Consider the following 288,358-nt stretch of genomic DNA (forward strand, 5'->3'; position numbering starts at 1 on the left):
TCGGATTGCATCTTGCAATTAACCATCAACCCCTCGGTCCATGAAGAAAATTTTAGGGTTGAGAACAATCCCCATCAAACTACAGATTCAGTCCAACTAGTTTGGTCCATTTTGGTTCGAATGGGTCTAGGGTTTGATGTTTAATTCAAGATCCATTTCAAGAGGATGATATGAAAATTAAATATAGCTAATAAATGACAATCAAAATCAGAAAACAAACACATCAGTGGGTTGTTCGCATGGATCCAAACCTACAAGAAAAAATTAATCACTGCTTGCAGTTTCAATTTTTACAAATCGCAGATCGCATATTTCTTATTTGCGCAAATCCTCTCCTCCACGCGAACCAACTTCGTCTTCAATGAAATAAAATAGAAAAACCTAATTTTTTCTATTAATATTACATCAAAAACAAATTCCTATACATTCTGTCTAAGATAAAATAAAAAAATTAATTACAGACCAAGAATGAATAGAAAACACAGATGCACAGATTTCTTGTGCCGTAGAAAGATTTTGATCTCCTCTATACAAACAATCCAAAATTCAAGAAACATAAATAGAACAATTCTAAATATATAACAGAATTTTAAAAATATAATTTTTAGATCAATCGCCAAAACTAGGAACTGATTTCCCAAAAAAAACACTAACTGTGCAAATCGGGTAGAACCGATTCTATTTATTTGCATGGGTTCAGATTAGATCTGATTTTGGTTCAAGAATGTGAACCTGGCTCTAATACCACTGAAGGGATGAGAGATCCATCATATGAATGACCGAACCATGCAGGAAGGTTGGGCGAAATTTCAAAAATTTCTCTCTCCCATCTGGGAATCGCATTCCCTACTTTAGAAAACTACATTTTCAAGGATCATTCTTGAATCCAAAACCGGACCAGATCTGAAACCAAAAGAAAGTGGGGATATACTTGATACAAAGTAGTATGATGTGTGGCTCATTGTGACACTAGCAAGTGCACTAGCCGTTCAAGTAATAAAGTAATGAGTGAAGTATCGTTCCCACGAGGATTTAGGAAACAATTACCAATACTAAATTGAACACTTCTTATCTGATCAACAAATAAATCAAAACTCTAATGAAAGTTAAGAAATCCTAAATTAAAATCTATCTAAATCATTGGTCCAATTGCCTTCAATTCAGGTTAGAAGAGTAAGCAGTAAATGTCAATCTCAGAATTTAGCAATCTATCAATTTGGATCATTCGAATAAATCATGATTGAGCCTTGGTTTGGTGAAACCCCAAGGTCATGAACAGCCTCTCTCAAGCGCATGTTCATCCTATGCATGAGTGACGGTTCTTCTATCTCTAGCAAGAATCTAATCCCCATGCATGCATTTCTTCAAACACTTCTAAGGCATCAATTCAAATCTGAATTGATCACCAACTGAATTGTGCAAGTTATCTCTAACCTTGCACTCAATTCAGTTCTTGAATAGTAGATCTGAATTCCTAGAGTCTCTCTCAAGCACTCTAGGAATTCCAAGCTGTAGATTAATTCGCCCAATCTGAAAATTGCAAATCTGAATTCTCTTTCAAGCAATTCAGATCTTGCAATCTCAGATCTGAGAATTCAGATCTGAGTTTTGAAGGTTAGTTGGCCGAATTAATCTACAATCACACCCTTATTCAAGAAACTTCAAATACAATGCATGACCATTTGAATGAATAAAAAAGAATTAGATTGCTGAACTGAAATTTTACAAGCTGAAATACATCAAGGAAAAATGGAAACAAGGAGAAAGAAGAAAGAACATATAACTATGAAACTGAATTCAAATCAAAAGAGAATGAAACTACAAATGATTTATTACAGAAGATCTTTGAATCACAAACTCTCAATTCGAACTCACCTTCTTCTTCTAGCTTGCTTGTCTTGAACTTCCTTCAGCCCTTCTTCTTCTTCTTCCTTGCGCCTAGCCTTCTTCTCTTCTCTTCTCTCAAGGTGGCCGAACCTCTAAGAGTGGGAGAGCCTTCCTCTCAAGCAATTGAACAACTTTCTCCCCTCCTAGAGGCCTCCTTATATAGTTTTTCAAGGGGGCTCTTGCCCCTTCTTGAAGCCTCTAGAATGGGGTGTATTACACCCCTCATGAACCTTCTAGAGTGCTCCCTCCTTCTCTTCAAGAAACTCCTAGAAGTTGCCGCGCCTAGCTCCCTTTGGGCTGCTATTTGGGCTACAACTTAGCTTGCTTTTGAGCTCATGTGGGCTACACTCTAGGCTGTTATTTGGGCTAAAAATGGGCCTTCCTTGCTGGGCCGAATTCTCCTCATAGCTAGGCTTTATTTTCTTGGGTTTTCTCAAGGAATTCACTTGCTCTTTTTGGGCCGAAGTGCTCTCTCTTGCTTCCACGACCGGGCTGGACTGAAATTGGTCTTTTTGAACCTTCTTTTCTTGCCTTTTTCCTTCATTTTCTTGGATTGATTATCCCTGAACCTATTTTTAGCATTAAGCTAAATTAAGGCAAAAATTAATAAAACCGGCATAAAAATCCATGCTAAAGTCCTCAAAAATTATAGATAAATTGTAAGTTCATCATAGTAGCAACTTCCAATGGAGGTGTTCACGCCCAAGGAGAAGACCAAACCCGCCTCCACTAAAGATGACAAAGTGTGTAGTGAAGTAGGATCAATAGAATGGTTTTTCAACAAAAACCTGAATTCTTCAGCAAGAATTGGGTAAAGGCTGGTGAGCATGACTTTAGATTGCTTCTTTTACCAAGAAGCAATATCAAGAACACTTCTTGATCAGTTCCACAAGTGGAGATCGAACTAGGTAGGAGCGGCAAGAACTAGGGAGAACACTACAGATTGATGTGTGTTAAAACTGAGGAATTCACCCCCTATTTATAGTTTTCTTTGGATCAGCCTCCTAATCTAATTAGGAGAGAGTTTCTTGATCCAAATATGATATTTGGATCTAGACTCTTAAATGGATAAGACTTATCTTATCCTTCAGCTAATCCTAATTAGATTATAAATAAGATCTTGCCCCTTTTAATTAACTAACTTAAAACCAGTTTGAATTGGGCCAATAGCCCATTAAGCTTATGTGCTCACTTACTCCTTAACCTGCTGCCCAGTTGGCTTTCTTTGTATGGTGTGGGACCCTTACGTCGATCTACACATCAGCTACATGGGTTCAGTCTAACATTTATTACAAAGCCTGGCCAAATTCACTATAGGAGACAATAAACCCCTGATTGCATCACCATGGGCTCTTAATGGGGCCAACATTTACACTAAATGGTCATTGGGTCCAACCACCTTATGAAAACCCAAGGACTGTGGGTAGATGCAAGATTAGCCCATCAGGTATTACCCTCAATGGTCTTACACTTAACCTCTTAGCTCATAATGATCAAACACTGCCTAACAAGAGAGGAAATCTTCCTCAACTGCGAAGAATAGTGTTGCACTCTCTAAACACATGGATCCCGGGAATTAAAACCTTTTGCAAACATTTTGAAACTATAATATACATATATATCTATATCTCTATATAAATTTATTTTGCAAAAACAAATCTCAACGTTTGAAATCAACTACCGACAATTTATGTTTCCATCAGAGAGAGTGCATTCCCTGATCATTTACTTTATCTGACAAAGGGGCTGATCCTGTCACTATGATCACCCACTCAAGTGCATTCTCTAACTGTCCCAACATACACAGGTTTTGACCCCCCTCTAAGGATCTCACTGATTAGCATATTTGTAAGGAAACCCTAGTTGATTCTAGGTTGAAGTAGAGAAGAAGAGAAAAGAGAAAGAAGAAGAAGATAAGTTTGGCCAGATTAAAAGAGAGAAAAAAATCACTTCTCCCCTAGTTGACCCACTTGTATTTATTCAAAATCATAGTTACAAGAAAGACCATTTTGTCCCTCATAAGAGGTGAGACACATAACTTAAACTCAAATATAATAGACCTTTCACTCTCAAACGGATAAACCAGAAAGACCAAAATACCCTTAACTCGAGCATTCTAACACTCCCCCTCAAGTTGGAGAGTATATATCATATAGTCTCATCTTGTTACAAATGTAATCTATTCTTCCCCGAGACAATCCCATTGTGAAGAGATCTGCCCATTGATATCCTGAGCTCACATGAGATGTGGTTATCACCCCACTTATCACTTTCTTTCTTACAAAGTGACAGTCAACCTCAATATGCTTAATTCTCTCATGGAAGACGGGATTGGAAGAGATGTGAACAACAGTTTGATTATCACAGTATAGTTTCATGGGTTTATCAACTGAGAATCCCATCTCTTGTAGCAAGTTCTTCATCCATATTAGTTCACATGTGCTATGAGCCATAGCCCTGTACTCTGCTTCTGCACTACTCCTTGCCACCACTGTTTGCTTCTTACTCTTCCAAGTTATAAGATTGCCACCAAAATAAGTACAATACCCTGTAGTTGATCTCTTGTTTGATATAGAACTAGCCCAATCAGCATCTGTGTACCTTACTATCTCAAAAATCCCTCCACTTTGGTATAACAAACCACGACCTAGAGCACCCTTTAGGTACCTAACAATTCTCAGAACAACTTCCCAGTGAGGAACCTGAGGATGTTGCATAAACTGACTCACCACACTCATAGCAAATGATATATTTGGTCGGGTAATGGTCAGGTAGTTCAACTTTCCCACCAACCTTCTGTATCTTCCATGATCATCAAATTCTTCACCTACATCAACACTCAACTTGGCATTGAGTTCCATAGGAGTCTCTGCTGGTTTAGCACCTAACAACCTTGTTTTTTCAAGTAGATCAAAAACATATTTTCTCTGACATAAGTTGATTCCATGTTTTGACCTCGCAACCTCTACTCCCAGGAAATACTTCAGTTTCCCCAAATCTTTCGTATTGAAGTGGTCCTGTAAGAATTTCTCCAACCCGTTGATTCCATTGCTGTCACTCCCAGTTATGACAATATCATCCACATACACGACTAGCAAGATTTTCCCATCTTTTGAGTTATAGCTGAATACAGAATGATCAACCTGACACTGTTTCATCCCAAAGGCTTTCACCACTTCACTGAACCTGCCAAACCAAGCACGTGGAGATTGTTTGTCTATAAATTGCCTTTTTGAGCCTACACACCTTACTAGCCTCCCCCTGAGCAACAAACCCTGGTGGTTGCTCCATATACACTTCCTCAACGAAATCACCATGTAGGAAGGCATTCTTAATGTCAAGTTGTACAAAAGCCAATCATACATAGTAGCTAATGAAATCAATACCTGAACTGAACCAATCTTAGCCACAGGAGAAAATGTCTCCATATAGTCCACCCCATACAACTGAGAGTAACCCTTGGCCACTAACCTCGCGTTCAATCGCTCCACACTACCATCAGGAAGATACTTTACTGTGTAGACCCATTTACACCCAACAGTATGCTTACTAGGAGGAAGAGCGGTGAGTTCCCACGTGTGATTATGTTGTAGATCCGAGAGTTCTTCTTCCATGGCTTGCCGCCACCGTATGGAGGTAAGAGCTTCTTAGACAGTCTTGAGGATGGAAACAGATGAGAGTAATGATATAAAATTGCAATGAGAAGCAGAAAGGTGAATAGTAGAAAGATAGTGTGAGATGGGATGAGAAGTACAAGTACCTTTACCTTTCCGCAGAACAATAGGAAGATCAAGATTTGAGGAAGAAGGAGCAGTAGAAGGATCTGTCGATAGGGGCTGAAGTGAAGGAGGGTTCGATGCACTTTTGCGGGTATAAACTTGAGTGATTGGCGGCCTCTCAGTAGTAACAGGCATAGGATGTGCATCTGCAATAAAAATATGAGCTACGGGAAGAGGGTCCACAACAGGTGTAGGAAGAGGAACCACTGAGGGAGAGGAAGAGACTACAACATCTGAGAAAAACGAAACTGATTCAAAGAAGGTGACATCAGAGCACACAACCGATTTATGAGATTTAGGGTTATAACACTTATACCCTTTCTGAGTCCTCAAGTAGCCAAGAAAGATACACTTAGTAGCTCAAGCATCTAGCTTGTCTACCCCAGGCCCCAAGTGTTGAACAAAACAAACACAACCAAAGACCCTTGGGGTGAGAGGAAATGGAGACAAGGTGGGAAACAATGCGGAGAAGGGGGATTGATTTCCAAGGATTGACATGGGCATCCGATTGATCAGAAAACAGGATGTGAGAACATCACTCCAAAAATGCTTTGAGACATTAATATTGATCATCAAGGATTGACTAGTTTCAAGGAGATGTTGATTTTTCCATTCAGCTACACCGTTCTGTTGTGGGGTGTAGGCACAAGAAATTTGATGAATTATCCCATGATATTCTAGGTATTGATGAAATGGTGATGAATTGTATTCTTTAGCATTATCGGAGCAAAGAATTTTAATATGAACACCAAATTGAGTGCATATTTCAACATAAAATTTTTGAAAAATAGAGAACAATTTACTACGGTCTTTCATAAGAAAAATCCATGTCATCCTTGAAAAATCGTCAACAAAGATTACAGAATACTTATAACCATTGTATGACACCACTTTAATTGGGTACCATACATCATAATGAACTAAAGAAAAAGGACTTGAGACACGAATATCAACTCTTGGACTAAATGAGACTCTAAGATGTTTTCCCAATTGACATGACTCACAATCTAACAATGAAAGATGACTCAAGGAAAGAACCAGCAACTTCAGAACCTTGAGAGAAGGATGACCAAGTCTGCAGTGCCATTGAAGAGGAGTAAGAGACGACTAAAAAGCTACTGAAGGGCCACTACCATCAAGGTAATACAATCCACCTGCTTCATGCCCTCCACCAATCTTCCTCCCCGTCTTGAGATCCTGAAACACACAAGAAGAATGATAGAAGTTTACAAACAATTAAGAGACTTGATTAATCTACTAACAGACATAAGGTTAAAAGGGAACTTAGGGACATATAAAACAGATGATAAAGGCAATGAGAGATCAACATCACCAACACCACAGATAGGAGATGTAGAACCATTAACAAGTGTAACTGTTTGAGATGTGGAGAAGCAAGAAGGGGAAAAAAATACATCAAGAGTCATAGACATATGGTCCGAGGCTCCGGAGTCAATGATCTAGTGTGAGGCTTTGGAAGCTAAGCAAGCCATACCTGAATGGGCAAGTGTAGCGGTGTTCTGTTGAGATGTTTGAAGGAACTGCTCATATACTGCACACGGTATACTGACCATTTCCTTCCTAGAAGCACAAGTAGATGTGGAGGGGATTGGGTCAGTTTGCTGGCTTTTAGTAATTGTGCCACTACCCTTAGTCATAGCATGGTTAGCCCAAGTGTTGGGTGGACCACATAAATCATAGCAGAAATTAACTGTGTGACTCTCTAAACCACAATGTGTACACTTTGTTTGGGCATTACTTCTTCCTTTTCCACGGCCTCCCCCTGAGTCTCGACCTCCAATCCGGCCACCAGCCCAGTTAAACATGTAACCACCACGATTGCTTGGGAGTCCACTACTACCACCACCACTTCTATTTCCACGACCACCCCCTTTAGTCATTACCAAACCAGATCTGTCAGAGAGAGAATGTTCTACTGACTCAATGGATGTCCTCTTAAGGCGGGCAAAAACTTCTTCAAGTGAGAGAAGAGCAGATCCCCCCAATATTTGTGCTCTAATAGGTTCATACTCAGCCTTCAAATCCACAAGAAACCTCATCACATCAAGTTGCTCACGTTGCTATTGTTGGATCTGAACATCTGATGTTAGAGGGTGATATACATTGAGCTCATTACGGATGTTCCTCAAACTTGCATAGTACTCTTCTAAGCTTTGACTTCCTTGCTTCAGATTGAAATACTCTTGGTACAACTGATACACCCTAGTTGTATTAGCTTGTCCAGAGTATAGCTTCTTAGCATGATCCCAGATTTTCTTAACTGTATCTAGGAACATGAAGTTCACACTAATCTTTGATTCCATGATGTTCTAGAGCTATGTCATTATCTGTGCATCTTCCTCTTCCCAGTCATTGAACCCAGGGGAATCAGAGGGAAGTTTCTCCTCTCTTACATGTTTGACCTTCCTCTTGGCCTTCAAGAACACCTCCATAGATTTTGCCCATGGTACATAACTCTCACCATTCAGCTTGATGGATGTCATTTGAACATTTAGATAGTCTGGAGAAAGCATGACACCTGTTTTATTGTCATTCCTATCTCCAAATGAAGCCATCTTAATTATTTCACCTTCAAATATACAACCCAACCTCACACACTTTCACAAATCTTATTTCACTTATAACACCACCAACTCCAACTTCTTCAAATGCACATTACACACCACACACTAAGGCTGAAATTAATCAGTCATCACATCAAACACTTGTATTGCACACTGTAGAACCATTCACCATCAACACACTAGGGCTGAAATCACTCAGTCATTACATCAAACACTTGTTCTTCATACTGCAGAACTGATTACACATAAGGTCTAGGAGTTCACTTTTAAATACTTAGAATCATAGATACACCAATCAGCACGACAACCACTACCACACCACTGTTGTCGTGAACTTCAGCAATCAACAAATCTTCTTTTCAGCACACATATGAGGAAAAATGCAGAGGAACATGATTGATATGCATATCAGTCACACTTAGCTCCATAACAAACAAATTTTGAAGCAAAAAACACAGCATTCACAGTCCATTACTTGGAAAAATGACAACAGTGTTCATACCTGTCCACATCCAGCCCTCTTCGTATACTGAATAGAGGGTTTAGTATACCACTTCAACGACCACCATGACAATGACCGAAGGCATTCTCACCTCCAGGCCCACAAAATGACAACTCCTTTTCAGCCCCTTATCGAACCTCCACTCAGGTTAGCCGAAAAAAGAAGATGATTGTGAAAGCTGGTGGCGAACCCAGAAAGAGAACAACAACAAGAAAGAATGAGAGAAAAAGAAAGGAGAAAAAGACCTTACTGCTCTGATACCATGTAAGGAAACCCTAGTTGATTCTAGGTTGAAGTAGAGAAGAAGAGAAAAGAGAAAGAAGAAGAAGAGAAGTTCGGCCAGACTAGAAGAGAGAAAAAAAATCACTTCTCCCCTAGCCGACCCACTTGTATTTATTCAAAATCATAGAGTTACAAGAAAGACCATTTTGTCCCTCATAAGAGGTGGGACACATAACTTAAGCTCAGATACAATAGACATTTCACTCTCAAACGGATAAACCAGAATGACCAAAATACCCCTAACTCGAGCATTCTAATAATATCAAAGACAACTCAATCCGACACCTAGTGTAGTACCATAGTCGAGTCTAGGGGTCAGGTGTAACATTCCAGTTTTGCCCATCTATCTCCAAGGTCCAGGGGAATATTAGAATTTGGTCCGATTCAAGGTTTCAAGAAAACTCACACTACATGTACCTCAAGTTTTACCCTGGTAGATGATACAACCACCCAAACCAACTTGACGGTACATTAGTGTCAACCTTGGCAGGATAAATCTCCCCAAATCTATCCAATGGTTATGAAGATTCTAAACTAACACGAGTCTCATAAGTGTCCAGTTTTAAGGGTATTACATAGAAACAACCACAATGACATGAATCATTTATGCACTTTATTCATTTACAATATATGTCAAGTGATACATCAATCTAATTGGAGCTAAGGGCATAAGTTTCTAACATTTCCTTCCCTTGTGGGGCCATGGATTGTTAGCTCTAGGCTCAGCAGTAGCATTGCCACTTGTGATTTCATGGTTCTATAGCCATTTGGTTTTCTGCCCTTCTCCTCATGCATAAAATGGATGAGGACTTGGAGCTTGTACTTGATGAGTACCTCTTGGTTTTGTTGTAATTAAGTCATTTAGAGATGAAGATTTGAGAGAAAACACAACTGCACAAAGTAAAATCACAGGTTTCACAGAAGTAATTGATCTAGATCCTTTTGACATTCGAAATAACAACTGAACAAGCACACTGCACATCCTTCTTTCATCAATGGAGCCAGAAATGAACAATCACCTGCCAGCTCTGGTCCTGGTCAGTCATCCCACTCATTATAGGTGGTCCAGGTTGCCCGGTCATCAGCAATCAAAGTTGAGCTTCACCCAAGAGCTAGATAGATGGGAACAACTAGTACTATGCAGGCTGTTTTTAAATGAACAAGCACAACAATAATCTAACATGCAATCCAGGTTTTTATGGAAGCTGCCAAACTAACACATCATCATCATCACCCAAATCTTATCCCAACTATATGGGGCCGGCTACATGAATCCTGTTTGGTCATTCCATTCTGTTTAATACAAAGTCTCAAATCATCATGTAAAAATAGTAAGCATACAAACAATATTGTACATAATCTATTCTCTGTGATCCCAATACCTTGAATCTAGATCGGTTGGGTAAAGATCTTGGGCAGCTGTAGATCCACTCCATGGTCCATCAATCAACATGCTCTGTGTCTGGCTCTCACTAATGCTCTGATCTTGATTCTGTTTATAACGTCTGATCGCAGCCTTGAAGCTCAAATTTTCATCGCAGAAACCTGCATCTGAAGCAAATTCCTGAATACTGACTTGGCCTTCAAGCATACTCACAACAGATGACATGGCGGGCCTAAGTGATGCAGAGGGATTGGTGCACAAGAGAGCCACATTAATCATTCCCACAACCTGTTCCTCATTAAATTCTGATCCTAACATTGGATCGACTATATCAATGAGTGCACCTTTCTCTTTCAGAATATGAACCTGAAAGAATTATAAAAAAATGAACAAAAACCAAAATAAAAAAGTCTGCTTATCAAGAACAATAGAAACAAATATTGGAGTCCAAATTACCCAATCAAGAAGATAAACATCCTCCTCTGGCCTAAAACCTGAGTTGCTCTTCCCACTGACAATTTCCAAGGCAACAATTCCAAAACTGTATATGTCTGCTTTATCTGTCAAATGACCCCTCATTGCATACTCTGGTGCCATATATCCACTGAAAATTCAAGATTATTACATGTGAAAATTTGAGACTATTTACCAAAATGTGACCAGTTATCCATGAAGGATTTGGTAAGTCACTTCCCAATGGTAGTGGCTCTCATAAAAGCCTTGCTTTATTCATTAAAGGTTATTTCTGTGCTACTGGTTTCAGTAATTTTCTTGTTTTAGTTATTACTCTTGAAAGATAATTGCAGTTCAGAAAACTGGAGTTCTGCAGTATGGATCAAGTTTGTTGAATTTTAAATAAAAAGTAAATAAAACGTCCCATTTCCTTTTCTTTCTCTTTTCACCCAAAATATTTAAATTAGTACTCAAAACTATTAATAATGATTCTGTAAGCAGATTGTGGAGCATGGCAACTTACAAGGTTCCAGCAACTCGAGTGCTTATGTGAGTGTTTTCCTCTTCATCAAGCTTGGCCAAGCCAAAGTCAGATATCTTAGGGTTCAAATCCTTATCAAGCAAAATGTTAGTAGCTTTGATGTCTCTGTGTACAATCTTCAAAGTGGATTCTTCATGGAGATAAGCAAGACCCCTTGCTATCCCAATACATATCTTGTGCCTAGTTGGCCAATCCAATTTCAAGTGGCGTTCTTCAGGACCTTAACATTATCAGATCATATACATTAGATAAATTAATCTGTGACAGGTAGGATCTAATGGTTATGGTTCAAAAATCAGTTCAGCAAATGATGTGGAGGTTACCAAACAAGGCACGGGCAAGGCTATTATTTTCCATGTACTCGTATACTAGCAGCAATTGATTTCCTTCAGTACAGCAACCATAAATCTTTACAAGATGAGGGTGCTTCAGGGCAGATATCATTCCTATCTCATTTAGAAATTCACGATTTCCTTGCTTTGATTTTGAAGAAAGCTTCTTAACTGCTACAAGGGTACCATCTGATAGGAGACCCTGCAATGTAGTAGTAAGTTAAAGTTCTTGGATCTAAATTCACATTTAAAAGATACCTGAATTTGGATGAAAGGTAAACAGGTGAAGAAAAGTTGTTTTAATGTAGAATACCTTGTACACAGATCCAAAACCACCCTGTCCTATTTTGTTTCCATCATCAAAATTGTTTGTGGCATCTTTGATCTGTCTTAAGGTGAAGGATCCAGTTTGCACATCCAAACCTATCAGATCTGTCCAAGTGGATAGGCTAGATGAGAAATGTCTATAAAAAAGTAAAAACAAATTATATTGAACCTAGTAGCTTACATTCTGTACTAAATTCTATCACAAAATAATCCACAACCATAATGCCAAAAATCATGTGAGTAAAGAAGAAATACAAAAAAGAACATTTACATGTATTTCATCTTGCCACTCAAAGGATTGGTATGGAATCTAAATATTTTGCAGGGGAAAGACCAAATGTGAGTAAAATCAAAGACTATAATGGTTGAAAAAATAAGATGTATTTAAATAGGATAGAAAAATTTTAAGAGAACTTGAAGTTAAAATTGCCTACTCTTTCTAAAAAGTATTTTTTCCCTGTACATTGTCATTCATTTTTATATATAAAAGTCTGCAAGGATTTATATTGCTGACCTTTATTCATTGTGCTCTTGTTACATAGACAGCCTCTCCACCGAAGAAAACCTAAAACCAAGAAGATAAAGCCTACTATGGAGATCACAACTCCAGCCACAACACCTGCAGACATTGTTCTTTTACCATCTGGAGGAGGAAGGAAGTCTGCATAAATAAATAAAAGGAAAGGATCAGATAGAAATAATTATCTAATAAGGTGATTGTGAAAAAAAAGTTTAAAATTCAAACCAACTAACTCAACATCATACAGAGAAACGAATAATATACTTGACTGACTAAAAAAGAATAAATAAAGAAAATCCAAATCATATTAAGGGAAACATAAAAAATGAAAAACAAAAGAAAAAAAGTCTGGTTCACATTATCTAAATAAAATGTTTTTTTGTATGAAGGTTTACTCTAAGAAAGAAAAGAGGGAAGAGAGAGAGAGAGAGAGAGAGAGAGAGAGAGAGAGCAAAACAACCATTATGAGTCAACTGACTATAACTTGCATTTATGGTTTATTTCAGAAAACGTAAATTACAAGTTGAAAAACAGCCCACTTGATGTATGGAACTGTTTGAGATTAGATGCAAACCAGAAAATGAACAAACAGGAGAAGAAGAGAAGAGAGAGCTGGCGGCAATGAGTGTTAGAGAGTAAGAAGTTCGAACATAACCTCTCTCTAACACTCTAAACATCTTATTAATAAGTTAATCTTTGACAAATTACAGAGAGGCCCTTGAGTGAGCAGGAAAATACAAAAAACAGAATATTACAGAGTATGGGCCCAGAATAAGGCCCACAACAGAGAGAAACATAACATAACATGAAATGACAGTCTATGGGCCATTCGGCCCATCTTCTCTACACTCCCCCTCAAGCTGAGCATAGATGTTAATCATGCCCAGCTTGCCAGTGTCATGTTGAAGCCTTGCCTTGGAAATGCCCTTGGTGAGAAAATCTGCCAGTTGTCCTTCAGAAGTAATGAATGGAAGACACACTTCACCGGAGGAGACTCTTTCACGAATAAAGTGTCTATCAACCTCAATATGTTTGGTTCTATCATGTTGTACCGGGTTGTGAGCAATGTTGATGGCAGCCTGATTATCACAGTACAACATCATGGGTTTGTCATGATCTACCCCAAGTTCTTCCATTAAGGACCTTAGCCACAATAATTCCGAGACTCCATGTGCCATGGCTCTATATTCTGCTTCTGCGGAGGATCGAGCCACAACTGTTTGTTTCTTACTCCTCCAAGAGACAACATTACCAGCCACCAGACTGCAATACCCTGAAGTAGATCTTCTATCATCAATATTTCCAGCCCAATCAGCATCAGTATAGGCTTCAAGTTTCAGATGACCATGTTTGGCAAATAGAATTCCTTTTCCTGGAGAGTCTTTCAGATAGCACAAAATCCGTTTTGCTGCTGCCATATGGGTATCTCTAGGAGCATGCATGAACTGGCTAATGCAACTGACAGCATACGCGATATCTGGCCTAGTCATGCACAGGTACAAAAGCTTCCCAAGAAGTCTCTGAAAGACCCCTTTGTCTTCCAACAAAGTTCCATCCGAAGCTGAAAGTTTGTGACACATATCAATAGGAGTTGCAGCTGGTCTTGCACCCAATTTTCCAGTTTCAGACAACAAATCAAGGACATATTTCCTCTGGGAAATAAGAATCCCATCCCTGGATCTGGCAACTTCTATGCCAAGGAAATATCTCAACTCCCCCAGATCCTTAATCTCAAATTCTGTACGAAGGAAAGACTTAAGGCCCAGAATGCCAGAGGCATCATCACCAGTCACTATAATGTCATCAACATACACAATGAGATACACTGCTAGAGACCCACTTTTCTTCACAAAAAGAGTATGATCTGACTGTGTCTGAACATAGCCGAATTTAACAAGTGCAGCTCTAAATCTCTCAAACCAGGCTCTAGGAGATTGTTTGAGGCCATAAAGAGATTTCTTCAGTTTACATACCTTTCCTTGCATATCTTTCCCATACATTCCTGGAGGAAGACACATGTAGACCTCCTCATGTAAGTCACCATTCAGAAATGCATTCTTTACAACTAACTGATAGAGAGGCCAATCAAAGTGAGCTGCCAGAGATAAAAGAACCCTCACAGATGTCATCTTAGCAACAGGGGCAAAAGTCTCCAGATAGTCAATCCCATATGTCTGTGTGTAGCCCTTTGCAACAAGTCTGGCCTTGTACCTCTCAATAGTCCCATCTGCCCTGTATTTAATGGTAAAAACCCACTTGCATCCAACTGGATCCTTCCCTTCAGGCAAATCCACCACCTCCCAAGTACCATTTTCATGTAGAGCATCCATTTCAGCCTGCATGGCATCTCTCCATTCTGGAATCCCAAGAGCTTCTGATGCAGACCTAGGAATGGGGTTAGAAGCAACTGAAGAGAGGTAGGCACAATATGAAGGGGAAAGTAGGTCATAAGAAAGGTGTTTGGAAATGCAGTGTGCAGTACACTTCCGCTTTCCTTTCCTAACAGCAATGGGGACATCAAGATCTGGGAAGGGGGATTCCAAGGGAGCTGAAGCAATACCTGTTATCTCATCTGTGATTGGGAGGGTATGAGCCTCATCTGTTGTAAGGGAAACCACTTGCTCATTCCTGGATCTCTGCCTTTGATACACTTTGGGATTATGGGTAGGACGAGGAGGTAAAGAAATAGGAGCACTAGGACAAGAGGAATGAAGTGGCTGATCCTCCTTTGATTCATTTTGTGAGGATACAGATTTGTCAAGAGACTGAACTGGGACAGGAAGGGGAAGAGCAAAAACTTGTGACAGACTCTCCCCCTGTTGACAATGTCCTTCCTGAGAGGAACCATAAAAAGGAGAAAGTTCATCAAAGGTAACATCCATAGAGACATGTCTGGTGCTAGTCTTTGGATCAAAACAACAATAACCCTTTTGTGTGGGGGAGTAACCGAGGAAGATGCATTTGTGGGCTTTTGGTTCAAACTTGTGTCTCTGCACACTTGGAATGTGAACATAACAGGTACAACCAAACACACGAAGAGGAATTGGGAAGAGATCCTTATCTGGATGAAGAAGACTGAAGGGGGATTTAAACCCTAAAACCCTGGATGGCATACGGTTTATGAGATAGGTAGCAGTAAGTACAGCATCACCCCAAAATCTTGTGGGAACATGTGAGGCAAATAAAAGGCTCCTTGCAACTTCAACAATATGTCTATTTTTTCTCTCAGCAACTCCATTTTGTTCAGGGGTTCTAACACAGGAGCTTTGGTGAATAACCCCCATGTCAGAGAGATACAAGGATAAGCTCTTCTCAAAATACTCTTTTGCATTGTCAGATCTGAAAACCTTAATTCTGGTACCAAATTGAGTCAAAACAAGCTCATGAAATTGCCTCACAAATCTCGGGACTTCGTCTCGGGATTTCATTAAGTATATCCAAGTGAATCTAGAAAAGTCATCAATGAACAGGATAAAGTATTTGTAGCCCCCCATAGAGGATAAGTGGTAAGGCCCCCACACATCAGAGTGTACAATATGAAAAAGAAAAAAAGGATCTTTTATTGCTCACAGGGTAATTTTTTCTACAATGCTTTGACAACTGACATGACTCACAATTGAGACTGGACACACTGACTCCCTTAAACAGTTTGGGAAGCAAATGACTTAAAGCAGAAAAAGGTAAATGACCCAACCGACAATGACTCAACATAATTTGACTGACTGACTCTGAAGAAGTAGAACCAAAAACAACATTCTTGGGATGATCAAAGCATTGGCCAGAGGTGTCGAGCAAGTATATTCCATTCACTTCATGGCCACTCCCAATCACCTTCCGAGACTTCAGGTCCTGAAACACACAGTGAGAAGGGAAAAAGGTTACACAACAATTCAATGACTTGGTCAAGCTACTTACAGATAACAAGTTGGTATTTAACTTAGGTACATGAAGAGTGGAAGATAAAAGTAAAGAGCCTGTAGGCTTGACAGTTCCCTTGCGAGAAATGGGGGCAAGAGAACCATCAGCTAAGGTGATTTTGTCACGACCAGGAAGTAAATCATATGACACAAACAAAGTGGAAATGTTGGTCATGTGATCAGAAGCACCTGAGTCAATGATCCAAGGGGTCTTGGGATTACCTGAGGTAGATGCATGGTTAGCAGAAGCCCTTATACCTGAGTGAGCAAATGCAGAGGTGGCTGGACTTCCAGAAGGGTTGGATGATGAAGTTACACCTTCAAGCTGGCTGATCATCCTTCCAAACTTCTCATAATCAGCTTTCATGGCTTCCAATTGTGCACTTGCAGACTCAAACTCTGTATCTGTACTTGTGGCTGTATGTGCACTTCCTGTCTTTCTACTGTCATTCTTCTTCTGGAATCGGATAGGGACAAGACTGGGATGCAATTTCCAGCACTTGTCCTTAGTGTGTTTCGGCTTCTTGCAATATTCACACACCACCTCCTTTCCTGTGCCACTGGGGGCTCCTGTAACCCCTTTGGGTTTGATTCCCATATTTGCAAAATGATCATTGATACTGACCCCTTGAACCTGCACTTGCCTCCTGCTTTCTTCACTGCTGACCAAAGCATATGCTTGAGACAATGAAACATCTTCCTTGGACAAGATGTTTTGCTTTGTAATGTCATATTCAGAATTCAGCCCTGTCAAAAACTCAAAGACCCTATTCCTTTCAACCAATTTCCTATATGTTTCAGCATCCTTAGGGGTATCCCATGTCACGGCCTCTATCAAATCAATCTCTTGCCATATAGATTTTAGGGCTGAGAAGTATGCTGCAAGTGACTTCTCCCCCTGTCTTAGATTCTTCACATCACTTCTCAGTTTGTAAGCTCTGGCAACATTCAACTTCTGGGAGTAAGTTTCTGCAACACTATCCCAGATTTCTTTAGCTGAGTTCATCCACAAGTAATGTTGGCTAATCTGTGGCTGCATTGAGTTCACAAGCCACCCAATCACTGTGTAATTCTCCTGCACCCATTTCTCATAAGAGGGATCCTCCTCTGGGGGAGCTTTCTTGCTCCCAGAGATAAATCCCCACTTTCCTCTACTGCAAATATGAATTTTTACGGATTGTGACCAGGCCAAATAATTGGTTCCATCCAATTTAACTGTAGTTACAGCCAACAAGGAATCAGTTGTAGTTCCCAAATTATGTCCATATTCAGCAGTGCTCTTGTTCTCAATTTCTGAGAAGTCCATTATGTAACAACTTCAATTAGGGTTTCGGCAGGCCTTTAAAAGTGATATGATTTCAAAGAACTCAGATTGAGTTGAAACAATAGCAAACACAACAACACACAAACTCAGTTCAGAACTGACAGCCGTGAGAACCAAGTTCGGTGGCAGCACTTTCAAAGAGGAGAAACTCTGATTCAGCCTTCAAGGAACAATCAGTAGGCCTCCAAACAATATGTATTCTTGGTTCCCAACAATAATTTCCCAAGGAGAACAAAGAAAACAGTCCACAGTACCTAAGAGGACTTTTTACAAACACTATGTATGCAACAGTCAACACTTCACTGTTATCAAGCAGAAATCACTTCAAGAACACTTTGTCTAAGTCCAAGAAGCAGCTGAACTAAAGTAGAGGCTTGTACCACTCAATTTAGATCAGTTTTTTTTGGCAGTTTGGAAGCCCAATAACAGCCGAACCACACTTCCAGAATAACCCAGAAATCAGTCCAGCAACAGTGCGCCGAATGGAGGTGTTTTGAATGCTTTAACAGTCCTCCCAAATAACAAAAAATAACTCAGCAAAGAACTGAGAAAAGACTTACAGCAAGAGAGTCTCTGGTTTGAACTATAAACCAGGCCGAACACTTGTTCTCTAAGATAACTTCGAAAGTCCTTTTCTCTGATTTCAAATCAGGCCAAACAACTTGCTCTCTGGTTCTTCCTGGTCACCGAACCTTTCTCCAAGTGTATAGAAACTTGGGCACCCTCCAATGACCTCCAAGAACCAGGCGGATGACTGTAAACTTTCAGCCCTAGAACCTCCTCATGTAGTTGGCTGAACTAGAACCACATGAGGGACACGCCAAGCAATGGCCCGCTCTGATACCAAGTTGAAAAACAGCCCACTTGATGTATGGGAACTGTTTGAGATTAGATGCAAACCAGAAAATGAACAAACAGGAGAAGAAGAGAAGAGAGAGCTGGCGGCAATGAGTGTTAGAGAGTAAGAAGTTCGAACATAACCTCTCTCTAACACTCTAAACATCTTATTAATAAGTTAATCTTTGACAAATTACAGAGAGGCCCTTGAGTGAGCAGGAAATACAAAAAACAGAATATTACAGAGTATGGGCCCAGAATAAGGCCCACAACAGAGAGAAACATAACATAACATGAAATGACAGTCTATGGGCCATTCGGCCCATCTTCTCTACACAAAAATACCACAATATCGCTTATTTTTAATATTAATGACAATGTTTTCAGCCTGCAGTTAAATCGTCCAGTCAAACCTGTCAATCCATCACCTGGCCAAGGTTCAAGGTGTGTCTGAAGTGTTTATTTGCAAAAATTATTGACTTGATTAACAACCTAGTGACCCAAACAGTTCAATCATGGGACCATTTGACCAGGCCAAGGGTAGCGGGCAGTAATTTTCTTTTTTTCTGTTTCGTTTTTTATGTTTAGAAATTTCCATAAGTAAAAGTGAGGGCTGCTGCAGGTTCAGTTGAATCTTATACTAATCATTTGAATAGAATTCTTACTAGGGATAACCTCGTAAGGAAATCTTTGGCTGTGACATCCATTTATGCTTTGTGAAGAGAATGCTGAATTGGTGAACCATCTTTTTCTGCATTGCCATTTTGAAGAAGGTTTTGGGTACGTTTTCTGTTAAGGGGTCCTACCTGCAATCTATGATTGAGTTCTTAAAAGGCTGGAGGATTAAAGGAATGAGTAAGAGGGGAAAAATCATATGCAATATGATTCCATCATCTGTTTTTCTGGGGTCTGTGGCAAGAAAGAAATTCAATGATATTCAAGGATAAGGAATCATCGGTGGACAGTGTTCTACAGAGGATAGTGGGAAGATTGCATCCATGGATGGCAATTCGTAGTTATTCAAAGGAAGAAGTCAGAATACATATTCTGTATACAAAGATCCTTTTGTAAAATGTAATGGTTTATTATGAATGCACTGCAGGAGCAGTGTTTTGTTTTTGGTTGTTGTTGTTTTAACCTCACTATGCACATTATCACACTTCAATATGATGAATATATGCTATTAGAGGCATGCCCAACTTTTTTCTGCAATTTCTGAAATTTTCTTTACTTTTTTTTACATTTTTATCTATTTTTATATGCTCATTACCTGATTTATGGTGTCACGGGTTGACCCATTTGACCTGAATGGTTGAACCATTGACCTGCAACCCAGAGGGAAAACAATTCCATTTCTGGGTCTTCTTTAAAGACACTAATTAATGCACTTTTCTAGCCCATGTTTCTTTACTCTTTTCCATTCCTTTTATTAATATATTTTTGAATAATTCAACAACTAACCAAAGAATAAATAAAATCTGGTATTAAAGGAGAACAAAAAAGAGAGAAGAATAAGATACAGAGAAGAGGGGTGGAGAAAATCAGATTTGTGGTGGTCATAATGAGATCCTCCCCCTCCCCCGCAAACTTTCTTATAGTTGCTGGAAATATGTGAAAAATTACACATGTGCCCTGGTAAGGCAGCAGTGAAAAAAAACTATAAAAACCAAAACAAACCCATGGCCTGATAACAATAAGTCCATAAACTAAATGAGAAATGTAAGAAAGAAAAAAAGAACAGACAATAATTCCACTTCTATTACTACTTTCAACACTCCTCTTAAGCTACCTAATATTATAAAAATCTGATAACAAAACAAAATATAAATGACCTATAATAAAGACTCAGGTTCGGGTTGCCCCTTAAGAAAAAATCATAACCTTTCAACAATTTCATCGGCAAGGCACAAAAAACCTTGGTGCTGGAAACACTTGAACAAGTCAATAACATGCATACCGAGTTTTGTCAACTGAAATAAATAAGTGGACTACCAAAGAATCACTTTCCCAATCTAGTAATTGTCAGATCTAATGTTCCCCTAGCCTTTAACTAGACATCTGAGCTCTTCCCAATAGTACACAGAACAAGACTACGTGTAAACACTCCAAAGGCATTGGAAACTTCAAAAACCCAAATTACCCACTCTGGAATGATATAAACAGGCTAGAAATATCTATGCATAATAGTAGATTCCATCCAATAGACTGAAAAAAAAAGCCTTTCTTAGGTTCTTGATTTTTTTGGGCAATGTTTCAACAATCTTCTCTTGAGACCAACCAACTTTCAATTAGTTCCCCAAAAATCATCTAAAACCAGGCAATTCAAGAATGAATTATATATCTCCAATTATTAGCCAACAGATCAAGAACTCACTTCCCAAAACACTATATGGATAGTTCTAATATAAGTTGTGTCTTCTTGACAGTGTAGCCGGCCAGAGATAGGTGAAAGAGGAGAGAAGAGAAGAGAAGAGAAGAGAAGAGAGGAGAAAAGAGAGGGTTTGCAATGCAACAGTACTGGTGGCGCCACTGTTTATTTAATATATATAGGGCGACAGAAAATAACAAGGGAAAAGACCCTTGTGCCCCTGAGTACAATAACAGACATAACATAAATAAAAAACGAAATAAAAAACACTTTAATTTGGACAAACAGGCCCTAACAACTGCAACTAAGTTATTCTAACATTATTCCAACACTCCCCCTCAAGTTGGAGCATAGATGTCAATCATGCCCAACTTGTCACACAAATCTTTGTGCCGCACATGATGAAGACCTTTGGTGAAGATATCTGCAAGTTGCTCTTCCGAGTTGACATATGGTGTGCACACTTCTCCACTTTCAAGTTTCTCTCTGATAAAATGCTTGTCCACTTCAATGTGTTTCGTCCTATCATGCAGAACTGGATTAGCAGTAATATTGATGGCTGCTTTATTGTCACAGTAGAGTGAAGTAGGATTGTTTACTGCAAAACCCAGTTCACCTAACAGATTTCTTATCCACATGATTTCCGCAACCCCATGAGCCATCGCTCTATACTCTGCTTCAGCACTGGATCTAGCCACAACATTTTGTTTTTTGCTTCTCCATGTGACAAGGTTTCCTCCTACAAAGGCACAATAACCACTGGTGGACTTCCGGTCATTGACTGCTCCTGCCCAATCTGCATCAGTATATACTTCCACTTTTAAGTGACTGTGTTTCTGGAACAACAAACCAGCTCTAGGAAACTTCTTGAGATATCTCAAGATCTTCTCTGCAGCCTCAAAGTGAGTTGTCATCGGGCTGTGCATGAATTGACTAAGGACACCCACTGCATAGGCAATATCAGGCCTGGTCATAGACAAATACAGAAATCTCCCCACGAGTCTCTGGAACATCTTTACATCTTTCAAAAACTCTCCCTGACTGTCTCTCAGATGGTGATTAGGTTCAATAGGTGAATCAGATGGTTTTACCCCCAACTTGCTTGTATCTTCTATTAGATCTAGTACATACTTCTGTTGGGAAATAAAGATGCCCTTGTGAGAGCGGGCAACTTCAATTCCAAGGAAGTATCGTAAGGGGCCTAGATCCTTCACCTCAAATTTAGTGGCTAAGAATTTTTTTAGTCTTTGGATTTCAGCCTCCTAATCTCCTGTGATCACTATGTCATCCACATACACAATAAGAGCTGCAATTTTACCTTCACCTCTTTTTACAAACAAGGTATGATCTGACTTGCATTGTTTGAATCCCATTTGTTGGACTGCTACATGGAACTCACTAAACCAAGCCCGAGGTGATTGTTTCAATATATAGGGACTTTTTCAACCTGCACACTTTTTGTTCACTGCCTCTGGCACAGAACCCTGGGGGTTGGGTCATGTACACCTCCTCTTCCAAGTCACCATTCAGGAAGGCATTCTTGATGTCCAAATGGTGAAGATCCCAGTCAAGATTTGCTGCCAAGGAAAGGAGAATCCGGATGGAGTTCATCTTCGCTACAGGGGCAAAAGTCTCTGCATAGTCCACTCCATATACCTGTGTGAAGCCTCTTGCTACCAGTCTAGCCTTGTACCTTTCAACAGTTCCATCAGCTTTGTGTTTCACTGTGAACACCCACTTGTACCCCATTGGTTCCTTCCCTTCAGGAAGATCTACCAACTCCCACGTACCATTTTTATGTAAGGCATCGATTTCTTCCTTCATTGCATCTGTCCATTCAGGTATTGACAAAGCTTCTGCCACGGTCTTAGGGATGGGAACACTATCCACAGAGGAGAGGAAGGCACGGTACGAGGGTGAAACATGCTCATAGGACACAAAGTTAGAGATAGGATGATTAGTGGTACAAGATCTAACACCCTTTCTCTTAGCAATAGGAATATTAAGATCATTGGGGACATGTGAATCAACATTTAAAGGAGCAATGGGAGCAAGTGTACATGGCTGATGAGACGGATCTGCCTCGGGTGAATCCGATGATGTTGGTTGCATAGTGTCTGGCTCCACAGCTCTTGAACTCTGCTGGCTCTTATGACGACGATGGAAAACCCGGAACGGAGGAGGATCGGGTAAAGGAGGTAGTTGAATCTGAGTCGTCGCCTGTTTCTCCTCAACCCTACTCTCCCCCTAAGGAGAAACCGAGAAGAACGGTTGACTCTCAAAGAATGAGACATCAATGGAAACATAGTACTTGCTGGCAATGGGATCATAGCAACGATACCCCTTTTGAGATGAGGGGTAACCAAGAAAAACACAAGGAATAGCCCGAGGGTCAAGTTTACCACGAGTAGGTGAGAGGTTGTGGACAAAACAACGACACCCAAAAATGCGCATCGGAATGGTGGACAACGGGGCTGTAGGGAGCAGGAGCTGATGTGGGGCCTTATACTCTAGTAGCCGAGAGGGCATGCGATTGATGATATATGTCGCACACAATACTGCATCCATCCAGAACTGTTTTGGCACATTCATATGAATCAGCAAGCCACGAGCAACTTCGAGTAGATGACGATTTTTTCGTTTAGCCACACCATTTTGTTGGGGTGTCCTAGCACAAGAGCTTCACTGAAGTGACCCACTCGAATTAAAGAACTTCGTGAGATCACTATGGAAATATTCCTTTGCATTGTCCGACTGGAAAATATGAATTTCCGTTTGGAACTGAGTGAACACCATGCGTTGGAAATCTTTCACAATTTGTGGCACTTCATCTCGAGATCGCATAGGATAAACCCAAGTGTATCGAGAATAATCATCAATCAGCGTAACAAAATACTTATAGCCAGCCGCAGTAGGTAGAGTAACAGGGCCCCAAACATCAGAATAAACAATATGAAAGGGAAATTCAGATCTTTTATTTCTTAAAGGTAAAGAGCTTCTACAATGCTTACTCAACTGACAAGTTTGACACTGTAACTGACTCACTGACAAGGACTCAAACAACTTTGGGAACATAACTTTTAACGACTCAAAAGAAAGATGACCTAAACGGCTATGCCATAAATAGGCCTGGCTCTCACTCGACGAACTTGTGGACTCAGTTGCCACTAGACCAGCATTATTCTCCAACACGTAGAGACCATCCACCATGCTTCCTCTACCAATTGTCTTCCCCGAGGTCAAATCCTGAAACACACATGAAGACGGAAAAAAGGTGACTGAGCAGTTCAAAGAGTGAGTAATACTACTAATGGACAACAAATTAATAGGTAATTTCGGAACATGCAGGATATTTGGAAGAGTAAGGCCAAGTGGGAGAGATATGGTGCCTCGGCCAGCTATGGTAGAAAGAGAACCATCAGCCAGTCTTATGTTATCTCTCCCAGAGAGAAGGTTATATGTCTGGAACAAATTTGACTTACCGGTCATGTGATTTGAGGCTCCGAAGTCAATAATCCAAGGTGAATCAGTAGTATGAGATGACACATGGAAGGCTGTGGCATTACCTGATGTAGACGCAAATGAGGTAGAAGGAGCAGGCCCAGAATCCACCTGGCGGAGAGTCCTACCATACAATTCCAAATGTTCACGGAAGGAATTGATAATATCTTCCTTAGGGTCAGAACCGGGATGTCTCTCCTGAGTTACGAAAGGACTAGTCTCTGTCGATGCCAGATTAGCTGAATTATACCTTCTTTGATTCTGCTTGCCTGGTTTCTTGCCCTGATCCGGTGCTGACTTCTTACCCAAATCCTGTGCCCATTTAGGTTTTCCATGGAGATCCCAGCATGTATCTTTAGTGTGTCGTGTCTTCTGGCAGTGAGTGCACCAAAGCTTGCTTTTATCTTATGCTTTTTTCTGAGTGTCACCCCTTTTAAAACCACCTCCGACATTTGTATCTGAATTTCCCCGGACTGCTAGGGCAACTGACTCCCCTTCTACACCATTCATCACACTTCTTCTGCTTTCTTCTGACTGCACCAAGGCATACACCTCCTGAACTGATGGCAAGTAGAAGATTCAGCTTGTAGTTGATATATCTTGGCATAGTGTCTCTGTTCTGAATAAGTGGACTTCGTTTGTTCCCATATCTCACAAGCAGTTTCAGCCCACATAAAGGTCTTCCTTACTTGTGGCAGCATTGAAACCAAGAGCCAAGACATCACCATACTGTTCTCTTGGTCCCACCTATCATGCTCAACACTTCCATACTTCGGTTCCTTTACTCTCCCATTGATGTATCCTATTCGCCCCCTAGCAGTGATGTAGAGTTTTATCCCCCTAGACCACTCAAGGTAATTCAGACCATCAAAGGGAATGACAGCCATGGGAAAGCTCATATCCCTTCCCCCACTCACTCCATTGTGGCTCCCTGAGATTTCTGAAGTAGCAGAATTCTCAGTCGACATGGTCAAGTAGTTACTCAGTCCCACACACCGGATTTAGGACCCCTCCTTACTCCACAAAGCAATGCTCCACTCAGTTCACACCCACACACTAGGTTTTACCAACCGGATTGTGCACAAACCGTACCAAATTCTGGACAAAACTGAGGTAATATTCGGCAGTTTCAGACCTGCCTATCAGAATTCTAGAATGGCTAACAGCCACTAATCAGCAAGAGAGATCCTTCTTGCTTATGGTCAACTCAAACCATTGAGAAGACAGGTCAGCATTGACCTACAGGTGTCTTAACACACCAACAGGATCACACGATCCAAGACAACTAGGGTTACACAGGTTCGATAGCATTCATCCGTCCCAGATTCATAGGGTTTTCACTCGGCCCATGATCAAGGAGAGTAAAGAGGAGAAAATTAGAGGGAGAACTATACTAGTCGTAGCTATTCTGTAGTCCAAAATCAGATTTCCTTTCTACTAGTCTGTTCGACCTATTCTTTGGGTTGATCGATCTTCTCTTGACAGTAGGGTTGATCGGTTTGCTCTCTTTTAATCAGTATTCCTGCTCTGATACCATCTTGACAGTGTAGCCGACCAGAGATAGGTGAAAGAGGAGAGGAGAGAAGAGAAGAGAAGAGAGGAGAAGAGAAGAGAAGAGAGGAGAAAAGAGAGGGTTTGCAATGCAACAGTACTGGCGGCGCCAGTGTTTATTTAATATATATAGGGCGACAGAAAATAACAAGGGAAAAGACCCTTGTGCCCCTGAGTACAATAACAGACATAACAGAAATAAAAAACGAAATAAAAAACACTTTAATTTGGACAAACAGGCCCTAACAACTGCAACTAAGTTATTCTAACATTATTCCAACATGTCTAAAATAGAGAGGGAGAAGAGGTGGACGCTTGCTCCCTATTTCACAAAAAGTCTATCATTTCCTACCTCTTTAGAAATATGCAACTGATTAAACAAAGCCAAATCACCATCTAGAAAACAATCCCCACTGACCAGAATTAAAACTAAAGTAAATCTTTGATTTTCCATAGCTTTTTGGGAAAAATCTGTTGGGACCCAAACACTCCCTCCAAACCCAACTATAGGTGTGGAGCAGGCCACCACCGAGCAGCATTTCACTAGAAGGCAGAGAGGCTAGCGTGACACGTGATAGAGCCTCCCAGAGTTAGTTACACTGCCACTAGAAGATATTCTCTTCATGATTGCATACATGTAGGCCAGCTATATAAGGCCCTGATCATGTAATAAGTGGCGTGAATGAATATCCCTTTCATCTCTCTCAGTGTCATCTTCTTCCTACCTTTTCCCCTTTCCCTCCCATCTTTTGTTTTAGGAGGTTAAGCCACCCTCGAAAGGGCTTCCGAGGTGAGCAGTAACTCATCAGATTGGTATTAGAGCTAGGCTATCCAAATCCCGGGCTTCACAATGCCACAAACACGTCCACTACCGTGGATGAAAGGGTCGACCAGCTTGAGGTTGGGTTTCACCAAGTGTTGGACGAACTCAAGGAACTCAAAGTAGTCGTCTCCAGCTTCGTCTCTCTGCAACAGTTCGGCGAGACCAATCACCTAGCAAGAGCGGAAGCCTCTGCTTCCAGTAGCCAAAGAACAGGGGATTACCCTACCAGAAAAGTCACTAAGATCAACTTTCCCAACTATTCCGGTGGAGATCCCATTCCTTAGATCTTCCGAGCAGAAAGATATTTCGAATACCACGAAACTCCCGCACACCAGCGTGTCTCCATCGCTTCCATTCATCTAGAAGGAGATGCAATTCTATGGCTCCAGTGGTATTGCCAGAATCATCCCCAGGTAACTTGGGCGGAGTTCACCGAAGCTTTGTGCATCCGCTTTGGGCCGACGGTGTTCGTGGACTACAACGAGCTGATCACCCGGTTGAAGCAGACTAGAACGGTAGTAGAGTACCAGCTCGAGTTCGAGCAGATGGCAACCAGGGTACACGGCTGGCCGGAGAAAGCCTTAGTAGGATGTTTTGTGGGAGGTCTTAGAGAGGATATCTGCCTGGAGGTGAGGGCTCTCCATTCGGCGACTCATGGCTACAGTGGGATTGGCTTGCCTGCAAGAAGAAAGAATCGACAACCTTCGTAGAGCTAGCAAATTGATCTACCCGAATTTGAGGACTCCTCCACGGATTGATCAGCAGTCCATTTAACCAGATGGTGATCATCAGAAGCCCATATTGCCCCGGACCACTATGCCTTTCAAACGTCTCTCATGGGCTGAGATGCAAGTCCAATGCGAGAAAGGCCTTTGTTATAACTGTGATGATAAGTTTGGACCGGGCCATAAATGCCGGGTCCAACGGGTGTTTCTCCTACAGATAGAGGAAGAGCTGGAAGAGACAGACCCAGAGCACTTAATTGACTGTGAACTGATTCCAAACGAGCCAGAACCTGGCGGGGCTGAGATCTCCTTACACGCCCTCATGGGCCTCAACTCTGTTCAGTCCATGTGCGTAGAAGGAAGATTGATGGGCCGGACCGTGATGATTTTGATTGACAGTGGCTCTACCCTGAATTTCATCACTTGCCGTTTGGCTAAGCAGCTAGGTACGACCATACAACCCACTCCTCTCTTTTCAATCCATGTGGCTAATGGGAGTCAGATGTCGTGTAATGGTGTATGTAAGGAGAAAATCCTCATACAGGGCCATAATTTTGTAGTGGTTCACCACCCATTGGATTTCTCGGGGGCTGATATTATTTTGGGGGTTCATTGGTTGCGTGGCCTGGGCCCTGCTCTATGTGATTGGACCAAAATGACAATGGATTTTCAGCAAGATGGCCTGTCTTGTCATTTACAAGGGGTGCGACCCCCTGCAACAAAGTGACACTTTTGCCTCCATGATATGGGCCTCCAAGGATGCTGGCCAATCCATATTTATGCACTTAAGCATTCGGCCCACAGTCCCAATTCTAGACAACCAGGGCTGTGTTCACCCCATTGAATCCCAACACAGGGACTTACGGTCTATACTCAATCAGTTTGGCTATGTATTCGAGGAGCCAAACCAATTACCTCCACCCCAGGCTCATGATCATCAGATACCTCTCTTAACTGGTTCTAATCCGGCCAATGTGAGGCCATATAGATACCCTTACTTTCAGAAGCTGGAAATTGAGAAGGCAGTGAGAGAACTATTGGAAAAAGGGAATATACATACCAGTACCAGCCCTTTTTCATCTCCTGTACTCTTAGTAAAGAAGAAGGACGGTAGTTGGCGCTTTTGCGTAGATTACAGGGCCTTAAATCAGATTACTATGAAGGACAAGTTTCCTATAACCCTCATTGACGAACTACTGGGTGAGTTGGGAGAGGCACGAGTGTTCTCCAAATTAGACATGCGGTCTGGGTATCATCAAATTCGGGTCCACTAGGTTGACATCCACAAGACGGCCTTTAGGACCCACGATGGCCATTATGAGTTCTTGGTTATGCCTTTTGGACTCACAAACGGCCCCTCCACCTTTCAGGCTCTCATGAATGACATCTTCAGGCCATTTCTAAGGCGATTTATTCTGGTGTTTTTCGATGATATTCTGGTGTACAGCAAGGATTGGGACACACATATGGAACATTTGAAACTCACCCTCACAACTCTAAAGGGGCACCGGTTACATGCCAAAATAACAAAGTGTTCCTTTGGACAAGGACAAATTCAGTGCTTAAGCCATGTGGTTGCAGCAGGTCGGGTCATGGCAGACCCAGAAAAGGTAGATGCCATTTAAAAGTGGCCCAAGCCCACTACTGTAAAGGCTCTGTGGGGCTTTCTTGGGCTTACCAGATATGGACGCCCCTCTAACACGTCTATTAAAGAAGGATTCCTTCAGTTGGACTGATAAAGCCCAACGGGCTTTTGAAGACTTGAAGACAGCAGTTTCCAGCCCTCCAGTCCTCACTCTTCCAGACTTCTCTCAGCCCTTTGAAATAGAATGTGATGCATCAGGTGTTGGAGTAGGGGCCATCTTGATGCAGAAAGGGCAGCCCATTGCTTATTTCAGCAAGGCTTTCTCAGCAGCTCACCAAAGTCAGTCCACTTATGTCAAAGAAATGATGGCTGTGGTAATGGCAGTGCAAAAGTGGCATGCATACCTATTGGGACGCCAATTTGTTATTAGGACAGACCAACGAAGTTTGAAGTACATAGCAGAGCAAAGGGTGCACTGGAGCAGCAAAAATGGCTTAGTAAACTGATGGGCTTTGACTACCTCATAGAATATAAGTCGGGGCCCACAAATAGAGTAGTTGATGCCTTGTCATGACTAGAAGAGTTAGTCCATCTGACCTGCTCTCAGCCCAACTTCCCTTTGTTTGAAGCTATACGACAAGAAGCCAGGTTTGATACGCAGTTGCAGGTCATTAGAGATAAGTGGAGGCGAGACCCTTTACAAGTTGCTGGTTACCAAGTTGTGAGGCCTGATCTTTTCTTTAGGAGTCAGTTTTTTGTTGCCCAGAATTCGGCCCACAAAGCTGAACTGCTAAGGTTGTTTCATGACTCTGCCTTGGGAGGGCACTCAGGGGTGCTACGTGTTAGACAGTTGTATGCCCTTAGCTCCAATCAGAATGATGTACATTATGAATTAATTGTAAATGAATAAAGTACATATTTGATTCATGTTCTTGTGGTGTGTTTCTGTGTAATACCCTTAAACTGGACACTTATGAGACTTGTGTTAGTTTAGAATGTTCACAGCCGTTGGATAAGTTTGGGGAGATTTATCCTGCCAAAGCTGACACTGGTGTGCTGTCAAATGTTGGGGTGGCCTGTCTCAGCCACCAGGGTGAGACCCAAGGCACATGCAGTGTAGGATAAATTGAATCTTTGAACCGGACCAGATTTCCAGTATTGCCCTGGACCTTGGAGATTGATGGGCAAAATTGGAAAGTTACACCTGACCCCTAGACTCAATTATGATACTGCACTAGGTGTCGGATTGGGTTGTCTTTGATATGCCAATCAGTGAGATCCTTAGCGGGGGTCAAAACCTGGGTATGTTGGGATAGTCTGAGAATTCATCTGAGTGGGGTGATCATAGCGACAGGATCAGCCCCTTTGTCGGATAAAGGTAATGATCGGGAATGCACTTTCTCTGATGGAAACCAAGACTGCTGGAAGCCGATTTCAATCGTTAAAATTTTGTTTTTGCAAAATATATTTATATACTGATATACATATATATTACAGTTTCTAAATGCTTGCAAAAGGTTTTAATTCCTGGGATCCATGTGAGCAGAGAGTGCAACACTGTTCCTTGCAGCCGAGGGAGAGGTCCTCTCTTGTCGGGCAGTGTTTGATCATTATGGGCTGAGAGGTTAAGTGTAAGACCATTGAGGGTAATAGTTGATGGGCTAATCTTGCATCTGCCCACAGTTCCTGGGTGTTACAAGGTGGCTTGGCCCAAGGACCACTTAGGGTAAGTGTTGGGCCCATAGAGCCCATGTGATGGGTTTCAGGGGGTGCACTGTCCACAACAGTGTATTTGGCCAGGCCTTGTAACAAAGGCTGGGCTGAACCCATGTGGCTGATGTGTAGATCAATGTTTGGGTCCCACGCCATACAAGGAAGCCCAACTGGGCAGTAGTTTGGAAGGCTAAGTGAGCACATATCATTATTGGGCCTAAAGCCCATTTTGAACTGTGCTAATTTGATCAGTTAAATGAGGGGCGAATTCTGAGATTAGATTAGCAGATTTAGAAACCTCCTAATGGGATTAGGAAATGGCTGATCTAATCTGCAGATAAGATAAGGGTTTGCCTTTTATCACTTAAAGGGAATTCTGATCCAAATATGATTTGGATCAGCAACTCCTAATGGGATTAGGAGCTGATCCCTTTAAGCTTATAAAAGGAGGAGGGGGCGGCAGCCTTTAAAGATATTCAAATTCACAATCTCTTCAAGGCTGAAATCACAGAAGAAAGAATTCAGCACCTCTGCGAAAATTCTTTCTTGCTGCTGCCATATCTACCAGTTCGATCTCCTATTCTCAGTGGGAGTGATCAAGATTGGATCTTGATATCAGTCCTTTGTGAAAGGGCTGATTGGAAGTCGTGCTCACGTGCCGTCCAACTGATTCTTGCAAAGGATCTGGTTCTTTTGAAGAACGTTGCTGATTCTGCTCCATCCTACACTGCGCCATCTTCAGTGGGAGCAGTCTTTGGTTCCTTGCGCGTGAACACCTCCATTGGGAGATATTGTTTCTCCGTATCAGGTATATTCCTCTCCTTCTATTTTTGTTCAGATCTGGTTCGGTTCTTGGTTCAAGATTGATCCTTGAAAAATATGATTTTTCTAAATCAGGGAATACGATTCCTAGTAGGATGGAGATAAATTTTTCAAATTCGCCCATTCTATTCCGCAAGATTCGGGCGTCCATACGATGGATCTCTCATCCCTTCACTACGAACCGTAAAGAGGCTCAGCAGCCATTATCATTGGGAAGGAATGTGTAAGGATGTATTACAATATGTATCCAAATGCCATACTTGCCAACAACAAAAATACTAGTCACATTCTCCCGCTGGCCTTCTATAACCTCTCAAGATTCCAGACCAAGTGTGGGAAGACCTTTCCATGGACTTCATCACGAGTCTTCCTCATTCTGCAGGAAAGGAGGTTATCATGGTAGTGGTTGACCGTCTCACCAAGTATAGCCATTTCTCTGCATTACCTCACCCTTACACCACAACAATGGTGGCTGACATCTTCATCCGGGATGTCGCCAAGCTACATGGAACCCCAAGATCCATTGTCTCAGATCGAGACCCTGCTTTCCTGAGTTCATTCTGGAAGGAATATTTTTGGTTGCAAGTAACTCAACTGCACCCCTCCACGAGTTATCACCTGCAGACTGATGGGCAGACTGAAGTTCTTAATCGTTGCTTGGAAGCCTACCTTAGATGTTTCGTAGGGGAAAAGCCCCGACAATGGGCTCATTGGCTTCCATGGGCAAAATACTGGTACAATTCGATTTATCAGTCGGCTACTGGAATGGCACCCTTCAAGGCTCTTTATGGCAAAGAACCTCCTCCCATATTACCTTATGAATATGGGTCATCCAAGGTGGTAGAAGTAGAGACCCGTCTACTTGCAAGAGACGAGATTCTTAGATTGCTTAAGTCCAACTTGACAAAAGCCCAACAACGAATGAAGGCCCGCTATGATACCACCGCCCGTTAGAATTTCAGGTGGGTGACTTTGTTTACCTTAAGCTCCAACCTTACCGCCAGATCTCAGTGGTAAGACGGGCTTGGCACAAGTTAGCACCCAGGTATTATGGGCCTTATAAGGTTCTGGAAAGAGTGGGCCCCGTTGCTTATCGGTTGGACCTCCCTGCAACCTCAAAGCTTCGTCTAGTGTTTCACATCTCACTTCTTAAGAAGGCGGTGGGAAATCATACACCTGTCTCACCCAACTTACCTCAATTCACTGAAGAAGGGGACATTGACACAGAGCCTGTCAGAATTGTGGATTTCCGTCGGGTTCGACGAGGTGGTCAAGTTGTGCCAGAAGCTAAGGTAGAATGGGCTGGGCTTTCTTCAGATGATGCTACTTGGGAACCTTATCTTAGGCTGAATGAGAGGTTTCCAAAACCTAGACCTTAAGGGCAAGGCCAATGCTATGGGGGGAGGAATTGTTGGGACCCAAACACTCCCTCCGAACCGAAATATAGATGTGGAGCAGGCCACCACTGAGTAGCATTTCACTAGAAGACAGAGAGGCTAGCGTGACACGCAACAGAGCCTTCTAGAATTAGTTACACTGCCACCAGAAGATATTCTCTTCATGATTGAATACATGTAGGCCAGCTATATAAGGCCCTGATCATGTAATAAGTGGCATGAATGAATATCCCTTTCATCTCTCTCAGTGTCATCTTCTTCCTACCTTTTCCCCTTTCTCTCCCATCTTTTGTTTCAGAAGGTTAAGCCACCCTCAAAGGGGCTTCCGAGGTGAGTGGTAACTCATCAAAATCTCTAAGAAATCATCAAACACATGAAATCTAAAAGATCCTCCAAAAGTTCTATGAATCAAACAATTCAAGGATGACACATGATTACTATTTTAGGAAAAGAAAATTACAATAGTAACTCACCAACGTACTATTTATAGAAATTCCTATAATTACTATTTATAGCAAAAAAGGACACTATTTATAGTAAAAACCAGATCCAATAACAAGAACATATGAGAAGAAAGATTTAGAATGGAGAGATCAAAGTAACATGTCTAAAAAGGAGGGTCAGGATGTTGGCCTATAAAGGAACTTAAATAGGCCTGTGGCCCTATAACAATAAGTCCATAAACTAAAATAGGCCCATTGACCATCTTTTGAGCCTCCAAAAGGAGTTCAAGGGCTGGGACTTTATTTATTGACCATCTTTTGAGCAGGCTTCTCATCTGTGTCTTTCTCTTCTACATGTTTCAATCTTGTCTTTCTACAGATCAAGTATACTTTGTATATGTGTTCCTGGGGGTTCTCCCCTATTTCAATATAATATAATTGTTAGAGTGAGCCGAATAGGGGTAGTTTAGTAATCTCATGTCAGTTAAGTACTTTGCTTATGTGGCTGTTTTATTAGAGTACTCTGCCCCACACTTAAGTGAGGGCAGTTTAGTCTTTGTAAGTGTAATTAGAACCTAATAAACATAAGGGGGTCGACTGAATGGGGGACTAATCAGTTTTCGACTAAATCCTCCTGTTCTCTCTTTCTCTTGTCTTCTTCCTCATCTTCTTCTTCCTTCTTCACTGGGTTGGATTACTGTAGCTGCTCTAAAACATGGTATCAGAGCGAGGTTTCTGACCTGCTTCCACTTGCAAAGCATCTCAGCTGTGTTCGTGACACCCTCTTCTTCGTTTCTGGTTAGTTAATGGAGAGAGCTGGTTTGCCCTAGGTCTGAGACATCACAGCTCGTTGCTCTCTGCTGTGCAAAGTTTTCTTCATCAAGGAAGGTGATTTCAGCAGTGAATGGTTGGCTGATACTCTCAAAGGAAGGTTGGTTATTTAGTCCTTTTGTGTTGCTGGTATTTCTGGGTAGGAACCCTTCAAGAATCAGTTAGTATGGATTAGAACCTAGAGAACTAGGTTCATTGTTGCCCTAAGAAGGGTTGTGTTGCAGTAGCCGAATGGTGTAGGGTTGCTGTGAGTTGTTGAGTGGTGTTAAGGCTGCTGTAGGTGGCCGAGTGGTGTAAGGTGAAATGCAGTGACCTTGCCAAGCTCCTTGTGGTCGTGTAATGCCCTCTAAAGTGTGTTAAACAAATCTGAACTGGGTGTAGCAGTTTGACTGTGTTGTGGTGCTTGTGATGCACAATTTTTTTATTGAGTGGTTGTAAGAGGGCCTACTGTTGTGTTGTGGTGCTTGTGATGCTTATGTGGGTCGTAGGTGTGTGAAGTCAGCAGTAGTGTGAAGAAGAACAAGTGTGTGCTCCCACTGTTGTGTTTAGGGGCTGCAATAGGTGCTGAAGTATCAAACTGTGAACAACATCAATCAGCTTGTAGCTGAGAAGTAAGGTTAGAGGCAACTGTGGAAGAGTACAATGGCAGCAATAGAAGATGGCTACAATGATCAGAAACCTAATGTGGTAATTTCCTCCGACTACCTAGGGGTACAAATGACCTCAATTAAGCTGAATAGGGAGAACTATGTGTTAGACAGTTTTGTATGCCCTTAGCTTCAATCCGATTTGATGTACTTTTGTTATTTAGTATAAATAAATAAAGTGCATGTTTGATTCATGTTGTTTGGTATAATTCTGTGTAAGACCCTAAAACTGGACACTTATAGAGACTCGTGTTAGTTTTAAATGTTCAAAGCCGATTGGATAAGTCTGGGGAGATTTATCCTGCCAAGGCTGATATTGGTGTGCCACCAAGTGTTGGGATGGTCTGTCTTGGCCACCAGGGTAAGACCCAAGGCACATGCAGTATGGGATTACTCGAATCCTTGAACCGGACCAGATTTCCAGTATTGCCCTGGACCTTGGAGACAGATGGGCAAAACTGGAAAGCTACACCTGCCCCTAGACTCGATTATGACACTTCACTAGGTGTCAGATCCGGCTGTCTTTGATTTGCCAATCAGTGAGATCCTTAGCGGGGATCAAAACCTGGGTATGTTGGGACAGTCTGAGAATTCATCTGAGTGGGTGATCATAGTGACAGGATCAGCTCCTTTGTCGGACAAAGGTAATGATCGGGAATGCACTCTCTCTAATGGAAACCAAACTGCCGACAATTGATTTCAATCGTTGGAATTTGTTTTGCAAAATTAATATATACATATATATATATATATATATATATATATATATATATATTTGTATAGTTTCAAAATGTTTGCAAATGGTTTTAATTCCTGGGATCCATGTGAGTGGAGAGTGCGGCACTGTTCCTTGCAGCCGAGGGAGAGGTTCTCTCTTGTCGGGCAGTGCTTGATCATTAAGGGCTGAGAGGTTAAGTGTAAGACCATTTAGGATAGTACCTGATGGGCTAATCTTGCACCTGCCCATAGTCCCTGGGTTTTTATAAGATGACTTGGCCCAGGGACCACTTAATGTAAGTGTTGGGCCCATAGGGTCCATGTGATGGGCTCAGGGGTTCACTGAGCTTTTCAGTGAATTCGGCTGGGCCTTGTAATAAAGGCTGGGCCGAACCCATGTGGCTGGTGTGTAGATCAATGCTTGGGTCCACGCCATACAAAGAAGCCCAACTGGGTAGCAGATTGGAAACTAGTTAAGCACTGAACACTTAATGGGCCAAAAGCCCATTTCGAGCTGGGCTGATATGATCACCCATCTATGGGGCGGATCGGAGATTAATGTTAGCAAAAGGATTGGGCCTTTAACCTTATCCACTTTGGGAGACCAAATTCAAATCTGATTTGAATCTAGTAACCTCCTGATAAGATAAGGAGTAAGCTAACTTAATCTGGAGATAGGATTAAGATAATCCCCTATCCAAATACTAATTTGGATTGGGATAACTCCTAATTTAGGAGGTTTCTTAATCAAGAAGAAAGGAGGAGAAACCCTAAGAGAAAAAAGAGATTTTCAAACCAAGGGTTTAACCAAGAAAGCATCCTGCGAACTGAGATTAGATCTCATACACACTCCAGAGAGAAGAGAAGCAATTCAACCATCTTCGTCCTAGGAGTTCTCCTCCAGCCGCCGCCATTCCTTCTTGCAAGATTTGATCTTTGCAGAAGAAAGAAATCAAGAAATCAATTCTTGACATCAGTCTTGCAGAAAAGACTGTAAAAGATTTGGTGCTCAGAGTTTCTAGAGGGTTCTTGAGAAGGATCCAGTGTGTAGGACACACTGCTGGTTCTGTTCCACCTACAGCTGTGTCATCTTCAGTAGGAGCGGATCTTGGTGTCCTCTTTGGGCGTGAACACCAACTTTGGGAGATACTGTTTCTCCGGATCAGGTATAATCCTCCCTTTTCCTTTTGGTTCAGATCTGGTTCGATTATGGTTCAAGTAGGATCCTTGAATATTGTATTCTAAATTTAGGGAATACGATTCCCAGTTGGGAGAAGGTAGGAAAATTTTTGAAATTTGCCCACCCATTCCACAATCTTTTTGGCGTCCATAAGATGGATCCTACCATTCTTTCACTATGTTCCATGGGCTAAATCAGTGGAAGTGTTTCTCAAGGCAAAGAAGAAAGTAAAGCATGTAAGAGATGAGAAGCCACCGGAGGACTCTCCAGGGTTTGATGATTGGGAGCAAGAAGATGCTCAAATCATGACTTAGCTGTGCAATAGTATGGAACCCAAAATTAGTGCCAACTTCATGTTCCTTGATACGGCTAAGGATATATGGGAGCATGCTAAGAAGCTATATTCTGGACAAGATAACACAACAAGAGTGTATCAGCTTTATCAGGAGTATTTTGATTTACAACAAGGAACCAAAACACTAGAAAAGTACTATGCTAGCATGAAGAATATAAGGAATGAACTCAATGTCTATCACCCCTTACTCCAGATATTAAAGTTCAGCAACAACAAAGGGAGCAACTAGATGTTACAAAATTTTTAGTGGGGCTGAAGTCGGAATATGAACTAGTTAGAGCCCAAATATTGGGGGCTCTATTCTTCCTACACTTGAGGAAGTATTCTCAAGGCTTCATAGAATTTCTTTGGGACAGACAGAGAACTCCACACAGTCTGATAGATCAGCACTTCTGACAGCTAGAGGGGTTGGACATAGTACAAGAGGGGGAGGTCATGCTCCCCGAGGAGGTCGTGGCAGTTCCATGATTAGTCGGGGTAGTCGTGACTCAGGGGGAGGCCGTGGCAGAGGGAAGAATAACTCTACAAGGAAATGTACTCATTGTGGTAGAGAGGGACACACAATGAATTTTTGTTATGATCTACATGGCCCTCCCTCTAAATGGGCTAATCATGCTGTAGCAGGTGAGGTTGATATCAGTGACAGTAAACCGGCAGACCGAACTCCTCCCACATCTACATCTACCTCTGGGAGGGAAATGATGAGCGTACCGCGTGATGAGTATGAACGGTTCCTTCAAACTACTTCACAGCATACCACTGCCACACTTGCCCAATCAGGTATTGCTTGCATGTCAACTAAAACCTCTCCTTGGATTATTGACTATGGAGCCTCAGATCATATGACCGGGACTCCAGGTGTGTTCTCTTCTCTTTCTGAAACCTCCACATCACAAACTGTTACACTTGCCAATGGGTCGTCATCTCCCATATGTGGTGTTGGTAATGTTGACATGGCTTTTGTGCCCTTATCATCTGTTTTATATGTCCCTAAGTTTCCATTCAATCTTATGTCTGTTAGTAAAATAACCAAAGTTTTTAACTGTTCTGTTACCTTCTTTCCTTCCACTTGTGTTTTTCAGGATCTCAAGACGGGGAAGAAGATTGGTGGGAGGCATGAAGCTGGTGGACTGTATTATCTTGACGGTGGTGGATCTTCAATTGCTCTTCAGACTTCACTTACTCCTCTACAATGGCATTGCCGACTAGGACATCCATCTCTCAAGGCTCTCAAGATTTTGGTCCCGTCATTGAGTCATTTGTCAGTTTTGCAATGTGAGTCATGTCAGTTTGGGAAACATCATCGTGTGTCCTTCAGTCCAAGAGTTGAGAGTCATATGTTGAGTCCTTTTTCTTTGGTTCATTCAAATGTTTAGGGTCCAATCAAAATAGAGTCTTATAATGGGTACAAGTATTTTGTCTCCTTTATTGATGATTGTTCAAGAATGACATAGATTTACTTAATGAAAGAAAGAAGTGAATTGTTTTCCATTTTTCAAAAATCCCATGCTGAAATACGCACACAATTTGGTGTTCCAATCAAAATTCGCCATTCAGATAATGGTTGTGAATACTTTCTTACATCATTTCAACAGTATTTAGAACAGCATGGCATTATTCATCAGACATCATGTACATAACCCCTCAACAAAATGGGGTAACTGAACGGAAGAACCATCAGCTTCTTGAAACTGCTCGTATTCTTCACCACATGAATGTTCCTAAACGTTTTTGGAGTGATGCTGTACTCACTGCATGTTTTCTTATTAATTGGATGCCCTCCTTCATCCTTCATGGTCGGTCCCCCTTCTCTATCTTGGTTCCCACTTTATCTCCATTCCCATTAATTCCTTGTGTCTTTGGTTGTGTGTGCTTTGTCCACAATCTGAGCCCTGGAATAGACAAGCTAGATGCACGCTCAATTAAATGTGTCTTCCTTGGCTACTCACGGACTCAAAAAGGGTACAAGTGTTATAATCCCATTACCTGGAAGTGCTATGTCTGCACTGATGTCACATTTTTTGAGTCAGTCCCCTTCTTCTCAAGTCCTGAAGCGCCTTCGTCTCCACCCGCACTTCCTCTTCTTCTCCCCGTCAGTGATCCAATTCCATATGTTGTTGTTGGAGTAGACTCATCACCTCATCCCGTGCAGGTTACCACCAAACGTCCACCAATCCGGCAAGTGTATACACGTCGAACGACACCGGCCCCTCCTCCAGCTTCTACCTCATCTGCGGATCCTCTCATGGCTCCTATTGTTGAACCTTCAGACCTTGACCTACCCATTGCCTTACGGAAAGGTAGACGCAGTTCTACCCTCCATCCCATTTCCAATTTTGTTTCATTATCTCATCTTTTTACATCACATCGCCAGTTTGTTTCCCTTTTATCCTCTATTTCCATACCTAACAATGTTCAGGAAGCTCTCAGTTCACCTGATTGGCGGCGGGCAATGGAGGAAGAACTTTCTGCTCTTCAACATACTCAAACGTGGGAACTTACTACTCTCCCACCTGGTAAGCATGCTGTGGGATGTAAATGGGTGTATACTGTGAAATACTTGCCAGATGGTAGTGTGGAGCGTCTAAAGGCCAGACTTGTTGCTAAAGGTTACTCACAGTTGTATGGAGTGGACTACATGGAGACATTCTCTCCGGTGGCTAAGATTGGTTCTATTCGTGTACTAATTTCCCTGGCAGTTATGTATGATTGGCCTCTGTTTCAGCTTGATATAAAGAATGCCTTTCTCCATGATGATCTTGTGGTGGAGGTATATATGAAGCAACCACCTGGGTTTGTTGCTCAGGGGGAGGATGGTAAGGTATGCAGATTGAAGAAGGCAATTTATGGGCTGAAACAATCGCCGCGTGCTTGGTTTGGGAAGTTCAGTGAAATGGTGAAGAGTTTTGGAATGAAGCAGTGCCAGGTAGATCACTCAGTATTCAGCTATGACTCAGAAGCTGGGAAGATTCTATTAGTGGTCTATGTGGATGATATTGTCATTACTGGCAGTGATAAATTGGGGATTGGCAAATTAAAGGTATTTCTGCAAAATCATTTCCAAACAAAAGATCTTGGAACATTGAAATTCTTGGGAATAGAGGTTGCCAGGTCAAAACAAGGTGTAAATCTGTGCCAAAGAAAATATGTTCTTGATCTATTGGAAGAAACAGGACTGTTAGGTGCAAAACCGACTGAGACCCCTATGGAACCAAATGTTAAGTTAAGCAGTGATACAGGAGAAGTATTTGAAGATCCTGGAAGGTATAGACGACTAGTGGGGAAGCTGAACTATCTGACTATCACAAGGCCCGACATATCCTTTGCAGTCAGTGTGGTGAGCCAATTCATGCAGAACCCTCGTATACCTCACTGGGATGCAATTCTTAGAATTGTGAGGTATCTGAAAGGAGCTCTAGGCCGTGGACTATTGTATAAACCAAGAGGAAAACTTGAAGTAGTGGGGTATACAGATGCAGATTGGGCAGGCTCAGTGAATGATAGAAGATCTACTACGGGCTATTGCACATTTCTTGGAGGAAATCTTGTGACGTGGAAGAGTAAAAAGCAGACGGTTGTGGCTAGAAGTAGTGATGAAGCTGAGTATAGGGCCATGGCACATACTACCTGTGAGTTAGTGTGGTTGAGGAATCTTCTACATGAAATTGGGTTTCACATGGATAAACCTATGAGACTGTATTGTGACAACCAAGCTGCACTCCATATCTCATCCAATCTTGTATTTCATGAGAGAACAAAGCACATAGAGGTTGATTGCCACTTTGTGAGGGAGAAGGTCCTTGCTGGAGAGATAAACACCGAACATGTGGGCTCAAATGATCAATGGGCAGATTTGTTTACAAAAGCTCTAAACTCAGGGAAAGTGAACCATCTATGTAACGAGCTGGGATTATATGACATATATTCTCCAGCTTGAGGGGGAGTGTTAGAGTGAGCCGAATAGGGGTAGTTTAGTAATCTCATGTCAGTTAAGTACTTTGCTTATGTGGTTGTTTTATTAGAGTACTCTGCCCCACACTTAAGTGAGGGCAGTTTAGTCTTTGTAAGTGTAATTAGAACCTAATAAACATAAGGGGGTCGACTGAATGGGGGACTAATCAGTTTTCAACTAAACCCTCCTGTTCTCTCTTTCTCTTGTCTTCTTCCTCATCTTCTTCTTCCTTCTTCACTGGGTCGGATTACTGTAGCTGCTCTAAAACAATAATACTCTTCTCAAAAAAAAAAAAAGAAAAAAAAGAAACATAAGAAGGGAAAAGCAGACAATAATTCCACTTATATTACTACTTACAACAATAAGAAAAGTAAAATAGATAAAGCATTGTGCATCACTACACCTTTAGTGCCCCAAAGGGGTAGGAAGTCTTGGTTAACCACCTCTTTGATGTTCATTTTCCTGGATGCTGATTTGGGCATACTCTTATCAAAGAGATACAAAACATATCTGTTTTAGAAATATAAAATTAAATGAATAGGGTGCTTTAGTCTTTTAAAATATGTATTTTTGGTGATAATTAGGGGTGCTCCCTGCTTTACCAAAAATGGTATGTGCCTAAATCATCCAATTTAAACCAAATACCTTAGATGTTTAACACATCATCATTGAGATATACATAAACCAATAGTAGTGTTTCACTTAATTAGTTAACTAACATTTACTGTAACAAGTTCTGGAAAAAGCATGCTACTTACTGGCCTCTACAGAGATGGCTGATACAAGAGGACCATAGTTTCCTGCAGAAGGGATTCTTTGTGTTCCCTTCCCAGCCCAATAGAAACGAATTTCCAGAGTGTCAGTTGTCACATTTACTGTGGGAAATTTTTTTATAACTGCCTTACCAGCTCCACCTGCTTCATCTATTATATTGAAATCCTTCAGCACCAGATTTCCCTGCATTAGACTGATCACAATTAAACCTTACTTTAAGAGCTATTGAAATTATATGTCCATATAAACATGGTAAACTACCTGAATATAAACATCGAATACACGCCTGCCAAGGCTGGTATAGTTTTTTTCATTTGTAAAAATGATTTCCGCAAAATGGAGCTTCACAGTATAACTCCCATTCAAAAGACAGTATGCAATGTAAGTGAGAGAGTTGGGAGAAGCACGTGCATTTGTGTACAATACACTGTCTTCCATTGAGAGTGTTGAGGTATTTGATGCTATATAAATATCTATGTAGTTATTATTGTCCACATAGCTACCAGTGCTGCTAAATGCCCAGTAATTAACTTTAAAAAACTTTGAAGGCCCTCCTGCAGCTTGATCAGCTTCATATTTGCTACCATTAACTTCTGCCTCTTTTCCACCACAATTTATATGGAGCTTATACAATCCTAACACAAGAAGAAAAGGAGAAAAAAGAAAGAAACATATTAGAATTGTGTAGACAAATCAAGGAAAAAATGGCATAGAAATTTGAACTGAAATTAGGCCTGGATTTTTTTTTTATCAGCAAGGAGAAATTTTATTACAAGACTAAAGATAGAGTTAATACAAAGGGGAAAGACTTCCAGCCCAAAGTACTACATTCAGTCTTACATAGCAACCCAAAACAAATGCTGCCTCATAACTCCTTTCTTATCAAGGGAATCAGCTACCCCATTTGCAGTCCTCCCATTTAAATTCAGCACTTGTGTCTTTAGACCTAGAATAGTTTGATTCTGAAGGTTAAATATAATGGCTTTCCAGAAATGAAAAAATCATCCTGAAATTCTATAATCTACTTCTTAGTTTTGTATCTCTTTGTTCTTTTGTTGAGATATGGGCCTACAGCTTTATATCCTTAGTTTCTTTTATTTGTTTTATTTATGGGCTGGTTATGTAATGGGCCTATTGGGCCAGACTTCTTTTATATCTTTATACGTTTAATTACTTTATTACAAGTATGTGACGGTCAGGGGTATGATGGCCATTGTGCATACTTTATTCTTTTAATATAAATTACGTGTAAGGAGGAAGCAGCACACTTTTTTCTCCCCTCCTTTCTTTTTTTTTTTTCTTTTCCTTCGTTCTTCTTTCTCTTCCCTCCTGTTTCTCTCTCACTTTTTTTTGTCAAAATTTCTGCTGTTTTTCCCTTTTTTATTGATTCATATAGTCTAGTCTTTTTAATGAAATCTTATTGGAAATAGGTAATCAGGCCTTTAAAATAAACTAGTTCTTATATATCATCTCCATCTAGCTACAGATGACACTAATTTATTATAAAGAAAAATAAAACACTAGTATTTCTTTATCAATAATGTACAAAAGTTAATGATCAGAATTGGATCAAATACTATTGCCATAAATGAAATTAAAGCAAAAAATTTGAAGGAAATTTTCCATTTTTCTAGTTTCAAAAGAACATACTTTTTTCTGGACATTGAGAGCTTTTCAGGCATGGGACTGCTCCAACTCTAGATAAATAACACATCAAAATCAAATTAGCTTCATAATATCATACTTTGAAAGAGTTACCATGTAACAGACAAATAAAAAAACGTTGGACATCATAGAAGTATTTTTATATTGTTGTTAAATGTCTAGGGCAAATGGTGTAGTTCTGGAATTTAAGGGGCCTTGCATGTGATTCTGGAACTGTTATGTTTTGGGCTTATTTAAGACAATGATGGGAGGTATTAGGGCTGAGAGACAGTTAGAAATTGACCCTGATTTTGGAGATATAAATCTCCATTTTTTATATAGTCTATTGATCTCCTCCTCTCCGATGGACATAGGCATTTAGACTGAACCAGGTAGATCCAAGTTTCAAAATTTGACTTGATACACCCCGTATTGGGTGTATTGTATTGTATCGACAGGCTGGTGATACTCTAAATAAGGTGTTTTTGAGAATTTGGTTATTTTCAGGGAGTAGGCAGGCCTAAAACCGACTCCCTGACCTAGTTTTGGAAAAAAAAAACTAAAAAATTCCATGCACAAGGTTCAAAATGTCGGTAAGCCCCTTCCAACGTATCAGGGTGTACCGATACTTTGAACCTCTAAGATCATTGTCTTCAATGTTTTTACTTTCTTTTACTTTTCTTGTTTAGTTTCCTCTCTTCTATGTGTTGACATGGTTTTCTAGTGTTTGGTTGAAAAGAAGTCTGTCAACATTCTGGATTGTTTGAACTAGTATTTTGTGCTTGAGATGAGACCACTTTGATTGATCAATCAAAACAAGTTAAACTTCTGGTATATGGTGGGAAACAATATTATAAGGTATAGATAATTTTTTTAACCATTTATCGAGGTGTTAAAGGTGCTTCAACTGGTTTGTTTTTAAAATTTAATGGATCAGAAATCACTTCGGACCATTGATCTCTGAAGTTATAAGCAATTTTTTATGATAACAATAGTTTTGAAAGGGTTTTTGGCTGTTTTGGGATTTTCTTCTTGTATGTGGAACTCTGATCCACACGACTGCTTTGGGACATTATATGGCCTGTTTTCCAGTGAACATTGTTGCATTTTGATGATAAAAATAAAAAATGCCATTACCCAATGTTGGTCCGAGCTATCTGGGGTCTCAGGAAGAGTGGACTGGATATGGACCTTACCTTTTTTTTTGCACAAAGTGGCCACTCACAGACTTCAATCTGCATTCTCACACTTGTAGCTACTCTATGCAGCCACACATAAGCCGAAACTACTTGTGGGCCAAAACAGCTAAGGAAATATGGGATGTTATGAAGGAAACTTACTCTCAGCCTCTTAATGTTGCTAGGGCTTATGAGCAAAAATGTGAGGTTAAAAATCTGAGGCAATGAGAGAAGCAGGTCTTTATTTACTTTTCAACCTTAAAATCCCTGTGGCATGAAATTGACCATCTTGAAACAATTCAGAGGGAGAGTCAGAAAGATGCACAAACATATAGAAAGTAGGTTGAAACTAATAGAGTTTTTGAGCTCCTAGCTGGTCTGAACTTTGAATATGACATTGTGAGACAACAGTTGTTGACAAGAGATAATGTGACTTTATCACAAGCCTATTCCCTAGTGCATAGTGGAGAAACTAGGAGAAAGGTTATGTTGCAGCAACAACCCTTTGAATCAGCCTTGGTAGCAGTTAGACCTAAATCTGGGGGTTATAAAGAGAAGAAGGAAGCTAAAGACTTAGTATGTAAACACTGCAAGAAACCTAAACATACTAAGGACACCTATTGGAAGTTGCACCCTTATCCAGTTCTAGCAAAGCTCAGAAATAAGAAAGGGAATGCTAATATGGCTATCAACACTGATAGTACAACTTCATCAGGCACAAGAGGCACTCCTCTAGAAAAGAGTAGGAGGTCAACTAGGATTATGATAAAGTTAACCCAAGCCGCCTACCTCTCATTATATTTATAATTAACTTAAAGATGAGATATTAAAAGGATGCCCTTAGTAGGGCGGCTACTAAAACTGAACAGTCACAACTTTAAAAAATATAAACTAATGGGCCTAGGCCTAACAACTTCCTAACTAAATAAAAACAAACTAAAATAAAACCAGGCCACACAACACCCCCTCAAGTTGGGAGTAAATATCACACATTCCCAACTTGCATAGATCATGCTCCAGCTTGTTCTTTGCAACACCTTTTGTGAGAACATCGGTGAGCTGCAGATCAAAAGCAATGTATGGAAGGCAAACTTCTCCAGAAGTTACCCTTTCTCTAATAAAATGTTTACTCACTTCAATGTGCTTAGTTCGGTCATGCTGGACTGGGTTATGGGCAATATTAATTGCTGCCTGGTTATCACAGTATAGCATCATGGGTTCTTCTACTTGTACACCAATTTCTTCTAATAGAAAACGGATCTAAAGAAGTTCTGAAACTCCATGTGCCATGGCCCTGTATTCGGCTTCAGCACTTGATCTTGCCACCACTGTTTGTTTCTTACTCTTCTATGAGACTAGGTTACCCCCAACTAGGGTGCACACTCCTAAAGTTGATCTCCTGTCATCAAGGCATCCTGCCCAATCTGCATCTGTATAAGCCTCTAGTTTCAGCTGTTCATGATCAGTGAACAATATGCCTCTGCCCGGGTGTCCCTTCAGATAAGCAAGAATCCTGTCAACTGCCTCCCAATGCTGGAGTGATGGAGCATGCATGTATTGACTTACTACACTCACTGCATAGGAGATGTCTGGTCTTGTCATACACAAGTATAGCAGCCGACCCACAAGTCTCTGATATCTCCCAATGTCCTTTATTGGTTCACCTTCTGATGCATTGATTTTATGGTTTTGATCAATAGGGATGCTGATTGCCTTTGTTCCAAGCTTCCCTGTCTCTTGAAGGAGGTCCAAGACATACTTCCTTTGAGAGATAAAAATTCCATGTTTTGATCTTGCAACTTCAATGCCTAAGAAGTACCTCAGTTCTCCAAGATCCTTAATTTCAAATTCCTTACGTAGGTTCCTTTTCAGACTATCAATCTCACTCATATCATTCCCAGTGACAGCAATATCATCCACATAAACAATTAGGACTGACACCAAAGATCCCCTGCGCTTCACAAACAAAGTGTGAACGGATTGAGTCTGAGTGTATCCAAAAGCAATCAAGGCCTTTCTGAATCTGTCAAACCATGCTCTGGGAGATTGTTTCAAGCCATAGAGTGACTTCTTAAGCTTGCATACCTTTCTCTTTTCAGTATCATTGTAAAAACCAGCAAGAAGATCCATATACACTTCTTGCAGGTCCCCATTTAGGAAAGCATTCTTCACATCCAGTTGAAACAAGGGCCAAGAGTATGAGGCAGCAAGAGAAAGAAGTATCTGAATGGAGGTCATCTTTGCAACTGACGCAAAGGTCTCTAAGTAATCAATGCCATAGGTCTGTGTGTACCCTTTTGCAACAAGTCTTGCCTTGTACCTTTCTACACTTCCATCTGCCTTATATTTTACTATGTAAACCCATCTGCATCCAACTATCTCTTTGCCTTCTGGTAGGCCCACAATGTCCCATGTCTGATTCTTAATCAAAGCTTCTATCTCTTCCTACATAGTTGTCTTCCACTCAGGTTTGGAGAGAGCCTCACTAACACCCTTGGGTATAGACACTGGATCAAGAGAGGAGAGAAAAGCACGGTAGGATGGAGAAAGTCCACTGTAGGATAAATACTATGAAATACAATGACCAGTACACTTTCTCTTCCCTTTTCTGAGAGAAATAGGAAGATCAAGGCTATCTGTAACGGAGTTAGTAGGATCAATGGGAACTGAAATAGTAGTGGGACCAAGAGGAATACCTGAATCCATGTCAGCTGAATCTAGAGTCTCCAAGGGATCGACAGGAAGTGGTGTGAGTTCTGTTGTAGTGGAATCAACCGCCTTGTGAAGTCTCTATCATGAGTAATGCCGAGAAACAGAACGCAAAGGAGGTGGCAAGGTAGGTGCCACAGGGTGGTGGTCAAGCACAGGAGTAGACACCGGGACTGGAACTGGGAGAGGAATAGATTACTGACTTACTTCCCCAAAACACTCCCCCTGAGAAGGATTCTTTGAGAAGAAGTACGTGGATTCAAAAAAGGTGACATCCATGGTAATATATCGGCTCCCAGAGACTGGATCATAGCAGCGGTACCCTTTCTGATTCTCTGCATATCCAATGAAGACACACTTCTTTGCCTTGGGATCAAGCTTCGAGCGGTGAGGACCAAGGATATGTGCAAAGCAGACACACCCAAACACCCTAAGAGGAATATGAAACATCTCCCCCTGAGGAAAAAGAAGACTCAATGGAGTGTTGAATCCAAGTATACGAGAGGGTACCTTGTTAATCAGATATACTGCTGTGAGAACTGCATCACCCCAAAAATGAACCGGAACTGTAGATGTGATCATCATGCTTCTTGTAGTCTCAACAATGTGTCCGTTCTTCCTTTTTGCAACACCATTCTGCTGTGGACTGAAGGGGCAACTGCTCTGATGGACAACACCATATTCTAACAGATATGAGGCAAGATGTCTTTCAAAATATTCCCTGGCATTGTCAGATCTGAACACCTTTATCATTGTTCCAAACTGTGTTAGTACCATCTGATGAAATTGCCTCACCAAGGATGGTATCTCATCGCGGGATTTCATCAGGTAAATCAAAGAGTATCGAGAGAAATCATCCACAAATAAGAGAAAATAGCGATAGCCTCCCATAGAAGGAACATGGTAAGGGCCCCACACATCCGAATGAATAACATCAAAAGAAGAACATCTTTTATTACTAGGTTTAAATGAATGTCTACAATGCTTTCCAAGTTGAAAACCTTCACACTCCAGACTTGACAGACTAACAGACTCAAAAAGTTTTGGGAACAAAGAACTCAAAGAAGAAAAAGGTAAATGACCCAAACGATTATGCCAAAGCATAATTTGACTCACAGATCCTGACTCACTATCCCTGCTGACATGATGACTCTGATGAGGAGGAAGTACATCCAGGAGGTAGATTCCATTCACTTTACGACCACTCCCAATCGTCCTCTTTGAATCCAGATCCTGCAAAATACAACATCCAGGAGAAAAAAAATACTGAGCAGTTCAGGTTTTTAGTCAAACTACTAACAAATAACAAATTAGTACTCAATCTAGGAACATGAAGGACAAAGGGTAGACAAATAGAATCACTAATCTTGACAAATCCCTTCCCAGCAATAGGAACATGGGATCCATCAGTTGTGGAGACCCTGTTTCTACTAGAACAGAGCTGGTAAGAAGAAAAAATAGTGGAACAATGGGTCATGTGCTCTGAGGCTCCAGAATCTATAATCCAAGGAGGTCCCTCCTTACCTAAAGTGGAAACATAATGTGCAGTGGCATGTGAACTACCTGTGTGAGCAAAGGAGGCAGAGTGGACTCCACCAGTGCCACCTGTACCTTGTTGTCCGCTTGCGGCTGAACTGAATCTGGCTGTATCCCGTTGGTTCAGAAGTAGCCCATACCTCTCAAGTTCGGCCCTTATTGCAACAGCTGCAACAAACTCCAGAGCAACTGTAGTAGGAAGGGCCGGAGTGTCACCAGTAACTGCCACGTATGCATTTCCCTTCTTATTCTTCAATCTAGTCAGCACAAGATGTGGGCAAAGCTTCCAACAAGTATCTCTTGTATGTTTAGGCTTCTTACAGTAGTCACAGATCAGATCTCTTTTGTCTTCTTTCTTGATTTCACTGCCACTTTGTTTAGGTTTCACTGCACTTACCATGGCAAACTGATCAGAAATGAGGTTTTTCATCATCACATCCCTCCTGCACTCCTCCCATGACACAAAGGCATATGCTTGGGAGAGAGTGACACTGTCCCTGGAAAGAAGATGCTGTCATGCAATATCATACTCAGGATTAAGGCCAGCAAGGAATTCAAACACCCTATACTTCTCTAGATGTTTTTGATAGATAGTTGCATCCCTAGTGGTTTCCCAAGCAAATGTCTCTAAATAGTCAATCTCCTGCCACAGGGTTTTAAGGACCGAAAAATAGGCTGCAACAGATCTATCTCCTTGCCTTGTAGCAATAATTTGATTTCTCAGTTGATAAGCCCTAGCAACATTCTCCCACTGTGAATAGGTTTCTGTAACCCCATCCCATATCTCCTTAGCCGTATTTGCCCATAAAAAATTTTTACTTATATGTGGCAACATGGAATTACACAATCAAGTCATTACCATATAATTCTCCTGCACCCACCGGGAGTTGCTAGTTTCGGGTTTCACCTCTTCACCAGTGATGTACCCTAATTTCCCACGAGCACCAATGGCCATCTTTGTAGATTGTAACCATTCCAAGTAATTTGCACCATCCAACCTAACTGTAGTAATGGTCCCAACCCTGAAGGGGTCTCCAGCACCTCCTCTCACTGGTCCCATTTCACTCCTGGGCTTTTCAACTCTGTGGCCCTCCATACTTCTCGAAAAAGGTAAAGAAAATAACTAAAACTTGTAGCAAGATCAAATAAAGCACCTTTTGGAACCAACAACACTTCCTTGGTGTCCTAGACTTTCTTCCCACAAAAGATTCCTTTTTTGTGGGATGGAAGAAGAGAGAGAAGAGGCAGCTGCCCTCTCTAGAAGCCTCCAAACCAGGCATGACTTGAACCACCCCTTACAAAAAACTCCAAGGAACCCTAAAAAATTAGGGCGCTACTTCCTAGGTCAAAAATGAAGAGTCCAACAAAAACAAGACTCTTCTCCTTTCTCCAGTTTTTCCTGATTCTGATAAGAAACCCTAGACCAGTTACAGGGCACATAGATCCATCAAGAAAATCCAAAAACTGGGCTTACCTGAGAGCTTCGATCAGCCTCTTAAATCACCATGCAGTTAACCGATCTATGGCTGCATGAGAGAACAACTTCAAGAACCTTCGGCCTACTCTGATACCAAGTAGAAATCACTATTTGCTGATTCAGTCAAGCTTATTGTGAGAGAAAGAGGGGGAAGGTCAAGATTTCAGCAGTAGAGAAGGAAGAAAAAGAAGAAAAGAGTAGGAGGTCAACTAGGATTGTGAGAAAGTTAACCCTAGCCGCCTACCTCTCATTATATTTATAATTAACTTAAAGATGAGATATTACAAGGATGCCCTTAGTAGGGTGGCTTCTAAAACTGAACAGTCACAACTTTAAAAAATATAAACTAATGGGCCTAGGCCCAACAACTTCCTAAATAAAAACAAACTAAAATAAAACCGGGCCACTCAACACTCTAGATACCCTAGCTGCAGTTTGAGATGCTCTAACTCAACTAGAAAATGAATTTAGTAATTCAGCTCAACCTACATCAGCTCAACAACCTACTTCAGCCCTTGCTCATACAGGTACAAGAGCTACTGCTTGTCATGCTTCTGTCCGAGGTAATACTAGACCTTCTTGGGTAATAAATTCAGATGCTTTAGATCATATGACCAGCATATCTACTCTACTTAGCACCTATTGTTTATCCTCTGGGAGAGACAAAGTTTCTATTGCTGATGGATCTCTTGTACTAATTTCTGGCAAGGGAGACATCAGATTATCAGGTACCATCACCCTATCCTCAGCTTTGCATGTTCCCAAGCTTAGTGCTAATTTACTTTCAATTAGTAGTATAACTAAAAATCAAAACTATTCGGTAACTTTTTTCCCTAATCAATGTATTTTTTAGGATCTGGAAATGAAGAAGGTGATTGGGATTAGTCGTGAGATGAATGGAGTCTACCTGCTGGAACATTCATAGGGGGAGTAGAGTGAATCAAGGAAATTGTTTGTTTCTCTGTCTTGTAGTAAGATTATGCTTTGGCACAACTGCTTAGGTCATTTATCTTTTGGGTCTTTAAAGAGTCTTTTTACAAACTTGTTTGAGTCAATAGAAGTGTCTGGGTTAAAATGTGAAAGTTGTGGACTTGCAAAACATAGTAGATCATCTTATCCTTTAAGTAATAAAAGAAGCAATCTTCCTTTTGAGATTGTGCATATCGATGTTTGGGGGCCCTACCATACTCCTACCATGGGGGGGGGGGTACAAATATTTTTTATTATTTGCTGATGACTATACCCGTTTTTCATGAGTCTATCTTATGCACCCTCGAGATGAGGTCTCCTTTTTGATCCAAGCTTTCCATCAGATGATCCTAACTCAATTTGAAACAAAGATCAAGATTCTTAGATCTGATAATGCCAAAGAATACTTTGCAAAACTCTTGGCATCCTATCTCCTTGATCATGGGATCATTCATCAGAGCACCTATCCTCACACATCTCAGCAAAACGGGGTTGCAGAGAGAAAAACACAGACATATTTGTAGAGGAGATGAGCCAAATGGCCCATAGGCTGTCATTCTATGTTATGTTCATGTTTTTTCTCTGTAATGGGCCTTATTCCTGGCCCATACTCTTATATACTCTGTTTTGTAATTTGTTGCCCATCTAAGGGCCCCTCTGTAATATTTCAAAGATTAAGTTAATAAAATGATTTAGAGTGTTAGAGGGAGGTTAAGTTTGAACCTCTCTTCTCTAACTCTTTCATTGCCGCTAGCTCTCTTCCTCTCTCAACTTCTTAAGCTTCTCTTGTTCTTTTTCTGGTTTTGCATCTAATCTCAAGCTGTTCTAGACTACAAGAGGACTGTTTTCAACTTGGTATCAGAGCAGGTCAGAGCTTGGCGTGCCCCTCATGTGGTTCTATTTTAGCCAACTGCATGAGGAGGTTCTAGGGCTGAAAGCTTATAGTCATTCGCTTGGTTCTTGGAGGTCATTGGAGGGTGCCCAGGTCTCTACACACTTGGAGAATGGTTCGGTGACTAGGAAGAATCAGAGAGCAAGGTGTTCAGTCTGATTTGAAATCAGAAACAAGGGTGTCGAAGTTATCTCAGAAAGCAAGGTGTTCGGTCTGGTTTGAAGTTCAAATAAGAGATTTTCTTACTGTAAGTTTTCTCAGTTTTTGATGGGTTATTTTCGTTGCTTGGGAGGGCTGTTAAAGCATTCAAAACCCTCCTCCATTCTGCCTTACTGTTGCTGGACTGATTCAACTCAGAAATTTCTGGGTTATTTTGGAGAGCAGTTTGGCTGTTATTGGATTGCCAAGCTGTTGAAACTGATTTGGAGTAAGTGGTACTAGTCTCAATTTCAGCCCAGCCTTTTTCTTGGACCTATATGGAACACTATTGAAGTGGTTTCTACTAGTTAACAATAGGCTGTTAACTAGCACACAGAGTGTTTGACAAAAGGCCTCTTAAGGACTGTGGACTTTTTCTCTCTCTCTATGGGACAATGGTTGTTGGGGACCTGGAATACTTTGTGTTTGGGGGTTTGCTGGTTGTCCCTTGAAGGCTGAAATAGTATTTCTTACTCTGGAAAGAGCTGCCATCGAGCTGGACTGTCACAGTTATCAAGATTGAACTGATTCTGTGAGCTGGTTGTTGTTGCCGATTCAGCTCAAACTAAGTTCATCAAGAACCCCAGTACCTTGGAAAACTTATTAAAATCCTAATTGGAGCATTTGCATGATGGATTTCTCGAACCTTGAAAGCAAGAATGCTGCTGAATATGGACAGACTTTGGGATCCCCAACCGATTCTATGTTGGTTGTAACTATAGTTAAACTTGATGGGACCAACTACTTGGCATGGTCGCAATCAGTGAAAATCCATATTTGTAGTAGAGGGAAATGGGGTTTTATTTCTAGGGGCAAGAAAGCTCTTCCAGAGGATGATCCATCTTATGAGAGATGGATGCAAGAAAACTATACAGTGATTAGGTGGCTTGTGAATTCAATGCAGCCACATATTAGTCAGCACTATCTTTGGATGAACTCGGCTAAGGAAATCTGGGATAGTGTTGCAGAAACTTACTCCCAGAACCTGAATGTTGCCAGAGCCTACAAACTGAGGGGTGATGTGAAGAATCTAAGGTAGGGGGAGAAGTCACTTGCAGCATACTTCTCAACCCTAAAATCTCTATGGCAAGAGATTGATTTAATAGAGGTTGTGACATAGGATACCCCTAATGATGCTGAAACATACAAGAAATTAGTTGAAAGGAACAGGGTCTTTGAGTTCCTGATAGGGCTGAATTCTGAATATGACATCACAAAGCAGAACATTTTGTCCAATGAAGATGTTTCATTGTCTCAAGCATATGCTTTGGTTAGTAGTGAAGAGAGTAGAAGGCAAGTGCAGGTTCAAGGAATCAGCATCAATAATCGTTTTGCAAATATGGGAATTAAACCCAAAGGGGTTATAGGAGCTCCTAGTGGCACAGGAAAGGAGGTGGTGTGTGAATATTGCGAGAAGCCGAAACACACCAAGGACAAGTGCTGGAAATTGCATCCCAATCTTGTCCCTATCCGATTCCAGAAGAAGAATGATAGTAGAAAGACAGGAAGTGCACATGCAACCATAAGTACAGATACAGAGGTTGATTCTACCAGTACATAATTGGCAACCATGAAAGCTGAATATGAGAAGTTTGGAAAGATGATAAGCCAGCTTGAAGGTGTAACTTCATCATCCAACCCTTATGGAAGTTTAGCCACCACCGCATTTGCTCATTCAGGTATAAGAGCTTCTGCTAACCATGCATCCACCTCAGGTAATCCCAAGACCCCTTGGATCATAGACTCAGGTGTTTCTGATCACATGACCAACCTTTCCACTTTGTTTGTTTCATATGATTTGCTTCCTAGTTGTGACAAAATCACCTTAGCTGATGGTTCTCTTGCCCCTATTTCTGGCAAGGGAACTGTCAAGCCTATAAACTCCTAACTCTTATCTTCCACTCTTCATGTACCTAAATTGAATACAAATTTATTATATATAAGTAGCTTGACCAAGTCATTGAATTGTTGTGTAACCTTTCTTCCTTCTCACTGTGTGTTTCAGGATCTGGAATCTCGGAAGGTGATTGGGAGTGGCTATGAAGCGAACGGAATATACTTGCTCGACACTCCTGGCCAATGTCTTGATTATCCCAAGAACGTTGCCTTCGGTTCTACTTCTTCGGAGTCTGTCAGTCGAATTTTGTTGAGTCATTGTCGTTTTGGTCATTTACCTTTCCTGCTTTGAGTCATTTACTTCCCGAATTGTTTAAGGGAGTCAGTGTGTCCAGTCTCAAGTGTGAGTCATGTCAGTTGTCAAAGCATTGTAGAAACAATTATCCTGTAAGAAATAAAAGATCTTCTTTTCCTTTTCATATTGTGCACTCTGATGTGTGGGGGCCTTACCACTTATCTTCCATGGGGGGCTACAGATATTTCATCCTGTTTATTGATGACAGTTGAAAAACAGTCCTAGAAATAGGGACTGTGCTAGAAAACCTGAGAAAAAACTAACAAGAGAAGATTAGAGAAGAAGAGAGAGAGAGAGAGAACGGCTGCAAGAATGGTTAGAGGATGAGGAGTTCGAACTTAATCCTCCCTCTAACACTCTAATACATTTTATTTAAGTTAATCTTTGATAAATTACAGACAAGCCCTTGAGTGGGCAGAAAAATACAAAAAACAGAACACTACAGAGTATGGGCCCAAAATAAGGCCCATAACAGAAAGAAACATAACATAACATGAAGTAACAGTCTATGGGCCATTCGGCCCATCTCCTCTACACTCCCCCTCAAGCTGAGCATAAATGTCAATCATGCCCAGCTTGCCAGTGTCATGATGAAGCCTTGCCTTGGAGACGCCCTTGGTGAGAAAGTCTGCCAATTGTCCTTCAGAAGTAATGAATGGAAGACACACTTCTCCGGAGGAGACTCTTTCTCGAATAAAGTGTCTATCAACTTCAATATGTTTGGTTCGATCATGTTGTACCGGGTTGTGAACAATGTTGATGGCAGCCTGATTATCATAGTACAACATCATGGGTTTGTCATGATCAATCCCAAGTTCTTCCATTAAAGACCTTAGCCACAACAATTCCGAGACTCCATGTGCCATGGCTCTATACTCTGCTTCTGCAGAGGATCGGGCCACAACAGATTGTTTCTTACTCCTCCAAGAGACAACATTACCAGCCACCATACTGCAATATCCTGAAGTAGATCATCTATCATCAATATTTCCAGCCCAATCAGCATCAGTATAGGCTTCAAATTTCAGATGACCATGCTTGGTAAATAGGATTCCTTTCCTTGGAGAGCCTTTCAGATAGCACAAAATCCGTTCTGCTGCTGCCATATGAGTATCTCTAGGAGCATGCATGAACTGGCTAATGCAACTGACAGCATACGCAATATCTGGTCTACTCATGCACAGGTATAGAAGCTTCCCAAGAAATCTCTAAAAGACCCCTCTGTCTTCCCACAAAGTTCCATCTGTAGCTGAAAATTTGTGACTCATATCAATGGGAGTTGCAGCTGGTCTTGCACCTAGTTTTCCAGTTTCAGACAACAAATCAAGAACATATTTCCTTTGGGAAATAAGAATCCCATCCTTGGATCTGGCAACTTCTATGCCAAGGAAGTATCTCAACTCCCCCAGATCCTTAATCTCAAATTCTGTACGGAGGAAAGACTTAAGAGCCAGAATGCCTGAGGCATCATCACCAGTCACTATAATGTCATCAACATACACAATGAGATATACTGCTAGAGATCTACTTTTCTTTACAAACAGAGTATGATCTGACTGTGTCTGAACATAGCCGAATTTAACAAGTGCAGCTCTAAATCTTTCAAACCAGGCTCTAGGAGATTGTTTAAGACCATAAAGAGATTTCTTCAATTTACATACCTTTCCTTGCATATCTTTCCCATACATCCCTGGAGAAAGACACATGTAGACCTCATGTAAGTCACCATTCAGAAATGCATTCTTTACATCTAACTGATAGAGAGGCCAATCAAAGTGAACTGCCAGAGATAAAAGAACCCTCACAGATGTCATCTTGGCAACAGGGGCAAAAGTCTCCAAGTAGTCAATCCCATATGTCTGTGTGTAACCTTTTGCAACAAGTCTAGCCTTGTACCTCTCAATAGTTCCATCAGCCTTGTATTTAATGGAAAAAACCCACTTGCACCCAACTGGATCCTTCCCTTCAGGCAAATCCACCACCTCCCAAGTACCATTTGCATGTAGAGCATCCATTTCGGTCTCCATGGCATCTCTTCATTTTGGAATCCCAAGAGCTTTTGAGGCAGACCTAGGAATGGGGTTAGAAGCAATAGAAGAGAGATAGGCAAAGTATGAAGGAGAAAGCAGGTCATAAGAAAGGTGTTTGGAAATGCAGTGTGCAGTACATTTCCGCTTCCCTTTCCTAATAGCAATGGGGACATCAAGGTCTGGGAAGGATGATTCCAAAGGAGCTGAAGCAGTACCTGTTATCTCATCTGTGATCGGGAATGTATGAGCCTCATCTGTTGTAAAGGAAACTACTTGCTCATTCCTGGATCTCTGCCTTTGATACACTTTGGGATTATGGATAGGACGAGGGGGTAAAGAAATAGGGGCACTAGGACAAGAAGTATGAAGTGATTGATCCTCCTTTGACTCATTTGGTGAGGATACAGGTTTGTCAAGAGACTCAACTGGGACAAGAGGAGGAAGGGCAAAAACTAGTGACAGATTCTCCCCCTGTGGACAATGTCCTTCCTGAGAGGAACCATAAAAAGGAGAAAGTTCATCAAAGGTAACTTCCATAGAGACATGTCGGGTGCCAGTCTTTGGATCAAAACAACAATAACCCTTTTGTGTGGGGGAGTAACCGAGGAAGATGCATTTGTGGGCTTTCGGTTCAAACTTATGTCTTTGCACACTTGGAATGTGAATATAGCAGGTATAGCCAAACACACGAAGAGGAATTGGGAAGAGATCCTTGTCTAGATGAAGAAGACAGAAGGGTGATTTAAACCCTAAAGCCCTGGATGGCATACGATTTATGAGATAGGTAGCAGTAAGTACAGCATCACCCCAAAATCTTGTGGGAACATGATAGGCATACAAAAGGCTCCTTGCAACTTCAACAATATGTCTATTTTTTCTCTCAACAATTCCATTTTGTTCAGGGGTTCTGACACAGGAGCTTTGATGAATAACCCCCATGTCAGAGAGATACAAGGACAAACTCTTTTCAAAATACTCTTTTGCATTGTCAGATCTGAAAACCTTAATTCTGGTATCAAATTGAGTTAAAACAAGCTCATGAAATTGCTTCACAAGTCTTGGGACTTCATCCCGGGATTTCATTAAGTATATCCAAGTGAATCTAGAGAAGTCATCAATAAACAAGATAAAATATCTGTAACCCCCCATAGAGGATAAATGGTATGGCCCCCACACATCAGAGTGCACAATATGAAAAGGAAAAGAGGATCTTTTATTGCTCATAGGGTAATTTTTTCTACAATGCTTTGACAACTGACAGGACTCACAATTGAGACTAGACACACTGACTCCCTTAAACAGTTTTGGAAACAAATGACTTAAAGCAGAAAAAGGTAAATGACTCAACCGACAATGACTCAACATAATTTGACTAACAGACTCTGAAAAAGTAGAACCAAAAGCAACATTCTTGGGATGATCAAAGCATTGGCTAGGGGTGTCGAGCAAGTATATTCCATTTGCTTCATGGCCACTCCCAATCACCTTTTGAGACTTCAGGTCCTGAAACACACAGTGAGAAGGAAAAAATGTTACACAACAATTCAATGACTTGGTTAGGCTACTTACAGATAATAAGTTGGTATTTAATTTAGGCACATGAAGAGTGGAAGATAAGAGTAAGGAGTCTGTAGCCTTGACAGTTCCCTTGCCAGAAATAGTGGCAAGAGAACCATCAGCTAAGGTGATTTTGTCACGGCCAGGAAGTAAATCATATGAAACAAACAAAGTGGAAAGGTTGGTTATGTGATCAGAAGCACCTGAGTTTATGATCCAAGGAGTTTTGTGATTACCTGAGGTGGATGCATGGTTAGTGGAAGCCCTTATACCTGAGTGAGCAAATGCAATGGTGGCTGGACTTCCAGAAGGAATGGATGATGAAGATACACCTTCAAGCTGACTGATCATCTTTCCAAACTTCTCATATTCAGCTTTCATGGCTGCCAACTATGCACTGGTAGACTCAACCTCTGTATCTGTGTTTGTGGCTGCATGTGCACTTCCTGTCTTTCTACTATCATTCTTCTTCTGGAATCTGATAGGTACAAGATTGGGATGCAATTTCCAACACTTGTCCTTTGTGTGTTTCGGCTTCTTACAATATTCACACACCACCTCCTTCCTTCCTGTGCCACTGTGAGCTTCTGTAACCCCTTTGGGTTTAATTCCCATATTTGCAAAATGATCATTCATACCGACTCCTTGAACCTGCACTTGCCTCCTACTTTCTTCACTGCTGACCAAGGTATATGCTTGTGACAATGAAACATCTTCCTTGGACAAGATGTTTTGCTTTGTAATGTCGTATTCAGAGTTCAGCCCTGTCAAGAACTCGAAGACCCTATTCCTTTCAACCAATTTTCTGTAGGTTTCAGCATCCTTGGGGGTATCCCATGTCACAGCCTCTATCAAATCAATCTCTTGCCATAGAGATTTCAGGGTTGAAAAGTATGCTGCAAGTGACTTCTCCCCCTGCCTTAGATTCTTCACATCACTTCTCAATTTGTAGGCTCTGGCAACATTCAACTTCTGGGAGTAAGTTTCTGCAACACTATCCCAGATTTCTTTAGCCGAGTTCATCCACAAGTAATGTTGACTAATCTGTGGCTGCATTGAGTTCACAAGCCACCCAATCACTGTATAATTCTCCTGCACCCATTTCTCATAGGAGGGATCCTCCTCTGGGGGAGCTTTCTTGCTCTTAGAGATAAACCCCCACTTTCCTCTACTACAAATATGAATTTTCACAGACTGTGACCAGGCCAAATAATTGGTTTCATCCAATTTAACTGTAGTTACAACCAACAAGGAGTCAGTTGTAGTTCCCGAATTATGTCCATATTCAGCAATGCTCTTATTCTCAATTTCCGAGTAGTCCATTATGTAACAGTTTCAATTAGGGTTTCGGCAAGCCTTTAAGAGTGATTTGACTTCAAGGAACTCAGATTGAGTTGAAATAATAGCAAACACAATAACCAACAAATTCAGTTCAAAACTGACAGTCGTGAGAACCAAGTTCGGTGGCAGCACTTTCAAAGAGAAGAAATCCTGATTCAGCCTTCAAGGAACAATCAACAGGCTTCCAAACAATATGCATTCTTGGTTCCCAACAATAATTTCCCAAGGAGAACAAAGAAAACAGTCCACAGTACCTAAGAGGACTTTTTACAAACACTGTGCATGCAACAATCAACACTTCACTGTTAACAAGCAGAAATCACTTCAAGAACACTTTGTCTAGGTCCAAGAAACAGCTGAACTAAAGTAGAGGCTTGTACCTCTTAATTTAAATCAGTTTTCAGCAGTTTGGAAGCCCAAAAAAACAGTCGAACAACACTTCTAGAATAACCTGTAAATCAGTCCAGCAACAGTGGGCCGAATGGAGGTGTGCATCGAATGCTTTAACAGTCCTCCCAAATACTAAAAATAACTCAGCAAAGACCTTGAGAAAAAAAAAGGAACAACTTACAGTATCTCTGGTTTGAACTTCAAACCAGGCCGAACTCTTTGCTCTCTGAGCTAGCTTCGAAAACCCTTTTCTCTGATTTCAAATCAGGCTGAAAAAACTTGCTCTCTGATTCCTCCTAGTCACCGAACCCTTCTCCAAGTGTATAGAAACTTGGGCACCTTCCAATGACCTCCAAGAACCAGGCGAATTACTGTAAACATTCAGCCCTAGAACCTCCTCATGCAGTTGGCTGAACTAGAACCACATGAGGGACACACCAAGTAACAACCCGCTCTAATACCAAGTTGAAAAACAGTCCTAGAAGTAGGGACTGTGCTTGAAAACTAGAAAAAAACTAACAAGAGAAGATTAGAGAAGAAGAGAGAGAGAGAGAACTGCTGCAAGAATGGTTAGAGGATGAGGAGTTCGAACTTAATCCTCCCTTTAACACTCTAATACCTTTTATTTAAGTTAATCTTTGATAAATTACAGAGAAGCCCTTGAGTGGGCAGAAAAATACAAAAAACAGAACACTACAGAGTATGGGCCCAGAATAAGGCCCATAACAGAAAGAAACATAACATAACATGAAGTAACAGTCTATGGGCCATTCGGCCCATCTCCTCTACAATGACTTTTTTAGATTCACTTGGATATACCTAATGAAATCCCGTGATGAAGTTCCAAGACTTGTGAGGCAATTTCATGAGCTTATTTTAACCTAATTTGATACCATAATTAAAGTTTTCAGATTTGACAATGCAAAAGAGTACTTTGAAAAGAGCTTATCCTTGTATCTCTCTGACATAGGGGTTATTCACCAAAGCTCTTGTATTAGAACCCTTGAACAAAATGGAGTTGCTGAAAGGAGAAATAGACATATTGTTGAAGTTGCAAGAAGCCTTTTGTTTGCCTCACATGTTCCTACAAGATTTTGGGGTGATGTTGTTCTTACTACTACCTATCTTATAAACCGTATGCCGTCTAGGGTTTTAGGGTTTAAATCCCCTTTCAATCTTCTTCATCCAGACAGGGATCTTTTTCCGATTTTTCTTTGTGTTTGGTTGTACTTGTTATGTTCACATTCTAAGTGCCCAAAGACATAAGTTTGAACCAAAAGCCCACAAGTGCATTTTCCTTGGTTATTCTCCCACACAAAAGGGTTATTGTTGTTTTGATCCTAAGACTAGCACTCGACAAGTCTCTATGGAGGTTACCTTTGATGAGCTTTCACCTTTTTATGGTTCCCCTCAGGAAGGACATTGTCAACAGGGGGAGAGTTTGTCACAAGTATTTGCTCTTCCTCTTCCTGTCCCAGTTGAGTCTCTTGACAAGCCTATATCCTCACCAAATGAACCAAAGGAGTAACAACCACTTCATTCATCCTGTCCTTGTGTTCTTATTTCTTTACCTCATCGTCCTACCCATAATCCAAAAGTGTACCAAAGGCAAAGATCCAGAAATGAGCAAGTTGTTTCCCTTACAACAGATGAGGCTCATACACTCCCAATCACAGATGAGATAACAGGTTCAGCTCCAGCCCCCTTGGAACCATCATTCCCAGATCTTGATGTCCCCATTGCACACTGCATTTCCAAACACCTTTCTTATGATCTACTTTCTCCTTCATACTTGGCTTACCTCTCTTCAGTTGCTTCTAACCCTATTCCTAGGTCTGTATTAGAAGCTCTTGGATTTCCAGAATGGAGAGATGCCATGAAGTTTGAAATGGATGCTCTACACAAAAATGATACATGGGAAGTGGTGGATTTGCCTGAAGGGAAGGATCCTGTTGGATGCAAGTGGGTCTTTACCATTAAATACCGGGTTGATGGGACTATTGAGAGGTACAAGGCCCGACTGGTTGCAAAGGTTACACACAGACATATGGGATTGACTACCTGGAGACCTTTGCCCCGGTTGCCAAGATGACATCTGTGAGGGTTCTCCTATCTCTGGCAGCTTACTTTGATTGGCCTCTATCAGTTAGATGTAAAGAATGCATTTCTAAATGGTGATTTACATGAGGAAGTCTATATGTCTCTCCCTCCAGGAATGTATGGGAAAGATATGCAAGGAAAGGTATGCAAGTTGAAGAAATCACTTTATGGACTCAAACAACAGTCTCCTAGAGCCTGGTTTGAGAAGTTTAGAGCTGCACTTGTTAGATTCGGCTATGTCCAGACACAGTCAGATCATACTCTCTTTGTGAAGAAAAGTGGATCTCTAGCAGTGTATCTCATTGTATATGTTGATGACATTATAGTAACTGGTGATGATGCCTCAAACATTCGGGCCCTTAAGTCTTTCCTTCACACAGAATTTGGGATTAAGGATTTGGGAGAGTTGAGATACTTCCTTGGCATAGAAGTTGATAGATCTAAGGATGGGATTCTTATCTCCCAGAGGAAATATGTCCTTGATTTGTTGTCTGAATCTGGAAAGATGGGTGCTAGACTAGCTGCAACTCCCATTGATACGAGTCACAAACTTTCAACTTCGGATGGAACATTGTTGGAAGACAAATGGGTCTTTTAGAGACTTCTTGGGAAACTCCTGTACTTGTGCATGACTCGGCCAGATATTGCATATGCTGTCAGTTGTATTAGCCAGCTCATGCATGCTCCCAGAGATACTCATATAGCAACTGCAGAATGAATTTTGTGTTATCTGAAAGGCTTTCCAGGAAAAGGAATTCTATTTACTAAGCATGGTCATCTGAAGCTTGAAGCTTATATTGATGCTGACCGGGCTGGCAATATTGATGACAGAAGATCTACTTCAGGGTATTGCAGTCTAGTGGCTGGTAATGTTGTCTCTTGGAGGAGCAAGAAACAATCAGTTGTGGCCCGATCCTCAGCAGAAACAGAATACAGGGCCATGGCTCATGGAGTCTCTGAACTGTTGTGGCTAAGGTCATTGATGGAAGAACTTGGGATTGATCATGGCAAGTTAATGATGTTGTACTGTGATAATCAGGCCGCCATCAACATTGCCCACAACCCAGTTCAACATGATAGGACTAAGCATATTGAGGTTGATAGACACTTTATTCGAGAAAGAGTCTCTTCGGGTGAAGTGTGTCTTCCATTCATCACTTCTGAAGGACAATTGGCAGATTTTCTCACCAAGGGCATTCCCAAGGAAAGGCTTCAGCATGACACTAGCAAGCTGGGCATGATTAACATCTCTGCTTAGCTTGAGGGGGAGTGTAGAGGAGATGGGCCGAATGGCCCATAGGCTATCATTCTATGTTGTGTTTATGTTTTTTCTCTGTAATGGGCCTTATTTTGGGCCCATACTCTTATATACTCTGTTTTGTAATTTCTTTTCCATCCAAGGGCCCCTTTGTAATATTTCAAAGATTAAGTTAATAAAATGATTTAGAGTGTTAGAGGGAGATTAAGTTCGAACCTCTCTTCTCTAATTCTCTCATTGCCGCTAACTCTTCCTCTCTCAATTTCTTAAGCTTCTTTTGTTCTTTTTTTGGTTTTGTATCTAATCTCAAGCTATTCTAGACTACAAGAGGGTTGTTTTCAACTATATTTTAGAGGTAGCCAGAAGCATCATGCTCAACTCCAATGTTCCCATACGCTTCTGGGGAGATGCAATCCGTACAACCATATACCTCATTAACAGGGTTCCTTCACGGGTCCTAAACATGCAAACCCTGTTCAATTTTCTATATCTAGATAAGGACCTATTCACTATTCCCCTCAAAACTTTTGGGTGTACTTGTTTTGTTCAAATCTTTGGACCTCATTGCTCAAAGTTTGATCCCAAAGCCACTAAGTGTATTTTCCTTGAGTATGCACAAAATCGAAAGGGATATTACTGTTATGAGCCAGTTTCAAGGAAGTGCTTTGTGTCCACGGATGTCACCTTCTTTGAGGACATGCCCTACTATCCTTAGGGGGAGAATAGTGAGGAAGGGATTCCAATCCCAGCTCCAAGAGTTCCTTTACCTGTCCCGGTTACTGAGGGGGGGAGTTGCGAAGAAGGTTGTCAAAAATGCATGGAGTTGAGGTTGTATCACAGAAAGTGGTGGAGGTAGGTTGATTCTCGTACTCAACAACAATCCAGGCCAGTTCCAACATCTTCTATAGATCCAGATCCAGACACTACTATTGCTCCCAATGTTGATCCCACTGTTATAGAGGTTCAGCCTTCACCGACAGATGACCTTGATCTTCCAATTGCTATTCGTAAAGGGAAGCATTATTGCACCTCATCCACTGCCCATTACATCTCCAAGTTTCTTTCCTATAATTGCCTCTTAGAACCCTACAAATCTTACTTGGCATCTATTTCTTCTATTCCTACTATAGACTGTATAATTAAAATAGGAAGTAAATACTAAGGAGATATGATTTACCTCGATTGTAGGACTGATTTGTAGGAATTTGATTAGTCTTATTTTCTAACATATTCTTTCCTAACATAGAATTTGTAACTTGTATATATACATACGAGATTGATGAATAATATAACAAATTCTTCTTCTTCCTCTGTTTACTCTTGTTTTACATGGTATTAGAGCATCTAGTCTCTGCCTGCCCTTTCGTTTTTTTTCTAAGTAAATAGTAGGTAGAGGAAAATTTTTGGGTGTTTCGGGTCACCTCCTTGGAGCAGTCAGAGCATCTAGTCTCTGCAAAGTCCGACAGTTAGCAGCCCTGCGTGTGTGTCTCACACACCGCCTAAAGATTCTGCCACAGTCACACGCGCCGACACGTGTCGGCGCGTCTGTTGCCGGAAAATTTTTCGGTCGTTGTCTTTTGGCTCGCCTCATCTTGTATAGCACATATTGTGCTTTGTTACGTGCATATTCATTCCGGTGTTTTCAACAGGTGTGCTCCATTGATTTTAGGTGTTCAAAATATTCTGTTTATTTGAATTTTGAGATTATGGCAGACAAGAAATCAGTAGTTATGTTGGATGTTGTTCCAGTGATGTCAAAAATAACTGAGCATAAGCTTAATGGCTCTAATTATCTGGATTGGAGTAAAAATGTTCAACTATATTTGCTGAGTATTGCTATGGATAACCATTTGACTGATGACCCTCCTAATGATGACTCGAGAAAGTCTTGGTGAGGGAGGATGCTCGTTTGTTCTTGTAGATATGCAACTCCATTGAAAGTGAGGTGGTTGGTTTAGTCACTCACTGTGGATTTGTTAAGGAATTAATGAACTATCTAGAGTTCTTGTACTCCGGAAAGGGGAATATTTCTTGCATTTATGATGTGTGCAAAGCCTTTTACAGGGCGGACAAAGGCGATAGATCTCTTACAAGCTATTTCATGGATTTCAAGAAAACATATGAAGAACTTAATATGTTGCTTCCGTTTAGTACTGATGTGATAGTTCAACAAGCTCAGTGAGAAAAGATGGCTGTTATGAGTTTTTTAGCTGGCCTACCTTCTGAATTTGAGACTACTAAATCTCAGATTCTTTCAAGTTTAGAGATCTCTTCTCTACAAGATGCTTTCAGTAGGGTCCTTCGTACAGAAAGTTCTCCACCTGTTCAGCCTAGTAGTGCCCTTGTCAGCCGCAATAATACATCTGAATCAAGGAGACAACAATACAGGAGTGGTACTGGTAGAGGATCCAGCAATTATGATAGGTCAAGTAACTATGACAGGAATACTAATACTCGTGGACAGGAGTCAGGAGAGATAGTGTGTCATTACTGTCATAAGCCAGGACAAATGAAGCGGAATTGCAGGAAGTTGCAGAATAAGAAAACTCAGTCAGCCCATATTGCATCCACCACGGATACTTCTGAGAAATCTGTTATGATATTTGCAAATGAATATGCCAAATTTGTTAAGTACCAAGAATCATTGAAACCTCAATCTACTCCCGTTACTGCCATCATCGAGTCAGGTAAACCCAATACATGTCTTGTTTCCTCCTCTTCAAAATGGGTCATTTATTCTGGAGCTATAGATCATATGACTGGTACTTCAAGTCTGTTTTCTACCTTTTAGTCACATAAATCTACCTCTCCTGTTACTTTAGCAGATGGGTCAACATCTTGTGTTATTGGGTCTGACACAATTAGTCCAACACCATCACTTCCTTTGTCATCTGTTCTTAGTTTACCTCAGTTATCATTTAATTTAATTTCTGTTAGCAAACTCACTCGTACCCTTAATTGTTGTGCTTCATTTATTCCTTATTATTGCTTATTTCAGGATCTTATGACGAAGAAGATTATTGGTAAGGGACATGAGTTTGGAGGTCTCTACATCCTTGATACACAAGTTCCAAGATCCATAGCTTGTTCTAGAGTTGTAACCCCTTTTAAAGCACATTGTCGGTTGGGCCACCCCTCTCTCCATGTGTTAAAGCAAATTTGCCCTTAATTTCAGAGTTTGTCATCATTAAATTGTGAGTCTTGTCAGTTTGCTAAACACCGTCATCTTAGTTTGAGTCCTAGAGTCAATAAACAAGCTAGTGCTCCTTTTGAATTAGTCCATTCAGATGTTTGGGGTCCGTATCCAGTTGAGTCCAAAATTGGGTTTAAGTATTTTGTTACTTTTGTTGATGATTACTCTCATATGACATGGTTATATTTAATGAAAAATCGTTCTCGGCGACAACCCCTCCAAATCCATGTCCTGCACCAGCTCCTTCGTCGGCAGATCCAATCTCAACTGATCCTGTTCCTTCGTCATCAGAACTAGTCTCTAATGATGATTTTCCTATTGCTCTTCGTAAAGGTAAGCGTAAGTGTACTTATCCAGTATCTTCATTTGTGTCTTATAATCATTTGTCGTCCTCTTCTTCTTCTTTTATTGCATCTCTTGATTCTATCTCTGTTCTTAAGACTGTTAAAGAAGCCCTTTCTCACCCTGGATGGCGTAATGCTATGATTGAGGAGATGAATGCTTTAGAGGACAATGGTACTTGGACCTTGGTAAATTTACCTGCAAATAAGAAGGCTATTGGGTGTAAATGGGTGTTTACAGTTAAAGTCAATCCTAATGGGTCCATTGCCCGATTGAAAGCCCGTCTTGTTACTAAAGGATATGCTCAGACTTATGGAATGGATTATTCTGATACCTTTTCTCCTTTTGTTAAACTTACTTTTGTTAGGTTGTTTATTTTTATGGCAGCTACTTATAATTGGCCCCTTCATCAGTTAGACATCAAGAATGCTTTTCTTCATGGGGATCTTCAAGAGGAAGTTTATATGGAGCAACCGCCTAGATTTGTTGCTCAGGGGGAGTATGGGAAAGTTTGCTATCTTCATAGGTCTCTGTACGGGTTGAAGCAGAGTCTTCGCGCCTGGTTTGGAAAATTTAGTCAGGCAGTCGAGAATTTTGGTATGAAGAAAAGTAAGTCTGATCATTCTGTTTTCTTCAAGCACTCTGCTGCCGGCATCATTTTGTTAGTTGTGTATGTGGATGATATTGTCATTACAAGGAGTGATACTACGGGGATTTCATCCCTTAAATCCTTTCTCCACACTCAGTTTCATACCAAAGATTTGGGAATGTTGAAATACTTCTTGGGTGTTGAGGTAAGAAGCAAGAAGGGAATATTCTTATCTCAAAGGAAATATGTACTTGACTTGTTGTCTGAGACGGGAAAGTTGGGAGCTAAGCCATGTAGCACTCCAATGGTTCCTAACTTGCAGCTCACAAAAGATGGTGAATTATTTGAAGATCCTGAGATATATAGAAGATTGGTTGGAAAGTTGAATTATCTTATTGTAACTTGTCCAAATATTGCATATTCAGTTAGTGTGGTGAGTCTGTACATGTCCTCTCCAATAGTTAATCACTGGACAGCTGTAGAACAAATTTTGTGCTACTTAAAAGGAGCACCTGGGCAAGGAATTTTGTATGGCAATCATGGTCATACTAGAATTGAATGTTTTTCAGATGCTGACTGGGCAGGATCCAAGGAAGACTGAAGGTCTACTTCAGGCTATTGTGTATTTGTTGGAGGGAATCTAGTTTCATGGAAAAGCAAGAAGCAGAATGTCGTCTCACGTTCGAGTGCAGAATCCAAATATAGAGCTATGGCCAAGTTTGTGTGTGAAATAATGTGGATATATCAGCTTCTGACTGAAGTAGGTCTTAAAACTTCAGTACCAGCCAAGTTGTGGTGTGATAACCAAGCTGTTCTTCACATTGCATCTAATCCTGTTTTTCATGAACGAACTAAGCATATCGAGATTGATTGCCATTTCGTTCGTGAAAAGATTCAGCAAGGTTTGATTTCCACAGGTTATGTGAAAACAGGAGAACAACTGGGAGATATCTTCATGAAGGCTCTTAATGGGGTTAGGGTTGATTATCTTTGTAACAAGATGGGCATGATTAATATCTATGCTCCAGCTTGAGGGGGAGTATTACAAATTGTATAATTAAAATAGGAAGTAAATACTAGGGAGATATGATGTTATAGACTGTATAATTAAAATAGGAAATAAATACTAGGGAGATATGATTTACTTTGATTGTAGGACTGATTTGTAGGAATTTGATTAGTCTTCTTTCCTAACATAGAATTTGTAACTTGTATATATACATACGAGATTGATGAATAATATAACAAATTATTCTTCTTCCTCTGTTTACTCTTGTTTTACAATTCCTATACCTAGAAAAGTGCAAGAAGCTCTTTTGATACCTGAATGGAAGGAAGCAATGCAAGTAGAGATGGATGCTCTTGTCAAGAACAAGACATGGGAACTAGTTAACTAGCCTGAAGGGAAGAAATCTGTTGGATGCAAATGGGTGTTTACTGTGAAATATAATGTTGATGGTACTATAGAGAGGTACAAGGCCAGATTGGCTGCAAAGGGATTCACACAAACTTATGGCATAGACTACATAAAAACCTTTGCACCTGTTGCAAAAATGAACACTATCAGAGTTCTTCTATCCATAGCTGCAAACTTCTCATGGCCATTATTTCAGCTGAATGCTAAGACTGCTTTCCTCAAGGGAGACTTGAAAGAGGAAGTATACATGGAGTTACCCCCTGGTTTTTATAGAACTAAAGCAGGAAAGAAAGTTTGCCTTTTGAAGAAGGCCATGTACAAGCTGAAACAATCCCCGAGAGCTTAGTTTAATAGGTTTAGACTAGCTTTGAACAAATTCGGATGGTTCTTTTTCACCTCTCATGGTTCCCACATAAAGCCCTGTTAGATAGTTTTGTATGCCCTTAGCTTCAATCTGATTTGATGTACTTTTGACATTTAGTGTAAATAAATAAAGTGCATGTTTGATTCATGTTGTTTGGTATAATTCTGTGTAAGACCCTAAAACTGAACACTTGATGAGACACGTGTTAGTTTTAAATGTTCACAGCCATTGTATAAGTCTGGGGAGATTTATCCTGCCAAGGCTGATACTGGTGTGCCGCCAAGTGTTGGGATGGCCTATCTCGACCACCATGGTAAGACCCAAGGCACATGCAGTATGGGATTACTCGAATCCTTGAACCGGACCAGATTTCCAGTGTTGCCCTGGACCTTGGAGACAGATGGGCAAAACTGGAAAGTTACACATGATCCCTAGACTCGATTATGATGCTTCACTAGGTGTCGGATCGGGCTGTCTTTGATATGCCAATCAGTGAGATCCTTAGCGGGGGTTAAAACCTGGGCATGTTGGGGCAGTTTGAGAATTCATCTGAGTGGGTGATCATAGTGACAGGATCAGCCCCTTTGTCGGACAAAGGTAATGATCGGGAATGCACTCTCTCTGAAAGAAACCAAACTGCCGGCAGTTGATTTCAATCGTTGGAATTTTGTTTTGCAAAATTTATATATATATCATATATATATATACAGTTTCAAAGTGTTTGCAAATGGTTTTTAATTCCCGAGATCCATGTGAGTAGAGAGTGCGGCACTGTTCCTTGTAGCCGAGGGAGAGGTCCTCTCTTGTCAGGTAGTGCTTGATCATTAAGGGCTGAGAGGTTAAGTGTAAGACCATTTAGGATAGTACCTGATGGGCTAATCTTGCACCTGCCCACAGTCCCTGGGTTTTTATAAGTTGGCTTGGCCCAGGGACCACTTAATGTAAGTGTTGGGCCCATAGGGTCCATGTGATGGGCTTAGGGGTTCACTGAGCTCTTTCAGTGAATTCGGCTGGGGCCTTGTAATAAAGGCTGGGCCGAACCCATGTGGCTGGTGTGTAGATCAATGCTTGGGTCCCACGCCATACAAAGAAGCCCAACTGGGTAGCAGATTGGAGAATAGTTAAGCACTGAATACTTAATGGGCCAAAAGCCCATTTCGAGCTGGGCTAATATGATCACCCATCTATGGGGCGAATCTGGGATTAAAGTTAGCAAAAGGATTGGGCCTTTAACCTTATCCACTCTGGGCGACCAAATTAGAATCAGATTTGAATCTGGTAACCTCCTGATAAGATCAGGAGTAAGCTAACTTAATCTGCAGATAGGATTAAGATCATCCTCTATCCAAATACTGATTTGGATTGAGATAACTCCTAATTAGGAGGTTTCTTAATCAAGAAGAAAAGAGGAGAAACCCTAAGTGATAGAATGAGATTTCGAAACTAAGGGTTTTGGCAAGAATACATCCTGCGAATTGAGATAGGTTCTCATACACACTCCAGAGAGAAGAGAAGCAATTTCAGCCATCTTCGTCTCAGGAGATCTCCTCCAGCCGCCCCACTCTTTCTGACAAGATTCAATCTTTGAAGGAGAAAGAAATCAAGAAATCAGTTCTTGACATCAGCTTTGTAGAAAAGACTGAAAAAGATTTGGTGCTCAGAGTTTCCAGAGGATTCTTGCGAAGGATCCAGTGTGTAGGACGCACTCTACTGGTTCCGTTCCACATACAACTGTGTCATCTTCAGCAGGAGCGGATCTTGGTGTCCTCTTTGGGCGTGAACACCAACTTTGGGAGATACTACTTCTCTGGATCAGGTATAATTCCTCCTTTTCCTTTTGGTTCAGATCTGGTTCGATTATGGTTCAAGTAGGATCCTTGAATATTGTATTCTAATTTAGGGAATATGATTCCCAGTTGGAAGAAGGTAGGAAAATTTTTGAAATTCGCCCACCCATTCCGCAACCTTTTTGGCGTCCATTAGATGGATCCTACCATTCTTTCAAGCCCCTCGTTACCTTCTCTAGTTTCTTTTGATGACCCGTGGAGGAATTGGCTAGTGATAGCTAAAACTTCTACAAAGAAGAATAGAAGTTTGTTAGAATGGGATCAACCTCCAGAAGATGTCATCATGTTAAATTTTAATGGGAGCAGCCAAGGTAACCTTGGGCCTTCAGGTATAGGGGTTGTCTTGAGGAATAAAGATAGAAACATCATCTCCTTATTCTTAGGACTGGTGGGAATGGGGGACTCTACAAGGGCAGAAATACTAGCTGCTGTACAAGGAATTCAGATTGCTAACCAGCTTGGGGTGGAACATCTCCTAGTTGAAGGGGACTCTCAGGTGGTAACAAGGTGGCTTCTAAACCCGGATGCTACCATTTGGGGCTACAAAGACCTCATCAAAAAAGTAAAGTGGTTAACCAGTAATATGAGAGTTGAGGTAAAATGGGTAAGCAGGTCAGCTAATACTATGGCTTGTTCTTTGGCCAAACAAGGGGTTTCCAAGGAGGATCTTTTTTGTGCTACACCGTAACTTGTTCTAGTATATTGGAAAGTTGTACTTAACTAGCTTGGAGAGGTTGCATCTCATGCCTCTCCTTGGGGTCATTGTACTATTTATCATTCTGATTAATAAATTTCTTTTAATTATCAAAAAAATTGACTGGTTAGATAAAAGTGTTTGATAAATGTTTTTGGAGACATAATCCATTCACGGTGTGAATTTTTAGACTGATTTTTCTTAGTTTAGGTTATAATTAAGTAGGCTATCTAAAACTTGTTCACCAAATTGTCTGAAAGGCTGGATGTTAACAATCCAGATCATATTTTTTATGTTTTATGTTTCTTGTGGGGTTTTGGTTTTCAAAGACTACAATTTGGAGAGTTTTTTTTTATGATTTTTAGAATGTTATGTTAACCCAAATTATAGGTTCTAAGGCTGAAAGAAATTCGTTGAAAATCATGTCTGGAATGTAAGATTTCTGGTTTAGTTATCAGTTGGTTTTTGTTTTCGAACAGTTTGTTCTCCGTTTACACACCTGGTTGGTGTTTTTTTTTTTTTTTTGCTACTGGATTCTGCTATAGTTATTTGACATGGAAATTCTTTGTGATTCTTTTTTTTCAGCAACAATCAAATAACAGTGCATTTTGATTCTTTGGGTTTGTGATTATAATTGGCATTTCAATGGTCAATTCTGATTTATGATTTAGTTATGCTTTAATTCAAGCATGTGGGTGCTTTGTTTTGACACTTGTGAGAGGCATCAAATTGGTTCTCTACTGATTCTCCACCTTGAGTTTGAGGGAAGGTGTAGAATATATGACTATTTGATTGTATCTGGACATTTTCTTTCACTGTAGGTGTTAGAGGTAATAGGGGTATTTATGTAATGTTTTAAATATTCAGGAACAACATTGTAATTCTGGAAATATAAGAGATTTGCATGTAATTCTTTGGATGTTATATGTTGAGCTTATTTAAGCCAATGCATAGAATATTTTTAGGGTTCATTGTTTCTATTGTTATTTTTTTCTCTGGTTTAGCTTCTTGCTTGCAAGCTGATGATAGGTTATTCATAGACATTTTTCTACCAAAAGAAAAATATTCATATGCATTCATGACCGTATTTAAAATAAATGATGCCACTCCAAAGAAGAAGGAAACTTACGAGCTATTTCGAAAAGAACTTCTGAATAAGTTTCTGGAAAACATAATACAATGTAAGAAGTTCAGTAGTTGAAATATTTCATACACAAACAGGTAAGTACAAAGAACCTAGAAGTGACAGACAACTGTTCTTACACATTCTGATCTTGACAGTCTGGAACCCCTGAGTTTCCTATTGTAAAGTTGTTGTAGGAAAGATCACTATATAGAAAATTTGAAACTTGAATGATCATCATATTGTAAAAAACAATTAAAAATTTATTTGGTAAAACAAAGGCACTAGTTACCTTTAGAATAGACTAAATCTTTATTATAAGTAGAATGAAGCTAATATTAGCAAGCATCCTAGAAAATGAACTTACATGTTTCTTCCAGTTTCCAGCATTGGTAAAGGCACAGGACCACTGAGCATGTTTGCAGCTAAAATCCTATTCAAAAGCCACATCAATGATGTGTAAAGAAGCAGAAAATTATAATTTAAAAATAGAAAACTTATTTTTGTTATAAAGTAAAAATGTTGTTATAAGGTAAGTTACAACTACAGAACCACGTACACATAATACACTGTTGAGAGGCTGTCAAAGCTGCTATTTATTTGTCCTGATAGCTTGTTGAAACTGAGGTCCCTGTAGGAGATGGAAACAAGAACATAAGTACCATTTATCAGCACATCTTGTTGAAATTGTTAACCATGGCAATTCTTTCTATCTCTGCTATTGGTAATGAACAATTTGATAAATATCAACAGCAAAAGAAGACGTATAAACTACAAGAAAATAAAGAAGAAAAGAGAGATAAAACAAAACAAGAAATAGGGAGGCTGAGTTAGACGAAAACCAACAACCCTGCTTACCAACAGAAAGCCAATAAAACCCCCTAAGAAAAGGCCAAGAAATGGCTGAGATCATTCTACTGGAAAAACCTGTTATAGGGTATACCCCTAGGCAACCTATGAATTGATAACCATCATCATCATCCAAACCTTATCCTAACTATATGGGGTTGGCTAAATGAATCCTGTTTCACCAGTCCATTCTTTTTAATGTCATATCTGTTAGACAGTGTATGCCCTTAGCTCCAATCATAATGATGTACATTATGACATTTATTGTAAATGAATAAAGTACATATTTGATTCATGTTCTTATGGTGTGTTTCTGTGTGATACCCTTAAACTGGACACATATGAGACTCGTGTTAGTTTAGAATGTTCACAGTCGTTGGATAAGTCTGAGGAGAATTATCTTGCCAAGGCTGACACTGGTGTGCCACCAAGTTGGTTGGGGTGGCTTGTCTCAATTGCCAGGGTGAGACCCGAGGCACATGTAGTGTAGGTTTACTTGAAACCCTGAACCGGACCAAATTTCCAGTATTGCCCTGGACCTTGGAGAATGATGGGAAAAACTGGAAAGTTACACCTGACCCCTAGACTCGATTATGATACTGCACTAGGTGTCGGATTGGGCTGTCTTTGATATGCCAATCAGTGAGATCCTTAGAGGGGGTCAAAACCTGGGTATGTTGGGACAGTCTGAGAATTCATCTGAGTGGGTGATCATAGTGACAGGATCAGCCCCTTTGTCGGACAAAGGTAATGATCGGGTATGCACTCTCTCTGATGGAAACCAAGACTGCCAGCAGCCGATTTCAATCGTTGAAATTTGTTTTGCAAAATATATTTATATACGGATATACATATATATATTATGGTTTCAAAATGTTTGCAAAAGGTTTTAATTCCCGAGATCCATGTGAGTAGAGAGTGCAACACTGTTCCTTGCAGCCGAGGGAGAGGTCCTCTCTTGTTGGGCAGTGTTTGATCATTATGGGCTGAGAGGTTAAGTGTAAGACCATTGAGGGTAATACCTGATGGGCTAATCTTGCATCTGCCCACAGTCCTTGGGTTTTTATAAGGTGGCTTGGCCTAGGGACCACTTAGTGTAAGTGTTGGGCCCATTAAGAGCCCATGGTGATGGGCTCAGGGCTTCACCGTCCCTTATAGTGAATTCAGCCAGGCCTTGTAACAGAGGCTAGGCTGAACCCATGTGGCTGATGTGTAGATCAATGTTTGGGTCCCATGCCATACAAGGAAACCCAATCGGGCAGTAGTTTGGAGGCCGAATGAGCACATAGACTTAATGGGCCTAAAGCCCAATTTGAACTGGTTTAATTTGATTAATTAAAGAGGGGCGGTTCTGGGATTTAGATCAGCAGATAGGATAGGGACCACTCAGAGAGTCTAGATCCAAATAGAGATTTGGATCAGGAAGCTCCTAATGAGATTAGGAGGGTTGATCTTGATCTGTAGATAAGATAAGGGATTATTCTTATCTTCTAAAGAGAGTCCAGATTCAAATAAGGATTTGAATTAGGAAACTCCTAATGAGATTAGGAGGAGCTCTCTTTAAGGCTATAAAAGGAGGAGGAGGGTGAACCCCAACTCACTCAATCTGATCTCAGATACAAGAGAGAAAGAAAGCAACAATAAGACTACGCCATCTTCTGCACTTGTCTTCTCCTCCTGCTGCCGCCATTGCCAGTTCGTTCTCCACCTGTAGGAGCGATCAAGAAGCATTTTTTATATCAGTTTTTGGTGAAAAACTGATCTGAAGTCGTGCTCACTCACCCTCCATCGAATTCTTGCTGAAGAATTCGGTTCTTGTGAAGAACCACCTGCTGATTCTGCTCCACCCTACGCTGTGTCATCTTCAGTGGGAGCAGTCTTTGGAGTTTTCCTTGGGTGTTAGCACCTTCGTTGGGAGTTACTGCTACTCCGTATCAGGTATACCCCTCTCCTACCTTTTGGTTTCAAATCTGGTTCGGTTTAAGGTTCAAGATTGATCATTGAAAATGCAGATTTTCTAAAACGGAGAATGCGATTCCCAGATGGGGAGAGAGGAAATTTTTGAAATTTCACCCAACCTACTTGCATGGTTCGACCATCCATATGATGGATCTCTCATCCCTTCAATATCCATTGTTAAATTATTGGCGCTTAAATCATTTCATACTACTTTTACCCATGTCCTCCTTGGTCTACCCTTTACCCTTCTATCCTCTTCAACTTGTATCAAATCACTTCTTACAGGTACTATTGATGGTCTTCTGTTCACAGCCCAAACCATCTTTACTCAAGGTTCATAGTTGCAGATGCATATGCCAAATAAAAACTGGAACATTAGGTGTGGTGCAGTCCTAACTACAACATACTTAATTAACAATATGCACAATAGGATTCTACAGTACAAGGCCCCTCATCAGCTTCTCTACCCCAAGTCTTCTCTTTGCTCTATCACCCTTTGTGTCTTTGGATGTAAGTGTTTTATTCATGACTTGTCTTCTTCCCATGGTAAATTTGACCTTAAATCCATTGCATGTATTTTCTTAGGTATCCTTCTTCTCAAAAGGGTTACAAGTGTTATGACCCTGTGTCTAAGTCATATGTCACTTTGGATGTGACCTTCTTTAAATCTTAGTCATATTTCCCTGGCTCTCCTCATTGGGAGACATGTAGTGATGAGAGATAGGTCCAATTTTGTCTATTTCAATTTCTAAACCTCCTCAAGTATATAGTCGTTGTTGCTAGAAGATCTAGCATGCATCTCAAGATGCGGAACAACCTGAGACTACATTCTATGCCAATGAATTCTCAAGATGCAAATCTAAATCAAGTTCCGCTTTCTTCTCAGCCAGGTACTACTTTTTTCTTACTTCCCTTTGCTGTTAGTGACCTTGATGTTTTGTTTCTTTCCACCCAAATTGTCCAAGTCACAACTACAAGAATGGTTTGCCACATGATCTTCCCTCAACAATCAAGGCCTTTCACTTACCATCTTTCCACCATCCCTTTTTATGAACAAGGTAAGTACAAACTCAAACTGATGGACATAGAAAGAATGACCCTATGAGCCACAAGGCAGTGAGCAAATGATGAATGAATTCAAGCCCACAGCAGCACACAGGACAACCTGTGTTAGGATCATCACAACTCTTATAAGGTTGCCCCTCATTAAGCATTTTCCTAATGCAACCAACCATAGTAAGAAGGCCACTTTAGAAGGTCCTAGGTCCCTGACACACCGATCAATGGGAAAGAACCATCACTATAAAGTTCATCTTTCTTGCCAGATAATCAACAAAGAAGCGTCCACTCTCCCCCACCTCCAAATGCTTTGGTCGCTAGAGCTGCAATTCAACTGTTATTTTTTGAGCTTCATCAACAGACTGGATATCTTTTCTACTACCCAATCTTGCAAGCTAATGTAGAAATAGGGTATCCAAATTGTGGAGACTCCCCACACTTTAATGAGTCATCAACCTTTGTCTCCTTATTTTCCATGATGCCAAACACAAGTTTTGGGGAACAATGAATAGATAAATCGTTTTTTTTTTTTGGCTCAATTATTAAAGATAGTAGTGACTATGCTCTCAAATGTTATATTTAAGGCTTGTACATCTTGTTTTACATTTAATAAAATTAATTACTAAACAATCAATAGAGGCTGTAAAAAAATCAATAGAAGCCTATTAGTACACCAGGTGTCTAGACAAAATCCCATTTTGGTCCCATTACCAACCTATTAAGTGATCCCTTCTTAGAGGCATCACAGGATTTCTCAGTTCCCCTCTATAGTGAGCATCCATATGTTGCATTTACCTGACCCAAATCCCAATTCTCATCATAAGGGGATGGACTTATATATCACAATCATACTACCAAAGGATAGCCACAGACACACCACTATAACTATACTGCCACGTGATAAGTGCAGTCATGCACCAAAGGCTAATCATGGTCCCTTGTACATAAGTCATAGCCCTCAATCACAAAGCACAGGCGAACACCGAAGTTGTTACACAGTGTATGCCCTTAGCTCCAATAAGATTGATGTACATTAGACATTTACTGTAAATGAATAAAAGTACATAATTGATTCATGTTATGTCTGGTATGTTTTTGTGTAATTACCCTTAAACTGGACACTTATGAGACTTGTGTTAGTTTAGAATGTTCTCAGACGTTGGATAGACCTGAGGAGGATTATCCTGCCAAGGCTGACACTAATGTGCTGCCAAGTTGGTTGGAGTAGCTTGTCTCAGCTGCCAAGGTGAGACCCGAAGCACATGTAGTGTGTGTTTACTTGAAACATTGAACCTGGACCATTTTCCAGTTATGTCCTGGACCTTGGAGACTGGTGGGCAAAACTGGAAAGTTACACCTAACCCCTAGACTTGATTATGGTATTGCACTGGGTGTTGGATTGGGTTGTCTTTGATATGCCAATCAGTGAGATCCTTAGTGGGGGTCAAAACCTGGGTATGTTGGGGCAGTCTGAGAATTCACTCGAGTGGGTGATCATAGTGAAAGGATCAGTCCCTTTGTCGGACAAAGTGAATGATCAGGAACTGCACTCTCTCTGATGGAAACCAAAACTACTGGTAGTCGATTTTAATTGTGTTTGAGATTTGTTTTGCAAAATATATATTTATATGAAAATATATATATTATGTTTTATGAAAAAAGGTTTGCAAAAGGTTCTAATTCTCGGGATCCATCTGAGTAGAGAGTGCGACACTGTACCTTGCAGCCGAGGGAGAGGTCCTCTCTTGTCGAGCAATGTTTGATCATTATGGGTTGAGAGGTTAAGTGTAAGACCATTTAGGGCTTTTATACCTGATGGGCTAGTCTCACTTAAGAACCATAGTCCTTGGGCCTTCATAAGGTGGTTGGACTCAAGGACCATTTAGTGTAAATGTTGGGCCCATTAAGAGCCCATACTGATGGACTCAGGGGTTCACCGTGTACAACAGTGAATTCGACCAGGCCTTGTAACAGAGGCTAGGCTGAACCCATATGGCTTTTGTGAGATCAATGTTAGGGTCCCACACCATATGAAGAGAGCCAAGTTAGTTGGCTAGCAATTAAATGGGGAGGTGAGCCCACTTACTTAATGGGCCTAAGGCCCAAGATTAATATGATTAATCAGGGGGTCACATGATAGCTTAATCAGTCATGTGACATGGGGCGAATATGGATATGGATCTGGGTTTGGATCAGTAGATAAGATAAGGGGATAAGCCTTATCACTTAAGGAGTCCAATTCCAAATAAAGATTTCGATTAGGAAACTCCTAATTGGATTAGGAGAAGTTGAACCTTAAGGTTTATAAATAGAGGGGGCAGATTTCTTTAGTTTCAATCTTTTTCTGCTCTCAGTTCTCTCCCTTTGTTCTTGCCACCCTACCCTATTCGATCTCCGGTTTCTTGGACTGATCAAGATTGGATCTTGATTCTGATTTTTGCAAGAAAAATCAGATTTAATTTGTGCTCACCATCCCTTGCTTGATCCTTGCTAAAGGATTGCAGTTATTGCTGAAGGACTGCATTGTTGAACTTACTTCATCTCAAGCTGTGCCATCTTTAGTGGAGGCAGGTTTTGGTACCCTCTTTGGGTGTGAACACCTATGTTGGGAGCTACACGTGTGGATTCCGTATCAGGTATTGCTTTCCCATTCTTTTGGTTTCAGATCTGGTCTGGTTTGTTTCAAGAACGATCCTTGAAAAATGCAGTTTTTCTAAAACTGGGAATACGACTCCCAAAAGGGAGAAAAGAAATTTTTGAAAATTTTCCCAGCCACCTTGCATGGTTCGGCCATCCATATGATGGACCTCTCTTCCCTTATAAGTCGCAACACAAAAGTCCATAAAAAACAAAAACATTATACAGGTGTGCAAGATCTGTAGAAATTCCCTGAACACGACATGTGGTAGGATCGTAGAGAATGAAGTAGTTGAGGTCTGCATAGGTTGACAACTGGTCCCCAGTCCCCACTCTATGATTTGACGTGTGTCCCCATCGAATCAACTTGGGCACTTGAGTGAGTAACTGCCTTAGGAATATTCTAGAATCCTTCATTTCTTGCATGTATGAACCCTTCTCTCCTATAAATAGAGATCCTTCTGATGGAGAGGTCGTTCTATCATTCATTTACTTACACATAAATTGATCATCCAATGTTGCTCACCAAACTTCCCTGGATAAACACTAATATCCCATTCTCATCTCCTTCTCAATTTCAGAACCAAGACCACCATTGCCACCACCTTACACTCATTTCTTGAACCATACCTTGCTTCAGTAAGCTGCCTCCACTAGCTGCCCTATTCTTTACTATAATGCTAATATCACTTTTCCCATTTGAACTTGTTGTAAGGCTTATTTAATTGTTACTTTATAGCTGCTGTTAGTAGGCTGACTTCTTAGGATACTGTCAGTTAGTTACTTGTCTTTTTTTCTTATTATTTTGGTTCTAGGGTGTGCCGCCAGGGGCATGCTTGTAATTTCTATTCTTTTATTAAGTTAATATAAATAGAAAACTAGCAACAGCCAGGAGAAGCTTTTTCTCTCAATCGTACCTCTCTTTTTTCCTTCTCTTTCTCTCTCTCTCTCCCACTCTCCATGAATCCTTACATGGTATCAGAGCAGGTTTTCTGGGCTGTAAAAGACCTACAATCCCTCCTGTTTTGAGCAAGGTTTCCTTCTTCAAAAGTTTTGGACGTGGAAGACAGGGAAACCCTAGTAGGTTACTGGCGGAAACCCTAGCAGTTTTCTGGTGGCAATTCCTGTGTTCTTTTCTTGGTCGAAATACCAAGAAAATCCTAGTCGGAGAAGGGCGATGCTGGTACAGACTCCCTCCTCTATTCGATGCTGTGAAGTCGATTTCAGGTCAGCACCTTCGTACAAGTGCTGAACAGGTGTGTTCTTTGTTCCAGTCTTCTTTGGCCGATGATGTGTAGGGCTCATTCGTTGGTTATATAGATATTTGTTTGGATGTTGAATTGTTAGACTGTATGAACTACAGTCAGACTGATAGCAATGTCTGCCTTGGTTGTGTGGAACTGATTACTAGGCTGGTTTAATGACTGGTTGTGTTGACTGGTTGGGTTGAATTGATTATCGGGCTGGTTTAATGACTGGTTGTGTTGACTGAACCTTCTCAGAGTTGTTTTCAGCAGTGTATTTTGTTCTCTTCCTCACATCCTAGAAGTAAATTCCTTGAGGGTTGGTATTCTGTTTGTGGCTGTTGTGTAGTTGGATGGTGTTTGGACTGTTTTTCAGAAGTATCCGATGGCAAATTATGAATCAACTTCATCAAGGGTTACACCAACCCGCACCACAACGGGTATGGGAGGTGAAAACATGGTTTTTCCCATGCCAATTACCCCTTTAAACGGTCTGAACTACCTAGAGTGGGCTAAGAGTGTAAAACTCTATGTAACGACAAGGGGTAAAGCTGGTTACATTAATGGAAGGGTGAAAGAACCCAAGGGTGAGACAGCTGAACATGATAGGTAGGACCAAGAAAACAGTATGGTGATGTCTTGGCTCCTCGCAGCCATGGAACCTGATGTGAAGAAGAACTTTATGTGGGCAGACACCGCTAGTGAGATCTGGGAACAGGCCAGAACTACCTATTCTGAGCAAAGGCATTATGCCAAGGTTTACTAGTTACAGGCTGAATCTTCAACATGCAAACAAGGAAACTGTAGTTTGTCTTCATATTATTCAGCCCTTACCTCCATATGCAAAGAATTGGATCATTATCAGGCTATAGAGTGGAAACATGGTGATGATGCTAAGGCCTACGGGAAGATGGTCTCACAGCAATGTGTGTTTGCCTTCTTGTTGGGACTGAACCCTACATATGAACCATTGAGGGTACAGATCTTAGGAAGCAAAGAGTTGCCTACGGTTCATGAGGTATACTCCCTTGTTCAATTGGAAGAAAGCAGGCGGAATGTAATGGTTACAACTGAGGGGGAGCAACAAGTTGCTTTGGCTGCAATGAATAATAACTCCACGGGGACGAAAAGTGATTCTAAGAAGACTGATGATAAAGATAAGTTGTTCTGTACCCACTGTCGGCGTTCACAACATACACGTGACACTTGTTGGGACATCCACGGGAAACCCAAGTGGGTAGCGAAGAATCAAGAACAAGGTAAAGGTCAAGGTCAAAAGAAAATGAACACAACACATGTGGCAACCAAAGATACTTAGGTTGCCGATAGTACCCAGGACCACCCTAATAAGTCTGACCCCAAGGAAGATAATGAATTCCTTCAGAGAGCACCTGGAATCTTATGGTAGGGCTATGCGACAAATGGACAGCTCAGTCACTGGTACTCCCTCTACTTCATTTGCATCTACTTCAGGTAATACGACTTCTGCATTCCATGTCACTCCCACGGATTCCCCTTCGATCATTGATTCAGAGGCCTCCAACCACATGACCAATAAGCCGAACTTGTTTCAGTCTTATAGCCTTTTTTCAGGAAGGGATAGAGTGAGACTTGCAGATGGTTCTTTTTCCTCTATTGCAGGCCAGGGATCAATATCTCTTCCCCATGGCCTTAACCTGAATTGTGTATTGCATGCCCCTCAACTTCCTATAAATTTGCATTCAATTAGTAGCATTACAAGCTCTTTGAACTGTAGTGTGACCTTTTTTGCTGACTTATGTGTTTTTCAGGACCTAACTTCTGGAAGGACAATTGGTAGAGGAAGCCTAGTGGATGGTCTCTACATTCTCGACAACAAAGCTAGTCTCTTGGTGTCATCCTCAGAGTCACATAGTCAGTCAAATAAGAGTCAATTTTTTTTTGTGGCATAGTCGTTTAGGTCATGCTTCTTTTGAAATAATAGTCTTTGTTTCCAGTTTTATTTAAGTCATGTTCAGTGTTAGAGTTCATGTGTCAAACGTGTCAGTTGAGCAAACTATGTAGAACAACTTTTCACTCAAGTAATAAAAGATCAAATGTTCCTTTCATGTTGTGTATTCTGATGTATGGGGGCCTACCAATGTAATCTCTAAGGGCGGATATAAGTACTTTATCACATTGATCGATGATTACTCTCGCTATACATGGATAATTCCTATGCATAGTAGAGACGAAGTTCCAAAGATAGTGAAAGACTTCCATAGGATGGTATTTGCATAGTTCCAAGTTGAAATACAGATCTTCCAATCCAATAATGCAAAAGAATACTTCCATGGGGAGCTCAATGAGTTCTTTGCCTCTCACAGATCTATTCATAGGAGCTCATGCGCCAGAACACCACAACAAAATGGTGTTGCAAAAAGGAAAAACAAACACCTCCTTGAGGTAGCTCGCGGGATGATGTTACACATGAATGTTCCAAAAAGGTTTTGGGTGGATGCGATACTTGCAGCTACTTATGTCATCAATCGCATGCCCTCCAAAGTGCTGAACTATATGGCCCCTCATCAGTTATTGTACCCTCAGTCTCCTTCATTTTCCATTCCCATGAGAGTCTCTGGTTGTCATGCCTTTGTCCATGATTTTTCTCCATCTCGAGGTAAGTTAGACCCCCGTTCCATTCCTTGTGTCTTTCTGGGGTATCCCTCCTCTCAAAAAGGGTATTGGTGCTTTGATCCAATTAGTCGTAAGTTTTTTGTGTCTATGGATGTGTCATTCTTTGAGTTTGAGCCATTCTTCCCTTCTTCTCCTCAGGGGGAGAGTAGTAGTGTGGAAGAGGAGAAGCAGGTTCAAGTATCTCTTCCTTCTATTCCGGACCTTACTCCCTTCCGTGTCTTCCAACGTACACGTCGCAGAGATCAGCGGTGTGATAGAGATATGGAGTAGCCAAACACAGAGCAACCAACACCATTAGACTCCCAGGAGGTACGTCCACCCCCTAACCCTACTCCTACTGTGGATGACCTTGACATTCCTATTGCCCAACGAAAGGGAGTCAGGTCATGCACTACCAAACACCCCATTACCCATTTTGTCTCCTATGATCATATTTCCCCCTCATACCGAGCCTTCCTATCGGCAGTGGATTGCATCCTTGTTCCCAAAAATGTTGCAGAAGCCTTAAAATGCCCTGAATGGATAGATGCCATGAAGGAGGAGATTAATGCTTTTCACAAAAATCAAACTTGGGAATTGGTAGATCTTCCAAAGGGGAAAGACCCTATGGGGTGTAAATGGGTGTTCACGGTTAAGCACAAGGCAGATGGAACAATTGAAATGTACAAAGCAAGATTAGTAGCCAAAGGGTACACACGAGTATATGGGGTTGACTATGATGAGACTTTTTCCCTAGTGGCTAAGATGAGCTCAATTAGGGTTCTCCTGTCCCTAGCTGCTAATCTTGACTCGCAATTGCATCAACTGGACATAAAGAATGCTTTTCTGAATGGTGACTTAGAGGAGGAAGTTTACATGGTTCAACCCCCTGGATTCTATGCCAAGGGGAGTGAAAATAAGGTGTGCAAGCTACAAAAGTCTCTTTATGGCTTAAAACAGTCTCCTAGAGCCTTGTTTAGTAAGTTTCACATGGCAGTTCAATAGATGGGCTTCAAACAATGTCAGTCTAATCATACACTTTTTGTGAAGAGATGTCAAGAACAGGTTGCTGTATTGATAGTGTATGTGGATGATATCATCATTACAGGGAGTTGGAGCTCAGAGATACAGAACTTGAAACAATTCCTTGCATCTAAATTTGAAGTGAAAGATCTAGGCCTCCTGAAGTATTTCCTTGGGATTAAAGTTGCCTGCTCAGAAAAGGGTATCTTTGTCTCTCAAAGGAAATACACCCTTGATCTATTACAGGATACAGGCAAATTAGGTGCAAGGCTGGCATATACTCCTATGGATGCGGACCACAAGTTAGGTGACTGTGTTGGTGAACCTCTAAAAGATGTGAAACAGTTCCAAAGGTTAGTGGGAAAGCTGATTTATTTGTCCATGACCCGTCCAGACATTGCCTGTTCCGTTGGGGTCCTAAGCCAGTTCATGCACTCTCCTAAGAAACCACACATGGAGGCAGCAGAGAGAGTTCTTAGATACTTGAAGAAATATCCCGGAACAGGCCTACTATTCAGTAAACACAATCACCTAAAGGTGAAAGTCTTTACAGATGCTGATTGGGCAGGAGTTGTGGATGACAAAAAGTCCACTAGTGGGGTATTGCACATTTGTGGGAAGAAATCTGGTGACCTGGAAAAGCAAGAAACAAACTGGGGTAGCAAGGTCAAGCGCTGAAGCTGAATATAGAGCTATGGCGCATGGGGTGGCTGAAGTCCTTTGGCTAAAGAATCTTCTAGATTGGAGTTGTTGTTCATAGTCCTATGTCCCTCTACTGTGACAACAAGGCTGCAATAAACATCGCCAACAACCCTGAAGTGTTTGGAGGTGGACAAACACTTCATAAGGGAAAAATTGGAAAAAAGGGAAATTTGCATCCCTTATGTCAACTCCATGGAACAACTTGCTGATGTCCTTGTTAGACAGTTTTGTATGCCCTTAGCTTCAATCAAAATTGATGTACTTTATGAGTTTATTGTAAATGAATAAAAGTACATATTTGATTCATGTTCCCTTGGTATATTTCTGTGTAATACCCTTAAACTGGACACTTATTGAGACTCGTGTTAGTTTAGAATGTTCACAGCCAGTGGGTCGGTCTGGGGAGACCTATCCTGACAAGGCTGACACTGTGGTGCCACCAAGTCGGTTGGGGTGGCTTGTCTCAACTACCGGGGTGAGACCCTAGGCACATACAGTGTGGGATTAATTGAATCTTTGAACTGGACCAGATTTCCAATATTGCCCTGGACCTTGGAGATTGATGGGAAAAACTGGAAAGTTACACCCGACCCCTAGACTCGATTATGATACTGCACTAGGTGTCGAATCGGGCTGCCTTTGATGTACCAATCAGTGAGATCCTTAGTGGGGGTCAAAACCTGAGTATGTTGGGACAATCCGAGAATTCATCTGAGTGGGTGATCATAGTGACAGGATCAGCCCCTTTGTCGGACAAAGGTAATGATCGGGGATGCACTCTCACTGTTGGAAACCAAGACTGCCGGTAGCTGATTTCAACCGTTGAAATTTGTTTTTGCGAAGTATATTTTATATGAGATATAAAAGTATATACATTATGGTTTCTAAAATGTTTGCAAAAGGTTTTAATTCCCGGGATCCATATAAGTGGAGAGTGCAGCACTGTTCCTTGCAGCCGAGGGAGAGGTCCTCTCTTGTCAGGCAATGTATGATCATTATGGGCTGAGAGGTTAAGTGTAAGACCATTGAGGATAATACCTGATGGGCTAATCTTGCATCTGCCCACAGTCCCTGGGTGTTACAAGGTGGCTTGGCCCAGGGACCACTTAGGGTAAGTGTTGGGCCCATAGAGCCCATTTGATGGGTTTCAGGGGGTGCACTGTCTTTAACAGTGTATTCGACCAGGCCTTGTAACAAAGGCTGGGCCGAACCCATGTGGCTGATGTGTAGATCAATGCTTGGGTCCCACGCCATACAAGGAAGCCCAACTGGGCAGCAGTTAGGAAGGCTAAGTGAGCACATAAGCTTAATGGGCCTACAGCCCATTTCGAACTGAGCTATTTATTTAGTTAATTAAAGGGGCGAATTCTGAGATAGATTAGCAGATAGGATAGGGTCTTAACCCTATCCACTCAGAGAGTCCAGATCTGAATGTGATTCAGATCTAGAAACCTCCTAATAAGATTAGGATAAAGCTAATCTAATCTGCAGATAAGATAAGGGTTTATCCTTATCATTAGAAGAGAAGGCTGATCCAAATATGATTTGGATAAGCACCTCCTAATGGGATTAGGAGCTGATCTTTTCAAGTTAACAAAAAGGAAGGAGGGGGCGGCAGCCTTGAAAGAGAGACCAAGAAACACATCAGATCCTCTTTAGTGCTGAAATCAAGAAGAGAGAATTTTGCACCCTACGAATACTCTCTTGCCGCCTCCCTGCTCTTGCTGCCCTGTTTGCCAGTTCGATCTCCAGCTGTGGGAGAAGTCAAGATTGGATCTTGACATCAATTCTTTGAGAAAAGATTGAAAAGGAAGCTGTGCTCACGTTCCATCCTGCTGTTTCTTGCGAAGGACAGAGTTCTTGGGGAAGAACACTGTTGATTCTGCTCCATCCTGCACCGCGCCATCTTCAGTGGGAGCAGTCTTTGGATCCTTCCTTGGGCGTGAACACCTTCGTTGGGAGATATTACTTCTCCGTATCAAGTATTATTCTCTCCCATTCCTTTTGGTTCAGATCTGGTTCAGTTTAATGTTCAAGATTTATCCTTGAAAATATGATTTTCTAAATAGGGAATGTGATTCCCAGTTGAAGGGAGAGAAAAATTTTTTGAAATTCGCCCCTTATTCCGCAATCTTTGGGCGTCCATGTGATGGATCTCTCAACCCTTCAGTCCTCACAAAGGGGCTTCCATGCTCGCGGCACAAAGAGTTATGTGACAAGCTGGGCATGATAGACATATTCAGCCCAACTTGAGGGGGAGTGTTGTAAGGCTTATTTAATTGTTACTTTATAGCTGTTGTTAGTAGGTTGACTTCTTAGGATACTGTCAGTTAGTTACTTGTCTTTTTTTCTTATTATTTTGGTTCTAGGGTGTGCCGCCAGGGGCATACTTGTAATTTCTATTCTTTTATTAAGTTAATATAAATAGAAAAATGGCGGCAGCCAGAAGCAGCTTTTTCTCTCAATCGTACCTCTCTTTTTTCCTTCTCTTTCTCTCTCTCTCTCTCTCTCTCTCTCTCTCTCTCTCTTCCACTCTCCATGAATCATTACAGAACTGTAACTAAATCAAAGGAACTTGGGAGTAGCCCCAATAGGTGACAAAATGAAGGAAAGTAGATTAAGAAGGTTGGTCACATGCAAAGAGGGCCATCTACAATACCCATAAGAAGAAGTGATCTGTTGTAAGGGTCAGACCAAAAAGAACATGGGTTGAAATAGTAAGAAATAATTTAAGACCTCATAGTTTAACTATGGACATGGCATTGAACAGAACAAAATGACAAAACAGGATTCAGGTAGTTAACCCCATCTATTTAGGGTAGGGCTTACATGATGATGATATATGTGAGAATGAACTCTTCATGGTATTCTACTTTAATATGCAACATTGGACCAACCTTGATATAGAAAATAAAAGAAAAATAGAAAAAACAAGCATTTAATAGATAATTATCTATATCTATTTTCCTGAGAAAAACTTACTTGCATTATAAATTTACATAGATAAAATTATATAAACGGGAGTGGGGTTTTGAAAATTAGATCTGTATTTGATGAATGGTGGCTTAACAAGAGTTAGAATATTTCACATACAAGAACTATGAGATTAAATGTTGTCATTGATAAATTAACTGACAGGAAATTCTGACAAATATGAAAATAGGAAGAGATTATAGTAGAGATGAACATATAGAGGCAAGTTGCAGAATACAAATATTAAGAAAAAGGAATAGAGAAAAAGAGGAGAATGAGGAGAAGACACATTTTAAAAACTAATTTTTGTTCTACTGGATCTCCCACATAAGAACATTATCATGTAAACTAATGTTTAGACATTCCTTTTTATTCTCAAGTTTTCAAGTGTTTGCTAGGACTAGACACTATCAGTGCTTAGCATTCCTATCATTGTAATACAAGAGAGGATACATTTAATAAGGAGCCAACACTTCGATTTTTTTTAAGAATAAATTCAGTTTTATTAAAGAACTTTATGTAAAATCTTTACAATCATCCCTTAGAGAGGCACGAGCTGTACCTCTCATACAAAAGAAAAACACATTACAACTATGCCCTGAATAAAAATAGACCTGTTTACCCCTTGTTCAGCCAAAGCATCCACCATCCCATTTGCTGAACTTCTAATCCATTGTATTCTTAAATTCATTTTCCTGGTTAGCCAAGTAAGTTTTTTCATTTCACTGCTGTACCATCAAATTATAGACTCAGGATTCCTTAGCCATTCTACCACCACTTTCAAGTCCCCTTCTATCACCACATTTGTCAAGTTTAGCTCATTAACTATCTGCACCCCTTGAATTGCAACAAGAAGTTCAGCTTTGAGAGAGTCCCCCATGCCCGCAGGGCCAGAAAAAGTGTTATGAGTTTACCTTTCCCATCTCTCACCACCCCACCAATTCCAGAAGGACCTGGATTACCTTGGCTACTCCCATCAAAATTCAGTTTAACAAAACCTTCAATTGGTGGTATCCAGACCACCTCCACTCTGTCCTTTCTCTTGGAGCTTTTAGCAACTACTTTCCAATTCCTCCAAATATCACCAAAGGTGGACTGGGAGAACAACTCCAGAGTCTTGATCAAGTGGATCACCCTGACCATCACACGAATCCTGATTTCTTCCTTGCTTCTCTCCTTTTCTGAGAAGATTCTTGCATTTCTCTCTTCCCAAATGGTCCAAATCAAAGCTGCCCTGGCACATCTCCACATTATCCTACTTCTCTTCTTTGGCCAAGTAAAACAGGAGGGATCAAATAATGTAAACCTCCATAGATAATGTCCACCTGCACCCAAACAAAGAATTAAACCAAAGCTAAAAATCTGCAACAAAGGGGCAGGAAATTAGTAAGTGACAACAACTCTCATTACTGGATTTGCATAAGACACACCAGTTTGGGGAGAGGTAGGAGTTAGGTCTTCTCTTCTGAAGCAAGTCCATAGTGTTTGTCTTCCCGAGAACTACTTCCCAGCAGAAGGCTCTTACCTTGGTTGGAATGGGTCTACACCAAAACTCTTTGAAGGGAAAGTAAGAAACTGAGGAATCACAAAAGGTCTTTAACAAAGAAGCATAAGAAAACAAAACCTTAGGGTTGGGGGCCCCAACCGCTTATCAGGTTTACAAGGTTCCAAGCAAACACTTTGAAGGAATTGTAGAAAGTCTGAACAAGCCAAAATTTCGTTATCTGTAAGACCTCTATGGAATCCAAAATCCCAATTGAGTCCCATTGGATTTAAAGAGGAAACAACAAAACTTGACACACTCATTTTTGTACAAAGAAACCAAGTATAATGAGGGGAATAGTTCCATTCAAGGTTCAAAATTTCGTCAGGTATCAGCCCGTATCAACCGATACGTATCATATCGAGGCCTTCCTAATATGCCCCTACAGGGGGTGTTTCGAGTCAGTGAATGGTTCAAGGGGTAGACTAGCCTTAAACCGGCCCCTTTGAACCAGATTCGATAAAAATAAAATAACAAAAAAAACAGTACCGACACAGGCTGATATGCCTTATCGGCATATCGCCCTGTATCGATATTTTGAACCTTGGTTCCATTAACGAATAGGAACCAACCCAAGTATCCTCCCAAAATTTAAAAGAAATCCTAGAGTAGACATTATACCTGACGAAGCGGAGAAAGTGAGGTAGAATGTTGTGAATAGCTTTCCAAGGTGAGGCTAGAGTAGCTCTGTTAGATACACCTGCATCCCAACCATTTCCCAACCTTCCATGTATGCTAGCTATTACTTCATGCCACAATCTGTCCCTTTCCACCGGTCACCTCCAAAGCAATTTCCCTAGCAAAGCCTTATTCTTTTTATCCACGCTACCAATACCCAATCCTCCTTGTTGAAGATTCCTACACACAACCCCCCATTTAACCAAATGATCCTTCCTTCCATCACCTAGCTCCCATAAGAAATCTCTCATAATCTTCTCAATTTTCTTGGCTTCTTTTTGGGGGATTCTAAACACGGATAGGAAATAGATTGGTAGGTTAGAAAACGTAGATTTGATCAGAGTAATCCTTCCTCTCAAAGATACATAACTCCTCTTCCAAGCTGCCAGTTTCTTTGCACATCTCTCCACTATGGGGTTTCAGAATTTGCTTTCCTTAGGGTTTGCACCTAGGGGCAAGGTTCAAAATATCGATACGCCCGATATGCCGGTAGTTTTACTTTTTTTTGCAAACGGTTCAGGGGGGCTGGTTTAGGGCTCCTCCACCCCTTGAACTGGTCAGATCCCTGATACACTCACTGTAGGGGGCATATTGGAGGGGTCCCGGAACGATACATATCGGCCGATACGGGCCAATATGTGTCGATACTTTGAGCCTTGCCTAGGGGAAGTCATAGGTAGGTCAGGGGCCAACTAGCAATAAGACACTCCAAAATATTTGCAACAAAATTCAGTTCCTTTTCCTCTAGGTTGATTCCTACTATGCAACTCTTATCAAGATTGATTTTCAAATTAGTGATGAGCTCAAATTTCTTCACCAACTCCTTCAAACTAGTGAGTAATTAGGACCCTATTTCTTCCAACCTTCCACCCTTTTATTTTAGTCTCCCTATCAGCCTTTAAGATCATTCTACTAAACACATCTGCTACTACGGTGAATAGAAAGGGTAATAGATGACCACCTTGTCTCAAGCTCTGACAAGCTGGAACGAAATCTCTAACAATCCCATTAACCAAAATGGAGTAGTGGCAAGACTTAACACAACCAAAGATACATTTGCACCATCTCTTCCCAATTGGGTAGTTCCAATGGAAACGTGGATTCGAGTCCCATTGTTTCCACCTACGTTGAAAAGTAGTAAGTGTGTTATGTGTTGTGTTAAATACCAAAAAAAAGATCACAAGGGTGGAAAGGAGGAAAAATGGGGGCTACAGGAGGAAAAATAGAGAGGTTCGTGGAGGCAGCAAAGTGGAAGCGAGTTTTGAAGGTTGAAGCAAAGGAGCCAACACTTTGATTTTCAAAGTTTTTCTTTTAGTTTTCAAGTTTTTAGTTTATTTTTAAACTACTTGTGTTAAAATTTAACTCCGCTAGTATGAGCTTGTCTTAAACTACTGGTTTCAAGCCCAGATAAAGGAGGGTCATGTTAGGTTGACAGCTAGCATAGAAACTTCTAACAAACCCTTATGAGGCAGGATGATGTAATAGAACTCAGGTAGCTGACCCCATATAGTTTTTTTTTTCTTTTCCTTAATTTCTGAACCCATATAGTTGGGACAAGGCTTAGTTGAGTTTTGTGTGGCACCCATTAGGGGTGCTCATAAAAAGTCGAAAGATCAAAAAACTAAACTGAGAAAATCAAACTGAAAATGTGGTTAACTGAACCAACTAGTTTGGTAATTTTGAAAAATTACAAAACTGACCGGTATGTATATTTATAGTATTTATAATATATTATATATTTATATATTTATTTATTATACTAAGATGTAAATCAGTCCTCTAATATCAAGTTTAAATTCAGCGATTAGCAGAATAAAACATGTCTGAATAACTGTATAAGAGAAGAAGATGGCGAAGAGAAGAGGTAAGAGAAGAAGGAGTCGAATTAATTCTCCATTCTCCTCTAACCCTATTTTATTAAGATCTAAAAAATTGATGATGACAAGTATGCCCTTAAGTGGGCGGCCAACTTGGCAGTTACATAAAGGAAATAAACAAGAATAAATAATAGGCCCATTAAGTGTGGCCCATCAACATAAAATAAAAGATATTACAAGAGAGGCTATTAGGGCCCATTCGGCCCAGTCTCTTTACACTCCCCCTCAAGCTGAGCATAGATGTAAATCATGCCCAGCTTGCTTATTTAGTGTGTCAATTTCCCCCTTGGAACTCCCTTGGTCAAGATATCAGCCAGTTGCTCTTCTGATGTGATGAATGGTAAACAAACTTCTCCTGAAGAGACTCTTTCTCTTATGAAATGCCTATCAACCTCAATGTGCTTCGTTCTATCATGTTGAACAGGATTATGTGCAATGTTGATAGCAGCTTGGTTGTCACAATAGAGCATCATTGGTTTCTCATAGTCCACCCCAAATTCCTCTAGAAGGGATCGTAGCTATAGTAATTCTAACACACCATGAGCCATTGCCCTGTATTCTGCTTCAGCTGAGGATCTAGAAACTACTGATTGCTTCTTACTCCTCCAAGACACAATATTCCCAACAACCAGAGCACAATAACCAGAGGTGGACCTTCTATCATCAATACATCCTGCCCAATCTGCATCAATAAAGGCTTCCAGCTTCATGTGACCATGCTTACCAAACAAAATACCTTTCTCTGGAGTACCTTTCAAGTAGCACAAAACCCTTTCTGCAGCAGTTAGATGAGTATCTCTGGGAGAATGCATAAACTGACTAATAACACTTACTGCATAGGAAATATCTGGCCGAGTCATGCAAAGGTATAACAACTTCCCAAGCAGTCTCTGAAACACTCCCTTATCAGGCAAAGGTTCACCATCTGTAGCAGAAAGCTTATGATTAGGATCAATGGGAGTGGAGATGGGTTTAGCGCCAAGTTTACCTATTTCAGCAAGAAGATCAAGGACATATTTGCACTGAGATATGAAGATACCATCCTTAGATCGAGTTGAGAAATCCTTTTAGTTTGCTGGTCTCTTCAATGTCATTACCCATGACCACAATGTCATCAACATAAACAATCAAGTAGGTCACCAGAGAGTCATTTTTCTTCAAGAATAGTGTATGATCAAATTGTGTTTGAATGTAGCCAAATGAGACAAGAGCAGCCCGAAATCTCTCAAACCAAGCCCGATGAGATTGCTTGAGACACTTTGCCTTTCATTTCTTTCCCATACACTCCTGGAGGTAGAGGACATATAGACCTCTTCATGCAGGTCTCCATTCAAGAAGGCATTTTTAACATCAAACTGGTGTAAGGGCCAGTCAAAAGTAGCTGCTAGAGAAAATAAAACCCTGACTGAAGTTATCTTAGCAACAGGAGCAAATGTCTCAAGATAGTCAATGCCATACATTTGGGTGTAACCCTTAGCAACCAACCGAGCCTTAAATCTCTTAACAGAGCCATCAGAATGATACTTAATGGTAAACACCCATTTACAACCCACTGGTTCCTTCCTTTCTGGCAAGTCCACAATATCCCAGGTATGGTTCTTAAGCAATGCATCAAGTTCAGTCATCATAGCATCCCTCCATTCAGCTTGAGATAGTGCTTCCAGTACAGACCTAGGTATCACATGGGAAGACACAAAGGCAAGAAAGGAGTAACAGGAAGGGGAGAGAAGGCTGTAAGATAAGTGTTTGGAGATACAATGGGTTGTACACTTCCGCTTGCCCTTGCGAAGAGCAATATCAAAGATGGGTCAGTAGAGAGCTGACCTATTTCCTCAGGAATGATGGGAGTGGCAAGACGCTCTTCTGAAGGAGTGGAAACAACATGCACATGTCTAAATCTCTGCCTTTAGTACCACCTTTGGAGAATAGGAGCAGAAGGAGGAAGAGCCGGGACATCAGAGGTAGGTCTAGTGGAAGAGGTGGATACCCCATGATCGGACTCACAAGGGATGGGAAGAGGAACGGCTGGAGACACAACAAAGGGCTCATCAGGTTTCTCCCCCTCAAGAGGAATACTAAAGAAGGGAGTCAACTCGGCAAAGGTGACATCCCGAGATACAAAGCGGGTGCTATGAACTGGATCAAAACAGCAATAACCCTTCTGTGTGGAGGCATATCCCAGAAACACACACTTATGAGCCTTAGGTTCAAATTTGTGCTTTTGGCGACTATGAATATGCACATAGCAAGTACACCCAAACACACAAAGAGGAAGAGAAAAGAGATCCTCATCCGGGAAGAGAAGACTAAAAGGAGTTTTAAAGCCAAGGATCCGGGAGGGCATATGATTGATCAGAAAGGTAGCAGTAAGAACAGCAACTCCCCAAAACTTTACAGGAACATGGGATGCAAACAAGAGGGATCTGGCAACCTCAACCACATGCCTGTTCTTTCTTTCCGCCACCCTGTTTTGTTGTGGAGTGTAGGAACAAGAACTTTGATGAATAACCCCAAAAGTTTCAAGATAGGTGGAGAGGGTTCTCTCAAAATACTCCTTAGCATTGTCAGAGCGGAATATTTTGATACGAGCATTAAACTGGGTGAGGATGAGTTCATGAAAATTTTTCACAATAGCTGGTACTTCATCCCTGGATTTCATGAGATAAATCCAAGTGTAACGTGAATAATCATCAATAAAAAGGATAAAGTATCTGTAACCCACCATGGTTGGCATGTGATATGGCCCCCACACATCAGAGTGAACAATATGGAAAGGAGAAAGTGATCATTTATTGCTAATTGAATAGGAATGTCTGCAATGCTTTGCCAACTCACATGATTCACAATGAAAACTCGATAAACACACTCCTTTAAACATATCTGGGAACAAATGACTCAAAGTAGAAAAAGACAAGTGACCAAACCGAAAATGATATAATAAAATTTTGTTAACAGACTAACACGATTGACTCTAAGGAAACTCCATGAGGTGGTCCCAAAGCTTGATCTGGTTTGTCCAGCAAGTATATTCCGTTCGCCTCATGGCCACTCCCAATCATCCTTTGAGATTGCAGGTCCTGAAAAACACAATGAGTGGGAAAGAAAGTTATGTTGCAATTCATGGACTTTGTTAAGCTACTAACAGATAAGAGGTTTGTGTTAAGCTTAGGGACATGAAGAACAGAAGATAAGAACAGGGTGTCAGAGATCTTTATATCACATTTACCAAAGATGGGGGCAAGGGACCCATCGGCAAGGGATATTTTCTCTTTCCTAGAGAGAAGGTGATATGGGCAAAAAATGTTAGATAGACTAGTCATATGGCCTGATGCACCGGAATCGATAATCCAAGGGATTTTATGATTACCTGAAGCTGAAGCATGATTTACAGAAGCACGAGTACCTAAGTGAGCAAAACCCGATGAGGATGATGTACTGTTGGAAGGGTGAGCTGAAGAAACTGTAGCTTCCAGGTGGTTTAGGAGTCTCCCATACTTCTCAAAATCCAACTTCATTGCAGCCAACTGTTCAATGGTTGATTTCTCTTCACTCTCCTTACTTCCCCCTTCAGGTACTGTAGCAGTATTAGCAGTCTTGGGTTTTCCTACATGACTGCCCTTCTTAGGGTTATTATTGTTCTTGAACCTATCAGGGAGAAGACCAGAATGAAGCTTCCGGCAGGTGTCCTTTGTATGTCGTGGTTTCTTGCAATATTCACACACCTGTTCCCTCTTCTCAGTAGGGCCCTTTGGTTTCATTCCTGCATGTGCAAAATGTTCTGTAGGTGGACTTTGCAACTAAACTTGCCGCCTACTATCCTCACTACTTATCATAGCATATGCCCGTGAAAGAGTAACTTCATCCCTGGCCAAAATATTTTGTCTGATAATATCAAACTCAGGGTTGAGTCCAGTGAGAAACTCAAATACCCTATTTCTCTCCACCAGCATTCTATACATTTCAGCATCCTTTTTACTCTCCCATACCACTATCTCCATAACATCAATTTCCTGCCATAGGGATTTTAGTATAGAGTAGTAGATTGCCACACTCTTCTCCCCCTGCCTCAGGTTTTTCACATCGCTTTTCAATTTGTACGCTCTGGCTACATTCAGCTTTCGTGAGTAGATCTCAGTTACACTGTCCCATATTCCTTGGCCGAAGACATCCAGAGATAGTGTTGTCTTAAATGGGGTTGCATAGAGTTAACCAACCATCCTATAACAGTGTAGTTCTCTTGCATCCATTTTTCAAATTCAGGGTCTGTATCTTCAGGTTTCACCTTACTGCCTGTGAGATACTCGAGTTTTCCTCTACTACAAACATAGATTTTTAGACCGTGCCCAAGCAAGATAGTTTGTCCCATCTAGCTTAATTGTGGTCACACGAGTCAAAACGGAATCTACTGAGGCAGGTCCAAAAACTGGCACCTGCTTGAACTCACTTTCGTATATCTCCATTAATCAAACGGAAATCAAAGAACAAAAATTTTTGACTATGTAAACTTACTTGAAGCCAAACCAGAACTCGGGTGCTTGAAAAACAAGGGTTTTGCTCCGTCCAGCAGATGAGAGGAAGAGAGAAGATGTTGCCGCACCTACCAGTAAAGCTTTTTGACCGTTGATGAAATCTCCCCTGAAGTTTGGTACATGCAATCATTTCCCCTGAACTTTCTAAAACAATTGCAAGTAGACCCCCTTCATTAAAAACCTCTAACAAAAGGCACGAAAATATCTAAAATGCCCATACAGTTATTATTGAGGTTGATTTCTACAGAAAAAAACAATACAAGCTTTATGAACAAAAAAAGAGAGATTTTAAAGTTGCAGCTTTACCTTTGACCAATTAATATGATGAGCAAATTTGAAAAATAAATCAATTTCCAAAAGAGATTGGAAGGGCTCGGGTAGATTGATATGAAGAGAAAAATTAGGAAAATAAATTGTGGTGAAAAGTAACTGCATCGTTATTTTGGACATTTTGTGCCTCTTATTAGATGATTTTAACAGGAGGGTCTACTTGTAATTGTGTCAGGAAGTACAGGGGAGGTGATTGCCATTACCAAACTTCAGAGGAGGTTTCAGCAATAGTCAAAAACTTCAAGGGAGGCTTCTTTAATATTGTTGAAGCTTGACCTGCCCTAGAAGTCTGTCTTGTTTGTTGACAGTAAAGTAAAGTGAGCAGCAAGTAGGAGAAGAAAGAGAGAAGAAAGGAAGAAAGGCTAGTTCGAATTAGAGAAAAGTAACTCTCTAGATTCGGCCAGGCCTGTTATTATATTATTAACTTGATGGAAAAGACTTAAGTGCCCTTCTTTAAGTAAGAGGCACTTGAACTAACATAACAATACACATCAGCCTTCTCAACAGGTACAAAGACCGAAATACCCCTTCACTAACACTCCCCCTCAAGCTGGTGAGTATATATCATATAATCCCAGCTTGTTACATATGTAGTCCACTCTCCTCCGACTCAAACCTTTTGTAAACAAGTCTGCCCATTGGTTTCCCGTACTAACATATGCAGTTTCTATCACCCCATTCAACACCTTCTCTCTCACAAAATGACAGTCAACTTCGATGTGCTTGGTTCTTTCATGAAACACTGGATTGGAAGAGATATGAACTGCTGCCTGATTGTCACAATAGAGCTTCATTGGAGTACTGATGTCATATCCTATCTCCTGTAGAAGGTTCCTCAGCCACACTAATTCACAAGAAGTATGTGCCATGGCCCTATATTCTGCTTCTGCACTGCTTCTTGCCACAACTGTTTGCTTCTTACTTTTCCACGTTACCAGGTTACCCCCCAGAAAGGTGCAATAGCCTGTGGTGGATCGTCTGTCAGACATAGAACCTGCCCAATCAGCATCGGTGTATCCTTCTACTACCAGTTTTCCACCACTTCTGTACAGTAAGCCACGACCAGGAGCTCCTTTCAGATACCTCACAATCCTTAGCACTGCATTCCAATGTGGGACCAAAGGTTTCTGTATGAACTGACTCACCACACTAACTGCAAATGAAATATCTGGCCGAGTAATGGCTAGATAGTTTAGTTTGCCTACAAGCCGTCGATATCTGCCAGGGTCTTCAAATACTTCACCTATATCACTGCTCAGCCTCGTATTTGTTTCCATAGGTGTCTCAACCGGTTTAGTACCCAACAACCCTGTTTCTTCCAATAAATCGAGCACATACTTCCTCTGACACAAATTAATGCCATGCTTAGATCTTGCTACCTCTATGCCCAAAAAGTATTTCAACTTGCCAAGGTCCTTTGTCTGAAAATGTTCCTGTAGGAATGCCTTCAATCTGTCAATGCCCATTTTATCATTCCCAGTCACAACGATATCATCCACATACACCACCAATATTATTTTGCCTGCTGAAGAGTCAAAACTGAAGATAGAGTGATCAACTTGGCGTTGTTTCATACCAAACTTCTTGACCACCTCACTGAACCTACCAAACCATGCTCGAAGGGACTGTTTAAGTCCATAAATAGCCTTCTTAAGTCTGCATACCTTACTATCCTCCCCCTGAGCAACAAACCCTGGTGGTTGCTCCATGTAGACCTCCTCGAGCAAATCACCATGTAAAAAGGCATTTTTGATATCTAGCTGATGGAGAGGCCAATCATACACAGCTGCAAGGGAGATGACGACACGAATTGACCCTATCTTAGCAACCGGGGAGAATATCTCTGTGTAGTCAATGCCATAGGTTTGGGAGTACCCTTTGGCAACCAGCCGCACCTTCAGGCGCTCAACACGACCATCTGGCAAGTACTTAACACTATAAACCCACTTACAACCGACAACCTGCTTCCCAGGAGGAAGAGCGGTGAGATCCCAAGTGTGATTATGATGCAGAGCAGAGAGCTCTTCTTCCATAGCACGGCACCACTCAGAAGAGGTAAGGGCTTCTTGGACATCCTTAGGAACAACCACAGAGGATAACAAGGAGATAAACTGGCGATGGGAGGCAGAGAGGTGGGTAAGTGAAACAAAATTGGAAATAGGGTGAAGGGTGCAAGTACGTTTACCTTTCCAGAAGGCAATAGGAAGATCTAGATCGGAGGCTGGAGCTGGAGCTGGACCTGTCGACGGTGATGAAGCCGGAGGAGCTGCAGCCGGTATACGTGGCCGATGTGTATACACATGACGGATGGGTGGACGGTCAACCGACGGTGGCACCGGAGGCAAGGACGTAGGCATGACTGGAACCAGAGGAGGTGGATCAGCCACGGGAAGAGGAAGTGGAAGAGGAAGAGGAGGTGGTGATGAGGAGGAAGTAGCAGCACCGGACCTGACGAAGAACGGAGTAGACTCGAAGAATGTAACATCAGCACATACCAAAGAATGACGAGAACTGGGATGATAACACTTGTACCCTTTCTGAGTTCGGGAATAGCCAAGGAAGATACATTTCAGGGAACGTGCATCTAACTTGTCAGTTCCGGGACCCAGATTGTGAACGAAGCAGACACACCCAAATACCCGAGGAGGAAGTGGAAGCGGAGACATGTTGGGGAGTAAGACACTAAAAGGGGAACGACCATCAAGGATAGACGTGGGCATCCGATTAATTAAAAAACAAGAGGTGAGCATTGCATCACTCCAAAAGGTTTTGGGAACATTCATGTGGTGCATGAGGGAGCGTGTCGTTTCTACAAGATGGCGGTTCTTTCTCTCAGCCACCCCATTTTGTTGCGGAGTGTAAGTACATGAAGTTTGGTGTATAATGCCATGTTGGTCTAAGTATTCTTGAAAAGATGAAGACAAGTATTCACGTCCATTATCAGAATGAAAAATTTTGATGTGAATGCCAAATTGATTGCGGATCTCAGCATAAAATTTCTGAAAGATGGCAAATAATTCACTTCTTTCTTTCATTAAATAGAGCCACGTCATTCTTGAACAATCATCAACAAAAATAACAAAATATCGGTATCCATTATATGACATCACTTTACAAGGACCCCAAACATCTGAATGAATTAAAGAAAAAAGACTTGACACACGGTTATCGACCCTAGAACGAAAGGGAACACGATGGTGTTTCCCAAATTGACACGACACACAATCTAAAATAGAAAGTTGACTCAATGAAGGGACTAAAGACTGCAACACTTTCAACGAAGGGTGACCAAATCTACAATGCCACTAGAGAGGAGAAATGGATGACTGAAGGGCCGAGACACCACTGCACCACACATACCAGCCCTAACTAGGGCTTAGAAACCTCAGCAACCAATCACCAACGACACAATCGGAGGCATAGGAACCTCCTAGGGAAGAGGACGATTACTCCTTTTCAGCCCTTTTCCCAGTCTCCAACTCACAACTGAGAAACCCAAGAGAAACCCTAATTCGAATGCGCAAAAGACAGAATTCTAGCAAGTCTGATTTGTTGAACTTCGCTCTGATACTATGTTGAAGCTTGACCTGCCCTAGAAGTCTGTCTTGATTGTTGACTATAAAGTAAAGTAGTTGAAAAACAGTCCTAGAAGTAGGGACTGTGTTTGAAACAAAGAGAACTTAACAAGAGAAGATTAGAGAAGAAGAGAGAGCTACGGCAAGAAGAGTTAGAGGATGAGGAGTTCGAACTTAACCTCCCTCTAACTCTCTAATACACTTTTATTAAGTTAATCTTTTAATAATTACAAGAGAGGTCCTTAGTTGGACAAGAAATTACAAAAGATGAACATAAAAGAGTATGAGCCCAGAATAAGGCCCATTACAGAGAAGAACATAAAGATAATATATAGTAACAGCCTATGGGCCATTCGGCCCATCTTCTCTACACTCCCCCTCAAGCTGAGCATAGATGTCAATCATGCCCAGCTTGCCAGTGTCATGATGAAGTCTTGCCTTGGAAATGCCCTTGGTGAGAAAGTTTGCCAATTGTCCTTCAGAAGTAACGAATGGAAGGCACACTTCTCCGGAGGAGACTCTTTCTCGAATAAAATGTCTATCAACTTCAATATGTTTGGTTCAATCATGTTGTACCGGGTTGTGAGCAATGTTGATGGCAGCCTGATTATCACAGTATAACATCATGGGTCGGTCATGATCAATCCCAAGTTCTTCCATTAAGGACCTTTGCCACAACAATTCTGAGACCCCATGTGCCATGGCCCTATACTCTGCTTCTGTAGAGGATCTGGCCACAATAGATTGTTTCTTACTCCTCCAAGAGACAACATTACCAGCCACCAGACTGCAATATCCTGAAGTAGATCTTCTGTCATCCATATTTCCAGCCCAATCAGCATCAGTATAGGCTTCAAGTTTCAAGTGGTCATGCTTAGTAAATAGGATTCCTTTCCCTGGAGAGCCTTTCAGATAGCACAAAATCCGTTCTGCTGCTGCCATATGAGTATCTCTAGGAGCATGCATGAACTGGCTAATGCAACTGACAGCATACGCAATATCTGGTCTAGTCATGCACAGGTACAGAAGCTTCCCAAGAAGTCTCTGAAAAACCCCATTGTCTTCCAACAGAGTTCCATCTGTAGCTGAAAGTTTGTGACTCATATCAATGGGAGTTGCAGCTGGTCTTGCACCCAGTTTTCCAGTTTCAGACAATAAATCAAGAACATATTTCCTTTGGGAAATAAGGATCTCATCCTTGGATATGGCAACTTCTATGCCAAGGAAGTATCTCAACTCCCCCAGATCCTTAATCTCAAATTCTGTACGGAGGAAAGACTTAAGAGCCAGAATGCCTAAGGCATCATCACCAGTCACTATAATGTCATCAACATACACAATGAGATACACTACTAAAGATCTACTTTTCTTCACAAACAGAGTATGATCCGACTGTGTCTGAACATAGCAGAATTTAACAAGTGCAGCTCTAAATCTCTCAAGCCAGGCTCTAGGAGATTGTTTAAGACCATAAAGAGATTTCTTCAATTTGTATACCTTTCCTTGCATATCTTTCCCATACATCCCTAGGGGAAGACACATGTAGACTTCCTCATGTAAGTCACCATTCAGAAATGCATTCTTTACATCCAACTGATAGAGAGGCCAATCAAAGTGAGCTGCCAGAGATAAAAGAACCCTCACAAATGTCATCTTGGCAACAGGGGCAAAAGTCTTCAGGTAGTCAATCCCATATGTCTGTGTATAGTCTTTTGCAACAAGCCTAGCCTTGCACCTCTCAATAGTTCCATCAGCCCTGTATTTAATGGTAAAAACCCACTTGCACCCAACCGGATCCTTCCCTTCAGGCAAATCCACCACCTCCCAAGTACCATTTGCATGTAGAGCATCCATTTCGGTTTCCATTGCATCTCTCCATTTTGGAATCCCAAGAGCTTCTGAGACAGACCTAGGAATGGGGTTAGAAGCAACAAAAGAGAGATAGGCAAAGTACGAAGGAGAAAGCAGGTCATAAGAAAGGTGTTTGGAAATGCAGTGTGCAGTACATTTCCGCTTCCCTTTCCTAACAGCAATGGGGACATCAAGGTCTGGAAAAGATGATTCCAAAGGAGTTGAAGCAGTACCTGTTATCTCATCTGTGATTGGGAATGTATGAGCTTCATCTGTTGTAAAGGAAACCACTTGTTCATTCCTAGATCTCTGCCTTTGATACACTTTGGGATTATGGATAGGGCGAGGAGGTAAAGAAATAGGGTCCCTGGGACAAGAGGTATGAAGTGATTGATCCTCCTTTGACTCATTTGGTGAGGATACAGGTTTGTCAAGAGACACAACTGGGACAGGAAGAAGAAGAGCAAAAACTTGTGACAGACTCTCCCCCTGTGGACTGTGTCCATCCTGAGAGGAACCATAAAAAGGAGAAATTTCATTAAAGGTAATATCCATAGAGACATGTCGGGTGCCAGTCTTTGGATCAAAACAGCAATAACCCTTTTGTGTGGGGGAGTAACCAAGGAAGATATATTTGTGGGCTTTCGGTTCAAACTTGTGTCTTTGCACACTTGGAATGTGAACATAACAGGTACAGCCAAACACACGAAGAGGAATTGGGAAGAGATCCTTGTCTGGATGAAGAAGACTGAAAGGGGATTCAAACCCTAGTACCCTGGATGGCATACGGTTTATGAGATAGGTAGCAGTAAGTACAACATCACCCCAAAATCTTGTGGGAACATGTGAGGCAAACAAAAGGCTCCTTGCAACTTCAACAATATGTCTATTTTTCCTCTCAGCAACTCCATTTTGTTCAGGGGTTCTAACACAGGAGCTTTGATGAATAACCCCCATGTCAGAAAGATACAAGGATAAGCTCTTCTCAAAATACTCTTTTGCATTGTCAGATCAGAAAACCTTAATTCTGGTACCAAATTGAGTTAGAACAAGCTCATGAAATTGCCTAACAAGTCTTTGGACTTCATCCCGGGATTTCATTAAGTATATCTAGGTGAATCTAGAGAAGTCATCAATAAACAAGATAAAATATCTGTAACCCACCATAGAGGATAAATGGTATGGCCCCCACACATCAGAATGCACAATATGAAAAAGAGAAGAGGATCTTTTATTGCTCACAGGGTAATTTTTTCTACAATGCTTTGACAACTGAAAGGACTCACAATTAAGACTGGACACACTGACTCCCTTAAACAGTTTTGGAAACAAATGACTTAAAGCAGAAAAAGGTAAATGACCCAACTGACAATGACTCAACATAATTTGACTAACAGACTCTGAAAAAGTTGAACCAAAAGCAACATTCTTGGGATGATCAAAGCATTGGCCAGGGTTGTCGAGCAAGTATATTCCATTCGCTTCATGGCCACTCCCAATCACCTTCTGAGACTTCAGGTCCTAAAACACACAGTGAGAAGGGAACAAGGTTACACAACAATTCAATGATTTGGTCAGGCTACTTACAGATAATAAATTGGTATTTAATTTAGGCACATGAAGAGTGGAAGATAAGAGTAAGGAGTCTGTAGCCTTGACAGTTCCCTTGCCGGAAATAGGGGCAAGAGAACCATCAGCTAAGGTGATTTTGTCACGGCCAGGAAGTAAATCATATGAAACAAATGAAGTGGAAAGGTTGGTCATGTGATCAGAAACACCTGAGTCTATGATCCAAGGGGTTTTGTGTTTACCTGAGGTGAATGCATGGTTAGCGGAAGCCCTTATTCCTGAGTGAGCAAATGCAATGGTGGCTGAACTTCCAGAAGGGATGGATGATGAAGATGCACCTTCAAGCTGACTGATCATCTTTCCAAACTTCTCATATTCAGCTTTCATGGCTGCCAACTGTGCATTGGTAGATTCAACCACTGTATCTGTGCCTGTGGCTGCATGTGCACTTCCTGTCTTCCTATTATCATTCTTCTTCTGGAATCTGATAGGTACAAGATTGGGATGCAATTTCCAGCACTTGTCCTTTGTATGTTTCGGCTTCTTACAATATTCACACACCACTTCCTTCCTTCCTGTGCCACTGTGAGCTTCTGTAACCCCTTTGGGTTTAATTCCCATATTTGCAAAATGATCATTGATACCAACCCCTTGGACCTGCACTTGCTTTCTACTTTCTTCACTGCTGACCAGAGTATATGCTTGTGACAATGAAATATCTTCCTTGGACAAGATGTTTTGCTTTGTAATATCATATTCAGAATTCAGCCCTGTCAAGAACTCAAAGACCCTATTCCGTTCAACCAATTTCCTGTATGTTTCAGCATCCTTAGGGGTATCCCAAGTCACAGCCTCTATCAAATCAATCTCTTGCCATATAGATTTTAAGTTTGAGAAGTATGCTGCAAGTGACTTCTCCCCCTGTCTTAGATTCTTCACATCACTTCTCAATTTGTATGCTCTAGCAACATTCAACTTCTGGGAGTAAGTTTCTGCAACACTATCCCAGATTTCTTTAGCCGAATTCATCCACAGGTAATGTTGACTGATCTGTGGCTGCATTGAGTTCACAAGCCACCCAATCACAATGTAGTTTTCTTGTACCCATCTCTCATAAGATGGATCATCCTCTGAGGGAGCTTTCTTGCTCCCAGAAATAAAACCCCATTTTCCTTTGCTACAAATATGGATTTTCACTGATTGTGACCAAGCCAAGTAGTTTGTCCCATCAAGCTTGACTGTAGTTACAGCCAGCATAGAATCGGTTGGGATTCCCAAAATCTGCCCATATTCAGCAGCATTCTTGTTTTCAAGGTTTGAGAAATCCATCATGCAAAGTTCGGTGGTAGTTTTTTCTTTACTGTTTCAGCCTTCAAAAGGACACCCAGCAACCTCCAATCACAAGGTATTTCGGATGCTAACAGCCGATGTCCCAAAGAGAAAGACAAAAGACCACAGTTCTTAAGAGACCTTTTGTCGAACACTCAGTGTGCAAAACTTAACAGCCCACTGTTAACTGAAAAAACCACTTCAAGAAGGAGCTGAAAAGAAGATGAGACTAGTACACTTAGTTTTAAAACTCAGCAACTTCCCAACCCAATAATCAGCCGAATAGAACCTCCAAAGCAACCCAGAAATTTCTGAGTAGGAGCAATCCAGCAACAGTGGTCGAATGAAGCAGTCTCAGCAGTAGTGATTCCAGAGGTATTTCGACTACTTGACAGTCCAGAAAAGAAATGAAAAACAACCCAGAAATCTCTGGATTAAATCAGACCATAGGATAGCCGAATAGCTGTACTGTTTCCAAAGAAAACTTCGGACTCTTAACAGTCCAGAACAGTAAAAAATTAACCCTGAAACAACTGAGCAAAGATTTACAGTAAGAGAGTCTCTGGTTTGAACTATAAACCAAGCCCAACACTTGTCCTCTAGGATGACTTTGAAGACCCTTTTCTCTGATTTTAAATCAGGCAAAGCAACTTGTTCTCTGATTCTTCCTGGTCACCGAACCCTTCTCCAAGTGTGTAGAAGCTTGGGAACCCTCCAATGACCTCCAAGAATCAGGCGGATGACTGTAAACTTTTAGCCCTAGAACCTCCTCATGTAGTTGGCTGAACTAGAACCACATGAGGAACACGCCAAGCAATGGCCTGCTCTGATACCAAGTTGAAAAACAGTCCTAGAAGTAGGGACTGTGTTTGAAACAAAGAGAACTTAACAAGAGAATATTAGAGAAGAAGAGAGAGTTGCGGCAAGAAGAGTTAGAGGATGAGGAGTTCGAACTTAACCTCCCTCTAACTCTCTAATACACTTTTATTAAGTTAATCTTTTAGTAATTACAAGAGAGATCCTTAGTTGGACAAGAAATTACAGAAGAGGAACATAAAAGAGTATGGGCCCAGAATAAGACCCATTACAGAGAAGAACATAAAGATAATATACAGTAACAGCCTATGGGCCATTCGGCCCATCTTCTCTACAAAAGTGAACAGCAAGTAGGAGAAGAAAGAGAGAAGAAGAGAGAAAGGAAGAAGAGAGAAAGAAAGGCTGGTTCGAATTAGAGAAAAGTAACTCTCTAGATTCGGCCAGGCCTGTTATTATATTATTAACTTGATGGAAAAGACTTAAGTGCCGTTCTTTAAGTAAGAGGCACTCGAACTAACATAACAGTACACATCAGCCTTCTCAACAGGTACAAAGACCGAAATACCCCTTCACTAACACTACTAACAAATATGGTTAATTACTATAGGATTCAATGAAAGAATGGGAGTTAATTCCCTAAATATAAGACTAAATGAGAGGGAATTGAATGAGGAGAAATGTAGTAGTTCCAATTGCATTTTGTGCCCTCACAATTAGAGAGGGACCAAATTAAAAAATAGGGGTATTCTAGTCAATAGTAGTTTCAATTACTGTTAATGGAGTTTCTCATATTTTTTGTTTTGTGAAAAGTTATTCAATAAGTGAAAGTTGTGTACCATGCATGAAAAGGGAAGAGTACCAACACTTTGAAGCAACTGAGATAAAAAAAATGTATAAACAATAGAATATAATATGCTATCACTTGGAGAGAAAAGTTGCAATAAAAAAAGTTAAAGAGGATAATATGTTATAGTGCTATTAAATGGGATGGACTGGAAAATCTGTTCTCAAGAGATCAGGACATGAGAAGCTATTTAAGAGGGCAACATGCCATAAAACTTCAAGAGAATGGTCAATTGTGATATTATCTCAATGAGATGCACAAAACAATATTCAAGATATGTATCTTGTGTGTGTTGTGTGTGTGTGTGAGAGAGAGAGAGAAAGAGAGAGTTACAAGGTTATTAATTGTCTCATCTTCGCAAGATATGGGGGTAATTCTCCAATTATGTTGCAACTTTTCAGCATCCTACAATAAGGAATTAAAAAGAATGTCAACAAACCACAATTTAATAGAAAAACGTTACTTCCAGATATTATGAGATGTATAGCCATTGAACTCACAATGTTGTCAAGTTCATCTTGCCCAGCGATGGAAAAGATGTGTCTGGGCCATTTATATCACTGATCCTTCTGCATACAAAAATTGCACTGGAAGTGGGGACCAGAAATTGTTTGATTGAAGATCACCAAGATCTTGCTATATATTTATTGATAAAAAAAAAGATGTTGCTATATATTAAAAACTATCTGCAACAATATGAAATAAAGACACTTCTACTTACATATCAATTAAGTTCTCCAAAATAGAAATCTCAGAAGGAATGGGACCTTCAAAACCACTAGCCTGCATTTCTCTGTTATTAATCAAATTTAAGTGAAACATATGAAATATAAATAACCTTTTCAAATTTTACCTCATAAAAGATACTCAGAAATTTAAAATTGGAATCTCTTACAATTTTGTGAGTTTCGTCCAGTTTCCTATAGTGCTTGGTATTTTTCCACTAAATTTGTTATCACTTACTCGACTGCAGTATGTAAGCCATAGTAGTCAATAAAAACAAGAATAACTTCTAAGGCAGAAAAATAATATAAGAAAACAAATACCAGATTTTAATAACGTATAAAGGGAAGCCAGTGCACAAGGCTCCTGCCAATGCAAGGTCTGGGGAGGGACAGATGTACATGGCTTTACCTCTGCACATACAGAGAGGCTGTTTCCAATATTTAAACCCTGGTCACAAGGTTGCAGTGGAGCAACCCAACCTTTGTGCCAAGAAAACAAATACCAGATTTTAAAACTTTCTAAATTGGGTCAGGGAAGCTTGCCAGATGACCCAATTATTTCTGACATGGAGGAATCCTGTGGCTGATCCAGACTATCCATGTCTTAGGGAACCCTTTCGATTGGCCATGTCTTGACTGTCCTTAAGATTGTAAACCAGTGTTAACACACATTGACACCAAGCCACCTAAGTTTAGGGATATTTAAAGAGGAATGCTAGCAAGCAACACCAGGGTGCTTCGCCCTCAGAGGGCGGTTACAGGAATATTTTGGGGAGGAAGATTCCTGTCGATTTATTCAGAACTTAGATTATAAAAAGCGATACAATTTCAGACTTACAAGTCCTTCAAGCTGACCAGGTTATAAAGTCTATCCGGCAACTGCCCCGTCAAGTTATTTGAGGAAAGTAGACTGCAACCACCCACAGAGAGATATACATTATAAAGACCTCCAAAGATACAAAATTAGAAAAATTAAGACTCCATAAGGTATGCAGAATGAAAGGAAGGCCTTACAGTCTCTGCAAGTTGACGAGATTCCCAAGCTCTGGAGGAAGAACTCCAGAGAAGTAATTGTGATCGAGGACCCTGAAGATTTAAACTACTTAAATAAAACCCCAAGAAAAAGACAACAATTGAAAGACAAAGACTAAACCACAGAAAGGGAGAGAAAATCAAAACTTACAGCTGTTCGAGAGTGGTGATGTTTCCAAGTTCTTTGGGTATTGAACCCGACAAACGATTCGCTTGAAGGGAGCTGCAGCGATACTCTCTTGATTAACTTTGGATAAACAAAAGCTTTTCATTGCTAGGGCACGCCATGAGAATGGAAAGCAATGGAATAGATAGAGTCTACTTACATGATCTCCAATTTCGTAGAACCCCATTCTGGCGGGATTGTACCGTTAAGGTAGTTGCGGGTGAAATCACTGTGACAGAAAGAAGTATGTTTAAATGTGGAGAAAGGATAAAGTGAGCCATGGGGAATGTAGGGGAGCTCTTCGCCTCTTACATTTCTCTGAGGTATGGAAGTTTAACCAACTCTGGCGGGAGAACTCCTGGCAGACCCTGAGATTTGAGAAGTCTGCAAAACCGAGAAGCGACAATTGAGGCCTTACTGTCTTGCCTTGAAGCCTTGATGACCAGTAACGGCAAGTGATGCAAACGGATCGAATCGAATCGTATATAACCGGATCCAATTTTGATTCGTTTATATTCGAATTCGAATCGGATTTTGTCCATCGGATTTACATTGGATTCGAATAGAGCTTCTTTAATAGAATTCCAAATATCCATCTATGATTTATCTATGCTTTTTATATTTAATTATCTATATCTATGTGAGGTGGATACTTACCTTGTATTGGATGCAGGTCATATAAGTTGATACTTGTTTATACATATCTACATGATCTTTTAGTGCTCTCACACTATTATTGAATAATGTAATTGAATTAACTAAGAATAATCAAAATACTAATAAAATAAATCAAAAATTACTTGATATCACATTTTATGAACAAATGTTGATTTTTTTCTACATGAAACTTAAAACCTTTTAGAAAAAAAAAAACACAACATTCATATCAACTTTATTAATAATATAATCAATGTTTTAAAAACTGACTTGGAATCAAAATCGTTTTGGCCACCGGTTTTCGGGTCGATGGTTCAACCATCCGATTCAATCAGACAGCCCACTCTGACAAACAAATTAAAAAAGAATTAAAATAAAAAACCACAAAAAACCATTGAATGGGTCGATGGTTCGACTGTCAGGTCAACGGGTCATTGACCAATTCAATATTTTTGGCTAGGAACTAGGTTTGAGGTAAAGCTAAACTGGTTGCCTAGACGGTTCCTAGGCCGAACAGTCTGATCGTCCAGGTCAACGGTGATTCAAAAACATTAGATATAATATAAATTTTAAGTATATATGAACACGTGGGGGCTTGATTATGAGTAATGTATGGTACATAAACAAGACATGATATTGGGAAACGTGGTAACCAATTTGGTTTTATTTATTAAAATTAATTAGGGGTTTGATTGCTCAAGTTTCTTCTAATATCATACCCTTTTATATATATACATATACATATATATATATATATATATATATATATATATAATCAAACCCCTAATTAAATTTAATAAATAAAACCAAATTGGTTACCACTTTTCCCAATATCGATGGTTCAACCATCTGATTCGATCAGACAACCCACTCTGACAAACAAATTAAAAAAGAATTAAAATAAAAAACCACAAAAAAAAACATTGAATGGGTCGATGGTTCAACTGTTGGGTCAACGAGTCATTGACCAATTCAATGTTTTTGGCTAGGAACTAGGTTTGAGGTAAAGCTGAACCGGTTGCCTAGACGGTTCCCAAGCCAAACAGTCTGGTCGTCCAGGTCAACTGCGATTCGAAAACATTAGATATAATATAAATTTTAAGTATATATGAACACGTGGGGGCTTGATTATGAGTAATGTATGGTACATAAACAAGACATGATATTGGGAAAAGTGGTAACCAATTTGGTTTTATTTATTAAAATTAATTAGGGGTTTGATTGCTCAAGATTCTTCTAATATCATACGCTTATATACATATATATATATAGATAGATAGATAGATAGATAGATAGATAGATAGATAGATAGAGGTGGATTGCATATGATCTAATTATAAGCAATTGAATTCAGATCACCCCTTTGTTCTTTGAACTCAAATTTATTTTGACAACCAGTATACCATTTGCAAGTCTACTGAAAGGATTAGGTGATATGGTGTAGCATTACTAACACTTTAAATGTGACAAGTTAATTATAGTTTGAAATTAAGCAAATCTAATGTGGCAAACAGTAAATTTCCCCAAAGATTTTTTCCCACCTTCTGATCGGTCCCAGTCTTTTGGTGAGAAGTGTGGATATAGATGATCTGGATTTCCCCCTCACAGAATTTGGTCCTGACACCCACCTCACCACCCTTGCAGCCATGCATTGGGAACATATCCCCATAAATAAAAACATACAAGTATGCAAGCTAAATGATCCCCATATGCAGCTATAAAGGCTATGAGGTGGGTATGATAACCAATTCTAGAAGGAGAAATCTAAATACCACACAGATTATGTTGAAATTGTGTTGGGACAGTTGTTATTGGGAGGAAATCCCAACTTGTGTTAGAGAGCACATTTACTCGCAGCACTCCTTTGTTCCCAATGAAACATGGATAGATAAGTGGTATAAATAAATTCAAAACCTCACTTGTGAACTGATTCCATTATTGGTATGCCCATTTATCAATTCATTGGGGATTACAAGGGAGTGCTGTAATTATTGCCACCATAGTTCTAGTAGATGTGAGTATATAGTCTAGAAGGATTCATTCATGCAGCAAATTTTTATTCCCAGTTCACTTAATTCAGTAAACATTTGATTAAACTGTTATAGAATAAAGACCTAATCAGGGCCCTCACCTAACAGCTTAAGTTTTTAGGTTGAGTGGTTCCTTTGAGATGGTATCAAAGCTTGTTTGACCACATGGTCTAGTGTCTAATCCTCAATGCCCCATTATAATTAATTAAATTTCATCACAAGGCATGTGGGCAAAGAGGATCAAACATTAGACCACTTGGTCAAATTAACTCCGGTACCATCTCAAGGAACCATTTAACCTAAGGCTATGTTTTGTTTGAAGGAAAAGGTCGGGAAAGGAAAGGAATGACAAGGAAACCAATACAAGGGTTATAAAGGTTTCCCTACCTTTTCCTTCCTCTCCCTACATTTTCCTTCAAACCAAACATAGCCTAAAAGTTTAAGCTATTAGGTGAGGTCCTTCAATAGATTTTTATTCTCTAACATAAACATAATGTAATCATACATGCTTGTAACATGGCAAACAGTATTGTCAGAGGAGCAATTGCAAGTGACAGCATTTTCAGATCCCTTTAATGGATGGAGTGTTTTCCATCCAGATTGGCCGCTACATGGATCGACACTGAAATCCCAGTTTGTCTTCCCCAACCTCCTCGCTATTTGACCCAATGCATTTACTGTCATAAATCAAAAAAGATACATTATAAATGGAACTGCAAAAGATTAGAGGGCCCATTATCCATCTATGGTCTATCTACCTATATGTATACTATATAAAGCAAACACTTGCCTTAGGTTCTATGCAGGTCATAAAAGTTAAATCAAGTATGATATATAATATATGGTTAATAGATTTTTTGTGGATCCATGGGGCTGCAAAAAAGTATGAATCCAAACTATGGAACTTTTAATTCATAAAAATATCAAATGTGGTTTCTCTCTAATTATGAGGATAGAAAATGTAATTTAAATGACTACTTTTCACCTTATTTAATTCTCTTTCATTAAATCTTATATTTGAGGATTAAATATAATTATTTTTCCTTTAGTTCTATTTCTTAACTGAAATAAATTTATTTTTTAATTTGGTCCCTATCACATTGTGAGGTTAGAAAATGTAATTTAAACTACTACTTTTCACCCCATTCAATTCCCTCTCATTAAGTCTTATATTAGATACTAACTCTTATTCTCTCTCATTGAATCATATATTTAAGTTATTTTTCTCAACAATAAATTCAATTAACTAAATTTCTATTCAATAGTTTTAACAATATAAAATCCATGCTTTTTAGAATGAACCAAAAAAACAAAACTATTCTTCCATCATGGTGTTGACTAAGCAATTCAACAATTCGAGTCAAATGGATTAACAAATGATGTCTCAGTTAAATAATAACACTTTTAAATTTGACATAAATAAAACAAATTATAGAAGTTCTAGAAAAAATGGACAGATCTTCAAAGTTTTTATATTAACCATATTAAAGAGAAGGGAGATAAACAATAATTGTTTTTGTTGATATTGGAAATAAAATATAAAATTTAAAACTGACCAATAAATGAAGTTGTTTTCCTATTTGGTGGTGAGTCAACAATTCAACCTTTTAAGTGAAATGTGACAACACTTGATGTTAGAATTAAATAACAAAAATAAAAAGGACAAAAACAGAAAAATATGAAAAATATAGGAATTCACTAATATTTTATATTACTCACATGAGATAAAAATAAGTGTGATAAACAAGAATTATTTTTATTGATGAAGAAAATGAAATAAAATTTAAAATTGATTTGAAGAAAAAAAATAAAATTGTTTTCCTATTTGGTGGCAGGTCAAAAGTTTAATTTTTCGGGTCAAATGTATCAACCGTTGATATCATAATTAAATAATCAAAACTAAAAAAGGATTAAAACATAAAAACGAAAAAAATACAGATATTTTGCATAAAATATTTGGGCACATCTCTAATATTTTATATTAATCATATAAAATAAAAATAATTAAGTATGATTAACAATAATTGCTTTTACTGATAACGGAAATAAAAAACAAAATCCAAAACTAACGCAAAAGCAAAAGTGTTTACATGTTTGGTGTTAGGTCAAAAGTTTAACCTTTTAGGTCAAATGTGTTGACCCTTGATGTCAAAAAAGATAAATACATAAAAATTTAAAAATAAAAAAATATATATACATAAATTTTATAGAAAACATGTGGGCACATGTTTAATAATCAATCATATTAAAGAAATTAAATGTGATAAAGAAGAATTTTTTTATTAATGTTGGATTTAAGATTCAAAATTTAAAACTAACATAAAAAAATGGAGTTGTTTTTCTATTTGGTAGTTGGTTAACTATTCAACATTTTGGGGCAAACGTGTCAATCCTTGATGTAATAATTTAATAATAAAAATTAAAAACACAAAAACACAAATTAAAAAAACAAAAAATTTGAAGAAAAAACAGTTGGCGGACCTCTAATATCATATATCCATTATATTAAACATCATCATCGTCTAAACTAAAATTGTCATGAACAAAATGCACGCATGTCTGCTAATTTCTTAAAAGCATAAGCCGGAGTGCAACTAACCCATGATTAAAAGTGTACAGATCCCTAGTCAAAAGGCGAAAAAAAAAAGCCTTTAACATCCACTTTTTGTCTCATTATTAGAGGTGTGCCCTTATCAAAAGAATTGATGTGCCTAAATCACACCTCAAAGATTAATTGAAAGCATTTTTTGTAATAGCCCAAAACTAATTTTTGGCCTACATATAATTTTTCAGTTGCCATTTGGTTGAAGTAAAATGAAGAAGATATTTTTTGGACGGTGATTTAGGGATGCAAACACATTGAATTAAATAGAAAATAAGTAGATTCAAATTTTGATGTGTTTATATTCAATTTTGAATCAGATCATTATGGATTTATATAAATTCAAATTGAATTCAGATGGCAAATAGATATTGAGGTGTTATTAAATTAAACTAAAAATTATCAAAATATCATAATAAAATGAACTAAAAATTACAATTGTATTTCATGAGAAAAATGAATAAAAAATAACATGTATAAGCTTGAACCAGTGATAATTTAGTAAAGACAATCTTCACACACTTTATGAATTGATACAATGTAGTTATAAGTCTATATGAGCATATACTTATATTAGATAAAATTGGATTTTATCGGATCAGATAGGGGTAGATCCATATTCAATCAATTTATAAATGGACCAAATTCACATCACCCTTAATGAGATCAAATTCGAATTCGAATTTAGACAATCAGATACTATTTGCAAGTCCACAAAAAAAAAAAATATCTGAGAATTCTAATGCATAAACCTATCTTGTCCAAAGCTATTTGATGGAGGGTGATTTGGCCCGACCTCGTAGCTCAGGTATACGTAGGCGTGACCTAGCTCAAACAGTGACTTAGCATGACAACACAACGGACAAGAGCACAGCTCGGTGGGGAAGTCCCACCGAGTTCAGCATGACAACTCGGCAGGTAAACTACTCGCCGAAAGCCGCTTCGCCCGCACCTCCTCCCCGGGGTCAAGGGACTTCGAAGGGTCCCGAGTTCGGGGCACCCTGACCCCTTTTGAGACCCGAGCTCCTCCCAATGGACCTCGAGCCACTCCCAAGCAAGAACGCACCGATTCTTCTTTGGATGCCTCGAGGCACAAAGACCTCGGGTTGGCTAGCTCAGCATAACCGGCTGTAGGCAGCCCGACACTTAAGGGACGGCCCAGCTCAGGGCAATTCGCAGGAGAACAGCTCCTTATACCATAGGAGAGCTTCCTGCCCGACCGTCGTACCTGACAAACCTGCGAATTGCAAGCATGTCCCCTCGCCGCGCCTACCACCTTTAGGAAGGTGTCCCACACCTGATAGACACGTACCCTGCACGACGGCCCCGCTCGTGCCACATCAACCCTGCCTGTAGTGGCTATGGTAGACTGACAGTGGTGGTTATACCTGCCCTATCAGAAGTCAAAGGGCTGCGAGAAACGGAATTCAGCTATAAGGAACTTACCCTCAAGGAACAAGGTATCTGAAAAATCACTAGCACAACCTACACTCTTAGCCTTCGTTCTCTCTTTGCTTCCTGTATGCAATACTAACTTAAGCATCAAAGCGTTTCCGCCGGGAAACCCCCCGGGAGTTCTTCCTCCTTCCTCTCGTTTCAGGTACATCTCAGGAGCCACGCGAGCGCTAGCTAGGAGTGACCAGATAGTGCTACATCATTTGGCACCGTCTGTGGGAAACACTTCAAAATGCCTTTCTCTCTAAACTTTTTTCAGTTCCTTCTTCTTCCTTGAAACAATCCAACACTCATGGCTTCCTCTAGCAACGTCGGACGAAGCATGGAGATAGATAACTTCAGGGAACAACCCCAGCTTCCTACTGTCTGTATCGGACAGTTCACCATCCCCCTCTCAGCGGACAAAATCCTCAGCTTGAACGTGTCTCTCACAATGGCACCTATCATCGCCCCACTCCCCGCTACAGTCGGAATGACGTTCACCGAGCCTTTGGTCGTGCCCCCAGCGGCCATCCAGAACTAGTTGGAGGACCTGGTGCAGTGCATGAGGGCCATGCAGGCTCAAATGCAACAGTTCCAACAGCTCCAGCTCTATCAACAGCACGTGCTGCACCAGGTCTCCCAGTACCAGTATTAGCAGCAGTTCCCCCAGCTGCCCCAACCTCAGCTTCAACAGCCTCAGCTCTAGCCTCAGCACCGGGTCTTGCAGAAATCTAAGTCTCGCTGTTAGAGCGAACACTTTGGCCGAGGGGAGGCCCCCTAAAGTCTCCCAAAAAACCAAGCCTTGCCCGAGGTCGGGAGGACCTCGGCCTAGCCGGTCAACATCGCCCCAACAATCGAAGTTTGAAACCCCGATCCTTGAGAATCGGTTCAAAATCCTAGCAGCAGACTCCAGGCAGGACTCTTCTGTCCGTAGCCATCACTAGTGGACCGAGCTAACCCCGGCGCAAACTGTTCTAGATAGCGCGGAAGTGAGCAGCACAGACGCCGAGCCCGTCAGGAAGCAAAGGCGCCGACGCCGAGCTCGCCGATCTGTCACCCACGATTTGCCCGAGCTCATGGGCAAAGAAGAGATAGGCTCAGCTGAAGCCAAAGCTCCCCTTCTCTCAGTTTCGTCCCACTTGTCTTTCGAACTCCTAGCAGTCTCGATGCCAAAGGATTTCAAGCTCCCCCCTCTTGATAAGTACGACGGGTCGTTCGACCCAAATGATCATGTAGACGCCTTTCAGTCACAGATGCATCTAGAGCAAGCCAGCGAGTCGTGCATGTGTGTGGCCTTCTCCACTACTTTTAGGGGAGCAGCCCGCACGTGGTACCGAAACTTGGCACCTAGGTCAATAAGAAGTTGGGCGCAATTCGCACAAGCTTTCACGTCCCACTTTGTCACTAGCAAACGCTGTCCGCAAACTGAAGAAAGCATATTCAACATAACACAAAGAGAGGGACAGTCCATCTGGAGCTATACCATGCGGTTCAACGATGCTTGTATGCAGATGTCGCGCTTGGACCCCGCCGTACGCCTTGCTACAGCCAAGAAGGGCGTGATGCACAAAGAGTTCAAGTGGCACATGGTCGTCAACCAACCCGCGACCATAACCGAGTTTCTAAAGCTTGCAGATAAGTTCATAGCCACTGAAGAGGAGATCAACCAGAAGGGCGAAGGTGCACCCAAAAAAAGAAAGAGAGAAGGAGAGCCTTCCAGTCAAGGGGACACCCGAAGAAAAAAGAAAACAGTTCAGGGTGCAAAGTCGGGTCAATTGTTTCGAGCTCCTGCACTGGACCGAGCTGATTACACTCCATTGAACGCGAAGTGGGCCGAAATCTTGATGGCGATCAAGGATGCCCCATACATGAAGTGGCCACCCCGTTTGAGGGGGAATCCCAGTGAAAGAAATAAGAGTTTGTATTGCAGTTTTCACAAAGACCACGGTCATAGTACCGAGAGTTGTAAAAACCTCCACGACGAGATAGAGGAGCTCATCCGTCGCGGATATTTGAGAAACTTTGTACAAAATAACAATAGCAATAGAACAGGTTGGCAAGGAGAGCACAGTAAAGATGCTCCCGAGTCCAACAGCAGCTCAGACGTCAATTCGTGAGGCCACCTGGGAAGAGCAGAACCCCCCAAAGCGGCCGAAGACAGGAGATCCAATCTTCTTCACAGAAGACGATGCGCGAGGGGTCCATTACCCCCATGATGACGCACTTGTAATAAAGCTGAGAATCAACGACTTCGAGGTCAGGCGCGTACTCGTGGACTCAGGCAGCTCAGCCAACATCCTCTTCAAAGCTGCGTTTGACCAGCTTCAGTTGCAGAGAAGCGATCTAAGGCCTACGGACACCCCTTCAGCGGAGAGGAAGTCCGCCCCCTTGGGAAAATAACAGTACCTGTAGAGATCGGCACATGGCCTTATGTGGTTAGATTTGAACACAACTTCCTAGTGGTAGCGACCCCCTCTCCCTACAATGCCATAATAGGTCGACCGATCACCCATGTCCTACGGGCGGTGGTCTCCACTTACCACTTGGCTATGAAGTTCCCAACAGATTTCAGTGTGGGAGTAGTGCGGGGCGACCAGCTCGAGTCCCGAAAGTGCTACATTGCCACCTTAAAGGGGAAAACCAAGGTGACCAATGACCTCGAACTGGGATGACCCACAGAGCGAGGCGAAGAGCGAGCCACACCCACAGAAGAAACAGTCGCGGTCCTGACCTCAACAGCAGACCCAGCTCGGATGCTTCAGATCGGTGCTTCCATCCAAGAGCCTCTACGATCTGAACTGGTAAGTTTTTTACTTCAAAATTTAGATATTTTTGCATGGTCCGCGGTAGAAATGCCCGGTATAGACCCTGAAATCATAACTCACAAGCTAAACACTGATCCTGTAGTTAGGCCCATTAGACAGAAGAAACACAACCTAGCCCCGAGACAGTGGAAAGCGGTCGATGAGGAAGTAGAGAAGCTCCTCACAGCGAACTTCATAAGAGAAGTCCACTACCCGAGCTGGGTAGTCAACCCCGTCCTGGTAAAGAAGGCCAATGGCAAGTGGCGCATGTGCGTCGACTACACTGACCTGAACCAGGCTTGCCCGAAAGACTGCTTCCCACTCCCCCAAATCGATCGTCTGGTGGACGCGACCTCAGGGCATGAGTTGCTAAGTTTCTTGGTGGGCTATAACCAGATCAAGATGGACCCGGCGGATGAGGAAAAGACTGCCTTCATCACGGAGTTCGGCCTATACTATTACAAGGTTATGCCCTTTGGGTTGAAAAACACAGGGGCAACCTTTCAAAGGCTTATAAATAAATTGTTTGCGTCGTTAATCGGCAGAAAAGTAGAATGCTATGTAGACGACATGGTCGTCAAAACTCAATTTTCACACGAATTAATATGAGACTTGCATTTTGTTTTTGAAATTTTGCGTAAGTTTAACATGAGATTAAATCCGAACAAGTGTGTGTTCGGTGTGACCTCAGGTAAATTCCTGGGATACATCGTTAACCGGCGTGGCATTGAGGCCAACCCGGATAAGGTTAAGGCCATCTTAGACATGAGATCACCCCGTAAGTTGAAGGAGGTTCAGAGGTTGAATGGCCACATAGCCTCCCTGAGCCGCTTCATGTCCAAATCGGCGGACCGTTGTCTGCCGTTCTTTAAGGCAATCAAGTGCAAAGGGTTTGAGTGGACCCGAGACTGTCAGCTCGCATTTGATGAGCTCAAGAATTACCTCGCTAGTGTGCCGATCTTAACCCGGCCCGAGGAGGGCGACGTTTTGGAACTGTGCCTCTCGGCGAGCGACGAAGTGGTCAGTTCGGTACTAATAAAGGAAGTAGATCGGGTCCAACGACCCATCTATTATGTTAGTAAAGTATTGTAGGGAGCAGAAACGAGATACCCAGAGATGGAGAAGCTAGCATACGCAATTATAATTGCAGCTCGGAAGCTCCACCCGTACTTCCAAGCTCATACTGTTATCGTCCTTACTGACAAACCTCTGAGGCAAGTCTTGCTTAAGTCCGAGGTCTCTGGTCGATTGACGAAGTGGGCCATTGAGCTTAGCGAGTACGACCTCTAGTACAAGCCGCGAACTGCCATTAAGGCCCTAGCTTTAGCTTATTCATAGCCGAATGCACATTCAGCTCTAAAGTTTCCAGTCGGGTTGAGTGCGAGGCTCCCACCTCGGGTGAGCCCAAAGCTCCCGGATCGGTCGAGTCCGAACCCCGTGAAGTAGTAGCCAGTGTGGCACCTCTCCTAGCTCGGCCAACTGCGAGCTGGGATGAGGAGCCCTGGATCCTTCACGTAGATGGCTCCTTGAACCAACAGGGCAGCGGTGCTGGAATAGTTCTGCACGACCCAAGCAGCATAAAACTAGAGTACGCGCTACGCTTCGAGTTTAAGGCATCCAATAATGAAGCAGAATACGAGGCGTTGATAGCTAGACTAGCTCTAGCCAGAGAAGTAAAAGTCAAGCACATCGTTATCTGCAACGACTCCCAACTTGTGGTCAACCAGGTCACCGGCGAGTACGAAGCTCGCCAGCCAACCATGATCGCCTACTTAGCCAAAGTCAGAAAGGCCCTGCTCAACTTCCAGTCACACTTTATCAGACAAATCTCTAGGTCAGAGAACGTTGAGGCCGATGCCCTGTCCAAGTTAGCCAACACCAGCGACATCACCATGAGAATCGTATACATAGAGGACCTGTCTTGACCTAGCATTCTCAGGGGGCAGAGGAGGTCTTTCCCGTCGTTCAAGCAGAGCTGAACTAGATTTGTCCGCTCGTGAGCTTCATACTACACGGGACCCTCCCTGCAGACTGCAATGCAGCTAGAAGGGTGCAGCGCCAGGCAGCCAAATATGTCATGATAGATGAACAACTATATTGGAGATCTTACACGCTCCCCTACTTGCGCTGCTTGCGACCTACCAAAGCCAAGCCCGTACTCCGCGACATCCATGAGGGTCTGTGCGGTGGGCACTTGGGGGGCAGGGCCCTTGCCCAAAAGGCACTTCGACAGGGGTACTATTGGCCAACAATGAAGGCATACACTATTGAGCTCGTTAGAAAATGTGACAAATGCCAGAGACATGCCAATACTCACCACCAACCCGCTGCCGACCTCAAGTATCTCACCAGCCCGTGGCCCTTTGCGCAGTGGGGCATCGATCTACTCGGGCCATTCCCGCCGGCAATGGGTGGAAGAAAGTTCTTAGTAGTGGCGGTGGACTATTTTACCAAGTGGGTAGAAGTCGAGCCCCTCGTGACGATCACAGCCCGAAATGTCCAAAACTTCTTTTGGAAGAACATCGTATGCCACTTCGGACTACCTCAGGTATTGATTTCCGACAATGGCAAATAGTTCGAGGACATCAAATTTCAAGATTGGTGCTGAGACATGGGGATCCAACAGAACTTTACTTCAGTCGCGCACCCTTAAGCAAACAGTCAGGCAGAAGTAACAAACAGAGTCATCCTTCGTGAACTAAAGGCATGGCTGGACTGAGCTAAAGGATTGTGGGTAGATGAACTACCCAGTGTCCTGTGGGCCTACCGAACCACGGAGAAGACCGCCATGGGAGACACACCCTTCAATCTCACCTATGGCACCGAAGTAGTGATCCCCGCAAAGATCGAAGTACCTACGCTACGACTAGAAGAATATAGTGATCAGACAAACGAAGATGAGCTACGTACCAACCTCGATCTACTCGATGAAGTAAGGGACCTTGCGTACATTAGGACTGCAACCTACCAGCAAAGAGTAGCTCGGTACTATAACGCTAGGGTCAAGAAGCGGAACCTCCACGTTGGCGACCTGGTTCTTCGTAAAGTTATGGTACCTGAGCCCGGCGTGGCAAGCTCGGGTCCAACTGGGAAGGTCCTTACCAAGTGAAATGAATGCTCGAGGAAGGAACATACAAACTTGAGACTCTCGAAGGGAAACAAATACCTCGAGCATGGAATATTGTCAACCTAAGACAATATTATTTGTAAGAATCGAGTAGGACACGAGCCACTCCCCAAGCCTAAGGGCCAGAATACCGAGCTAACATGACCTTGGCACATAAGACCTAGCCGCCACTTCGGCCTGTGTGAAATCTAGGAGCGGACTACGGGTCCCTCCCTAAGCCTAAGGGCCACAAGAGGCCTAGGTGAAACCTAAGAATAGACTACGGGTCCCTTCTTAAGCCTAAGGGCCACAAGAAAACCCCAGCTGCCACTTCGGCATAGCAAACTGACAAAAACCTGGTTATCTCTAACCCTTAAGGGAAAGACAGCTCGGGTATGAACCCTACGGTGTCTATATGCTTGCTGCTCTTACTCAGCTCGGTAACCCGATAGCCCGGGGTAACCCGCGCAATCCGAAGTAACACAACTTCACTTAGTCACCCTTACTGCCAACTCGGTGGCTTGACAGCTCAGGTAACCCATACATTAAATTGACCAGCTTGGAGTCCGCTCACACTTAGAAGTATTTTTGCACTCGTAGATACTCGAAAGAAACTATATTTCTTTAAAAAGAGAGTTCAAGTACAAGAGTTTTTACCTGAGCTCGAAGGCTCAGGATGGTATATTCACAGTTCAGAAAGGGAAAAATTAAGTTACAAATATAAGGAGAAAACTACTTCGGGGACTCACCACCTCTATCAGGGACCCCCTCGGGGATAGTGTCAGGATCGGCATCCTCTGCTCCATCTTCGGGACCTTCATCCTCGGAATCGGGGTCTTCTTTTGACTGATGCACGATGTCGTTAGTGATCCGCGAAGTAATGATGGCGCTAGCTTGGGGTAGAGGTGCCTAATCATCCACCGACTGAGCTTGAAGCCCTTAGGGTAGGCCTCCGTCATCTCATTGTGGAATCTCGAAGACTTGTCATAGTCAATGATGGCTTGGGTCTTGGCCTCCTCAAGAGCACCTTCGAAGATTGCAGTCTTCTCCCTTATGTCCTCCTGGAGGTGCCCCACTTCATGCTCCAGCTTCCCCTTCGCCTCCTTGAGGCCTTGCACCTCGAGCTTCAATGCATCCCGCTCAGCCTTGAGGCTACTCACCTCGAGCCCTAAGGCCTCCTGACCGACCTTAAGGCCGTTCACCTCGGCCCTCAACTTGTCCTTGTCTCGAGACAGCTCCCCCATCTCTGCCATTAACATCTCGATGAAGCTCTTTTGAGATAAGACGTCACTCTCCAGGCGGCGAACCTGACAACGAGCTGCCCTCAACTCAGTATGGGCTGCATGAGGCGACTTCTCAGCCTCCAGAGCCCGCCTCAGGTGCCGATCTAATTAGAGGGTCAAGGCGTGAATGGCGGTGTTCACATACGAAAGGGAAACCAGTCAAAAGAAAAAAAGGAAAAAGAGAAAAAGAAGAGAAACTCACCACCATTGTATGAGTGGCAGCTCGGGCGCCGAGCTGACCAGGAGTGAGTTCAGCCCACTTGCTGACCTCCCCTGGGTATGCAGCAAGCATACTCTTCTTCAGTTTGCACTTGGGGTTCAGGACGGATTGGTTCCCCTGACCCTCCGAGCTGGAAGCCGTCATCTCCACATCATGAGTGGAGCTCTCGGAGGTCTCGGCGACATCTTCAACAGGATGAGCCCCGATAGTAGCGGCGTTAGCCTCGGTGACGCTTTCCCTGGAAATTCGGGTAGGCTTAGCAATAGGCTCCGCCATCACCTCGGGCCCCTTGGGCACAACCCCCTCTTCCAAGTCTATGACGGGCATGGCTGCCATCTCGGGCCCCGAGGCAGAGGTCTGCGGAAGTCGAGGCTCGGTTGGAGCTGGCGGGGACCCAACGCATGCCTTCTTTACCATGCGTTTCTTCCTCTTCATCTGGTGGAAGAGTCACTGGTTGTCTATCTTTTCCGCCTCCATAGGACCTGCGGTGAAATACGACATCAGTAACTCGAAGCAAATATATGAGCAGAAAAGCCGAAGTGGGAAAAACCTACCCGGACTCAAGCCCGCTCGGACGAGCTTCTCCTCAGAGGTGAAGTCTTTATAATGCAACCCGAGCTTAGCCAGTGACTGGAGCTCCTTCTTAGTCTTCCCGTCCAGGATGACACCAGGGTCTTGAACGGCTATCCTCCAATCGGTGGGGAAGGGCCACCCAGTGCTGCTTCGGACTACGAAGTAGTCCCGCTTCCAAGCTGGGACTTTGCTCGGGAGCTTGTGCATGAGTTTAAAACCCGGGCGGGGGGACAGGTAGTAAGACCGCCTATGCCTAGGGAGAGCGTTCGAAGCGCTCTTCTTTATAGCCAAGATCGTGCTAAGAACATCTAAATCTATGGAAAGGGAACAGTCAAAACAAAGAGAAATGGACCCCACCACATTCCGTATGGAGTTTGGGTGGAGTTGGTCCAGAGTAATGTTAAAGTGTACCAACACCTCAACGATTAAAGGGTGAAGTGGAAGTATAAGCCTGGCTATCAGTTGCTCCCTGAAGATCACGATCTCGTTGGGACCGTGCTCCCATGGGAAGTTGCCGGTGGGAAGACTATATGAGTACTCGCTAGGGAGGCGGAACCTCTGTATGAGGTCTTGAAGCCTCTCCGAGGTCATTATGGAAGGCCCGAATTGATCTGGTTCCCGACCTCGGTGGGAGGTAGACGCCAGATGACCCGAAGCCACCCGTACTTCGGATGGCTAGGTAGCAGAGGGGACACCCCGAGCTGAGGTACCTACCTCAGGCTCGTCGATGAGATCGCCTACACTAGACGACATATCGGACTAACAGAAAGAAGCGAACTAGAAGGAAAAAGGAATCTCGGGAGGACTCACGAAAGAAACGCAACCAGACTGGAAGAACAGAACGAACTGGAGGACCCAAGCTAAGAAACCCCTGGCGCGAGCTCAAACGCTAATGATGAAGGCTTTGTGGTGAAGAAAATGGCCAAGGGACCCCCTATTTATAGCTACAACCGCGGGTTCTTTGAGGCAAAAACGATTTAGCACGTTTTTGATGTCCACGAAGTCCAAGTCGCGTGAAGTCCGCGCGTAACCCAGACGCGACCCGAATCTCTTTTTGGTCGAGCCAGGCGCTAGACCGGTATAGCTGGACGGAACGCGCGATGACGCAACACAAACACCGATGCCAAATCCACCCGGCGCGTCATGAGCTCCCTGCACTGGGTCACCGCCACTAGCGCAGGGAGTGGGGGGCAATTAATGGAGGGTGATTTGGCTCGACTTTGTAGCTCAGGTACACGTAGGCGTGACCAAGCTCAAATAGTGATTCAGCATGACAGCACAACGGACAAGAGCACAACTCGGTGGGGAAGTCCCACCGAGTTCAGCACGGCAACTTGGTAGGTAAACTATTCGTCGAAAGCCGCTTCGCCCGCACCTCCTCTCCGGGGTCAAGGGACTTCGGGGGGTCCCGAGTTCGGGGCACCCTAACCCCTTTTGAGACCCGAGCTCCTCCCAATGGACCTCGGGGCACTCTCAAGCAAGAATGCACCGATTCTTCTTTGGATGCCCCGAGGCACAAAGACCTCGGGTCGGCTAGCTCGGCATAACTGATTGCAGGCAGCCTGTCACTTAAGGAACGGCCCAGCTCAGGGCAATTCACAGGAGAATAGCTCGGTATACCATAGGAGGGCTTCCTACCCGACCGCCGTACCTGACAGACCTGCGAATTGCAGGCATGTCCCCTCGCCGCGCCTGCCACCTTTAGGAAGGCGTCCCACACCTGACAAACACGTACCCTGCACAACGGCCCCACGCGTGCCACCTCAGCCCTGCCTATAGTGGCTATGGCAGACTGACAGTGGCGGTTATACCTGCCCTGTCAGAAGTCAGAGGGTTGCGAGCAACATAATTCAGCTATAAGGAACTTACCCTCAAGGAACAAGGTATCTGAAAAATCACTAGCGCAACCTACACTTTTAGCTTTCATTCTCTCTTTGCTTCCTGTACGCAATACTAACTTAAGCATCGAAGCATTCCCGCCGGGAAACCCCTCGGGAGTTTTTCCTCATTCCTCTCATTTCAGGTACATCTTAGGAGCCACGCGAGCGCCAGCTAGGAGTGACCGGATTGTACTACATCACTATTCTTCCCATAAAAATCTCCCATTCATGGGATGTCCAGAGAAAGGGATAGAAAGGCTTGTGGTCGTTCTTTGGGATACCCTAATTTACCATTTGTCACATATGAAAAGGATTGGTACGCTTTATGATTGGATTTCCTCCTCCTCCTCCTCCTCCTCCTCTTCTTCTTCTTCTTCTTCTTTTCTTCTTGTACGTTGAATGTCCACAAAAAGTCAGAATGCTTTAGATATGTTCATCTAACATTCATTTAATTTTTCTTACTGAAGTATAAAAAGTTATGGGTATGGCCTGTGATCTAGCACTATCACGCTCACAGATTAACTAGATTTGTTGCTATTTCTTGTAATAGACCAATTTCCTGGTCCTCCCCCCCACACTAAGTCATTAATCATCTTAAATCTTCTGGGGAGAGGTGTGTAACAGTACTGCTTTTAGTTGAATGGATTTAGCCTAAGGGCTTCTTTTCTAGTGTTTTTAACAGCCACTTAATAAAATTAAAACTGGAGAGAATTAGTGTTTTCAGAAACTGAAAATAGAACCAACATTAGAATTTAGATCTCTTTACAATCCTCGGCACTTTGGAATTGTAAAGAGTAGTAATCTCACGCACCTTCATCTGGCACAAGATTAGGCCCAGTAGCGCCGAATGCAAACGCCAACAAGCAGCTGAAGCAAATGGTCCAGACTACAAAACTATCTCCCAAAACCATCTTCTTGATCCACAAACTGTGTGTTTGTTTCCGTGGACTCGTGATTATATTCTCAGCACTTTGGAATTGTAAAGAGTAGTAGTCTCACGCACCTTCATCTGGCACAAGATTTTGCCCAGTAGCGCCGAGTGCAAACGCCAACAAGCAGCTGAAGCAAATGGTCCAGACTACAAAACTATCTCCCAAAACCATCTTCTTGATCCACAAATTGTGTGTTTGTTTCCGTGGACTCGTGATTATTCTTACCTTTATGTGTACTTGCAATGAAGCAGCGGGATCACTGGTCAAAAAACATTAGTAGACTTGGGTACATAAATTATTGAATGGACAACTACGCAGTTACAACTCACCAGTTGACTTTGTCTTGTAAAATTTGCCCAAAAATGTCACAATTAAGTAATTAGTGAAGTTTCATCTAGTATTAACAACAAATACTTGATTAAGAAAGTTAAGTACAATTAGTATCTGTACCACCAGCAGTACAACAAAGCTAATTATGTTATTCCGATCCACTGTGATATTAATCCGTTACAGATGCATGGACCAGGTTCAATGATTACTTTGGACCATGATTTTCGAACCTCCGTCATCCCATTCAACAGTTTTGACGGTTTTTTAAATTTTAAAAATTTTTATTGATAGAGTGGGGTGTCTGTTTAAATTAGACGGTCAAACTGTCAACCTGAAAACTGGTGGCCGGAATAGTTCTGATTCTAAATCATTTTTTAAAATATTGCTTTGGACCATTCTCATTGATCTAATAATTCAATGTATGGACCGTCCAAACTATTCAAATTGGTTTTAATTTAGATTAAGGTCCAATCCAAGTCTGGTCCATTGATACCCATATTCTTATCTTATGTCAATGGATCAGATATTGGTTAATCCCACCTAGCTAATCCAATATAAATCCATTACAAAGGGACCAAGTCCAATCCAATAAATAATTTCGACCATCAAGTCTAGACTTCTCCAATTTAATATGTAGTATTGGTCTGTTGAATCCATTTAAATTGATTTTGATTCAAACAGATCCAACTCAAACCTGGTCCATTGTACCCTTACCCTCGGTCAGGCATTGGGGATGGATAAAATTGATGTTTGCAAGATCCAACTCAAACTTCATACTATAAGCCAAAGTGCCATAAATAAGCCTGTTCATTAACTCAAATTGAACTGTTGGTAGGGAAATTTAACTGCAGGTGGATTGTGAGAAAAGAAAAAAATGAAATATTTGAAGAAAAATAAGTCAAGGATATTTTTGTTATATAAAACATAGGTAATAGGGAAAAAGTGATTGGTCTATGGTTAGTTTTGTCATTAAAAAAATTAGGGAAAATTCCTGACATACCCTGTACTTTGGCTCGAGTGACAATTTGGTCACTAAATTTTAAAATGCGACAATCCAATAATCGAACCTTCAAAATATGACAATCCAGTATCCGAACTTTCAAAATGTAACAATCTGGTACCTGCCATTAACCAGTCCGTTAATCATCTGTTAAGTGACATTTGAAAAGTTTAAAATGCCATCTAATTCTCTTTATCAACCATCTAAACGTTGACAAAAAAACTGAACGGTCCCAAACCCTGGCCTCTTCTATTCAAAAAAGTTGGTGACTATTTAGAAGAATCTAGAATCTGGGAGTGTTCATTTTATTGTCAATGTTTGGATGGTTGATAAAGAGAATTAGATGGCATTTGAAGAGTATTTTTGACCTTTCAAATGTCACTTAATGACTGATTAATGGATTATTTAATGACAGTTGTTGGATTGTCACATTTTGAAAGTCTAAATACTAGATTATCACATTTTAAAATTCAGAAATCAAATTGTGACTCATGTCAAAATACAAGGTACTGATAAGAAATTGCCGCAAAAAAATTAAATGGCACGTTACATGGTTGTATTGGTACACATGTTTGTTATAAATAAAAGTGTCTAACACGGGGTCTCTAAAAACATCGAACACAAAAGTCGGAACATGTATAAGAGAATGTGAAGAGGAGTTTCGGACAATAAACTACCTGTTAAATATATCGTTTAGATATACATATACTTGCCATTGTGATGACTGAGGATTAATAAATAGTCTAATACACATGTTTGGTGATTAATATGGATCTCTTCCATCCCACGTACAGGTAATAGAGTAGCTCATACTCTTGTAAATTAATCATGGTTGTAACAATTTTAGGACCACTTTCTTGGTCTATACATCCTAACCTTATAAGACCTTTACCCTTAATTAGAAGATTTGGTCCAATGACTTTAATCTAATTAATTAATTGCTTTTCTCGAAATAAGGTTAGGGGTGGACTGTGGAGTTGTATGTATTTGAGTGGGGGGTCAATTGAAAGAAAAAAGGAAATAAAAAAAAAAGCATAAAGTTCAGTATTCCCACTCTTTTATATTGATCTTGATAAAATTAAATGAAAGTATTAAAGCGTGGGGTCAAGCATTTTATTGCTTTAGATGAATCGACTTTTAGGTTATGTATGTAAAGAGCCCGTTTGGGTCGGCTTTTGTTGTGATTAAGCTGTTTTGATTGATAGAGGTACTTCTGAGAAGCTACTTAAGAGCTACGATAGGTTCAATGGAAAGTTGATTTTAAAACACATGTAAGCTTATTTTTAATCTTTCCAGATATATTTTTACCGAATAAGGCTTCACAGCTTTATTGATTTCTTGGTTCACACAATGCCAGATATATGCTACTGCGTGAAAGCCCTCTCAAATGAACACAAAGGCCTTTATTAATCGTAGTTGAAAAAACATTTATGAAACTTTAACTACAACCCTCACTATTTTAGTAAATGCAATTACATCCATCCAATCACCATATAGCTTATAGCTTAGGTGGTTGGATTGGTGACCTTGTCAATGAATCAGACTGAGACTTAATAATTTGTATAAGTTTCTCCATGTGCATCCTTGCTAGTAGCTAAAGGATGTCAGACTTGATGTAAAGTCAGACCCATTTGGAAGGGTTTCTACATTGATTGAATCAGCCTTTTGGGTTTTTTTTTTTAAATATGGCTTTAAGTGTGTGGGACCTATTTTATAATACTACAAGTCAATGCATACATGAAAGCCCTCCAAAATGAGCACTAAGGCCTCATTCCTTTTTAGGTCATGTAAATGTAATTACTTGGGTAATTTTTTTCTGTGAAACATTTACCTAGATAAATATATTTATCCATATTTTTTTTATTTTGAATATAAATAAAGTAATGACTATTTTAGTTATAAAAATCCATTATTAAAAATGGTATTTTTGTCCATTCAAGTGTTGGCAACTTTTCCCTTAGATAGAGAAATTATTCACACACCTAGGAGATGGATCAGGAAGATAAACTTTCCCTAATCCCCACATAAATCAGGAAATAAAACATACGATTCTTGATCAATGGGAACCAAAATCCCACTGACCAACTTTCCCCCCACTCAAAATCTGAAAAAAGAACACCCCCTAAAACTAAATCCCACTTAAACATTATTTAAAGGTTTTCCAGGTTTCTTATTAGCTCATGTAACGTGAGAAGCCGCTATGTAAAAACCCTACCAAACAGGTAGGCAAACATGAAAGACACAGCAGCAAGGCCACATAGTATAAGTGGTCGATCTGATTGGCAGCCTCAAAAACCAGTTAAAAGAAGCAGATTTTTCACTTTGTATAATGCATGTGCATCCAGGAGACATAATTTATGTACAGTTGATTGGGCAATTTATCATAAGTGAATATATCGTGTTTCGTATGTGTAAGATATTAGTCTATATAAGTGTCAATGGGCTGGGTTTGGGTTGAAACCAATCTAAATAAAAACAAATTTGAACAGATTGGACGGTCCAGATATTGAACTGGATCAGTTCAAAATATTCATTGGATTGGATTGGACCTGGTCCATTTGTAATAGACTAACATTGAACTGAATTGGATTGGACAAAATCCAGTCCAATTGACACCCTTATCTTCTATCAATGGACCAGATATTGACTCAATCCAACCCAGTCTAATATAAATTCATTAGGGATGGACCAAGTCAAATCCAATAAATACTTTGAAGCTTGAACCATCAAATATGAATTGGTCCAATTTAATATATTTTGTCAGTCCGTCCAATCCATCCAAATTAATTTTGATTTGAATGAGATCCAACCCAAGACCAGTACATTGACACCTCTACTCGTATATGCCCATATATACAAAATACCAATATAGTCTAGCCACATGTGAGTCCATGCGTATAAAACACTGATGTGTTCACTCATAATTGATCATATCTGAAGTCAACCAAAACTTTATGGTAAGACTAGAAAGGGAAAACATATTTTAGTACTGCAGCCTTGAACAAGTATATGTCTAATAGGGTGATCAGGGTGTTGATGACTTGGTTGTTCCATTTTTATAAACGGGTCACATGCATGCCAAACTGCCTAAGCAAATACGTAGAAGGAAACATGACGCTTCATAAGAGTCGTTGACTTTGTATCAACCCTAATTCTAACCCTAATTTGGTTCCTTTTTATGACATCAATTCAAGGTTGGGGTTGTTTTGGCTTTTCAACAAATATTCTTAATCAACTTTATAAAGTCTAAGGCCCAATTTCGGTTTGTGGGAATAGGGGTATGGAATCGGAATCGGAATGTATTATTTTGATTCTAACTGTTTGATTGGGTGGAATTGGAATCCTATTTCTATTCTTGTTAGAATGGCATTTTTTCATTTGAGGGAATGGTCATTCCTTGCCCCTCCTTTAGGAATGAAATTCTATTCCTGCTGATTTTCATTTTCATTTCTATTCCTATTTAAATCAAAGAGACTATAAGAATGAATCATTCCAATTCCAATCCAAAAAAAAATTGATGTTGATTCTGATTCTAATTCAGACTGCAAACCAAACACACCCTAAGTTAACGGTGTTAGATTTTCTTCCTCTTCAAGACATTACTCAATTTGTTGCATGGGGTGGATTTATTTTCAAGCCTGTTCATAACTGCAATTCTATTATTGCAATTTCTCAATGTCCTATGTAGAATCAATAAAATGTGAATTTAAAGCATGCAATCCAACTCCTTCGTGCACGTCTCGTTAGTCCGCGTTCTGTGCACCACTGGACGAGTGAAACCCGCCAATCGGATTCGACCACGTTGATCATTTAAACGTTGACGGTCAAACGCGCATTAACTTGGATTCGACAGTTCAACCGGACACGAACTGGAGCCAAACCTCATACTGCGAGATTTTTGAGTGATTTTCTCTCGAGCTTTCCTCCTCCCACCGAACCCTTCAGTGGCCGATGCAGTAAACCCTGTATGCTTTTCCCCTGTATGCTCCGTCGACCATCAGCGGCGATAAGGAGAACTCCGGAGGTTTTTGATGTGCACAGATCGGAGTTCGGACTCAAATGATACTCTCCCTGTCCCTCACAGAGCGCTCCTCTGTGAAGATCTGATCTAGACTCCTCCCTGAGACCCTGGCCATGCCGGCGTCTATTTTTCTCATCTCAAGTCAAATACCAAAGCAAGTGATAACCTATCACCGATTGGTATGGTGAAATTTTGAAGAAAGACACCCTGATCATCTCTATTCAGTGTTCACCAAAGCCCCCAGCTCTTCACAGTTCACAGTTCACAGTTCACACACTTTGGCCCTTTATTTGCTCGTCCATTGATAATTCTTCTGCTCTGTTATTCAAATTCCAATAATGCATCAGTGGCGGCGATGGGATGAACTCGAATCAACCACCAAAACATCTCTTTTTGACTCTTCCTCTTAGTTCCGAAAAACCAATTTATTCATAGGCAACAACACCATGTCCTACACTCGTACTCGTTAACACAGGTTCAATTGCTCTTCTGATTCCCCTTTGCATAATCCAAAATTAGGGAACCTTCCATCTTCCTTGCACACTCAAATATTCAATCATCTTGAATCTTTCAAAATTTTCTATTATCTCTAACCACCAAAGTGACCAAACTATTTATTAGAGACCTGAACTCAAATGAACTTCAGTTGAATAGATTCGGTGATGTGTATTTGGCAAAAGCCAAACTCGAGCCATGAAGAGGTCTACTGCCAATATAAAGAAATGCGTGCTCAAAACAAAGCATCTTAAGAAGAAAAAAAAAAAAAAACGAAGAAACATACCACCAGAGTTCTCGCCGTCGCCACTGATGGCCACTGGTTCGGGTCACTCACTGTTGTATGGACGTCGGTGTGTGGGTAGGGTTTGGTCTCCAGGGGGAAAGCATATAGGTAGACCTGGCAATTGGGTTGGGTTGGTCGGGTTCGGGTTGGATTGTCCCTAACGCTAAATGTTTGGGTTAGGGTTGACCGATGGATCAATTCGGATCATCTCAAAAAATAACTGAAATTAAAAAAATAAAGAAAACTACATAAAAATGCCATATTTAAATGATTTAGTCTTAAAATTCCAAATATAAAATAAAAAAACTTGAACATTTAACAATTTAAAGTCTTGCAAAAAAAAATACAATTTAAATAGTAAACAATAAAGAGTAAAGACTAAACAAAAGAAATTAAAGAGTGGAAACTTTAAACAATGCATAAATAGTCCCAATTGAACTTGACAATGGGATTGGCCTATGACCCAACCCAACCCAGTTTTTTTAGGTCAAATCATTCACACATTCAAATAACTAAATATGAGACCCTAACCCTATTTTTTCAGGTTTGATTGAATTAGGTTCACAGGTTGGGTAAATTTTTTGCCACAGGAAAAGTCATTTTGTCATTTTGCGGCCGGTTGAACCCGAACCCCCTAACGGGACTGGGTTACGCGTTCCTTCTGCTGATTGACGTGGACGACATTGATTCGCGGGTAGTGCACCCATGGGTGGCATTAAGTGGAGAGAATTTGGTGGGCCCCACTTGCTCAGTTTACAATTGTTACAATGCAAAATAAAATCACATTTCATTTTTCAAGCTGGCCTTCAGTCTAAAACCCGAACTACAAAGCCTATGTCGGCCAAGTAAGAGAAAAGAGAGCAACCACAACATGTTCCAACTTCGGCCTTGAGCCTGTAACTCTCTCCCAACTCTCTTACCCAACTTCTCCCCGTAATCCCGACCTTGAGCCTGTAACTCTCTTACTACCTTAACCAATCCTCCGACCAAAATCTGTGTCACCTAACACCCGCGAATGTTTTCCCCTCACCTAACTCTCGGCCCCGTGCCATTCGATTCTGCCATCACCCTTTTCTCATCCTGACCATCTATTCCTTCACCTAGACCCCCACAAGAAAATCTGTTTTTATTTTTTTATCTTTTATTTTTTTACATACAAACTCACGAGATGGCACCGAAGGAAAATAAGGGTAAAGAGATCAACGTAACAGATAAAAGCGACATGGCACAACTTTTTGCACATACACTGTAATAGCAAACCAAGAATATCCCTCCTTTGACCCAGTAGTAAATATCACCAATCTTACATTAAAGGGACACATCATCCCCATACAACAGGTAAGTGCAGAGAACCTAGTCACCTATGGGGAATTATCCATTCATTAACAACAAATTTTATTGAAGGAGGCAGCATTGAATTTATTTTTGAAGAAGAAAACAACAAGAACACTGCTTTAAATGGATGTCTGTGGTTTTATATGTTAGACAGTTTTGTATGCCCTCAACTTCAATCAAGATGATGTACTTTATGAGTTTATTGTAAATGAATAAAAGTGCATATTTGATTCATGTTCCATTGGTATGTTTTTGTGTAATACCCTTAAATTTGACACTTAATGAGACTCGTGTTAGTTTAGAATGTTCACAGCCAGGGAGTCGGTCTAGGGAGACCTATCCTGACAAGGCTGACATGTGGTGCCACCAAGTCGGTTGGGGTGGCCTGTCTCAGCTGCCAGGGTGAGACCCTAGGCACATACAGTGTATGATTAATTGAATCTATGAACTGGACCAGATTTCCATTATTGCCCTGGACCTTGAGATTGATGGGCAAAACTGGAAAGTTACACCTGACCCCTAGACTCGATTATAATACTGCACTAGGTGTCGGACTGGGCTTTCTTTGATATACCAATCAGCGAGATCCTTAGCGGGGGTCAAAACCTGGGTATGTTGGGACTGTCTGAGAATTCATCTGAGTGGGTGATCATAGTGACAGGATCAGCCCCTTTGTCGGACAAAGGTAATGATTAGGGATGCATTCTCACTAATGGAAACCAAGATTGCTGGCAGCCGATTTCAATCGTTGAGATTTATTTTGCAAAATATATTTTATATGAGATATAAAAGTATATATATTATGGTTTCTAAAAGGTTTGCAAAATGTTTTAATTCCCGGGATCCATATGAGCAGAGAGTGCAACACTGTTCCTTGCAGCCGAGGGAGAGGTCCACTCTTGTCGGGTAGTGTATGATCATTATGGGCTGAGAGGTTAAGTGTAAGACCATTGAGGATAATACCTAATGGGCTAATCTTGCATCTACCCACAGTCCCTGGGTGTTACAAGGTGGCTTGGCCCAGGGACCACTTAGGGTAAGTGTTGGGCTCTATGAGCCCATGAGATGGGTTTCAGGGAGTGCACTGTCCATAATAATGTATTTGGCAAGGCCTTGTAACAAAGGCTGGGCCGAACCCATGTGATTGATGTGTAGATCGATGTTTGGGTCCCACACCGTACAAGGAAGCCCAACTGGGTAGCAGTAAGGAAGGTTAAGTGAGCACATAAGCTTAATGGGCCTAAATCCCATTTCGAACTGGGCTATTTAATTAGTTAATAATGGGGCGAATTCTGAGATGGATTAGATCAGAGAGTCAAGATCTGAATCATATTCAGATCTTGAAACCTCCTAATGAGATTAGGAGAAAGCTAATCTAATCTGCAGATAAGATAAGGGTTTATCCTTATCACCTAAAGAGAAGGCTGATCCAAATATGATTTAAATAAGCAGCTCCTGATTGGATTAGGAGCTTATCTTTTAGAATTAACAAAAGAAGGAGGGGGCGACAACCTTGAAGATATATCACATTCAGATCCTCTTCAGTGCTGAAATCAAGAAGAAGAATTAAGCATCTTTGCAGAATTCTTTTTTTGCCGCCTACCTGTTCTTGCCACCCTATTTGCTAGTTCGATCTCTAGTTGTGGGAGAAGTCAAGATTCGATTTTGACATCAGTTCTTTGAGAAAGAATTGATAGGAAGCTGTGCTCACGTGCCATCCAATTGATTTTTGTGAAGGGTGAAGTTCTTTGGAAGAACACTGCTGATTCTGCTCCACCATGCACTGCGCCATCTTCAGTGGGAGCAGATTTTGGATCCTTCCTTGGGTGTGAACACCTCCATTGGGAGATACTGTTTCTCTGTATCAGATATAATCCCTCCCTACTCCTTTTGGTTCAGATTTGGTTCAGTTTATGGTTCAAGAATGATCATTGAAAATATGATTTTCTGAATAGGGAATGCGATTACCAATTAAAGGGAGAAAAAAATTTTTGAAAGTCGCCCCCCTTATTCTGCAATCTTTGGGTGTCCATGTGATGCATATCCTATCCCTTCAGTGGTATCAGAGCCATGTTCAAATCTTGAACCAATTTGCTTCAGATCTGAACCTGTGCAATTGGGCAGAAGGCGTTCTACCCGGTTTGCGCAGATATGGGTTTTGGGAAATTTGTTCCCAAAATTGATGGGCAAATAATCTGAAATTAATTTTATATAAATTTGATTATTGTTTAGAATAGTTCTTTATGATTTTCTTGATTTATGGGCTGTTCGTACAAGAGGAGATCGAATTCTTGGTTTGCGTAGGGAAAACTGCAAGATTTGCAGTTTCTTGATTTATTTATTACATTTGGTCTGTAAATAATTTTTTTTTTTAATTTTTAGACACAATGTATATGTATTCGGTCTGATGTAATCATTAATAGAAATAGGACTTCTATTTTTTTTATTTTGGATCGAAGATGGCGGCGCAGAAAGGGAGATTTCGTAGAGAAGAAGATTTCACAGATGGGACATTCACTATCTGCAGTTAATGAAACTACAAATTGTTATCTAACCTCTGTTTTGCAGGATGGGTTGTGCGAACAGCCCTGTTTAACTGATTCTTGATTTTCTTTTATCAGTTCTTTAATTTCAGATTATTTTCTTGAATTAAAGATTTAATTAAAGATCAAACCCTAGACCCATTCGAACCAAGATTGGCTCAAACTGTTTGGACCAAATCTAGGGTTTAATCAAGGCTAAAAGTCAGCCCTAATTTTTCCACTAATGGGCCTGAGGATTGATATTTAATTAAATGGTTAATTCGGCCCAACTTGTAAAGGCCCAGTTTTAAATAGTTAAAACTGCCAAAAGCCCACTTCAAAGTATAAAGCTATATGGGCTGAACTAGGTAACCCCACTTCAGCCCATATACCTAGATAATATTAATGGTTAATATTATGGATTTAAAATGGGCTTCCAATGGGCCTTACAGATGATTAATTGATTGGATCAATTTATCCCTGCATGAGATGTATGGATGTGTGATGTGCTACATACATGGGCCATAAGTACTTGGCCCATGCTCAATCGATAATGGCTCTTGCGCACACCATGGCTGAATGCACATCATTGCCATGGTGTCCCTTTTGGTCATTGGATGACCTCCCTCAGTGGTGGGCCCCACACCTCATCAAGAGGTTATGTGTGGAACCTTAGCCGATTAAGGCCCACCGAAATCTGACTTTTTGAAAGTCAGTGGGAGCCACTTTGGTTTGACCTAAATCAAACTAGGGCGTAATAATTGTTCCCTCCAGCTAATATGAGTGCAAGTGATAGGGAGATTCATATGATGAACTCTCTAAAGGCCTTCCATCATTAGCATGAGGATGGGTCATTCATAATGAGGAAACGCACCAGAAAATGGGCTATCCATTTGATGTTGTGCTTGTTTAAGTGTTTCATAAGATGATAGGGGTGTCATAGACCGATGTGGGAGGGGCTTCACCAGAAAATGAGAACTCTCTCACGGTACCTTGGCGTTTACAAATGTGATGGGTAAGCACTCACTGGACAAAAAGGTTTACCTAAAAACGACTTTGAACCTTGTATGGCAGAGGCCAAAGGGAAAACTCATATGATGAGTGGATATGTTCATTCACAGAAAGGTGGTGGGGTTATGCAGCTGAAACAGTTGGCTCCATGCACCCTATGTGATTTCCCACATTTCCAAAGACAACCCGTAGTCTCCGTCACTGAGAAAGGAGGGAAATCTCAGAGATGAATAAATGGAAATGGATCGTAGATTAAAATCCATATCTATGAAATGAACATGAATCAAATTAGGTTGTGGACTGATGTTTGCACTTTTATCAGAAAATGGAAAACAGATCATTTGCAAAGCTTCTTGACGACAACAAGCTTAAGGGTCCAAACTATGCCGACTAGTACAGGAACCTTATGTTGGTCTTAACCTCTGAAAAGTTGGATAAGGTAGCCAAGAATCTTGCCCCGGATCGTCCGGGAGATAGGGCTTCTGAGGCCCGAAGAAGAGAATACCAAAAATGGGAAGAGAAAAACTCCCTTGCCCGCTGCTATATCATTGCCTCCTTGGTCAATCCAATTCAGAGGCAGTTCGATCAGATCGAACTTGCCAAGGACGTATTGGATAGTCTCAAGACAATGTATGAAGAGCAAAATCGTTCTACTTGGCAGAAGGTGTTGAAACAGTTCATGACCGCACAGATGTCCAAGAGCCAACAAGTTCACGACCATTGTCTCCGGATGATGGGTTATATCAACGAACTGGAGGCTCTTGGATCCGAGCTGGATCTGGTAACACAGATCGATGCTATTCTCAACTCTCTGCCTCCATCCTTTAATCCATTCATCATGAACTACAACATGAACAAGCTGAGCGTCATCTTGCAGGAACTCAACAATATGTTGTAGAGGGCCGAAGAATTGATTAAAAAGGATGAGCCCATTGCCATGCTTGTTGAAACTGGCAAATCAGGCAAGAAAAATGAAAGCCATAGAAGAAGGCTACCAAACCCAAGAAGCAGAAGAAAGATAAAGCATCGGATGCCTGTCACTTCTGCAAGAAGACCGGCCACTGGAAAAGGAACTGTCTTGCCTACCCGGAATCCAAGAAAGGTAACTTCGAAATTTGTGTTATAGAAACTAATCTATTGGTAGCTTTTGCATCTTGGTGTATTGACTCCGGGGCTTCAACTCATGCGTGTAACTCACTACAGGGGTTCAAAGTAAGCAGAAGGCTAAGTGAAGGAGAAGTCACACTCTACTTGGGGACTACTACAACTGTTGCAACCATGGCCATAGGAACTGTGGAGTTATTTTTTAGAAAAGGAACTATTGTACTGAGAGATTGTCTTTATGTACAAAACTTAAGGAGAAGTTTGATTTCAGTCTCAAAACTATGTGCAGATGGTTATTCTGTTTTCTTTAGGAATACGATTACTATTAAAAGAAATAATAGATTCATCGCGTACAGGGAACTGGAGAACGGTCTCTATGTTCTACATCCTTCTCTAGAAACTAACATAACCGAAACTACATCGTCTGAAATCCCCAAGAAAAGAGCCCGTGATACAGTTAATCCCACGCGTTTGTGGCATTACCAACTTTGTCACATCGGTGTTGACCGAATCACAAGGTTGGTAAAGGATGGTCCTTTGGGTTTTCTAACTATAGAAGATCTTCCCACCTGTGAGCCTTGCCTACAAGGCAAGATGATGAAGCAGCCATTTAACGGTAAGCCTGAAAGATGTACAGGCACACTTGACCTAATACATACTGATGTATGTGGTTCCCTGAGTGTTAGGACACGGAATCAATACGTGTATTTCATCACCTTCACAGATGATTTCTCACGATATGGTTACATGTACCTAATGAGACACAAGTCTGAATATTTTGAAAAGTTCAAAGAGTTTAGACAAGAGGTCAAGAAATAGTTAGGGAGAGAAATTAAAGCCCTTCGATCAGATCGAGGTGATGAGTATCTCTCTGACGAATTCAGGGGCTACTTAAAGGACAATGGGATAGTATCACAATTAGCTCCTCCTGCTACACCACAACTTAACAGTGTTTCAGAGAGGAGGAATAGGACCTTATTGGATATGGTCCGATCGCTTCTCATACACTCAGAGTTACCCACATCCTTTTGAGGTTACGCATTAGAGATTGCAAGCTGAATCGGGTTCCAACTAAATCGGTTTTGAACACTCCATATGAACTTTGGACCGGAAAGAAACCAAGTGTCAGACACTTGAAGATTTGGGGTTGTTCAACACATGTTAAAAGAACGAGTGCGGACAAGTTGGAATCCAAGACCAACCGCTGCCTATTTGTAGGCTACCCAAAATGCTCTATAGGTTACCTATTCTATGACCCAAGTGAGTAGAAAGTGTTCTGCAGTCAAAATGCACAATTCTTGGAAACCGATTTCATCTTGGACACCCATCATCAGGAAGTTGTTCTTGATGAGGAGAGCTCAGGAGTAGTGGGAGATATCCCACAAGTTCCAGGTAGTGACCAACCTAGAAGATCCACTCGGGTATCCAGGCCACTAGTCCGTTATGGTTATGACCATGATAGTTACCTGGTGGAAACCTTGACTAGTGAGGAGGATCCCGTGATTTACGCGGAAGCTATGTTGGACATAGATTCCTAGAAGTGGGTGGAGGCCATGAGAGCAGAGATGGATTCAATGGAGACCAATGGAGTCTGGACTCTAGTAAATCCACCCTCTGGGGTAAAAGCAATCGGTTGCAAATGGATTTACAAGAGGAAGAAGGGCCCCGATGGTACGGTTGAGACCTTCAAAGCTCGTCTGGTGGCGAAAGGGTACACTCAGAAAGAGGGCATCGATTATGAGGAAACCTTTTCGCCCATGGCCATGCTTAAATCCATTAGGATCTTGCTAGCTGTAGCAGCATACCATGATTATGAGATCTGGTAGATGGATGTCAAGACTGTATTCCTGAATGGAGATCTTACTGAAGATATCTATATGCAGCAGCCGGAAGGCTTCATTGCTGCAGATCAGGAAAACATGGTATGTAAACTTAATAGATCCATTTATGGACTTAAGCAAGCTTCTAGAAGTTGTAACATCCGTTTTGACTCTACTGTCAAATCATTTGACTTCGAGCAGAATTCGGATGAACCCAGTGTCTACAGGAAGTACAGTGGAGATAAGGTTACCTTCTTGGTTCTGTATGTAGATGACATTGTACTCATTGGGAATGATGTAGGAATGTTGACTACGGTGAAAGTATAGCTTTCACAGCAATTCTCCATTAAAGATCTTGGAGAGGCCTCCTATATACTGGGTCTTCGACTCTATAGAGATAGATCGAAGCGGATAATAGGATTACCCCAATCTACCTATATTGACAAAATAGTCAAAAGACACAGCATTAAAAACTCCAAGAAAGGAAATGTTCCTTTCAGGCACGGAGTCACTCTATCCAAGAAGATGTCTCCCAAGACTTCTGAAGAGATTGATGGCATGAAAGACGTTCCCTATGCCTCTACCGTAGGGAGCATCATGTATGCCATGCTATGCACTCGTCCTGAAATTGCTCAGGCAGTGAGTGTAGTAAGCAGATTTCAGGCCAACCCAGGGTAGGAGCATTGGGCTACTGTAAAAAACATACTTAAGTACCTTCAAAGGATAAAAGAGTTTTATTTAGTATTCGGTGGTAGCTCACTACAGATTCAAGGGTATACAGATGCCGATTTCCAGTTGGATCCAGATGATAGAAAGTCTACATCTGGATATGTTTTCACGATAGGATCGTGTGTTGTTTGTTGGAAAAACAACAAACAGGGGTCCATTGCAGACTCCACGACCGAGGCCGAGTACACTGCCGCAAGTGAGGCTGCTAAAGAAGCCGTGTGGATGAAGAAGTTCGTTCACAAGTTGGGAGTAGTTCCATCCAATACATCACCCATCCAATTGTTGTGTGACAACAATGGAGCTATTGCTCAGGCTAAGGAGCCACGAGCCCACTCGAAGTTGAAGCACATCGAGAGGAAGTACCATGTACTGCGGGAGATTGTTAGTAGATTGGACGTCCTGATTCAGAAGGTAGTATCAGCGGAAAATGTAGTAGACCCATTAACGAAGCCACGATCACAGAAAGTGTTTGAGAAACACATGGAAAGCATGAGACTCCAACTAGTACCTAATTGGACCTAAGTGCAAGTGGGAGCTGTTAGACAGTTTTGTATGCCCTTAGCTTCAGTCAAGATGATGTACTTTATGAGTTTATTGTAAATGAATAAAAGTGCATATTTGATTCATGTTCCCTTGGTATGTTTCTGTGTAATACCCTTAAACTGGACACTTAATGAGACTCGTGTTAGTTTAGAATGTTCAACTAGTGGGTCGGTCTGGGGAGACCTATCCTAACAAGGCTGACACTGTGGTGCCACCAAGTCGGTTGGGGTGGCCTGTCTCAGTTGCCAAAGTGAGACCCTAGGCACATACAGTGTAGGATTAATTGAATCTATGAATTGGACCAGATTTTCAGTATTGCCCTGGACCTTGGAGACAGTGTAGGATTAATTGAATCTATGAACTGGACCAGATTTTCAGTATTGCCCTGGACCTTGGAGATTGATGGGCAAAACTGAAAAGTTACACCCGACCCCTAGACTTGATTATGATACTGCACTAGGTGTCGGATTGGGCTATATTTGATATACCAATCAGTGAAATCCTTAGCGGGGGTCAAAGCATGGGTATGTTGGGACTGTATGAGAATTCATCTGAGTGGGTGATCATAGTGACAGGATCAGCCCCTTTGTCGGACAAAGGTAATGATCAAGGATGCATTCTCACTAATGGAAACCAAGACTACCAGCAGTCGATTTCAATTGTTGAGATTTGTTTTGCAAAATATATTTTATATGAGATATAAAAGTATATATATTATGGTTTCTAAAAGATTTGCAAAAGGTTTTAATTCCCGGGATCCATATGAGCAGAGAGTGCAACACTGTTCCTTGCATCCGAGGGAGAGGTCTTCTCTTGTCGGGTAGTGTATGATCATTATGGGCTGAGAGGTTAAGTGTAAGACCATTGAGGATAATACCTGATGAGCTAATCTTGCATCTGCCCACAGTCCCTGGGTGTTACAAGGTGGCTTGGCCCAAGGATTACTTAGGGTAAGTGTTGGGCCCATAGAGCCCATGAGATGGGTTTCAGGGGGTGCACTGTCCATAACAGTGTATTCAGCCAGGCTTTATAACAAAGGCTGGGTCAAACCTATGTGGCTGATGTGTAGATCGATGTTGGGTCCCAGGCCATACAAGGAAGCCCAACTGGGCAGCAGTAAGGAAGGTTAAGTGAGCACATAAGCTTAATGGGCCTAAATCCCATTTCGAACTGGGTTATTTAATTAGTTAATAATGGGGCAAATTCTAAGATGGATTAGCTCAGAGAGTCTAGATCTGAATGTGATTCAGATCTAGAAACCTCCTAATGAGATTAGGAGAAAGCTAATCTAATCTGCAGATAAGATAAGGGTTTATCCTTATCACCTAAAGAGAAGGCTGATCCAAATATGATTTGGATAAGCAGCTCCTGATTGGATTAGGAGTTGATCTTTTAAAATTAACAAAAGAAGGAGGGGGCGGCAGCCTTGAAGATATATCACATTCAAATCCTTTTCAGTGCTGAAATCAAGAAGGAAGAATTAAGCATCTTTGCAAAATTCTTTTTTTGCCACCTACTTGTTCTTGCCGCCCTGTTTGCCAGTTCGATCTCCAGTTGTAGGAGAAGTCAAGATTCGATTTTGACATTAGTTCTTTGAGAAAGAATTGATAGGAAGCTGTACTCACGTGCCATCCAGTTGATTTTTGTGAAGGGTCAAGTTCTTTGGAAGAACACTACTGATTCTGCTCCACCCTGCACTGCGCCATTTTCAGTGGGAGCAGATTTTGGATCCTTCCTTGGGCATGAACACCTCCATTGGGAGATACTGTTTCTCTGTATCAGGAATAATCCCTCCCTACTCCTTTTGGTTCAGATCTGGTTCAGTTTATGGTTCAAGAATGATCATTGAAAATATAATTTTCTAAATAGGGAATGCGATTCCCAAATGAATGGAGAAAAAAAAAATTTGAAATTCGCCCCTTATTCTGCAATCTTTGGGCGTCCATGTGATGGATATCCTATCCCTTCATTATAGACAAAATTGGATTCTACTCGAAGACTGGAAAGACTTTGTTACAAGGGTGGTTGAACAGATATGGACTCAACAAGTTTGGCTTCAGACGCACATGGTTCCGAAAGGTATGGTGGAAGAAGCCCACATCAACTTCTTGTTAACTTATGTAGGGAAGGTCACACCAAATCAAGAGAAAACACATACAGGCCAGCTCATCCGAGGTCTTTATTTTCAAAAAAATAGAAATAGACCTTCGTAAGCCACAGTATCCGGGTCATTTCAACTTTTACCAAGGTAAGCCAATATGGATATGCTATTGCTACGAACAATTGCTTAGAACTTGTGCAAATTGCGGATTAATAGGTCATGCTTGGACCACCTTTAAGAGGCTGGACCAATAGATGACAGACTACAAAAGCTTTATGGAAGACAGATCTATCAATAATCCAGGCGAATGACTTCGATGGAGTATCGATTAGAAAAGCCATTGTTAATCCCGGTTTTCTCTCGATCTACAAAGAAGCAAGAACCTTGCCACATTAGACATGGTGACCATGGCTCAGACGAGGACTTAGAAGATGGAGTTGGAGGACACAAACGGAGATGCATTGATCAGTCCAGCAATGGCTACAGGTTTTAGTCTGACGGGTCAATGAATGAGTCAGCTCCTGTCGACGAGTTAACTAACCAAGAAAGTGACGCCCCAATGCAGATGACACATAGACTTCATGCAAAAGCACCATTAAATGCCCCCTGCAATAATAACACGGAACCCATAAATGGAGAACATGCATCATAGCAAAAAGCAAAGCAAGTCAGCCATGTAACTAACATGTACACCATGCATGATAATTACGTGGAACCCACACAACTCATGAAATCTTTCTCACCACCTCACTCAAGTTTTTGGCCATAGGAAAAGATGACCAAACCCAAGAAGGCATCAAACTCGACAATTGGACATTGCCTCGAACCAAATGACTATGAGCTCACTACACCAATGGACTGGCTTAGGGTCTTCAACAATGGAAGCAAATTATGAGCATTGTACATCACAAAAAAAGGAGGGATCGATGCTATTGATCTTCATGCAGGCATGAAGAAGAGAGGACGCCCATTTTCAACAATACCCGACGCCACTACAAATAACATCCTAATGGTTGAGAACAATGCACTAGTAAACTTCTTCATGGGCCTAGGACCCCGTGAAGAATTGCCACCCCAATCGCAACCATCTGCAATTCATGACAATGTCCCTTACTAGCAACCAGACTGGATGCAAACTGAAATGCTAAAGGTGGTCAAAATAGTGGAGTCAAGTAACCATTCCCCCTCCCCATATCTATAGGCCAGGTAAACTCTCCTTTCGCATATCATTTTTATTTCTCATTATTATTTTCTCACTCATATTATTCACAACAACATTGCACTTACCCCACTAATACAATGAAATTTTATTCATGGAATATCATAGGTGCTATTAAACCCTCCAAGCTCTGGGACTTGTACAAAACAATAAGAAAAGAAAAATTGGACATATGTTTTTTGAGCAAAACCAAGATGGACATGAACAATCCTAGGAACCTGGTGCAAAAATTACAATATCTGGGTTACTAAATTCATCCATCAAGAGGCCAATCAGGGAGTTTATTATGCTGATGGTCAGGAAACATCATAGCAAAACCTCTTCACATACAACCAAATTTTATCATCCTTGAAATGGAAAACCTTCCCCCAAACAAACCTTGGATCCTCATTTGTACATATGGACACCCTCAAAAAAACCAAAGAAAATTCATCTAGACCCAATTAACAAACATCTTGCAACAAACTAGTCTTCCTTGACTTTTAATTGGAGATATCGATGACCTCCTCACAACTCAAGATAAAAAAAACTACATAAACCAAATTCCCAAGACATCAAAACATCTCCAAAATTCCGTACAATTTTTTAACCTAATCGGTATAGATTATATACGTTCACCTTACACATGGACAAATGGACAGCATGGAAGAGTCAAAATCCTAGAAAGGCTAGACAGAGCTTTCGCCACATACTCCTGGATAGATCTATACCCCAACTCCATAGTTCATTATCTGCCAATTATCTCATCAGACCATGCACCCATCATGCTAACTACAGAACAAATCACAGTAAACAGAACATCCCATTTCCACTTCTTGCCTTTCTGGATAGACCACAAAGAATTTAGAAACATTATCATTTCAACATGGCAAACATATATACCCGAATCTCTACATTTCCAAATAACCACAAAACTCAAAGAGTGCAAAAAATAGCTCAAAGTGTGGAATCATCAAACTTTTGGAAAGATACAAGACCATCTCAATAAACTGTAGAAGGAAATCTTAGATTCTCATCTACAAAATGAAAGTTACCAAAAACTTAGAGATGTTCAAGCCCAATACTCATTGGCAAAAAAAAAGAAGAGGAAATATGGAGGCTAAAATCCAGGGAGCTATGGCTTACAGCAGGAGATAAGTAGAATTTTTTTTCACAAAACAACAAAACAGAGAGCCATCCAAAACCATTTTCAATGGCTGAGGAAACCATCAGGAGAATGATCATGCAATAAAGAGCAAGTTGCTCAACTTTTCATCAATTCCATGCAAGAGGTGGGGACACTCAATGAAAGTTTGAACACCAATCTCTTTTCTTTGATCACTACCCCAACCCTCACAGAGCAACATAAAGAGAATCTTTTACAACCTCCAACCTTTGAAGAAGTAACATGGGTAAGGAAATAGATGCACCCCCACAAAGCACCAAGACTAGACGGCTACATAGATTTTTTTTATCAACATTTCTGGAATGTCATAGGAAATGACAAACATCAAATGGTGCTCTATTTTTTTCACTTTGAACATCTCCCCAAAGAAATAAATATTACAAATTTGGTGTTACTACCAAAAGTCCATGACCCCATAGCTACCACACATTTCAGACCCATCGGTCTCTGCAATGTCCTCTACAAGATTATCTCTAAGTGGTTAGTGCTCAAAATGCAACCATTGCTAGAAGAGGTGATCTCCCCTTATCAATTTAGCTTCCTAAAAAACATACAACATCATACTAACCGATGAGATATTGCATCAAATGAGAAAGCAGAAAAAAGGAAAGGGTTTCATTGCCCTAAAATTAGACATGTCCAAAGCTTTTGATAGAATGGGTTGGCTTTTTCTCAAAGAGACACTCAACAAAATGGGTTTTCCACCAAAATGGATTCAAATGATTTATCAATGTATCTCTACCTCAACATTCTAAGTGAAACTAAATGGAAGATGTTATGGTATCATGGGTATGGAGATACTAACACAATTGCTAACATGTGGTGAAAGAGAAGGTCTCATTGAAGGAGCCAAGATTTGCAGGAATGGCATGTCTATTACTCATTTGTTATTTGCAGATGATTGCATTATTTTCTGCAAAGTGGATGTGTCACAGGTTAAAGTTCTACGCCAAATCATATCCATTTTTGAGCAGCTTTCAGGACAAAAGGCAAACTATGAGAAATCCTCCATCATGTTTGGCAACAACGTCCCAAGATGCCATAGTCATCTCCCATATTCTCAAGGTCAGAAAGCCTCTACAAGGAACAAAGTACCTAGGTACCAAACTAGGAGTTAAAGACAATAGGATATCAACATATCACCCATTAGTGGATCGGGTGCTATCAAAAATCACATCTTGGAACTCTAGATTCCTATCCCAAGCAGGGCGCACCACTTTGATCCAATCAAGCCATGCCAGTTTACTCCATGCAGATAGCAATTCTCCCCAAAGGAACACTTTCCAAACTAAGCAAATTGATGAGGGATTTCTGGTGGCACGTGGGTGACAGCAAGTCCAAACACACAATACAATGGAGAATAGAAAATCAACCGAAACAAAATGGTGGTTTGGGCTTCAGAAAAAGCCAAGACATGAATAAAGTGGTTTTTGGGAAACAAGTTTGGAGAACAATATCTTCTACAAACACTCTATCGAGCCAAATCATCAAACAAAGGTACTTTCCAACTCAAAGCCCATTTTAGGCCAAAACCACCCACACTTCATTTTGTGGTGGCGTTCCACACAAAAACTACTCAAAGAACTGAAGCCAAACATAATATGGCAAGTCAGTTCGGGCAGGAACATTGCAGCTTTTACGGATCCTTGGGTTCCAACAACCATGGGGGGTGTCCCACATCCCAGAGATACAACCATTGAGCCTCATGGTAACCATCACGTTTCATCTTTTCTGAACCCAGATCGAAGCTGGAATCACCAAATGCTGGCCCAAATTTTTTATGAACAAACATGCTCCCATATCCTCCAAATCACACTAGACCTAGAGTCTAGCCAAGATAATATTCTGTGGAAATGCAACATCTCCGGAATATACACAATGAAATCGACATACAAGGTTTTTGAAAACAAAAAACCATCACCCTCCCAAACACATTTCCCATGGAAGGATCTATGGAAACTGAACACTTCAGTTTTCATCTAGAAAGTGGTGTGGAATGGTCTTCTAACTTGGAATAAATGCACAAAATGGCTTCACCCCTTTGAAATAGACTTCCCTTTCTGTAAAAGTCAAAAGGAAACAACCTCACATCTCCTCTTTACATGCCCTTTTACAAGAGTAGACATCAAAGAGGAAGAGGAAGTTTATACCTCCATCACAAGGTGGTGGGAAAAATTGAAAAAGATCTCACCAGGAGGCTATACAGCTGATAGGGAAGGATTGTATCTTATTATATCTCATATGGAGAGCCATAAATAATCTCATTTATGACCACAAGAACACAAATCCAAGGAATATCATATATCGAGCATGGAAGTATCAATGCTTTCAAGACAAATGTTTTGAAAATATTAGCACCACCTTTCCCACATATGTGAGAAGGAACACCCTCACCACACTCTACACTGATGGATTATATGACTCACTCTCAAGTCATGCAGGACGAGCTTTCACCATCCAATGCATAGATAGAGGTACAGTCTTTGCTGAAGGAGAACCATGCTAGGCCATCGACAGATATGATGCAGAACTTGAAAGAAGGGTAGGATCCATCTAATGGACGCCATGAAAGGTGCGGAATGGGTGGGTGAATTTCAAAAAAATTTTCCTACCTTCTCCCAAATGGGAATCATATTCCCTAGATTTAGAATACAATATTCAATGATTCTACTTGAACCATAATCAAACCAGATCTGAACCAAAAGGAAACAGGAAGGATTATACTTGATCCGGAGAAATAATATCTCCCAAAGTTGGTGTTCATGCCCAAAGAAGATGCCAAGATCTGCTCCTGCTGAAGATGACACAGTTGTTGATGGAACGGAACCAGCAGGGTGCATCCTACACACTGGATCCTTCGCAAGAACCCACTGAAAACTCTGAACATTGAATCCTTCTCAGTCTTTTCTGCAAGACTGATGTCAAGAACTGATTTCTTGACTTCTTTCTCCCACAAAGATCGAATCTTGAAAGAGAGGGGTTGGCGACGGCTGGAGGAGAACTCCTGGGACGAAGATGGCTGAACAACTTTTCTTCTCTCTGGAGTTATTGAGATCAAGTCTCTGTTGCAGAAGACTTTCTTCTTTCTGGATAGAAGACCCTTAGTTCGAAATCTGGTATATTTGAACCTTATTTTCTCCTCCTTTCTTCTTGATTAAGAAATCCTCCTCATTAGGAATTATCCCAATCCAAATCAAAATTTAGATAGGGGATAATCTTAATCCCATCTGCAGATTAAGTTAGTTTACTCCTGATCTTATCAGAAGGTTACCATATTCAAATCTGATTTGAATTTGGTCTCCCAGAGTGGATAAGGTCATAAGCCCAATCCTTTTAACTAACATTAATCTCAGATTCGCCCCATAGATGGGTGATCATATCAGCCCAGCTCGTAATGGGCTTTTGGCCCATTAAGTGTTCAGTGTTTAATTAGTTTCCAATCTGCTGCCCAGTTGGACTTCTTTGTATGGCGTGGGACCCAAGCATTGATCTACACACTAGCCACATGGGTTCAGCCCAGCCTTTATTGCAAGGCCCAGCTGAATTCACTAAAGAACTCAATGACCCCCTTGAGCCCATCACATGGACCCTATGGGCCCAACACTTACATTAAGTGGCCCCTGGGCCAAGCCATCTTATAAAAACCCAAGGACTGTAGGCAGGTGCAAGATTATCCCATCAGGTATTATCCTAAATGGTCTTACACTTAACCTCTCAGCCCTTAATGATCAAGCACTGCCCGACAAGAGAAGACCTCTCCCTCGGCTGTAAAGAACAGTGCCACACTCTCTACTCACATGGATCTTGGGAATTAAAACCTTTTGCAAATCTTTTGAAACCGTACATATACATTTATATATATATATATATATATTAATTTTTGCAAAACAAAATTCCAATGATTGAAATCAACTGTCGGCAATTTGGTTTCCATCAGAGAGAATGCATTCCCAATCATTACCATTGTCCGACAAAGGGGCTGATCCTGTCACTATGATCACCCACTCAGATGAATTCTCAGACTGCCCCAACATGTCCAAGTTTTGACCCCCACTAAGGATCTCACTGATTGACATATCAAAGACAGCCCGATCCGACACCTAGTGAAGTGTCATAATCGAGTCCAGGGGTCAGGTGTAACTTTCCAGTTTTTCCCATCTGTCTCCAAGGTCTAGGGCAATATTGGAAATCTGGTCCGGTTCAAGGGTTCAAGCAATCCCATACTACATGTGCCTTGGGTCTTACCTTGATGGCCGAAACAAACCATTCCAGCACTTGGTGGCACATCAGTATCAGCCTTGGCAGGATAAATCTCCCTAAACTTATCCAATGGCTGTGAACATTTAAAACTAACACAAGTTTCTATAAGTGTCCAGTTTTAGGGTCTTACACAGAAATATACCAAACAACATGAATTAAACATGTATTTTGTTTATTTACACTAAATGTCAAAAGTACATCAAATTGGATTGAAGCTAAGGGCATACAAAACTGTCTAACAGAACTTTGGGCTCTAACCCAAGGGCTCAAAACAGTCAGCCAACTTCAAATATCCAGGATCATGATATACAGTGACTTATCCCAGCTAATTGATTTTTTTGCAAGATAGAAGTCAACCAAGGAGATGGATAGACCGGTTAAATTGGGCAAAACTATCAAGAATTTTATCTACTTTTGATCAACTACAATTTGTACATATAATCAGAAACTATACAGTGACTTATCCCAGCTAATCAGAAACTTTGTATAAATATTATTTTATATATAATTTTAATTCAGTTTGAAATTTTTTATTCATAAAAAAAGTAAAAATTGTAATTTGAGGCCCAAAAAAGGGTTTTTGGGTATCGGAAAGACCGGGTTGAATGGATTAACAGTTGAACCACCTAGATTGAATGGTTTTTGATCAAGTAAACATTTCTTGACCAACAAACAGGTTTTAGCATAACTGGACTCAATCAAGGCTGGGTGGTGGTTTGAGCAGTTCAACCAACCGGGTCAATGGTGGGTTGAAAACGTTGCTTTATCCCACAGTATTTATTTATAGTGTCTACAGTGAAATGCAAAATGTATATGTAGATGAGTAAAGGTGCAAAGTTCGTTCAGTATTGGTTGTAAATGGTAATGGTACAAATACAAATCTCAAGGCTGGAGTCAACTTATTTTACATTGACCAACTTTTGCCTGCATATTTCTGAAGTAAATTTTGCTCTTGTTTGGTTGTGACGGTGCAAATGCAAATCTGAAGGCTGTAGCAAATTTATTTTAAATTGATCAACTTTGAATGCAAATTTTGCCTAACTTTATTCATATTTTAAATCGATTAAAAAAATGTATATTTTCAAATTCGCTTCAGTTTTGCTTACCAAATAACTGCAAAACCGAACTGGAGCACACGCACACATACACACAAATATATATATATATATATATACAGAACTCCCTTTCATTCTTGAAAGTTGGATTCAAGATATCTGATTCGGGTACGTAATTCTGGTTCATCTTTGGAGTTCTAAAATGTATAGAAATTAGAGAATGACCCTCGTACTAGGTTTGGGGCGGCAGGGGCAGAGCCGGGGGGGTTCGGGGGTTCGGGGGGGGGCGGCGAATTAACCCACTTTATGAATCCTACATTATTTGAAATTTGAAATGAGTTTTTGAGTTTTCTCCTCCTTTAGTGGAGTTAACTATCATTAACCTTTCTAAATGGAGGTAAGATGGCTAAACCAACCAATATTGAACTTATTTACTCAGAAATTTAGTTCACAGAAAGACATCATCAGAATGAGTAGTACCATTTTCAACTGAATCCCCATCTCCCTTTGGACAGAAAGGGAATTTCAAACATATTTCCATCTCTTCAAATCACTGATTTTCTTTCTTTCTTTCTTTCTTTTCTTTTATTATTATTTTTTTTTGTATTGTGTCCTCCTTTCTCAGGTTATTTGCCTTTTACATTCATTTCCAACCAATTTTAGATGATAATCAACTTTACTGTCAGTCCTTTGGGCTTAAAATATATTCCGGAATAGGCAATGTTTATAATCAGAATCAAAGGGCAGTTTGTAACAAGGAATCCCCCTTATATAGACAGAAGGCAAGGATATTTCTGAAACCAAGAGAGCAACGAAGTGACAGACTTTCACTTGTACGAGTTCAAAGATCTATGCTTTATCTTCCATGCTTTTGCCCAAAATTGCGCAAACAAGAAATATTTTATTTGAGTTTGTGCTTTTGCAGGTTTCATAAAAAGGAAGACTTTAACATGCTGTCGACTTGGATGATGTTTCTGATATACAAGAATTTAATGGAGGTTTCCCCTTTTGAACCCTAGAAACATGGCTGGTGGGTTAAAGCACAGAGGATGCTAAAGAAATCAATCTGCGTTAATAGGGATAGATACAGGTAGCTCTGTAAAGAGCATCTATAATTGTCCGAATTTGAATTTAACTTCAATCCCATTAAGGGCGGTTCAAATTTGATCCATTTATAATTGGATCAAACATTGATACACCCCTGTCCGATCCGATAAAATCCAATTTGATTCAATTTAAATATATAATCCTCATATATACATAAAATGTATATTATATGTATTATTAGTAAACATAGTTTGAACGTTGTATTTTTACTAAATTGTCATAGATTGAAGTTTTAAACAAGTAATTTCAATTTATTTTATTGATTTGTGAATACTATTTAGATACCATGTCCTACCCACATAATAGATTTTCCCATAATAGTTTAATCAATTTTAGTTTAATTTACTTATACCATTCAATATTCGATTATAATCCAATTTGAATTCGAATATAAAACAAATCAAATTTGGATATACATATATCCAAATCGATTTGATACAATCTGCTGCACAATTCCTGATTGCTCATTTCTCAACACTGTTCATATGTTCCCCTAATTACTGATGCAACTATTACTATGTATTCCTTAAAAATTAGCCAAGTAGAGAGGCCCAAAGCAATCTAGATTATTCATTTGAGAGCAAATAATGGTTTCAGGAAATGTTTATGCATGCTACGCAGATTTGAATAAAACTTGCAAATTTTGTATACTTTCATCTTTCATAATGAAATCTCCAGTCTCCAATCATCATAAAGAAATGAGGAAAGTGAAAATAATATGCCAAACATATACATCTAAGCCTCACGGAAACACATCAAGGTAGCATAAACCACTCTACTCCCTGTCATTCAAATACCTGGAATCTAATTTGATTGGGTAAAGATCATTGGCAGATGTAGAAGACCCGGTCCATGGCCCATCATTCAATGTATTCCGAGTCTGGCTCTCACTGATGCTCTTATCATCTAAACTTTGGTAATACTTCATCATGTCCTTGTACCTTACTTCACTAGAGGAGATACTTGAATCTGAAACAAGCTCCTGAATAGGGGCTTGGCCTTCAAGCATGCTTACTACAGAAGACATGGCAGGCCTTAGCTCTGCAGATTCATTAGTGCATAAGAGAGCTACATTAATCATTGCCATAACCTGATCCTTGTTGAATTCTGATCCCAACCTTGGGTCCACGAGATCTATCAAACATCCTTTCGCTTTAAGAATAAGGGCCTATCATAGAAGAAGAAAGTTGGTAACATATCTGTTTATCCGGAATAAGCATAGAAGAAATAAAGAAATAAGCCCCTTTTTTACTGATTGTAATGTCAAGTTACCCAATCAAGAAGATAAATGCGTTCCTCCTTTGGCCTGAAACTAGTGTTGCTCTTCCCACTGACAATTTCCAAAGCAACAATTCCGAAACTGTAAACATCTGCTTTATCTGTCAAATAACCCCTCATTGCATACTCTGGTGCCATATATCCACTGAAAAGTCAAGATTATAACATATTATATTCTACATATATGACACTGCAGTAACCTATGAAAAATTTAGTAATATTGCTTCTAGTATAGTATTGGTTCTCATAACAAAGCCAACATGTCTTTGTTAAAAGATATTTACATGCACCTTAAATCATTAATTAGACAAATTTAGTTGCCGCTAGACAAGGATAGTCAGAATTTGGAAAAAGTCAGGAATCTCTCATAGTGGATTAAATCCTTTTCCACCAAGATTTTAATTAGAAGTTAAACATATCATTTATGACTTCTAAATAGAATGTGGAGCATTGTAACTCACTAAGTCCCAGCAATTCGAGTGCTTATGTGGGTGTTCTCCTCTTCATCAAGCTTGGCCAGGCCAAAGTCAGATATCTTAGGGTTCAGATCCTTATCAAGTAGTACATTTGTGGCCTTAATGTCTCTATGAACAATCTTCAATCTCGACTCTTCATGTAGATATGCCAAACCTCTTGCTATTCCAACACATATCTTGTGCCTAATTGGCCAGTCCAGTTTCAATTGGAATTCTTCTGGACCTGTAAATCATTACATCAAGACAAATTAGAAAAAGCAGTCTGTTATATATAACCAACCCATGTCAGCAGAAAAAAGCAAAAGGAGGCTAAACAAATAATGCCAAGGTTACCAAACAAAGCACGAGCAAGGCTGTTATTTTCCAAGTATTCGTATATCAGCAGTAACTGGTTTCCTTCAATACAACAACCATAAAGCCTTACGAGATGTGGGTGTTGCAAAGCAGAAATCATTCCTATCTCATTCACAAATTCACGATTTCCTTGCTTTGATTTTGAAGAGAGCTGCTTCACTGCTATTATGGTTCCATCTGACAAAATACCCTGCATTTGAGAAGTGATGTGAAGTTTCTTGTAGCATTCATAAGGAAGAAACATATACATTTGAATCAAGGAGATATAGGTGAAGACTGTTCTTGTGTAGAATACCTTGTAAACAGGTCCAAAACCACCTTCTCCTATCTTATTTGCATTATCAAAGTTGTTTGTAGCAGCTTTAATTTGCCTCAAGGTAAAGGTACCAGTTTGTAGGTCTACACCTTTCAGATCTGTCAAAAAAGAAGTTAGACAAGGATAATTCATTATAAGTTACAAATTTCTTTTCTCCTGTTAGGTTGCATTCTGTACTAGAGGCATCATAATCCACTGTCATGAGCTTGAAAATCATACCCAGAAGGACATGGATGAAAAGAAGATTCTGAACCAAGGGTAATGGAGAATATGGGAAATACATTCATTTTGTTCCTTGGTGCAGTAGTAAAATCATGGGCTGACAAGCATAAGAATGCAAATTTGAATCTCTGAGTTGCCATTTTATGCAAAAAATGCCAAAGGTTAGGTCTGTGTCGTGTCCACCCATCCCAAGAATCTAAATGGCTGGGACCAACATTAGGTACTGTCTCTCTAATATTTTCCTTATATGAACAGCATGAAATCTAGTCTGCATAGAAGACCATCTATAGTACTCATTAGAAGTTATCTGCCACAAGTTGAAAGAGCTAGATGAGCTAGGGGAGGACTGAAAAGGACTTGGGTGGAAGTAGTAAGAAACAATCTAACCACTCATACTTTAACAATGGATATGTACTGAACAGAATTTAATGGTGAAACAGGATTAATGTAGACAATCCCATATAGTTGGGACAAGGTTTGGATGATGATGATAAACGGCATGAAATCTAGTTTACATGTTGCAAATGAGAAACAGAATATATTAAATGCAACAAATAGGAATATTTGGATCATTTTTCATTTTTCTGGTTTCCTTTTCTAATGATGTCAAAACTCTGCTTGGTTTAGCATGGATTGGAATATGTTGAGAGACACAAAAACCAATTCCAGGATTCAAATGACCTTTCTCCACATTATTTCAAAACCCCCAAAAAGGCTATTGCCCAATGTTGGTGCCTCTCCTTGGGGTTCTTGAAACATTTCTTATATATCATTAATAAATCTTTTTTAATTATAAAAAAAAAATGTTGGTCCCAGCCATATGGGGCTGGGGGAGGGGGTTAGAATGGATACGGTCCTAACCTTTGGCCCAAAAAGTTGAATTTATGACAAAAATTTTAGAACTTTCTGAATTCCTATCCGTCATGGAAATGGATCCAAAGAACAGAATTTGGAAAGTTGTATGATTATTATTTCCATGTTAATACAAAGACAACTTGATGAAGAGAAAGACTAAAAAGGCTATTACACAATCTGGGGTCCTGGGATGGGTAACTTTAATATTCCCACTAATCTACTGTACCCCAACCTACTTCCTAAAGATGAAAAAAGGAAAGAAAAAAAGAATTGTGAGGATTTATTCATTTATATAACCAGCTTGCTCTTACCTTGATCCATTGTAGTCTTGTTACCCAGACAGCCTTTCCACCAAAGGAGAACCAAGACCAAGAAGATAAACACTAACACTGAAACAACAATTCCAGCTACAGCACCACCAGATATTCCTTTTCCACCTTCTGAAGGAGGTATAAAATCTGCAAGGATAAACAATACCAAATACCTATGCTTTGTTAAAAATGATTTTTGAAAGAAATATATGATAGAGAGCAATTGTCTCAATAGCATAATGGTAAATTAATTTGCAAGGGATTGTTCTTTTGGCTGTGTCAATCAATATAAATCATAGAAAGGGAAACAGTGAAAAAAGTGAGGAAAAAAGATAATTACTTGTTTTGACATTGTCTATACGAATTACTACTCCTTCATGGTCAATGTATTATACAAGGTTTAAAATGTTAGTGTTGGTGGAAACATCAGTCGTCCAAATATAGGAAATATGTTGGGAATATCACAAATGTCGTATGGAAATACTGTTAAAAATTAAAGACATGGTAAAACATTGTAAAATATGCAAAAAATACAGAATGTTATTTTATGTAATGAAAAAAGGTGCATAAGTAGACCATTCTAAATTATTAACTTGTTCCAAATCATCAAACAAAGCTAAAAAAACTAAGGTTAATAGGTTAAATTATATGCTATGACGTTGTCCTGTAAACTTTAAGAGTCAAAATTTCATAAGATAGAGTGAGTTTAAGCATAATTTAAACGTATAGAAAGTGCAAATTATTCTAATAGATCAACCAAATGATTTATCATATGATAAAAACTATGATTTAATATCATGTTTGAAAAGAAATTCGAGCTGGCTCAAAGTGGTAATCATGTCCATCATACACAGTGCTACTCCACATATTTAAAATACTATTGTCAACTAATTTTATAATACGTCTTGTACTTCACGTAGCACTGGTAGTTTTCATCAGGGAATGTGTCCATTGCAATAACATTTCATGTCAGTACCCAGGGAAATGGAAATATGTCGTGGAAATATATGGACATTTTAAACCATAGTTTTATATTCTTTTCCAAATTATTTACAGATTTCAGGAACAGAAAACATTTACACCACAGTTATGTTAAGTTTATTCTTTTTCATGGCCTTAGAAAATCGGATTTATATTACCCATTCTAGACACAATCAATTAACTCAGAGATAAAAGTAACCATGAGAAGAGGCTATGGACAAGCATTTGACTTACTAGGTTTTACAGAAATGGCTGATATAAGAGGACCGTAGGTTCCTCTAGAAGGTATTGCTGTTGATCCCTTCCCAGCCCAATAGAGATGGATTTCTAAAGTGCCACTTGTTACATTTACTTCATCTATTTTTTTGATGACTGGCTTCCTAGATCCACCCGCTTCATCTACGATATTGAAATTTTCCAGCACCAAATTTCCCTGCACTTAAATCATTATAATTAGGCATGACTTGTTTAATCTGTTGAATGCATATATTTGTATTACATGGCTAATTACCTGAATATAAACATTGAATACACGCCTCCCAAGACTGCTATAGTTTTTTTCATTGCTAAATATGATCTCCGCAAAATGGAGGTTCACATTGTAACTACCATCCTGAAGACAATATCCTATATAAGTGAAAGAGAGTGGAGAAATGCGTGCATTCTTGTACAGTTCAAGGTCATTTGCCAGATTGGATGTTCCAACATAGATATCACTGTTTCCATTGTCCATGAAATCACCAGTGCTGCTAAAGGCCCAGTTACTAACTTCATGGTAATTTGAAGGACCAGCTGCATCTGAATCAGCTTCATATTTGGTGTCATTAATGTTTAACTCTTGTCCACCACAGTTTATATTAAGCTCGTACAATTCTAAAACAGAAGAAGCAAAATATTAGAGCTGACAGTATGACAGAATATAATCAAGAAAAAGATAAAGATAGAAAGCTGAACCTTCTACTGTGCCTACCATATTCCAGTTCAAAACATGTGCCTTTGGATCTCTCTACCCAAGGAATTCAGAAAATTCATCAATTTGATTTCTTCAGTAAATGATATTTAAATTTTTTTTGATGGGGGGTTGGGGTTTGGGGTCAATAAGACTATAGGAGAATGAGAAAATGGAAGCTGAATATGTTTCTGTTTTGTGCCTTTCCTTGTACATATCTTCAGTGGGGTTCCGTGATCATGGATACAGAATACACCACGATTAGCCTTATACCACATGAGTTGTGTGTATCGGTATTATACACCTCCATATCAGGTCATATTGGTTGATACGGTCTGATACACACTGATACCATTGGTGCTTGTTTCACGATTCTATTTATTGACCACTTTTGCACTGTTTTCTGGACTTCAATAAAAATTGAAAGATATAATTATAAAAGCTAAAATAGAATTATAATTATAAAAACCAAAATAAATAATTTAAGATTTAGTTTTCCCTAAAAATTTAATAAAACTGAAAAATTAGAAAAATAATTTATTTTACCTACCTTAAATGATTTACATGTTTTATTTTACAATTATATGTTAAAAATGAAAACATATCTATTATTTAAAAAATAGAGCTATTATTTATATAAAAATACTAAATAAATAAAAATTTCCAAAATTAATGAAAAATAAAAATTATATAATTATAAAATAGAGTGATAATTATTGTATGGTGTGTACATGTTCTAGAGTTACGGTATTGTTGATTGTAATATTCCTCTTCATACAACCAATTAAAGTGTGCATTTTTTCATGTGTTTATACCTTATTCATATATAACTTAGCTTTAGATTTAGTATTATTAATGTATTTATGTGATTTGTATGTGTTTCCGTAGCATATCCAATCATTTCCATATCTTTTGTCTATATCCATGCGTTTCTAAAGTGTATCAGTATCTATATCCGTATCTGAGCTGTCCAATACATACCCGGTACCGATACTTTGATCCTTGCCTAAAATTAAGTAACAAGGATGTCTTAGGGTTCATGTACATGTAGCATCCTTGCCCTTAGGTTCCTCATTGACTAGAGGTTTCCATGCAAATTATAGGTATTGAGCTTTTGTTTTGATAGAAGGAAATAATTTTATTAGAAAGAGGACAAAGTCAGTTACAAGTGTCTCAAGGAGAGGCGCGAGCTCCGACCTCCCCCATAATCAAAAACAAAAACAGATTACAGCTGTTCCCAAAACAAGTATTCCCTATTTGTTCCCTGCTTGGCCAAGCTATCAGCCATGGCATTTGCGGATCTCCCCACCCATGGCATTAGGTATTGAGTTTATGAAGAAACACTTTAAAATTTTGGCTTATTAATTGAGTTGTAACACTTAGTCTGGGTTCTCTCTTCCTCTGTGACTGATTTAATCTCAGGCTGGAGGATAAAGGTTGTTTTCTGTGGAATAGCCTTCCTTTTGCAGTTTTTTGGGTGGTGCCGAAGGAGTGCAATCAAAGGATTTTTTAGTCCAAGTCCAATTCAGTGGAGGTAGTCCTAGGGAAGGTGGAAAGGTTGTGTGTGAGCTGGGCCAGGTGCTTGAAGCTTTTCGTGGATGTGTCTGCCAGCTCTTTCTCTAATCAATGGTGGTCCATCATTTTTGAGTTACATGATCTGTGCATTAAAGGCACACTTCTTTTGTATATGATTGAGGGCTTCTGCCCTCTTCTTTACTATTAATACAATACATTTCTTACCACTTATAAAAAAAAAAAAAGTTTTGGCTTATCATATTGCAGTTTGGGTTTTGTGCATTGCACTAGTGCAAAACATGTGGCATGGCCAATGAATGAGAAAGGATTGGAAACTACAATGGGAAGTGACTACAATCATGAACTCAAGTTAAATCTCAAAAAAATTACCATGATATCAATAATAGTTTCCTGATTGAACAAGGCTTCATGTGGAAAATTCTAAATTTTGTGCAAAGAGGTAATAAAACACAACAAGTTGCCTAGTTTTCATGTGGAGATTTTGAAGATTTTTCAAGGATTTCTTACGCATAGAAGGAACAACCTATACGGCAATTCAAGTTTTAGAAGGAATTCTCTTTCAGGGATCAAGTTTCCAAGGGAATCATCTGAAGTAGTTAAAGAAAGAGATTATCCTCTCATTGCAAAGGTCCCCACACCAACTTCCCTAATAAGATTTCTTATTTCTAGCATTGTTTTGTTTCATTGAGTTGGTCTTGCTTTCAAGCCTTCTTTTAGTTCAAGAGATTCTTTGTCAAAGTGCATCAATTCCTAGCACTCTTAAAGAGTTGTTCCCTGCCTTGTACAATGTGGCAACAGAAAAGGAAGCCTTGGTGGCTGATTCCTTCATGATGGATGATAGTAGACTGTGCTGGACTCCATCCTTTAGGAGTTCTAATGATTGGAAGCTTCAGCAGATAGCAGACCTCCTTGCATTGTTACAAAAATAGCAGCTAAACATTCAAACACAGGACACAAGAATTTGGAAGTGGAATAAGTCAGGAGTTTTCACAGTCAAATCCTTTTGCAATTTTCTAGTGGGGAAGGATGAAGACCCTTTTCCCAGTCAGGCCATTTGGGGGAATATGGGCCCCTCAAAAGTCAAATTTTTTGTTTGGTGACAGCTTTGGAGAGGTGCCTGTCCAAAGAGATGTTAATGAAAAAAAAGGCTTTAATATTTCAGATTTAGTTTGCTGCCTATGCAATATGGAAGTGGAGTCCTCTAGGCATCTGTTCCTACACTGTAAGTTCAGCACAGCAGTGTGGAATCACTTTTTGAAGGATTTGAACCTAATTTGGTGCATGCCAGTCTCAGTTAGAGCTCTGTTCAGAGTGGCATTTACCTGGGTTAACTAAGGGAAAATATGTGGTCAGAAAGGAACAACAGGATTTTTTGTCAGAAAAAAAAATTCCTTCTTTTTCTTCCAACTGTGCCCAAAATGGTTCGTCTCTCCCCACCCCTTGTTTCATTAGTTTATGAACCAAAGTATTAGCAATCCTTTTGACCCATTGCAGACTCACTTCCATATCTTTTGTCAACCATCTGAATTTCTCTATTTCATTTCTGTAATTCCACATCTTTTCCTCCTCGCTTTATAGTGAACCCACCACCAATTTGTAGTCCCTAATGATTAATTTTCTTATATTCAAACTCTTTTCCCTTTGCACTCCCTCCAACATTACCATATTTTCAGCCCTTAGATTATCACTCACACCAGTTGGATAGAAATAAAAAGGCTATGCTGAAATTATCTTGAAATTCTATCTTCTACTTCCCTCTCTTATATTTTTCTTTTCTTAAAATAGATTGTTGCCCTTTGAAATAAATATATAGATATGAATGACAATAATTTGTTATCATAAAGAAAAAAATAAAACAGTACCATCACAAATATACTTGAAAAACATAAAGGCAGAGGGGGAGAGAGAGAGAGAGAGAGAGAGAGAGAGAGAGAGAGAGAGAGAGAGAGCAATATTCATTATTCTAGTTTCAAAAGTACATACTTTTTTCTGGACACTGGGAAGACCGCAAGCATGAGACAACTCCAGTTCTAAGTCAATAACAGTTCATTATCAAGTCAGATTTATGATTTATTACTATGTGTTTTTCCATGTAATATATGATAAGCAACAAAGTTCTTTCATAGGTATTTGTGAAAATATGATAGACTTACAAGTTATTTCCAAGAGAGGAGGAGGTTCTGAATAAGTTTCTGGGGAAAATAGTAACAAAGATTTTAGTAATAGAAATAGTTTACCACATCAAAAGGATAAGACTACAAAGTATGAAGTGACAAGTAAGTAATTTAGTATTCATACAATTTCCGATGTTGACAAGAGGGAGCTGAGTTTTGTACTGTAAGATTGTTGTAGGAAAGATCACTGTACAAAAACAGTTTAGTTCAAATAATCATCTTCTTGAGTAAGAATAATAAGAACTATAATTTGGCATTACTATGGCACAAAATATCAGTTTCCTTCAATAAAATGACACTTTATTACAGATTGACTGTAAACAAACTATTGAGTACTCATAAAAGTAACTTACATGACCTCTCCTCTTTGCAGCCATCTATCAGGCACAGGTCCACTTAGCAAGTTTGCACTTAGATATCTAATAAACAGTCCACAACAAGGATGTAATGTGATTGAGAAGCTTTTTTATTGTGCCAGAAATGTAAGAGTCCACACAATAATTTACCACAAAATAAATTAAAGCTATAAAATTGGATTACATACATAAAATCCACGCTTGACAAGGCATCATATGTACTGGGAATTTCTCCTGTTAGCCTGTTAAAACTGAGGTCCCTGTAGGAAAAGAAGGAATTTTATTGAGAGAAAGGTAAGGTAGTTACATTTTTTATCAATAATAATTTAGAAATTTTATTAATGATCAAAAATAAGAGAGAGTACATAATATGCTTAGAAAGGTAGATAGCCTCAGCTAGCTGCCCCTGCAGGTAAGGTAATTTCATTATATGATACTATAAATGTATGCAAGTATAATTCATGTAGAGCTGGAGTGAGTAGCATATACGTGATAAAGCTAAAGTACATTATATGTTGCTGGTCCAATACTTTCTTTACAACATGTGACTATACAGTATTATATGTGTTGTCTCTAACCAAAAGGAGTAATGATCAAAATACTCCTGGTGGGGAATACCTTTTGAATAGCTCATGAGCTGAGAGCCAAGAATGCAAGGCTGCTACAAGTCTACCTAATCACTTCGGCCTCAGACTTAGCTTTGTTATTAAATATCCTGCTATCTTTTCCTTCCAAATCACCCACATCACCACTGGACGGAATGTTCTTCATAAGAGTTTGCCTCGCTTGGTCAAACCCTGCAGCTTCCAGCTTCTGAGCTGCTCCCTAACAGATCTTGGATAGCACCAAAAGTAGTTCATCATGCTACAAAAGAAATCCCATATACTTCTGGTAAAGCAGAAGCCAATAAAGGGATGGTCGACAGATTCCAAATGGGACCCACAAAGAAGACACTCCGATGAGCTATGATTAATGCCCCTGTGCATTAGAGATTCCTTTGAAAGGGTCTTTCCCAGGACAGCATAACACACCAGGAAATTTATTTTTGATGGGACATGAGGCAGCCAAGCATCTCTCCAAGGTAAGCCAGCAGCTGAAGGTCCCAGCAGCTTGATGTAAGATGATTTGACTAAGAACACTCCATCCACCTCCAGCATCTCTCATCTCCCTTATCTTGTGAGGGATTTCAACTCTGAAGCAATGAGAGAAGTTTAAGCAAGTCCTCAATCTCCCAATCATTTAACTGCCTCCTAAAGGTAGGACACCAATTCTTGGAATTTTCATTCTACTGAAGCTATTAGCCACCAGAACCTCCCATTTTAAACAATGAGAAAAAGAGATGGGGAAGTGGGAACTCTTCCATTAAAGGCCTATTCCCACACCAGTTATTCAACCAAAACCTGACTCGAGTTCCCTTACCGAGCTTGAATCCTATACCCATCATGAACTGTTGATGAACTTTCTCTGCTCCCTTCCATACTGATGCAGCCAAACAGAGAATTGCCTGTATCTAGGTCCCAATTGAAGTTGACGGTGCCAAACTTCTCTGTAACAATCTTCCTCTACAAACGGTCAGGGGAAGTATTATATAGCCAATGCCAATGATCTAGAAGTGTAGGTAACTCTCAACTTACTCAAAGTACACATGGCATAAGGAGAAAGATGTAAAGTCTACTGGTGAAAGGCTGATAGAGTCTCCTCCTGTGGATCCAAGTTCTGAACCAGGTAACTCTCAACCTGTCACTTCTCTTGATGATGATGATGTTTTATCTAAATTTTATTGAACCTTCAATTGATGATCTTCATCTTTCTATTGCTCAAAGAGAAGGTATTAGGAAGCATACCATTCATCCTATTTTTAAGTGTGTCTTACTATCATTTTCCCACTTCTTACTTGGCCTTTCTTTCTACTATCTCTTCTATTCCTGTTCGGCTGTTCCTAAAAGTGTTTCTGAAGCTCTATCTAAACCCGAATGGGAGGTTGCTGTGACAATGGAATGAAGGCTCTAATTAAAAATGAAACCTAGGAGTGGGTTGATCTACCTAAGGAGAAGGATCCAGTAGGGTGTAGATGGGTTTTCACTTAAAATACAATTTAGATGATCTGTAGAACAGTAGAAAGTTTGGCTGGTTGCCTAAGGGTATACTCAAACTTATGGTTTGGATTATACTGAAACATTTATTCCTATTGCTAAGATGAACTCTATCAAAGTCCTACCTATTGTTGCTCAAAAATCTTGGCTCTTATACCAGTTAGATGTGAAGAATGCATTTCTTCACAGTAACTTGAAAGAACAAGTGTATATGCTTCATCTTCCAAGTGCTGTCATCCCTTCAGGAAATGCTTGCAGACTAAAGAAGTCTATCTATGGGTTGAAGCTCCCTATAGCCTAGTTTAGCATTGCTATTAAGAAGTTTGGGTGCTCTTAGAGCCAGGCAAATCATACATTGTTAAGAAATTGGTGTGATTAGCCAATGTATGCATGTTCTTTATATTCCTCATCTTGAAGCAGTTAGAGGATTTTTAGATATTTAAAATCCTCTACTAGGAGAGGATTATTTTTTACTAACCATGGACATTTGTAGTTAGAAGATTATAATCATGCAGATTGGGCTGGATCAGTTGATAATCGTAGGTTCACCTTTGGGTATTGTATCCTTCATGGAGGTAACTTGGTGGCTTGGAGAAACAAGATGCAAAATGTTGCAGCTTGTTCTAGTGTATAAGCAGGATTTAGATCCATGGTGAATGGTGTATCCAAATTGTTAGGCTGAAATTTCTATTGAAAGAACTCAGGGGTAGAGCCCCAAGATTGTATTAAGTTATATTGTGACAACAAAGCTGCTATTAATACTGCCCACAATTTGGTTCAGCATGATTGCACTAATCATGTGGAAGTTGATAGGCACTTTATAAGGGAGAAGATTGTTAGAAAAGAAATTTCCTTCCCATATGTCAAAACCAATGATCAGCTAGAAAATGTTTTCACCAAAGGGATAACGAAGAAAAAACTGAACACAATATGGAGCAAGATGGGCATGATATGTTCCATTTGAGGGGAGTGTAGAAATGCATGTTAAGTGTATTAAAGATGAAAGAAAGGAAAGGCAAAGATTTAAACCATTCTACTGAAGAATAGGCTGAGAAAAAACCATAAAGGTCAAACCTTTATGGTGGCAAACGTGAATTTCAAAAATTATTCAGCCCTAGGAGAGATCGAATCTCTCAAAAGAAACAAGTTTTCTCACAGGATTGACTTAGAATCATCATGCCAGATTAGTTTCCAGAAACTGGGTAGAATGTTACTATATATAGAGTCCAAAAGTGCAGCTCCCTAGGTGGTAAACATGCCCAAAGAATCAGGTCCAAAAGATCTCCAAAGCTGAAGATGGTGCAGCCCAAAAGTGGAGATCATTCTTGCTAGATTATCAAGAGAATTGATGCCAAATACGTTGCACTCTCCAAGCTTGATTGAATCAACAATGGTGTGCTTTCTCTTGTCACTCAAAAGGCTGTATTTTTCTGTATAAAGTAAGGTGGGAGAAGAAAAATAGGTCCTCTTTTCCCTTAGGTTGAACTAAGGTTGCAAAGGCAAGAAGTCTTGTCTTCATTGCTTAACATGGTCTCCCTTCTCTACAACTTTTATAGCTTTGACTCTTAGAGTCCAAGTAGATGTTTCCTAATCACTCTTCTATCTGATTAGGAAGCTGCAAATTAGCAAACAATCCTAATCAACTTAGGATAAGGGAGGTCTAGTTAGTTTCCTCTTCAACCTTAAGTTTCCAACAAACTATCTACCTAGTCAAACTAGGAAGTTGGAAACAAATTGGCCTCTTAAGTAATCCTAATTCTCTCATAACTTTTGGCTAGCCATTGAACCTTATCTTTGTGTGGCATGGGAACCACAAAGATCTCAATCTAGACCAAAAGGGCTCAGCCCACACCTTCATACACCGGTCAAATTCACTAAGTCATACTTAGCAAATCGTCCAAACACATTGGACCCAAATTCAGCCCAACATTATGTTATAACTTTGACTTGGGTTTCAGCCATCCTATAAGCCCAAGTGAATTAGTTTAGACCAAGAAATGCCTGTTAGGTTATAGGCCCAACAAGGCATTTGTAGTTAATCTCTCAACCAATACTATCCAAACATTGTCAACAGGGAAGGACCTCTTCCCTAACTGCAAGATGCAGTGTCACACCCTCCACTCAGATGGATCCTATGATTAAAACCATTTTGCAAACTCTATAAAATAAACTATTTATAAATATAAGTACATTTTGCAAAACCAATTTCAAAACAGGTTGAAATCCACTATTGGCAAGGACCTTTTCTCCAACTGCAAGATGTAGTGTCACATCCTCCACTTAGATGGATCACGGGATTAAAACCATTTTGCAAACTCTTTATGAAAATAAATTATTTATAAATATAAGTTATTTTGCAAAACCGATTTCAAAACAAGTTGAAATACACCACCGACAGTTTTAGGTTTCCATCAAAGAGAGTGTAGTTTGGGATATTCTCTTTGTCTGACAAAGTGTTTGTTCTTAAACACCCACCCACTATACCTTAGGTCTAAGTCTAACCTAAGCAGTTTAGAAAGATTGCTCCACCAATTTGGCAGTATAGGAGTATCGGCCTTGATATGATAAACTCTCCACGTTCATCATTCAATTGAGAATGTTTAAGCTTACATAAATCTCATAAACATACAACTAAGGGGTAATTCACAAAAACACACTATAACACACATGAAATAATAATGTACTGATTTTATTCAACAATAAATGTCAGTATACATCAAACTAATGGAGATAAGGGCATACGTAGTCTAACAGTTAGGTGCATTAGAGAGGAGGATCAAAGAGTCTTGGTAAAAGGTAAGTCAAGGAAAAATGGAAAAACTATTTTAAAAAATTATTAAATGAAAAACATTTAGAAGGCAATAACAGAGCAGAGATTAGTCATATTAATAGTGTTGGAAAAAACATGTACCTTCAACCCATTGTACAATATGGGTCGAAGCCAAATAAATGGGCATCATGTATTATATGGTCCCCATGTACGGCAGAAATCATGTGAAAATCTCCTACACAACAAAATACACAGGATTTGGTTTCCCACTAAGGTGCTCCTAGGTAAACTTATTAAAAATCTTTTAGCCTGTTAGGTGTATAAAGGGGGAAGATTGTCACAAGATCAAAGAGTCTTTTAACACACAGGATTTGGTTTCCCACTAAAGTGCTCCTAGAACAAATCATGCTCTAATCCTTTAAACTGCATTAAAAATCCAAGGAAAATAAACTTCTTATGAAATCTTGGTGAATATGCACCACCATGGAGCTAAGTTTTGATTTACAGAATACAGAGTGAAAGAAAAAGGTACTAGTTTGGGTAAATCTCATTTTGTCACTAGGTAGATCCCCAGTGAAAAGACAAGGCATATCTTTCTTTGTGATGGCAAAAGAAAATATAAAGTATCATTTTTGTCTTTTGAAGGAAATACCTCAATATTACTTAGAGGTCTAGGAAGATTATCAAAAATGGGATAATACCAAATCACAACCCTAAATTAAAATAGCATGCGGTAAATAAGTTCATTATTTCCCTTAAGTGTTTGTGTGTGTGTGTGTGTGTGTGTGTGAGAGAGAGAGAGAGAGAGAGAGAGAGAGAGAGAGAGAGAGAGAGAGATACAAGGTTTTCAGTGTTGTCATGCTGGCAATTTCTGAATGCAGAGTTCCATTAATGTTGCAATTCCTCAATATCCTGCAATACAAAACTAGTTTTAATTAAAATCTCCAAGTATAATGGATAGACTTATCCTTAAAGTGTTAGAAATATATAACCATTCAACTTACAGTGTCTTAATGCCCTTATCCAACTTTGGAAAAACACTTTCTGATCCATTTAAATCACTAATCCTCCTGCATATAAAAATTTCACCAAGAATAACTATGGAAAGTGTTCCACTAAAGATCATTAGAAAAATAAACTAAGGGAATAGGTAAGAAATAATCCTTTTTACTCACAGATCACTTAATTTCGTCAAACCAGAGAAGTCAGAAGGAATGGGGCCTTGAAGACCGCTTGCTTGCATTACTCTGTCATTAAAATTTAAGCACAACAATGAGGCCAAAAAGGCCACCTGAAATACTACTTTTTAAAAATCAAATATCACTTACAATTTTGTGAGGCTTGTCCAGTTCTGTATCATACTAGGTATCTTTCCACTAAACTGGTTGTCGCTTATTCGACTGCACCATGTCAAATAATATTAATTACTAGCTTGAGAATACGATTAACCATGAGGGAGGAAAAAGAGAAAGAAGTTCTAGATTTGAATAAATATAAAATACACCCATTCCACAGGAACTTACAAGTCACTCAAGCTGGCCAGATTAGAGAATGTCTCGGGCAACTGCCCCGTGAAATTATTTGAGGAAAGTAGCCTAAAAGCACCCCCGACATTGAAAGAGAACGAAGTGTCAGTCCTTCAAGAATATGAAAACTGGAGAAAAGACAAGAAATCAAACACCCAGTAGAGAATGAAAGAAAAGCCTTACAGTCTCTCCAAATTGATCAGACTCCCAAGCTCTGGAGGAATAGTTCCAGACAAGCCATTGGACTCCAGGACTCTGAAATTCAAGCTACTTTAAGTAACTAAATGAAAAACAAATTGAAGTACGTACATAAACGGAAAACTGAAAAATTGAAAACTCACAGTTCTCTGAGAGTGGTGATGTTTCCAATTTCTTTGGGTATCGAACCCGATAGTCGGTTGCCGATAAGGGAGCTGCACGCAATGATAACTCTCGATTAATTTTAGACCAGAAAACCTTGCATGAGAATGGAGAGTAAGTGTACTTACATGATTTCCAGCTTCGAAGAACCCCATTGCCGAGGGATTGTACCGTTTAGGTAGTTCCTAGTGAGATCACTGTCGAGGTTTGCAGTTAAGTTAGTTAGCATTTCAAAGAGCAATCACAGTGAATAATGGGAAGAAACTAGGAAGAACAGAGCGGCTCGCTCTTACATTTCTTTGAGGTAAGGAAGCTTGATCAGCTCTGGCGGAAGCACCCCTGGTAGACCCTGACCTTTGAGGACTCTGCAATTCAAACGAATAACCGGTTATCTTTTGGAAATGATCTTTGAGGAGTTTGCACGATGAGAGCGCGCTCATTGGAATTGGATCACTGGTGTTTTCCGGGAGACGATGAAATCAAAAATTTCACCTTCACCCTCTCGCTACTGAGACTGGATCTGCTCCTCACAACGACCTCACGGGCATATCCCACCATGAGATGTTCTGGTGGGATGAGCCCGTGAGGTCGTTGTGAGGCGCCCTGTGTAAGAAGCAGATCCCAATTGCTCGCTACTCGCTAGCGCTCAGATTGCAGCAGCGACGCGCCAATCAAGATCAAGATTCAAGAGACGTCATTGGTGCGTCGCTGCAACACTAATTAAATTCGCGTCTCTGTCACGCGCCATTTATGTGCAAGGAAATAAGGGAAGAAGAGTCGTACATGTTGGTGACGTGGCATTCGGTGTTGGAGCAGTTGCACGTGACGTTATTTTGGTATTCAAGAATGGAGACGGGGATCCAGTCGTTGCACGGATCCACGTTGAAGTCCCAGTCGCTCTTGTTCAACCTACTCGCTATTTCACGCAATGCAGCCACTGTGGCAAAAAGGAAAAAAAAAAAAAAAGATTATTAAAATTAGAAAACTCAGAAATTGTGGCTAATTCTAATGAAAATTTTCCGTAAAATGTATTGTTTTATTAAGGTCCATTTGGCTCACAGAATTGGAAATGGAATGGGAAATGGGAATCATTTACTCTCTTTGCCTGATTGGTTGGGATTGGAATCAAAATCAAATTCCACAAGATATATATAACTCTCCAGGAGTAGGTATACAGAAATAGGGCTCGGAAGGTTTTCAAGTCATTTGTCTATTTTTGACCGGTTGGAAGAGATTCTCATTTTAAAGAGAGAAGCCGAAATGGTCCCTCAAATGGGAAAATGCCATTTTCTCATAAATTTGAACCCCAATCCCATTCTAAAACAATTCGAACAGCTAGGATGAAAATGAATTACTTCAATTCGAATTGGAAACCCCTGTTCCTATAAACCAAATGGACCCTTAATATTTTACCAAATTTCATTCCAATGTTTAGGGGGCCATTTGGCCATTTGGGTATAGATATACCAGTCAATTTTTGTAACGGATCACATTTCACACTCATTTGTCAAAATGTGCATAGGTTAAATGACCTAAGTACCCCCATTTCACACTCAATTTCTTCCTTTTGGCCTTTATTCTCTTCCCTGTTTTGAAGTATATATTAATGTTTTTAATTAGAAATCATAGACTAATGGTGCACATTTTTATTATGTAAATTAACTTTTCTTTTTCAAAATGATCAACATTTTACATTTGTATCTGAGATCTCCACTATAACCCAAATTCTGTAACCAGTGGAAAACATTTTTCCACAGAGTGGGTAATAAATGAAGATTTCCAGGTCGGGTTTCTAATAAGGCTCTAATTGGTTGCACATAAATTGAAAGAAAAAGAAGATTTCCAGAAAATGCTAGTTTGTTGTTTTAATTTGCAAGTAAATTTGTGTGGAAATGGAACAGTGGAAAACATTTTTCCACAGAGTGAGTGATGAATGAAAGAAATCAAATGACATTCAATTCCTAAGTTAGCTAAACCCCAGGAAAATTAGGAATATGATGATTTGTTTCTCCATTGAATACTATGTTTCAAGCCATTCATTTTCCTTTTCCTGTCCGCAAATAATCAGCCAAAATCAGCAAAAAAGAAAGGAACTAAAAACCCAATAAGCAGCAGACTGTTATTTATGGGTGGATTTGATTCTTCAGGCGCCCAAAAAAACAGAGATATATTTCAGTGAAGAAGAAGAAGAAATTGAGAGAAACAGTTCCAGAAAGAAAATCCCAGTAAGCAGTTACAGAATTATTGTCTCACCTTCATCGGCCACGAGAGTCGCATCATTCTGAGCAGCTCCAAACTCGAACGCCAAAAAGCAACTGAACCCAAAAACCCAGATAATGAAGGAACGTCCTAAGCCCATCTGCAACACTCCAGCTCAAGCTGGAAAGATATGATCAAGAAGAAGAAGTAATATTATTCTCTGAATTTGGAACGTCAGACATGAAGTTCTCCTTCGTCCCTGAAATCAAAACGTCTGAATCCTCCGGCCGGCTATGAACTTCCGAAGCTCCAGCGCAAGTTGAGCAGCCGAGCTTTGTTTACTTGGACTCTATGAATGACTGAAAACTTATCTTTCCATGCCAGACGAAGAAAGAAAATTAAAAAAAAAAAAGAGATTTGGCCTAGCCATGATAGCAAAACAAGCAAGCATGATGGAGACTTGCTGATATTTTATTATAATTACCTGCCTTACGATTGGAAATTACCCAACCTTTGCGCAGAACCTACTCAAAGTGATTCCGGATGTACTGACCACAAAATTAACGAATTGGGATCTGCTCCATACACCAGCCTCACAGCTACGTCCCACCATATAAATAATAACATATAAGTACGGGAGATATTGCCAATCTACAGCTAGAGCATGAGGAGTGCTCTATAAGGAACCAAATTCCCACTAAACGTGTATATACAACATCTACATCCATACATAATAAAGAACATTTCTTGTATTATTTATTGTCATTCATAGGCGATATTCGCAACATGCAGCTGTGGTGTAGTGCATGGTTTTCAAAACCGGATTGGATCGAACGGTCAGACCAGAAAAACGGGAAATCAGTTCCATTTTTCCCTAAATCTGCTTTTATCCTTAAAACCGTTGATTTTGTTCAGCAAACTGCTGAACTGGCCGGTTAACTGTAAGAATGATTTTGACTATTTTTCAATTTTTTATTTTTATTTTTTGTCAGAACAGGCTGATCGTTCAGGTTGAACAATCGGACTGTTTGAATCAGTAACCAGACCCCTAACCGGGTTGGTTTTAAAAGCCATGGTGTAGTGTGTACAGAGTGGCCCTCCCAAGTCTCCATTCCCTGATCCTACCAATTGGGCCACTATGAAAATAGGTAATATTAAGGTAGAATTATTCACTCTAGATCTATTACTCACAAATTGTTTCCATATTTTTGCGAGTTCCATTTCAGTCAGGGCAAAACCGGTTTAAGCACTTTTTTACTGCCTTGCATTGAAAATATCTTTGTACTTGTATGATAGGCGGGAAAGCATGAATCAATCCATGGAGTTGACTGGGGCTCTTTGTATCAAAGAGGAAATGGTCATATTGATGGTAGATGTTAAAGCCACGTAATAAGTAATAAGAAAGGAGGCGTGACATTAATAGGAGCAAAAGTTAGTCTGTAAATGAAAAGGTAGTCAACTCTAGCCAATTTGGACTTTCTCTAAGCAAGTGGTGGAGGTGGCCCGGGCCCCTGGGCCCCTGGGCCATATAAGCCAGATGCTTCTGCTCGTTTTTTTGGCTTCTTTTGGATCGTGATCTGCTTGATATTTTCTTTTAGGGTAAATTACAGAGCCACGTTGTATATTTTGGGGGTGGTAACGCTTTGCCGGCTGAACCTTGCTTTGTTACAAACACTGAAAAACATTTAGATTCCAGTAATTTGCCCCCTGATTTCTAGGGATGCAAGCAGATTTGATCGGATTTAAGTTAAGGTATATTTATATTGTATCTGAAAATTTAACCAGATCTTACCATTATTGATTTAAATCCGAATGTATTAAGAATGTTGGATATCTGAATTTGATTTAATTTCTAAAAAATAATTAATTATTAAAATAAAATAATGGTTTATATAAAAAAACAAAATATATAATTATTTTTTAACTATTTTCATCATATATGTGTGTGTGTGTCTGGGGGTGTCTTTTTATAAAAGAATGTGAAGTTGCAATATAAACATATTGATAAATAAATAAATAACTTATATATAGAGGTCAGATTGGATAGGAGTGATATGAATTCAATCTGATTTCCTATATCCAATCCAAAAAAAAATAAATCCAACAAAATAGGATCAGATAGGGGTGATCCGAATTTAATCCAATTTTTCAATTGGATCCTATATCCGATCTAATCTAATCCAAAATTCAAAATAAGATCGGATTCTGTTTGCACCCCTACTGATCCGCTAATGGGGTTTATTGTGAAATTAAAATTATTAAATTGCCTATTAAATATTTTATAGCAGACATCAATAGATATTAAAAATGATGAAAAATAACCTTTCTATTCTAAGGCATAAACTGTTTTCAAGGCATTTTAGGGATGAAGTTTGTTAGAAGAGAGTTGAGAAAAAAAATGTGAGAGTGTGATTTTAGAAAATTAAAGTTAAAAGAGCAAAGTGGTCTCATAAAATAAGGGTTAATTGGGATTTTAGAAATATTTAATGGAATATTTCATGGTGTTTAAGCTGTATTTGGTTTGAAATCCCGTTCATTTCCTTACCCTTTTCTTTTAAACAAAACTCAGCCTTAATTGACGGAATGCTAACGAAAAAGGGCTAACTTGCAAGAATTTAGAAGTTCAGATGGGTCCTTATCTCCAAACAAAATCCAGGAGGCTATATATTTAACTTTAACACAGAGGTTGTTTGTAATTTACCCTTTTAAATTCGGAATTTTTAGTATTTAATCCACCTATGCCTAAATATTCACCTTAACTGTGCGATTGAATTATGAATTATGAATTTCTGAATGATAGAAACCCCCTTTTCTTTAACTAATGGCTGTTGGAGGTTATTTGCATTGGCAAAAAATTGGGGGCCCACTCTTTTAAAGAAATGGGGCCCAACTCTGAAAAGTTGAAGTTGGTGAAAGTTAGCTTTGTGATTAGATTAGATTAAATAATTAAGGGTGTCCCCACCCCACTTGTCAAAAAAAAGATGATATATCAATGCATAGCATAACCGTCTTCGTCAATCAATTCTACGTAGGTATTCAATTTTGGCTGCCTAAGAAATCTAGAGGGACCATTGTTTGGTTGAGTCAACTTGGGCTTCAAACGAGACGGTCTGAACGATGAGGCTAAAGTCATGTCATGCACATTCATTACTTGTAGCATTTTTCCATTAATAAGGCTCCATTTGGTTCGTGGGAATAGGGTCCAGAATTAGAATTGGAATGAAATATTTAGATTCCAATTGTTTGGTTGGACATAATTAGAATTCCATTTTCGTTCTTGCTAGAATGGCATTTCCCAATGTAAAGAAATGTCCATTTCCTATCTCTACTTTGAGAATGAAATCTTATTGCTGCTGATTCCACTGCTTATTCTCATTTTTATCTGAAATAAGTAGATTATTGGAATAGATCATTCTGATTCTGAGTCTAACTGCAAACCAAATGGACCCTAAGGTTGAGTTTGGAAGGAGTACAAATGCAAATATGTAGAGTGTAAAACCTTATATTTTGTATTATTTTGTATGTATTTACGATGTACATATTTGCATTTGTACTGCTTCCAAACTGAGCCTAAGTAATTTAATTACTCAATTAAGGCCCGTTTGATTTGTGGGAATTGGGGTCTGGAATCAGAATTAGAATAGCCCATTCCTATTCTAACTATTTGGTCGAACAGAATCGAAATCCCATTCCCATTCTTTCTGGAATAGAAAATGATCGTTCCCTTTCCCTCTCTTGGGAATGAAATACTGTTCCTATTGATTCAAATTCCCATTCTCATTCTTGTCTGAACCAAACATACTATGGAAATAGACTATTCCAATTCTGATTCCAAAGGATTCCAATTCCAGATGTGAACCAAATGGACCTAATATTTGAATGATTCTCAGGAGTCAGAAAAATTGTTAAATCAAATTTCATTTTCACAAATGGGTTCGTACTTTGCATGAGGAAGAGAGTGATATTGATTAGTTGTTTATTTTCCGATTTTAAAGAAAAAAATCAAAAAATTGATTTTGAATTGAGGAGAATATTCTATCATGAGCATCAGAATGATTTCAAAACAATTATGGGTTCGCATGTAGGGTTCGAATTTAATAAGTTTTACAATCTTATTAAAAAATATTCAATCATATTTTTTAAAATATTAATATATATATACACACATATATACATTATTTTAGTGGGGATCCCATGGGGCAGATATAGGGGTCCCCACAATGGGGAATGCTCTCTCCATCCCCACCAACCGGGATGAAAATTTCTCCATTTCCATCCCCATAGGAGATAAATCATCGCATCCCTACCTCATTCGGAGTGGATCCCCACAGGGATCAGAGAAATGGGAAAAATTTCCATCCCGAAAGCCAAGCATCGCATTCTAATTGAAAACATATTATAGTTGGGAAAGAATCGATAAGTATCATTCCTGTTTAAGAATCTCAGAAGATTATCCTTCTCCATTTTTCCCTTGTAGCTCTCTCATTCACTCTTCTCAATTTTCTGCTCAAATGCCTCTCACCAACTGCAAACAATGAATCAGGTATGTCCTTCCCCTGCTTTGAGAGCACAAATATTATATTCTTTTTTGTATTATTTACTCATAAATGTATAATTAATCTAGATTGTTTGCATAATTTATTTTGTTTTTGTTTATTCGGTCAAGTTTTTTATATGATACCTGCTTTTGTAATTTTTCAAAAGAACAATGGAAATACTATTGTTTATTAATAAAACAATATTCATTAGATCCAGATATCATCGGCTATAGTAATTATTGTTTTTTAAGCTATGTCGACCTTTGGAAATAATAAAATAAAAACTCCCCTGACATCTTTCAAATAATATTTAATCAATTCTTTGATTTTTCCATGCATCGCATGGGGTCCACTAATATATTTATTACAGATATTTACCTTCAATTTTGTGTAGTTGATAAAAATTAAATATGATAACATAATGTGAGCTTATATGTTACCCTTTATTTGATGCAAGTAATATCTACATATATATACGATTATATAATAATAATAATAATAATAATAATAATAATAATAATAATAATAATAATAATAAAATTAGATTGAGTCGGGTTAAATCTACATCCAATCTAATTGTTATTTGGATGCAAACTCTAACATGAGATAATTGGACAAGATGTCTGCTGGATTTTAATCTTATTAGAGATTAAATCTAATAGGGTTTAATTGATAAGTTACATGAAAAACATACATGCACACATATTTTGGAAAATTGTTTTTTTTTCTTACTAAAACCAGTTTTCAATTTGTCCCACATTGGAAAATTACTAGGACTGTATTTGGAAACAATGCAAAATGGAGTGTAAATCCTAGTTCATGGTAAATTTGCACTCTAGTTCACTTTTGCCTGTGTTTGTCAACATTATATTTATGCATTGACAAATGACAAAAAACACATTTTTCAATGCATATTTATATTGATAATAAGATGTAAAAGTACTTCAATAAAAAAGACCTAAATTTGCATTCAAGTGGGCTTTTGATAAAAAAAAAGGGATAATAGAATATAAGGGCAACTTTTTGCCCTTAATATCAATAAAAAATACTATTTTTATATAATAACCAAAAAGGGGTATTTTTGGGGGGAAATATCAAATAAAGGTAGTGTCATTGTTCATCATCTTCCTCTGCCTATAAGTCCTCCAACGATGGCCTACCACCCTATCAACTAAAACTGTGTAAATCCTCTTCCTCGACAACCATGTACTAGATGTAGAGAAAGACGATCGTAAACTTCAGGTTCACAAACTCGTCAAGGCAAAGGCCTACAGTTTACAGATCTGTGCTTCAGATGCAGACAACGTGGTACACTGGTACTTGTCGCTGCGGGGATTGTAGCGAATCAAATCAGGAAGACGGTGTACGTCGGTACTTCCTCCAGCATTGGTAGTTCTACTAGGTTCACATCAATCGATGTATTCTGGGTTTCTTCTTTAGTTGCACAAGATAGAGTGGGTTTCTTCTTTAGGTGCACAAGATAGAGTGGGGTATAGCCTCGATGGATGGATATTTCCATTTCAACGTTAATGGAAGTTGAGATGTGCAGTTCTTCAAAGCTAGATACAGAGGCAAAGTAGTCCATAGGAATGCCTCCTCTGCCCCCTCCTACACTATCGAAGCGGGTGAATACAGAGGTAGAGGAGGAAGATGAGTGACTGCCCTTTTATGATATTTTTCTAATAAAAGTTATCCCATTTTGATTATACGTAAAAGTATTAATTTTTATTGATATTTAGAGCAAAATGTTGTCCTTATATGTTAGAATCATTAAAAAAAAAAGACATATGCTTTATTGAAATTCATGTTTGCATCCATTATAGCTAAAAGTCTATTTGGTAAGAAGGTAAATTTGTTTGTGCAAAACAAACCCAACTTTGCAATTTATGTGGATCGTTTTACACTCTACATATTTGCATTCACATTTATTTAAATCGTTTCCAAACGCAGCCTAAATTTATTTTGGTTTTAAAATAGGAGTTTATTTACACTCCTTAAAAATATAAGAGGAGAGTATGGAGGCTTGCTATTGCACAACATGCACGTACGCGCGTGTGTTGCGCAATGAGGTGCTTTAGAGGCTTCGCAATTGCATGATTTGCAAAGAGTGACTTTGACTTTTGGTGCGAGGCTGACCATTGAAACAATGATTTGATCAGGTGTGATTAAGAGGCACTATCCAAAGTTAACAATCATTAACTGTTAACTACCTTTTAATAGTCACAATGTTTGAAATTGTGACTGTTCAATGGACCTTTTCTAAACTAACACCTTCCGCTACTCCATGACTCTTTAGAAATTATTTAAAAAGTGTAAATTAAGTAAATGAACACAAGCTTTTCAAAAATCACTTTTGTTTCTCTTAGTTTGATCTACTACCATCTTACAGAAGGTTCTTTGGAGACTCTTCAACTTGGCTGGTTGTAGATTCTCGCCCAAGGCTCTGTTGTATCTTAGGAACGGATTTGCTTATAACCCAATATCAAACTCAGTAAAACTGAGTGGGGGGAAAATAATGTTTTAAGGATAATATCTTTAGAAATGTCTTAGAGCTTCTCCTCCAAGTTTCTATGACCCCACTTTTTCAACAATGTCAAATTGGGTATCAGACTTTTGGAGTAATTGTCTATGACAAATTAGGGAAGCCTAGATATTCACACATTATTTTCAAGTGTACACTCATTTACAAGAAAATTACAAAACTTGTACCTCTTATGATGGAAACTAAAAAGTCTATATATGATCATCATAAAGAAATGAGGAAAAATAGTAAAGTAATAGAAATAACATGTAACTACTCTATGCTCTATGATTCAAATATTCAGAGTCCAAATTGATTGGGTAAAGATCATGGGCAGAAGTAGAAGACCCAGTCCAAGGCCCATCATTTAACATACGCTGGGTCTGGCTCTCACTGATTCTATGGTCTTGGTTCTGTTGATAATAATTCATCAATTCCTTGTCCTTCTCCTTATCACTGAAGCGACTTGGCTCTGAGACAAACTCGTGAATAGGGAGTCGGCCTTCAATCATGCTCACCACAGCAGACATGGGGGGCCTTAGTTGAGCACATGGGTTGGTGCACATGAGAGCCACATTAATCATGGCCATAACCTCTTCCCTGATGAAATCTGATCCCAACCTTGGATCCATTAGATCCATCAAATTTCCTTTCTCTTTCAGAATAAGGGCCTAGAAATTATTTGAAGAAGAAACAAGAAAAAAACCATAAGCCTAACTGATCTGATTAAAAGGTTGTACAATGAAGGCCAAATGTTTTTTATCAATTAAGAAATTTTGAATTACCCAATCAAGAAGATAAATGCGCTCCTCCTTTGGCCTGAAACTAGTGTTAGACCTCCCACTGACAATTTCCAAGGTAACAACTCCAAAACTATAAACATCTGCTTTGTCTGTCAAGTAACCCCTCATTGCATACTCTGGTGCCATGTATCCACTGAAAAGTCAAGATTAGTAAATAACATACTATTACAGTTGAATGTGTGATAAACCATGAAGCTAAGTAGTTATTACTTTTGTCATAGCAATGGTTCTCATTAAAACCCTAATATTTTCTAGGTATGAGATTCAAATGTAGCTCAAATTAGTAATTTAGCCTGCTTTGATTTCTATAACTGAATGATCAATAAAAATTTCAAGAAAACTTGACAACTTCTTGAATTAGTCCATAAAAAAAGGTCTTCTAATCAAGTTAAGTTGGGATCCTTAATTTCTACAAAAATTGTCTTATTTCTACCACATAGATGGAAGATGCATCTCATCCACCTACACCAGGTATGAAAGAACCATTTGGGATTGACCATCTATTCACTTGCGAAATTGAGTATTGAAATACCAACAGGTGATGTTTTAATATAAAACTTATCTAAAAAGCAAGGGTTATTTTCATCATGTGCCAAAGGGTTAAGGCTTAACTTTGGCCTATTTATAAACTAACATGAAGAAACTCCAAAGGCCCTTTTGGTCTCCAAAGATAGAAGATTCTATTTCCTTTTCTCTTGCCTTTCTCACTAAGACATCATGAAAAGAACTCACAACGATAAATAATGAAGACAAAACATGTAGCACTAAAACTCACAAAGTTCCAGCAATTCGAGTGCTTATGTGAGTGTTCTCCTCATCGTCAAGCTTGGCCAATCCAAAATCAGATATCTTTGGGTTAAGATTTTTGTCAAGAAGTATGTTAGTAGCCTTGATGTCCCTATGAACAATCTTCAATCTTGACTCTTCATGAAGATAAGCCAAACCTCTTGCAATTCCAACACAGATCTTGTGCCTAGTTGGCCAATCTAGTTTCAATTGGTATTCTTCTGGGCCTTTACATCATCAATTTTACAAAAGTCAAAGTTAACTATTGTATTTGAAATATAGTAGTGCTAGAAAGAAATGAAGTAGAAGAAGAACAAGAATGAAGTCAAGCAAACAATGTTGAACTTACCAAACAAGGCACGAGCAAGGCTATTATTTTCCATGTACTCATATACTAGCAATAACTGATTTCCTTCAATACAACATCCATAAAGCTTTACAAGGTGAGGGTGTTGTAGAGCAGAAATCATGCCTATCTCATTCACGAATTCACGATTTCCTTGCTTCGATTTGGAAGAAAGTTGTTTAACTGCTATTATAGTCCCATCTGATAAAAGTCCCTACATTTGAATAATAAGCTAATAATGTACAGTTCCTTCTACTTAACATTTATAAGAAAGAAACATGTAGACTTTGATGAAAGTTGAGAGTGATACATTAAGATAGTGTCATCTTATGTACAATACCTTGTAAACAGACCCAAAACCGCCTTCTCCAATCTTGTTTGCCGCATCAAAGTTGTTTGTTGCAGTTTTAATTTGCCTTAGTGTAAAGGATCCAGTTTGTAGGTCCAAGCCTCTCAAATCTATTAAGGGAGCAAAGCTATATGTGAGATGTGTCTTAAATACAAAAAAAAAAAAAATGCTCTTACCAAGGAATACAAAAGGAGCCTATTAACTTTCATGATCCATAATCACGATGTCTAGGATTATGTAAATAGAAAGTAATTAAGACATAACGAACTTGCATTTTTGAATTTTGAAATTTTTGTTAAGACTTAAATGTAGTATAAAAATTATAATATTTTATTGAAGGAGAAATTTATTTACAAATAATCAATTAGATTCCTAAAAATCACAATAATAATATTTAAATAGATTAATGAAATTTCAGTAGGATATAAAAAACTAAAGTTGATTAGTTTCTGCTAAGCTGCTATAGTCATTATTAATTGTTTTATAATAGAGGAGCATCTGCTACTTTTTTTTCTTCATTGTTTTTTTCTCATAAAGTACTAATTACCTTTTCAATAGATTTTTCTAAGACTTCAGAATTGGTTAGCTTGTACCTTTGTCCATTGTATTTTTGCATCCTAAATAGCCTTTCCACCAAAGGATACCCAGAACCAGGAAGATAAAGGCTAACACTGAAACCACAATTCCAGCAACAACACCTGTTGATACCTTTCTACCTTCTGAAGGAATTGGGAAGTCTGCAAGAATAAACAATATCAAATTCTTGCATACCAAATTGTTGAAAGATGAATGTTTCATAAGTATCACCAATTTATTAAAAGTTGCATGATATTGTGAAATGCTAGGTTAACAATAACATTATAATTGTATGACTTGTAAAGAAATATCCAAACCAGGAGCAAGAAGTCATCTTGTCTATATTGTTATTAGTAAGATCACCTTTCATTCATAACCAGTGTTCATTTCCTTACTTTTCTCTTTATTGCTCCCTTGATTGTTATGGAGACTTGAGAGGATAAAACAATAACATTGATATGGTGTCTGTGCAATAAATGCATATTAGAGTTACTTTTCCTTTTCCGAATTAAGAGCTCTGTGATGGCCAAACCCTTGTGGTGTTAGCATTTGCCTTATGACAATTCATTTGAGTTTATTGTTTGATTTAACCTTTAATTGTAGATTACAGAAATTGCCTATAGGATATGAAAAAAACATAATGATGAATAGGTACCATTTAAGTCAAATTAGTCAATAATTATAGCATACTATCAATGCATACAAATTGTCTCCTATCTCTACTCTAGATTAGATCAGTACTCAAACAAACTACTATTAGAAGAGGAGGTCATGGAAAAGCATTCAACTTACTAGGCTCCACAGAGATAGCTGACACCAAGGGACCATAAACTCCTTTTTCAGGAATTGCAGTTGTTCCTTTTCCAGCCCAATAGAAGCGAATTTCCAAAGTTCCATCTGTTACATTAACTTGGTCGATTGTTTTAATGAATGGCTTGCCTGCTCCACCTGCTTTATCTACTATATTGAAATCTTTCAGTACCGATTGTCCCTGTAGCAAAACAATTATAGTTAAATCTATCATATATGATATACGTATATCTCTATACTATGATTAATTAACATCTACCTGAATATAAACATCAAATATACGCCTTCCAAGGCTACTGTAATTTCTTTCATTTGTAAACATGATTTCTGCAAAGTGGAGTTTGACTTTGTAACTTTCTTTCCTCATGCAATACCCATAATATGTGAGAGAGATTGGAGAAGTACGTGCTGTCTTATATAACGTAGACTCTGGTGAGTTGTTCAACAGGCTATATGTATTTGTTACTATAAAGCTATCTTTGTCATTACCATCTGTAAAGTAACCAGTGTTGCTAAGTGCCCATACATCTTTACTCTGCGACGTCATTGCAGAAGATGTTGAAGGGTCAATATGCTTTTGATCAGCTGCATATATATAGTTGCCTATAGTTTCTTCTCCTCCACCACAATTTATATGGAGTTTGTATCCATCTAGAACAAAAGCAATAACATTTTAGTGATCATATGACAATAGCCACACCAAAGGTCAATGGAAAAACAATATCTTAGCTTTGTATTTTATTGTTTAATGGACTTGGTCAGTTGTTGTATCTTGTTACTTTGTGACATCTTTGAATTGCTTTATATTGTTCATTCTATCAACTTTTGATAACAACATCTCTTAATGATGTCTTTTTCATCATCCTTATTAATGTAGAAAAAAGATAAAAACAACTACACTTTAAGGGGGCTTTTTACCATGTGAATTGCTTTTTGTGTTGCCTTGGCTCAAAAAATAAGTGAAAACCATTTGGTTTAAAAATAAATTGTTTTTCATAACAAAAATGCAGAAAATATGTTTCCCCAAACATGTATATGTGTATTTTTTTTTTTGTTTTCAAAACTGAAACAAAAAACATGTTCTTGAATTCCAAGTTTCAAAATTATGTTTTCATCTAGTTATTTAATATCACATTCCATAAATCATAGAATTTCTTTGCTACAAAATTTGTTTTTGTTTTAAAAAACATTATTTGGATGGCTTAAAAAACATGTATTGTATTTTTTAAACAAAGCCAACTTGTGTTTGCCTTTGAAAATAAAAACAGTGTTCAAAACATGTTTTCTCTTTTATTCCTAATGTAGTGATTTCAAAAACAAATGAAAACAAAAACATTCTTTTTGTGGAGCACCCCCTTAATTAGGCCTTCCCACATGGGTATGGTATATAGAAACATTGTTTTAGCAAATGTACCTTTAAAACAAAATTTTAGTCATAATCCATAAGATTATTACCACTCTAACATGCATAAAGGGTTAGAAAATGTAATACTAAATGCTCCCTACCTAAGTGATTTCCTAAAATGAAGCCAAATATATTGAATCATATGAACCAATTGATGAATTTCATTTCAAATATTTTTGAGATTTAAGAAAATTATTAAGTATTTCTATTTTTTTTCATTTCTTACAAGAACAGAGTTTTTAGAACATCACATTTGATATTTCTTACACATTGTTTACACATCTAGGTTATGTTTGGTACTGATGGTGCAAAATTTGGTCACTCCTAGCTAGCACTCGCGTGGCTCCCGAAAGGTACCTGAGATGAGGAAGAAGAAGAAGAATCCCCGGGGGGTTTGCCCGGTGGGAACACTCCGACGATTAAGTTAGTATTCTATGTAGGAAGCAAGGAGAGGATATAGGCTAAGAGTGAGATCGCACAAGTAATCCAGATGATACCTGTTTTCTGAGAATAGACTCCTTATACCAAAATTCTGTTGCATCAGGCCCACTGGCCTCTGACAGGGTAGGTACAACCGCCACTGTCAGCCTGCCACAGCCGTTATAGGCAGGGCTGAGGTGGCGCACGCGGGGCCGTCACTGTTGGGTTCGTACCTGTCAGGTGTATGACGCTCTCTAAAGGTGGCAGGCACGACGCTCTCGGGCAAGGGACATGGCGGTGGTCCTAGACCTGCCGGGTACGGTGGTCGGGCAGGAGGCCTTCCTATGGTATGCCGAATTACCCTTCCACGAGTTACCTTGTGTCGGGCTGTCCCGTGAGCGGCGAGCTATCTGTAGCAAGCTATGCCGAGCTGTCTGGCCCGAGGTGTCTTCACCTTGGGGTGTCTAGAGATGGGTCGGTGTGTTCCTGTTTGGGAGTGGCCCGAGGTCCATTGGGAGGAGCTCGGGTATCAAGAAAGTTCAGGGTACCCCGAGCTCCGGGGCACCCCGAAGTGCCTTAGCCTCGGGGAGGAGGTGCAGGTAAGGCGGCTCCCAGTGAGTAGTTTATCCGCCCAGTTACCGAGCTGAACTCAGTGGGACCTTCCCTCTGAGTTGCGGTTGCATCTGTTGCGTTGTCATGTTGAGTCATTGCTTAAGCAAGGTCACGCCCACGTGTACCCGTGCTATGAGGTCGGGCCAAATCACCCTCCATCAATTGCCCCCCACTCCCTGCGTTGGCGGCGTTGACCCAGCGCGGGGAGGTTGTGACATGCTGGGTGGATTTGGCTTCAGTGCTCATGCCACGCCGTCGCACGCTCCGTCCAGTTGGACTAGTCCAGTGCCCGATTCGATCAAAAGAGGCCCGAGTCACGTTCAATTTACGTGCGGACCTCACGCGATTTGAACTTTGCGGATGTCAAAAAAGCGCTAAACCGTTTTCGCCTCGAGGAGCCCACAGTTGTGGTTATAAATAGGGGGACCCTTGGCCATTTCTTCGCCACAAAGCTTTCAGCGTTAGTGTTTGAGCTCGCGCCAGAGGTCTCTTAGCTCGGGTCTTTCAGTTCATCCCGTCTTCCCAATCCGATCGCATTCCTTTGGTGAGTTCTCCCGAGCTTCCTTTTCCCTTTCTGTTTGTTTCTTTCCCTTCAGCTCGTTCTGTCGTCTAGCATAGGTAGCCTGGCTGATGAGCCCGAGGTGGGTACCTCGGCTCAGGGTGGCTCTTCGGCTGCCCAGCCATCCGATGTACGGGTGGCTTCGGGTAACCTGGCATCCACCTCCAACCGAGGTCGGGTGCCAGACCAGTTCGACCCTTCTACCATGACCTCGGAGAGGCTCCAGGACCTCATACAGAGGTTCCACCTTCCCGGGGAGTACTCATACAGTCTCCCTACCGGCAACTTCCCATGGGAGCACGGTCCTGATGAGATCGTGGTCTTCAATGAGCAGTTAGTAGCCGGACTCCGACTCCCTCTTCACCACTTGATTGCCGAGGTGTTGGTGCACTTCAACATCACTTTGGACCAACTTCACCCGAATTCCATACAGAATATAGTTGGGACCATTTCTCTTTGATTTGACCAATCTCTTCCTATCGACCTAGACGTTCTTAGCACCATTTTGGCCATAAAGAAGAGTGCTTCGGGCACTCTCCCCAGGCACAGACGGTCTTATTACCTGTCTCCCCGTCCGGGTTTCAAGCTCATGCATAGACTCCTGAGTAAAGTCCCAGCCTGGAAGCGGAACTACTTCGTAGTTCGGAGCAGCACAGGGTGACCCTTCCCTACTGACTGGAGGGTGGCTGTTCAAGACCCCGGTGTCAGCCTAGATGAGAAGACCAAGAAGGAGCTCTAGTCACTGGCTCAGCTCGGGTTAAATTATAAGGAGTTCACATCCAAGGAGAAGCTCATCCAGGCCGGCTTGAGCTCAGGTAGGTTTTGTTTTACTTCGGCTTTTTGTTTGTATGTTTACTTCGGTATTTTCTAACGCCGAGCTTCACTGCAAGTCCCATGGAGGCGGAGAAGATTGACACGTAGAGACTCTTCCGCCAGATGAAGAGAAAGAAGCGCATAGCCAAGAAGGCGTGCGTTGAGTCTCCCCAGGCCTCTGCCGAGACTCAACCTTCACAAGCCCCAGCTCCGGAACCCGAGCTCTGAGGTACTCCACCCGTCATCGACCTGGAGGGAGATGCGGTGCCTCAGGGGCCCGAAATGGTGACGGGGCCTTCTGCTAAGTCCACTGAGCCCACCGCCGGGAGTGCTACGGAGGCTGCTACTGAGGCTCATCCCTCAGAGGCTGCCATTGGGGCCCGTCCTGCTGACACTACCGCCAATGCTTCTGAGGAGTCCACCCGTGACGTGGAGATGACTGCGTCTAGCTCGAAGGGTCAAGGGAGCCAAACTGTCTTGAACCCTCAGTGCGGCCTGGAGAAGAGCAAGCTGGCTGCATTTCCGGAGGAAGTGTCCGAGTGGGCTGATTTCACTCCTGGTTAGCTTGGTGGCCGAGCTGCCACTCATACCATGGTGGTGAGTTTTTGAGTTTTTTTTCTTTGGTTCCCCTTTTGACCGGTCCCCCTTTTGCAAGTGAATTCTGTCATTCGTGTCTTCACCCTTCAATCAGATCGGCACCTGAGGCGGGCTCTGGAGGCTGAGAAGTCATCCCTTGCAGCCCATACCAAGCTAAGGGCCATTCGCGGGCAAATCCACCGCTTAGAAAGTGACACCTCGGCTTAGAAGAACTTCATCGAGGTGCTTTTGGCGGAGAAGAGCGAGCTGGCCCGAGATAAGGATAGATTGAGGGCCGAAGTGAGCAGATACAAGGTTGGCCAAGAGGTCTTGAGGCTCGAGGTGGACACCCTCAAGGCAGAACGAGATGCTCTGAAGCTCGAGGTGCATGGCCTTAAAGAAGCCAAGGGGAAGCTGGAGCACGAGGTGGAGGACCTCCAGGAGGACATTAAGGAGAAGACGACGATCTTCGTAGATGCCCTCAAGGAGACCAAAGTTCAAGCCGTCATCGATTATGTCAAATCCTCGAGGTTTGACGACATGATGATCGATGCCTACCACAGGGGCTTCAAGCTCAGTTGGTGGTTGATCAGGCACCTCTACCCCGAGCTCGATACGAGTGCCATCACCACTTCGCGGATCACTGACGACATTGTGTGTCAGTCAAAAGATGATCCAGACTCTGAGGATGAGGGTGCTGACGATGAAGCAGAGGATGCCGGCCCAGTTATTGCCCCCGAGGAGGTCCCTAACAAAGACAACAAGCTTCCGAGATAGCTCGGTCCCTGTTTTACAAACTTAGTCTTCTCTTTTTCTTTTTCTTGTAACAAGAATTTTGTAATGGAATTTTTGTAATAAAAAGTTCACTTTGTCAAACACTTGTGCAATTTTTTTCTTGCTTACCGAAGTGGTTGCTTTGTTCTGAGCTGTTTGGCCATCAGGTAAATTACCCGAAGTGAGGGTTCCTTAGTTGTCGTGACCCCAAACTGTGTTTGGATACTCAGTAGGGGCAGCCTTATGCACACCGAGGTGAGTGACATAGTAGGGTGCATACCCGACCCGTCTACACCTGGGTTAAGTTGACATCAGTTGTCCTGAGCGGGATCAACTCATTGCATGCCGGGGTGGGTCGTACGTCACAAGGTTCGTGCTCGGACTGCCTGCGTCTTAGGCATTGCAAGTACTTAGCTTATGCCTACGAGGTGACTAGGCCTTATGTGGTGTCGAGATCTTTCATTAGCTCGGCATTTTAGCCCTTAGGCTGGAGGAGCGGCTTATGATCCGCTCTCTTAGAATCCTCTGTGCCGAAGAGGCAACAGGGTTTTATAGCGCCGAGACCATGTCAGCTCGGCATTTTGGCCCTAAGGCTTCGGGAGTGACCCGTAGTCCACTCAGTGATTTTGGCAGTTTACAAATAATATTGCCTTAGGTTGACAATATTCCATGCTCGAGGTACTTGTTTCTCTTCGAGGGTCTCGAGCTCGTACGTTCCTTCTCCGAGTACCCGTTTCACTTGGTATGGTCCTTCCCAGTTAGACCCGATCTTACCAGCACCGGGCTTAGGTACCATAAATTTACGAAGGACCAGGTCGCCGACGCGGAGGTTCCGCCTCTTGACCCTGGCGTTATAGTACCGAGCTACTCTCTGCTGGTAAGCTGTGGTCCTGATGTACGTGAGGTCCCTTACTTCATCGAGTAGGTCAAGGTTGGTATGTAGCTCATCTTCATTTGTCTGGTCACTGTATGCTTCTAGTCGCAGCGTAGGCACTTCGATCTCTGTAAGGATAACTGCTTCGGTGCCGTAGGTGAGGTTAAAGGGGGTTTCTCCCGTGGCGGTCTTCTCCGTGGTCCGGTAGGCCCATAAAACACTGGGTAGCTCATCTACCCACAATCCTTTAGCTCGGTCCAATCGTGCCTTCAGTTCGCGGATGATGGCTCTGTTTGTGACTTCTGCCTGACCGTTTGCTTGAGGGTGTGCAATTGAAGTAAAATTCTGTCGGATTCCCATGTCTTGGCACCAATCTTGGAATTTGATGTCATTGAACTACTTGCCATTGTCAGAAATCAATACCCACGGTAGCTTGAAGTGGCACACGATGTTCTTCCAAAAGAAGTTTTGGACGTTCCGGGCTATGATCGTTACAAGGGGTTCAGCCTCTACCCACTTGGTGAAGTAATCCACTGCTACTACTAAGAACTTCCTCCCACCCATTGCGGGCGGGAATGGCCCGAGTAGATTGATGCCCCATTGTGCAAAAGCCCACGGGCTGGTGAGATACTTGAGGTCGGTAGCGGGTTGGTGGTGAATATTGGCGTGCTTCTGGCATTTGTCACATTTTCTAACGAGCTCAATGGCATCTGCCTTCATTGTTGGCCAATAATACCCCTATCGAAGTGCCTTTTGGGCGAGGGCCTTGCCCCCCAAGTGTCCGCCGCCCAGACCCTTATGAGTGTCGCAGAGTACGAGCTCGGCTTCGGTAGGTCGCAAGCAACGCAGGTAGGGGAGCGTGTAGGATCTCCGGTACAGCCGTTCGTCTATCATGACGTATTTGGCTGCCTGGTGCTGCACCCTTCTGGCTACGTTTCGATCTGCAGGGAGGGTCCCGTGTAGCAGGAAGCTCGCGAGTGGGTCAATCCAGCTCGACTCTGCTTGAATGATGGGAGCGACCTCCTCTGCCTCCCCGAAAATGCTAGGCCGAGGCAGGTCCTCTATGTACACGGTTCTCATGGTGATGTCGCTGGTGCTGGCTAATCTGGACAGTGCGTCGGCCTCAGCGTTCTCCGACCTAGGGATTTGTCTGATGAAGTGTAACTGGAAGTTGAGCAGGGCATCTTTGACTTTGGCTAATTAAGTAACCATGGTTGGCTCGCGAGCTTCGTACTCGCCAGTGACTTGGTTGACCACGAGCTGGGAGTCGCTGTAGATAACAATGTACTTGGCTCTTACCTCTCTGGCTAAGGCTAGTCTAGCTATCAACGCCTCATATTCCACTTCATTGTTGGATGCCACAAACACGAAGCGTAGCGTGTACTCCAATTTCGTGCCACTTGGGCCGTGCAGGACTATTCCAGCTCCGCTGCCCTGTTGGTTCGAGGAGCCATCTACGTGAAGGATCCAGGGCTCCTCATCCCAGTTTGCGCTTGGCCTAACCAGGAGAGGTGCTACACTAGCTACTACCTCACGGGACTCAGGCTCAACCGGCCTGGGAGCTCCAGGCTCACCCAAACTGGGGATCTCGGGCTTAACCGGCCTGGGAACTTTGGAGCTGAACATGCACTCGGCGATGAAATTTGCTAAGGCTTGGGCCATGATAGTAGTTCGCGGCTTGTACTGGAGGTCATACTCGTTGAGCTTGATGGCCCACTTCGTCAACTGATCGGAGACCTCGAGCTTGAGTAAGACTTGCCTCAGAGGTTTGTCGGTCAGGACAGTAACAATGTGAGCCTGGAAATACGGGCAGAGCTTCCGAGCTGCAATTACCAGTGCGTATGCTAACTTTTCTATCTGCGGGTATCTCGTCTCTACTCCCTGTAAAACTTTACTAACATAATAGATGGGCCGATGGACCCGATCTACTTCCTTTATTAGTACCGAATAGACCACCTCGTCGCTCGCCGAGAAGTACAGTTCTAAAACATTGCCCTCCTCGGGCCGGGTTAAGATCGACATACTAGCGAGGTATTTCTTGAGCTCGTCAAATGCGAGCTGGCAATCTTGGGTCCATTCAAACCCCTTGCTTTTAATTGCTTTAAAAAAGGCAAGCAGTGGTCCGCTAACTTGGACATAAAGCGGCTCAGGGCGGCTATGCGTCCATTCAGTCTTTGGACCACCTTCAACTTCCGGGGCGGTCTCATATCTAAGATGGCCTTAATCTTATCCGAGTTGGCCTCAATGCCGCGCCAGTTAACGTTGTATCCTAGGAATTTGCCCGAGGTAACACCAAAAACACACTTGTTTGGATTCAGTTTCATGTTAAATTGTTCAGAATTTGAAATACAGAATGCATGTCTTGTATTAATTCATGTGAGAACTGGGTTTTGGCGACCATGTCGTCTATATAGCATTCTACTCTTCTGCCAATCAATGGCATAACCTTGTAACAATATGGCCCAAATTCCATGATGAAGGCACTATTTTCCTCATCAGCCGGGTCCATCCTGATTTGGTTGTAGCCCGAATAGGCATCTAAGAAGCTCAACAACTTGTGCCCTGAGGTCGCGTCCACCAAGCGATCGATTCTGGGGAGGGGGAAGCAGTCTTTTGGGCAGGCTCGGTTTAGGTCGGTGTAGTCGACACACATGCGCCACTTGCCGTTGGCCTTCTTCACCAGAACCGGGTTGACTACCCAGCTCGGGTAATGGACTTCTCTTATGAAGTCGGTTGCGAGGAGCTTTGCGACCTCCTCATCGACTGCTTTCCAACGCTCCGGGGCTAGGTTGCGTTTCTTCTGTCTAACGGGCCTAACTACAGGATCAGTATTGAGTTTGTGACTCATAAGGCTAGAGTCAATACCGGGCATCTCGGCCGCAGACCATGCAAAAATATCTAAATTTTGAAGTAAGAAACTTACCAGTTCGGATTGTAGAGGTTCTTGGACGGAAGCACCGATCTGTAGCGTCCAAGCTGGGTCTACTGCTGAAGTCGAGACTGTGACTATTTCTTCCGTGGGTGCAGCTCGTTCTTCGCCTTGCTCCGTAGGCCGGTCCAGTTCAAGGTCATCGGCCACCTTGGTCTTTCCCTTCAGAGCGGCAACATAGCACTTGCGGGACTCGAGCTGGTTGCCCCGTGCTACCCCCACACCGAAGTCTGTAGGGAATTTCATTGCCAAATAATAAGTGGATACCACCGCCAGTAGGACATGGGTGATTGGCCGACCTATTATGGTATTGTATGGGGAGGGGGTCGCGACTACCAGGAAGTCGTGGTTGAGTCTAACTGCGTAGGGCCATGTGTCGACTTCCACAGGTACTGTCACTTTCCCAAGGGGATTGACTTCTTCTCCACTGAAGCCCACCAGAGGGGTGTTCGCGGGCTTCAAGTCACTTCCCTGCAACTGAAGCCGGTCGAATGCAGATTTGAAGAGAACATCCACCGAGCTGCCTGAGTCAACAAGTACGCGTCTGACTTCGAAGTCGTTGATCCTCAGCTTTATCACAAGCGCGTCATCGTGGGGGTAGTAGACCCCTCGTGCATCGTCCTCCGTGAAGAAAATTGGTTCCTCAGTCTTCAGCGTTTTGGAGGATTCTGTTTTTCTCAGGCAACTTCACGAACTGAAGTTCAGACTGCTGATGAAGTACAATCTGCGACGACCGAACCTCCCACTATCACATGGATGGTGCCCTGCACTGGCCTCTCTTCTAGAGGCTACCTCGGCCTGCTACTGGACTCGGGAGCATCCTTACCGTGCTCCCCTTGCCGACCTGCCCTATTATTATTATTACTTTGTACAAAGTTCCTTAAATATCCGCAACGGATGAGCTCCTCTATCACATCGCAGAGGTTTTCACAACTTTCGGTACTATGACCGTGATCTCTGTGAAAACTACAATACAAGTTTTATTTCTCTCATTGGGATTCCCCCTCAGGCGAGGTGGCCACTCCACATACGGGGCATCCTTGATTGCCATTAGAATCTCGGCCCGCTTTGCATTCAGCGGGGTGTAATCGGCTCGGTCCGCCGTAGGAGCTCAAAACGGCTGGGTTGGCTTTGCCCCCCAAGCTGAGTCCTTCTTTCGGCTGTCCCCTTGGGTGGAGGGTTCCCCTTCTCTCTTTCTTTTTTCGGGCGCGCCCTCGCCCTTCTGGTTGACTTCCTCCTCTGTCGCTATGAACTTGTCCACGAGCTTGAGGAAGGCAGTAATGGTCTCCGGCTGGTCAAAACCCATATGCCACTTGAACTCCTTATGGGTCACACCCTTCTTGGCCGTGGTGAGCCGTACCGTGGGGTCTAGACACAGTATCTACATGCACGCGTCATTGAATCGCTTGATGTAGCTTTGGATGGATTCACCCTCTTTCTGAACTATTCCGAGGAGGCTTTCCTCGGTTCGTGGGCATCACTTGCTCGTGATGAAATGGAACGTGAAGGCTTGTGCGAACTGTGCCCAACTTCTTATCGAGCCGGGTGCAAGGTTCCGATACCATGTGCGCGCCACTCCTTTGAAGGTGGTGGAGAAGGCCACGCACATGCAGGACTCACTGGCCCTTGCTAGGTGCATCTGTGACTAGAAAGCATCCACGTGATCATTTGGGTTGAACGACCCATCATATTTGTCGAGAGGGGGGAGTTTGAAGTCTCTAGGCATTGGAACTGCCAGGAGCTCGGGAGATAGGGGAGAGGGAACTGAAAGGTGGGGAACTTTAACTTCACCCGAGTTTACCTATTCCCGGCCTTTGAGCTCGGGCAGGATGTAGGACGTAGTTCGACGAGCTCGGTGGCGGCGTCTTTGTCTCTTGGTCGGCTCCGCGTTGGTGTTGCTCGCCTCCGTACTGTCGGGGATCGTCTGCGCAGGAAGCGGCTCTGGTTGCTGGTGATGGCTGTGGACAGAGGGGTTCTGCTTAGAGTCCATGGCCAAGGCCTCGAACCGGTTCTCCAGGAGCGGGGCTTCAAACTGTGACTGTTGGGGTGTTGTAGACCTGGTGAGCTGAGGTCTACCCGACCTGGCCGCCTGCGGCGAGACCGGGGTGGCCGGCCTTTCTTGTCTGCCGCGGGAGGAGGCCTGGCTCTTAGGGAGGTTTTGGGAGGCTTCTCCTTGGTGAGAAGGATGTTCGTCCTGGCGGCGAGGCCTACCTCGCTGTGAGGCCGGGTGCCGCGGAGGGAGTTGCGGCTGCTGGAGCTGAGATTGAGGCAGTTGAGGGAATTGCTGCTGGTAGTGGAACTAGGAGACATGGTGCAGCACTTGGTGCTGGTAAAGTTGGTATTGCTGGAGCTGCTACACCTGTGCTTGCATGGTTTGCATGCACTGCATCAGGTCGTCAAGTTGGTTCTGACTGGCCGTCAGGGGGACGACAGTTGGTTCCGCAAAGGTCGTTTCAACAGAGAAAGGAATGGGAACACCCACAGGCGTTGTTGCTCGTAGCACGCTCAGGCTGGGGACCCCATCCACCAAGAGAGGAATGGTGAACTACCCAATGCAGACAGTGGGAACCTGGGGTTGTTCCCTGGCGTTATCCATCTCCATGTTGCATCCGATATTGCTTGAAGTAGCCATGAGTGATGAGTCTTTTAGAGAAGAAAGAACTGAGATGGTTTAGAGGAAGGCTTTTAGAAGCGTTCCCACAGACGGCGCCAAATGATGGTGTGCAATTCGGTCACTCCTAGCTGGCACTCGCGTGGCTCCCGAAAGGTACATGAGATGAGGAAGAAGAAGAAGAATCCCCGGGGGGTTTGCCCGGCGAGGACACTCCGACGATTAAGTTAGTATTCTGTGTAGGAAGCAAGGAGAGGATACAGGCTAAGAGTGAGATCGTGCAAGTAATCCAGACGATACCCATTTTCTGAGAATAGGCTCCTTATACCAGAATTCCGTTGCATCAGACCCCCTGACCTCTGACAGGGTAGGTACAACCGCCACTGTCAGCCTGCCACAACCGTTACAGGCAGGGCTGAGGTGGTGCACGCGGGGCCGTCACTGCTGGGTTCATACCTGTCAGGTGTACGACGCTCTCTAAAGGTGGCAGGCACGACGCTCTCGGGCAAGGGACATGGCGGTGGTCCTAGACCTGTCGGGTACGGTGGTCGGGCAGGAGGCCTTCCTGTGGTATGCCGAACTACCCTTCCGCGAGTTACCTTGTGCCGGGCTGTCCCGTGAGCGGCGAGCTGTCTATAGCAAGCTATGCCGAGTTGTTTGGCCCGAGGTATCTTCACCTTGGGGTGTCTAGAGATGGGCCGGTGTGTTCCTGTTTGGAAGTGGCCCGAGGTCCATTGGGAGGAGCTTGGGTATCAAGAAAGTTCAGGGTACCCCGAGCTCCGGGGCACCCCGAAGTGCCTTAGCCCCGGGGAGGAGGTGCAGGTAAGGCGGCTCCCGACGAGTAGTTTATCCGCCCAGTTGCCGAGCTGAACTCGGTGGGACCTTTCCTCCGAGTTGCGGCTGCATCTGTTGCACTATCACGCTGAGTCACTGCTTGAACAAGGTCACGTCCACGTGTACCCGTGCTATGGGGTCGGGCCAAATCACCCTCCATCAGGCACTATTGTTGTTTTTACCTGAAACCTTTTGGGTTGATCAATAGAAATTGGTGAGAGATATGTCTTGTCACATAAATATATATAAGAGTCACTTTAGCTAGAATGATTAGTCTTCACCCCGTTAAGAGCAAGAAATGTCAATTTAATGTTTCTATAAATAGGCCTTTTGTTTCAACTATAAACAACCTGAAAATATAGTTATATGCCAACTTATTTTGAATTGTTGATCAAACAAAAACATTTCAGGTAGAAGGTAGGGAGGTTTTACTAAAATCACATAACAAATTTGTGAGCCAATAAATGCAAGCATCAATACTTTTTTTAATTTCAATAACATATACTTACATTGTTTACAGGGAAGTTCCTGCTGGCATAGAACAGCTGCGCTTCTATATCATCATGAGGTTAAAAACAACTCAGTGTCATGATATTCTACATGAATTCTTTCTAGCTAATAAAAAGCTAAGCTACATGAAATAGACAATCCACAAGTATTTCTTCACTATTTCTAAAACCCATGATTTAATTCTCTAGTAAATAAAAGCTTAAACTTACGAATTTTTTCCCAAAAAGTAGCTCCGAAACAAATTCCTCCTAAGGAAATAGTAGAAAAAAAGCTAAACTTAGCAACAAAATAATAACCACATCAAGCTAGAAATTGATGTAACTAAATTACACACAAAAGTTCTCTTACTTTTTCTGTGAGCAATAACCACCTTGCCCTTGACTATTTGTTGTAAAATTGTTGAAAGAAAGATCGCTGTATTTTAAAGTGGAAAAGAACAAACATTTTTTATGAGGGAAACACTACAAAAAATGGTGTTATGTAAGTTATTAATAACTTGTAATTCAATTTTATTTCAATTATATTTTTTTACAGGCAACAAGTATATATGATACTATTACTATCAAGAAATTGGGAAGAGAACCTTACATGTTAGCATCTCCTTTATCCAGCATCCAGGAAGGAACAAGACCACTTAGCAGGTTTCCAGTTAGGAATCTAGACATAAGCCAAACTAATGAGATTATGTGGTTTGCGCCTTGCACCAGCAGTACCTTAGCATCATGATTCATGGGAGAGGCAGGCGATAATCTTCTAGAAGAAAGTTAAACCCACAAAATGAGATTACTTACATGTAATCCACTTTTTTTAATAAGCTTGTAAAGTTCTTCGGAATTTCCCCAGTCAACTTGTTAAAGCTAAGGTCTCTGCAAACAACAATGAATTTGAGTATAATGAAGGAAATGATTTAGTCCAAAATGAAAATTTTCCTGAAACAACCTAATGTTTAAAGGTTTTCATCACTCAACAATTGTTATTACTAAAAATACTGTTATATTTCTTAGTTATACTATATAATATAATCTTAAGGGGCTGTTCTTTTTTTTTTGTTGTTGGATTTTGAGAGGGGAAAAGTTTGGTCAATGGGATTTTGGTTCCCATTGACCAAGAACCCTATGTTCTTTTATCGGATTTATGTGGGGACCAAGGAAAGTTTATTTTCCTGAGTATCACTTATCTGGGTAAGTGATACCCATCTCCTAGGTGGGTAAATAACTTTCCCACTTAGGGGGAAAGTTGTCAACACTTAAATGGGATAAAAATGCCTCTTTTAATAATAAATTTTTATGGCTAAAATGGTCATTGCTTTATTTACATGAAAAACAAAAGAACATGGGTAATTGCACTTACCCAAGTAACCGCATTTACTTGGAAATAACTTACTAAAAAGCGAATAGGGCCTAAATGTATGTATTGTATAATGCGGTCAGATACTTGCCTTATGGGTTCTGATAAGGCCATAAAAGTTAAATTCAAATGCCATATTTAATATTTATTATGAATGTACTTTTACATTAATAATAAAAAAAGCCTTAGGTATGTCCATTTTTTGGATTTTTAAAGGGGCGGGTGGAAATTGGTCAATGGAATTGTGTCCCATTGACCAAGAAACCCATGTTCATTTTTTAAATTTATGTGGAGACTAAGGAAAATTTATTTTCCTAGGTAGAATAAGTGATACCCATCTCCCATGTGGATAAATAACTTTTCCACATGGGAAAAGTTGCTAATACTTTGATAGGACAAAAATGCCCCTTTTAATAATAGATTTTTATGGCTAAAACAACCATTGTCATTGATGTAACCGTTTCTGGTCACGTACCAATTTTTTTGTGATGTATCAATTTTTTTTGGCTAAGTACCTCATCATTTGACCTGCTCCCAGGAGAGGATGGTGGAGCTCCCTAATGGTGAAGTGCCTGGTGGTGAGCTACTTGGTGACGAGCTCCTTGGTGGTGAGCTACCTGGTGACGAGCTCCCTGGTGGTGAGCTATCTGGTGACACATCATTTGACCTACTCCTAGGCGGCCTGTAGGCTCCCTGGTGTAGCGCAACTCGACTATCCTCTGCATGAGGTGATCTCCTCTCCTTTGTAGGCGGCGGGAGCTGAGAGACCTGCGAGAACTCCATCTTTTCCTCCTCTTTGTAGGCGGCGGGAATTGAGGAACCTGCCATAACTGAATCAGAGGACCCGGGGGTATTTACCCGGCAGGGACTCTCCGATGCCTAAGTTAGCATTCTGATTGCAGAGAGCTTGGAGAGAAATGAGAGAACTAGAGAGCAGGGATTACCTCCATTTTTCCATTCTCTCCCCCTTTTGTCTTTGGGGGTCGGAGTCCTTATATAGCGGTGTCCATTCAAATAAGGCGTAACCGCCTCTGTCAAGTCAGGCATAACCGCCTCTGTATCTCTACTGCAGCCGTTACTGCCAGAGCTGCGGTGGTGGGTGCAGGCAGCTGTTGCAGGGTACGGCTTTGCCAGGCAAGGGACAGCTCTCAGGGCTGGTAGGCACGATGCCGCCTAGCGAGAGACGTGGGTACAGGTCTCCGGATCTGTCAGGTACGGTTGTCAGGCAGGAGATCTTCCTGCGATACGCCGAGCTGCCCCTAAGTGGCGAGCTACCTATGCCGAGCTGCCCCTAAGTGGCGAGCTCTTCGTAAGACGCCAGGCTTCTTGTATGTGCCGAACTGCCCCTAAGTGGCAAGCTACCTATGCCGAGCTGCCCCTAAGTGGCGAGCTACCTAATTGTCAAGATGCTGCACTTAGTTGGCATGAGGTGCCAGATGTCATATTTTCACTAGAGGGCCAAGTCCGCCCTCATTAGTCATCTTTACATGGGAAATAAAAGAACATGGGTAAGTAATTTACCAAAAAGAAAACGGGTCTTGGGGTAAACTACAAAGACCCCCTTATTATGATGTCGATAAGTGACAGTTATCTTCCTCAACTTTTATTTGTGACAAGGACCCTCCTGAACTTTCACTTTACAACAAATATCCCCTCCAGTTAACTTTGAAAAAAGATTCTCATTCGTGTGTTTAAAATTTATAAATTCCCAAACTACATTTTTCTCATTTATTTGAACAATTTATGATCCGATCAGTTTTCTAAATATAATATTAAAGCCCTCTTAGTTGCCCTAATAGATCCTTGCAAATTTCTAGGTAGATTCAATTTTTAGATTAAATGGCAGAGATTTCTTTCTAATATATATGAATTTAAGGTTTTGTTTGTATTTTCTTGATTTATTGGAGGAAAGAGTGGGTAATTTTTATATTTTAAGATGAAGAGAGACATTCATGACAGTGAAATGAGACTTCCAATGGTTTCACTTCCCTAAGAAATCCCCATCACCTGAACTCCCAATCTATTTCTATTTCTATCTCCATTGTATTATTCCAAATTAATTTCCAACTGTTGCTCTCATGGCTTTATTCTTCTTTACGGTTTAACTTTTCTTAACATTGAGATCTGAATTTGATAACTGTTTTATTAGCGGATCAATCATTTTTATTCCACACAAGTCATAATAAATATGCAGAATGAGTGGTTGTGGCCATGAGAGAGATAGAGAGAGAGATACAAGGTTTTCATCTGTGTCATTTGACCAAGATACTCAGGTAAAGTTCCATTGATGTTGCAACTCCTTAACATCCTACAGTGAGAAATCAGATTAATGTCAATTCAAACCACCAAATATGATAAATACAGACTTACTTCTATAAATTTTGAGAGATGTATGAATACATATGACCATTCAAATCAACTCACAAATATTTCATGCTTCTCATGTTACTCAATAATGGAAAAGGTGCTTCTGGTCCATTTATATCACTGATCCTTCTGTATATGAAAGTTCCACCATGAGTGAACCACAGGAAAATTGTTTCAATTACTAGAAAACTACCATAAGATCGAGTATGAATGAAAGAAAAGCCTTAGCTTTTTACTCACAGGTCAGTTAATTTTTCCAAAGGAGAAATCTCCGATGGAATAGGCCCTTCAAAACCACTTGCCTGCATATTTCTGCCATTAAAGTGAAACAATAAGCCAGACATTAAGAACCCTCTAGATTTCTATTTCTGAAAGGCACTCGAAATTCAAAATCAACATCTCTCACAGTCTTGTAAGGTTTTTCCAGTTCTGTATAAGACTGGGCATCCTTCCAGTAAACTTGTTATCGCTTATCCGACTGCATTGACTGAGGCTTTGTTAATAATAAAAACAAGAATAATATCTACCAGAAAAGAAATTACAGATTTAAACAACATAACAGAGAAACCCCATTCCACAGAAACTTACAAGTCCATCAAGCTGACCAGCTTAGAGAGGCTCTCCGGAAATGACCCCGTGAAATTATTTGAGGAAAGTACTCTTTAAAACACATGTATATATATATATAGAGAGAGAGAGAGAGAGTCAAATAATTAAAAGCGTTTTGATATGGTAAAATCCTTTACACATACAGAAATGGGAGAAAATCATAGAAGTTTAAAACCCAATACAGAAGACATTATCAAAAAGGCCTTACAGTTTCCGTAGGTTGATCAGTTTTCCAAGCTCATTAGGAATATTGCCAGAGAGATTATTGACTTCGAGGGTCCTGAAAATTAATTTCTACTTTAATGGATTAATACTTTTAAAAATTCAAAAAATTGAAGTCCAAAAAGAGCAAAAATCCAGAACTTACAGGTCAACAAGAGTGGTGATGTTTCCAAATTCCTTCGGGATTGGACCCGTCAAACGGTTCGCCATCAAAGAACTGCATATAACAATTCTAAGGGATTTTTCAGACCAGAAAAATAGCAACTTCAGATGGGGCTAAAAATGGACTACTTTCTACTTACATGTTCGTCAATTTCATTGCACCCCATTCTGGAGGTATTGTACCGCTTAGGTAGTTGCGGCTGAGATCACTGTACGTACAAATACGTTTGCAGTTACGTTACTTAAGTATGCTATAAGTACATCGTGTGGAAAAAAATTAGGGAAAATTCCCAACCAGTAACCAGTAATTTGGGTCTAGCACCACTTTGGTCTCCCAACTTTAAAATGTAAAAATTTAGTATTTGAACTTTCAAAACGTGCTAATTCAGTACCTGCTGTTAATCATCCCGTTAATCAGTGGTTAAATGGCATTTGAAAAGATAGAAGTGCCCTTTGATTATCATTTAATTCTCTTTATCAACCATCCAAATTCTATTCAAGAATTTGAGACTTGATTTTTTGCCAATGTTTGGATGATTAATAAAGAGAATTAGATGACACTCGTCTTTTCAAATGCCACTTAACAGCTGGTTAACGTGCTGATTAACGACATGTACTAAATTGGCACATTTTGAAAATTCAAGTACTGAACAATCGGGTTTTAAAGTTCAGAAACCAAAATAGCAATAGGCCCAAAGTACAGGGCACTAATTCGGAATTTTCTCAAAAAATTAAGGCTAAACAAAAAGATTGAAAAGGATATCTGATAAAGCTCTTACATTATTTTTAGGTGGGGAAGCCGAGCCAACTCTGACGGGAGAACTCCTTGTAGACCCTCAGATTTGATGTATCTGCATTAATTCCATAAGTGCTTTGATTTAGACTTTCTACCGCTCTCATCTTTCACACACCATAGAGTCAAATACACAGATAGAGGTAGAGTAGGGGTGTCAATGGACTGATTTTGGGTTAGACTCCTCTAAATTGAAATTTATTGGACGGAATGAACGGACCAATATGACATATTGAATTTGGACAGATTGGATGGGCCAATATGACATATTGGATTGGACCTGATCCATCCATAATAAATTTATATTGGATTGGGCCAATATCTGATCCATTAATAGAAGATAAGAACATAGGTGTTAATAGACCAGGTTTTAGTTGAAACCAATCTAAGTTAACAGGAATTTGAACAGATTGGACGGTCTCTGGACCAGTCCAAAATATTCATTGGATTGGATTGAACCAAGTTTATTTGTAATGGATTCACATTGGACTGGACCGGATTGGACCAAATCCAGTCCAATTGACACCCTTAAGGTAGAGGCAGTGGCGGAGGCCGTGGAGCCACAAATTTGAGATAAGGAGTAGAAGAAATAGGGTTTGGCGAAAATGGCCTGAGAAGGTTTGGATTTATTAAAGATATTTTGAAGGAGCGTTAGAGAGTGATTCTTTGCATTTTAGTTCAAGTTTTGTAGGGGCCAATAACCCACTTTATTACGTTTATGCCCTGTGAAACCAAACTGACCAGAACCGGGACCGGTTCTTTTATTTTATTTAACATTTTTACAGTCTAGGCATGTTTTTAGAAGAGGTAAAAAATTAAAGATAAAAAAGTAGTACAAGGCAGGGCTAGTTCACCAGAGAAGAGGCCCAAAAGACAGCAACAGAAGAAGAGCTATAAAAACCGGGCTCAGTGCATGACGAGAACCTAAGAACAAACCCCGAACTAGAAGCATCAACCCAAAACGGAAACAAAAGAAACCTGAATAAAAAACAGCTATGCCTGGGCCCAACAGGTCTAACAGCCCGAAGAAACCCAACAAACAAACGATAAACAGCACCCATCAAAAGGCTTTGTCAGTTCACAACTGGACCTGAACTAGAAAAACAGGGGTTGGGTCTCATACCTAGCCACCCCCGAATTTGAGGATGACCCTACACAACCCAACATACAACCCAACCTGTGAAAATCATGTTGGGTCACGGGTCAAACCACTAACTCAATTGCTGGGCCGGACCACCGGTTTCGGTTTTTGATTGGTTTGGTTTTTTGGTTTTTATATTTATAATTTATATTATAATATAAATAATAAACGATATATAATATATTATAAACATTTTAAAAATATAAACAGATTATTATAAATATAATATATGTATAATGAATATATATTTATATATAATATAGAGAAAATATGTGACATATATTAAAAATATATAAGATATACATATAAATATATATGCCGGTCAGTTCGATTAACTGCTATTTTTTTGTAGGTTAACCAAAAATCAAACTGGTCCTTCAGTTTTTCAAAAATACCAAACCGAAATTGAATCGATCGGTTCAATTAACTGCATTTTGCGGTTCGATTTGATTTGATTTTTTGATCTTTCATGGACACCCTTGGGCAAGAAAAAGTTTTATTCTATGTGCCTCTCTCAAGTCCGGATCATATTCCAGCAAAAAACCCTTCCAACTTGATCTGCATTCACATGTCTTGTATATGATGGGTTAAAATGTATGGATACAGATGATGTTGGAATGTATTGGAACGGTTTTTTTTGTGGTAGGAGGAGATCCCAACTCCTTTAAAAAGTGTAGGAAACCATTCCATTCGCATAGTCCCTTGCAGCTTTGCATTGAAAATATCTTCCCATATAAAATGATATACAAATAGGGAGATATTTCCAATATAAAACTGCAAGGGACTGGGTGAATGGTGAATACGATGTTGTGAGCACTGAAACCGATTTCCCCTGGACCACATTGGCTGAACCCACGCCAAGCAAGTCCTAGGCCTAAATAGCTCGGCCTGGCAAATATTACATTCAATAATAAATTAATTATCTTCTATAATTTTGACTATAAAATTGCATTAATTATTTTATTAATGTAAAATCCCAGCAAAAATTTTCTTAATTTTAAAAAATATAATTTTATTAATTTATAATGCCAAGCCCATATATGTCCAGCCTGAGACCACGCTCAAGCATACCTAAAGGCCATTATTACCTTTCCTTTCAAATCAAACACAGCCTAAATGATTGAGTTTGAACAAGTCTATTCCTTTGACAAAATTGCCCTTTTCAAGTTACAAATCAAGCCTTTTTGAAGCTGCATTTGGTTTCTATGGAAAATATATGATAAAAAAAATTGTGGAAAATATTTTGATGAGGTTGTTGCTACCTTCCTCAAAATGCATGTGGAAAAGGAAATATTCAAGATTCCATATCAGAAAAGATTTATCTAGATTTGGATTTGCAGTCCTTTCTATATTTAAAAAAAAAAAAAACATTTTGCCTTTTTTTCTTTTGTTTTTGGAAAAGAAATACTTAAGCCTCTTGTGAAGTTTCTTATAAAATATAGATACGGCATTTGGCTAGTCTTCCTGTAGGGTCTTTTTAGACTTTTCAAAGCTTGAAAGTTGAAATATCAAAATGTAGTTTTTTTCTCTTTTTACAATTAAGGCTGAGTTTGGAAAGAGTATAAATACAAATATGTAGAATACAAAACTATGTATTTCGTATTAATTTGTATGTATTTGTACTGTACATATTTGTATATATATTCCTTTCAAACCGAGCCTAAAAGACAAAAAGCCGGTAATACTTACTTCTCAAAATGCTTGCACAAGCCTAAAAAAGCTGAAAATCAAGAAACTTTTTATAAAGCTTTTGATCTTTTTGCGCCTAAAATACACTTCTCAATTTCTAGTAGGAGATAAGATGTTTACTAAACAGTCTTAGTCTTCAAAGACCACCTCCAAAAAACTTAGTGCATCTTTTGGTTTGATGGACACTGAAAGATATACTTTGAAAGACTTGCCTGACCCACCCTATTGATTATAAAGGCAGGAAAAAACACAATGTTTACTTAGCCCATATTTGGGAGTGCTTAAAAATAAGTGCTTATTTGGATTGGGACCACACCATTAAATACTTATTGGTGTTTGAAAAATAAATCTAAAATAAGGTTTCATTCAAAACTGACAGTAAATTAAATCAAGTTTTGAATTCTAATGGGTTGGTTTCAATTTGCATGGCGGTTAAATAAAAGCAAATCGAACCGACAGCCCTACCCTACTGTGGGGTAGATGTGGAAATAGGGAAAAGACAAGCCTCATCATTCCAGTAGGTCATTGTATCTCATCCAAACCTAGCTGTTCTACTTTTCACTGTCTTTGGTGACTCCAGATCCTGCCCACGTCTACCCACAATACACCACTCCAGTAAATTGGGAACATTTCATTCTGCATTATAGGAGATCCAGACTTTTATGTGTGGCTATTATAGGTAGACGTGGGCAGAATTTGTGTGGATGGGAAATCCAGACTCGTCTTTAAGACCTATTGGAATGATGGGGCCTGCCTTTTCCCTATTCCTTATTTAGTGTGTATTTGTTAGAAGCAATGAATGAGGTACAAAAGACAGGCGTGTGCAACAGCCATGCCACGAGTTTGGTGAATTCGGATTCTATCCACAAACCCACTTAGCTCACAGCCTTTTGCAGGTAGGGGTGTTGATTGGACTGAATTTGGTTCAATCCAATCTGGTTCAACATGAATCCATTACAGATGGACCAGGTCCAATTTAATTCTTGAATATTTTTAAACCATTTTGGATTAATCCAATTCAATGTTTGAGTTGTCCAATCTATTCAAATTGGATTAAACCCAAACCTGGTCCATTGACATTTATATTCTTATCTTCTATCAATGAATCAGACATTTGTTCAATTTGATGCAATTCAATACAAATCTACGGATGGATCGAGTCCAATCTAATCCAATAAACACTTTGGAGTTTTAACCTTCAAGTCTGAACTAGTCAAATTTAATAATATTGGTCCTTTGGACTGGATCTAACCCAAAGCGGGTTCATTGACATCCCAAATTGCACGCTGCAAGTGAAAGAAGGGGATTTTTACAGTCCAGTCGCCCACAGAAATGTTGGTAGCTAACTAATATGATGGGAGAGGGAGTCATACATGGCGGTGACGTGGCAGGTGGTGGTGCAGTTGCACGCAACCGCGTTGATGGTGTCCTGTTCCATACTTGTGTTCCATTTGGTGCAGGGATCCACGCTGAAATCCCAGTTTTTCTTCAACTTCGCGGCTATTAGTTTCAGAGCTTCCCCTGCATCACATACAAATAAATGCATAATATCATTAAAACGAATCCGGCTTCAGTGATAGCAAAGCCTGTTCCAACAACCTTTACAGTCTTGCATTGGGAATATCTCCCTATTTATGTGTTTTACTTCGTGCATAGATATTTCCAATACAAGGTTATAAGAGGCTATTGAAACGGTGTCACTCAATCAAAACACCCTTATATATTTATTTTTTATTTTTAAGATGGTGTTTGGAAGCATGGTTATTTTTTGGGATTGATTTTCAAGAAAAAATGCCCATGCTTCCAAGACTTGTTTTTCACAAAAAAATATTTCTTTCACAAATGCAGTGTGCAACATTATTATGCTGTTTGATAAGGTGATTTTCATTACCGTTTTTTATGTATGTACTGACAGGTAAACACCACATAAGATACATATAGGTTTCATGCATAGATGGAGTCCTGATTTACAAGGCATGCCCGATTTTTCAATAAATGCCTGAAGCAAAATGTCACATATATTGGAGTTTGTTGAAACGCCTATATGAATCTGATGCCGCACCATTTTTTTTGAAAAACAGCCACAGCCCACCCTAAATTGTTAATAGCCAAACAGTGACAGACTGGGGAATCGAGTATATAAATATTTAACAAGGGAGCTCCAGCAGAAATGGAAGAACCAACGGAGAACAGACTCGACTACTGGCCCAAACAGTGAAAAGGGTGATCAGTACTCCACGGCTTGCGTCCAAGGTTTCGGTTGGTTGCTCGTAAAATAGACAGCTAAACGCCATCCAGTTTTGTGCAGATGGAAAGGAAAAATAATGAATTTGAATTTAATCCTTGGTGATCACGCAGAAATGAGATAACTAGTGGTTTTCCAAACGGAGTTCCCAAATTAGGGAATCTTGGATTTACAAATCCGCCTAACTTGAATAATTCATAAGAATTGAGGATAGATTAAAAAGGACAGAGGTTTATGATTTGGGAGCCAATTTGTGTAGGATCTCTGACACATATTCGGATAGATACCTGAGATCAAATCTTGCTGCAACAATTATTTGTACGATAATGATGATGAAGATGATAATTCTGAAAGAGAAAACAACTCATTTGTTTTCCTAGAAGAAGTTTCTCATTCTATTTTAAGGTTTTGAAGTTAACTGCCGACGGAAAAAATGGAAAAACCTTTCTGTTATTCACTTCTGAAAATATTGTTAGGAAGCTAATCAAGTAGGGTCTTACATTCTTCAGGTGCAAGAGTGGGCGTCTGAGTCTGACTAGCTCCGAATTCGAATCCCACAAAGCAACTGAACCAAATAACCCAGCAAATCACCAAGAAACGTCCCAAGGCCATCTTCAAACACTCAGATGCAAGAGAAATGATAGAAATAAAGAAAAGTTTTGGACTATTGAACGTCAGATTTCCATTATTTCTTCTCCCTTGAACATGTCAGAGTAATCTGCAGACTATATATGAACCTCTGAAGCCTCGGGTGCAAATAGAGTAACCGAGTTTGTTCGCATGGATTATTGAGATGATGAGGAATTATGGTAGTAAATAAACCAGGGACGACGAAGACTGGAATAGTTCTGTTAGTTGCTCGGAGACACACACGTACAGAGCTATTGCAATCAGCCTTTCGTGTCTTGACTCACAAAGTCACAAGTCAATCGTGTAGTTGCAATCGGTCTTCCAGACATATGCACCCTACCAAACATACAAAGAAGATTCAGTGCATACATGGAATTGGTCCACGACTATTGGTGTTAAGTGAATCGTAGTGCATTATTACCTTCAAATCTCCTTATGCACCAACTCCAAATCTTCTGCCGCTAATCGGTCTTTTTGAGCAAATGCTGCCCAAATTCACGACGGACTACTTTCTACTACCTTTCGCATTAAATAAAAGGTATCAATAAGCAATAAACTATTAATTAATTGAATCCAACATACATTCCATTTCATCATCGTCCATACCACTTGATTAGTGTGAGTCGCGATGGCAAATTTCTTAGCCATACCACTTGATTAGTGTGAGTCGCGATGGCAAATTCCTTAGCCATTGTCCCAGTATCACCGGTTAGTGTGAGCCGCGATGGCAAATTCCTTGGTCATTGTCCCAGTATCATCGAGAGGTCGAACGGGGAAACAACAATATTGTTAACAAAACGCTCATGCTTTTCCTCTGTATGCCCCTTGTCTATATTTAATGAAGGGTGATTTGGCACGACTTAACAAGAAGGGGACACGTAGGCGTGATCTGATCGAAGGATAACAACTCAGCTAGGCAAATCTAGTTTGCAACATTCGCACTTCGAGTATTTTGCCACCTCGGCCCAAAATCCACCTCGGTGTAGAGGCACCTCGACACCCAATCCAGTTCGGGACTAAAGAATCGAAGTTCCAGAAAGGAGCTAATGAGCCGAAGCTTCGCATAACTGAATCCAAAGACCTCCCCAATAGATCCCGAATCTCTTGAGGTCACGATGAGCCAACAGATCCTGAATTTCCCGAGATCACGATAAGAACTCATCCCGGTTCCGCCTAAATCAGAGGTAGACGATAAACCTTATCAACGTACTACTCTCCTTCAAAAATAGAACCAACCTTATCTCCATAGCCCGGAGATCCTAGAGCTCTTCCGTAAGGCCCACGACTACTCCAGTATATAAAGACTTGAAATCTCAAGGCAAAGGTACGTGTGATTATTCTACTCACTAGCACTCAAGCTCTCAAGCATTGACCTCGCATTCACAGCATAAGTACTGGCTTAAGCATCAGAGCGACCTCGTTGGGTTAGCTACATTGGGTTCTCCGATACACTATTTTGCAAATCGATCTAACTCACTCCCCATTTGGAGTTCGGATCGCCCTCCAGCTAGGAGTAGTCAGATCGCGCACCATCAATTGGCGCCGTCTATGGGAACGATCAAAAGGTCATCCCTATCTCTTTGCAGTTTCAAGTTTAATCTCAACCTCAATGGCATCCTCCAGCCACACCGAAAAAAGTGTTGAGATGAATGTCACCAGGGGGCAAGCCCAACAATCAACCATCTCCCAATCTCCTACGGTGTGCATCGGCCAGTTCACTATTCCGCTCACAGCGTCTAGAGTCCCATCATTGTCCGCACCACCAAGCACCACGCAAGTGAGTGTCCCACTTACCCCAATGGTAGGCACAACTTTCTCTAACCCATCTGTGGTTCCCTCCAGAATCTAGCATTCCCAGTTTCATGACCTCGTTCAGTGCGTTCGGGCTATTCAGATTCAGATGTAGCAGGTCCAATAGTTCCAGCAGTACCAGCAATATTATTTCTACCAGCATTATCAACACCAGTTCCCTCCACTACAACCAAACCAATAGCTGGTTCTACCTTGGCACCTAGGGCCCCATTAAGGTCAGAACCCAAATCGGCTTGGAACTAACCAGAACATCATCCGTTCTCCCCATTAGGGCGAAGAAACCTCACAAGTACCGATTCCTCTCAAGAGTTAGGTTTCGCCCCGTGGGAGGAGAGACAGTCAACACACTCCTCCAATCTCACAAGGAAATCTCAAAAATAGGTCTGGGGATAGTTAGCCCAATCCACCTCGGTACTCATAGCAAGAAAATGACGGCTCGCGAGTAGATAACCAATTTGGGGTTCGAGGTGCGAACTCGAGACAAGGCATCTCCGTCCCTCGTGATAGCTAGTTTGAGCCCCACAACCTACAGAATCCCACAAGGAACCAGAACCTACCTCGCGACAAGGTTGAAATGCTAGACCAGACTGAAGTCAACAGGACCAACGCCGAGCCAGTGAAGAAGCAGTAGCGGCGAAATCGCAAAACACGCCGCCCTTCGGTCAAGAACAGCCCACCAGCGAAGCCAGGCCAATGAGAAGATCAAACCAAAGGGAAGGAAGAATTGAGCTTGGTGGCTACAAAGACCGCGCCCCCACTACTTTACCGGTCATCCCCTTTGTCTCCCAAGCTCTTGGCAACTCCAATGCCAAAAGATTTTAAGATGCCCCCATTAGACAAGTATGGCGGGTCGTTCGACCCCAATGACCATGTGGACTCTTTCCAGTCTCAGATGCACCTAGCTAGGGCTGATGAGTGTCGCATGTGCGTGGCCTTCTCTACTACGTTTAGGGAGTAGTTCAAACTTGGTACCGAAATCTCGTGCCGGGCTCCATCAAAATACAGTCCCAGTTCGCCGATCTGTTTACTGCGCACTTCATTACTAGAAAGAAGTGTCCAAAGTTGCAGGAAAGCCTTCTAAACGTGGTTCAGAGGGAAGGAGAATCAATCAAAAGCTATATCAAGCGCTTCAATGAAACTTGCTTGCAGATACCGGACCTTGACCCGGCGGTACGACTCACTGCAGCAATGAAAGGAATCACCCATAAGGAGTTTAAGTGGCATGTGGTAGCTAACAAACCAAAGGACATCACCGAATTACTTAAGTTAGCAGATTAGTTCATCGGTACCAAGGAGGAGATCAATCAAAAGATCGACAACCCAGCCGAAAAAGAGGAAGAGAGAGAATGAAGGAATGAGCAATGGTTGACAGAAGAGGAAGAAAAGCAAGTCCTCGAGTAGGGGAAGAAACAACTCCAGAAGCCGGTCCCCCTCGCGAACTCGCAAATCAGATCGACGCTCTAGGACCCCACCTGTGGAGAGAACGAGCTACACGCCTTTGAACGCTAGGAGATGAGAGATCCTAATGGCCATTAAGGACTCCTCCTTCAACAAATGGCCTCCCAGGCTAAGGGGAGACCCAACAACAAGAAACCTAAACGTTTACTACCATTTTCACTGAGATCATGGACACAACACAGAGAATTGCAGGAATCTCCACGACGAGATCGAGGAACTTATCCGACGCGGATACCTGAAGAACTTCATCTTGCGAGAAGAGAGGGGACAAACAGATCAACATGCAGATCGATAGGGGACCAGAGGAGGAATGCCCCCGAGGCCAACAGGCAGAACGAGCAACCACCGCGATAGTTGCCAGAGGAAAGACCGATCCGCGGGGTAATTAACATGATTACCGGCGGGTCCATCATCGCCAGGTGTACATCAGCAGCCGAGAGGACCTTGGTCCATGAGCTAGAGAACGAAGAGGAAAACCCGCCAAAGCGACCTTGGCTTGAAGAACCGATATACTTCATGAAGGACGATGCATGCAGGATCCAATACCCTCATGACGATGCCCTAGTGGTGAAGCTATGAATTAACGACTTCAAGGTAAAGCGCATCTTGGTAGACTCAGGCATCTCGGCAGATATACTCTTCAAGGAGACTTTCGATAAGTTACAGTTACAACAGAGCAACCTGAGACCGGCAGATACTCCTTTGGTAGGGTTCAGCAGCGAGGAGGTCAAACCTCTTGATCAAATCACAGTACCTATGGAAGCCATCACGTGGCCAAACATCGTGAAATTTGAGCACACCTTCCTGGTAGTCGCGACTCCCTCCCCCTACAACGCCATAGTAGGTTGGCCCATCACGCATGTCCTACGCGTAGTAGTATCCACTTACTATTTGGCGATGAAGTTCCCAACTGATTACGGAGTGGGAGTCGTGCGAGGTGACTAGCTCAAATCGCGCAAGTGCTACATGGTTTCTCTTAAAGGAAAACCAAAGCTAGCAGAGGATGTCGAGCTCAAGCGACCAGCGGAGTATATCAACAAGCGAGCTGCCCTAACAGAGGAGACGGTCCACATACCGGTCTCTGTTGATGAACCGGTCAAGACTCTCCAGATCGGTGCCTCAATCAACGAACCACTTCGCTCCCATCTAGTAAGTTTCTTACTTGAAAACTTAGATGTTTTTGCTTGGTCCGCAGCAAAAATGCCCTGAATTGATTAAAAAATTATAACTCGCAAACTGAATACCGACCCTTTAGTCAGGCCAGTAAGGCAGAAGAAGCGCAACCTCACCTCGGAACATTGGAAGGTAGTCGATGAAGAGGTTGGGTAGCTCCTCGCGGCAGACTTCATCAGGAAAGTCCATTACCCGAGCTGGGTCACAAACCTGATTCTAGTGAAAAAAGCCAATGGCAAGTGGCGCATGTGCGTCAATGACACTGACCTGAACAGAGCCTGCCTGAAAGATTGCTTCCCGCTACCCAAGATCAACCGGCTAGTGGACGCGACCTCAGGGCATGAGTTGCTGAGCTTCCTGGATGCCTATTTCGGTTACAACCAGATTAAGATGAATCCTGTTGACGAAGAGAAGACTGCCTTCATAACTAAGCTCGGGTTATACTGTTACGAGGTCATGTCCTTCGGATTAAAAAATGTTGGGGCTACCTTCCAGCGCCTTGTAAATAAGATTTTTTAGCCGTTAATCGGCAATAAAATAGAATGTTATGTTGATGACATGGTTGTGAAGACAGTTTTTGGATTTTTTGTTGAATGATTTAAAAAATGTTTTTCAAATTTTATGAAGATATAACATGAAGCTAAATCCTAATAAGTGTGTATTTGGAGTCACTTCGGGTAAATTTCTAGGCTATCTAGTCAACCGATGTGGCGTCGAGGCCAACCCGGATAAAATAAAAGTCATTCTAGATATAAGATCACCCAAGAAAATAAAAGAGGTTCAGAGGCTGACTAGTCGGATAGCCGCCCTGAGCCGCTTCATGTCCAAGTCGGAAGATCGGTGCTTACCCTTTTTTAAGGCGATAAAAAAGAGTAAGGATTTCGAATGAACTGAAGAATGCTATCTCGCCTTTGACGAGCTAAAAAGATACTTAGGTACTGCCCTAGTTTTAACTCGACCCGAAGAAGGGGATGTGTTAAATTTATACCTCTCTGCGAGCGACGAGGTGGTTAGTTCGGTACTGATCAAAGAAGTAGATCGGGTCTAATGACCCATCTACTATGTTAGCAAAATTTTACAGGATGTAGAAACCAGGTATCCGAAGATCGAGAAATTAGCATACGCACTAATCATAGCAACCCAAAAGCTTCACCCGTACTTCTAGGCCCACACTATCGTCGTTCTCACCAACAAACCCTTGAGGCAGATTCTACTCAAACCCAAGGTGTCTGGGAGATTGACGAAGTGGTCCATCGAACTGAGCGAATACGATATTCGGTATGAGCCTCGGTCAACAATCAAAGCTCAAGTCTTGGCCGATTTTGTAGTAGAATGCACGTTCAGCACAACGACCCCCTATCTGACCAAGCTCGATCACACGATGGGAGCTTCAACCAGTGTGGCACTAGTCCTGGTCAGAGTGGAACCAAACTGGGACCAAGCTCAATCACACGACGGCTCATCCAACCAATAGGGAAGCAGTGCATGACTGATACTATACGACCCAAGTGAGGTGAAGCTGGAATATGCTCTCCGGTTCGGATTTGATTCATCAAATGAGGCAGAATACGAAGCATTGATCGTTGGGTTAACCTTAGCAAGGGAAATGAAAGCAAAGCACCTCATTGTATGCAGCGACTCACAACTAGAGGTTAACCAAGTCACTGGTGAGTATGAAGCCCGTGATCCCACTATGGAAGCTTACTTGGCCGAAGTCAGAGAAATCCTATGCAGCTTCGTCTCCTACTTCATCAGACAAATTTTGAGGTCCGAGAACGCTGAGGCCGACTCCTTGTCACGACTATCTAGCACGAGCAGCAACACTATGCGAACTGTGTACATAGAGGACCTACCTCGACCTAGCATTCTCCGGGGGGGTAGAAGAGGTCGCTCCCGTATCACAAGTGGAACCGAGCTGGATTGACCCGCTCGTGAGTTATCTACTCCACGGGACCCTACCTGTAGAACGTAACGCAGCCCGAAGGGTAGAGCGCCAGTCAGCTAAGTACATCCTCATAGATGGACAGCTGTACAGAAGGTCTTTCACGCTCCCTTACCTACGCTGCTTGCAACTCTGAGAAGCTGAACATGTACTTTGCGACACCCATGAAGGCTTGTGCAATAGACACTTGGGGGGCAGGGCACTTGCACAAAAAGTGTTAAGGCAAGGCTATTATTCACCCACGATGAAAGCGGATGAACTCGAGCTCGTCAAAAAATGTGACAAGTGTCAGAGGCATGCCAACATTCACCATCGACCTGCTATTGATTTGAAATATCTCACTAGCTCGTGGCCCTTCGCATAGTGGGGAATCGACATCCTTGGCCCTTTTCCCCCAGCAACAGCGCAAAGGAGGTTCTTGGTTGTAGCAGTAGATTACTTTACGAAGTGGGTGGAAGTCGAACCCTTGGTAACGATCACAACCCGCAACATACAGAATTTCTTTTGGAAAAGCATAGTATGTCGCTTCGAACTACCTCAGGTGTTGATATTTGACAATGGGAAACATTTCGAAGATATTAAGTTTCAAAACTGGTGTGCTAAAATGGGGATTCAACAAAATTTTACTTTGGTGGCACACCCCTAGGTGAACGGGCAGGAAGAAGTAACTAACAGAGCGATACTTCGCGGATTGAAAGCTCGCTTAGCTCAAGCCAAGGGGTTGTGGGTGGATGAACTACCCAGTGTTCTTTGGGCCTACCGAACTACTATTAAGACTTTCATAAGTGAAACCCCTTTCAACCTTATGTATGGCACAGAAGCGGTGATCCCAGCGGAAATCGAGGTACCCACACTACGATTGGAGGCTTACGATAAGGAGGCGAACAATGACAAGATCCGTACCAACCTAGACCTGATAGAGGAGGTACGAGACCTGGCTTATAGCTTACCAACAAAGAGTAGCTCGGTACTATAATGCTCGGGTCCGAAAATGACACTTCCACGTCGGTGACCTGGTTCTTCGGAAGGTTATGGTGCCTGAGTCCGGCGTTGGCAAGCTCGAACCGAATTGGGAAGGTCCATACCGAGTAAAATGGGTATTTGAGGAAGGCACGCATGAGCTCGAAACTCTAGAAGGGAAGAAGGTACCACGAGCATGGAATATCGATAACCTAAGAAGGTACTACTCATGATCTTGCAACTCAAAGGAAAATTTTTCTCAAGTTTAAGTGACCATCGAACTGGTCGAAAAAGATGACGGACTGGACAGAGGACTGCGAGTCACTCCCAGAAGCCTAAGGGCTATGGCGTCGAGCTGACAGAAGACCTCGGCACTACAGCAAGTCCTAGTCGCCTCTTCGGCATAGGCAGACAATCCCTACTTGCCTCTTCGACATAGGCAGACGAGTCTTAGTCGCCTATGAGGCATAGATAGCTCGGGTGCAAAACTTACTGTGTCTAATTCACCTCGGTGTACAATAGCGTAAGGTTAATCCCACGTGGAGCCAAGCTCATTAGCTTGACACTTAGGGATAACTGACACTTAGGCAAACAAGTGACCCAGGCATAGACTGGTCGGGTATGTACCCTATAGTGTCTGATCGTCCTGGCATGCAATGGCAATTATATCATTCCTAATAGTGTCGAGCTCACCAGCTCGACAGCAACCTATAATTAGGAAAAGTTCACTCCTATTTGGTTTAATTTGCTAGCTCGAGAGTAATCTTCACTTAGAAAAAATTTTGCACACAAAGATTGCCGAAACACTTATATTTTCATTGATGTAGAACTTTGAGTACAAAAAAAAAACTACTACAGCCGAGCTCGGAGGCCCAGGATGTACATTGTATGTAAGGAGGTCCAAGAAAAGAGGCATAACTATACATCAGATCTGCCGGGTAGGTCGGTTTCCATGTGGTCCTCCTCCACGTCCTCTCAGCTTGCCTCTCCTGATGGCCCCGCCTCAAGAACTTCATCATTGCTTTCTCCTTCATAGGAGTCGAGTTCCTCGTCAGCCTCCTTTGCTATCTTAGGGGTGATGGCCGACATGGAAACAGATCCGAAGTCGAGCTCGGGAAACTTCTGCCGCATCAGCCACTTGCAAAGCTTGAAGCCTGACTGGTACGAGCTAGACACATTCTCGACCTAGAGTTCATGAAACTCCAGGAACTCCTTGAAATCCTCGATGGTGTGATCCATTCTCGGTGCGCTCCTTGATCATCACCTCGAGGTTCTCGTTCTCCCACAAGAGAGCCTCCTTCTCCCCCTTGATCATCGTCTCGGTGTTAAAGATCTCGGTGGCTCCGAGCTCCCTTCTTGGCCCAAAGAACCTCACCTTGAGCTAAATCCAGCTCGCGGTAAAGCTTCCGAGCATTCTCTTCGGCCTCCCAGGCTCGCTTCAAATGGATTTCGAACTGGTAGACGAGTGAATGAATAGTGGAGTTCACCTGGCAAATAGAAAGCAGAGGTTAGTACTATTAACAGAAGAGTAAGAAAATAAGAAAAAGGGCGAGCTACACACCACCATGCAGTAACTAGCCACTCTTCCCCCGAGCTGACTTGTTGGCATGTCAGCCCATTCTGCGACCTCCGTAGGAAACACAACATCCTTGCTCTTGAGGAGCCCGAGCCGTGGGGTCATTATGCTCTCCTTTGGGAGTTGAGGCTCGGGCACCGAAGTACCCTTGAGCTTACGAGGTGGGGCTCCCTCGTCCATGTCAACGACTGGAGGTTGGGGATGGACCTCCTCCTCCGGGAGCTCGGCTGAGATCAGCTCCGGAGCAGTGACCTCGGGTTGGGCAGGAGCCGATGGACCGACCTCCTCCCAACAAGACCTCTTCGAGGTCTTCATCTTCTTCCCCCTCTGAACACTCCGAAGAAGGTTTTCTGCGTCAATGTCTGTCATAGCTTCTGCAAGAGAAAAAGGAAGAAGTTAGTCACAAACTGAAGTAAGTGCAAAATAAGAAAGAAAAAGCAATGTGTGTGTCGAGGTGGAGGCCTACCAGGAGGACTCAGCCCAGCTCGTACAAGATTCTCCTTAGCTAAGAAATCTTTCATTTCAAGGCCAAGGTCCCTCTAGGAATTAACGACCGCCCTAGTCTCAACATCTAGCCTCACCCCGGGGTCCTTAATGGCCACTTGCCAGTGAGTCGGGAATGGCCATCCCTTAGGGTTCCGAACAAAAAAGTACCTCCTCTTCCATGCCGATACTTTGTTCGGGCTATCGAACAAGACTTTGAACCCGGGAATGAGGTTGGTTATACTCGTGGAACAAAGAGATCGTGCCAACAATGGTTCAGATGGAGTTCGGGTGTAGCTACTCCTTAAAAACCGCGAGCTCATGGTGACCATGAACCCAAGGGTATTGACCCAAAGGAATACTAAAGATAAGGGTGTTGGGAAGATGGCAACGGGCTACCAAGGACAATAATCTATCTGGGGTCATCATGGAATGGCCGAAGTCATCCAGATCCCGACCCCGAGAATAAGATGGGACCCCCTCTCTGGAGGTCGGTCCCTCTACCCGAGCTTCAGGTTCCTAAGGCCGAGATGGCCCGACGTCGGGTAAAGGTGTTTCTCCTAAGAGGTGTAAAGAGGAGCTCTCTAGCAAAGAGCTGACCTCACCGGCGAGAGCCGAGGACCGCACCTCGGCACCCTCGGGCTCACTAGAATCGCTAAGTAACCTATCTATGCTAGCACTAGACATATTGGACAGGAAAATGAAAGGGGAACAACAAATGAAAGAAGACAAACTCACCAAAAGGACGACAACGACCTTGGACATAGAAAGACTCCGACGCGACCTCAAGAGAGCTCAATCACAAGATTTATGGCAAAGGTAATGGGCCCTTCGGCCCCCTGTTTATAGTCCTCTGCATCCGGCGATCAATGGCTGATACCTGTACGATACGATGGCTCCCATGAAAACCGGTTGCACGCTACCCGGGGACAAAATCGGTTGAGCGCACTCTTTGGCGTCCGCGAAATCTATAAATAGCGTGACGTCCGTGCGTGCCCGAAACGCGACCTGGGTCACTTCGTGGTTGAGCCAAATGGTTGAACAGGCTCGACCAACGGTTCGCCCTCCAAATTGACTAGACCTCACGCCAAATCCACCTGGACTCTTCATGAACTCCCCGCACCGGGTTAGGACCCCTGTCATGAGGAGTGGGGTGCAATTGATGAAGGGTGATTTGGCACGACCTAGCAAGAAGGGGACAAATAGGCGCGATCTGATCAAAGGATGGCAACTCAGCCAGGCAAGCCCAGTTCGCAACATTCGCAATTCGGGTATTCCGCAACCTCGGCCCAAAATCTGCCTCAGTGTAGAGGCACCTCAACACCCAATCCAGTTCGGGATAAAGAATCAAAGTTCCAGATCGGAGCTAATGAGCCGAAGCACTGTATAACCGACTCCAAAGGCCTTCCCAACTGATCCTGAATCTCTTGAGGTCATGATGAGCCAACAGATCCCGAATTTCCCGAGATCACGATAAGAACTCATCCTGGTTCCGCCCGAATCAGAGGTAGACGATAAACCTTATCAACATACTGCTCTCCTTCAAAAATGGAACCAACCTTATCTCCACATCCCGGAGATCCCGGAGCTCTTCTGTAAGGCCCATGACTACTCCAGTATACAAAGCCTTGAAATCTCAAGGCAAAGGTATGCGAGCACTCAAGCTCTCAATCATTCAGCTCGCATTCACAGCATATGTATTGACTTAATCGGAGCGACCTCGCCGGGTTAATTACCCCAAGTTTTCTAATACACTATTTTGCATATCGATCTACCTCGCCACACATTTGGAGTTTGGATCACCCTCCGGCTAGGAATAGCCAGATCGCATACCATCAATACACATTCGTCACTCACGCCGAGGGCAAAACTATGTCACACGAACTAGGAATGCTAGCCCCAAGAGCCGGCGAGGTCAATGAATCCTCCTCCCGTCTTGATGCCTCTTCCACCTATGGCTCGTTCACAAGGACAATGGGATCTATGCGCCCAGGTAGACATCAGGATTGATGCCGTCGATCAACCTTGTTCCTTAGTTGACCAACCTCAGTGGCATACGAATTTGCCTGGGATGCCTTCCTACTTGGTTGCTCAAACTCAATGGATTCGACACAGCGTGGACACACATCCTACACCATCATGAGAATCGTACTACCAGACATGTAAACAAATAAACATAATTAAAAAATTCCTCACAACTCTTGCAGACCATTGTTCTACTCCGAAGTGAAATAGCACTGACACGGTGCCCTGCTTTGGGTCCAACTTTTGCCAGTACAAGGGCAATAGATAGAGGGGCCTACATAATAATGGATTTAATAAGCATTAACTTAAATAAAATTGTTAAGCCCTCCCCCGTATAAAGATAATCAATTGGATAATCGAAATGAATGATCCTTACATCCTTGTATGGATTCGGAGTTTGCTTCTCCCCCCTGTCTCAAGCGTATAATGATGAGGCAACACCGAGTAACCCCAATTTAGAATCACTTGGGGTGAGGGTATCAACCACCTACAAATACAAATACTATAAATACCTGGCTAATGAACACTGAATGGAGGTGGATGAGATCAATATCTGTGGGGTTGTGTGTATCAAATATAAATAGTATAAATCCCCCCATGTTGCCCCATTTCAATACCTGTGGCCTAATAGTGGGGTCCCATGGCTTAAATATTGTACTTTGCTCGTACAACCATGACTGCAATTAGGGGTGTCACCGGTTTCAGGTTTAACATCATCCGAATTGGAAGTGATATGGACGGATTGGACGGTCCTAAAAATGATATGGACGCAGACGGTCCGAACATGAATAGTCCATTCATAGAATGGACCGAAAGTGGACAAAGCCACTAGTTCGAATGGTCCATTCAATGTTCATTTTTGTTTGAACTTTGAAGCAACAAGTGTGGAAGCTTTTGAAGGCTAGGGTTCAGCGCCTCCGCGCCTCCATCGGTCCATCCTCAGTCTTACCTGTGGACGGCGATATTTCTTTTGATCATCTGATTTTGTTATTTCACCATGCCTGATGCCATGTGCTCTCTCTCTTTCTCTCGCTCTCTCCCCTACATTTGAGCCATTGTCACTTGCAAGAAGTATACTTTGTTCCGGTGGAGGAGAAGCCCCATCCTTGCTGAGAAAGGATTATCTGAAGCCATTAATCGGTGGTGGCAAGGCCTACACCATTAAACGTGTCGGCAGTGCTACTGTGGGTACCTATGGGAGTCATTCTAGCCAAATGCATGATTCAGTTAAAAGAGTGATAGATTTATTCGGATTTTTTCTTTTATTTTCTTTTATATTCTTTTTATGTTTTAGAAAGCCAAATGCATGATTCATTGTATAGACACTCATGATATGAAAAATTGGAGTTTCCAAAGGGAAATGTATTTTATTTATTTTTTTCTTTCTGCTTGTTCGGTTCAGTATGTACTGACAGTTACATTGAGAGGGGTTCACTGATACATTGTGATATTTTTAACATTTGCCCAACTGTATTCATATTTATCTGACCCTGTACATATATTTAACTATTGTTTGGGATTACTAGGTTTTGATCATTTGGGTTAGGCTTTCTATTTCTTTTAGGACAATAAATTAGGTTGGATATGTAATTGAAAAACCCACTTCACTGATTGGACCATGAACAATAAATTTGTTTTTTAACATACCTAACAAAAAAATATCATCACTGATTAGATTTTAAGTTTTTTTTTGCCTAAAATAATTGATTTTCCTGTTTATATTCTGGCTTTTGATATTAAATTTGTTTTTTCAATTTGGGCATTTTACTCTTTCATTTTAAGTGAAGTCTATGCATATGATGTCTTACACTTGGTCTCTAAGGTAAGTTCATGTGTTGACAAGTACATAGAATAGAAAAAAGCTCTGAAGGGTTGCTCTCATTAGAGAGCCTGTGGAAGTAGATATCAGCCATGTAATGGTATATGAGGGATTGGCTGTAGTGGGCTATTGCTCTGTGTCAAATTGGGTTTATTTTGGGTATTTGGTTGATGTGCATGTGGGCATTTTGGGTATTTGAGTATAGTGGTTTTGGGGTTTATTTTTTCTGCCCGGGCCTGAGTGGTAAATTCACCAAGAAAGAAACCGAATATCTATCACCTGGGGGATGTTTCTAAGAGTTCGCATCAACGCCCCACAGGCACCTCAAACAATAAAAAGCCATCACTTGTTATCCCACACGAGTCCACCCTTAATGTGTGCGGAGCTAATGGGAGGGGCGTTAACTTTTCTTGTTAACTCATAAAAGCCAATATCTCCTCATATTCCCACCCTCGGTTGATAAGGAGTGGATTCGAATAGAACCAAGCTTAATATTTGGCTATTCGAGTTTGGCTCATCATAGAATTGAGGTTCGAATTTGAAATTAGTTCGACTCAAAAACTTGTAAATTCCAAGCTCAATTATGAGCCAAATGTTCAGTAAAAATAAAAAATTATGCATATAAAAATTTATCTTATATATAAGCTTGATTAGACTTGTGTGTGAACAATATTTGAAATTTTGAATAGCTCATGAAAAGCTTAATTCTTGTCCGCCCCTATCCATGGCGATACAGTTTATTTGAAACTAATAATACTGAAACTCGTAAAATTTAAGCCTTACACATCAAACCTGGTGATGACACAGCCCTAAACCAATGAATGTACCAATCCTTCGATCCCAGATTTGTAGTTGCACATCCCACAATACAAGATGGCAATGTATGGATGCATGCAATTCAAGGCTGGTAGAATGTGGGCAGGGAACCTAGTTTGCAATTCTTCACACTTGTTTGTTCATGATTGTGAAGTGTGAATCATTTTTCTGTTTTGAAGAAGGAAAGTGTGAGCCATATGAATTCAGAAAATATAACTGAGAGGGATAATGTTTTGGAGTCGTTCACAAAATTTAATTTGGGATAATGTTTTCAGTCCACCCCTAGTTTACTTTGTTGCTCCACCTAGGGGTGGACTGAATGGTAAAAACCCCTATTATTTATGGCTGATGCGGAAACCCTTGGTTGCATTAGGCGACGATTTGGACTGATATGTTTTGAATTGGTCAATAAAAATTTATAAAAAATATGTATTGTCACATCATACATATATGAGAGCTGTCTAAACTAATCCTTTCTAACAGTTGTCTGAATATTTATAAAATATTCATTGATTTACTAAAGATCCAGTCGGCCAGTGTTTGATTATAACACTCGCCTGAAAAGTACAGGTATCTATTATAAATTTATAAATATTCAAAATATCAAAAATTCACATTTTATATCTGTCCGTGAATTGACATCAATTCTGAATTTACTTTGAACCTATAAATTTAACTCTGAGCTGAATCATCATTCTTCTTAAAAAATAATTTGGGTCTCGTAGGAAATAATGTATTTTCTTTGATTTAAAAAAAAATATATATATAATTATAGCCTAATGACACCAGAGAAAAAATAAATTGTGATTTTATTATTCTCAAAATATCTTTATGCATTCGTAAGCTTGAAAATGATGTAAGGGGGGAACTTATCATCTCAATTCTTCAGAGCGATAGTGTTAAATATTAATTTTGGGATTTAATATAAATAATAGTAATATTTAAAAAAAAAAAGTTAAAAATAATATTAATAAAAACTAAAAATACTGTTCATCCTTTTTCTCTTGCGATTTGTTCATCAGCACCGCGGTCCGCCGTCCCATCAAAATTTATGAAAAAATAAAATATAAAAAAATCAGACTTTTTATTAAACAAAAGCATTAAGCATTATTCAAATTTCAAAGCACTAAATTCTATAAGAACAATTCAGCTTTTTGACACCGATGTTTAGCGACATATCTTTTCATCGTCCTTTCTCTTTAGAAAATTCGATTCAATGTAATTTGACACACCATAAAGGTATGACGGACCCAAACTCATGAATTTGAATCATCCATCCAACGGACCAACAATGGATTTGATAATTTAAATTTACCGTGTTTTATAAGTACCACAATTAGCTAGACAGTAGCCGTCAATTCCGGACGTTATTTTCACGTCTATCCACCACAACACGTTAATTAATATCTAGTCAATTCGGTTTGGTTTCAGCTCGCTTCACAAATTCATAACCCGCAGAACCCATAAATCAAGTTTTACAATCAACAAAGCCGGAACGGATCGAATCAACAAAATTAGATCTAGGCGGATTGATTTGATTGGATTTTACAATTTGGTGAGTAACCCTGACCATTAAGGGCAATTTTGTCATTTCATTGACCACTACAAGTATTAAGAGTCCGTTTGGTTCACAATCCGAATTGAAATTGCCCATCCCCCTATTTGATTGGTTCTGACAGGAATCAGAATCAAATTCCAATTTATGCTGTTTGCCTGTTTCGTTCATCAAGAGGTTGGAATTGGAATCAACCATGATTTTCAATTTTGTCCCTCATTAAAAATTTATATAAAAAAAAACATATAAAGAAATAAAAATCCAAGTCCAACACAATCCAATTAACATATAAAGAGATAAACACATAATTTGAGGGTCTGTTTGGTTTGCAGTTAGAATTGGAATCGAAATCCTTTTGAATCGGAATTGGAATGGCCTATTCCCATGATTTATTTGGTTCAGACAAAAATGGGAATGGGAATTGGAATCAACAGGGATGAGATTTCATTCCCAATGGAGGGAGGGGTAGGGAATGGCCATTCCCTCAAATGGAAAAATGCCATTCTAGTAGGAATGGAAATGGGATTCCAATTCTGCCCAACCAAATAGCTGAAATCGGAATAACCCATTCCAATTCCGATTCCAGACCCCTATTCCTATGAACCAAATTGGACCTCAGATTTGATTCACATATAAAGTGATTAAAAAACATGAAAAAAAAAAAGAAAAATTATTGGCTGATATGTTGTCATACTCCTCTAACAAACTCATTACTATAACTTGAGCATGGTTAGTTGCTGAAGTAGCCTACATAAGTTGAACAAAACTATTGCCACCTAAACAAAAATCACTTTCAAGCTCACAATCTATTACTAGAAGGGGAAGAAGAAGTACATGTGTCGTGCTAGCTTCCACTATAACCACAGGTGTTTGGACCAAGCACTATCTGGTTGAGCTCAAGTAACACAGGTCTTAATAGAACCCCAGGTGTTTTACTTGAGCTCCACCAAGACAAAGCAAGCTCCAGGTGTCTCAAGATATGATAAATGTTCTACGTCTGTTTGACACGTACACCCTTTGACAGGTATCCCGAATTCTATTTAAAGGGCAGGTTAGCATTTAATTTATGATTTTATGACTCACTGAATTCTCAAACCACCCTGTGGATAACTCGGTTTACTAACTTGATCGTCGAAGCTACAAGGCCGAGATATCACCCCGGGCTCTTTGACCTCATCTCTTCCTTACAGGGTACATCCGAGCTCTTCCAGAGACTTCACCACTTTTCAATGGCATCACTAGTATTGCCAAGATAATGGGAAAAATATTTGTAAGGGGCACTAAGATCACCCGAATCCATAACTGTTTACCCCTTCATCCTAAGACCCAAACATAAAATCAATTTTGATCGTTTGATCAGAGCTATTTTGATCCTGAACCTCATTTCACGTCAAATCAAAAATCCAAAATCATAGGTACATAGAGTTCAAAAATCCAAATCCAACGATACAAGATCACCTAAATCTGACACCATTTACCCCATTCATCTTAAGACCAAAAGCCAAAACTGATTTTGATCATCTGATTGTAGTCATTTTGATCCTGAACCTCATTTCACATCAAATCAAAAATCCAAAACCATAGGTACATAGAACCCAAAAATCCAAATCTAACGAGACCAAGATCACCCAAATTCAACACCGTTTATCCCCTCATCCTAAGATTTGAAGCCAGAATTGATTCCAATTGTTCAATCGGAGTCATTTTGATCCTGAACCTCGTTTCATGTCAAATAAAAAATTCAAAGCTATAGGTACAAAAGGCCAAAAATCCAAATCCAACGACACAAGATCACCCAAATCTGACACTATTTACCCCTTCATCATAAGACCCAAATCTAGAACTGATTTCAATCGTCCGGTTGGAGTCATTTTGATCCTGAACCTCATTTCATGTCAATTCAAAAATCCAAAACCACAAACACGTAGGTCAAAAAAATCCAAATACAATGACACCAACATCACCTAAATTTGATGCCATTTACCCCTTCATCTCAACACCCGAAGCTGAAACCGATTCTAATCATCCGATCGGGATCATTTTGATCCTGAACCTCATTTCACACCAAATTAAAAATCCAAAACCATAGGTATGTAAAGCCCAAAAATCAAAATTCAACGACACCAAGATCACCTAAATCCAACACCGTTTACCCCTTTATCCTAAAACCCGAAGTCAGAACCAATTTTGATCATCCGATTGGAGTCATTTTGATGCTGAATGTCATTTCACATCAAATTAGAAATGAAAAATCATATGTACGTAGATCTCAAAAATCCAAATCCAACGGTACCAAGATCGTCCAATTCTGACACCGTTAACCCCTCTATTTTGAGGCCCAACGCTAGACTTTATCCGAGCCTTCCGTTTGGAATCCCCTTCACTACAACTTTGAGCCTAAGGCATCCCACGATCAAAAGTTCCTCCCAGCCTCTAGAACCACATTAAATCTCAAGATTTGATCAGCTAGAGCCTCCAATCAATCAAGCCAATCACCTAAACTTAGAATGTCCAATTTAGGTAAATTGGTGAAGTCTTCCACTTATTGTCTCAATTAATTGAGAGGATCTCTCTCAAAGCTGTATAGATAGCCCCTTTCCTCAATCAATCTCCCTCCAAAATCCCTTTAACCCTCTACTATTGATCTTCCTTGGATCTCTATCTCAGTCCTTCATTCCCTTCTCAAAAATCTATAAATACCCCCATTTCTCACATTCAAAGACACAATCTAGCTTAAGGAGAGAGCTCTACCCCCATTACCCTAGAAAGTACCCCTTTATGTCCCAAAGCCTCCCCACTCACAGTCTAACATCCTTAGAGTCCCTCCATACATGTTTGAGAGCAAAAAACCTCTTGAAATCAAGTATACTTCTAAGCAAAGAAAGATGAAGCATTCTTGAAGTAAAGATCATGTAGAAAAAATTAGAATTAAGTTTTACATTTCCAGTGATTGAGAATTCATGTTGAATCCAAGGAATCTCTCATGAAGGACATAACAAGGGCATCTGTCAAGGTCGAAATTGTTGAGGGAAGCTATGTAATGATAAAATGGGAGAGGCGATTCTTACTTTGTGAATCGTTATTTAATTTTAGTGCATTGTTTTCACTTTTAAGTCTAAATTCCTTCCATATTGGAATCGTTAGAATTTCATGTCAATCATTTCTAAATTAATTGTCCAAGAAATGTCTACTACCATTTTCTTGAAAATTGCATTAGAATAGATGTTGTTCATGTTTTCCTTAGAGAATTCAATTCAGCCTTTTTTTTCTTTTTCAATCAAGCATCTAAGTGGGTCCCCTTTTATTTTAAATTTTATTATCATTATCCCATTTGTCTAATTAGCTTCCTACATTTGCATTGCATATTTAGGTAGTTTCATCCGTACTTTGTTACCTTTGTATATTTTGCAATTTTGCATAGCCCTGACCTATCATATCACATTAAGTTTTCAGTTCATATTCACATTTAATTTATTTGTGTTAGAATTAGAATTAGGTCATTTTAATTTTAATTAATTACATGTCATTTGCAAACTTAGGATTTTGCTCAAGCTGTTATCATAATACAGCTATTTTTTTTCTTCCATTTAGCTACTCCTTTTTAGCATTAGCTTAGAACTTGACAATACTTTTTTCAGCATTCCTCATCTTATGATTTAAATAGGGTTATTTGTCAATTATTATTTTTCAGTGATATTAATTGTTCTTAGTTGCTTTAGTCCCAGCATTATTATTTATGTACAGTTTCTTGCTAGTTTATAGATTTTGCATTTAACATTTCATATCTTGATGGCATATAGTAGGTTTCATCCATTAGTCACAAATTTCAGTTATTTTTGCAAATAATTAGTTTGTTAATTTATTAACCCACTCCATCATTACTATTCTAATTGTTCAAATGCATCGCTTAGTTAATTGATTAAATGCTTAGAACTTCCTCTTTTCTTTCTAGATTTCAATTGCTTAGTTTAGTGTGTGTGTTATTTATAAGCCCAAAAATTATGAAAATTTCCTTGGAAATTGGTGAAAAGGTCCGCTTAACCAGGCACTTGTGGGGTGTCTAACACCTTCCCACACCAAAGAATCCCATCCCCATTTGACAATGAGTCACCAAGAAAAAAATATTTTTCTTGAAAAATCCCGAGTTTTCCTAAATTCCCATTTTCAAAAATTTAGGTGACGACTCCAAATTTCAATCCCTATTCCGCCCCCCTTCAAGTTGGGTAGCCATACACATGTAATTGGATTTTAACGGATAACTAACGGAGGGGAGGTTTGAATTTATTACTTAATTAATAATTATGTAATTATTTATTTTAAATATATGAATTAATTAATATTTAATTCCTTAAAAATATTTAACAATTTATAATTTTTATTATTTTCACTATTTATTGATTAGTTTATATTCATTTAGGTAATTTTAAGTAGTTAAACAAACTATCTAATAGCTAAGGTTAAAATGGACAATTATTATTTTTAAAAACTCAACATTCAAATTTTAGAATAACATTCTTCATATTTAAGCTTTAGAACCAAGAAAAGTTCAGCAACTCCAATACACACATAAGAAGAATAGATTGATTGTCTACAAAATTATGTGGATTTAAAATAAATAATTAAAAAAAGGAAAAAATTAAAAAAAAAGAAGAAAATTTGAATGAGGATTTTGAAGCAAAAGCAATACATATGGCATGGTTCAATTGTTTTTTGGATATAGTAATAAATAGAATATTTCATTTATTAGTTATAAACTTTCTATAATTGGATGCAAACTTTCTATTATTTCATTTATTGCTTAAATCTGCACCAAATCTAATTATTATTTGGATGCAAGTTGTAACATCTGAATGTAGGATAATTCACACATTATTTTCTAAGTGTACACTCGCTTGCAATAAAATTGCAAAACTTGTATCTCTTATTATGGAAACTTAGAAGTCTATATATGATCATCAAAAAGATATGAGAAAACATAGTAAAGTAATGGAGATAACATATAACAACTCTATGCTCTATGATTCAAATATTCAGAATCCAGATTGATTGGGTAAAGGTCATGGGCAGAAGTTGAAGACCCAGTCCAACGTGCATCATTCAACATTCTTTGGGTCTGGCTCTCATTGATGCTACAATCTTGGTTCTGCTGAAAATAATTCATCAAATCCTTGCACTTCTCTTCATCACTGAAGAGACTTGGGTCTGAGACAAACTCCTGAACAGGGACTCGGCCTTCAAGCATGCTCACCACAACAGACATGGGTGGCCTCAATTGAGAACATGCATTGGTGCACAAGAGAGCCACATTAATCATGGCCATAACGTCTTCCTTACTGAAATCTAGTCCCAACCGTGGATCCACTAGATCCATCAAATTTCCCTTCTCTTTCAGAATAAGGGCCTAGAAAATATTTGAAGAAAAAACAACAAGAAAGCATAAGCCTGTAACTAATCTGATTAAAAACTTGTATAATGAGGGATAAATATTTTTTATCAATTAAGAAAGTCTGAATTACCCAATCAAGAAGATAAATACGTTCCTCCTTTGGCCTGAAACTAGTGTTCGACCTCCCACTAACAATTTCCAAGGCAACAACTCCGAAACTGTAAACATCTGCTTTGTCTGTCAAGTAGCCCCTCATTGCATACTCCGGTGCCATGTATCCACTATAAAGTGAAGATTATCAAATAACATATTATCTATACGTGAGAATGTGAGATAAACCCATGAAGTTATAGCAGTTATTACTTCTCTTTTTTTTATATATTTTTGAAGGGCTAAACAATGGGTTTAGGATCGATCAACTTTAACCTATTTATAGATTTAGATGTAGAACTTTAGAGACCCTTTTGGGCCCCAAAGATGGAAGATTCCATTTCTTTTTTTCTTGCCTTTCTCACTAAGACATAATGAAAAGAACTCACAACTATAAATGATGAAGACAAAATGTGTAGTGTTATAACTCACAAAGTTCCAGCAACTCGAGTGCTTATGTGAGTGTTCTCCTCATCATCAAGCTTGGCCAAGCCAAAATCAGATATCTTTGGGTTAAGATCTTTATCAAGAAGTACATTAGTAGCTTTGATGTCCCTATGAACAATCTTCAATCTTGACCCTTCATGAAGATAAGTCAAACCTCTTGCAATCCCAACACAGATCTTATACCTAGTTGGCCAATCGAGTTTCAGTTGGTATTCTTCTGGGCCTTCACATCATCAAATTTACAAAATTCAGAGTTATCTACTGTATGTGCCATGAAGAAGAAGAAGAAGAAGAAATAGAAGAATGAAGTCAAGCAAACAATGCCAAACTTACCAAACAAGGCACGAGCAAGACTATTATTTTCCATGTACTCATATACCAGCAATAATTGATTTCCTTCAATACAACATCCGTAAAGCTTTACAAGATGAGGGTGTTGCAGTGCAGAAATCATGCCTATCTCATTGACAAATTCACGATTCCCTTGCTTTGATTTGGAAGAAAGTTGCTTAACTGCCATTATAGTCCCATCTGATAAGAGTCCCTACATTTGAATAATAAACTAATAATGTATAGTTCCTTCTACTTAACATTTACAAGAGACATGTAGATTTTTATGAAATTGAGAGTAATAGATTATGACAATATCATCTTATGTAGAATACCTTATAAACTGACCCAAAACCACCCTCTCCAATCTTATTTGCCGCATGAAAATTGTTTGTTGCAGCTTTAATTTGCCTTAGTGTAAAGGATCCGGTTTGTAGATCCAAGCCTCTCAGATCTGTTAAGGAAGGAAAACTATATGTGAGATGTGTCTCAAATACAAAAAAAGTGCTATTACCAAGGAAAACAAAAGGACCCTATTAAATTGCATTATCCATAATCATGATATCCAAGATTATGTCACCGGAGGCATGAAAGAAAAGAAGAATGTAAATAGAAAGTAATTAAGTCGTAATGACCTTGCATTTTTGAATTTTGAAATTGTTATTAAGTCTTATATGTAGTATAAAATTATAATATTTTATTGAAGGAGAAATTGGATTTACAACATATAATCAATTAGATTTCTAAAAAGCACAAAAGCAATATTTAAAATGGATAAAGGAAATTTCAGTAGGATATCAAAAGCTAAAGTTGAATAGTTCCTGTTAGGCTGCTACAATCATTATTAATTGTTTTATGACAATAGCATTTGTTACTTTTTTCTTAATTGTTTTTTTTTTTCTAATAAAGTACTAATTACCTTTTCAATCCATTTTGCTACGATTTCATTATTGGTTAAATCATACCTTTGTCTATTGTGTTTTTGCATCCTAGATAGCCTCTCCACCAAAGGATACCCAAAACCAAGAAGATAAAGGCTAACACTGAAATCACAATTCCAGCAACAACACTTGCCGATACCTTTTCACCTTCTGAAGGGATTGGGAAGTCTGCAAGAATAAACAATATCAGATTCATGCATACCGGATTGTTGAGAGATGAATGTTTCATAAGTATCACCAAATTTTTGAAAGTTGCATGATATTGATAAATGTTGTGTTGATAGGAATTGATAAATCAATTGTCAGAAGAACCATAATTATTGGCTAACTTGAAATAAAAATCCAAACCATAGGCAAGCAGTCATCATGTCTATCAATACAGATCACCTTCCCTTCATAACCAGTGTTCATTTCTTTAATTTTCACTTTATTGCTGTCTTGATTGTTATGGAGACTTGAAAGGATAAAACCCAAAATGATTTGGCTTTTGTACAAATAAATGCAGATGGGAATTACTTCTCCTTTTATGAATTATTAGTGGGGACTTATGCGATGCATGGGATTTGTCAAGAGAAAGTGAGACAATAGAAACTGATAACTATTATAACAAAGGAATCTATATTTGTTTAAAATAATAAATCTTTATTTTAGTGATTTGTTATAAAAATAATTTAGTAATTTGGTATGCTAGTGCTTTATTTTATTTATTTTACTTTATTAATGTTAAATGTTACAATTTGTTTTATAAATATTACTTAAATATTTAAAATACATAAATATTAGTAAAATATATGAAATTAGGTTGTAGTCATAATTAAATTAATCCAAGCCTATGTCTAAGCTTGAGGTTTAAGACTTCAGGTTGGGCTTTGGTTGATCCTCAACTTGATCCAACTCCCTAAGTTACACCACTAAGAGCAATGTATCATTCATAATTTGACTGAACCAAACTAAGTACAACCCATGCATGCATTAATTTTAGATATTTAACTATTTCAAGATGAAAACCATTAATGTTGAGGCCAAAGGAGCTATGATGGATGGGATACCTCCATTGTGTAGCCTAATGAACAAAAATAAATAAATAAAATACCTCAAGCCAGATTTTTATAGTGTATTAGCAATTTTTAAGGTTGCTTGGTAACCCAGCCCACACCCCAAGTGTAATAATATTTGTCAAGGATCTGGACAAGTTTCCCTATGTTAATTTCTAGGGGTTTTGGGTTTCTTAGCTTGGGCTCTGTCTATTAGGTCTATCAATGGACTCTAAAAGTCTAATACCCAATTCGACTCTAAATTATTTAATTATCCTAAATTTGGATGTTAGAACTAGCATTTGATTAATAATCAGATTAGATGCGGATTTAACCCCATCCGATCCAACTAAAACCCTAGTTCAATAAAAAATTATTATTTTATGTATACATGTAGTATAATTAGGTATACATATAGATATTATGTATAATTATATAAAGTTTGTAAGTGATAAATTTGATATTTTATTTTTATATACATTTATTATACATATATACTTTAAAAATAATTAGTTTCCTAAAACTTTTTAAAATTTTTTGTCAACTTAAACACAATAAGATGGTTATATACAAAATCCAAATTTGATCCAAAATCTTATATAATAATTGGATGCAAATGCGAATCTAGAGATTTCATAATCGAATGCTAATGTAGATGCAGATGTAATCAGATCCAATATGAATCTAATTCGTTTACAATTGGGTAGGTCTATAGGAATGGCAATGGGGTAGGTTCGAGGTAGGGACCATACTCTTTGTTTTCAACCCCGACTTTGAAACAAATCCTCCCTATCCCCAACCTCGACCCCTATTGGCTATAAGAATCCCTATAATCAGAGTTGGGTGGGACAGGGAATTCACTCCCCATCCTCTTCCTCGTCTTTGGTCGGTATCACTATCAACCCTTGTTCGTGCCCTCTTTTTTTAAATAAATAAAAGATTATTTTATTTGTAAATCCTCTTGTCCCTGCCAAGCATCCTCAACCCCATCAAAAGTTGGGGAAGCCAGGTACCTGACGAGGATGGGGAAAATATCATCCATATAGGTCTAGTTGAGTCAAAATAAGTTATTAATGATCATCCTTAAGTAGGAGTCTTATGACATTTCTAATTGGGCCATTATTAATTTTATTATTTTAATTAATTTTTAAATGGAATGCAGATGGTTTATTTTCTTAATTTTAATATTTTTTATTATCAAAATTTTAATAATATATTATTATTATTATTTTAGTTATTAATATTTTATTGTATATATTATTATATTTAATAATTAATACTAATGCATGGGATTTGTTAAGGGAAAGTGAATTATATTTTAATAATATTTTATATTTTATTAATATTAGGGTTGGGTTTTTTTGTTTTTGTTCTTTATTCTGTTCCACTCTCCCTCTTTCTCTCTCTCTCTTTAATAATATAATATATTGATAATAGTGTACATCTTTATTGGTGACATGATATGATTGTCTAATTAAAATTGGCAATGATTATTTTTAATATTTTTAAAGCAAAAGAAAATAAGAAAAATTCAAAAAAGGAGAAACCTGGCATGCATTGTTTTATTAGCTTTGTGATGGCCAAGCCCTTGTTATGTTAGCATTTTCCTGACGACAATTAATTTAGTTTATTGTTTGAGTTGGCCTTGAATTGTAGATTATAGAAATTGCCTACAAGATATTAAAAAAATAAAGATGATGAATAGGTACCATTTAAGTCAAAGCAGTCAGTAATTGTAGCATACTTTTAGTGCATAGAATGTGTCTCCTATCTCCTCTCTAGATCAAAGTACTCAGACAAACCACTATTAAAAGAGGAAGCCATGGAAAAGCATTCAACTTACTAGGCTCCACGGAGATAGCTGATACCAAGGGACCATAAACTCCTCTGTAAGGAATTGAATTTGTCCCTTTTCCAGCCCAATAGAAGTGAATTTCCAAAGTTCCATCTGTTACATTAACCTGGTCAAGGGTTTCTATGATTGGCTTGCCTGCTCCACCTGCTTTATCTGCTATATTGAAATCTTCCAGTACCAATTGTCCCTGTATAAAATAATTACAGTCAGACCTTCCATATATGATATATCTCTATACTGCATGATTAATTAACATCTACCTGAATATAAACATCAAATACACGTCTCACAAGGCTGCTGTAATTTCTTTCATTGGTAAACATGATTTCTGCGAAGTGGAGTTTGACTTTGTAACTTCCATTCTTCATACAATAACCATAATATGTGAGAGAGATCGGAGAAATACGAGCTGACTTGTACAGAAGAGAGTCTTGTGAGTTGTTTAAGAGGCTATATGTATCTGTTGCTGTAAAGGTATTTTTAATGTTTTCAGTACCATCTATGAAGTAACCAGTGTTGCTAAGTGCCCATACATCTTTACTTGACGAAGTCATTGGATAAGAAATTGAAGGACCATCTTTATTTGGAACTTCAGCTGCATATGTAATATGCCCTATGGTTTCTTCTCCTCCACCACAATTTATATGGAGTTGGTATCCATCTAGGACAAAAGCAACAACACTTTAGTAATCATAGGATATAACCAAAATCAAGGTTAACACAAAATTAAAACCACATCTAGCTTTGTATTTTACTGCACTTTAGATCTCCCCACATGGGCATGGATTAGTTGCAGTTCAAGATTGTGACTATAGGAGCATTCTTTTAAGCCAATCTAGCTACCCTAAAAAATAAATTTGTGTCCTAAGCACGATTTATTATTTACCAATTAAACATGCACAATGGGTCAAATTGTAAATGTTCCCTACTTGATAGGTATCCTAAAATGAAGTAGTATATGAATGATTTGAACCACCTGAACTTTATAAATTTCATTTCGAATATTTATGAGAGGTTTATTAATATTATTAAGTATTTTTCACTTCTTATGATATGAGAACATTTAGAACATCATATTAATTTTAAAATTTTACTTTGGCTAATTCTTACATGAATATATAGCTAACTTGTCATTGTAGCGAAATTCATCCTTTACACACATCTAGGTTGTGTTTGGTACCATTGCTCTTTCTACCTAAAACGTTTTGGGTTGATTATACAAACTAGTAAGAGATATGTGTGTCATTCACGTACATATGAAAGCTAGTGAGGTATTAATTAGAATGATTAGAATTCAACTCTTGGAACAAGAAACGTCAATTTAACATTTCTATAAACAACCTCCGATACTTGCATTTTTAGGGTATGTTGTTTCAACTATAAAAATCCTCAAAAAATAGTTGAATGCCAATTTGTATTGATCAATCCAAAGCATTTTTCGTAGAAACAATAAAGATACCAAACACAACCCTAATTATGGATGATGCAAATTAGGCTATTATTATAGAAGGTGGTGGTTTTGGGGGGAACGGGCTTACTAAAATCAAATAACAAATTTGTGATCCAATAAAAACAAGCATCAATATATATTCTAATTTCAATAGCGTATACTTACCTCGTTTACAGGGAAGTTCCTGGTGGCATAGAACAGTTGCGCTTCTATATCATTATGAGGTTAAAAATAACTCAGTGTCATGATATTCTACATGAACTCTTTTTATCTAATAAAAAGCTACACGATGAAGACAATCCACAGGTATTTCTTCAGTTTTTCTAAAACCCATGATTTAATTCTCTAGTAAAGAAAAGCTCAAACTTACGAGTTTTTCCCCAAAAAATAGCTCCGAAACAAATTCCTGAGGAAGCAGTATAAAAAGCTAAACCTTAGCAACAAATTAAGCACATAAAGTTGGAAATTCCAGTAAGAGAACGTCAAAATAACATAGAAGCTAAGTGTTCTTACTTATTCGGTTGGCAATAACTACTTTCCCCTTGACTATCCAATGTAAAATTATTGAAAGAGAGATCTCTGCATTTCAAAGTGGAAAAGAACAATTATTTTCATGAGGGAAAGATTAAAAAAAATGGTGTTATGTAAGTTATTAATAGCCTTTAGTTTTATAAGACTGATATTTTATTTTATTTATTTTTTTACGGGCATCAAGTATATATGATACTATTACTATTAAGAAATTGGAAAGAGAAACTTACATGTTTTTTCCTTTATCCAGCATCCAGGAAGGAACATGACCATTTAGCAAGTTTCCAGTTAGAAATCTAAACATAAGCCAAATTAATGAGATTATGTGGTTTGCAGTTTATTGCACCACCTTGCATCATGAGTGGCATCTAAGAATCTTCTGTAAGAATTAAGAAAGCTGGACTCATGAAATGAGAAATTACTTACAGATAATTTACATTTATTAAGCTTTTAAAGCTCTCCGGAATTTGCCCAGTCAACTTATTAAAGCTGAGGTCTCTGCAAAGAAGGATGAATTTGAGTATTATGAAGGAGATTCTTTGTACCATGCATCATGTATGTTTAATATTTATTATGCATTTATTTTATACTGGTGATAAATATATATATAGGGTAAATTATTAAGACCCCGTTTTCATGGAGTCAGCCACAAATACCTCCTGAACTTCATCATTTGAGACGAAGTCCTCTCAGTTTCTCTATTAAATCCTTGAAAATTTCTGGCTGGATTCAATATATAGATAAAATGGTAGAGGCTTCATTTTGATAGATAGAAGTTTAAGGTTTCATTTGGTTTTTCTTGGTTTATTGATAAGAGTAGATAATTTTTATATTGTAAGATATAAAGAGACATTCATGTCAGTGAAATTTAGCAAGAATTTTAAGAAACTTGTTTTTCTATGTCAGTGAAATGATTCTTATTATTTTAGCTGGTTTAATGTGGAGAAAATAGGGGTATTTTTGGGTCAATTAGGGTTTAAAAGAAAAGGAAAAGAAAAAGAAAATTAAGAAAAAGCTCAGGTGGGTGTTTTGGTAACTCAATTCATTCTATAATTTGATTCAACAGCTTAGGTGTATTTGTTCCAAAGTGAAAGTTCAAGAGAATAATTGTCACTGACCTCATAATATAGAGGGTGTTTGTAAATTACCAAAAAATTTGTGGACATAATTTATTGTAATAAGTAGGGGTGTGTAGTTGGGTTGAGGTCAACCCTAACCAGATCCAAGCTGCTGAACCCTTGACCCAAATTTGGATCGGGATGGTGCGACTTCTCGACTTCTTTTCCCAAATGTTATCATTTCCTAGACTCAAGGATTCGGGTTAATTCAATTTTAGCAATATATTAAGGGTAAAATAACATTGTTATCATGTTTTAGAAAACATTTGAATTTAAATGTAAAATTTTGACATATAAAATACTTACATTCATTAATATATGTTATATAAATATATATATTTACATAATATTTATACATACAAATATGAAGTTAAATCAGGTTTGGAATGGATCAGGTTGGTCAAGACCACAGCCCTAATCCAACCAAAAGTTAAATTGGGTTCATATACTTCAATCCTAACCATAATCTGGTATTCAACAACCTGGCCCAACCCAACCCGACTATTTTGGGATAGATTCGGGCTAACCTGGCCAAAATTGAATCCCTAGAAATAGTAAATAATTCAGGCATGTTGAGATCAGGACATAGGGAACACAATCCATTGCCATCCTTATTTTATGCTCCTTGGTTCTAATCTTTTTTATCTTTTTATTTATTACCCATTTACAAAGTGCCTAAATTACCAATGGTTTTACTTCCCTAAGAAATGCTCATCACTTGACTCCCCAATCTATTTTTATGTCCATTGTGCTATTCCAAATTTCTAACTGTTGCTCCCATATATGGTTTTATTTTCCATTTAACTTTTCTTAATAATGAGATCGGATTATCTGATTTTTATAACCTTTTTACTAGCTGTGGGATCAATCAATTTGTTCCACACCAGCCTTAAATGCAACTGAGAGATTGAGTGGTTGTGGCCATTGAGAGAGAGAGAGAGAGAGAGAGAGAGAGAGAGAGAGAGATACAGGGTATTAATCCCTTTCATTTCACCAAGATACTCAGGTAAACTTCCAGTGATGTTGCAACTCCTTAACACCCTACAGTAAGGAACCGGCCGGATTAATGTCAATTCAAATCACCAAATATAATACATAAAGCCTTCTATAAATTATGAGAGATGTATGAGTACGTATGACCATTCAAATCAATAACTCACAAATATGTCATGTTGCTTTTCATGTTACTCAATAATGGAAAAGGTGCTTCTGGTCCATTTATATCACTGATCCTTCTGTATATGAAAGTTCCACCATGAGTGAACCACAGGATAATTGTTTCAATTACTAGAAAACTACTACCATAAGATCGAGTATGAATGAAAGAAAAGCCTTAGCTTTTTACTCACAGGTCAGTTAATTTTTCCAAAAGAGAAATCTCCGATGGAATAGGCCCTTCAAAACCACTTGCCTGCATATTTCTGTCATTAAAGTGAAACAATAAGCCAGACATTAAGAACCCTCTAGATTTGTATTTCTGAAAGGCACTCGAAATTCAAAATCAATATTTCTCACAGTCTTGTAAGGTTTTTCCAATTCTGTATAAGACTGGGTATCCTTCCAGTAAACTTGTTATCGCTTATCCGACTGCATTGACAGAGGCTTTGTTAATAATAAAAACAAGAATAATAACCACCAGAAAAGAAATTACAGATTTAAACAACATAGCAGAGAAACCCCATTCCACAGAAACTTACAAGTCCATCAAGCTGACCAGCTTAGAGAGGCTCTCCGGAAACGGCCCCGTGAAATTATTTGAGGAAAGTACTCTTTAAAACACATGTATATATATAGAGAGAGAGAGAGAAAGAGACAAATAATTAAAAGCCTTTTGATATGGTAAAATCCTTTACACATACAGAAATGGGAGAAAATCATAGAAGTTTAAAACCCAATACAGAAGACATTATCAAAAAGGCCTTACAGTTTCCGTAGGTTGATCAGTTTTCCAAGCTCATTAGGAATATTTCCAGAGAGATTATTGACTTCGAGGGTCCTGAAAATTAATTTCAACTTTAATGGATTAATACTTTTAAAGAATTCAAACAATTGAAGTCCAAAGAGCAAAAATCCAGAACTTACAGGTCAACAAGAGTGGTGATGTTTCCAAATTCCTTCGGGATTGGACCCGTCAAACGGTTCGCCATCAAAGAACTGCATATAACAATTCTAAGGGATTTCAGACCAGAAAAATAGCAGCTTCAGATGGGGCTAAAAATGGACTACTTTCTACTTACATGTGCGTCAATTTCATTGCACCCCATTCTGGAGGTATTGTACCGCTTAGGTAGTTGCGGCTGAGATCACTGTACGTACAAATTAATAGGTTTGCAGTTACGTTCCTTAAGTATGCTATAAGTAGATGTTTAAAAAAAAAAACGAAGCGACATCTGATGAAGCTCTTACATTATTTGGAGGTAGGGAAGCTGGGCCAACTCCGGCGGGAGAACTCCTTGTAGACCTTCAGATTTGATGTATCTACACTCCATAAGTGGTTTTGATTTAGACTTTCTACAGCTCTATTCCTTCACGCACACATACAACGTAACAGAGCCAAGCACACACAATAAAGGTAGAGCTATAAAAACCGGGCTCACTGAGAAGGAGCACCTCAAAACCTAAAACCCACCGAGAACCAGAAGCACCTCAGAACCTAAAACTCAGTTTGGATTTGCATAATGGTCAATTCGACAGTTTCAGTTTGTTTGACAAGTATATGTAAAATCGAACCGAACCAATCCGCATACAACCCTACTCGTAGATGTGAATAGGATTCTTGTAGATGGGATATATATATCCAGACCGGCCGGTATGTTGCAGCACTCGAAAGTGGAAGATGAAATCTTGACTTCGGATTTCATACCACACACTCACCTCTCGAAAGTGGGGAATATCTTCCGTATTTGATATATGTTTTTATTTATGGGAGATGTTTCTAATGCACGATTGCAAGTGCTGTGACTCTGTGAGGTTGGTGTGAAGATGAAATCGATCGGCCGGAACCGAATTCTGTAACCCGGCCGTTATACACGCCTTTGTTTGTTTGTAGCTAACTAATAATCTGGACAGAATGCCATGAGAGACAGAATGAAATGGGAGACGTACATGGCGATAACGTGGCAGGTGGTGTTGCAGTAACAGGTGACGGCGTTCATGGTTTCCTTCTCGTTACTTGTGTTCCATTTGCCGCTGCAGGGATCCACGCTGAAGTCCCAGTTTTTCTTATTCAACTTCGCCGCTATCAGTTTCAGTGCTTTCACTGCATCAAATAGAAATTAATAATAAGTAGATCAAAACACGCATGTGTTTTTCTGATAATTTTAAGTTGTTAACAACCAAAAGTGAAAATTAGTGAGGACTGGCGATCGAATATATAATTTAATAAGGAAGCTCCAGAAAGCAAAAATGGAAGAACCATAGGACCTCCGGCGAAAGGAAACCAACGGAGAACGGACTCGACTACTGGCAGTCTGGCACGACAGTGAAAAGGGTGGTCAGTACTCCACCACGTGCGTGTTGCGTCTAAGGTTCCGTTTGGTTGCTGTAAAATGGACATGCAGCTAAAGATCTCCCTGTATAAAACTGCTATCCAATTTTGTGTAGATGGTAGGGAAGATATGAATTTGAATTTTGTTCCTTCTTGATCATGCAGAAATGAGATAACTAGTGGTCCAAAAAACTCAAATACCTGATTCTACTAATAAGGTGATTATTCCGGATTTGGCCGTAGGAATGTTGCATCCGATTAACAGATCCCGCTATCATACAACCTAGCATCGGGAATATCTCCCCATGAAATAAAGCACAGTTCGGAGATATTCCCAAACCCAATGCAAGAAAGGGATAGAATTGAAAAAAAAAAAGTCAGGGTCTGTTGGCCATTTTTAAATATGAAAAAATAGTAAAGTCAAGGCAAAGATATAATGTCTAAATTCAGCATTTCAAAGTATATGGAAGCAAAGTTTTCAAAATTGAACATTGTAGAAGTTTGACATAGAACATTTATGTTAGTGAATATAGAAATTAATTCAAACAAGAGGATTGAATCAAGTGAACCAGTTGGTTTACCTTTCAAATGTTTTGAGACATTTGTTACCACACTATAATACAATCTTGAAGGGGAATAAAGGCACTACAAATGTTTTGAGACATTTGTTAATTTTCTGGAATTTTATATAATATAGTTTGTTGGTTTACCTTTCAAGAAAATGTTTTAAGACATAAATAAAATTTTGGAGAGTTCATTAATAAGATTTATGATCTGGTGAAGACACAAAGAAACATACCCTGTTTTATAATGATAAAGTTGATAATAAGTTACCTTTGTTCTTTATTAATAATTAGTTACGCTTTATCTCCCTATTAAAAATGGATGTGCTTAAACAACCAGTTGGACTTAAACAAAGAATTTGTAATGCATTTACACTATAGGCTCAGTTTGGAAGGAGTACAAATACAAATGTGTAGAGTGCAAACCCTTATATTTTGTATTGTTTTGTGTATATTTTGTAATGTACGTATTTGTATTTGTAATCATTCCAAACGGAGCCTATGAAAGGAGTTCAAATACAAGTATGTAGAGTACAAAACATTGTATTTTTGTATGTATTTGTAGTGTACATATTTGTATTTATATTCTTTCTAAACTGAGCCATAAGCACGAAAGTAAAATAAAAACATCAACTTTGAGCTGCATGAGAGACATCAAGTCATTTAAGTATATACATGTACAGAGAAATCTTTATTAATTACATTTATTGATAACTCTAATTCATATGTAATTCCAATGACATAGAAGGAATCAAGGCGGAGCCCTTACCATTGCAAGATTATAGATTGTTCGTTATTGTAATTCAACTTTTGATTTGATCTACATTTTCTCTCAAGACAAGACACGATAGCATGAATATAAAGACTATCTTAGATAATGGCAAATCAATAACTGATGTCAATTATAAGATATATAGCTAGGGTCAATAGCACATAGTTCTATAGGTTCTCAAATTTAGAGTTAGTTCCAAATATAATAGCACAATATAGTTAAGATGATAGCTCTCCATTTTTTATTGTTATTATTTAAAAGTTCATCATCTTTATAAGTTCAAAATGAAAGGTTGAAAAGTGTTAGAATCCAACAATAGTAAATACATTTTTTTATTTATTTATTGTGCAGTATAAAAGATCATTGCATAACCTTACAGGAAGTAGAACGAATTGACTAATTTTTCAGGTTCTACAGTGTCCTGAGATGTCCAATGAGATGAATAGAGTAAAAGATCATTTTGACAACCTATGGTTGGTTTTGGTGGCATGACTACATTGTTTCTGGTACATAAGATGCTGAACCATTTCCGAATGCTCGAGCCTTAGTTATCTTATTGGAAGCATAGAAAGCTTATGAAGAAAGTGTTGAAGATTAGAAGTCAGAAGAAGCATGCTCATTTTTATTAATGGTTATAGATAGAATAGATATAGAAAAGCTAATAATTAAAATAAAATTTAATACACAATTCTAAATACTAAAATTCTAAAGCTAATATACAAGATTTTTTCTTGTGCTTTCAACACCTTCTTAGCTTGTAATTCAAAATTTTGTGGTTTTGTTGCTTATTAAATTAGTTCAATAGTTGTAATTTGAATTTTCTAATTAAATTCTAACTTTTTATTATGTTTATATATTTATTTTCTTTATATTTTTTGATTTGCTGATTTCAAGATGATTTCTTGAAAATAATAAAATTGTTTTATGCACTCACCAAAATGTTAAGTGGCTTTCCGTTTTTCATTGAGTGTTTTTATTGTTATTGACTACTTGATTAAGTAAAATACATTATTTATTGCGCGTTTTCTATTGTTTTTAATGATCTAGATATTTCCCCTTTTAAAAAAAAAAAAAATTGGATATCCATGATTTTTGACTTGTTAATTACCAAAGGGTGGCTAGGCCAAGGCAGGTGAGTTGGGCAGGGAGTTGGCCAGGTGGGTGGTTCGGTAAAGGGCACAAGGAAGGTAGCCGAGTGCAAGCAGGGTGGGCTGGGCTTTGGGAAAGCCCAAGCAAGTGGTCTAGGCAATGGGTAAGAGGTGCAAGTGATCGAAGTTGTGCAAGTGCTTGCATACACTAGGCAGGTCATGGTATGTGCTTATGTGAAGGTTCCATTTGGGACTTTTCTTCATTATATAGGTCCCCCATTCATTATTAATGCTTGGTCTCTCGTTCTTATTCATTAAATTTTAGCTTCTTTATAAAGGAAAACTAAACAAAAAATACACCACTATATAAAATAAAAAGAGAAAATATAAAAAAATCCAAAGAATTTATAATTTGTATCTTATATCTGTAATATAAAATCTTTTTTTTTTATTGTATTCCAACTTCCAATGTATTTAATGGAATTCCGGCGTGCACACTGACAAATTATCTATAAAAAATTAGAAAAAAAAAACAAAACCAGTCTTAGAGTTCTCTAATTAATCAGTTAGATGGTAAAAATAACTTTAAAAAATGGAAGAGGTTTAAGGTTAGGTGAACTTGTATAGTCTACCAATCTCGGCATTCAATTCAATAATTTAAAAATGAAAAATATATAATGCTAAAAATCCATCAAGGCCCTGATCAGATCAAAACCCACCTCATTGTTTATCACTTTTCTGACCCTGGTTAATGAGTTATAAGTTTTTTCAATATCATGTCTTTCTAGCATCATAGTCAAACTCTTTAATAAATCAAAAGTTCAACTTCAACTGTTCAAATAAACGAATAACCAAATTCATTCAATTCAAGTATTCAACAGTCTTGGAATCTGATTCTTCTAACCACTATTGGTTGTTGGGCAATGCTCAATCTTCCAAGACAATTTTGGACAGTGAATAAGAACAAAAAAATAAAATAAAAAATCTGGTTCTTCAGAGTTGTAACCTGTGCAAATCTCTGGTTCCACAGTTTCGGGGTTTTCTTCTAGGCAGTGTTCAAACTGATTCCAAGTGCTGGTTCTAGGTAGTGGGTATTAGATTCTTTAATTGAATCTTGGTTCAGTTATTTTCTTTCTTCTTTTATCTTTTATTTTGCAAATAAGTACGTAATAATAATACAGGTTATAAGTATAGACTTGTAACTATTTCATCAAACCCACAAAGGGGACCAAAACCAGCCACCTTTTCCCCAATGTCCACAGCACATACTAACATTTTTGTCAAACCATAGGGCTAGCTACGGGTGTCAATTGGATTGGACTTGGTCCAATCCGATTCAGTCCAATGTGAGTCTATTTACCAGGCTTAATCTAATCCAATGAATATTTTGGACCGATCCAATTCAATGTCTAGACCATCCAATCTGTTCAAATTTGTTTTGATTTAGATTGGTTTCAACTCAAACCCGGTCTATTGACACTTATATTCTTATCTTATATCATTGGATCAGATATTGGCTTAATCTAACTCAATTCAATATAAATTTATTACAGACAGACCAGGTCCAATCCAATCTAATAAATATTTTGGACTGCATTGGCCCAATCTAATATGTCTTGTTGATCCGTCCAATCCATCCAAATTGATTTTGGACTGGACGGGGTCCAATCCAATACCGGTCCATTGACACCCTTACCCCTAGTTCCGCCCCTAGCTTGCCCCTGTATAGATTGATATCAGATGCATTTATATAAAGTTTATGATTAGAGATGTGATATTTTATATAAAGTTTATGATATTTTATATTCATATACATTTATTATATAAGTTAAAATAATTAGTTTTTTAAAACTTTTTTGTGTCATTATATGAAAAGATGAACATATATAAAATCCAAATCTGATCTGAATCCAATATATCATATTTGGATCCAAAAGGTTTGGTACATAACCGGACTGGATGCCAGTGTAATTGGAGTCTTGGATCTGAATCAGATCTGATTACAGCCCTAGTTTGACGTGGCGAAATTTATGGCCTTGTCATTAGAAACTGGTAATATTGAAGCTCGTCTTCTAAACAGGAACTTATAAAATTTGGGCCTTCTACATAAAAAAGGCCCAAGTAGTTCTTCAACCCATGTTATTCCTAGTAATTTGGCCCGGGTAAGTGATATTATTTCTGTTGCTGATGCAGGAACCCTTGTTTGCATTACGCAACGATTTGAGAGGTGTGTTTGGTATTATTGTTGTTTTCATATGATGTTTTGAGGTAATTAATTAATAAAAATTGATGAAAAATATATGCTGACAGTCTGACACGTTATGTATGAGTCACTCCAGTAAGAAAAATTCACATAATGGGTTGATCATCGACATTTATGTGAAAATCATTTCGGCAATTTATCGATTAATTATCCAAAATGCTTTACCAATAAGGCGGTGTTTGGTTTGAAAGAAAAAAAAAAAAAAAAAAAAGTAAAAAAACTCAGCCTAATGATATCAAACACAATCTTAACACGAAAAAGAATTATGCAACTGAATTGACACTGTAGGGTTGATAATTCATGAGTTAATCGAAAGCGACCAATAAACACTAAAACAGATCGGTCAGCTTAATGACTTAACCGACTAAATGTTCCCTTGCATGTATTGATTATTATTAATTTTCTTTGCACGAACAAACCAAGTAAGAATGGGCCGGATAGTGAATCTGTTACAAGTATATATGTACCTGGGCTTGGGTAAAGCGGGCTTTCACCTCTCCTATAATATTTTATATTTTGAATTCTTTTATTAAGTAAATTTATTTTTCAAAAAAATCTGTTAATTAAATAACTTTAGGGATTTTGATTTTGACGAAAATTTGGTCTCCGTTGTCATTCCTATTATAATTAGTACAATTCATTATTTATTTTAAATTATTATAAATGTATCTTTAAGGGGTCAAGTCATATTCCCTCCTTGTTTCTCGATAATAAAATTTTCTCTTTATCTTTAAAAATAAAAAATTAATTAATTAATAAAATCAAGAAGAGAAGATGAAGAAGCTGTGGCAATTCCGGTCATTTGCAACCTGCCGTTAACTAACAATTTGCCGTTACTGTTTCGACTGAAAGCTTTGGAATAGGATTTTAGTGAGGTTTTTTCTCATTATTAATTGTTTTACAAAATTTTATGTTAGGTGTAATTAGAATGAAAGGTTTGAGTAGACGGTTGCAAGTTTCTCTCCTCTCTACTAATCCAATTAAAATATTACTTTTTCAAAACAAAATATTTATTTTTTATTACCGATTAAACAGTCCCTTACACTGCTATCAAGTTCAGCCAATCCAAGAAAACAAAAATCATTCAAACTTCAAATCGATCAAACAAGTTTTTCATTCTAAAACAAAAGATTCTAGCAGAAAGGGGGGCCGGGGGAGCAGCTTTACCTTCTTCATCCGGTAAGCGTTGGGTTTCGGATCTCAACTCTACGAAGCAATGCAACACAGTAACAATGAGAAGAGCAGCCAACAACTTATGTGGGTTCGCAAGATTAGTTACCGAAACCATCTTCCCTCTCAGTACTCTTTCAATCTCCAACTCGTTAAGGAGTAGTGAATATAAGGACGTTTGATCAGGCAACAATTGAGTTGGGTCTTAAGTTTCAGAAACAACGCGGCAACGTATGAATAATCAAAGGGCTGAGGAGGGCAGAGAGAGAAAATAGCTCAAAAGATGATTAAAAAACGAGAGAATTCAATAGGAGTTCGGATTTTGCTTACCACAACACATTGCACATTTGGAACATCGTTATATTTTACATCGCTGATATTCTTAATGTACGGCTGGATGAATGTGGTCAGTAATGTATTGTAGTCGGTAGATCCAAACTGGAGCCATGAGTGGTCAATTAGGCAGACTTGGTCAACGCTAAGCCGATATCAAACGGAGGCAATAACCCCTCAACAAACCTACGTATCAAAAAAAAAGTTTGCCTGTTTTCTAATTACAAGCAACGCTAGACTCTTTATTTTATTGAATTGATTGCCAATCATGCGAAAATAGAATAAGTTAAATCTTAAAAAGTCAGTTTTGCCTGATTGGAGGTTTTTTCAGAAGTCACATCTGCGTTATCGGAGAGAAATTAAACTCTGCATCATGATTTATGAGAGACCACCGATGACCTAGTAGTGAGATTAGGGGTGGAAGCAAATCGAGTTTTTCATGACTTAATATTGTACCATTGATCATGAAAAGCTCAATTAAGCTTAGTTTAAATTGAGTTTCGAGCCGAGTTTGAGCCTAATACATAGGCTTATTTGTTAATTGAGTCGAGATCGAGTCCAATGAAGCTCATGAGGTTGTGAGCATAATACATACATATATAAATATATATATATATATATATATATATATATATATATATATCATTTTTATTATATGTATAATAGGATTATATATAATATTTTTATTTTTTTTCAGTGTATGATAATAAATCATTTTTATAATTCTTAATTCTTTTTATGCAAAATAAAGAAATAATTTTATATGTATAATTTTTATTTTTATAGAAAGCTTGGCTCACAGTCAAGCTCGAACTTATGAGCTTTTGAGCTGATCTAAATTTCAGCTCAAATCATTGAACTCAAGCTCAAGCTCGAGCCTAACATTTTTTAGGTGAGTTAGGCTTGAATAGCCAATATTCGGTTATACTCGACTCAAATTCCTCCTTAGCTGTGTTGCTCACACGATGTCTCTTCTAATTAGAGGTGTTCATTATACAATCCAAACCTCACTAAACTAGACTAAAATTAATAGTTTGAGAATTTTTCAAACCATTATTTTCCGGTTTGGTGTAGTTTATTGAATTTTAGAAATCAAACCAAATCGTAAATTGAATTATTAATAATATATTTATCAACATATATAATAAATATAATACATATAGTTAAACATACATACGTACATACATACATACACATGTGTGAGTGTGTGTGTGTGTGTTCATTTAACATTTAAACATATTCCATATGTAAGTATGGTGGTGAGGCTATATGAAGCGGTCTCCTTAAATGATGAAGATGAGGTAGGACTTAGGTTAAGGTTGTAGGTCGAGTTTGTGAGTGCTTTTGGTCTCTAAGGAGTTTTGGGAGGTCTCTAGTGATGATAACGATAATGATCATCTTCCTTCCTGATGTCATATTTTGTCCCCCTTTATAGGGAGGATCCAAAAACTATAACGAGAAGGATGTAAAAGGAGACGAATCCTATTAGGAAGGGGATCTTTTTCCTCATGTTGGCTATAATGGGAACACCATTGATTGGGACACCACGACTGTAGTTAGAAGAGGAAGGTTTAGCGATCTTTGCATTCTGTCGAGGTGATAGGAGTGGTTGGTGTCTATTCGTCAAAGTTGGATGTCGTTCAGAGTTCAGTTTCATGTAGCAAAGGGGTTCTGTGACTATGGCTATGAGAGCATGGATTGAAACGCTTGGTTAGTTAGTGAGTTCATTTAATAACCCTTAGAACAAATCTTTGCTTATGAGAGTGTGGAAATTTTGTTGCATCGAGTTTTTGGACTTCGAAGTTGTTGAGGGTTGATCTTTCTCATGGAGCTCAAGAATTGAAGGATTGTGGGTAGGGATGCAAATGGATAGGATCGAATTCAAATCCAACATCACACTGTATATGTTGGATCCGATCCGATTGGATCTAATATGACTCGATTTGAATTTGAATCCTATCAGTAAATTGGATCTTCGAATCTGATTTGATCTGACTTGTTTTCTTTAAAATTTAATAAATTATTAAATGAAAAATAAAATATACTAACTTAAATAAAGTAAAAACAAAAAAAAGACAGGTATTTTTTAATTATTTTCATCATATATACATGTTTTTATAAATAAATAAATAATATAACAAATTTATAAAAATATATTTAAAAATAAATAAATAACATATATATATATGTATTAAATATATAATATATATCAGATCGGATAGGGAGTTATTCGAATCCGATCCAATTTCTTATTATTTTATCCGATTCTATTCAAAGATCCGATCAAGGAATTCGACCAAATAAGATTAGTTCTCGGATCAGATCAGATCATGATCCGATCCATTTGCACCCCTAATTGTGTGTAGTAGCACTAAGTGAGGAATATTGTTAGTAACGCCTTTGTTTAGTGGTGTATTGGGCAAAGGTGTTATAAAAATGCAAACCAAAACCACTACTTGGGTCGACGGGTCGACGATTCGAATGCCTAGGTCAGCGATTCTTTGACCAAATCAACGATTTCTGACCTAGGAACGGGTTAAGGGTGAAATAGAACTAGTTGCCTAGATGGTTTTTTGGGTTGAACGGTTCAACCGTCCAGGTCAACGATGATTTGAAAACACTTGTAAGCACGTACCAGAACTGGATCAGGTAGGCACAACATTGTAAGCACATTCAATGAGCACTTGAAAAGTTTTTGACACCTACCCCTTAAAATACCCCCAGCCTACTTGAAAATGATTAAAAACCACTTTTGACAATTGTCAGAATATTTATCAAGTGCTCATTGAGTGTGCTTACTATATTGTGCCTACTAGATCCGGTCATGAGTTTTTAATCAATCAAAATTCAAAATCCCCACCCATGAGGTGGGACCAAATTGGTAGGCACAATATAGTAAGCACGTTCAATGAGTACTTGATAAATGTTCTAACAACTATCAAAAGTGGTTTTTAATCTTTTTCAAAGGTAGGCTGGAATATTTTAAGGGATGTGTCAAAAATTTTTCTAAGTGCTCATTCAATGTACTTACAACATTGTTCCTACCTGACCCGCACTACCACTACCATGGAGCTCTATGACATTTCCAATTACGTGGTGCCCATCTAAGTCCAATTAATTCAAGTATTACTTTTTGGGTTATGTCTAATTTATTCGATCACAAAATAAGTGTCTCATTAAAGAGAATGGCCGATTTTCTATGTTTAGATAATTTATATTATTTTTTGTATCTTAACGCTAACATTTTATTAACTTTTATTGGTTTGTTATTATTTTTATATTATTTTTAGGTAAAATTATACAAAATCTCCTCTCATAACAATTCTATAAACCACCTTTGTGTTTTGGCCCTAATAAAGTGCAAATGTCTCCTTTCCCTTAGCTTTCCATTTTAGTAACAAAGACATTTTAGTTACCAAAATATACTTATTGTTGTTAAGGCATTATCCTACACAATTTAAAGTTTCAACTTTACCCTCCACTAATCTATTTTGCTAGACATTCAAAGAGTAATTATCCCTATTCTTCTTGGATGGAGTAAGTTAAAAATGCTGAAGTGAAGTTAAAGGAGGCAAATCTTTTTTTCAAGGTGTTTTAATAAATTTACATGTGAATTAAGTTTATTAAGGATAAATTTGTTATTTAAAAAAAACAATGCATTACATTAGCATTTTTTATTTGGAATGCTAACAACAGGGGGGTTTGTTAATGTCAAAACACGAAGGAGTTTCATAGGATTGTTAGAAAATCCAAAGAGACTTTTATATTTTTCCTATTTTTAAATTGAATATAAATTCATTTTAAATTAATTAAATTATAGTAAATTAAAAAGTTTTATTAATTTTTGCTTTTATTAAGCATTATTAAATTTATTAACAATATTAAGTTTTTATTTTTCAGTGGAACTTAAGTTGGTTTTAAATTAGTAAAAATTAATTATAAAACTAATAATTGTTAGATAGTTTTGTATTAGTTCTATATTAGTTAAATTGATATTAGTTTTAATAAAACTATATTAATTGAATTATTTTTATTATATTAATAAAAATATTTTTATCAATAACAATAATTAATAATTATATTTATTTTATTTAAGTAACTTACAAAATTATTTTTTAGCATGGTTAATTAGTTTTTATTATTTTCAAATAAAATATAAATGGATATAATTGTTATGACGTTTTATTCAATGTTTTCAACTTATCATTAACTCAAATAGTTGAACCATTCAACTTATCATTTTGCAGTCGTCTAACTAGTAGTACTCACCTAAGGAGGATCATGGATTCTCTCTACAGAGGGTAGCCATGGATATTCTTCACCTTTACACCTATACCGTAGATGCCTTTCCTAAGATATAAGATAAAGCAGATAAAGCAGAATCATGGCCTACGGAACAAAAAGCTAAAAAGCTGATCTTACAAGCATAGAAATCAAAGTGAATATGTTCCCTAGATTTTGACTCGAACCCTTAACTACCTTAGAGAGCTCTTAACCACCTAGGGAATCTTTTAGAATTCTTGCCCATGCACAAAGTGAACCCTCCTCTCATCTATAAAAAGTAGGGTCCATGATGTGAAAAAGGGGCAATTCCATCATTTTACAATTCCACTATTCTATCATATTCGTTCTGTTCGAACTTTAGTCATTCCTTGACCATTTTAACCATAGCATAATTTTGTCTTTCATTCTTTGAAACTTCATTTTTCATCTCCCTAAATCAATTTTGTTTCTGATGCCATTGCTCTCTCTAGTATCCTATTCATTATCTCCAAAACTTAGACCATCTCTACACGGCTTCGCCTACACCGGATTTCTTAAAACCTGTCATGTTCAACCTAAGCTATTGAATAATTCAATTTTGACTCAGTCATTAGGTCCCAACTCACAAGTTACAATATACAATGTATTGAAAACTTTTTGAATATTTAACTTTGTTCTTGATTGTCTAAGGAATGATCTTTTTATTTTATTTTATTTGGAATAGTTTTTCATAATCTTTACAACCACACTATATAAAAAAAAAAAAAAAAAACTCAATTATTGACCTCAAATTTCAATTTTCGACTCTTACATTTATAAAAAAATAAAAAACAATATAGACCTTATATTCTACACATATAGATGGATGGCGTGTCATGGTTTGACTTATTCAACCCGAACAGTTGAACTGTTGGCCTATGATCTAGAGGTAAGAAAACTACTCAACCTTTTTTATTTGTTGGGTGGAGTAAATAATATTTACTCTGAAGTGTAAATTACTTGATCAATTAACTTAACAATTAACTATCTTTTTAAATGGAAGTTGATTATTTTGCATAATAATATATCATTAAATATCTTTGTTTCAATATAATTAATCTTTATTAATAATTATAATTTAATGTAAATATATCTAATGCATATAAAATTATAGTTAAATTGAAATTGAGATAGATATAGATAAAGTTCATGAATTTTAGGCAATTTAATGGAATAGTGGAGAGGATAGAGAATTATTAAAAGATAGAGTTAATGGCATAATTAATAAGGAGAGATAGAGTTAATGGTAAGTTAATAAGGAGAATTAAAATTCTTAATGGTGATTGGTTACTTGAGTTATTTTGTTCAATTTTACAATTAAAAAAATTAAAAAAACAAAAAAAAAGATATTTACCTTCAAGAAAAAAGCAGAAAAGTGCCAACTTGGCACATTCCGTTTTATTATTTAAGTATAGATATATAAAAGGTTCGACTATCATACCAAAAAGGAGAAAACCTATAACCAATTAATCAATATCATAAAAGTGGCTACCAATCTGGTGGTATTTGTTAAAATTCACACGGGATTTTGATTGGCTGAAGCCCTTTTGTTATCATGTGTTTCCAGCAGCACATATTTTCCCATATATTAATATGTATATATACACATATATAATAGTTATATAATTATACTAGTAATTATAATTATTATTATTGTTTCTAGCTCATACAAGCCTTTTTTATTTTCTGGGTTTTTCACCTTGCAGCACTTCGAAAGCTAATGCGTGAAAACCCTCCCAAATGGGCATTTAACTAGTACCCAAGATCTGTTTGTTCACAAAGAATCAAAGACGCCTTTGTACTTCTCAACTTCAGCATTTTGTCCGTTTAGGTTATGTTTGGTTTGAAGTAAAAGGTAGGGAAAAGAAAAGAAAAGAAGGAAAATATGTACAAACCTTAAATAGGTTTTTCTGCTTTTCCCTTCCTTTCCCTACCTTTTCCTTCAAATCAAATACAGCCTAATGTTTGTTAATTATATAAATTATTCGCATGCGACTGTCATGTATAGATTTATACATTTTTAAAATCTTATGTTAAGAGTTAAAACCATTTTATCTTTTATCTTTATAAATTAGTTTCACTACAATAATAAATTTTGCATATGTTTATAGTATTCTATTGATAATTTTATTTTGACTAAGGTGACATTTGATAACTCTGAAGTTTTATATTTGAAAAAACTATTATTTAGGTTTGAAATATAACAAAACAAACAAAGATGGATTTTTTTTTTTTTTTACTTTTAGAACCTATAAAAAGATGAAATGAAGAAAATTTTCAAATTTGAAATTGTAAAAATTACTAATTTACCCTTCAAATAGATTGTTTGATAGCATTAAAAATAATATTATTATTTATTTATTTAATAAATATTATTATTTTAAATAAATAATAATAAGACGTAGGAATATGTCTAATCGTGTTCAGACATTTTTCCTCTAATTATAAAGATAAACTCAAATTCCTTGTGCCTCTGACACACTCTAGAAATCAAGTGTTTCAAACTTAAAAAGTGATATCAAACACCAGGTAATCAAGTACGTGGGTAGCTTATTTATTAGGGGTGCAAATGGATAGGATCAAGATCTGATCCCATCCGAGTTCTAGTCTTATTTGGTCTTGGATCATCCTAGTTCGGAGCTTTGGATTAGATTGGATAATAGAATCCGATCAGAAATTTGATTGGATTCAGATCACCCCTTATTTGATCCGAAAAGATATGATCCGATATATATATTGTATGCTGATTAGCCAATATATATATACTGTATATTTATTTATATAAATATATATAATACATATATATGTTATTTATTTATTTATTTATAAATATATTATTTATATTATATTTATGTAAATTTATTATATTATTTATTTTTTATAAAAAACATAAATATGATGCAAATAATTAAAAAAATACTTGTATTTTTTATTTTTATTTAAATAGGTATATTTTATTTTTCTTTTAATAATTTATTAATTTTTTCAAGAAAACAAATCTGATTGGATCAGATCTGAATATTTGGCTTCCTGATCGGATTCAAATTCAGATCCAAGATTTGGATATACCGTATTATTTATAAATAAAAGTGTCATTTATTAAAATACCCCTTATAGTTTAATGGATTTGTTAGAACCCGTTCCATAGTTTATGTTTTACTAAAAGACCCCTATAATTTCCAATTGATTTACTTAATTAACCTTCCATTAGATGACAATGGAGAATAAATGTTTTGACTCTAATGTCCATTTAAATAAATTTAGTCAAAAGAAAATAAAATGAAAATACCATTTTCACCCTTAATAAGACACAAGAAACCACTCTATTTGGCTCTATCTCTATTTGGTCAATTTTGTTTTTTGTAAAAAACTGAAGGGTATTTTTGAAATAAACAATCATGGGCCCATGTCCTTTAACATTTTCCATCCAAATACCTCTTAGTAAAAGGTTGATTAAATAAATAAGTTACAAACTATAGGGGCATTTTATTCATGCCCTAACATTTTCCACTCCACTTAGGTGATTATGTTACTATTTTCAAAAGTCAAAACAAATAATTCTTAGTAAAAGGTTGATTAAGGCTATGTTTCTTTAGGGTGGAAAATCGAACCGGGGTAAACTTTACACCCCAGTTCGGTTTTACATGCGTTTGGTAAACATGTAATTCTACATCGAAAATCGATGTAAATTTCATTTTGAATTTTCTTTACACCGATAATCGATGTAATATATACATCGAAATTATCGACGTAAAATTAATGGCTCTTTCTTCCTCTCTCTCTCTCTCCTCCTTCTCTCTTCTTCTTCTTCTTCTCCTTCTCTCTCTCTCTCTCTCTCTCTTCTTCTTCCCCTTTTTTTTTCTTTCTCTTTCCGTCGCCGCCACTACAACCAGTTGCAGCGGCAGATCTGAACCCACCTCCGAAGGGAGAGCCGAAGAGGACCCAGAAGGAAGAAAAAGCGCTAGTCCAGTCGGCCCTTCTGGCTGGTTGGCTCTGTTGCGAGTGATCTCTCTCTCTTCTCCTTCTCTCTTCTTCTTCCACTCTCCCCCTTCTTTTTTTTTTTTCTCTTTTTGTCACCGTCGCTGCAACTAGTTGCAGTAGCAGATCTGAACCCACCTCCAAAGGGAGAGCCGGAGAGGACCCAGAACAGAGAGTGGTCTCTTTCTTTTCTTTTTAATACTCCAATCCTTTCCTTCTCTGTAAAAATGTTATCCACAATAGAGTGTCGGAGACGGAGAGGAGGATCAAGTTTGATGGGACGACTAGCGATCCGACCCAGGATGGGTCAAAGGAGCAGCAAAAGAGCTCGAAGATCTACACCTACGAGGCCCCCTAGCACATCAAAGCCATGAACTGGAGCATTCGCCGCAATAAGAAGTATTGACTCGCCATCGTCAGCCTCCTCGAGCAGTACCCCAACCGAGTCGAGATCATCCAACTTGACGATTCCACCGGCGAGATACCATCTATCTCTCTTTCTCTCTTCTCCTCCTTTTTCTTCTTCTTCTTCTTCCCTACTTCCCTCCTCTCTATAGATCGTCTTCTCTTCCTCTACACCATCTCACCGAATTTACACATTGACAACCACACAAGGTAGGTGTAAATTTTCAAAATCAACTGGTTTTAATTTCCACTCATCACTAAATCGGTTCATTTTTTCCATGGTGTAAAATTTGAATTTATACCTCAAACAAATGCAGCCTATAAATTATGGGCTGTTTTAATAAAATAATAAGTATAATATAGGCCAATGTTTAAAAAGCCAATCCAAAACCAAAATTGCTTTGGCCACTGTCGACTCAATGATTAGGGGGATGTTTGGAACTGTGGCCGTTTTTCAAAAAAACGATGCCACGTTGGATCTACATAGGCGTTTCAACAAACGCCCATGTATCTCATTGTTTGGTTCAGCCGATTATTAAAAAATCGGGTATGTCTCGAAAATCAGAACCTCACCAATGCATGAAACACCAAATTTGGCGTTTCACGGATCAATGAACCATTTCCCCCAACGGTTGACTGATGTATATTCTATGTGGTGCTTACCTGTCAGCACATACATGAAAAACGGTGATGAAAATCACCTTACCAAACAGCATACTATTACTCACTGTCTACATGATAGAAGCGTTTTTTTATGAAAAATGGGTCTTAAAAACATAGGCGTTTTTTTTCTTTTAAATTGGTCCCAAAAAGTGCCCGCTTCCAAACAGCATCTAAGTCAACGGTTTTTTGCCACAGTAGCGACTAAGGGTGGAAAGGAAGTGGTTGCAACGGTCCGATCATTCGAGTCAACGACAGTTCTAAAAGAATATAAAATTGAAGTGAGCGTTACAGTGACGTTGATGTGACAGGTGGTGTTGCAGTCGCACACGACGGCCTTCATGGTCTCCGACTCCATACTTGTGTTCCATTTCTCGCTGCAGGGATCCACGCTGAAGTCCCAGTTTTGCATCTTCAACTTCGCCGCTATTAGTTTCAGAGCTTCTTCCCCTGCATCACATACAAATGAAATGCATATATAATAACATCAATACACCCATACTTTCGCCTTACCAAACAGTGAGAATTTGTAGGGATCAAGTCTATAATTTAACAAGGAAGCTCCGGCAAAATGGAATACAACTGTCGGACCTCCGGCGAAAGGAAACCGACGGACTCGATTACTGGACAGGTGACAGAGACAGACAGTGAAAAGGCCGCCGGACTCCCGGTTGGTCCACGACTTGCAGTCCTTCTAAATCGAAGGTTCCGTTTGGTTGTTTGTGAAATGGACAGCTAATGAATGATGATTAATTCCTATAAAAATGCTACCGACCATCTGCATCGAGTTGTATTGATGGAAGGAAGATGCGGATTTGAATTTTGATCCTTCTTGGAAAGAATACAAATTCTGATGAATAATCCAATTCCACTTGCAATTTTAAATACACCCAAATCAGAACCCAACCTAGTTTTGTTAGAAGATCCTTGGTTTTCCTTAGAATCAACCAACCAATATCTTGAAAAAAGTTTACAATCAAAAAGAAGTGAAAAAAGAAAAAATTAACCATCTGCCAAACAGAAAGAAATCATGAACAACTTTGGGATTTTGGAATGTCAGATTTTCATTTCTCTTTCTCTGAACATGTCTGAATCCGCCGAGTTTATTCGTGTGTACTGTGAAGAGCAAATAAACGAGGGACGTCTAATACTTGGAATGGTATTTGCTGAGACTTCGGAGATACTGCAATTTATTTTTTGTCTCCACTTGACTCAATCGAGTGGTTGGCCGAGTCGACTCCCGATCTCCTGCCCACGCCTATCCACAATACACCACCCTCTGTGAACTGGGAACATCTCCCTCTGCATAACATAATATGAGATGTTCTCCATTTCTGACTGCGATAAACATGGACAGGATTCTCGTGGACAGGAAATCCGGACTGGGCCCAGTCAAGCTTATCAATTTATTGAATTAAAAAAATTGGGTAAACTACAAATCACCATCTTAACATTCATCCCCTTGAATTTTTTATTCCCGATAATGACCTTCTGAACTATTTCAACACTTTTACCTCTTCTCTCTTAAATAGATTGATGGAAAAAACTAATTAATTAAAATGCCGAGCCCAGATTTCTTATTCACTTTTTTTACCCACTCTCTGATAGTGAAATTACAACCAACGTTTTAAAAAATGATTCGGAAATGAAATCGTTTTGGCCACTGGTTTTTGGGTCAATGGTTCGATCATCCGGTTCGAATGGATAGCCCGTTCTAACAGCAAAATTAAATAATTAAAAAATAAATAAATAAATAAAAAATGGTCAAAACCGTTCAACGGGTCGATGGTTCGACCGCCCAGGTCAATGGTTTTTTACCAGATTCTGGGTTTTGGGTAAAACGAAATCGGTTACCTGGATGATTCCCAGGCCAAACAGTCCGATCGTCCGGATCAACGGCAGTTCAAAAACATTGATTACAACTATATATCTCTCAATTCATAATAAAGATGTGTGACTCTAATTCATAGCCAATAAAATAAAGATGTGTGACTCCAATTCACGGCGAATAGAAAGTGAATAAGAATTTTCGATTGTAAAATGCCTTTTCAAGATTTGTATGGGCAAAAAGGATGACATTTCAAAATGGCAAAAATTTGTTCTCATTCTTACCCGACCAATTTAGTTAGATGAGAAAGAAGAAAAAGAAAGATAATGAAGGGTTTATAAGAGGACAAAATGGTCTCAAAAATTTCGCCGTGGATGGTGGTAGGAGACTTGAGACTTGAACACTATACTGACCAGTTGAGAGGAGGGAGGTCAACTATTTCGCGCCCCACACAAGCAATACTTTTTCAATAGTTTTCAGTTAATTGATTTGGCAACCTGGGTCAAACATTTGCCTGCTGTATGTAGCGAGTTAGCAACCACACTCCTTTACTAGTACACACAAGAAGCCAAGAGGCCCAAGACCCTTTCTAACGGGGTTACAAAGAAAAGAGCTAGGGCTGAAAATGGAGGTTCACTCCTTGCTGGCAGTACCACACATGGCTACCTGGGAAGAAACCAACAGGGCGACTTAAGAACAAAGTATGAGCTACTAACTTTACAAATCATGCTATCAAAATCAAACCGTTAATCCAGTTAATGGTTTTGGTTTGCTATGTTTAAAAAACATAGGTATTGGTTAATCAATATACATAACCGGAAGTAAACCTAATCGATCGGTATAAATATATATTATATATTTTTATAAAAATATATATTTTATATTTTTATATATTATAAATTAATAAATATGCATTAACCGTGAGCACCCCTAGTGCACAATAGACTCGACCTAGAGCTGATGTCAATCTTCAAGAGGAGCGCAAGCTTAAGCAAGAACTAAGGGAGTGTTTTGTAACATAAATGAGAAATTGGGTGGTGTGTTTTCATCCACACCGTGGTGTGGTGTGAAAACACATCACACCCAATAGGATAGTTGTTATGCACCATGGACAAAAATGTATGTACTGATCCATACCACACCTTAATGGGCGTTCTGCAAGGTGTGGCACATTTCTGTCCACATCTTGTGCTTGATTCCATGCATCTCAACTACAACATTTGAGATTATTTATGTTGTTAATCATTAAAATACAATATTTTATTTTTTTTAGTAATATATATTATATAATAGAAAAAACATTAATAAATTACAAAAAATTTAATAATTAGTAAAAATAATATTAATAATAATTAATAATACTAACAATAATATTTAATAACAAATAATGATATTAATATTAACTAAAATTAGTAATAATAATTAAAAAATAATTATTAATATTAATAATTAATGATTAATAAAATAATGTTAATAATAATTAACAATATTAATAATAATATTTGATAATAATTAATAATATTGTTACTAATTAATAATAATTAAAAAAGATTAATAATATTAATAGAAATAATATTCAAAACTTATTAATTAATAAAAATATTATTAATAATATTACTAATATTGTTTTATGAAGTTATTGACAATTTGACATTACTACTATTTATTTATGTAAAATAACATGGTTTTCAAAACCAGACCGAACCAGACAGTCAGATTGGAAAAACTGGAAACCGGTCAGGTGATCAGTTTCGTTTTTCGCAAAAGCTGGATTTTGGCAAAAAAAAGGTTGATTTGGTCAACAAACAGCTAACCCGAACGGTTGAACCATTCGAACCATTCAAATCATTCAAACCGTTCAACGGTTTTGATTGTTTTTTATTTTTTTATTTTTTTGTCAGAACGGGTCGACCATTCGACCCGAGAACCGGACCCCTGACCGGTTCATTATCCGGGTCGGTTTTAAAAACCTTGTAAAATAATAAATAATAAAATATACATTTATCCAATTAAATGTTATTACTTTTTCCATGGTTTTCAAAACCGGATCGGACCAAGTGGTTGGACCGAAAAAACTGGAATTTGGCCAAAAAACATTGATTTGGTCAGCAAACCGCTGACCCGGGCAGTTGAACCATTCGAATCTTTTGAACCGTTCAACGATTTTGATTGTTTTTTATTTTTTTATTTTTCTATCAAAACGGGCCGATCGTTTGACCCGGGAACCGAACCCCTAACTGGTTCGTTCTCCAAGTCGATTTTAGAAACCTTGTAAAATAATAAATAATAAAATATACATTTATCTAATTAAATATTATTACTTTTTCCATGGTTTTCAAAACTGGACTGGACTGGATGGTTGGACAAGAAAAATCGGGAAATGGTCAGGTGACCAGTTTCGTTTTTCGCCAAAACTGGATTTTGGCAAAAAACGTTGATTTGGTCAACAAACCACTGACTCGAGCGGTTGAACCATTCAACGGTTTTGACTATTTTTTATTATTTTTTATTATTTTTTATTTTTTCTGTCTAAACAGGTTGATCGTTCGATTCGAACGGTTGGACCGTTTGACCTAGGAACCGGACCCCTGACTAGTTCGTTCTCCGGGTTGGTTTTAAAAACCTTGACTTTTTCATGCAAATTCAACTAACATTATATATGCAACGGTAAATATTAGATGCAAAGTATGGAATAACTCTTCATCCCATATAATAGGGTAGTGTGGTTTAATCCATGAGATAAACCCATGGATGATAAATTGGCCCATGGTGTGGACCAATCCATGAGATAGTGTGGATTGATCTACACCACGAACCAACTGAACACACTAAGAAATCGTGGATGTTCAATGAAACCGAACACCACCTAGAAGAGATTTATTGGAAACAAAGGGCCCGTTTCCATCTTCTATTTTATTCCCTAGAAGAGAGAGACATCATTTATTGAGCAACCTCAATGTTCAAGTAATGTCCCCACATGAAAAATACCTTGGCTGCTATCTTCAGGAATCCAAAGGACTCAAAGTTGAAAGTGTGTTGATGCTAGATAAGATGAAATCACACATTCATGAGCTGTGAATCGGTCATGTGGTGGTGGACCTGACCCACCAGGTATACTTGAAAAGTTGGTGCAAGATAAGAGCACCAACTCTACCTAGGTAAGTGCATTTATCCATGTTTTTTTATTTCTCAGGTAAATAAGGTAATGACCGTTTTAGCCATAAAAATCTATTATAAAAATGGGAATTTTTGTCCCATTCAACTGTGTTGGCAACTTCCCCCCTATGTGGAAAAATTATTTATCCACCTACAAGATAGGTATCACCTTCCTGGGTAAGTGATACCTAGGAAAATAAACTTTCTCTGGTCCCCACATAAAGATGAAAAAAGAATATAAGATTCTTGATCAATAGGAACCAAAATCCCATTGACCAACTTTCCCCCTCTCCAAATCCAAAAAAAAAAAAAGAATGCCCCCCTAATAATGATAATGTCACACACCCTATATAACACCTCTTAACTGGGTGAATGTAAATTATGATGGTGCCACATTTGACTTATCTTCTAGAGATGTATTGTGATTCGAAATCATTTTGGTGATCTGTAGGCTTCTTAAAAGCTCTGCAATTGAAACCGAAGCTCGGGTCTTTTAGAAGGCACTAAATTCAGTTTGGAACTGCACTTTTCACATATGGTTATAATTCAAGCTCTGTCGGAGGAGAATCAAAATCCTCCTTGGCAAGTGTGTCAAACTTTAGCCGATTGCAGAACTCTTTGTTCCTTGCTCTCTCAGTGTTCTTTCGTATTTGCTCCTAGATCAACAAACAAAGCAGCTCATTGTTTAGCACGTCAAGACCTCTTTGTATCTTCTATTTTTACTTACTTGGGACTTGACTCTTGTCTTTTTGGAGGCTTGCATTGCTGATGACTTATCCATGAATTCTTAATGAACTTCGACTTATTAGACTTAAAAAATAGTATTAATTTTTTAAATACTGCTAATTAATAATGTTAATTAAAGGGTAAAAGACTTAAACCTCCCTTAATATTTATCCTAAATACTAATACATCCCCTCTATTTACAAATTGGACTTAGACCTCCCCTATGAGGTGACATAGTCAGAGAAAAACTTTCCTTCTGTTAGATTTCCGTCCAAATTGCTTTTTATGTGACATCATGTTCGAGTTAATTTTTTTATAAACCTAAAATTTCCCTTCATTGCCCCTTTTCTTGCATATGGTATGGATGCACTAACTCGAGGTCCCTTTGGTTACAGAGATCAAAGTTTCTCTTTTATTTTTGCATACAAACGGGGGAATTCAGAACTCTGATCCCCTAGGTAACCACCAAGGCGGTTGGTCCGTTCATAGTGTTTTGTATATTCAGAAATGTGATGGAGGTCTACACTTCCTGTACCACCCAATTGGTTCTACATAAAGCATATTTGTGTATTGAGAGAGATTCAAAATACAAAACACCATTATACCTATTTCCCCCAACCATGTACAAATAGTTGATGAAGTGGAATGGATATTCACATGGCAGGTGTCCATTATTAGGCTCTTGTGTTTGATATTTGATGGTACGCGATTTGGCAGCTCTCACATGTCAGATGACTTAGACACCGAATTGGATGCTTGCCTTGTCGGTGGCCGAGTTGAGTTGGGCTGAATTGGAGTTGGTCGAGCTGTGCTATATTGCAAGAGAAAGAGTTAGAGTGCCTGGGTTGTTTGTACCTGGGGTGGGTACTCTGATGCTTAAGTCAATGAAGAGTTTTTTAGGAATTCTTAATGATTTAGAGAGTGCGAGAGCTTAATCGCGCATACTTCTTCAGGTAGAAATGAGCCCTTTATATAGGTGTGGTGCTCAAAGACCTTCTTGTAATGGTTCTCAAGTCTCGCAGAGCTGTTTCCATTAAGTCGAGAGAGTAATGACGCCGCTTACATAATTTGTGCAGGGGGTTGAGGTTCGTCCGATTAACTTTGATGCGTGCGATGCGGGAAGGCCAGCCTAATGGTCAACTCATCAATGCTCTAGAGATCCTAGACTGGCAACATATTTATGTGACAAGTCAATGAGCGTTCCTCGTAGGTCGCTAGTAGTATTTCTCATAGCTCGGCCGGTTTGGAAGTAGATCACTCCTAGCTTGGAGTCCTATTAGTTCCGCCGAGCCGAGGTACTTTAGATTGGCCTATGCAAGGTGGTGAAAACTAGCTTGTCGAGGTGATCTATTTACTTAACGCCAAGGTATCAGTTAGATGCCACATGTCGTAATGTCATTCAGAGGACCAAATTGTACCTCAACAGTATTCATAGATATTTTGAATTTAGATTTCTATGTTTTATACAAAGGTGGGGTATACACTTTATGTGGATAAACATTATTAATTAACCATGAGGAACCAATAGAAGCATTTCAAAAAAAAGAAAAAGAAGAATGGTAATGAATAGACGAATGATACAAGAATAATGGTAATTAATCATGAGGAATTCACAGATTTCTACCTCTGCTCCAATCGCTTGTCTTTTCACTTAATTTCTCCCACCCTTTCCCATCATCTTCAATAGTCAAGCGAGAATGCATTGAAGGCATGAAAGAGGGCCATTTGGGAGGAAAGGAGCCAAGAATCCCAAGTAGTAGATGATTGTGATGGGTTTCACCTTGTTATTAGTGATTATTTGCAAAGGAAATCTATAAACAAAGAGTGGGTTTGGGGATGTTTTCTCAACTAATTTCCCATTTTTGCCAATAAATAAATAAAACACTATTTTCCAGTTCGATGGTTTCTTTATAAATTGAATGAATTTTGAAGGACAAAATGGTCTTTTCATTAATTCAATTAAATATAACACCTCCTTATTCCAGACAAGGGAGGTTTAAGTCCTATGAGAAATGAGAGGGGAGGTGTAAGTCTTTTACCCTTATTCTGGACAAAATGGTTTCCCTCACCGGGTAGGATATGATAAATCCGACCAAACCCGATTAGAAACTTCATCTTCTGACAGTATTCACTCGAAAGAGCGAACATAGTATAGTAGATGCAAATCGGCTCTAAACAAAATCCAATCCCATTATTTTAGCTATATAATTAGTTCACATGCCCAAGGAAATTGATTTTTCATATAATATTGAATTTAACTGACAAAAAAGAAAAAAAAAAAATGGGTGGAAGACATACCTGAACCCCTGCTTCACACAACTTATGCATGCAAAGAGATCTATTGCTTCGTGGAGGCCTTCTCCGGGAAGAGAGAGAATAGAGAGTTTAGAAGTTACCAAACAAACCAAAAGACTGAGAATTTGCAGTCCTCATGGGATGACATATCTGAACCATTCTACCCTTGCTTCCCCGAAGTTAGTAACTCACAACACACGCACAAAGATCTATTACTTTGTGGAGACTTACTCCGGACAGAGAGAGAGAGAGAGAGTGGAGAGAATTTAGAAAGGCTAAATAGACCAAAAAACTAGGAGTTTGTAGTGCTCATGGAAAGATATACCTAAACCTTTCCACCCCTGCTTCACTAAAGTCACAACACACACACAAAGATGTATTGCTTTATGGTGACCTACTTCGACAGAGACAAAATAGAGAGAGCCAAAGAGATGATGGAAATACTACAAACTCATCCAAACAATGCAGACTGTTAACACCGGAAACCTGCAATAAGTCCTAGATTACTACAACAATGAGAAAATCAATAGCAATCGGTTCAAAATCCTTTGAGTTTGACACAAAACCTTTCAAATAAGATGATTTTATAATGCTAATTGAGAGAGGAAAGGGTGGTTGGTTGAGAATATCCCTAAAAGCAGAAGAGACGACCTAGATGAGAGATTTCCTCTAAGAGGTGATTTCCACGCAAACAAGAACAGTGAAAGAGCGCAAACACACTCACAGAGGGAAGATGTTATTAATTCAACAAAGTGAAAATCGTTGGGGAAGATTCGTCCATTTATGTTGTTGGGAACTCACCAAAAGACAAAGGTCAATATGCATACCGGAAGAAGAAAAGAAGTCACGATGGAAGATTTTTTCGAAGTGCTCGACTCTTTCACCCCTAAGCTTGGACATTTAGTCTCTGAAACCCTAGCTACCTTCCTGTCACTAACAATCGGGCGGAGCAGAGTTGTGAAGGCTGGAGGTTCAGCCCATATCTCTATCGCCACCCAAGAAAGACCTTATGGGAATTGGAAGAATGCATTTGTGTGCACCAGAACTGATGAATTGGGTTGAAATGAAATTGAACTCAGCAAATCTTCACTCTCCGACCCTCATCTGTCTTCACCCCTTCTCCAGTAACAAAGCAGTGGGGTTTGCTCCATCTGAAGACATAGCCTTTGCTTAGGCTAGAATGGAGAATTTCTACATTTGTGGCAGTTGGGTGAAGCTAAACCGTTGGTGGCCAACTGCAGACATTGTCCCCTCATATCTACTCTTTGATGGATGGATCACCATACATGGACTCCTGTTTCACTTGTGGAAGGAGGAAGTTTTTGAGCTAATCGGAAGTCTGTGCGGAGGACTAGAAGAAGTCAATCCCAAAACAAAAGGCTTGTCTGACTTAAGGGGGGCTCGACTAAAGGTGAAAAATCGAGGAATACACTCTATCCCTCGATCAATACCAATACTCGATAGGAATGTCTGGTTTTTTGCTTTGGTTGTTGTGGAGAAGACAACTGAGTCAAATATCAAACTCGTTGAGTCATCTTGGAGCAACGGTACACAAACATGTGGGAGTTCTATGGCCCTTGATCAACCAGGAGTTGGGGAAGTTTAGTTAGGTGCAAAGGAAGGAAAACTTGTGGAGGGTTCTGAAGAGATGGGTGAAGTCAGGAATAGGCGGGTTTTTGCTCTATCGACAAATAGAAAGAGAAAGGGAGCAAGAAAGAGTAGATCAAAGAGTCGGATTAGGAAGCCTTTTCAAATTTTAAAAGAAGCCTCGGGCTCGGAAGTTCAGCTCAGAGAAAGAGGTGTTTCTTTCAGGTTCGGAGGAGACACGTCAGCACAAAGATGATCTAGCTAAGAATCCCAGCCTTGTCTTAAGCCGAACCCACCTCTCCCAAGATGTTCGCATGCGTTAAGGTACTCACAAGCATAGACTCTCTTTGACTCCCACTTACAACGGATGGGACTTCCCTGAAACTCCCCAAGCTTAAAATCTCGTTGGAAATAAGTCTTCCGTTCACCGGCACTTGAGTACCCATCATCAAGCTGCTTCGGAGAAATAGAAGAGTCAGACTCAAATGAAGATATGAATTCCTATAAGACGGAGACAGAGGTCGACCCACAGGAAGTAGCACTTTCCAGAGCCAAAGTTCTACTTGATGGAGGAAAGGAGTGGGGGTGCGTTGATTTGCTGGAAGAAGTTTGTTTAGTTGATCCGGAGTACGGGAGTCAGTTGCCTACTTACAAAAGCCCTGAAGATGGATGAGGAAGAAATTCACCACTCTCTTTGAACACAACCTCATCCAGATCTTGGTCTTCTTCAAACCTCGGTCTTCCTTGCACTTCTTCAAACCTCGAATCTACTCGTCTTTTTAATCACTGCGGCTTTCCTCCTCAATGTAGCCATTTGTTTCCTTGTGTTCCAGGTTCAGGCGATTGACAATGCCAACTGTTGGACAATCCTAGTAGTCATAGTCGCAGTTCTAGTTCAAAGGAAACTTCACTAGCCAAAGTTACAGCAAGCCAAGAAAAGGAAAAACAAAAAGTAACTGAAGTTAAAGAGATAACAGGGAAACTAGGAATTCATTGTAGTGGAACCAATGGGATCTCGAGTTTGGAAAGAAAGAACACAAAGGAAGTTCATAGCCTAAGGATGTAAATAACTTAAAGCAAGGAAAAAGAAAGGGACCCAATAGGGAATTAAAGCAGCTGCAATGGGGGATAGTGGGCCAAAATACAGATAGCAAAAGGGAAGAGAGTAGAAGATTAAGTAAGGGAAAGCCAGCTAGAGTACACTAATGAAGATACTGAGCTAGAACGTCAGGGGGTTGGGTGGTGATGTCAAGAGAAGCATATGAAAGACACATTGAGAAGAGAGAATCCTGGCATAATTCTCTTGCATGAAACAAAAAAAGAATCTATGGACAGGAGATTGGTAATATCAGTTTGGGGAACAAGAGGTAGAAATTGGGCAGCCCTTCCGGCTATAGGAACCTTAGGAGGAATTGTCATAATGTGGAGAGAATATGTAGTGTCGGGAGTAGAAGTAGACAAAGGTGAATTCATGATTTTAGTCATATTCAATAACAAGGAAGAGGATTTCACCTAGATCCTGACTACGGTTTATGGTCCAAACACCCCCTCAAAGAGGAATCAGTTTTGGGAGGAGCCGAATTCCCTTCATGAACAAGCAGACATCCCCTGGGTTGTGGGTGGGGATTTCAACATCATTAAATTCAATTATGAGCACTCAAACAGGAAAAGAGTTAACAAAAGTATGAGGGAATTCTCCAAATTCACTTCTAGACACAGGTTACATAATCTTCCCCTTAGAACTGGTAATTTCACCTAGTCCAACATGCAGGAGAATGATCTAAGGTGTAGGCTAGACAGATTTCTAATATCACCAGAATGGGAAGATCTCTATCCATTGACTTATCAAGAGATCAGGTCCTGATGCATCTCTAATCATTGGCCAATCACACTTACCACAAATATGAAGCATCGGGGAAAAACCCCTTTCAGATTGGAAAAATTCTAGACCGATCACAAAGATTTTTCAAAGAAGGTGGCAACCTAGTGGGAGGAATGCAAAGTGGAAGGCTGGCCAAGTTACAAATTTCTAGAAAAGCTAAAGTATGTGAAAAGGAATCTAAAAAGGTGGGGAAAAGAGGAATTTAAAGCATTCATGGAAGAGAAATTACTCTTACTATCAGAATTAGATGACCTAGACCAAAAGGAGAAAATCGGCCAGTTAGAGGAGAGTGGAAGAAGAAGGAGAACCATTATAAGACAAGAATGAGAAAAGGTGGTAAGGCGTGAAGAAGTGTATTGGAGACAAAGTTCAAGGATTAGATGGCTGAAAGAGGGAGATAAAAATTCTAGATTCTTTCAAATATATGCTTTTGGAAGGAGGAAAAGGAATCACATCTCAAAAATAAAAATTGAGTAAAGAGAGACGAAGGACCCTAAAGAAATCTCTGAAGCCTTTATAAGTTTTTTCAAAGACTGAAAGTAGAAACTCTCATCTAAGTTCTTAGGAAGGCTCAAAAATTTCAGAGATAAATAAAATCTGGTTAGAAAGGGAATTTCAAGAATAAGAAGTGATGGGAAGTAGTCTTCAATATGGATGGTGATAGGACACCAGGGCCAAATGGATTTCCTCTATTTTTCTATTAGACTTGTTGGAATACCATTAAACAAGATCTGCTAGATGTGTTTAAAGACTTTTACCACTCGCCATAGTAAATAAGGGGAATAACTCCAACTTCATATGCCTGATTCCAAAAGAGAAATGTACTCTTGAAGTGAAAGATTTCAGACCTATCAGTTTAGTTGGAAGTGTTTACAAAATTCTAGCAAAGGTGATGGCTTAGAGACTGAAGGAAGTCCTAGGTGAGATCATTTCGCCTAATAAATTTGCCTTTGTAAAAGGGCAGCAAATTGTTGATAGCATTCTAATAGCAAACAAATGTGTAGAAGAATGGAAAATGAATGGCAATAAGTTGGGGATAATTGTGAAGCTAGACTTGGAAAAAGCATATGACAAAGTGGATTGGGAATGTCTATTAGAAACCCTAAGGCTAATGGGGTTTGGAAGAAGATGGATTCAGTGGGTGGAGGGATGCGTTAAATCCACATGGTTCTCAGTCCTGATCAATGGGCAACCTAAAAGGCTACTTCAAGGCTAATAGGGGATTAAGGCAAGGATGTCCCCTATCCCCCTTACTCTTCACTCTTATAATGGAAATTTTTAGCCAATTGGCGAAGAAGGCAAATCTGCCAGGGTTGGTAAGGGGTTTTAAAGTTAGAAGAGATTCAATTCAGATGACGCACCTTCAATTTGCAAATGACATTATGATGTTTTTATAGGCTGAAGAAGACAATGTTGCCAACTTGAAAAGGATCATAATCTGTTTTGAATGGATTTCTGGGCTCCATGTTAACTTTTCTAAGAACAGTATTGCAAGGCTGAATGTAGCAAATGTTTAGTCCCTAAACAATTTTAAGGAAATTCTTGGCTGCAAAGTTGAAAGCCTTCCCTTCTCCTATCTTAGAATGCCCCTTGGAGGAAACCCGAAGACTCAAAGTTTTTGGGATCTAGTAATAGAGAAATATGAAAAAAAACTGGCCACGTGGAAAAGAGACTACTTGTCCAAAGGCAGGAGACTTACCCTAATCAAAGCTTCTTTGGCAAATTTGCCCGCATACTATCTCTTGTCCTTTCGAATGCCAACCAAAATTGTCAATCAACTAGAAATACTTCAAAGAAAATTTCTATGGGAGGGAAGTGGGGATAAGGGATCCCATCTCATGAATTGGTCCCAGGTGTGCAATTCTAAAGAGGAAGGTGGTTTGGGAATAGGTTATTTGAGAAAAGAAAAACACAGCTCTTTTAAGTAAATGGCTGTGGAGATTTCCTTAGGAACCGAATGCCCTTTGGATTGAGATCATCAGTAGTAAGTACAGGAAACATGCAAATGGTTGGGATTGCAGGTTGCACTTGAACCGGACCAAGGACATAAATCCTTGGAAAGGTATACTCTCAACCTACCAAAATTTCATCTCCTTTATCAGGTACAAAGTGGGAAATGGGGATAAAATAAAATTCTGGACTGATGTTTGGTGGGGTGACTCCACCTTGGCTGAATCATTTCCTTGCCTTTATATCCTTACCCGAAACAAAGAAGCTCCTATCTCCCTTGTCCTATCCTCACATCACTCTCAGTACAACTAGAACCTAGACTTTAGAAGACCTCTGAGAGAAAATGAACTTGAGGAAATATCTAGATTCCTTTACACTCTCAAAGAAGTGTACCTTTCCCAAAACACCCCTGACACTTGACTCTGGACCCTACACCCAGCAGGTAAGTTCTCAACCAAGTCCTACTTCAGGGCTCTAATCAAGAAAGATCAATTAACTGAACTTTTCCCGTTTAAGACAATCTGGTGCACTCACATTCCCTTAAGAGTTTGTCTTTTCTTATTTTTTTGCATAGGAAGCCAGTCTAAAGAAGATCAACACTTTGGATCTTCTCTAGAAAAACAACCAATGTCCTATTTATCCCCTCATGTTTGCTATTAGTGTTTAAAAGTTGGGGAATCAGCCAATCACATTCTGATCCACTGTGAGGAAACCAAAAAATTTTGGAATTTCTTTCTCAATTATTTCAATTTTAGTTGGACATTCCCTGAACATGTGATAGACTGTCTCAGACAATGGACAACAAGAAAGTTAAGAAAAAGAGGAAGGATTCTATGGATTTCTGTAGCACATGCCATCTTATGGAATATCTGGGAAGAAAGAAATTACTGAATCTTTAACAATGGAGAAAGAAACTTTGAAGAACTTTTGTCTATCATTTCTCATAGAATTTTTGTTTGGACCTCCAATTCAGAGCATTTTTAAGGAGTACCATTTTCTGACCTCCAAAGAAATGCTGTAGAATTTCTATTCTCCAAACACCAATCCTTAATCCTCCCTACCCCACATTCTCCTATGGTGGAAGGGGAGATAACCTTCTACTTTGATGGAAGTGCGTTTGGAAACCCAGGTGCAGCAGGAATCGGTGGAATTTTTAGAAGAAGAGATGGCACAGTTATTTGGGATTTTAGTGGACCGATAGGGATAGCCTCTTCAACAATGGCTGAAATTATGGCAGCACTAACTGGAATCAGGATTGCGAGAGATCTGGGTTTTCAAAACATCCCCATAAAAGGAGATTCAGCAAATACAATCAAGTGGCTATCTGAATCTAGTAGTGGGCCATGGGCTTTAGCTCATTTTTTGACTGAAGCAAGGGATATCCTTCTCAACCTAAATGCACAGCTGGGTTGGATCCCTAGGGAGCTAAACACTGATGTGGATGGTCTAGCAAAAGTTGGTGCTCACAGGGATGTCTTGTTTAGTGATAGTTCTCTTCCTACTTAACTCTTGAGTTGTAATTTCTGTGTATATCTTCTTATGTACCCTCAATTTCATTAATAAAGTTAACATATTTTTTCAAAATAAAAAAGAGGGGAGAGAGAGAGATGGCAATTTTAGAAGCCAGCCCTGTTTCCTATTTTGTCACGATTTTAAAACATGATGGACCTTGTTTCCTATTATGTTATGATCTCCACCCATTTTTTTGGCAAAAAAGAGAAGATTGCCATGTCGATGTGGCAATTTTAGAAGTTTTGAAAGGGAATAATGAATCCCCCTCTAGAATTACGGGATTGGGATAATGGAGCAAGGAGAGATCATTTGATGTGGCCAGCATTGTTTCAATATATAGTAATAGATATACAAATCTAAGGAACCCAAATTGCAGCCACACATCTTTCAATTCATAATAGAGATGTGTGGCTGCAATTCACAGCGGGTAGAGGGTGGGAAGGAAAAGTGAGTAGGAAATCTCATTTGAAATCTAAGAGGAAGGTGTTGCAAATTTTAAACTGCTAATAGCGCAAATATTGAAATAGTATGGGTGTATGCAAACTGTACTTCAAATTTTGCAACTTAATTGTTTGGATTTGCACTTCAAGGCAAGAATAGTCAACACCAATATCTTTGGATTTGCACCGTGTGAGGCTCTAATAATTATACAACTTTTTTTTTTCTATGAATGTCCAAGGCTTCTATTTGCAATCACCAAGTCTTGTTTGATTTAATGGTTAAGGATTTTGCTGCCATTAGAACCTATAACGTCCAATCAAATAGCCTAGTCAAGATGCCAAGCTTTTGCCCTTGCGGGTCTTCTATAATCAATATGTTCTAAAACAACATGAAGTCATGAATCCCATGATCAAGCCGATTTTCTTTGTCCGATAGATATCTGATTATTTGTATGCTTCTGTTCTGTCCAGGTTAATTACAATCGAATGAATGTTAAAGCTGATTATATTGTACACAAAGAAAGCTATAAGAATATTTCTAACTAATATTTCCCCTTATTTCCCAAAAGACTAGTATTTCCTCCAATCGTTTCTGATGCTTCTGTTGTCTTGGTTTGAGAACTTCAGTGCAATCTAGATATTGAGACCAAAAAGAACTTTATCATTTATATCAAATATACATTTATTTATTACTAAAATGGACTCAGTTAAGAAAATTTCCATTTTAGTCGCCAAAACATATATACAGTTGCCTTTCATGATGGAATCCCATGTCTCTTATTATATATAACAACATGAGAAATATATATATATATATATATATATGTATGTATGTATGTGTTAGGTACATCCAATCACCCCATCATTCACTGCTCTGTGTTCTTCCATTATGTGGGATCCAGATTGGTAGGTTTGGGCTGACATAGTGGACCCACTCCATGATCCACCCAGCACACTCCGAGCCTGGCTCGCGCTGATGCTCTGATGATCCTGGAGCTGTGAATAATAATTCATCATAGTTTTAAACCTCAACTCGTCACTGGGGATACTTGGATCTGATACAAACTCCATGACAGAAGCTCGGCCTTCAAGCATGCTCACCACAGCAGACATAGTAGGCCTTAGGGGCGCACATGTATTAGTGCATAAGAGAGCCACAGTAATCATCCTCATAGCCTCCTCTTTGTTGAATTCCAATCCCAACCTTGGATCCACTAGATCCAACAAACTTCCTTTGTCTTTCAGGATAAGGGCCTAAACATTATTAAGAGAAAAAAAAAAGGTAAAAGAAAAGTTGAAACAAAAACCATCCAGAAGTCCTGAATAATAAAAAAGCATAGAAAAAATTTGTTTTGGATAGATCAAAAGTCAGAATTACCCAATCAAGAAGATCAATAAATTCCTCCTGTGGCTTGAAAGCAGTATTTCTCTTCCCACTGACAATTTCCAAGGCAACAACTCCAAAACTATAAACATCTGCTTTGTTTGTCAAATAACCCTTCATTGCATACTCTGGTGCCATATATCCACTGAAAATTCAGGATTATCAAATTATATTTTCCCTACATGAGATTAGAGTCACCCATGAAAAGTAGGGTAATATTTCTTATACTGCAAAAATTGTTCTCATGAAATTATACTCAACAGAGCATGCTGACATGTCAGATTTGGAGCAGGTCCATGTATATCCAGACCCAGACCCCATTACCAGAATCAGTATCAGGATCTTGTTGGGTTAAGACCCAGATATGACATAGGTGGTTGACAACTGACCAAACGATAAGAACTACTTGGGGGTAATTGAAATTGACAAAATGCTTTTGAATCACACTAAAATATAAATTTTATTAAATGATAGTTAATTAAAGAAGTAAAAAAAGTGCATTTTCTCTATTCCATCCTTTAAACTTCAAGATTCATTTAATACACTTTCATGTTTATTGGGTATTTTAAAAGGATCAAAATTTGGACTCAATTCCTAACAAGTCTTAGATCTATTTATCCTAGTTGGAGTCGGAATCTGCTGCATTTTGTTCCTGTACTAACTGCACCAAATAATCACTACATGAGTACAGGTGTACTTACTCGCATATGTATGTCTTTGCACACGTGAAAGGGAACACCTCTCGGGCTGTCACAAATTGATTTAGTGCAGAAATTCCTAATGGTCCAAGTTGAACATAACAATGTGTTTCTTTAAACCCTATAATCTAACATAATAGCACTCAGTACTAAAACTTTTGGACCCAGAACACACCAATCAGTGCTGGGTATGTTGGGCATCCAGGTAATTAGACACATATTTTGTTCCTAGGAAGAAGGTCTGTTAAGGGCCCGCGAATAGGATCTCGTCACGGGTTGGTCTTCGGGGAAAACCTCCTGTTTTCCCTTGTTCCTCCCTTTTCTTGAAAAACCTATCTTGCCACCCTAAAGGTGATTTGTTCAAGAGATCACCAACTCTCATTTGCTCTCTTTCTTCACTGAAATTTTCGATGATCTTATTCAATATTCTCAGCTCCTTAAATAGGAGATTACAAGAGATAAGAGTCCTCCTTGTAGGAAGACTCCCTGCTAATCTATACCACTTACAAATAAGATAGATAAGACTCCCTACTTAAGATAGACAAGACTCCCTAAGATAGATCAGACTTCCTACTAATCCTTACTGAAAACAGATCAAATAAGATGGACTGAAAACAGATAAGATAAGATGGACTGTAACTAGCTAGAATTCGATGAGAGCACCAAATCACTGCTGCTGCCAGTGGTGATATTTCTTCCCAATAAACGCGTCCATATCATTACTCCCCCTCTGGACTAAGAGCTTGTCCTCAAGCTCGAAACTTGGATACATGTCTTGGAACTCGGTCAAGGGGAGCCAGGTGGCCTCGGCTGATGGCAAGCCGTCCCATTCACCAAGACTTCGAGAACACCCCGATTGATTCTGGAGCGAACAAGGGCCTGAGGTTGGGGGATGAGTTTGCCGTCTTTCAAGGGTGGTAAGGGGGAAACTCGATCAAGAGGAATACCTGTAAATGGCTTGAGCAAGGAAATGTGGAAAACATCATGGATTCTGGTGTGCTCTGGCAGTTCCAGCTAGTATGCAACCGTACCAATCCGGCGCAAAACCTTGAAGCGTCCATAAAATTTAGGAGCTAGTTTAGGAGCAGCCCTGCGTCGCAAGGAGCGTTGCCGATAGGGCTGAAGCTTCAACCACACAAACTGTCCTGGGTCAAATGACAATTCCCGATGATGCTGTTCATAGGCATGCTTCATGCGTAGTTGTGCCTGTTGCAAGCAAAGAGAAACTTCAGCTAGAAGGGCATCACGGTCTTGTAGGGAACAATCAATCTCCTCCAAACGAGTAGAACCGGGCTCACAGGATAACAAACGAAGAGGGTCACGGCCATAGACGACCGGAAAGGTGTCATTCCGAGGGAAGAATGATAGGCAGTGTTATAACAATACTCGGCCCAAGGAAGCCAGTCAACCTACCGTCACGGTTGATCTCCAATAAAACAACGTAGATACATTTCGATCGTACAGTTCACCATCTCCGTTTGGTCATCTGCCTGAGGATGATACGCAGAGGAAAAAGCTAATTCGGTACCATGTAACCGAGACAATTCCTTCCAGAAGGCACTAGTAAAAACTGGGTCCCTGTCGTTGACAATAGATTCCGACAACCCATGTAAACAGAAAACTTGCATAAAGAAAACGTGAGCGACTGATGTAGCACTGTACGGATGTGACAGAGGGATGAAATGGGTGTACTTAGAGAAGCGATCCACAACCATGTAAAGAACTGATTTTCTGCCAACCTTGGGTAGGCCCTCAATAAAATCCATGGAGATATCAGCCCAAATTTGTGCTGGAATCGAGAGGGTCTGAAGAAGGCCAGCCAGGTGTAGATTCTCCCATTTGTGTTGTTGACACGTGGAGCAATTCTAGATAAAGTCCCGAATAGAAGTTTTCATACCTTGCCAATGGAAATTAGCTTGGACGCGATGCAGTGCCTTCTGAATGCCTTCATGGGTGGAGTTATGAATACTGGAGATGATGGAAGGAATTAAAGAGAAATCTGCTGGAAGATGTACCCGACCTTTGTATAGCACCAACCCGTCATGAAGGGACCAAGTGGAGTCAGCGGCTCCGAACTGAATTTTCTGAACAAGGGCCGTCCACTCCGGAGATTGTGGCAGCACCTTCTTGATGTCGTCTAACAAGGTGATTTGGAGATGGGGAATCCCACAAAGGAGCATAGTGTCTTCACCACGCCTAGACAAAGCATCCATGACATGATTTAAGGATCCCGCCTTGTAGTCTACCTGAAAATCAAAACCAAGCAGCTTGCTAACCCAATGTTGTTGAGGAGAAGTGGTGAGTCGCTGCTCCAACAAGTACTTGAGGCTATAGTGATCAGTTTTGATGACAAATAACCTTCCCCATAAGTATGGTCTCCAGTGTTGGACTGCTCTAGCTAACCCAATCAGTTCGCGTTCATAGGCGGGTAATTTTAAATGTCGGTCAGCAAGTTTGTGGCTAAAGAAGGCAATCGGGTGCCCTTGTTGCTATAATACGGCTCCAATACCTATTACGGATGCATCACACTCGATTGTAAACTCGAGGTCAAAGTTTGGCAATTGTAGAACTGGGGTGGAGGATAGGGCAACCCTTAAATTTGCAAAAGCTGCATCGGCTGTGTCGTCCCAATGAAAGGCATTCTTCTTTAGTAGGTTGGTTAATGGGAAAGCCAATAGGCGATAATTTTGTACAAATTTGCAATAGTATCTTGTCAGACCCAGGAACCCATGGAGAACCTTGGCGAATTGGGGTTTGGGCCATTCCTTGATTGTTTGGATTTTGGAACTGTCCACCATGACACCTTGCCCATTGATGACATGACTTAAGTACAGAACCTGGCGCTCCCCGAAGGAGCACTTGGACCGTTTAAGGAAGAGCTTGTGTTGGCACAAGAGCTAAAAAACAGTCCGTAGATGATGCACATGTTCTATCTAAGATTTACTGTAAACTAAAATGTCGTCAAAGAACACTAAAACAAATCTGTGAAGGTGGGACTGAAATACCTCATTCATTAGAGACTGGAATGTGGATGGGGTGTTGGTGAGACCGAACAACATAACTAAAAACTCAAAGTGGCCATGATGAGTTCTGAAGGCAGTTTTCTCTATGTCCTCGGAAGCAATTCGGACCTGAAAGTATCCCGACCTGAGGTCTAATTTTGAGAAGTACTGGGCACCATGAAGTTCATCCAACAACTTGTCCACAATGAGAATAGGGAATTTATCCTTGACAGTTCGGTTATTGAGCTCTCTGTAGTCCACACAAAACCTCCAAGTACCATCCCGCTTTGCTACCAATAGAACCGGCGAGGAGAAGGGAGAACGGCTAAGGCGGATGATCCCCTGTTTCATCATTTCAGCACACTGCTTCTCTATCTCGTCTTTCTACAAATGTGGGTAGCGATAGTGCTGGACGATTGGTTCTGAACCCGTCACCAGAGGGATTCGATGATCGCACGCTCGGGAAGGAGGAAGTCCCTTGGGTTCTTGGAACACATCTGAAAAATCGGTGAGGGGCCTTTCCATATTCGTTGTATGCGTCGTTTCCCCCTGAAGCATATGAACCTGTGGTTTTTTTGCTTCGACCCTAGTTCCCTGCCAAGTAACTTGTTTCCCATTCAAGCGGAATGTCATTGTTAGGGTGCTGAAATCCCATAGGATTGGGCTTAGGGTGATCAACCATTTTACTCCAAGAACTATATCAAATTCATCCAAGAATAGCACAAATAAATCAGCAGAGAAGGATTCAAATTCGACCTGTATTTGGGTGTCTTTACAGATTCTGGGACTGTGAACCCTTTCACCGTTTGCTACGGCTACCTACAGTCTTGGTCTGTTTTCCATAAGTAATTTCAACTAAAGGGCAGCTTGCTCACTTACAAAATTGTGTGTTCTTCCTGAATCAACGAGGATCCGTACTAGTTTCCCTGCCACCCGTGCCCGTAACTCCATAGTCTGAGAGGTCTTTATTCTGGTGATTGCGTGGAGGGAGATCTCGGGTTCGAACATTGCAGGTTTATCTTCATCTTCCTCTTGTTTGTCCACCAGGAGGCAGAAAAATCTCTTGCACCTGTGTCCTGCCGAATAAAGATCGTCATAGTTGAAACACTGTCCCCTTGCTCAGCGATCTGCCATCTCAGCTCTGGACAAGTGTTTAATGGGGCGTGCCACCATGCTGCTTCCCATACTGGATGCTGACTTGTGGACGTTGCTCATATGAGGCTTCTGTTCTCGGCTAGTTGCAGAAGAAGGGGCCATTCCGGGTGTTTTTGGGGGTGCCCATGATGTCGACGGCCGCCCCATACTAAAGGTTCTGCGGCTGAGCTGCAGCTTACATTCGAAGGCGCGAGCTAGATTCATGGTTGTAACTAGGTTGGGGGGGTGTTGCATCTCCACATCCACCCTTGAGGGTTCTACTAACCCTGCGGTGAACATGTCTACCTGCTGGTCTGGTCGCACCGAAGCTGCTCTGGCAAGGAGAGTCTAGAATTGGCGTTGGTATTCAGCCACTGTTCCCGTCTGTTTGAGGTTGATCAGTTCACCTAACGGGTTGCTCGTCAATGGGGGCCCAAACCTGAGGAGGCAGTAGGATCCAACTGAGCTCGGGTTCCTCCTATTCCAATCGATAGAACCAGAGTTGCGCCTCTTCCGTCAAGTGGAATGTAGCTAGGCTTACCTTGTCTCTGTCCTCCGTCCGCTAGTTGCGAAAGAACTGCTCACATCGGTATAGCCACCCCAAAGGGTCTCCGGTGCCGTTGTAAGAAGGGAACTCCAGTCTGCTATACTTGGGAACGTCTACGGCTGCTGGGGTGATGACCTGCTGTTCGCCAGACGACTCCGTCAAGTCTGGTTGGCGGCTATTTGTGGTTGCAGCCCCTTTTGGATTCCTTTCCTTGTTAGAGAAATACAACTCCATCAAGTGCCATAACTCTCGGACATTGTCCTTGATTTCACGTACCTTTGTGCTGTTCTCCACGAGCCTGTGCTTGTGCTCCAGTTCGTGAACCCTAGACGTCAACTGCTCCAGATCACCCATGACGTTTGGCTCTGATACCAAATTGTTAAGGGCCCCGCGAATAGGATCTCGTCATGGGTCGGTCCCCGGGGAAAACCTCCTGTTTTCCCTTGTTCCTTCCTTTTCTTGAAAAACCTATCTTGCCACCCTAAAGATGATTTGTTCAAGAGATCACCAACTCTTCTTTGCTCTCTTTCTTGACTGAAATTTTCAATGGTCTTATTCAATATTCTCAGCTCCTTAAATAGGAGATTACAAGAGATAAGAGTCCTCCTTGTAGGAAGACTCCCTGCTAATCTATACACCTTACAGATAAGATAGATAAGACTCCCTACTTAAGATAGATAAGACTCCATAAGATAGATCAGACTTCCTACTAATCTTTACTGAAAACAGATCAGATAAGATGGTCTGAAAACAGATAAGATAAGATGGACTATAACTAGCTAGAATCCGATGAGAGCACCAAATCACTATTGCTGCCGGCAGCGATATTTCTTCCCAATAAACGCATCCATATCAAAATCACATGTAACATGAATTAGAAACTGCACTGCTCTGATTGCTGTAACTGGTAGAAATAATCCATTACAATTCAGGGAACTCAGGATTTTCATGTGGAATTTTCTATAACAAATTTGTGTTCCATACTTGAGTTTTCACTAGGGGTCCACACTCAAGAAATGAAGTCATGTCGGTGAGGACACTATTAATAAGCAGTATATGGACCACAAATGATGAACATATAAAAATTTTTCTACTTATTTAATTTTTTATTAAAATTTAAATGTTGGTAGCACATGTTATAATTTCACCAGGTGACTATTCTACTTTAAAGTTCGTTACTTTGTAAACCAATTAGTAGTAGTTGTTCATGACATTAAGCAACTGAGAAGTCTCTCTTCTTTTTCTAATTTTATTCCTCTCCTCCTACATGAAATGATTAATTTCATTGTTTTTGATAGGATTTGTAGATGGTTTCTCCCACCTTGGTCCATTGTGCTTTTGTGTCTTAGACAGCCTCTCCACCAAATGGTACCCAAAACTATGAAGACAAAGGCCACTGCCAAAACTATACTTCCAGCTATGATGCCTGCTGGTTTCTTCTTTCCACCTTCTGAAGGAGGTACAAAGTCTGCATGAAGAAGCAATATTCCACCCTTAGCATATTGGAGAAAGATGAAAAACACATAACTATCAAGTTAACAGGAACTGGAAAACCAATTTTGAAAAATTATTTCATTGACACAAACAAACAACTCAAACAACAAAGAAAGCATCCAAAAGCCAAATTAGATTTACCCTATTTTTCAATATAAATCACTAATTTTAGTAGTTCATGTTCCACTATCTTCTGTCTCACATTTGATGATGAACAGAATATTTATGACATAAGTTACTCATGTCAGACAGTAGAGAGAAAAGTTGATTAGAACAAGATCTCTGGAAAAGTATTTAACTCACTAGGCTCCACAGAGATAGCTCATATTAGAGGACCAAAAACACCGCTAGAAGGGATTACGGTTGTCCTCTTCCCAGCCCAATAGAAGCGGATTTCTAAAGTACCAGTTGTTACATTAACTGGGCTAAATGTTTTATTGATTGCCTTGCCAATTCCACCCGCCGCATCTGCTATGTTGAAATCTTTCAGCACCAATCTTCCCTGTGGTAAACTAGTTACAATTAGATTCATATAAGATATTGAATGCACATATTAAAATGTAATTGACTAAAAACTACCTGAATATAAACATTGAAGATTCGCCTTCCCAGACTACTATAATTTCTTCCACTTGTAAATATGATCTCTGCAAAGTGGAGCCTCACAGTGTAGCTTCCGTTTAGCAAACGGTACCCATAGTATGTGAGAGAGAGTGGGGAAAGACGTGCTGACATGTACAATTCAGAGTTTTCAGGGTTGCCCAAGGGTCTTGATGTAGTTGTTTTTGTATACTCATCTGCAGTGATGCCATCATCCGGGTAGTAACCGGTGCTGCTAATGCCCAATCATATTTACTTTGGGAAAACGTTGCGGGACCACCTGCTTCTTGATCAGCTTGATATGTAATATCTCCTATAGTTATTTCTCTCCCACCACAATTTATATGGAGTTCATACCGATCTAGAAGAAAATCAATAACAGGTTAGTAATCATGGATAAACCTTATGTTAACATGCATGTAAACTTCATAGTTGGCTAAGGGTGTGCGTTGGATAGTTAAATTTCCAGTCTGAAATGAAAAGGAGATTAAAACACAGAAATGGCTAACATAAAAAAAAATGTATCATTAGTTAGGTCTCCTATAATGGGTCTAGTGCAGTTTAAGGTTTTATACCACAAAATGTGACTACAAAGAAGCATCTTGTTCACAAACTGAAGGTTCCCTGATTTGGGACCTTGTTTAGTTCCTCAAATCTTCATTAAGGAACTATGGATCCTTGTTTGGTTCTTGAAACAGTGGAGCTATTGCTTTTCTCTCAAGGTTCAATGATATGGGGATTTTATTTGGTTAATGGAATTATGCATCTAGGTGAGGGCTTCCTCTAGTTTCGAGGTGATTGTCCACAACATATTTCCTACTTGTACCTCCTGGAAGACATTCATCTATTTTATTTAGGTCCTTGGATTTTTAAGATCTGAAAATCTTGTTCAAGTCAAGTCCTAGATCAGCTAATTCTATAGCTCCAGTTTTATCAAAGGGAGAGGCTATGTTACCTACAGAAAGGTCTAAAATTGTTGGTGTCAGCGAATACATCAGTGAGCGAAACATGGGAAACATGTCGGAAATGTGATGTAGCTCAAATATGAAGAAAGATAATGAAAGAAATTTTCTCAAAGAAATAGAAAATAAAAGAAGCAAATTGGATAGAATTTCATTAATATGAGATGGCTTATAAAATGAGGCAACAAGGTTGGAGACTCACTCACCCAAGAAGGGACTCTCTCAACTCTCAAAGAAAGCTCTAAGATTCTCAAAACAAAGGGAATAACTTGATGCCTCTAGCTTGACATTCCAGGGCTTTATATAGAAAATAAAACTAGTTGTTGGAGCATTGAATGAAAAACTAATTGGAGCATTAAATGAAAAACTAGCTATTAGAGCATTGAATGAGAAACTAGTTGTTGGAGCTTTTAATGAAAAACTAGTTGTTAGAAGTCCGCTAAAAATAAGCCATATGATTCTATGTTTCTTGAAATATGATTGTGGACTGCATCAAAATGTATATATGGAAATAATGTAGAATTCACAGACATGGTACAAACATTGTGAAATGTTAACATATAGAATGATATTTTATGAAATGATAAAAGAAGGATAGATACACCTTTTAAATTATTGCCTTGATCCCAACCATTAAACAAAACTAAAAAACTAAGTTTAGTAGACAAAATAATACATTGTGAAGTTGTCCTGTAAACTACATGAGCAAAATTTAAACTCATAGAAAATGCAAATGATTTGAATAGATCAACCAAATATCTATTACGCAAATAAAAACGAAGATTTACCTTCATGTTAGTTTGCCTACAAGATATAGATGTCTAGATCTCGTCATAGGCTTTGTAAGTATATTAGCAATCTGCAAATCGTAAGCTATATGTGGAAGAGAGATGGAGCCAGCAAGAAACAACTCCCTAATAAAGTGACAGTCCTCCTCAATGTGCTTAGATTAGATGCAATTTTGATGGCACTAGTGTTATCAACATAGAGAGGGATAGGTGTAAGGGAGGTGAACACCAAGATCAACAAGGATAGACTGAAGACAAACAATCTCATTGCACATAAATAACATAGCCTTACGTTCGACTTTTGTAGATGACTTAAAAATTGTTTGTTGTTTCTTGCATTTCTAGGAGATGGGGGAGTCACCCAAAAAGACACACCACCCAACTTAAATCAGTAATAGTTTATAAGTAATGTTGAAGTAATATTTCAAGTAAAATGAGATTATACTATAAAAATCTCCGAACAATAGGTTTATATTGATGTCAGTCCCAAAAAGGAAAGTTTCAGGATTGTCAATTACATGATGGGATCAAAACCCTACCAAATCCAAACCATTCTTCAAAACAGATTAATAACCAGTTAAATGAGGCCTAGGTGACACAAACTCTAGAGCCTTAGGCTGATTGAATCAGCCGATTTAGAGAAAACAAGGAAAAAACTGACCTGTTGGGCGTCCTTTTCAAAACATACTTCTCAAACAACCCTCTAGCTAATCATCCAAGAAATATATATATATATATATATATATATATATATAATGAATTACAACAGGGACCATAGTACTACAGTACATCAAGTGTCTCCACATGTTCATTAGGTAGGCAATTATACCTCTACTCCACATCTACAATATTATCACCAACTTTGTTATAAAACCATCTTCTATACTCCACATAGCATTGGTAGTTTTCAAAGGGGAGTATGTCAATTCCGGAAATTTTCATGTCGGTACCCATGGAAATGAAAATATTAGGAAATTTATGGAAATTTTAACCCATGGCCTAGATATAGCAAAGCCAAATCTGGAAAGCATCAACTTGATATGACACCCTTGTATAGGTACTCGGTATTATTGGAGAGAGGTCTAAATGGCCAATTTGTATAAGAGTTCAGAGGCATAATCCCTTGGGTTGAGGATACATTGTTTTGTGTTGTTTTGTTTTGTGATTTGTCTCCTGAAGTAATAAAGAATGAGTATTTTTGCATCTTCTCTTTTTCTTAATACTTAAAAATGTTTCTCTTTTTCTTGTAGAAAAAAAAAGATTTTTAGGGGTGTCCTTTTTGTATTTTTCCATTGAATTGTCCTGGGCTTTCTGTATTTGTCTAATGCTCAAGTTGAATTATCTTTCGACTTTGGGGGCTCAAAGAAGCCTTCCTACAAAGCAACGTTTACTGTGGATGTGAATCCTCTTATTGCTACCACCATGTCCTTGGTTCCTAAGATCAAGAAAAAGATCATGAAGGAAAAAGAGATAAAGGAGCCCATGTAAACAAACTATGCTCAACTCTACCAAAAAGGCGGGTTTTAAGCCTCCAAAGGCAAAGGTAACCAAGAAGGTTGCCTCATCAACCTTGAAGATTACAAAATCAAAGGCAGTTTCCCTAGTGAAGGCTGCCAAACCAAGGGCTAGAGTTATTGTCCCAACTCAAATCATGGTAGGAACCATTTCCCATGATGGTGGCTATTTTTGAGGAAGAATCTAGTCCCCAAGCCTCTACTAAGGCTACATAAGAGAAGGCAATAGATGCTCTTTCATCTACACAATTGAAGCCCCAATTGAACTCGGAAGTTCAAGTGGAAAAGGTTATTCCTCTTGGGGGAAGGAAGATATTTAATATTTTTAATCAAAAGCCTTTTTCTACAATTGAAGGAATTTCCATTCGTAAGCTTAGGTCCAAGAGACCTCCAAAGGCTAGAAAGCCACAAAGTAGTGCTCCCATTTCCCTTGTTGATTTTGCTGCCGAAAGATCAAAGAAAGTAAAATAGGACATGGAAGCTAAAAAAAATGGACTTTTATTTTTTGATGCATGTTTGTTAAACAAGTTGGTTTCTACTTTGAACTGGTGGCATATACACATACTATGACCAACAAAGAGTTCAAGGCTTATAAAGGCCCTATCAGTCAAGCAAGGGCTCAATTGTTACAAAGTTCTGAAGTTAGCTCAAGTTCAAGTTTCACTAGTGAAATTTTTAATTGCAGATTTGGCTGAAGTGAAATAAAAGGCCAAATGAAAGTGTAAATGAGTTCATTACATGCTGGAGAAACATGAATATTTAGTGTGTTAAGAAATTAAAGGAAATTTCAGTGGTACAAATGAGTGTCAACAATCTCTTGCCAAAGATTGCTGCCTTTGTAGGCACAACAGAACTACAATCATTTGATGCATTGGTTTCTAAATCCAGTAGTGTGGAGAGACATATTTCTAGGGAAAAGGCTATGACACGTAAGCCCAATCCTCCTCCTTCAGAAATGAAAAAGGTCGACAAAAATCCTATAAGCAAAGGTGAGGGCCGCAAGGCGATGGCCACCTTTGTTAATGTTAAAAAGAAGAATGAGGCTAAAGGAAAGGACATCCCTGACTCTGTAAAAAATATGGGAAAATAAGTATTCCTTTAAAAGTGAAGGATAAGGCTAAAGGAAAGGATGTCCCACACCTCTTCACTATGATATTCCCTGTCCCTCCCACATGAGATGGAGGACCATATTCCTTTTATTCCTCTCACCCCTTTCTTTCTTCCCTTATTGTTTTCTTTCTTTTCTTCCTTGTCTCGTACTGAAATACATGTAAGATAACCATCTACAGCCTTGTCTTTGAAACTCGATTGATTATCTTTCCTTACTCCATCTTAACCTATAATATTCACTATTTTGCATGTAAGGAGACAACCATCTATAGACTTGTCCGTGAAACTTAGCTGATTATGGTTCCTTCATTTTGACCCCGAAAATAACCTTGTGTGAGGAAAGAAACCATCTACATCCCACTTTAGAAAACTTGGCTGATCATGGTTCCTCACACCATGATAATATGCAATCATTATTTAAAGGCCATCTATAGCCTTATTCATGAAATATGGTTGTTTGTAATCCCTATTTGCTTATTATGCATAAAATAAAATATTCATTTATTTATATTTACTGGTTTTCTCTCAAATAACTTGGAATATATACCAGAATTTTTGAAGGAAAATTTGACTTAGTTTAGTCTATTCACTCTAAATGGGACATACACAAATATCAAAAAGCTCAGTTATTAGTTTAGTTGGGCGAATAATGTTATGTGAGAGTGATGAGAATAAAATTTGTCATATCTTTATCCCTCAATATTTAGTATTTTGCACTTAATTGGTACCTAATTGGACTCATTACTCTTGTATTTTGATTCAGGGCAAGCAGATAAGCGAATGGAATAAAATAAGGCTAATCAGATGTTTTTGTACAGTTTCGGCACTGATCAGTGATATGGGCATAACTCTCAATTCCGAACTCCAATTTGGACATTTCAAGAAGAATCGGAAAGATAAAGAAAAGGCCCACAACTTTTATGTTTTGGGTCTTGGCAGAATCGATCCACATCGAAGACGAATTCGGGCCCAAAGTCGGAGAAATTTCGTAGTAAGGCCCATTTCACAAACTGAAGCCCATTCCGCAGAAGAGTCTTGAAACAAGCCCGAATTGTTAAAGAAGCCCAGTTCGAATTCAAGATCCAAGAGTCCCATTAGAATAGAAGTTGAATGTAATCTCAATAAAAGAGTTTTATCAGATTTAAATTCTCAAATTATAATTCTAAAATGATAAGAAATAAGAGTTAGGTAGGATAAGTTCAAATTAGACTAGGACTTTCCAGTTTGAGGATAATCTCCTTAAGGGAGTTGGAGAGCAGCCCTCTCCCCAAATCTTTATAAAGGGGGGGCGGACCAGCACCCAAGGCATCAATTTCCTCCAAGAGAGCTTCAGTCTTCAGAGAGAGAAATCAACCAAGGAGGAAGAAGCAAGAGTTCGCCCCCCTTTCTCATCTGGAAGCTGCGATTTCATCATGAGGTGTCTGTAAATTTTTATTTCTGGTTGAAGGGTTAGGGAAGCCTTGATTCTGTAAGCATTGTGAGATCTAATTGATTTTTATTTCAGTTCATTGTTTTTGGGTATTCATATATTTTCTGCGAATTAACTGTGAGGATTATTTTTGTTGATTAAGCAAGAAGGGCCCCTTGCTCATTCAATGGAAATAATCCATGGCCGATTGAACCTCCAGTTTCGTATATGATTGGTGGGTTCGATCATGGTGGCAACTAACATAAATTGAATGCAAAAATGTTTTCGATCTATGTTAGGAAAATGTATGATCTGGTTTAAATGGTTCGAGCTTGTGAGATCACTGACCAGAATTGGGTCTCTCCCCTCTTAATGCTATTAATAGGTTAAATCCTAAGAGCTTGTTTAGGACTGCCTATTAATAAGGGAAGCAATCAAAGAGCTTGTTTTGGTTGTCGAATAATAAGAGTAAAGGCTGGCTGTTAGAGCTTGTTAACAGCTATAACCAATTTATTCATAGACATATGAATCTATCTTTGCATCAAGGATCAATGCTACAAATCAAAGCTGAACTTGTCCCTTCAACCGGAAGCCATCTCTCATCGATTTAATCTTTGTTTTCTGATATTTTCTGCTATTTTCTTATTTTCCTCAGCTTACAACCCCCCTTAATCCATCTACTTAGAAATAAATCCACCCAATCCCTGTGGAGAACGACCTTGCTCATCACTATCTGCAAATTATTAACCCAGAGCAAGACTATTTATCTTTGGTTGGGTTCGGCACCCACCAAATTTTGGCACCGTTGCCGGGGATTGGCGTCCTAAGTAGGTTTATTTCCTTTTTTTTGGTTTATGCCTCGCTCTTCTCGTGTAGGTGAACTCCACTACGACCCTGAGATCGAGAACGTAGTTCACCGCTTGAGGAAAGAAGCCAAGCAACGCCGCAACCAATCAGCATCACTCCCCACTTCCGGAGTGAAGCCGGCTACAGAAATCGTTGAGCCATCCAACCATTCTGAAGAAGAAGTCATGGCCAACAACGAAGAAAGAACCCTTAGAGAGCTAGCTGCACCGGATCTACACCAACAACCTCTCTGCATCGAATATGCAGATCTAGCGGTACCCTTTGAACTTAAATCAGGTCTTATACACTTACTCCCTACTTTTCATGGACTTACAGGCGAAGACCCTCACAAGCACCTAAAAGAATTCCACGTAGTATGCTCAAGCATGAAGCCTCAAGGTGTTACCGAGGAACAGATCAAATTGTGTGCCTTTCCTTTCTCACTAGCTGATAAGGCTAAGGATTGGCTGTACTACCTACCCTCCGGTTCCATCACCACGTGGAATGATATGAAAAGGCAATTCCTTGAGAAGTTCTTCCCTACCTCCCGAGCTGCTAACATCAGAAAGGAGATATGTGGCATAAGACAATTCAATGGGGAAACTCTCTACGAATACTGGGAGAGATTCAAGCAACTGTATGCCAGCTGTCCACAACATCAAATTCCAGACCAGCTCCTTATCCAATATTTTTACGAAGGGTTACTACCAATGGATAGGAGTATGATCGATGCAGCAAGCAGAGGAGTGTTGGTGAACAAAACTCCTACACAAGCAAGAGAGTTGATCTCAAACATGGCAGCCAACTCTCAACAGTTCGGCTATAGGCTCAACCCTCCAACAACTCATGCTAACGAGGCAAACATCTCCTCCCTAGAACAGAAAATTGCAAGCCTGACCTCTCTTGTCTGTCAAATGGCCACAGGTAATACACAAATGGTGAAGGCTTGCGGGATTTGCTCAACTCCGGGACATCCAACTGACATGTGCCCTACACTTTAAGATGAACCTTACGAACAAGCTAATGCTGTTGGAGGATTCCCGCAAAAGAGATACGATCCCTACTCGAACACCTACAATGCAGGATGGAGGGATCATCCCAACCTGAACTATGGAACCAAGCCCTTCGGCTTCCAACATCAGCATCAAACCAGGCCGCCGGCTCCACCATATTCAGCCTCTCCCAACTCAGGTATGTCTCTCGATGAAATTGTGAAAGCCCTTGCAACTAATACTCAACAATTTCAACAGAAGACGAGGACAAGTATCCAAAACCTGGAGAATCAAGTCAGCCAGCTTTTGACAGCTATGAGTCGAATGGAATCCCAATCATCAGGGAGGCTACCTTCTCAGACCACGACCAACCCGAAACAAAATGCTAGCGCTATCACATTGAGAAGCGGGAAGGAACTGAATGAACCCTATCAAGAAGCATCCAAAGATACAACCAGAGAGGAGACACCATCCCAAATGGATTCAAGCGGAAAGCCACCCCAATCCATAGTCATCGCTCCACCTTTCCCTAGCCGATTCGCAAAATCCAAGAAGGAGGAGCAAGACAAAGACATTCTCGAGACCTTCCGCAAAGTTGAGGTAAACATCCCCTCCTTGATGCAATTAAGCAAGTACCCCGCTATGCCAAATTTCTCAAGGAGCTATGCACTACTAAGAGAAGGCTGAAAGGCGATGAGAAGGTCCATATAGGAGAAAATGTTTCAGCCATTCTCTAGAAAAGACTACCCCCTAAATGCAAGGATCCAGGTATGTTTACCATTCCCTGTAAGATAGGAAATGTCCAGATCAAAAAAGCTATGCTAGACCTAGGAGCTTCAATAAATGCCATGCCCCATTCTATTTATACAACCATGAATCTCGGACCATTAAAAGAAACGGGCATGATCTTACAACTTGTTGATCGGTCTACTACATACCCGAAGGGAGTCTTAGAGGACGTCCTAGTCCAAGTTAATAATTTGGTCTTTCCTGTCGTTTTTTATGTGATCGACACGGAAGAAGATAACTCTTCCAACTCGACCCCAATTTTGCTAGGAAGACCCTTTCTTAAGACGTCCAGAACAAAAATCGATGTGCATAAGGGGACACTTACCATGGAATTCGATGGTGAGATCATTAAATTTAATATCTATGATGCCATGAGATACCCTAATGAAGCACATTCTATTTTCTCTATAGATGTTATTTTCTCTTTAGTGCAGTAGACTTTTGAGCTAGAAGATGAAGACACACTGAGAGTTGCACTTAACAATGGTCCTGATCAACTGCAACGAGCAGAGCAGAAGTTTATGCTGAATTCAGAACTACAAACTTTGACTCCGGAACTGAACTCTTTTGAATTTGCTCATAATTCTTCTTTCATTAGTTTGCCCCTATCTCACACAAGGCTCCTTCCATCTATTATGCAGGCACCCCAGCTGGAGCTGAAATCATTACCAAAGCACCTAAAATACATGTTCCTAGGCAAGGGGGAGACACTACCTGTGATAGTTTCCTCCAAACTCGATGCACTAGAAGAAAGGAAACTAATTCAAGCACTTAAGGAACGCAAGGAAGCGATCGGATGGACTGTAGTTGATATCAAGGGGATAAGCCCATCTACCTGCATGCACAAAATACTCTTGGAAGAAGACTCCAAACCTGCAATCGGAGCCCAACGCCGATTAAACCCACCGCTGATGGAGGTAGTGAAGAAAGAAGTTTTAAAACTTCTAGATGCCGGGATAATATATCCCATTTCAGATAGTAAGTGGGTAAGTCTGGTACAAGTAGTCCCAAAGAAAACAGGTATGACTGTGGTCGAAAATCAAGACGGTGAGTTAGTGCCTACCCGAATTCAAAATGGGTGGCGGGTGTGTATAGATTACTGGAAGCTGAATTCGTTAACCCGAAAAGACCACTTCCTGCTCCCTTTTATCGATCAAATGCTTGAAAGACTAGCTGGCAAATCTCATTACTGTTGTCTTGATGGTTATTCAGGGTTTCATCAAATTCTAGTTGCACCTGAGGACCAAGAAAAGACTACCTTCACCTGCCCCTTCGGTACCTTTGCTTATCGGCGCATGCCATTCGGTCTCTGCAATGCTCCCGCCACATTCCAAAGATGTATGGTTAGTATATTTTCAGATTATGTGGAAAGCATTATAGAGGTATTTATGGACGACTTCACAGTGTATGGAGATTCTTTTGATTCATGCTTATCTAACCTTACAAAGGTACTTGAAAGGTGTATAGAAAAGAACCTCGTGCTAAATTATGAAAAATGCCATTTCATGGTCGACCAAGGCGTCATTCTAGGGCATGTAGTCTCTTCTAAGGGAATCAAAGT

The 288,358-nt window shown here is 39.8% G+C and overlaps 5 protein-coding genes, 1 long non-coding RNA gene and 1 pseudogene across 9 annotated transcripts in view; 1 reads left to right on the forward strand and 6 right to left on the reverse strand.

The window, feature by feature from the left end:
- Positions 1 to 6,454: 6,454 nt before the first annotated feature.
- On the reverse strand, positions 6,455 to 126,764 carry LOC148867121 (putative leucine-rich repeat receptor-like serine/threonine-protein kinase At3g14840). The gene is made up of 25 exons (XM_088974421.1): positions 126,441 to 126,764; positions 112,230 to 112,401; positions 109,350 to 109,421; positions 109,198 to 109,266; positions 109,023 to 109,094; positions 108,854 to 108,925; positions 108,678 to 108,749; positions 108,010 to 108,081; positions 107,836 to 107,907; positions 107,615 to 107,683; positions 107,448 to 107,519; positions 73,653 to 73,724; positions 73,461 to 73,526; positions 73,234 to 73,299; positions 73,100 to 73,132; positions 43,705 to 43,751; positions 42,316 to 42,689; positions 42,039 to 42,237; positions 12,587 to 12,733; positions 12,059 to 12,177; positions 11,737 to 11,947; positions 11,396 to 11,633; positions 10,876 to 11,023; positions 10,418 to 10,785; positions 6,455 to 6,863 (listed from the first exon to the last, which is right to left on the reverse strand). The coding sequence occupies exons 1-25, from the start codon at positions 126,538 to 126,540 to the stop codon at positions 6,782 to 6,784; spliced, it is 3,084 nt and encodes a 1,027-aa protein (XP_088830547.1). The 5' UTR covers positions 126,541 to 126,764; the 3' UTR covers positions 6,455 to 6,781.
- Positions 126,765 to 131,387: 4,623 nt separating this feature from the next.
- Positions 131,388 to 132,770, reverse strand: LOC148867122 (uncharacterized). The gene is made up of 2 exons (XR_016110442.1): positions 132,694 to 132,770; positions 131,388 to 132,615 (listed from the first exon to the last, which is right to left on the reverse strand). It is a non-coding gene; the product is annotated as an uncharacterized LOC148867122 (long non-coding RNA).
- A 20,516-nt stretch (positions 132,771 to 153,286) lies between these two features.
- On the reverse strand, positions 153,287 to 171,866 carry LOC148867123 (putative LRR receptor-like serine/threonine-protein kinase At1g07650). 2 transcript variants are annotated; one of them, XM_088977488.1, is made up of 24 exons: positions 171,475 to 171,866; positions 170,005 to 170,158; positions 169,515 to 169,586; positions 169,350 to 169,418; positions 169,203 to 169,274; positions 169,045 to 169,116; positions 168,859 to 168,930; positions 168,664 to 168,735; positions 168,511 to 168,582; positions 168,340 to 168,405; positions 168,176 to 168,247; positions 162,661 to 162,732; positions 162,470 to 162,535; positions 162,241 to 162,303; positions 162,096 to 162,134; positions 161,926 to 161,972; positions 157,969 to 158,330; positions 157,692 to 157,890; positions 156,477 to 156,623; positions 155,068 to 155,186; positions 154,752 to 154,962; positions 154,404 to 154,641; positions 153,937 to 154,087; positions 153,287 to 153,832 (listed from the first exon to the last, which is right to left on the reverse strand). In XM_088977488.1, the coding sequence occupies exons 1-24, from the start codon at positions 171,578 to 171,580 to the stop codon at positions 153,440 to 153,442; spliced, it is 3,006 nt and encodes a 1,001-aa protein (XP_088833614.1). In that variant the 5' UTR covers positions 171,581 to 171,866; the 3' UTR covers positions 153,287 to 153,439. The 2 variants fall into 2 exon arrangements, with proteins under 2 accessions (XP_088833614.1, XP_088833615.1); XM_088977489.1 differs by lacking the exons at positions 168,176 to 168,247; positions 168,340 to 168,405; positions 168,511 to 168,582; positions 168,664 to 168,735 and having other exon boundaries at positions 171,475 to 171,860.
- Positions 171,867 to 178,597: 6,731 nt separating this feature from the next.
- On the reverse strand, positions 178,598 to 206,587 carry LOC148867124 (putative leucine-rich repeat receptor-like serine/threonine-protein kinase At3g14840). 3 transcript variants are annotated; one of them, XM_088977487.1, is made up of 25 exons: positions 206,142 to 206,582; positions 204,770 to 204,917; positions 200,553 to 200,624; positions 199,914 to 199,982; positions 199,757 to 199,828; positions 199,598 to 199,669; positions 199,369 to 199,440; positions 199,187 to 199,258; positions 199,021 to 199,092; positions 198,838 to 198,909; positions 198,650 to 198,721; positions 195,858 to 195,932; positions 195,655 to 195,723; positions 195,415 to 195,480; positions 195,276 to 195,314; positions 195,066 to 195,109; positions 182,639 to 182,800; positions 182,409 to 182,476; positions 182,132 to 182,330; positions 181,357 to 181,500; positions 180,755 to 180,873; positions 180,418 to 180,628; positions 180,058 to 180,295; positions 179,265 to 179,415; positions 178,598 to 179,150 (listed from the first exon to the last, which is right to left on the reverse strand). In XM_088977487.1, exons 1-25 carry the CDS (start codon positions 206,251 to 206,253, stop codon positions 178,758 to 178,760), a joined length of 2,883 nt encoding a protein of 960 aa, XP_088833613.1. In that variant the 5' UTR covers positions 206,254 to 206,582; the 3' UTR covers positions 178,598 to 178,757. The 3 variants fall into 3 exon arrangements, 2 of the variants coding, with proteins under 2 accessions (XP_088833613.1, XP_088833612.1); XM_088977486.1 differs by having other exon boundaries at positions 182,409 to 182,800; positions 206,142 to 206,583; XR_016109782.1 differs by lacking the exon at positions 180,058 to 180,295 and having other exon boundaries at positions 182,409 to 182,800; positions 206,142 to 206,587.
- Positions 206,588 to 226,898: 20,311 nt separating this feature from the next.
- Positions 226,899 to 254,653, reverse strand: LOC148867125 (putative LRR receptor-like serine/threonine-protein kinase At1g07650). The gene is made up of 26 exons (XM_088976461.1): positions 254,650 to 254,653; positions 254,483 to 254,603; positions 241,942 to 241,974; positions 238,238 to 238,399; positions 237,539 to 237,610; positions 237,370 to 237,438; positions 237,215 to 237,286; positions 237,057 to 237,128; positions 236,830 to 236,901; positions 236,648 to 236,719; positions 236,482 to 236,553; positions 236,293 to 236,367; positions 236,102 to 236,173; positions 234,441 to 234,512; positions 234,245 to 234,310; positions 233,997 to 234,062; positions 233,854 to 233,889; positions 233,649 to 233,692; positions 232,294 to 232,694; positions 232,022 to 232,220; positions 229,169 to 229,312; positions 228,539 to 228,657; positions 228,207 to 228,417; positions 227,859 to 228,096; positions 227,407 to 227,557; positions 226,899 to 227,291 (listed from the first exon to the last, which is right to left on the reverse strand). The coding sequence occupies exons 1-26, from the start codon at positions 254,651 to 254,653 to the stop codon at positions 226,899 to 226,901; spliced, it is 3,108 nt and encodes a 1,035-aa protein (XP_088832587.1).
- A 15,716-nt stretch (positions 254,654 to 270,369) lies between these two features.
- Positions 270,370 to 279,407, reverse strand: LOC148867126 (putative LRR receptor-like serine/threonine-protein kinase At1g07650; annotated as a pseudogene).
- Positions 279,408 to 282,451: 3,044 nt separating this feature from the next.
- LOC148867127 (uncharacterized) overlaps positions 282,452 to 288,358 on the forward strand; it is a 7,338-nt gene continuing 1,431 nt past the window's right edge. Inside the window, 5 exon segments of the mRNA XM_088976462.1 lie at positions 282,452 to 282,641; positions 285,047 to 285,940; positions 286,037 to 286,608; positions 287,235 to 288,258; position 288,358. The exon segment at position 288,358 is cut by the window's right edge and continues 867 nt beyond it. Coding sequence (XP_088832588.1) covers positions 282,452 to 282,641; positions 285,047 to 285,940; positions 286,037 to 286,608; positions 287,235 to 288,258; position 288,358 — 2,681 coding nt within the window.

This window comes from Nelumbo lutea, chromosome 3 (genome assembly GCF_056320005.1).
Source record: "Nelumbo lutea isolate HS-2025 chromosome 3, American lotus-T2T, whole genome shotgun sequence".
NCBI lineage: Eukaryota > Viridiplantae > Streptophyta > Magnoliopsida > Proteales > Nelumbonaceae > Nelumbo > Nelumbo lutea.

What these genes read in the sequence shown, in the direction of transcription:
- LOC148867121 (XM_088974421.1), bottom strand. Translation starts at nt 126,540, where the DNA reads ATGGTTTTGGGAGATAGTTTTGTAGTCTGGACCATTTGCTTCAGCTGC. An exon ending in GTTTGCCATGTTACAAGCAT is followed by an intron (nt 109,422 to 112,229) that starts GTATGATTACAT and finishes TCGGTTTTGCAG; the next exon opens with ACTTCTCAAATCTCAGGGTC. An exon ending in CTGGTCAGCTTGAAGGACTT is followed by an intron (nt 108,082 to 108,677) that starts GTAAGTCTGAAA and finishes TACATACTGCAG; the next exon opens with TCGAGTAAGTGATAACAAAT.
- LOC148867123 (XM_088977488.1), bottom strand. Translation starts at nt 171,580, where the DNA reads ATGGGCTTAGGACGTTCCTTCATTATCTGGGTTTTTGGGTTCAGTTGC. An exon ending in TTGTCAAGCGTGGATTTTAT is followed by an intron (nt 162,536 to 162,660) that starts GTATGTAATCCA and finishes ACTGTTTATTAG; the next exon opens with ATATCTAAGTGCAAACTTGC. An exon ending in TATTCAATGTTTATATTCAG is followed by an intron (nt 157,891 to 157,968) that starts GTAATTAGCCAT and finishes ATTTAAGTGCAG; the next exon opens with GGAAATTTGGTGCTGGAAAA.
- LOC148867124 (XM_088977486.1), bottom strand. Translation starts at nt 206,253, where the DNA reads ATGGCCTTGGGACGTTTCTTGGTGATTTGCTGGGTTATTTGGTTCAGT. An exon ending in TTGGAAAAATTAACTGACCT is followed by an intron (nt 198,910 to 199,020) that starts GTGAGTAAAAAG and finishes TTTCATATACAG; the next exon opens with AAGGATCAGTGATATAAATG. An exon ending in GGAACTTCCCTGTAAACAAT is followed by an intron (nt 182,801 to 195,065) that starts GTAAGTATATGT and finishes CTTTTGTTCTAG; the next exon opens with ATGGATACAAACTCCATATA.
- LOC148867125 (XM_088976461.1), bottom strand. An exon ending in ACCTGCCACGTTATCGCCAT is followed by an intron (nt 237,611 to 238,237) that starts GTACGTCTCCCA and finishes TATGGAGTGTAG; the next exon opens with ATACATCAAATCTGAAGGTC. An exon ending in CAAAAACACAATAGACAAAG is followed by an intron (nt 228,658 to 229,168) that starts GTATGATTTAAC and finishes CTTCCTTAACAG; the next exon opens with ATCTGAGAGGCTTGGATCTA.